This window comes from Mixophyes fleayi, chromosome 4 (genome assembly GCF_038048845.1).
Source record: "Mixophyes fleayi isolate aMixFle1 chromosome 4, aMixFle1.hap1, whole genome shotgun sequence".
In the NCBI taxonomy this organism is placed as follows: Eukaryota; Metazoa; Chordata; class Amphibia; order Anura; family Limnodynastidae; genus Mixophyes; species Mixophyes fleayi.
Window position 1 is genome coordinate 106,561,518 of NC_134405.1, and position 230,258 is coordinate 106,791,775.

The 230,258-nt window shown below is 39.2% G+C and overlaps 1 protein-coding gene across 3 annotated transcripts; it reads left to right on the forward strand.

Annotated features, from left to right (window-relative positions):
- Positions 1-4,451: 4,451 nt before the first annotated feature.
- FBN1 (fibrillin 1) lies at positions 4,452-197,124 on the forward strand. 3 transcript variants are annotated; one of them, XM_075207977.1, is made up of 66 exons: positions 4,452-4,597; positions 4,830-5,085; positions 36,838-36,920; positions 40,065-40,163; positions 56,422-56,517; positions 57,597-57,692; positions 81,071-81,268; positions 84,009-84,134; positions 94,660-94,785; positions 94,902-95,060; positions 96,011-96,196; positions 98,773-98,931; positions 104,001-104,120; positions 105,547-105,672; positions 109,242-109,364; positions 114,370-114,492; positions 116,055-116,207; positions 118,778-118,831; positions 122,046-122,171; positions 123,460-123,585; positions 124,468-124,587; positions 124,816-124,953; positions 126,006-126,056; positions 128,093-128,218; positions 129,290-129,514; positions 130,005-130,130; positions 130,205-130,333; positions 130,818-130,943; positions 131,823-131,948; positions 133,590-133,712; positions 136,840-136,965; positions 137,774-137,899; positions 150,981-151,103; positions 153,380-153,502; positions 153,956-154,081; positions 155,305-155,427; positions 157,771-157,893; positions 158,375-158,539; positions 159,124-159,192; positions 160,024-160,149; positions 160,736-160,858; positions 161,399-161,557; positions 162,672-162,743; positions 162,839-162,964; positions 164,349-164,471; positions 169,501-169,626; positions 170,690-170,806; positions 172,479-172,607; positions 174,167-174,286; positions 174,374-174,499; positions 174,786-174,935; positions 175,559-175,624; positions 175,715-175,831; positions 177,770-177,889; positions 179,602-179,724; positions 181,245-181,376; positions 181,806-181,928; positions 183,784-183,990; positions 185,813-185,938; positions 186,203-186,325; positions 188,132-188,248; positions 191,144-191,272; positions 192,055-192,174; positions 194,204-194,435; positions 195,207-195,378; positions 195,596-197,124. In XM_075207977.1, the coding sequence occupies exons 2-66, from the start codon at positions 4,913-4,915 to the stop codon at positions 195,974-195,976; spliced, it is 8,631 nt and encodes a 2,876-aa protein (XP_075064078.1). In that variant the 5' UTR covers positions 4,452-4,597; positions 4,830-4,912; the 3' UTR covers positions 195,977-197,124. The 3 variants fall into 3 exon arrangements, with proteins under 3 accessions (XP_075064078.1, XP_075064079.1, XP_075064080.1); XM_075207978.1 differs by lacking the exon at positions 4,452-4,597 and adding an exon at positions 4,635-4,699; XM_075207979.1 differs by lacking the exon at positions 4,452-4,597 and adding an exon at positions 4,641-4,656.
- Positions 197,125-230,258: the final 33,134 nt, after the last annotated feature.

A 230,258-nucleotide genomic window follows, 5' to 3' on the forward strand; every position in this document is an offset into this window, starting at 1 on the left:
GATATCATACATTAAAAATACCATTGATAACGTACACTAAAACTAGCAATGATACCGCACGCTAAAACTAGCAATGATACCGAACTTTAAAAATAAAATTTATAATGCACATTAAAACTAGCAATGATACCGCAAATTAAAATACCATTGATAATGCATCATTGGGCATGGCCAGGCCACCCTCCTACAGACAAAAAAAACTGCATTGTTGTGTACACCATTGAACGGTCACCAAAAATTGGGATTGTCCCACTAGAATCACAACATTTCACAGACTTTGCTGCTCTCTCCTACCTGTTCTTCTCACTTTCACCACCTGTGCTGCAGGTTTCTTTAGTTGCAGCTTGTCTGGATCCTGGAATGTTAGGGGCCCTACTTGAAAAAAAAAATGGGTACATTTAGAAAATTACAACCACCCCCGGCGTTAAATCAGTACCACCCATGATTAATAATTAGGCCTTCCTCCAGCCCCAACATTAAAATAATAGTATTCACATTTAATACATAAACCTATTTCCCTCCCTACAAACAGCCCCAGCAATAAATTAATAGTATTTTCATTTCAGAAATATACCTATTTCTCGCAACCGTCACTGCCATTAAATAATTCATAGGCACATTTAATAAAGGGACCTCATTCTCCCCAAACTCACCCCCACATTCAGTAGCGCCCAAACCACCCCATCTTAAATTAATTGTCCCCACTATTGTGCCTCTCTTCTCCCCCTTTTTCCTTACTGTGCCTCTCTTCTCCCCCTTTTTACCTTACTGTGCTTCTCTTCTCCCCCTTTTTTCTTACTGTGCCTCTCCTCTCCCCCTTTTTTCCTTACTGTGCCTCTCTTTTCCCCCTTTTTCCTTACTGAGCCTCTCTGCTCCCCCTTTTTCCTCCATAGTGTGCCTTTCTTCTCCCCCTTTTTCCTCCATAGTGTCCCTTTCTTCTCCCCCTTTTTCCTCCATACTGTGCCTTTCTTCTCGTTTTTTCCTACATAGTGTCTCTTTCTTCTCCTTTTTTTCCTACATAGTGTCCCTTTCTTCTCCTTTTTTCCTCCATAGTGTCCCTTTCTTCTCCCCCTTTTTCCTCCATACTGTGCCTTTCTTCTCCTTTTTTCATACATAGTGTCCCTTTCTTCTCCTTTTTTCCTCCATAGTGTCCCTTTCTTCTCCCCCTTTTTCCTCCATAGTGTCCCTTTCTTCTCCCCCTTTTTCCTCCATACTGTGCCTTTCTTCTCGTTTTTTCCTACATAGTGTCCCTTTCTTCTCCTTTTTTTCCTACATAGTGTCCCTTTCTTCTCCTTTTTTCCTCCATAGTGTCCCTTTCTTCTCCCCCTTTTTCCTCCATACTGTGCCTTTCTTCTCCTTTTTTCATACATAGTGTCCCTTTCTTCTCCTTTTTCCTCCATAGTGTCCCTTTCTTCTCCCCCTTTTTCCTCCATAGTGTCCCTTTCTTCTCCCCCTTTTTCCTCCATACTGTGCCTTTCTTCTCCTTTTTTCATACATAGTGTCCCTTTCTTCTCCTTTTTTCCTCCATAGTGTCCCTTTCTTCTCCCCCTTTTTCCTCCATAGTGTCCCTTTCTTCTCCCCCTTTTTCCTCCATAGTGTCCCTTTCTTCTCCCCCTTTTTCCTCCATACTGTGCCTTTCTTCTCCTTTTTTCCTACATAGTGTCCCTTTCTTCTCCTTTTTTTCCTACATAGTGTCCCTTTCTTCTCCTTTTTTCCTCCATAGTGTCCCTTTCTTCTCCTTTTTTTCCTACATTGTGTCCCTTTCTTCGTTATTCCCTTTTTTTTTTTACTTACCTTTCTTGGAGCTTCATTCTTCTCTTCTCTTCTGTCTGCCTGTTTCTTTCCTGGTCCTCTCCGCGCTGCTCCTCACTGAATGACAGGCGTGACTTGATGACGTCACGCCTGTCATTCAGTGTTAACAGTGCAGAGAGGAGGGACGCCGGCGCTGTCATGAGGTGAGTAGTATCTATATTTTTTTTTCCACTATCCTGCTCCCCCCACCAACGCAGGGAGCCCTGAACCCGAGCGCAACCCCCCCTCTCTCCGAAGGCCCCCCGCCGCCGCCGCTATTAAGAAAAAAATAATAATAAAAAAAAAATCAGTAGAGGTGATGCGCGCGGCGGCGGGGGGCCCTTGGAGAGAGGGGGGCCCGGGGCACGTGCCCCCTGTGCCCCCCCTTAATCCGGCTATGCTCGGTGGGGGATGATTGTGTGATAATACAGAAAGTTGGAGCTCTGTACTAATCACACAATCACACACCCCTTTACCCACTGAAGAAGGTTCAACACTGCAACAAAACTCCTTTTGCACAACATGATCTCTACAGACAGTGATATCTTCTCACATTGGACCGCTGCCTGCTTGCAGTAGGATATCTACGCCATATCAGGCCACTGTAAGTGGATCTGTGATTCAGACAGTGACCAGACTAACCTGGTAGAAGAGCCAGCACTCTTTGTGCTATGCACAGAATTTCATCCACTATGTTGGAATTGCACACTGCACCCTAAGAACCAGGTAAACAGCATCACAGGAGATTGCTGAAACATATTAAATAGCAACCTGAAAGAGAGAGGCTGTTACAGCGATAAACAGTTGCAACAATTTTGGAATAATAAAAGGAGCATAATTTGCCTTAGTCCCAAAACACTGTGGGCTAAATTTACTAAGCTGCGGGTTTGAAAAAGTGGGGATGTTGCCTATAGCAACCAATCAGATTCTAGCTTTCATTTATTTAGTACCTTCTACAAAATGACAGCTAAAATCTGATTGGTTGCTATAGGCAACATCCCCACTTTTTCAAACCCACAGCTTATAAATCTAGCCCTGTGTCTCTTCAAACGTTCCTTTTCTCTGTGCATCTGCAGCATCTGCCTCTCCTGAAGGAAAGTGGTGGGATTCAGAAACATACGACACAAGATTAGCCACTGACATTATGAAAGTCATTAGAAGTTTTGGATGGAAAGGTTGTGAATGATGAGTGATGAACATGTTATGTAGGTTTCATGGAGATGAATTGAGATGTGAGACCAGAGAAGTTTTACAGACTGTCAAGGATACGACAACAAACACTGCTATAAAGTTGGCTGACCATGGTATGATGTTAGCCATTTGGACCAATATTTCAGTGTGTTGCCCTAAAATCAATGCATTATCTGATAATAATCCAACTGAAATCAACTAGTTCATTATTTTGAATTTTAGAAAATATTGTTAGGTGTGTCCCGTCATGCTGACATCTGGCAGCCATGGCTATGCTGACACTTGTAGTACCAAAATTACTGGCATACCCAAGCAGATTAAGGCTGCCATGGCTTGCAAAGACCTATAGTTACCCAGGCAGATATGCTTTAATATTTTTTGATAACATTTATTACACCACACCCACCACACCAGAGGTGTGGGAAGAGCCCTAGTGCTTTCAGTATGGGGTTGTTTTTTTCCTGGGGCTGGGGGGAAGGTAGGCACATTCCTACTTTACAGGGGGCTGTTCCCAAAATGAGGATGTGGGTGCGCACCCATTCATGTACTAGTGGCTGAATTAGAGCTGGATATGCACGTTGTATGACATTTGATGCACTGTATGTGCACACAACTTATCATCATCAACATTTATTTATATAGCGCCACTGATTCCGCAGCGCTGTACAGAGAACTCATTCACATTAGTCCCTGCCCCATTGGAGCTTACAGTCTAAATTCCCTAACATACACACACATAGACCGAGAGAGACTAAGGTCAATTTTAATTGCAGCCAATTAACCTACTAGTATCTTTTTGGAGTGTGGGAGGAAACCAGAGCACCCAGAGGAAACCCACGCAAACACAGGGAGAACATACACTTACAGAGACATTTTGAGCTGCTTGTATATAACAAATGCATAGACAGACAGGAAACTTTTATTTTAAAATTTTAAATCAGCCCCAAGTTAGAGAAATTTCCTCATTAAAACTGACTTTCAGACATCACTATTTTTGAGTGTGATCTGTACCAATTTTGTCTGCTCATCGAGCTGCAACATGGTCAGATTGTTGCAAAGATAAAGACAGTCATTGCAAGTGTAGCTACAGAACATGCAACTTGTGGGACAGATTGTCACAGCAGACAAACCAATAGTCTAGCTTATAGCCAAGATAATGTAGTATATATTTTCCTCTTTCAAATATATAAATGTAACGTCTATGCAGGAAAAAAAAATACATACACAGCAGCATTTTCCATCCAAATAATTTTTGTTTTGCATTGAAAATGAACTGTAATGCTGCAGGTGTGAAAAAGAAAGTCTTCTCAATTGCACCACAGTGGTGAGTTGCAGGGAGAGCCCGTATACTATATACACACACACTCACACACACACACACACACACACAGCCCCTGGACAGCCTCACACGCTGCTCCAGCCAAGAAGGGCTGAGCCTGAGCCTTAGTAGGAGCAGCCGCAGCTCCTGCCTGATGTTTCTGGGCGGGTTCACTGCCACTAAGCTTTTTATCTTGTTTATTGTCCCTAACGGCCACTTTGTTCTATAAATTCTAAATAGCATCTGTCCCCACACCAAAAGGAACATGACATGTGCTGACTTGGGTGCATGTTGAAGGTAACCTGGAACCTACTTCTGATTTCTCTATAACTTCTTGGAAAGTGTGCGTTCTGGGGGTAGGGCAGCGCAACCTTCTGCCTGCGTAATGATATTTTTGAAGTACGCTAGATAGAAGCTGTAAGATTGTTAATATTTTTTTGTGAGTTGTAGATGAGTTTGCTGGTGTCTCTGCTGTACTCCCTCATCTGCCACCTAATCTGAGAAGACTTGTATTTATTCTTTTGGACAGGACCTTTTGGAGCCAACAGATCTGAGCCAGGGGAGTGAAAGTAAAGTGGATCAGAAGAAGGAGCCCCTGTAAGCAGCGGTAGGATGCGGCTGGGGAATCTATTGGGGTTGGCAGTTGGATTTACAGCGTTCCTGTCCTTCAGTGCAAGTCAAGGTGCTGACAAAGATGTGACAGCTGATACAGTGAAGGAAGTGAGAGCCAGCAGAGCTAAGAGAAGAGGTGGAGGTGCCGGAGCAGGTCATGACGTGCTCAAAGGGTAACTATTGACCATTGATGTACTGTATATACATAAGTGACCCTGTCATGTCCAGCTGCCATGTTATCTCTATGTAATGCATCTATGCTATCCTAATTCTGGATGCATATACGCGTGCTGTAGAACTGACAGTCATCCTTGTCTTGGAATTGTTTACTTAAACTTAATTTCGTTACTTCACTTGTGGAGCTTGTAAACCACGTGTTAATAGGTGCAATATAGGCAGTGATTTGTATGCACGCAAAATCTCAGGAAAGCTGTGACTGCTTTATGCATGTACCTAGTGTTGCGTTTTATTGTTAATATTAGCAATAGTTATATGCACAGATGGGACTGCTTATAATTTAGTGGATTTATAGCAAGCAACCAGAAGGTAATTAAAAACTAAATATTGTTGCATCTGCCACACAGCTGTCAAACTCAGCATTTTGTATAATGACTTGTACCCAAATGTCTACATTTAATTTAAATGATATAATTGTAATATACCACTTATTAAAGGGTTGGTGGTATTACCAGTAGCCAGTGATCTATATAGGTACATACATATTGTCCATCATGTCATAGTTACTGGGTACAGTGATTGGGGTTAGACACTAAGAGGCCACAGATAAAACAAATAGTATGTAAAAAGTCCAATTAATGCCATTGTATTGGAGCTAGTTCTTTGTGGGTTCAACATTAAAATGTAACTGGCACTGTACATTTTTCTGAAGCTGTTGATACTGGAGATCACAGTTCAATTTATCTGGGATCATAAAATGATGCCACTTGGTTTCATCTTATAAACTTTCCAGCACCACTTGCTGTGCCAAGTCTGCCTTGCAGACAAGACCAATGCCATTTTTTAACAAAGAGCTCCTTAAGAATCCTTAAACAGATTCAAATGTTAGGGTTTTCAGCCTTTAATCACTAGGGTGGTTTCTATATTATACAAACAGTGGGATTTACATGCTGCATTTTGTGGATTACAGATAGGAGAGGGGAGTGGACCCTTACATCATAAGCAGAGTTTTACTACAGTAATAGTGCTCTTTCTCATTGTCATTTACTAATATGATGCATAGAATTGGATGGGGTTTCTGTATGTATATCCCCACTTTCTCATCATGTTGCAGTTGGGATTTACCTATAAACACATTAAAACTTTTTCATGCAATCATGCGATACAATATCTCCTGAAGAAATCGAGAGTTTATGCAACAATATTAAATAGTTAAAATTGACAGCCCATTAAGTGTTCAGCGCGCTGTGTAATGCAATCTCTATTTTGGTATACAACAGTTCATACTTTTTTTTTAAATACCCACTGTATTAGTGCCTACATAGCCAATTTGTAAGATCAAATGATGCAGTATATCACAAGTACCCCAGCCATATAGTATGATCACTTTTCCCTAGAAAAGATATGTACAATGTCTGAAATTACATGATCAAGTACTTTGCATCAATATAATCATTTATCAATGTATAGTATGTGGCTGTCATGGAACCATTTTCCTATTTATGTTGCAATATAAAATTGAGTTAAATTTTTGTATATGTAATTTTAATTTGTGTGTGAATTGGGTGTGACCTGCTAAAACTGACTTTCCTAATTATATATAGGTATCTAATTGGATCACTATCCATTTACAATGATGACATGCATTTTTGCATAATCGTTTACAAGTTTACAGTTGTGCCCGTCATCTTTATTTAATGTAACTAGCGCAGTACCACAATTGGTGTTATATACCTGTTGCAGTATTATTACGTTTTATTTCAGATGACCACCTTCATTTTTATTACGCTTCAAACATAAAATTCATTATAAATAATAGTCTTCCAGAAAAGCACATGCACTTAAGAAATAAAAGGCTAACTTTCTGAAGGAGTTATGGGTAGTTTTTCCTGTACTAATATGTGACTATCTAATATTACAATGATTCTATAATGTCATTTGCCTGTTGCTTTGTGAATGCTATGTAACCCTTTGACTTAGACGGAGAATATGGTGGAGGCTTGTTCTGATAGTCTCTATTAAAATGACAGGATATAGAAACTCATGCCAAAATATGTCAGCTATGTGCAATTTTTCTTTGCTCACAGATAACAATTTCCATGAATTGGTTTAGAAAGAAGATATTTCCAAACAAATTTGTTTAGTACAAGATTGAGATATCACATAACAGGCTTAGCGTTAATAGTTGGAGTTCCTTTAAGTATATTGCATCACTTTAAATAGTGGGTTACCAAAACAATTGGAATGACTTTTTAAGTGAGGCTCTCTTTGGGGAAGAGAAGAATTACAGTTGCGCTAATCTTAATATACTTGTACATTTTGAATACAGAGGCTGTTTATATTTGGAAAATACTGTAAAAGTATTAAAATTAATCAGTGTTTTGATATATGTTTTAAAGAAGAGGTTTTAAAATGTGTAATGTTAAGCAAAGGAAGAATCAATTTGTGGATTGTTTCTCTGTTTTATAGAATGTTATTCAAAACAGAATTCTGGTTCTCCTATAGTCTGGGAATCCTTGTTTTGGAGATATCATTCCTGATTAGGTAGAGGACCAACTATAGAATGTAACAGATCTTAATCTTTGCAGTGGTGCAGTCCAGCCAGTAAGGGGAGCTGAAAGGGCTGCAACACAATTAAGGCTGCAATCACACTGGTGTTTGCAATGCCTTTTTTAGCGCATGTGAAAATGCACATAAAAACACATAGAAAACCACACTTGAAGATGTACTATCTCATTTGGTACACTATTTTTTCCCCACACCCATTTATATGTGTTTAGATTACTTTGGAAATAATCATAAATACAGAAGTTATCATCAGTGGGTATGTAGCCTACATTCTGCAGAGTTATGGTACTCCCATAGTGGAAGCATTACAGGTCTATTAAAACAAAAATGAAAATAACACAAAGAAAATATTTTTTATTAAAACTGCATTCATAAAGCCTTTATTGACTGTACAATAACATTATTTTTGTATAATCCCTGCCTCTGTTGATGGGTGGGTAGCTCCCTGGACCAATGTACTATGAAGCACAGGTTTGGTTACTGTACAGATTTAATTAAAAGTATGAGGTTATAGTTTTAGATGGTATTTTTCTTACAGCTCCAAAGGGACATTTCTCATTGTAATTAATACACTTTTAACCCTTTCAAGATCACGAGTTTTGGCCCATATGACCAGACCAATTTTCAAATTTTCTTTTTATGTTACGTTTACCATGAATAATTTTTATTTTGTAGTATACCCAAGTTTTAATTTTATTTATTCTGGACAAACCCTAATTATTGGGTAACAAATAGAAATAAACATTCACTTTCACCTACTGTCTGCCCACCCTGTAACTCATCTCTTCCCACTTAAGTCATCCTCAATGCTTTGGCAAGACTGATTTTCTTCTCCTACAGCTCCACTTCTGCCTCCCTGCACTCTGAAGCTCTCTACACTGGTTTCCTGTTCCCTACAGAATCCATTTCATCACCCTTTTCTATAAAGACCTCAACCACTCCTCACCCCCTCTCTGACCTCATCTTACTGCACCACCCACCCCCACCCCCGCGCTGTCTCCACTCTGCCAACAACAGGCACTTCAACTCCCTACTGATAACCACATCCTACTCCCAAAGCCAAGACCGCTCCCCACTAATGTAATTTACTTAAACGCCCAGTCAGATGCTCCATCAGCCTCCAAAGATTTTTATGCTTTCTGAAAACTCACCTGTTCATCAAAGTTTACCAGTTTCCCATCTAACTCTAATCTTGCTGACTGTGCCCACTGTGTCACTATGTCACCCCCACCAGTTCTCTTGTCTGGGTCTTGCCACTCCCCATTCCCAACCTTCCTAAATGTTCATCTTGTATCACAGAAACCAGAGACAGGGAGTCCCCACTAAATCCCTGCCACAAGAGGTCCGTAAGTGCTACTTACATGGCTTCCTTGTTTGACTGAGCAAAGCCACCCAGATATCACACATGTCTTAATGTATTCGTTCATTCAGTAACCCACCATTATGTGGTAATCGCTGTGTCAATACAAATATATTATGAACACAATGTGTTAAAGACAAACTGTTCAGTCATCCATTCTCTCCGGTATCATGAACTCAAACTTAATCAGATAACTTTGAGATTATATAAAGAGTACATAAAAATCCTTACATAACGTATTATAATATAGTATATTCTGCGGGTAAGATAATATATTAACCACTCACAAAGGCAGTTTCCAGTTTACTCAGAAATATGGTTTCTTTTTTGTTCCTCAATATTCTCATTGTGTTAGACATATGTACTACTACTATTCACAAACACAAAATGGTATGAGTCTTAGACTTCATACTTGCAGTTATATACACAGTATATATAACCAGCTACTTGCACACAGATTCTGCTATATATTTATACAGTACAAATAGATAGCCATATAAGCCTAGAAACATATAACACATTGCATGGTCAATTATACATATATCAGGTAAGTTTGCACGCAGGTGTGGCGCATTTAATATATTATACTCTCATTACACATTGGGCCTGATTCATTAAGGAACCTATACTGTGCGCAATGTGCGCAATGCGGAAATTGGGTATATGTATGTCCTTTTCAACAAGGACTAGGTCTGAAGAGATGTGTGGCGATGAATACGGGTGTAGGTCTGCTCTGCTCTACTAGACAAGATATTGCAGGATATGTCCAATACCTATGTGGAATATAAACTTACAAAAGAATGCACAGGGAAAAAATTATTCATTTAATGTCACCTGTTAATAATATAGGCATTAATGATAAAACATTAAAAAATAAACAAAAAGCTTTATGTTTTCATTCAATAGATTTATTAGTATGTTATGAATGTCTACTGTACATAAAATACTTTTTTACAACTCCTCCTGATTGCAAACACATGTCATAGCATACATACACAGTCATCATCAAAGTAATCAGCACTTAGACTAGACCTGTAGCTGGAGCAAGAGTGTCAGCTGAAAAAACAAGTACCCGAGGAATGCCCAGAGCTTGATTCGGCTGCATGCGCTTGGGCTTGGCACGTCCATACTGTGCATTGATTGAAGACATTCGCCCCTTCACTGCCCTGTTCCCTGCCTGAAATCATAGGTTGTAGCAAGTGTCCTTTGCGCTCAAAGATGAGGATACGTTTTGTGGCATATTGTCCGGTTTTGGCAGAGTAATTGTGCGAATTATACAAATAATATATCACCATTTACGTCCATTAAGGAATCGGGTCCATAGACTTCAATAACAATTTTATGCATATAATATAAAACAGTTTAGCATAGATTATACAATACAGTATCAAGTTTCAGTTACTCTGAATCATTGCCTGTTTTTTAGATGTGTATAAATATTTTCCACTTGTATATGTGTGCTACAAAGATGGTTTAGTGTCTTAACTGTTTCATGACAGGAGTGTTTTCCCTACTTGATGATCAAGCCAATGGCTCCTGTTCGCAACCTCAGAGCCGAGGGCAGTCTCAATTTCCCTTACTTGCGCTGTAACGTACATCTAAGCAAGTTGTTTACTGAGTGTAATTAAGGTCCTGTACTACTTCAGTTAGTGCAGCAGTGTGTGGTGGCTTATGGGAGATGTAGTTGTTAGACCAGGCTCTGAACTACAGGGCTTGATGACATAGTGGGGAGCTTCTGACACTCCTACATGGTGACATAGTGGGGGGCTTCTGACACACCTACATGGTGACATAGTGGGGAGCTTCTGACACTCCTACATGGTGACATAGTGGGGAGCTTCTGACACTCCTACATGGTGACATAGTGGGGGGCTTCTGACACACCTACATGGTGACATAGTGGGGGTTTCTGACACATCTACATAGTGACATAGTGGGGGAGCTTCTGACACTCCTACATGGTGACGTAGTGAGTGCTTCTGATACTCCTACATGGTGACACAGTGGGGGGCTTCTGACACTCCTACATGGTGAAGTAGTGAGTGCTTCTGATACTCCTACATGGTGATGTAGTGGGGGGCTTCTGACACTCCTACATGGTGACACGGTGGGGGGCTTCTGACACTTCTATATGGTGACACGGTGGGGGGCTTTTGACACTCCTACATGGGGACACAGTGGGGGCCTTCTGACACTCCTATATGGTGACATAGTGGGGGGCTTCTGACACTTCTACATGGTGATATAGTGGGTGCTTCTGACACTCCTACATGGTGACACAATGGGGGGCTTCTGACACTCCTACATGGTGACATAGTGGGGGGGCTTCTGACACTCCTACATTGTGACACAGTGGGGGCTTCTGGCACTTCTACATGGTGACATAGTGGGGGGCTTCTGACACTCCTACATGGTGACATAGTGGAGGACTTCTGACACTCCTACATGGTGACACGGTGGGGGGCTTCTGACACTTCTATATGGTGACATAGTGGGGGGCTTGTGACACTCCTACATGGTGACATAGTGGGGGGCTTGTGACACTCCTACATGGTGACATAGTGGGGGGCTTCTGATACTCCTACATGGTGACATAGTGGGAGGCTTCTGACACTTCTACATGGTGACATAGTGGGGGGCTTCTGACACTCCTACATGGTGACATAGTGGGGGGCTTCTGACACTCCTACATGGTGACATAGTGGGGGACTTCTGATACTCCTACATGGTGACATAGTGGGGGCTTCTGACACTTCTACATGGTGACATAGTGGGGGGCTTCTGACACTGCTACATGGTGACATAGTGGGGGGCTTCTGATACTCCTACATGGTGACATAGTGGGGGGCTTCTGACACTTCTACATGGTGACATAGTGGGGGGCTTCTGACACTCCTACATGGTGACATAGTGGGGGGCTTCTGACACTCCTACATGGTGACATAGTGGGGGGGTTTCTGACACATCTACATAGTGACATAGTGGGGGAGCTTCTGACACTCCTACATGGTGACGTAGTGAGTGCTTCTGACACTCCTACATGGTGACACAGTGGGGGGCTTCTGACACTCCTACATGGTGACGTAGTGAGTGCTTCTGACACTCCTACATGGTGATGTAGTGGGGGGCTTCTGACACTCCTACATGGTGACACGGTGGGGGGCTTCTGACACTTCTATATGGTGACACGGTGGGGGGCTTTTGACACTCCTACATGGGGACACAGTGGGGGCCTTCTGACACTCCTATATGGTGACATAGTGGAGGGCTTCTGACACTTCTACATGGTGATATAGTGGGTGCTTCTGACACTCCTACATGGTGACACAATGGGGGGCTTCTGACACTCCTACATGGTGACATAGTGGGGGGGCTTCTGACACTCCTACATTGTGACACAGTGGGGGCTTCTGACACTTCTACATGGTGACATAGTGGGGGGCTTCTGACACTCCTACATGGTGACATAGTGGAGGACTTCTGACACTCCTACATGGTGACACGGTGGGGGGCTTCTGACACTTCTATATGGTGACACGGTGGGGGGCTTTTGACACTCCTACATGGGGACACAGTGAGGGGCTTCTGACACTCCTACATGGTGACATAGTGGGGGGCTTCTGACATTCCTACATGGGGACATAGTGGGGGGGCTTCTGAAACTCCAACATTGTGACACAGTGGGGGGCTTCTGACACTCCTACATGGTGACATAGTGGGGGGCTTCTGACACTCCTACATGGTGACATAGTGGGGGGCTTCTGACACTCCTACATGGTGACATAGTGGGGGGCTTGTGACACTCCTACATGGTGACATAGTGGGGGGCTTCTGATACTCCTACATGGTGACATAGTGGGGGGCTTCTGACACTTCTACATGGTGACATAGTGGGGGGCTTCTGACACTCCTACATGGTGACATAGTGGGGGGCTTCTGACACTCCTACATGGTGACATAGTGGGGGGCTTCTGATACTCCTACATGGTGACATAGTGGGGGGCTTCTGACACTTCTACATGGTGACATAGTGGGGGGCTTCTGACACTCCTACATGGTGACATAGTGGGGGGCTTCTGATACTCCTACATGGTGACATAGTGGGGGGCTTCTGACACTTCTACATGGTGACATAGTGGGGGGCTTCTGACACTCCTACATGGTGACATAGTGGGGGGCTTCTGACACTCCTACATGGTGACATAGTGGGGGGCTTCTGATACTCCTACATGGTGACATAGTGGGGGGCTTCTGACACTTCTACATGGTGACATAGTGGGGGGCTTCTGACACTCCTACATGGTGACATAGTGGGGGGCTTCTGACACTCCTACATGATGACATAGTGGGGGGCTTCTGACACTCCTACATTGTGACACAGTGGGGGGCTTCTGACACTCATACATGGTGACATAGTTTGGGGCTTCTGACACTCCTACATGGTGACATAGTGGGGGGCTTCTGACATTCCATGGTGATATAGTGGAGGGCTTCTGACACTCCTACATGGTGACACAGTGGGGGGCTTCTGACACTCCTACATGGTGACATAGTGGGGGGGCTTCTGAAACTCCTACATGGTGACACAGTGGGGGGCTTCTGACACTCCTACATGATGACATAGTGGGGGGCTTCTGACACTCCTACATGATGACATAGTGGGGGGGCTTCTGACACTCCTGCATGGTGACACAGTGGGGGCTTCTGAAACTTCTACATGGTGACATAGTGGGGTAGGCTTCTGACACTCCTACATGGGAACACAGTGGGGGGCTACTGACACTCCTACATGGTGCTGATCTTGAATTATGGTGGGGACAAACAGCAGCTGAGTTGTTGTAGGGAGATAAGAGTACTAATGTAGTTACACAATAAATAAACTCCATAGACTACATTGCAATATGGACTTTTTCTTGAATAAGTGTTAAGGCAGGCTAGCTGGATCATGCATCCGTTGTTTTTTATTTGATGTTAGCATTCTATATTTCTATGTAATGTTACAAATTAATTTTATATTCCTTTATTTTTTTTAATAAACTGTATATTGGCATCAATAAAATATGCCTTTATAAGGTGGCATTACTCCCTCATAAAGGCCTATTACCTATTGGATTTGTTAGTATAATATTACCTAATGTGTACGTAGAATATTGTACACTCAATAAAATCTTAGAAAATAATAATAATCAAAAAAAATAGTACATAGGATTGTTCTAGCATGCGTTGCTTTCCTCCACTCACATAAACCCATTTACTCTGCATTTGCTTTTCTATTACCTTACATGTTTTTCATTTTATATTTATGTGTTTAGCAATATGCTCAGTATGAACAAATATTGCCAAGCTGAAGATCCATGTGCTATTCCAAGCAGTCTATATATCATGTTAGGATCATTGTCAGTGTTATCATTTGCTTAATAATGTCATATTCACTTTGGGTGTACATGAAGAAATGTATAACTGTACAGTTGTACTGGGTACATAGCATTTTACATTGTTTCCTTTTCCATTACAATGAATATTTGCAATACCATATTTGCTAACTGATCCTGATTCCAAAGAATAGTCCCAAATCCTGAAGCTGTAGTCCTGAAAGTTTCTGTCATTTTCTTTTAATAATGACCACATTCCTGTTTTTTATACTGGACGCAGTTCTCAGAATCTGTTCTTATCCTGTGCTACTGAAGATCAATATTTACAATACACTGTTCTGACCATGATGTCAGGTGATGTTAGATGGTGAACATGAGAACCATGATTATGGGATGTGCATATGTGTAGCTGCACCACAGAAAACGTAAAAGTGACTGGATTTTATAAGAGAATCTGTCACTTTTGATGTAATAGTATAGTACAGTTCTGCCTTATAGCATGGTGCAATTTCTTTCATTAAAAGGAAAATGTTAGGCATGGGATTCAATGGACATATTTTATGAAATAGAATATATTTTACATCCAAAGAATAGGCCTTTTTAAAAGATGAAAGCTTTAAATTGTACTGTCTTGTAAGGCACAGTTGTGCTATGCTCAGTGCACATGTAACAGGTCTTCTTAAATTAAAGAAAAAACAAAAATATATTTCACCTTCACACAGCAGAGCAGCCATTTTGTGGGCAGAACTGACACTCATACCTCATTCTGCAGTGACATCATTGGTTCCTAATGGCCTCAAAATGGCCGACGTCCACTTTGTGTAGGTGTCATTTTAAAACTAGGGAATGGTGTTCCCTCACTAAAATATCAGAATTCAATTGCAAGAATTGGGCATTTGTTAGCAACTTGGGGTTTATTTCTTAGCATACTATTCTGTCCTGGAACATATGTGGTCTGTTTCAGGGTCTCCAATACTTTCATGTGACTACAGCTCCAGTGATGAGACCTTGGAAGTGCTTAGAAGTAATGTTTATGTTGGCCCTGAGCTGTATCCAGTGCTTAGAATCTCTGAAGTAGTTTCAGTTTGAACTCTATTAACCGGTTTGCTGACAGAATGAGTAGAAGAAGCAGAGAAGCAGGGGATACTTGCATTTTTGCAAAAATGCAGTTAATTACACAGTTCTAAATCGGGTAAGAAAATGTAATCCTGTTTTATAAGAAACCAAAGTAAAATTTTGGTTGTGCTATCAATTTTTCTTGTAATAGCAATACACTACATTTTTGTGCGTAATGTACATCTGGCTTGCAAGACTAGTCCATTATTGCATGCTGAGCAATGAAGTAATTGAGAGTCTCAGTGGATTTTGTTATCTAAAATGTGTTAGTTTGTGTTAGTTCGACTAGAGATGAATTTCATAGAATTTCCTAAATTGGATCAACAATGTTTGCAGTATTGAATTCATTGTGACCCCCCCCCCCCCCCTAGTGACTTCTGCTGCAGTGAATATTGGATTTTGTTATACTTAATTATTAGTTCATTATTGCTTTCAGTAGCAGATTGTGCTTTATCCCAGTGTACTATGAAAAAAACCAAAACTTCTTTATCTTGAAATGTCATTGTTAGCAATATAAGGTTTCCACTACGCACTGCCCAGTTAGGTACTGGGGGAAATGCAAACAGATAATCTTTGCCATACATTAGTTTATAAAAAGCTTTTAGGCGAGCTTTGCTTAACACAAGAGTGACCTTTTGCATTTGCTTACCCTATCTGTCTGAGTCTGCCTGTCTGTACTCAATGAATAGATCTCTACCACTTGTTAACATATAGCAGGCCCAATGGTTGGTATATTTAGCACCAAATCAGAATCCAGTAACAAAATCAGGACAGCAACGGTTCCAAAACAGCATTCCGAAAACAGTAGTCCAAATCCAAGGTCTGGGCCGGTAGATAATAGGCAGGGTCAAACACAAATGACATTTTAAGAATCAGCTATCCCAGGAAACTGAAAGTACCTATCATGGGCACTGTACAACCTTTGCCATGTACAAGCATCTGCCAATAACTTGCTGCCAGCCATACATACAATGGATAAAATGGATTTTTTCAAAAGATGGCTGGCATGAGCATAGGAGCGATTATTATTATAATGATTATTAATATTGTCATTGATTTGTAAGGCACCATACTGCTCTGTAAAGCCAGAAAACGAGAAAAACAGAGCATAAAAAGCATACATAAAACAGGCATAAAGGGTAGAAAAAATAAATGCAGATGTCAAAACAACATCCTATTCATAAGAAAGCTTTCAGTCTAGTGGGAAAAAGGTAGAGCCATAACAAGAGTATCCAAGGAAGTTATTCTAGGCCAAATCCTTTCCAGTGGACCAAATACTGCTACAACCTTGATGAAAATGAAAATTCAGAATTTCCCAGACTTTATATTCTGCAGTTCTTTCTCTACAAGAATGGGTTACGGCCTTAAATCTTTAGCTGAAAAACAAATATGTCTGGTTGCTTTTAGAAGAGAGACATGAAAGACATTTGGAATTCTCACTGAGAAAGGAAGTTGAAATTGTGCAGTGACTTTATTGACGATTTTATGGAATCCAATGAATCTGGGACCCAGTTTATTGGAAGTTATGTGAAACGCACAGGATAAATCATCTCAGTATCTCGTGGGTGCACTGTAGCTCCGTCCAGACAACTTTGGCCACTCTTTCCTCTGTATTTGCCTTAGTACATAGACTTCTTATAATTATTATTTTGAATTTTACATCCAAACAGAAGCAACAGTTGTATTTGATGCAACGTGCCAACTTCTTGTAACGTCATGTCAAAAAAATAATGACAGCCATCTCACAAAGTATAGCTTGAGGACATTACCTGTAGCCATTTCTGGATATATAACGAGGCCAAATCTTTAAGGAGAAAATCCCTGCACTCTACTTACAGTGAAGAAAGCAGGAAAATTCTTAAGTTCTCAAAAGCAGAAGGATAGATTGTAAGCGTTTAGTAACCATTGTGTGGACGTTTACAGAGTTAAAAAGAAGTCAGAAAAAGTCTGGTGTAGTACACAATGATGCCAACACAGTTCTTTATTTATCAAAGATGGTAGTTTGGGATCTAGAACAAGAGTTCTAAGAGTGATGCAAGATCTATAGCCCTGTTATTTAATGACATTTGTGGGGCCCAGGAATAATTGATAGAACACTTTGTTGTTGATACATACCCTTTAGCCTAACACTACATTGGATTTAATCATATTATTGGACATTTTGGTTAATGCGGTTTCAAGTTGATTGAAGACAACTGCTGTCTGTATATCCCCAGGCCACAGTGTTGCTGGAATGTGTAGAATTTAATGGCTGTATGTTCTAGTTTTCAAATGGGTAAATCTTGTCCAATTAAAGTTTGACACTTTATTGAACTGTATTGGGCCAAGCAGAAGGATCGTACCATATTCAGCCAGCTTAAGGGTATCTACAAGTACTGTGAATTATACCATTTTTTGAAGTAATTCTCCATACTGCATCTTTAGTGATATAAAGTACTGGTGAACTTAGTACATGAGATGGACAAAATCAGTTTGTTCGCATATCAGGAGTGACTGCATTTATATGTTTAGTGGTTCTTCATAAACAGTAATATTAAAATCACAGTAAATGTTTGTCATACCCCTTATTTGTTTGTACTTGACAATTATGAACCAAAGTCGTATGTGGTAATATTTATTTGAATACATTTTTGATTTATGGCTTCTTTTTGGTAACATATTTGTTCAAATATGATATATTATTTGGTATAGTATGAAATTTATAAATAACATTTGTGAGATTAAATTGTGCAATTAAATTCTACACATTTCAAGTCTGGATTAAGTTAACAAATAATTACATGGACTCCATGTTAGTAACTAGCAGACATAACTTAATACGTCTGATTCGCAGTGTTTCAGAGGATGGCTGAATGTGCCAAACAGATTTAGGTGTAATGGGTGAAAAGTCTTTTTGTAATGCAAAATATATTTTAATTGACTATTAAAATAAATGGCTAAGAATCTGAGCAATTGCAATCATTCAACATTAACTGCTTAATAAATCATATACCTTTGAACTAGCCTTGGTTCCATGTTCAAATGTTTGTATGGAATTAGAACACAGACAAGAGAGTGACAGACCCATAGAAAGTTACCCATCTAAGCTCTCTTTTATTCTATCCCTACAGTGTCTGTAATTTGAAATAATAAATGCTTATACCCCATATCCAGTTAACCTTACATTAGTTGTATGAAGCTTTAACTCTGGCTATGGTGACTATAATACATTTGTTTACCCCTATTGTAATAGTTATGATGTTGATTTGTAATCTCTCTCTATATAAAAGAAGTTTGTTTGTTTGTTTGTTTGTTGGTGATATCTTCCACAGCTCTCAAGGTGAAGCTGTCAAATCTTACATAGTTATTTAGTATTGAAAAAGTAAGCTATTAGACCAGATAATCACAGCGTAACATAGCGACAAATATTGAAGCCTGTTCTGAGCCTGCATTCGAACACCCCTGCACCGATTGGGATGAAACCAATACAAGGTGGTGTAGTTGTATCCTGGCCAAGTTTTAGGGGGATTAGGGACCCAGTTACACCTCCCATCAGTGTATGATGGGCAGAACATTGACCTGGGGAGCCTGTTCTGATTCTGCATTCAGACACCCCTGCACTGATTGGGATGAAACCAATGCAAGGTGGTCTAGTTGGATCCTGGCCAGGTTTTAGGGGGATTAGGGTCCCAGATACACCTCCCATTGGTGTACGATGGGCAGAACTATGACCTGGGGAGCCTGTTCTGATTCTGAATTCGGACACCCCTGCACCGATTGGGATGAAACCAATGTGAGGTAGTCTAGTTGGATTCTGACCAGGTTTTAGGGCAGTTAGGGTCCCGGTTTGAACTCCAGCTGTGTACGCTGGGCAGAACTTTGACCCAGGGAGCCTGTTCTGAGCCTACATTCGGACACCCCTGCACCGATTGGGATGAAACCAATAAAAGGTGGTGTAGTTGTATCCTGGCCAAGTTTTAGGGGGATTAGGGTCCCAGTTACACCTCCCATCGGTGTATGATGGGCAGAACATTGACCTGGGGAGACTGTTCAGATTCTGCATTCGGACACCCCTGCACTGATTGGGATGAAACAATGCAAGGTGGTCTAGTTGGATCCTGGCCAGGTTTTAGGGGGATTAGGGTCCTAGATACACCTCTCATTGGTGTACGATGGGCAGAACTTTGACCTGGGGAACCTGTTCTGATTCTGCATTCGGATACCCCTTCACCGATTGGGATGAAACCAACGCAAAGTGGTCCAGTTGGATCCTGGCCAGGTTTTAGGAGGATTAGGGTCCCGGTTACACCTCCCATTGGTGTACGATGGGCAGAACTATGACCCAGGGAGCCTGTTCTGATACTGCATTCGAACACCCCTGCACTGATTGGGATGAAACCAATGTGAGGTAGTCTAGTTGGATTCTGACCAGGTTTTAGGGCAGTTAGGGTCTTGGTTTGAACTCCAGCTGTGTACGTTGGGCAGAACTTTGACCCGGGGAGCATGTTCTGAACCTACATTCGGACACCCCTGTACCGATTGGGATGAAACCAATGCAAGGTGGTCCAGTTGGATCCTGGCCAGGTTTTAGGAGGATTAGGGTCCCGGTTACACCTCCCATTGGTGTACAATGGGTAGAACTTTGACCTGGGGAGCATTATCTGATCCTGCATTCAGACACCCCTGCACTGATTGGGATGAAACCAATGCAAGGTGGTCTAGTTGGATCCTGGCCAGGTTTTAGGGGGATTAGGGTCCCAGATACACCTCCCATTGGTGTACGATGGGCAGAACTATGACCTGGGGAGCCTGTTCTGATTCTGAATTCGGACACCCCTGCACCGATTGGGATGAAACCAATGTGAGGTAGTCTAGTTGGATTCTGACCAGGTTTTAGGGCAGTTAGGGTCCCGGTTTGAACTCCAGCTGTGTACGCTGGGCAGAACTTTGACCCAGGGAGCCTGTTCTGAGCCTACATTCGGACACCCCTGCACCGATTGGGATGAAACCAATAAAAGGTGGTGTAGTTGTATCCTGGCCAAGTTTTAGGGGGATTAGGGTCCCAGTTACACCTCCCATCGGTGTATGATGGGCAGAACATTGACCTGGTGAGACTGTTCAGATTCTGCATTCGGACACCCCTGCACTGATTGGGATGAAACAATGCAAGGTGGTCTAGTTGGATCCTGGCCAGGTTTTAGGGGGATTAGGGTCCTAGATACACCTCTCATTGGTGTACGATGGGCAGAACTTTGACCTGGGGAACCTGTTCTGATTCTGCATTCGGATACCCCTTCACCGATTGGGATGAAACCAACGCAAAGTGGTCCAGTTGGATCCTGGCCAGGTTTTAGGAGGATTAGGGTCCCGGTTACACCTCCCATTGGTGTACGATGGGCAAAACTATGACCCAGGGAGCCTGTTCTGATACTGCATTCGAACACCCCTGCACTGATTGGGATGAAACCAATGTGAGGTAGTCTAGTTGGATTCTGACCAGGTTTTAGGGCAGTTAGGGTCTTGGTTTGAACTCCAGCTGTGTACGTTGGGCAGAACTTTGACCCGGGGAGCATGTTCTGAACCTACATTCGGACACCCCTGTACCGATTGGGATGAAACCAATGCAAGGTGGTCCAGTTGGATCCTGGCCAGGTTTTAGGAGGATTAGGGTCCCGGTTACACCTCCCATTGGTGTACAATGGGTAGAACTTTGACCTGGGGAGCATTATCTGATCCTGCATTCAGACACCCCTGAACAGCTTGGGATGAAACAATGCAAGGTGGTCTAGTTGGATTCTGGCCAGGTTTTAGGGGGATTAGGGTCCCAGATACACCTCCCATTGGTGTACGATGGGCAGAACTATGACCTGGGGAGCCTGTTCTGATCCTGAATTCGGACACCCCTGCACCGATTGGGATGAAACCAATGTGAGGTAGTCTAGTTGGATTCTGACCAGGTTTTAGGGCTGTTAGGGTCCTGGTTTGAACTCCAGCTGTGTACGCTGGGCAGAACTTTGACCCAGGGAGCATGTTCTGAGCCTACATTCGGACACCCCTGCACCAATTGGGATGAAACCAATACAAGGTGGTGTAGTTGTATCCTGGCCAAGTTTTAGGGGGATTAGGGTCCCAGTTACACCTCCCATTGGTGTATGATGGGCAGAACATTGACCTGGGGAGCCTGTTCTGATCCTGAATTCGGACACCCCTGCAACGATTGGGATGAAACCAATGTGAGGTAGTCTAGTTGGATTCTGACCAGGTTTTAGGGCTGTTAGGGTCCCGGTTTGAACTCCAACTGTGTACGCTGGGCAGAACTTTGACCCAGGGAGCCTGTTCTGAGCCTACATTTGGACACCCCTGCACCAATTGGGATGAAACCAATAAAAGGTGGTGTAGTTGTATCCTGGCCAAGTTTTAGGGGGATTAGGGTCCCAGTTACACCTCCCATCGGTGTATGATGGGCAGAACATTGACCTGGGGAGACTGTTCTGATTCTGCATTCGGACACCCCTGCACTGATGGGGATGAAACCAATGCAAGGTGGTCTAGTTGGATCCTGGCCAGGTTTTAGGGGGATTAGGGTCCCAGATACACCTCCCATTGGTGTACGATGGGCAGAACTTTGACCTGGGGAGCCTGTTCTGATTCTGCATTCGGATACCCCTTCACCGATTGGGATGAAACCAACGCAAAGTGGTCCAGTTGGATCCTGGCCAGGTTTTAGGAGGATTAGGGTCCCGGTTACACCTCCCATTGGTGTACGATGGGCAGAACTATGACCCAGGGAGCCTGTTCTGAGCCTGCATTCGAACACCCCTGCACTGATTGGGATGAAACCAATGTGAGGTAGTCTAGTTGGATTCTGACCAGGTTTTAGGGCAGTTAGGGTCTTGGTTTGAACTCCAGCTGTGTACGTTGGGCAGAACTTTGACCCGGGGAGCATGTTCTGAACCTACATTCGGACACCCCTGTACCGATTGGGATGAAACCAATGCAAGGTGGTCCAGTTGGATCCTGGCCAGGTTTTAGGAGGATTAGGGTCCCGGTTACACCTCCCATTGGTGTACAATGGGTAGAACTTTGACCTGGGGAGCATTATCTAATCCTGCATTCAGACACCCCTGAACAGCTTGTGATGAAACAATGCAAGGTGGTCTAGTTGGATTCTGACCAGGTTTTAGGGCAGTTAGGGTCCCAGCTGGAACTCTAGCTGGTGTACGCTGGGCAGAACTTTGACTAGGGGAACCTGTTCTGAGCCTGCATTTAGACACCCCTGTACCGATTGTGATGAAACCAATGCAATGTGGTCCATTTGGATCCTGGCCAGGTTTTAGGGGGATTAGGGTCCTGGTTACACCTCCTATTGGTGTACGATGGGCAGAACTTTGACCTGGGGAGTATTATCTGATCCTGCATTCGGACACCCCTGCACAGCTTGGGATGAAACAATGCAAGGTGGTCTAGTTGGATCCTGACCAGGTTTTAGGGGAGGTTAGTGTCCCTGTCAGAACTCCCAGTGATGTAGACTGTTCTGGGCCTTCCACTGGATGGATTTGGATGACAAAAACAAAACACGACACTGAGCCACCTTATGGGTGTCTTGTAAGAGCTGCTAATTATTTTTATTTTTAAAAAATTGACCGCTACCTTCAGGTCTTTGAAACTTAATAACTTGAAGATTTAAACCCGGGCAACGCCAGGTACTTCAGCTAGATTCTTCCTATATATGAACAACTTTAATTCACATCAATATTCTCATATTGTTTTATGTATCATACTATATCAATTGAAATGCATCACAAACATGAATTATAAGGTAGGTGTGCTGTAATATGTTAGTGGTTGGAGATCACTGTCTTATGTGGAGAGCTAGGCATATAATATTATTATATTATACTTTTGTGTAGGTAAATAAGTAACAATATAGCAGAGTTATTTGTTTACGCATAACACACTTCAGAGTAGATTTTGTGTACAGGAAATGAATCGGAATTCCAGGAACTGTTCTCAAACATAGTAGTTTATTATTGCGCATGTTTGGCGATGGGAGGCACTTGATTTTTCCCTAGCTTAATAACGGAAGGTTTTTGGTTGAAATCCATGTCTGCATCTTATTCATTTTAAGTGAAGGATATTTTAATAAATATATATGTTATTTATTTTATTTTTTCATATGGTATCTGTGCATTTTACCCTTTATTTATTGTCAAACACACACACAGCACCTGCTTACGATGCTGCTTACTCAATGTAAGTTCCTTCTTATTAAACTGTGGTTTGACATATTCATTGTACAGGCCGCTAATGTGGTTTCCTTCTCTGCAGGAGTTCTTGTCAACGCAATGCCAGCTGTGGAACTGAGGGGGCCTATTATCCCCACTAGGGGGCCCATTATATTCATGGTGTATGACAACGTTTAGTTGCTAAAGTCATGTTGAATTATATTTCTTATATAAATTTATCAGCAAGAAAGAATGCTGTTGTTTATATCCTATTGTCTATATAGTAAAATGTATTAATAATATTTTGAGCATTGCTTGTGTGAAATGGTTACAATGTTTATTACATCATCGCCTGCATCTATATTAGGCACATAGTTGGTTTTACAGAGTGACGTTTTCAAAGTTCATTCATTGCGCATTGCAAAACACATTGGGTACGCACCGCTATGCCGTGATCAACTAGAACACATACCCTTTGCTCTTGAGAGACTCCTCCGCAAGCAGAGGCACGCCTAGGGGTGCGGGCATCTGCCTAAAATACACTTTATTTTTCTCCAAAAATACTGCTCTGTTTAGCCTCATTCATGGCATACGTTAATCATTAGAGTGAGTGGTTACCAGCTCTGTCATATTGAAGTATAAGTGTTTAGTACATTGCTCGGTGTGTACCTACAAAACGCTTTTATGCTGAAATGCAAAATGGGCCTCTTTAAAGTAAAGGATGAGAAAAGGATGGGTGCCAAATTGCCAGCTCAGAGCTGGTGCAAACGTGGAGTTTGTGAAGTCCTTTGAGGAGTGGAAGTGCATTCCTACAGGAAGGAACGTCCCTGAATATGCGCCCTTCCATCCTTTTATTTCATTTCAGTAATCCTGTTTTTACCAAATGTATATTGAAAGGATCACCCTCATTCCTACCCTCGTCCTGTGCAGACTTCTGCTCCTCTGCAAATACAGCCATCTTGCTCCATAAACACATGCACTTCCATGAAAATCACAGTTTGACCAATGCTGGTTTTCCACTGTGGAATTTACATTTTGCGCGTAATAAATTACCTCCAGTGTGTACTCAGGGGGATACCATTAATGCAGCTTGCTTGTGAAAACATTTTGGGACCCATATGTCTTTACAAGGCTGATGCATTTGCTGCCTGTGCTGTCAGAGATGTGTTACTCTCATACAGTATGTTGTGCTTCTATATAGTCTTGTTTAAGTTGCTATAAGTTGGCTTCTGATGTGTCCCATGCAGTGAAAATATAGAGCTCTGGGGGTTTACGTACAGAAGGATAAATCATCAAGGACAATTACTTTATGCAAAATGTAATTATTTTAGTATTCTGATTAGTTGTCTCTTATAATGTGTAGGTGTCACTGTTACCATTTCTATCTATGAATGCTTAGGTTACTACAAGTGTTATACGGTATAAACCTCCCTTTTCACATGTTATTTTCTAATAGCAACTACACAATATTGCTTACAAAGTACCTATTATATTGCAAACAGGTTTGTGAAGTGGAAACTATTAGAAGTTTACATTTAAATTCTTTACATTTAATAGATTGCGAGCGGGGCCCTCTTAACGCTTTGTCTGTCTGTTAATATCCAGTCTCATTTTATTACATTTTATTATGGGCAGCACAAGGGTCATGAGTTCGATTCCCGACCATGGCCTTATCTGTGTGGAGTCTGTATGTTCTCCCTGTGTTTGCGTGGGTTTCCTCTGGGTGCTCCAGTTTCCTCCCACACTCCAAAAACATACTGGTAGGTTAATTGACTGCTACCAAAATTGACCCCAGTCTCTTCCTCTGTGTGTGTGTGTGTGTGTGTCTATATTAGGGAATTTAGACTGTAAGCTCCAAGGGGGCAGGGACTGATGTGAGTGAGTTCTCTGTACAGCGCTGCAGAATTAGTAGCGCTATATAAATAAATGATGATGATGATGATTACTGTGTATGCTCCCATAGATTTATACATGTAAGACCTTTCCTATCAAGCACCATGTGCTCCTTTATGCGATAGTAAAATCTCCCAATCGCCACACAGTACAGTAATAAAACCCCTGTAGAGCCAAATAAGTATTGCAAAGGCTAAAGATAAACTTTAAAAAATGTAGCCATGATCTCTACAGTTCACTGCCTAAAGTCAAATACTAATGCTAATGCCATTAACTGGTCCTGCTGCTGATGCCAGCACAGAATTCCATTCAGTCCTGAAGCTAAATAATGCTTGAAGCTTGTCATCTCTCTCCTGCAATAGAATAAAGTGATAGGGTTTAAAAAATCAGGTTAAGATTTGTTTTTTTTTGTAGCATTTCTAATACACATTAAAACTAATTAATTACAAATGTAATGTTTATATAGTTCTAAATAACATAATTAAAGATTATGGACCTGATTCATTAAGGCATGCAAGTGAACCTAAATTCAGTTTTTTTCTAAAAACGACATAAATCGGGTTATGCATGTCCATAGTCAACTGAAAGCGAATACGACTGTTGTTGAATACGGGTCTAAGTCCGCTCGGCTCTAACAGACAATACACTCAAGGATACGTCCAATAGATCTGTGAAAAATAAAGTCCCAAAAGAACGCACAGGAAAAAAATATATATATTCAATTAATGTCACCTGTTAATAATATCGTCATTAATGACAAAACATTAAAAAACAAATTTTGCTCTATTTATTTTTTCCATAAAATACGTTTATAAGGATGTTATTAATGTGTACTGTAGATAAAATGCAGTTTTACAGTTGTTCCTGATTGTACACACATGTTCTGTATGCCTACGCAACCGTCATCACTAATCGGCACTTACACCAGACCTGCAGATGGTACATGTGATACGACAGAAAAATACGTACCTCCGAGATGGCCAAAGCTTAAATCAGATGCTGCTGCGTGCACTCAAGCTTAACACACCCTTACTGTACATAGATTACATGCATTCACCCATTTCCCTCCTGGTTCCGCCCATAAAATCGTAGGCTGTAGTAAGGGTCCTTTGTGCTTGAAGATAAATTAGACATTACTGCGTTCAGGGGCAAGCTGGGCAGGGGGGCAAGGGGGCATCTGTCCCCCAGGACAGTCCCATAGTGGACTACCTGGGACTGGGTCACTGGGCCACTTGCATTTCTTTTCCTTTATAATGTTCCTAATAGACTGCTGAGTTGAGTCTTGCCCCCCAGGCTAAAATTTGCCGCTCTCCCTTGACTGCATTCACTGGTGTATGGATTGTTTCTGGGCATGTGCAGAGCAATTTTGTGCAAAATACGGCAAGGATCGGCATTTACTTTCCTTAATGAATTAGGCCCTATCTCTTCACTACAGTTTTCCTCAAATGTCAGAATGTGGTATCCTCTTTATGCTGTATTCACAACATAATGGGGATCATTTACAATGAGTGCACTGAAAGAGCCTGGGCTTGGACTGATTTCTATATCTTCGCTTGGGGCTATGTTTTTTTCTGGGCATGTTACCCTTTGATATACCGGAGATGTGGCTGAATTATATACTGAGCATAGGCTATATTATATAATATGCATTGGGACTGTATTAAACTCTGGTCATGAAGCTATAATATATATTGGACATGAGGTTGTGTTATATACTGGACATGGAAATATTTTATTATATAATGGTACACCACTCAAGTTGTACTTTTTTACATGGCAGTTATTATTTTTTGCTCAAAATAACAGTTATCTAAAGGTTATGAAAAAATAAAGTTACCCATTGTGGACATCTGTCAAACAAACAGCTGAGTAACAACATGTTAGCTGTTGCACAGTCATATATAACACACTTTGGGCTAGATTTACTTAGCTGCGGGTTTGAAAAAGTGGGGATGTTGCCTATAGCAACCAATCAAATTCTATCTGTCATTTTGTAGCATGTACTAAGTAAATGAAAGCTAGAATCTGATTGGTTGCTATAGGCAACATCCCCACTTTTTCAAACTCGCAGCTTAGTAAATCTAGCCCTTAGAGTCAGATGCAATGTACGCTTAGAGCATAAATTGCAATGGTATCAGGGAGACCTAGGCCTTGACCTCTACCATGCTGGTATTGGAGAGATTATCAAGCCAAATGGCTGGGGTCAGTAAGTCAGGACATCCGGTGACTATAACCCCTTAAGCTAGTGGGGTAAGGGAAAGATAATGTGGTAAACCTGCCTGGCATTCATTTACTGTCTGTGTATAGTATTTTAGTGATATTTTAGTTACTACAATAAATGTACTATTGTACTTTTCTAACTGCATTTGCCCTAGAGCTAACGGGTACCCTTAGCCAGCAAAATAAGGTGCTTGGCAGCTGGGCTGAGCTGCATATAAACCCGGTATCTTCTCAGAGACAAAAATGCATAGAAAGTACACAAGTAAATAGAAAACAATGTGGGAGAGGGATGCAGGGGGTGGGATGTCCATTCCTTACATATAATCAATTAGCACAGGCCTGGCCAACTTGTGGCTCTCCAGGTGTTGTGAAACTACAAGCCCCAGCATGCTTTGCCAGTAGAAAGCCAGCCGATAGCTGTCAGGACCATATACTTATATGTCCTATTTATGCAGTCTTAATATGATGCACATATCTGCAGGGCCGCCATCAGGCGGGTACAGGGGGTACTGATGTAATCGGCCCGGTGCCATCAAGGGGCCTGGACTCAACAGGAGGCCCACCACCCGTGATGAAACTGATTACCTTCCATTTGATGTTCATCAATCAACTCCTTGGGGAAAGCTACCGCCCACACTGATAGCAGCTCCGCCCCCACAACACAGGGATCGGATCACATCAACTACTGTGAGCTCCATCTCTCCCCTCCCAACTCCTCTTCCTGCATGTAAAATTCAGGCGATCACATCCCTCCCCCTCCCCTTGAATGCCCAATTCAGAAGGTCACATCCCCCCCATTCCTCCACCTACATGCACGATCCAGGTGATCACATCCCTTCCCGCTCCTCCCCCTGCATGCACGATTCAGGCGATCACATCCGTCCCACTCCCCGTGAATGCACGATTCAAACAGTCACATCCCCCCCATTCCTCCCCCTACATGCGCCATCCAGTTGATCACATTCAGTTTCATTTTAAGAACAGCTTCCCCCAAAACACCTGAGAATATGAGATGGATCTCAATTTCTGATGCATAGGTACATAATTGCAGCACATCAACAAGTAAGTGCTATTCACTCACTCTACTTGAAACCAAGTTATGAAGCAAAAAGAATGAAACAATTAAATAAAAGCTTCATACTTGATATATTTTCCATTGTTTCAGTATTGCTTTTGACCTGTAAACACCCTGCTTTTCAACACCCTCATTATCTGCATTTCACTTTATTACAGATTGTAAAGCGAGTGAATTTGCCCAATTTTGTTACCTTTAATCAAATGAAGGCAACATTGGCCATTCAGGCTACATTATTTTCCTATCAAAATCTGATCTAATCGGAACAGATTTATTCTGAAAGAATGTAAATTGTGCATCTGCTGTCAAGAATGATGTGTTCGAGTCAGATTCAATTATTCTACCCAATCACCAAGCAACTAGGTATTTGGCAGATTTTACCATGTTGCGTGTGACCCTTATTCCTTATTTAAAGAGCATTCACTCTGACATTAGAGGTGTGAACCTAAACTTGCATACGGCATTGCTATGACGAAGCTGGCACTCTTGCCTATCTTTGTATGGGAAAGCTTCCTATTGCTAAAGAGATAAGGCTGAGCATGGCAGCCAAAAAGGGCAGTGCAGCATCATTTCCCCATTGGCTGATCAATCCCCATCCGCTACACTGCTACCAGATTCATCTCTCCAACCCCTTTATGACCCTATTATGTCCTGGGTTTGTTTCCCATTACCCCCTCCCCTCTATCCCTCCAATTACTAACTCTACACCTCCATCTCCCCAATTTTTGCAAGCCGTAGTAAAAGTTGGCGATTGAATAGGCCTTACATTGGTATAAATGGTGTTCAAGATGCATTAGTTTTCTCTCACTTTTCAATAAGAGATAGGAGAAAAGTTAGGCCCTGATCTACACACAAGAGGTTTGTGCAGTACAGTAAAAGGGAAATGCATAAAGGAATATATTTATTTTCCAGCCTTATTTGAGGCTGCAAGTTATCAGGGTAATGACCTGATAACAAATCTGTTCACTTATATTGTACTAGAAATTATTAGCTGTTCTTAGTTCAACTGCTGCTCTGGCATTAGAGTGGTTAAGCAAACTCAATAACTTGTCAATTAATTTGTCCATGGCGGCTGCACACATGAAAAACTGGTGGCAAATCCAACTGGAAGCCAAAAAGTTTATACTGCAGCACAACAAATTAGTTTTAAAAAGTACCGGTAGTTATTTGCTTTGCCCTTAATTTTAATTTAATCTTCTGATGATATGCATTGAGTAAAAATCTTTTAATTTATATGTCAAATTGATCATTGACTCTTTTGACATCTATATAACTCAGTAGAGACCAATATAAGAAAAATATAGAAAGCAAGCATCTAAAAAAATGGCATCAAACACTGTTATGCATGGGGCGAAGATTGAGGAGCTGGCCAGTGAGAAGGTCTGGTGGGTATGTAAAGGGAATTTCTAGAGATCTGTGGGGCATGTTTGGAGATCTGGCATGTAAGGGGCACGTAGGGAGATTTATGGGGCATGTTTGGAGATCTGGCATGTAAGGGGCACGTAGGGAGATTTATGGGACATGTGGGGAGGTCTGATGGGCATGTAACGGACAAGTAACACTCATTTGCAGGATGTACAGCTTAGAAGCTACAGTGGTGACTGTTTAAGAGAAGAAAAATGTGTCCTTGGACAAAACAAAGGGGAGGGTTGGGATGTTTTTTTAGCTGTTTCATTTGTACTGGGTCCCACCATTTCTGATGGCAGCCCTGCATATCTGTGTAATATCTGATGCCTGCTACTTTAGTGTTACTTCACTAAAACATTCACCTCTACTCTGTCTACTCTTATAGCCCCTCAAACTATTGTTAATTAATATAAGGCTTTTATAGTGCTTGTGAGGTAAAATTGCATGTGCTTACAGTGGTGAGAAAAATAGGCAATCTGAAGCATGACCGTTTTCATATATGTCCCTTTTTGCTTAAGCCAGTGGCGGTTTAAGGGTTTGCAAACATTGCACTTTGGGTTTTGACCCTTCAAACCGCTGGATAATACATTCGGCAGTTCGTAGGTGACAATCCCTACCAATGTGTGGTGATGTGCGGCTGCTTCAAAACTACCAAAAAAAACGCAGCTTGATCATACCTCCAAACATGTCTGTCCCCACCAGCGAGACAGGGGGCATGGTCATGCTAACATAGGGGTGTGGCCACATCACCAGAGGGCTGTGCCAGGCTGCCCATTACATACCTTTCATCTCCCAACGCTCCCACCCGTGGGAAAAACATGTCCCTGTGTGGGACAGCGCCCTAAAATCGGGACTGCCCCGCTGAAATTAGGGAGGTTTGGCTTGATACATTTCCCCATTGGAGATCATGTGCTGAGTACACAGAAAGTAACATATGTCCAGGGGAGGGCTGGCAAATTTTAGCCCGGGGGGCAAGACTTGACTCAGCAGTCTATTTTAAAGGGAAAAAATGCAGGTGGCCTAGTGACCCAGCCCAAGGTAGCCCTCTATGGGAACGGCCCGGGGGGCAGATGCCCCCCTGCCCCCCAGCAGAGCCTGCCCCTGCATATGTCCTACTTGTTTGCATCAAAGGAGACTATCTTGTCATGTTTTTAAGGAAGACAGCCTCGGAGCCTCCTTACTATGTGCAATACATTTGTTCAAAATCTACATTTGCTGAAATGCCCTGCATTATTCAGAGATGCTTAATGTGTTTGAAATATAGAGTTTTGTGCTGTTCCCGTTGCTAGATGTCCTCAGAAAACCTGTTTGGGGGAGTTTCCCCATATCTGTGAGATGGAGACTCCTCACATCATTGCCACATACGGCTGCTGCTCATTTGACACGCTTGGCACTCAGGACTGTCAAGTTTCTTCTCAAGATGAACATGAAAAAATGATGGACTTTTTTTTCATTCTGGCTTCTAAATCAACAGCTGGATAATCTCTGGGTGGAGAGATGTTTGGATTACAAGCACTATAATGCACAAATACACCCTGTACAAGCTTAATGATTACATTTAATTATTCATCCTATATAGATTGTTCTGTCATAAAACTGCTTTGTACTCTGTACTGGGACTACCCAAGAAAAATATTTACTTCTCATTATTATAAGTTTATGGAAACAACAGATACCCAAAAGTCAACTGGTCAAATTTCTCTGTACAGGGACATTCATTTTATATCATTAAGACCATATTTATCGCTCTTTGAAGTGGACAATAAAACAATTGATTAGACCACTCTGAATGATCTTTTAATGGGCCACTAAGCCTAAAATGCAAGTGGCTGTATATAAGAGGACTATTAATAACTCTCATAAATCTGCATGCAAAAGTTTCCATGCCTTGAGATGTTTGACCTTGTACTTACATTTGTTGTACAGCTAAGTGCAGGCTTGTGTTCTCTGTCATCAGTCTGCATTTATCATCAATGGAACTACTGCCAGGAAGTCTGCCGTGCAGAAAAATATATCCCCCACCATCACAATCTTCCTCAAATGACTGCCTTTCTTATAAGAGGCTGAATAAAGATGGTGGCTCCTCTTAGTAATCTAGTAACAGTAAATCTGTTTAATTGAATGCTGATTGGCTGTTGAGCGTTGAGTGGAGAAGGATGCAACAGTGACCCAGTGCACAGTCTGAGCAATGGCTCCCTGGACATAAGGAAGCTCCACTTCGGCCTCTTTAGTAGATATTGAAGATTTTGCAGTTCTGCATTATCATGGGAGTGTTTTGCATTGATGTGAGAGAGAGACCCACACAGCATATTGGGGTCACTGTGGGGCCTTCACAGCCCCGACTAAGGTTACCCCTGTTGCTAAGACACTGGCATTTAACATTCCTGGCAGTCTGGATCAGCCACATCTGTGACTGGTAGGAATGCTGGCTGCCTCTTCTCTAATGATGAGATAATGTGACCACTCACAATGATGGATGGTCCCAACCTACTGAGGTCTTTCAGTGCAGTCAGCAGATTTTGCTGTGGACACTCAAAAATCCTAATTTTGTTGGTTACAGTACCCTTACAAAAGTGAAAAGTCCAAGAGTGTGCTCAGTAGGTTTAAGAATGAACAGCTTCCAGAGACCATGGACTCTGTCCACGAGCACACTGAGTAGGTATTCCTTGGTTTCTTCTTACAGTATAGCTGCCCCTGATGTATTTTAATTTATACTCTTTTGCAACATCATTGTTTGTTACTACACTGCAGTCTATGAGACTTTGCTGCTGCACTATCTGACTGACATTCCAGATACCTGAACTTTGGCTAAACTTTATGGACTTCCATTACCCCCAAACTTGTCTTGTTATTTGGACTATGATTCTGTGTAAGTCAGTTACTCCAGCCTTGTTTCCTGCTCGGTGTATTAGCAAATATTACCAGTGTGTTCTTGCCTGTAATCCCCAGCTTCTGTAACTCCTGTATCAGTGTATCTCCAGTCACATTGCTCCTGTATACAATCCTTAGTTTCTGTGACTACAGTGATTTCCCAGGACTGCTCGTGCTCAGTCTGGTAACGGCATCAGCTACTGCACCTTTGTTTCCTGCTCAGTATGTTGGCAAGTATGACCAGTGTGTTCCTGTATGCAATCCTTACCCATACTTGCCAACTCTCCCGGAATGTCCGGGAGACTCCCGCATTTTGTGAGAGTCTCCCGGACTCCCGGGCGAGTGTGGCAATCTCCCGAATTCTGCCCACTTCACTAGGAAGTGCCCCACTTCCTAGTGAAGTGGGCAGAATTAGATCCCAAACGCCGCGATTCCCGGTGAATCGCGGCGTTTGGCCCCGCCCCCGCTGTCAAATGTCGCAATTTGCGTCATGACGTCACAGGGGGCGGGGCCGAAATGACGCGATTTCGGCCACCCCGCCCCTTCACGCCCCCCTCCACTGGCTGGCTCCCGGAAGGGAGCTGAAGAAAGTAGGTAAGTATGTCCTTACCTTCATTGACTGCTGTACCAGTGTATCTTCAGCCTTGCTATTGATTAGCCTGGATACATACATTACTCCTGTCATATTGTCCAGCTCGGCCTCCAGCCACTGAGGTCATCCTCTAAACACATTTATCATTATTTCTGTACCTGTGACTGTTTACACTGCATACTTCATCCATGTCAACCCTGTAATAAAGAATTCTAGGTTTTATCTCATCTGCTTTCTGATAGTCAGTTTTGGGATATCATTTTGTCCATCTGGAAGTGTGCATGGTATAGAGAGTAAAAATATCACTTAAGTTCTGCTTGCTAAAATTTTAGGGTGAGGGGACATCAGATCAGTTCGTATTACTTGTGTCACTTTTGTGTGTTTGGATGTTTTAGAAATGTTGCCTCAACACAAAGCCTATCAGACAGCAAGCGGGAGTAGATCTACAGTACAAGAATCACCTATACACAGTGTAGGCAACCACAACGGTGCTGCAGTGATGTCACTCCTATGACTGTATAGGCTGTACTTTAATATCCACCTTTGCCCAAAATGTTTCGAATAATGTTCAAATTTGTTTTCGTTGTATAGAATACTGAGTTGTGTCCAGGCCATTAACATTTGTCTATGGAGAAGTGCAGTTATGGTGACAGTCATGTATAAAATGCTCTCAGAAACTTGCCTTAATTATTGTCATTTGTTTATATTGGCAATTTTATTTAATTTCTGGATGTGTCAATGATATATACTGCACTACCAATCAGGCATGGCAGATTCCACATCACGCACCAGACTCTTATGTCCTGTTACTTACCCCTTCGCTGTCTTTCTAAGCTGTCCCTGAGGTCCACAGGCTCTGTTGGTCTCAGATTTCTCTGCAGGGTGCTGCCCAGTCTGTCTCCACTCTAGAGATCCCTTCAAAACCAGTGCATGAGTGCTGCCATTGTTGATTCGGTCACATGCTGCCTCTCAGCCAGAGTGCTGCTTCAGCTCAGCTGACTGCAACCTCCAATCAGGGAATAGTAGTTACTATAGAAGGACTTCCTGGAGTCCTAACCTGTTGCCAGTGCAATGGTGATTTCTCAGACTCCAACCTGGTTTACAGCAGTCTACTCAATTATTTCTGCCCAGCAATCCGGTTCCAGCCTGGTCTCCTTTGCTAAATCTGATCACCATCTTGCTTTTCCTGACATCTTGCCGGTCGTCAGTGCCTTTCATATTCCTACTGAACGCTCAGCAACCAAAATCTGTACCAGTTTAAGAGAAAGCTATTCTAAACTATTACTGGCCCTTCGCAAAGGTCACACAGATGGATCCTTCAGTAGATGATCCCAAGTTTTACACCATTTCTTTCAGCATATACATTCCAATTTACACCCTCCATTTTCTGTCTCTCAAGCTCAGTTAACTCCCCCAAAATGTATCTCTCCTATAACCTTTTAATTATTGTGTGTGGCTTCATGCCACGCAGGACACTTACTGTGCACCCTAGGTACATGCTTATACGTCATTAAACAAGCGGGGGTTGGCGGTTGGAGATTCAGACAGAAACTGCATATGTTCCTGCTTGAAAAAAAACCTTGCACAATAGACCCACATTTTGGTAGTCCTTGTTTAACAAAAGTTAAGTTAATAAATGTAACAAATTAAATGGTTAGATTTACTTCAGTACACTGAGTGACTGATAAAATGTGGAAGAGAGGTGCCTTGCCCTCAAAGCAAAGTCAACTTTTGGATGTATTAACTGGATTTGTACCTATATTTACTGGACATTGTATTGTATTAACTGGTCATGTGACTTTATTTACTGAGCACAGTACCGTACTAATATACTGGTCATGTGACTTTATTTACTGAGCACAGTACCGTACTAATATACTGGTCATGTGACTTTATTTACTGAGCACAGTACCGTACTAATATACTGGTCATGTGACTTTATTTACTGAGCACAGTACCGTACTAATATACTGGTCATGTGACTTTATTTACTGAGCACAGTACTGTACTAATATACTGGTCATGTGACTTTATTTACTGAGCACAGTACTGTACTAATATACTGGTCATGTGACTTTATTTACTGAGCACAGTACCGTACTAATATACTGGTCATGTGACTTTATTTACTGAGCACAGTACCGTACTAATATACTGGTCATAGCACTTGTCTAGGTGTTGCACTGTATTAATAGTCAACGGGGCTGTGTCACTTACTCAGCATAATGCTGTATTAATTTACTGGACATGGCGCCACTATATTAAGATATTCGTCAGTTACATGCTACTAATGAGGCTGGGTAGGGGACAGTTATAATTTTTGGATTGGGGCCTTTTTCCTTCTAAGTCTGTTTCTTTACTCTTTGTATTCTTTAATGTTGCTTTATGTGGATAATATAATGTGGTAACATTTTTGAGTGTGGAGATTATACATGCACAGTACTGCCTCTCATTACTGACATTCATCTTTGACTAGTTGTTCTACAACATATAATAAAGAATAATCAAGAGTTTTAGACAAGGCATTAATAAACAACTGATATTTAACTAAGGAATAGCTTAAAAATCTCCCTAACTCTTCTCATTTCAATGCAAATGACCAATTCTAAGACTTGCTAAAGAAGTCACAGTACCCAAGGAGTTAAACATCCACAAAATGACCATTTGTCTATAATTTTTTAATGGACTCTGTTGTGCCTGGTGAGAGTCCAACTCATTAAGTTATAACTGAGTGAGAGCATCCTGGACTCATTAAAATACTGCTGAGCGGGACAGAATTTGGGCCATGGTGACCGTTAATACCTCATCAGGGTTTTTACTTTCTAAACAGCGTCCATTCTTCTTGTCTTTCACCAACCAAATAATGTGTCAGTCACATAAATATTAGAAAAATGATCCTTTTTTTTTCTTCAGCTACCTGATTTTTTTCCCTGCTCGAGTAGTGTTACCAGATTGAATAAAATTCTTAGTCCTTTTTCCTATGACATAAAGCAATAAACATCTGTTTCTATACTTGACACTTTAATGCTACTTAATCAGATTGGTCTAATATGCTGCTTTTGTTTTCCAGGCCCAATGTTTGTGGATCTCGTTACAATGCCTACTGCTGTCCTGGGTGGAAAACCTTACCCGGAGGGAATCAGTGTATTGTCCGTAAGTTCATGTCTTTAGTTTTTCGTCACAGAAAGATTAAAAATAAAACTTAATAATATGCATAGCATGTCATTATTTGACCAATCCTAAGGACGAAACCTTGGATGGATTTATGCCCTTAAATATCTTTACAGCAAGTGTATATAGTTGCCACTAACAAATATGCATATTAAACAGCTTGAATAAAAAACTTCCTTCTCTCCAGCAGTATCATAACGCTGATTGACAGGCTGGAAGATGTGGCTGAGCCATTCACTGTAAAGATATCACATTCTATACACCGTACTATGTGATGCTGATTTTAGTCTGCTGTCTAAGACATTATTGCAGTAATCTGTTCAAGAATAAAATGACCTATAGTTAGGTGGGAAGTAAGAGGAGATCTTATGTAATTATTATAATGAATGAAACACAACATAAGGTTTATAATAAGGCCTGAGATAATTATTTGTTGCATTCTCAGTATGCCCGTTATGACAGTAGCCTCATTAGTGTTAGAATAAAGTAATGTGTAAGAACACAAATGAGATGTATTCTGTGGACCAGAGACATAGTGTGATGTATGTGTAATGTCCGTTATTGAGTGGAAACAGCCTTTATCATACATCAAGATGTGATTGATTTGCCTCTAGAGCTTAATGGGACAGACTTGACATATAATTTACATTTCCAATAACAGCTCTTGTTTTTCTTATTACCTATTGTTTATAAATCACTGTAGAGACATGTAGATAAATACAATTATGATAACACAGCACCATATATTCATTGATATGGATATGCAGCAAATGTAACACACAGCAGCAATGCTTGTTGTGTGGGTTGTGGGTGTACATATATTAATAACATGAGTGCTATGGATACTTATATATCAGTTATAAATGTTCTCCTTGTCTTTGTTACTCTCGGACATCTACCCAATCCAATGTCTGCAGTGGTCTGGATATGCCCTCCTCTCTCCCGCTGTGGCAGCCTTATTCATACAGACAGTATGTTGTTGATCGATACAAGCAGCCGGCAGGAGTAAGGAGAGCATCACCAGACCATGACGGACATCAGAGAACCCACAGGATCAGACGGAATGCCAATCCCCATGTAATATACTGGATTGAAGTTCAATTCATGGAACTCCACACAAAACTGAAATTTCTCGCTTACACTACATTTGGTTTTCTTAGCTAGAGGTTGCTCTGCCCAAAATACTCAGCACCATCTCTGCACCCAGCCCTGTCCTAGGCCACTACTCTATGCAATGTGCCAAAGAATTCTTTCACAATAGAAAAGCTATGTGACAGTCAGACAATCATCATCATCATCATAACCATTTATTTATATAGCGCCACTGATTCTGGAGCGCTGTGCAGAGAACTCATTCACATTAGTCCTTGCCCCATTGCAGCTTACAGTCTAAATTCACTAACATACACACACAGACAGACAGAGAGAGACTAGGGTCAATTTTGATAGCAGCCAATCTTCCTCTCTAATAAAAAAACAGCATATTATAATTAAATAAAAAAGATAAGTATACCAATTTAGTAAAACAATAAAAATACAAAAATGTATATGTCAAAAACTGTTTCTTAAGTGTTATAAGAAAATGTTTTCTATTTTGAAATATAAATATATTGGAAATCATTTTGGAATTCCATGGCCTACAGGCTCCTTCCTTTATATGGTCATGGAATTCCTCAGTAACTCTTAATATACTTTTGTTATGGGGTATTTTATCCTATCTCAGACCTCCCAACATGAGCGTTTCTTAGTACTAAATGATCTGCTCTCAAACCTGTCTCCTAATGCAGTCACCCGTGCTGAATCAATGAATTGATGGTTTAGAAAAGCACCTTTCACATCAGTTAATTGATTTAGCACAGATAACTGCGTTAGTAAAATAACTGGAAAGTTTGAGAGCAGAATAGTTTGTACACCCCCCAGCTGTCCCAATTTAGGCAATACAGTCCCATGTTAGGGAACCCTCCTGCCATCCCAACAATCAACTGGCAGGACTGCTGGGAGGCGTCTCATTCACTGCCACGAGCACACGTCACTGGTGCACACAGCAGAGTGGCAGTGTTTTTATCAGAGGGAGTAGATGCTGGTTTAGTGCTTCAGAGCATGCCCCAACATAGCTCCAACGTGACATGACCATGTCCCCTTTTGTTGGTACGCACAGACTGTCCTGAACTACACAATTGAAATGTTGGGAGATATGATTTTAAATTGTAGTAGGTGAAAGGTATTATGTATACTTGTATAGTGCCATTGGACATGAACACAGCAGTGATATAGCCAGGTACAGAGTTCCAGCTAGCACTACTATATAACCAATGACTTCCGCACCTGCTGTAATAAATTCTTTTTAAAATTCCATGTAATTGCTGACAACTGTGTGAATTGTGAACATGCTTCAACATTATAACATTACAGTGTTAAAAAAACCACAGGAGAACACAGCACAGATGACAATACATCATTGTTCATCACATGCAATATTACATAGCATCATCTTCATTGCTCACCACATATCCTGCACAGATGTTACAGCTCTCCATAAATCACGTAGTTGGGAACGGGAAGCCGTGGTACTGCATCAGCATATTTATGTTACAAGAAGCCTACACCCTGCCGAAATAATCTACAAATGTCAAGCTAACAAACTTGTACATTTTGATTGTCAAAATAATGTATCTATTACATGTTAATTTTTTACTCATTCTGGCATGCCAGAATGAAATAAAATTTTATAGTTTTAATTAATGAATATCCTTGAACCATGGTGGGGTTTTTAAGTGACTCTATGAAGCCTTAACATGTGTATAAACTTATTGGTATTTCCACAGCTACAACTTCGATTTAGTTTGATCAGTTTATTGATATCAAGCCACAAAATTGAGTAGAATTGATATACTTTAATTACTGACTCATTCTATAGATTTGCAATGCACCTGGACTCTAAAGCTGCTTTTCAGGCACAGTTTGATATTAAAATAGGCCACGTGTATAGACTGTATTGATTGTATTAATGTACAAGTGCTTTGTGTAAAAAGCATTGAGAGAGATGAATGCTTATTTATTATGTGAGTTTACTTCAGTGTTTTTATATGCAATATAAATATATGTAAAATTGTCCTATTCTTACAGCTATTTGTCGGCATTCCTGTGGTGATGGATTCTGCTCGCGGCCTAATATATGTACATGTCCAACTGGTCAGTCAGCCCCATCATGTGGATCTAAATCGGGTGAGTTGTATTAAGAGTCAAGTTACTTCATCAATTCACTTCTAGATGGAAATTTGACTTAAATTCTTTTATTTACCATATTGAGGAAAAGATTATTACTTTGGCGAGTATACCCAGCTTCTCACACATGTAGGATTTCTTGGGAAGTTTTAATATTCACTTTTTTTGCAATTCCTGGATTGGGTCCCCATGCTCTTGAAGCAGCTGTTTTGCAGTTGTCTGGATTGTAGGTATTCCTCCATCCCTACCTGTGTCACCATGTGCTGCATTCAAAGGTCTAAAATGTACAACCCCCCATCATTCACAAGACTTGTTTATAGAGGGCAGACGTTTGCAGTGTCCTCTCTAGTAATCCTTTGGCAACCCCTCTCTTGATGCCTGCTTCCTAAGCAACACATTAGTCATCTGTGATCCAATATATAGAAAACTCCTGTTTATGTAGGATATCAAAGCATTAGGCAGCAGGTTAGGCATTAGGACATATTAAGCAGACAGAATAATAACAGATACTAAACATGAATACAGAAACCTGAAGAAAGGAAATGGCATTAGGCATTGTACAAAATTTTAGTTAACACAACAAACTATATTTTAGGGATAGTAAGCAACTATATACCCACGTTACTATAATATAGTTATCCTAGAGCTCTTATATACAGGACATTCCCTGTAGGCATGCACCAAAGTCATTACACAGAATACTCATTGTTTTATTATTCATACGGGCTGTGACTGAGCTGAATATACATTACAGCTGTCACTTTTGGACTGGTCATCCAAGTTTCCAATGGATGTATCTGTGGGCCAGACCAGGCATACAGAAAGTGACTCCACAAAGAGGAACCGTAAAATATAACCATTAATTTGTAATGGAACAGCAGCCCCAATAGCCAAATAACCATAAAATAGCAGAATGCTTGCTGGGTTTTACTAAAGAAGAAGCTATTCCTAATTTGAAGGGAAGGCTAGTAAGTTCAGTATGATCTACAAAATATAGTTTAAAAGTATTAATATTTAGAATATTATTTTAAAGTATAATGTTCCTTTAAAGTCTTAGTACCTAATTTGTACACCCCTCCGTCAAGATAAAAAAAAAAATCCAGTGGAAATATTACAGGCAACGTCAGAACAAATGTAGGAAATGTCATATTATGGGTTCATGCAAGCTTGTTTTCCGTTACAGAAGCGTGTCTTTCTTCCAGCTTGGAAAAAGTATTCTCAAATCATTTCTTAAGCGTCTGTTCACTCTTCTAATCTAAACTACAGTTCAAAGTGTTTGAATGAGTTTGGTACTCATGTGGGAATGGAATTAAAATTTGGCAAGAGCTTCGTTAATTGAAATCAGTTTTCTGAGTTGATTTCCTATCCTACTTGTCGATGATATAATTTCCTATACAGCTTGTAATCCCAAACAATTTCCTTAAATTGAATAAAAGTTATCTCAGACACCACATTTTGCCATTAAATACACATTTTTTCACGTATTTCAGTAACTACAAAGCTAAACTCTTTTGGGCATAAAAATTCGGTTTAAAGAGTAATAGAGACAATGTTCCTTTTCCATTAATTTTAATTAAAACAAACTTACTATTTTCCATATTTTGTCTGTATAAAGACCCCTTAGATAGCTGCATTGTTTGGTTTGCTGGGACGTAACTATAATTCATTGCAGAATTTCGAAGGCGCTAATCTGCTCCATTTCCTACTCTGCTAAATGTATCAAGTCAGTTCCACCCACCAACATTTCTTCTCAAATGAATGCAAACACTACCAATGGCTCCAGTTGCTTGTGTGACATACACATTCCTTTTATTGTATTAGTTTCCAAATCTTATATACAATCAAACAGTGTAGAACAATATCCCATGTGCTGCTGGACCCCATAGGAGTCATTGGACTCCTATAGCTATGTCATTAATCAGATCTATAAATTTCCACTCCTATCTTTTCCTCTAGTTACATAATGATTGTCACATATCTTATTGGTCACCTTGTCTCACTCCCTCTAGCCTCCTGTGCCCCCCGTCTGTCCCTTCTTTTGTTCCTCCTGTTTGTAAGCTTGTGAGCAGGGCCCTCTTACCACTTTGTCTGTATTACCCAGTATTGTTTGTTACTGTGTTTGTCCCCAATTGTAGAGCCCTACGGAATTGCTGGCACTATATAAATAAATAATGATGATGATTATGTCTGCGTCCCTCACTTATTTCCTATCTCCCCCTTTGCTTCCCCTCTTTGACCTTCTGGTCCCCGATTCTCCATTTGCCAAACTGATATTCCCAATGCCGCCACGTTTCTCACTTGTACTCACACTCAGTAGGTCATCAGGGGCTCAGCCAGTGTCAGAAATAGGGAGATTGAAGATTTTGTAGCTATACTTCACTCACCCCATAGGTGCTTTGCATTGAAGTCAATAGTAAGACGAGAAGACAGAATATAATATCCCTCTTACAATGGCTGCGCTCCTGTGATCTAGACAGCCAAGGAAAGTCAGAGGCTGCAGGTGAGACATAGAAGGATAGAAGGAGATGGGAAGGGGGAGAGGACGAGTAAAGTAATGTCTGCTGCTCCTCCCCCCAGAAAATATTTACATTATAAATATATTTTACATTATTTTATTGTTTAAGGCTTTTCTCTGTAGTCATATTGACTTTATTTCTTGAACCTTACCCATCTGCAGTTTGCCCTACTGGCATTATTTCGTTGTTACCCTATGAGATTTATTGTGTCATTCTTTCCTTTCAGCTGGCTGTCTCATACTTATGTTAAAAATATTACTTAGCTTAAATTGCTTCTGTGACTATTGAGAACCCCTACTTTATCAATGCAGCTACTTCTAAGTTTTAATACTCTTTTTTTTCTTTGTGGGGTTTATAAAGTATTAAGTACAGAATAAAAAATATATGCTTTATCCATAGAGTGCTGAAAGCCAAGAGACTTCAGCATAGAATATTCAGTATATAGTTGATAACTGGGCTCTTGAGAATAATATAGAGATTGCAGAGTAGTAATCTCACTGGTAAATATTATTTTTTTCACAGAGAGTAAAGTCATTTCACATTATGATGTGTTTGTTCAGATACATGGCCTTCGACATTCAAGCCTGCTCCTCACCACATATCCCCTCAGGAACCTTGTTTATCTTGTATATTGTTTCACGCTAACACTACCCACAATTTCCTAACTCATTTTAAGCATTTTGTAATAAAAACTCTAGTATCTCATAGTGTGGGAAAGGTGACTGACAATTAGAATATGGTTGTAATAAATCGCAAACTCCAGGATGACAGATGCCAAAAGGAAAGTCATCATAACACAATTATACAAATATGACAAAACGTTTTTTCCGAGTACTAAAATAACACAGTAAATCTAATATGCTAGATGGGTATTCAGCCTAACATAAAGCTATGGGATACTCAGCTATCGGCGTCCAGTCACAGTGAAGTATGAACTATGTGTAACTCACACTGGAGACAGCTATGTGTGATATGACTTTTCCTTTTTGCTGTCTAGCACGCAAAACCCCACATCATGTTTCCCACAGCTTTGCTAAACCAAGCAGAGAACCAGCAATTTTCCTCATAGTGTTTACTCGAACTCTACCTGCTGCCATTCTCTTCATCATTTACGGTGTATTCATAGAGACAAAATGTGGGTTTAACAAGAAATTCCTCCCGATATATTTGCTCCTTTTGTTAAATAAGTAAATAATATTGCCCCCAGTAGGTCCAGACATAATATCTAATGCCCCTGTTATGCAAACAAAATATAAAGATTGCCGCTGTTAAATAAACTAATAACGGATTACTCACATTATATCAATATTTCATATATATATATATAATTATTGGTTAAAAAAATGGGCCCCACGATTTATAATTACATAATGTTTCCCTACTAACCGTATTCTTTTCTTGGTCCAACGTTTTCCATGTGGGTACTGAAAAAAAACAACATATAGATGTGAGGGACAGACGTGAACTCTTACCAGGAGATAATCTCTGGTAAGCATTTACTAGACCAGCTGCCAATCAGGAAGCGGTCTCAGCCAATCATAGATATGAGATAAATTCTGATTGGCTGTCTGTCTAGTAAATAGTAAATCCTGCGTTTTGGACTGAAAACTTATGGTGATATAAGCCGATTTGCAAATTGACTAAAAAAACGTCCCTTAGTAAATTTACCCCCATTTTGGTCAGCAGGTGACCTATTTATTTTAGCACATCTGTTATGATATAGGCAACCTAAAATAGAGTGCATAGATGCATGTAGTACAATATATGGCAGACTTTAAAGATACGGTACAGATAATTGTGCACGCTAGAATTGTAAGTGACAGTGTAGTATATTATTATTTTATGGGTATGACCGTATGACACATTTCCCTACATACCAAACAAGGTAGAACAATATTATGTTATGCATATGATGTATTTTCCCTACAATTCTGCCAGCGTCGTACATTGTTATGTTGATGATGCACTTGTCCGAAATACCAGACAATGTAGTAGTTTTATGTTAGCTCATTATAAAAAGAAGAGTAATATATTTAAAGTAATACAATCAGATTTTGTAGGAAACTTGAAAAATGTGTTAAGACATTAAATAAAAATGACAATAATAAACATCCAATAGCGACAATTAAACACACAATAAATAAAAACAAAAAATTGTTTAAGAGCAGCGAAGGATTCAATAGTTTCCACAATTCTTTTGAGGGTATTTCTCATGGCTGTTACATGCCTAACCATAACCATGAGATACCTATTCCGGTTGTGGATGTATTTCTTCTGTCTCACTGTATCCCGAACTCGTGTATGTGAAGATGCAATATATTTGGTGTAACAATATGTCATGTAATATTTATATTAATGTTCTTAATAAAACATTGAATAAACCCAGCGTTGTTTCAGCACTGTTTCAAAAGTTTCTCTGTATTAGAATATATCATTTGCAATTTGCTAAATATTGTTTTGTTGCTTGCATTATATGCACTTATGTTCTGTTTTCAGCAATGTTACCTAATGTGCTTATTTATAGAGCAACATATTGTACATGTCCTTTTGCAAAATGCATCAAGTCTGTCCCAGTGGGACTGTAACTCTTAGGGGTATATATACTATGCGGCGGTTCCGTAGAACCGCTGATTCCCAGCGCTTTGAAGTCATTTTCTTCAAATGGCAACTTTATTAAAGCCAAAAACCGATGGTGGTGCCGTTTTAAATAATTGACTGCAAAGTACCGGGAATCGGCGGTTCTACGGAACCGCTGTATAGTAAATATATCCCTCATGTTCTATGGATAACATTGTTTTTCCACATGTGCCCTACTTATTATTGTAAAGTTTATTTGTAATAAGCATGTATTGTGTAAAATTGCAGCAACTGTGTTATGTATTTCCACATGGACAAATCATTATGTTCTTCTGGTGGAGAAAATTTAAAATGTATGATAATATCTGAGTTGGCACATATACATTAATTGACGGGAATTCAATTGGCCGCGTTACTGCTGAAAGTAATGCGGCCTGCGCTGATTTTTGCTCGCAGCCCCTGGGAGCGTGAGCAAAATTCCAGGTTAAAATGATTGTATTAATGGTAATATTATTAGCTCAGTGTTATTCCTAGAATAACGTGGCCAAATTGAATTGGCCCCATAGATTGTGCAACATTTTGCCATTATATGCATATAATGTCATGCATGTATTATGTGAGATTTACATAATGTATTATAGGTAATATAGAATATTTACATTTTGGGTGTTCCTCTGGTGGCTCCTCTTTGTCCATTTCCACCTTCTCCACAAGCTCAGATATAGCCGGATTAAGGGGGGGCACAGGGGGCACGTGCCCCAACTGTCCTGATTCTGATGGGGCAGTCCTGAGTTTGGGGACTGACCCACTCAGTCAGGACTTTATTCCAACTACAGGGACAGTTGGGAGGTATGTCCCACTTCACACTGCTCTACTCATTAAGGGGGAGCTGCCTGCACCCAACAGTAGTGCACACAGTATTGTCTGTGTATTTTGTCTAAAATTATAGCCATAGTACACTTTAGGGGCCCCCCTGTCTAAAGTGCCCCGGGCCCCCCAGAGCCTTAATCCAGCTCTGAGCTCAGTGACGCTGTTTTACCTCCTGCTCCACAACTTTCGCTGCTCCTCCTTTTCACGCTATTCCAACTATTCCTCCATTGTTGAGCTAACTGTTTTGTGTAACATATGAATATTTTAATTTCTTATGTCATGTGCTATTAGAAAAATTACATTACATCCTGTATGTGAATCATTCAATAGAAAATGTAAATGATGTGTAAGACTGTATAACATTTATATTTTCATAGACCAAAAATTATTTGAATATGTATGGACATATCTGTACATTAATATTTAATTTGAAAATATATTCACAAATGGTACACATCTGAAAAATATGAACATGTACAATCCTAATATTATATTGCAATGATCATTGACCATATGACACACAATGTTATTATTACATGATTTTGCTAACACCACTACACAATAACAAACCATATATTTTCTGATAAATCTTTTTTAGACTACAGAGAATCAGTGATAATCACAGTTAACATTAAAGCATGGTTTGGATACCTTTCTCTATTTTTTACGCCTAATTTTCCGAATGGCACGTGGCTGACTATATTTGTCTTGGCAAGAGAAAGAGCTCTTCTTTAGAGAAATGTCTGTCTCTCATTTTTGTAAATTGTATGTTTTCTATATGACATAATGGAAGAATGTGAATGATGCACAAGGGTGTACGTCATTACATCATTGCATGGAATCGGAACGTGCAGATAAGTAGCCATTCTGTGCGCATTCTGACAAAGCAACTATGCAAGTCACCGTCAAAACGAGAAACAAGACCTGTCATGTGGCGGGAAAGGCAGGCACCAGCAGCAGCACACACGTTGAAGAAAAAGAAAGAAAAGACAACCGACTTTCTCAAAAAAACAATTAGAAGTATGTGTGGAAAATGCCACAAAGAGGCAACAGACCACTTACTGCAGTTCAATGCAGTTGCTCCATTTGTAAGAAGTGTTGATTAAATTAAGAGGTGGTGACAAGAGTACAAACGGAGGTTGAACAACACAGCTCAAGCATGTCAGTGTAACAGAAGTGGACAACGGTGTGAAGTGCGCCTTACCTCTCTGGAAAATGGCCCAGATTGAGGCACTCGGTGGTGTATTTACAGGTACTGCATCCACAGATGCTTCATCAAATCCAGGTAATTAATATATGTAAATATTTAATAAACAGTTTGTTTAATAATGCACCGCACACTATAGAGAACTTATTTTGTCATGTGAGGGAGTGGTGTAGTACATACTTGCCAACTTTTGTATCTTCCCCCAAGTCATTAACCTTCAGCACTTTCCCTTAATAAACAAAAAATGTAACTTTTATATGTGTCACACCTTAATATACATAATCTGTGCTTAAGCATGGACTTTTAAAGCAGCAATCCAAAATAGAAAGTTTATTTTTCCCCCCTTTAAATGGCAAGTTAAGCTTGCATTTTTCTTAGCTGTCCTACAAATAATTATCTCCTTTTCAAATTCTCTCTGAAGATTGCAAAAATATGGCTGCCAGTTAGAGACAGCTGGCAGCATGTCATGTGATGGCAGAGAGAAGAGGAGGAAGGGGAGGATTTTACAGTGCACAGAGCAGACAGCTCAGAGGGGCATTCCAGCTCCTCTCTGCTCACTACACAATGTATAATGTGACTGTGGTAGTCATGGTAATACATGATACTGTGCACAATTACACATTATTAATACAACATTCTTCTTGTAGCCTGCCACAGTGATTTATGTTAATAAAAATAAAAATTTTCACAATATTTCATATCTAAGCACCTTCTTGAATCAATGTGCAGCTATAACATAGGTTTTCTAATGCTACATAGCACAGAGATAGAAAATCTTGTATCATCACAATTTCCCATTAAAATTTTGCTGGAGAAGCTGAGTGATACTAGCTGGCAGCGGTAAGAGAACTTTTACCACTTTGCCAGTCAGTGTTCCTTTTACCTGCCTTTGCCGCATTTGGAAGCCCTAACTTTCAGTTCCACTTAGGGAAAAAAGAAAAATATTTTTTTTAATATATTTGACTTAGGAACCACTTAGCACGGAGGTTAGCACTTCTGTCTCACAGCGCTGGGATCATGAGTTCAATTCCAGACCATGGCCTTATCTGTGTAGAGTTTGTATGTTCTCTCCGTGTTTGCGTGGGTTTCCTCCGGGTGCTCCAGTTTCCTCCCACACTCCAAAAACATACTGGTAGGTTAATTGGCCACTAACAAATTGACCCCAGTCTGTGTGACTGTGTGTGTGTGTGTTAGGGAATTTAGACTGTAAGCCCCAATGGGGCAGGGACTGATGTAAGTGAGTTATCTGTACAGCGCTGCGGAATCAGTGGCGCTATATAAATAAATGGTAATAATAGTATTTGAATAATAATGGCTTTTTCCTGTCATTATCCTCTTGTATCACAGGATTGCAATAGCGGAAGGAGGACTGTGGCAATACTTGTTCTGCCGATGTCCTTGTTAAATAGGCTTCCTCATGCTTTGCATGGGGAAGCTATCATTGGGAGAAGAGTTACTGGGATAGGTGACAGTAACCTTTTCATAGATACAGAGAAGCCGTAACTGCAGTGAAAATGTAAAAAGTGTAAACATTTTGCTCACAATGGGAGAGTGCAGAGGGTTAATGAATTGTATATGTTACGTATGACAACATCCCTCTGCCACCTGTGGTGTTTGTAGTTTTCTATAGTGTGCTATAGTGTGTTTTTTTTAGACAACGTGTTTGTTACATATTTAAGTTGATCATTTCTTATATTTGTCACTCTTTCTTCACCCAACTCCATTACATCTTTATGCAGATTCTGCAACAGACTCCATCAAACTCCATTCTACCCAGTACAAAAAACTCTGTTCCCATAAGGTTGAATGTGTTGAAAGCAGTGTCTCATCCTCTTTTATTTCCATAGACAAAGAACGTGAGCAACTTGAGCAAAATCCAGGCATAGTATGAAACTGAAACGCTGTCAGAATCAAAGTTTAATCAGTCTTAGGACATCAACCAATCAGGAGGCAAAGAAGAGGAAGGCAGCCACTCGCGATTAGCACCCTTGCCCACAACAAGATAACCAGCGCCTCATTTTGCACAGTATGGAAAATATGGAAAAAGTTGTGTCAGAATTTCCAGAAATGAGTGCACAGTGGCTTTTTTTTTTTTTTTTTTTTTACAAAAGCCAAGAGTTTTTCTTTAACAAATTAAATTACAGAAATGGTTAAACAATTTACTCAACAGGGCACAAACTCTGGCAACTGCTGTATATATCTAAAAAAAAAAAAGACAATGTAACTGAACAGGTGGCAGAACTAATGCCATCTGCTTCTGCCAGGATCACCTGTAGCCAAGTGCAAGATAAAGAGAAAGATCCAGGGAAAAAAGAGAATCAGAAAAACTAACACACACACTCTTTGGAATGTTTTGCATATAAATCATATTATAGACTTTATAACACATCTATGTTTATACATCTATATAAACACCACTTATTATCTTAAAAACATCTTTACTGGGTTTTGAACCATCAAACAGAGGCTCATTTTATTAATGCCCTCAGCTGATTACTAGTTTCTCAAAAGACCAGGGGCCTGGCCCTGCAACCAATCTCACCACATTCTCAATTCTTCCTATATGCACATGTATTGGTTCTAAGTAACAGTAATAAAGTGCTAAAAGTCTGTATACTAAATAAGTTATATAATAATGAAAAATGCTTAAAATGACATAGAGCACCGTGCGTGGTCTTAGGTCACTGGTGTCTCCAATGCCCTTTGAATATTTATTAGCACATTATAAACTTCTTTCCTAAAGGTGGATATAATGTAACTGAAAAGGTGAAAAGATAAACATTGAATGGTTTATAAAGCTAAAGAATATGTACATTCAAATTTTGTTTTATTAGACTCATATTGCTCAAAATAATCTGCAACCATTTCTTCATGTTTCTACTGCCATATGTCTGAAAGACATCATTTGATGTGTCCCCCAGAAGCATTTCATTGTATCTCCCCTGCATCACAGATACACCTTAATGTTCTGCACGTGGCTATGTACACTCAGTAGACCCCCATGAATTTGATATATAATTTGTGTCACGCCAGAGACAGGATGATATCAGCAAAGGATCTTAGAAATAAGCATTGAGAATTCAAATTTTTCCCTGTTGCAACCTCAACAAATATGTATATATATATATATGTACAGTATGTATGTATATGTATATATATATATATCTACTATATAAATGCCTAGTGGCGTGTGTAAAAAAAAAAAAAACAAGCTGCAGCGCCACCTGCTGGGCAGAGTTATACACTGACCTATATATTTCTTGAAGGAGAAGTGACAGTTGGGAGTGGTTGGTGGTTGCCGGGAGTGACAGTGGGGAGTTTTTAACACCTTAAGTAGCTTGATGAAGGATGTGGCGATGAAGATGAAGGATGAGGTGATGGAGAAAAATGATGAGGTGGTGACATGTGGACAAAACCATGTTAAAAAATGGCACTTGCTTTGGGAAGTAACGCTATATATATATATATATATATATATATATATATGGTAACTTCGGTTACTTGCTGTAACTGGCTGATCATAGCAGGATTTATGCTTTTGGCAATGTACAGGTCTGGAGTTGCTACAGCCAAACAGACTAACCAAAAATTTATGCCACAAAAGTTCAGCGAGTCTTTCCCTGACAAACCATAGGAATGTGTAGTATGTCTGGTCCACTCACTCTAGACATGTTTAACAAGTGTGGATGATAATATTTTATACAGTGTAAAGGACCAAAATTTTGTTTCACAACATCAGTGTTCAGCGATAGACATAGAAAGACTTTCAGGGTCATATATGAAGTGTAAACAGGTCTGTGAGTGGGCACCAGTAATGTTTTTGCATCAGCATGTGCTCGCTTGGTGCTCCATGTTGTTCTTAAGATAACCTATGTACAATGGGTGTTTTACAACAGGAACGATTAGCTGATAGGAGAGTTTAAGCCTGAAGACATAACGTTTACACTGTAATTGAGGTGTTCTCTGATTTGAAAGGCAGAGTTCCCCTGGGCACTGGAGTGGACATTTAAATGCTCTGGTCCTGTACCCATACTTGTCCCCCATCCCAGAGTCGTTTCCACATCACTTAGGGGTGTCACTCAGACCCATCCATGCAATGGAAGGTTGTGCAGAAGTCAGCATATGTCATACTTGCCCACACTCCCATGATGTCCGGTAGACTCCCGAATTCTGGGGTCTCCCAGACTCCCAGGAGAGCAGGCAAGTCTTTCACATCCTGTCTCCGACGGGTCTCAATGACGCCATTCATGGTGAATCGCGTCATTTTGGCCCCGCCTCCACGACAAAATGCTGAGTTTATCGCGGGGGCAGGGCTCGGTACTCGAAGTTCGGGCGGGTTCGGTTTCAAGGAAACCGAGCCTGCCTATCTCTATCAGAAATACAGCTGCATTGTAAGTTTTTATCCTTTTTCAATGTGTCCATATTTATTTATCTGGCGCACACCTATGGTATCTAGGTAAACAGTAAAAACATTCCACACACTAATTGTACTTACTGGTATTTGGTATTCTTGAATCCCTGGTTACCTCACAAGATGAAACTACACATTCTTCCCTCTGTGTATGTTTCTGTAAACAAAGGAAAGAGTTTACGATACTGAGCCATATTTACTATATTGTCTGAATCTGAGAAACAGATCATCTGTTGTGAAATGACAAGTTCAGAACCCCGGGCCTGATTCATTAAGGCTCTCTGTCTGTCTGTCTCCCTGTCTGTCTGTGAGTGTGTGTCTATATTAGGGAATTTAGACTGTAAGCTCCAATGGGGCAGGGACTGATGTGAATGCGTTCTCTGTACAGCGATGCGGAATCAGTGGCGCTATATAAATAAATGATGATGATGATGATGATCTTAAATGAAGAGGATTCTTATTTTAGTCTCCTGGACAAAACCATGTTACAATGCAGGGGTGCAAATGAGTGTTCTGTTTTGCACATAAGTTAAATACTGCCTGTTTTTTCATGTAGCACACAAATACTTGATAGCTTATTTGTACATTGAAATTTAAAGTTGATATTTGTGTGCTACATGAAAAAACAGTCAGCATTTAACTTATGTGCAAAACAGAACACTCATTTGCACCTGTTGCATTGTAACATGGTTTTGTCCAGGAGACTGAAATAAGAATCCTCCTTATTTAAGATCCTTAATGAATCAGGCCCCCCATTCCTTTCTAGGGTAAACACCTATGTGAGTATAGCACCAGTGTAATGTCCCACCCCTTTGTTGTACTTGCTTTTTATTTTACCACTTTGTGTTTGTTTATGAATTGAAATTGCACCTTTCAAATAAAGCTAAAATCATTAATAAATTGTGTCCTTGATCATTTAAAACTAATTTACTAGTCAGTTTTTTAGGAAACCGCAGGTGTTTATTAACCCTTTTGATTGCTGGATATCAGTGTGTTAACCCCTTGTCTGCTGAATCCCAGTGTGCTTCTTTCCCGTCTGTGTGATAAATGCTTTCTGGTAAGCCTGAGGTCATTATAATCCTATGCGTGATTCTGTTTATTTGTGTAGCCTAGGTGATAGGTGAGTGGCGACAGCCATTAACTAAATGCAATTACACAAGTAACGTGCATTAAGCTCCGCCCCCTCCATTCAATTTGGGGAATTTCGGCTTTTTATAGTGGGGGTGGGGCTATGATGACGCGAAATGTCACCACACCCTCCTCCTGCCCCGTGTCACATGACTTCTCCCCCGAATCTCGCGGGGGAGAAATCTTAAAAGTGGGCATGTATTATTTACTAATAGACCAACATCCGTGTGGGCTACATCATGTTGGGTAGTAATATTACTACAGTCCCCAGGGTATGTTGTGCACAAAAGACATATACATTATCTGCTCTAAACACAAACTGTGCCTGGAACCCATTTTAAAATGCTAGAAACTAGGCCAAAGAGATGAGAAAACCTAAAACAATTTGTCAGATAAGCACCATGATATAACCCCATGAGCCAACAGAAATTTGTTGAGCCAGTGATATTATCCAGAAATTTCACTTCATTTAACACAACCAAACTCCATTTGATGTTGCTCACTGCCGTCTTATTAGTGAGTTCACTTTATTCAGTTTTGCATACCTTTCAACATTCCCTGTATAAAAATTGTGACACATTAGTTCACACCCCATCACCATCAAGGTCACACCACATTCACCTGGCCATGCAGAGATTTACCATGGCTATGCCTCCCATATATAAAATATTGTTCCTTTACCTGAAGTAAAAATGGATCTGTCGCACAAACTGTGCTCTTTGGGGATACGAATTTAGGGTACATTGAAAGGGACAATACACTGACTGTGACATGTTGCATATATGCCCTGCCCAACATAAAGCGAAGAGGACATAAACAGGGAATGTAATAGGTCAGGCCTGGCCAACCTGTAGCTCTCCAGATGTTGTGAACCTACAAGTCCCAGCATACCTTGCCAGTAACAGGCTGCATTTCTACTGGTAAAGCATGCTGGGGCTTGTAGTTTCACAACAGCTGGAGAGCCACAGGTTGGTCAGGCCTGTAATAAGTATTGTTTCCTATTATGGGGAACGGCCCAGAATATAGACAGGTGTTCATAAAAAACACCCACGTACCAAGGACGCAGAATGCACTATTCTCTTTCATTCATAGTTTGTCATACATTTGCTATGTATGCTCATGTTTATAGTGGACCTGTTCTACATAGGGATGAACAGTCCCTGTTACATTTTCCATTTGTGGAGCATTCACTACATGGCCTCAATCACTGGTCCTTATGTTAACCTCTGCTCAAGCAACATTCACCATACGTCACAAGCACCAAAGACGGACATTTATATAAGCGCCCATGTGAGTGGGCTGTCGTGCTCATTTATAATTTAATTTGCAAAACACCTAGTGGGTTAAAGGCACATCCAGTGAATCCAACACAGGCAGCTGTTCCATCCTTCTGGGTCTCATCAGTGGATTCAGGTTCTGTTCTGTATAGCTGGAAAGAGCCTACATATTAGGATCCAACCACATACAGAGAGAGAGAGAGGCCCAAGAGGTCAAATAAACTGTTTGTGAGATACTTTGGCAACTCTTTCTGTTCTGGAAACCCTACATTATTCAACAGACATAAGACAGAAAATTGGAGTGATTGTTGTGTGTAGGTGTAGATTTGTAATGAGTACAAGTAGACATTAAAATGGAACAGCTGATATGAAATGTTCTAAAATGTTGACTAGACAAAGTGATAGTAAAAAATAAAATCATCTTCTAGAAACGGGAAGGTGAAACATAAAGGGGTGCTTGTGTGTAAGAATTAGCTGTAGGTGGTGATTTGTAGAACATATAGAAAGTGAGACTCTATTCTTACCTGTTCTAATATGCAAATTGATTTTTGGGGACTTGGTTGTGATTGGGAAAGTGGAAGAAGACAACGATGATTTATTCGATACATCATTCATCTAAACTGGTGCAGTAATTGGGGATTATTAAAAACAGAATCAGTAGGTTGGATGGAATGTAATTCTGTCTATCTACCGCCATGTTTTGTAGCTCAGTGCAGTTTGATAAAAATTCTCTTATGCTGTTTTGTGTAGATTTGGGATGTAGTATATATCAGCAACTGGATTTGTGGTAGTGCCATTGACACATATACTGTTATGCAGTAGTATAGTGCAATAAACCTGTTTATGTGCTATCTGTATCATATAAAGTACATTATAAATACCAATCTATTGCACTATATAATGGTATCATAAAGCAATATAGAATAGTATTAATGTAACAATGATCCCTTAAGAATATTGGGTTTGACGACAACCCTGCATTCCTGCAAATGACATGTCTACGTTGTACTGTTTGATACTGCTCTCTATGGCGAGCTAGCATTAGCCCAGGAGATGATAAGTGAGATAATATAATATGATACACCATTTAAATATGACTCTACAGTGAGGCACATTTTATTTAGCATCTCCTCAAAAATCCACACTGAAATCATTAACAAGTTAAACGTTGTCATTGTGTAAAATTAACTTTAGTAAGGTCTTTTCAGTCTTTTTTTTAAAATAGAAGGCATTAGAAGGAAATTTACTGACAAATCACCAGACATCTCCCGTGATTTTCAGCTTAAAAGCGCTGCATTTACTACAGCAAACCGCCGGCAGTCTGGTGTAAGCGCGGGTTTTGGAAGCTTCTTACCGGTTTTCAATTGCAAACAATCAGTTTCTAAATGGAACATCTGACATGTCTAGCATATTAACATCAAATACTATCACCTTATTTACATTCCTATGTAATTTCTAATCTTTATTAAAGAAAATGTAATATAAATATTGTAGTGGTTTTTAACTTTATTGTTCAATACAGTAAATCCTCAGTAAACCATATGGGCATTTGACATTCTGTACAGAGAAGTAGATGTGTATTTATGTAAGTGTATGCAAGCATTGAGTTAGTGTTATTTTAATTTACAGCACAATTTAGTAGAGAAATGATCATCTACAATACAAAGAATACTGTACATTGCCAAACAATGCCAGATTCCTGCACCCACTGTAGCAGACAATTTTGGAGCCCATTTTTATTGTAATCATAGGCCAATGGCCTGCTATTTGTATTGTTACTTTTTTTTTATTAAAAAAAAAATCCAGACAGCAATGATTAATGCAGAATTTAAAAAAACAGGAGTTTATGAGTGGTTTAGCCTTTAGTAAATCTGACGGTTTGCAAACTGCTAAGAAAATCACTGAAAACCAACAGTTTATCCCCCGAACCCCACCTCTGTGTCTTTTTAATATTTTAGAACCTCTCTGCCTACCTCCTTCATCTTATTTGAATAGGATTGTAGATAATCATACAGTTTTTGGTGTTCGTATTATGAACTCCCAGTTAAGAAATGATGATTCTATATCACTATTGGGAATTTGACAGCTATATGTGTTATATAACAATTATTAAATGTTTATTATTTGTTATTTCTAAATTATTTTCTTCATATGATTGCTGAACATCATGGAAAGGAAACAAGTTTAGAAGAACAGTGTTCAGTGTGTAGATATTCTTTTGTTTTCTACATTCCTATTGTGTTGTAACCCTGCCCTACATTTCTATTTTCAGTTCAGCAATGTAACGTCCGATGTATGAATGGTGGAACATGCAGCGATGATCACTGCCAATGTCAGAAGGGTTACACAGGACCACACTGTGGCCAACGTAAGTACTGCAGTGGTTTTATCGAAGATGAAAATAAATGATATTTAGTGAGCACACAAGACACAATACTTACATACAGTCTCGGACTCTGGAGGACCCTATTTATGACATGTAATGTAAGGCAGTGGTTGAAGTGGAAAGTTAGAAATGGCGGTATTGAAATTTAGAAGTGGCGGTATGGAAAATGTAATGGGAATGTAAGTGAATGGTATTTGATAGTTTTACGATTAAAACAGTAGGAGAAGTGGGTTATGGAATACCACCATATACAACCCCATTTTGACCCCTGATGTGAGGGGATAAATAAAACTCTGTGTTGGGTTATGGGTAGTTAACTGGGGTACCAGATTGGCCAGTGTGGATGGGTTACCCATAAGATGGTACAAAGGGAGTGCTGTGGTATGGAAAATGAATGAATGGATGATATGTATCAAGTAGAAGTTGCTGAAAAGAGAATCAGCTTCAGTAAAAATAGAAATATTTTTTAAAATGGGCACCTAGGTTAGCATTGCGGTCTCACAGCATTTAAACCATGGGTTTGATTCCAACCAGGGCCCTGTCTGTGTGGAGTTTGTATGTTCTCCCCGTGTTTGCGTGGCTTACCTTCCACAGTACAAAAACATATTGGTGGGCTAAGTGTTTCCTGGCAAGAATTGATCTTAGTGTGTGTTTATATGTAAGCTCCAGGGACTGATTGAATGATTAAATATTCTCTGTACAAAGCTGAATAATATGGTGGCGCTATACAAATAACTGGTAATAAAAGAATAAAATAACAACTGATAGACTTAAAAGTAGCTAATGCAGAGTGTTAAAGATGCACAAGTAACTGGATGGGAAAGGCTGATGGAGAGCTTGGTAAGTGGCCCTGCTTGTACTTACATGTACTTACATTATACTTATTTTCATTCTATGAGGTAATGATTAACGTAGGGTTCAAATGGCCAGTTAATGAGGTACATGTGGACATATGCTGAATATGACTGTAAAATGAAACTAGTACAAGCACATACATGTTGAAGTATAATATTTACATTTTTTCTTACAAAGTCTTATTTTGTCACCGTTATAACTTACAGCTGTCTGTGAACATGGGTGCTTAAATGGTGGACGTTGTGTTGCTCCAAACCGATGTGCTTGCACATATGGCTTTACAGGACCGCAGTGTGAGAGAGGTAAGTGCCCTCCTTTAGTCTTTCTGACTAATGAATGAAACTTATTAGTAAATAGCTGCAGAGGCTCAAGGTGGATATGAAAATGAAGACTTTAGTCTTGGGTATGAAGTTCAAATCATTTTTCATTCAACATCGTTAACATCATTTTGAATATTGTGTTTTCCTTGCTCTGAAATTTCAGTCATGTTATTTTAATAAAAAATATGAAATATCTTTATTCCGGTATGTTTCCAGCATACAGAAACACCTAATGCCAGTTGGCCGTCACATACAAGGCTGAGTACAGAAACCACAGGCATAGGGCACTTTAGGAAACAAACTAAGCTGTGGGCCCCTCCTGGTGCTGCCCCTTTTTGCTAAATTACCCAGAATGCATATTCCTCGATTAACATGTTTCGTAATGTCAGCTGCCTTTGATAATTTTCGTTTTTACTGTCATTTTAAAAGAAGCATAGGATGCCCTTTATGTGTTCTGGCTTTCTGTCTGAAATGTGTGACCTCTTTTTTTTATTGAATAATGCATAGGATTGGGACTAGCAGTGTTGTGCAGAGAAGAACCTCTCTGTTTTTAATTAAGTTATTTAGGCTCAATATATATGCTATTGGTGAGTTCTGACCTGATTTGCCTGCCTTCTAAGGCTACCACAATCACAGGCATAAGGTCAGATATTACAGAGACTCCAGAAAGGAATGTCACTGTTTCTTAGGGCACTTGACTAAGGCTAATCTTATTTAAACTGGAAAATTACTGCAGAGATTATTGCTTATACATATTTCAACTTATTCGTACTTATATTTTATATTTTGTACTTAAAGTACACAAAAGAAGTACAGGTAAGGGGATATTATGTTGCCAGAACATGTTTTGGAATTATTACAAACAGAACTATTACTAGGAATACAATCATTTTAGTGCCCTATATCCTGTTATCTATTTAGCAGCTCTTTCACCTAACTTGTCTCCATTTGTTCTCTTTTTCGTCACTTTCCTCCAGTCTTGCATGCAGCTATCCTCGTATCTCCTTCCTTCCTTCTTCTCTGTGCTTGCTGGTATCTGCCACACTGTTCCGTTGCTGCAGAGAATGGAACTACAGATCCTTCCTAAGATCCAAGGTACCAGCTTGCTTGTTACCTGCTGTTCATTTACTGAGCATTGTGGACCAAGAAGAAACAACAGGGCAATGTTATAACACCTACAGTAGTAGGAATAAATTAGCAATCATTTCTCCACAAGCTTTGCTACAGTTTAAATAGGCTGTAATGCCAAGCTGCACTTATAATTTTATATTTTGCCAATGCACCAATACCAAAATACTAAGAAAAGCTGAATTGTCAGGAATTATTGCACATTCTTTTTTAGTTGCAAATGTGTACTGTTTATGATAAAAGGAATAAGGCCCTTAGGGACATTCTGGAAAATTGGAATACAGTAAGCTGGTACTGTAACTCTTAGGCCCAAACCAGACATATTTCATTTTCTGCATACTACTAGAACAGTTACAGATTATAATTGTTTGGTATGGGTTACTGTACATTCCTGTGCATCAAGTTTCATAAATGTCCCCAAATGTGAAGCATATTTTTCTATTAATTATGTAGTAGTAAAATGTCTAAATTAAAATCATGGCAAATTTACATATTAAAAATTGAAAATTTCCAGTGCAAATGTGCAAATCTACAATAAAAACCAGCAACCAAACAGACACTAGTTTTAATTTTAATAGAGAAAGTTTGACAAAGAAAGGAGTGACTGACTCCAATTGAGTGATTAGTAATTTTATATATATATATATATATATATATATATATATATATATATATATTTATAGATAGATAGATATATATATATATAGATAGATATGTATAAATATATCTATCTATCTATATCTATCTATCTATATGTTTATATATATATATATATATATATATATGTATGTGTATATATATATATATGTATGTATATATATATAGTCCCAAGATCAAGTTAAGGGTGTCATTTCCTTGGGTAAATGGCTACACTTCCTATGCATCAGCAGAATTGCTAGCAACTGCAGCTTATTATCACAGGGCCAGCCCTATATAAACAGCTTCCTGTAAACAAGCAGTTGGACTCCTTCTCTGTGTATGACCACAAGCCTCTTACCTCTGGTTTATGATCTGTGAACTGTCCTAGCCTTTGAGTTTCTGTAGCGTTATTTATGCCGCTCACACCTTTACCGACTTTCAAGTACTAAAGGTACAAGGACTTTTCTGCTCTTATATATATTGTTTGTATTGTGGATATTATTTGAATAAATATACGTAAAGAGTTTAAAAACCTAAAACACCCCAACATATTCTTCCATTGGGAACCCAGTGGTCGAAGTGGAAATTTAGAAGTGGTGGTATGGATAATGTAAGTGAATGGAATTTCATAGTTTTAAACTTAAAACAGTAGGAGAAGTGTCGGTATGGCATATACCAGCCCACTTCGATCACCATAAGAAATCCTACACCATCCATCCAACAGTATTAACAAGAGCATAACTATCTTATGTACTGGTAGGATCATGCTCCCTATGCTTTGAGTAACTTTCTATGACATAATTTACTTGTGAAAGAGTTTAAGCCAATTATACAGGCTCCAAATGATTACAGAAGTGTACTCTGAGATTACATGAACCAATAGGACAGCCCCACCAACAAATAATTTGCATAATGTCTAATGCAAAATAGCCGAGGTTCAATGCAGAGAGACATAGGCAGAGTCTTGAGATTAAGACTCCTTATTTACTATCAGTGTTAGTTTATTTCAATCCAGGTTGTCAGGTATACTTTATTACTGTGTTTCCAGATTCCCTGTTTGATACAGATCTACAACAATGAATTGGCGGTCTAGTTCCCTCATTAATGTGTGTTTTTTTTAAAGTAGTTTCCCTTTTAAAGTCTGGATGTCATAAACAAAGCATAATTCTTGGGATTTATATGCATTGTACAGTTTATATATGTAATCTTTTTATGTGCGGGAGGGACCCTTGAGCTGCAGACCACTCTAGGACTCTCTCTGCTCCAGATTAATGCTCTGCATGTACGAGATTCATGTGTCTGCAAACACCAATGAATCTTCAACTGGGGAAGATTTGTCTTATCCCTAGGAAAGGAGGATCACCAGGCAGATTGCCAAATCTGTAAAGATTTATTATAAGAGAGAAAAGTCAAACTTAAGTTTCATACCGTATGTAGTAAAATATGCCATTCTATGTAAGTCAACATTGTAATTAAATCAGTATTATGAGCGCTTCTGAAAAAGAGACATTGCAAAAGAATTAGTAAAGTCTGACTGTTTGGGGTGGAACATATACAGAAATAAAAATGTTTATGACTGTTTATAGTCTCATCCAAGTACAGAACATGTACTTTACATTCCAGAGTACAGATAAGTGGAAACGTTCATGTACTGCACATTCATTAGGATTTATAGTTCTTTTTGTATTTTCTTTTCTTTTCTTTGTGTAATTTGAATATATGAGCTTTATTTCATACAGAGGTGTGTTTGAGACTACCGACTTCCCAAAGGGAAGTGCTAGGGAGTCTGAAAGGGGAGCTAACTGACACACAATTGGGGAAATTGATATAGATATTTAGTTAGGGGAAGTTAACGGATTCTGCAGCAGCAGAGCCAATGAGAGCCACATTGCAGATCATCATTATCATCAAGGGGAGTCTACAGATTTTGGCCACTCTTCCACACAGATCCACCAATACAGGCCAGTGAACTTCAGCTTTGCCGGTGCACGCCAACATTTTAAAGCTAAGGGGTCTTCTATTTAAATAGTGGTAAAGAACCAAACTGCCAGCGTAATATGCCGGCAAATGCCCTTTCACTGCTTTTTGTTATTTATCAAAGGGGTAATGGTGTCCCATAGACCTCTATGGGGACAGCAGCATTTGACCATTTATTAAGCTGTGAAAAGCATCTCTGGCGTTCCTGGATCCCGCATGGGGCAAGCGCTATGCGCATGCAGGTGAGGAGGGGGTCAATACCAGGGCTCCCAAATCAGCCCTGGCATAGTAAATTGCAGTGATTTTTCTTTATGTACTGCTGTGATTTGCAGCATTACAGTGAGGGCTGCTTTGTTGGGATAAAAAATAGCAGATAGGTGGTACCACACAGAAACTTAACTTCCCACAAAACACACTTGAAGTACGCTACCCCAGATAAAGTCCTAACGGTTAGGACTTTATTTGTTCCTTTGGTTAGGACCTAACCAAAGGAACAAATAATAACAGCTTACTTGTAGTGGAGAAAGGTTAGATTTGAAGGAACCAAGCTTTAGAGCCACACTTCATAATTAATAAGATCACCAAACCGTATGGTCCAGTTAACTCATAGTTGAGGCATCCTACTCTTTTCTATTTATATATGATAGGATTATAACCAACTGAACTTATTTTTAGATGGAGAGTGTTATAAGTCATGTATAGTAAGAGATACTCTAAATTTTATTTGATTTAAATAGACTTGGTCAATGACACTTGTCTATGTATATTTGTACAAAACTGTACAATGCCTTTTAGAAAATGTCTGTTTGATGCTATTCCTCTCCATAGCTATATATATATATATATATATATATATATATATATATATATATATATATATATATATATATATAATACATGGTACATAACAGTGATTATTGTAGTTATAATTCATTATTCCAAGTAATCATTTATTTAGTATAATTATATTGAAATTCCCCTTCATCCAAAACCTTCCCTTACTTTGTTCCCTAGTTACAAAAGTCACACTTCTAAAAGAGTCAGGTTTCTTGGAATTTTGTCTTTTGCTGGGGGTTTTACCTCTGTCTACGTCAAGGTTGGCAACTATCCCTGTGGGAAGCATTACAGAGAACATCACTGCCAATAAGTCCCTGTCCAGTGTACCACACTAGCATGAACCATACAATCTACATAATAACCCTTACAGTGACCTAACATTAACCCAAGTCAAGTTTGAACCCAACCAAAAGCCCTAACTAAAGCCCAAACATAAACCTAGCTCAGGCTCTAAAACTGCCCTGAGTCCTAAAAGTTCTTTGATCTTACTCCCGAAGTTCTAAAATTGTATTTAGTCCTCACAGAGACTAATTTATACCACTGGGAACGTTTTTGCTTTAAAGAAAAGTGATACATTTTACTTTGAGATACAGTTGCAACTTTCCCCTGTTTTGGAAAGGTGACTGGGGGCCCAATAATGTGATCTTTGTAATATGTCCCATTAATGTCTTTAAGTGGAGGTCATTTTGTGCACTGAAGCAATTTGATTATGCTTAGAGTGGCTCTCCTTTTCTCAAATTACTAAATACAAGCGTCTCTAATGGACTTAATGGACTTAAAAAAACCACATAGTAAATTGTGTGGAAAGAAGATCAGCATGGTAACGTCATCTATCTTCATCTGCTTCCATAAGAATCCTCTGTAAATATTTGTGCATTGTTGCTACAGCTGAGTAATGACATTCATATCCAGAGAATGTATTTACTTGCATGTAACAAATGGTTACTATCACAGCGATGTCTATGAGATGATTTACATAGTGCTACAGTAGCTATGTGCGCACTCACAGAACTGTTGAAAATGTAACATTCTTTTCTGCCACCCATCACTGTGAAGCATCTGGTCATTTGTAATTACCTAATCTGTAGTACATCATTGTTTGGATGCATTGCTATGCTGGAGAAAGATAATTCTTGGACAGTAATCCTTAGGACAGATGTGGTGTGCTGGCTGCAGGATGCACATGTATCCCGTCACATTGCTGCTCTATGAAGACTGGCCGCTTGGGTCTTTTCTCTTTTTTTTTTGCCATCCTATCTTATGCTCTCACTTTTTACGTTGATGTAAAGACATATTTAAATACATTACTTTTGTAATGATATCCCAAACCAAGCATTACACACCATATGCATTACTTATGTATTATGATAAGTCCACAATACTGACTGATGTTTTCATTTTATGTCCAAGGGTCGATTACTCATATCCGTCGATGCAAATATCCAGAAATATATGGATATGTTTTGACTGGGGAATTATAGTAAAGTCAAATGTGCCTTATTTAAAATGAGTATATATTTTGCTCAAATGTTCAGTAAAATCTATTGACAAATGTCAAAATAATGGAAACTTTATTTGTCTGAATATTGACATTTATTAGCATTCTACTTTCAGCTCAGGTAAGATTCACGATCACCATAGATTGAATTTCTGAATAGAGTTCTGCAAAAGTTCTACTAGTCAAAAGAACCAATTAGTCAGCTTAAAGGTATTTAAGAATAATCTTGTTCAATCTTATTTAATTATAACCTTATTTAGGTATATTTTCACTTTAAACCACTCTGCTTGTCTTTTTTTTAAGTTATTGCGTAAGGTGTTTTAAGGAAATATATTATGCAGACTAAGCAGATATAGAAATATTTCTACTAAAAAGGTAAGGAGTATATATATATACATGCACATATGAATGATCTGAGTAAATCGCCACTATATGTATATATATATACAAGTTAACCCGTGCATGATACTCATGCATTCTAGTCAAATCAAGCTACTTAAGGTGTTAAAAAGGTTCTTGTCATGCATTTGGGCCATAGCCCAGGCCTCAACCACCAACCACTCCCCACTGTCACCCCCGGCAACCACCAACCACTCCCAACTGTCACTTCTCCTTCAAGAAATATATATATATTATTTTAAAATCTTTATAAACACTTTTAACAATTAACAAATTAAATTAACAAATTAAAAACATCTTAGTATACCAAATTTCAGCCCTTTCTGAATTTTTTTTCCCACACACACTAAGAATTTAGTAGGTCAGTGTATAACTCCGCCCAGCAGGTGGTGCTGCAGCTTGGTTTTATTTTTTCCACACACAGACAGACTAACACACGCCACTAGACATTTATATTATATATATATATATATATATATATATATATATATATATATATATATACACATCATCATCATCAACATTTATTTATAGAGCGCCAGCAAATTCCATAGCGCTTTACAATTGGGAACAAACATTAATAAGACAATACTGGGTAATACATACAGACAGAAAGGTAAGAGAACCCTGCTCGTAAGCTTACAATCTACAGACCATATATATATATATATATATATATATATATATATATATAAAGTGGGAAGTGATAAATAGAGTAGTTTTTTAATGGTGCCACATTACAAACAGATACAGCTGGTCCATTGCATTCCGGAATGAGAGAATCTAATGAGTAATGGAAAACAGAGATGGGCATGAGGAATTATCCTGAGTGGAATAACAATGACCACACATTGTATTCAACATTATGATATATGTAATAGAAATATTTTGTGGCATCTATTAAATTATTTTTTTCTAATAATGTTTTATGATTGTTGAAAATTTTATACATGATGGGCCTGATTCATTAAGGATCTTAAATTAAGAAGTATCTTATTTCAGTCTCCTGGACAAAACCATGTTACAATGCAAGGGGTGCAAACTAGTTTTCTGTTTTGCACATAAGTTAAATAATGACTGTTTTTTCATGTAGCAGACAAATACTTGATAGCTTATTTGTACACTGAAATTTAAAGTTGATATTTATGTGCTACATGAAAAAACAGTCAGTATTTAACTTATGTGCAAAACAGAAAACTAGTTTTCACCCCTTGCATTGTAACATGGTTTTGTCCAGGAGACTTAAATAAGATACTTCTTAATTTAAGATCCTTAATGAATCAGGTCCAATGTTTTTATCTATCCAGTGTTATACTGATAATTCATCAAATATTTAATCTTGAAAACAATGTAAATCTCTTAGAATAATAATATGTAAATCATATCAAACATTTTTAGTTATTTTGCACCCAATGTTAGTACCTGTTATTGGTGGGCTCTTACTCTGTGTGCTGAACCTTGCTTGTTCCTGAACACTGTTGATTGGATTGTCTCCTGTCCTTATTCTTGTTCCTCATCCTCTCTTGTCTTGTAATTCAGCACTTTTCCACATACTGGTTCATCCAGCCAGCCCGGCCATCCAATTGGCCAAGCCTCCCAATTCATTCTCACTGGTAACTTCACATCTTGCTGATCAGTCACAGGTTGTAGCTAAAGCTCATTGGAAGGGAACAGTTTATGATATAAACAAAACATCTGGGGTATTTTCCCTGGTATCCTGGACATTTCTGTCAGTTATTGTATTAAAGCATTATTGTTATTTTTTTACCATTTGTCTACCATCATTTGTTGGTATTGTTATTGTGTTTGTATTCTTTTAGGCTACAAGATACAATTCCTTGCTTCTTGCCTCAGTGTAACACTGTCATTAGAGCAAATGAACTGTTGGAATAGCTCACATACCAACAGCAATATCAAACCTAATATTACACTCTTTTCCTCGTGCCCGTTCAGTTGAAGTAGTGGGCAGATTCACTGGCCGCGTATTACCGCTTGTCATCCAGTCAGTACGGCTCATGTTTTATGGCTTCAGCATTACTGCCTTCAAAGATGTTGAAAGGTTGAATTACACTTACTGAGAAGTGCAATTCAGAGACGTGTTAGTATCTCGGTGTTTATTCAACTTGTCATTAACTAACCGTGTTGTTTAAAATTTGAAACCAATTAAAAACTCCAGAGCACATTACTATTTACATTAGGTATGAGTTAGTAACTTAGTTTCTGCAAACATTTTTTTTTCTTGTTTAACCTCTCATAATGTTGAGACATCAGATCCTAACTTTTGTTGGCAAATCCTCGTGGGGGTTAAGACATGCCCCCAATATATATATCAAGTCCTTACTGCTACCCCCTCGGCCTGGTTACACATTGAAACAGTGAGCTCTGTTATAAAAGGTGGAGCTGCTTGGTAGATGTCCAAAGAAAGTGAGTAATTATTGACCTAATGTACATAGCACATATTCTCTTGGTATGAAAGTTATGCTTTGCAGGCTGTGCTAGAGTTCACATCCCCTTTTTTCACATCTTTCAAAAGATTGTAAAATGCTCAGCTGCTCTATTAAAGCTCCAGCTAAACAAAGACTCAAATGCAAAAAAGCATTTGATAAATCATGTCGATCTACGCCCATAGGCCAGGAAAGCTCCGGCCCCCAGACTGACCTACATTCAGCTGTTTTAAGCAACTTCCGATTATACCTTCCTAACAGGTGACGTTTCCTTCCCGCTTCAGAGTTCATAAAATGTATAAGAGAGTATTTCCCTGAAAAGTAATTTTCTTGTAACCTCAAAACTATGTGTCTATCATTTGTATCTTATTATGAGTCATAATTTTCATTAAATTATATCTCGCGGGGGATAACTCTGTGAGAGAAGAGGAATGAATATGCTGCCTTAACTTTTCTACTTTGTACTCCAAATTTTATAAAATTGTATAGCCATTTTCCCTGCCTAATATGCTGCTAATTAATGAGTAAAAAGTGGACGTGGGTTTCAGAAACATCATAATGTCAGTTTTATAGACTATATGTAATAACCTTATGAAAGCACAGAAATAAACTTTTTAAAGAATGATAAAGGACAAAAAAAAAGACATTTTTACATCCAAATCAAAAATGTTTTATCAGATTATGGTGTAAAAAAAATTGTTGCATCAAATTTTAAGAAGGATATTGGATTATTTCTGACTTTTAAAGATTATCTCCATAGAGATTATTGTGCTCTCAGATTTCTATCATAATACATTGCTTCATTTCACATTATACCATGTGCCATTTTCACATGAACTCTCCACCCGGCACTCACTAATGACATAATATGATGAAGTCATCGCGTAGGGTTGTGCCACGACATGGGACGGAGAAATACATTTCCCATCTGTATACCTAACATGTTTCAAGTGTACAAAACGGGATTTTTTTTTTGTTATAGAAAATATGCACCTTTTCTTGTGTTTCAAAATTTTTGGGGTGTAAATTAGCAGAAAATAATCTAGCTGGCTACATACATGACTGAGCAGAGAACACTTAAATTACACAGGATAGATGCTTGTATACATTTTGGAGCTAAACTGCCAATTTTGGAAGCCACTGAAGGTACATCCTACGATATCTATATAGGAGGCTACAAAGAGGGACACTTTGGAAGAGAAAGAGAGAGTTTCCCTAGTAAAGAGAGACTGCTTGTATTTCCTTCCATATTCCCCTTTTTTATTGTTATGGATAAACTCTTCTGCTAACTCCTAAAGATGTATATTTGGCATCTAAATTTGCCATAATAACATTTACCTGGTCTAATTTTGTGATTTTTAGTGATGTGGGGTGTTAAGTACTTTTCTTAAGCTCTATATTTCCGACACCATGTTCCTCCCTAGCAGCAGCCAGCTAGTCTGGATAACGTTGGATAAAGTTGGACAGGTTTAATCACACATCTGTAGAGTTACAAACATATATATGAAGATACAAGTTATCAACACAAATCCTTTAGTGATGTATCTTCTCCTCCAGCATGTTGCCTAAACATATATCCTCAGCTAGTCTGACAAGTCATACTGTATATTGTTCTACTACATCTCATCTACAGGCTGCTTGATAGAGTTCTTATAAGGGTCTCCTGAACTTTTTAGTCTCACCAACCATTTACTGGGCTTTTTTATTATGATTTAGATAAAGAACTAACTAATAATTAAATGTTCAACTAACAGTGCAAATACATCATTTTTGAACACTAATTCCAGACTCACTAACCTATCATAGGTCCATAATCAGCCTAATGCAGCAGCCAAATACTTGCTTTTCAAGTGGACTTATGTACATTGGACCAAGACCAGAGGATTGAAGAATCCGGTGTGGCAGTCTGTGGCTGGTAACCCTCAGATCAGGCTGAAATATGTTGTTTCATCTGCTTTTTTGTGATTGGCTCTTTTCATAAAGGATATTTTTAAATGAGTGGTGTGTGTTCTTATATACAAGGACATTAAAGGTTTCATTGTCCCTTCAGGGGTGCAGCTTGGTAAAACCTCTGCGTCTTTTCTTGGTTCCATTAAAGGCAGGCAGTAAAATGTTGTTGTCTCCATGTACTAAAATCATGAAGCACTGAGCTGACCAGCCTTTATACAGGTTATCATTATGGTAGAGGTCCATACCTTTCCATCTATCCTAAAGGAATGATTATCAGCCCATTTTGGCTTGCTTAGAAGTCATACAAGAGATTGTTTTGGGAAGGGGGGGGGGCACAGTTTGTACTTCAGGATTGAATGCAGCTAAAAGCTAATTCAACCCCAAAGTAAAAATTAGGGTTTCAGGGAATTCCACAACATTAATTACTTGGGGCCTAGCATATATTTTTTACAGCCGACAAAGATTATTTTAGTAATAAGTTTAATTGGCTTCAAAGTTGCAAGTTTTGTCTGGTTTAAAAGTTTTCTGTCCATTCCTCCATATATGACCTGACCTAAAATCCTCAGAAGGACAAGGGGATTTGTTAGCAATGTAGACCATGTCAATGCATTTGCATTTTAATAAAAATATTATTTGAGAACAAATATTTGCTTTTCGTGAGTTGAATAGCAATGCACTTTTATCACAAGCCTTGTTTAAAGCTTGTGAAGACGAGAGGGAATGTGGCAATTATCAGTATAGCAGGAATATAGATAGAGAGCTATTTTACAAATTAATTAAAAGTATAGGTAAAATACAGCCTATTTCTAAATGAAAATACATGTTTGTACGAGAAAAGCACCATATTAAAATGTTTGTAATCTTTGACAGTACTGATTAAAAAGCAAATACCAGAACCAGTTAATGGTTTATAAGAGTAACAATTTTTTGCCTCAAATGAAGAGAAAATAATGTCCTTTAAAAAAGTAGAAAAAAAAAATCTATACATATCTTTGTAAAAGAAATTTATCATATTTACCCAGTGGGGGGCAACTCGCAGCCCTCAAAAAAATTATATACAACCCTCCTGTCCTGGTCCATTTACGTTGTAGCAGGTCAGCCGGTAATAGCCACCAGCTTCTCTAACCAGATAAACATTCCATTATTGGTCTATCTATCCATTATTGGTCTATCTATCTATCTATCTATCTATCTATCTATCTATCTTTCTATCTCATACTTGCCGACTTTTAAGGTAGCAAGTGCGGGAGGGACATGGTGATGCAATTACGTACAGAGGCAGAACTAGCCCGCAGTGGTCCCCAGTGCAGGAAAGCCGGGAGGAGGGAACCGGGGCCCCCGACTCTATAATCTCCATGGGCCCCGGTGCACGGTACCTGCCGCACCAATGGTAGTTCCGCCACTGATCGTGTCACTGTGGCCTTACCCCCTAATGTGCAATACTGCCATTCACTGCATAGCACAGCAGATGTGGGGCCTAAGGATGCAATTCGCTTCATTAAGCCCCGCCTCTGCCAAGATCTGGGAGGGTGTCTGCTCCTCTGAGAGCCTGATAAGAGTATGTAAGTATGATTGATCTATCTATCTTTCCCCCCTTCCTGGAGAGAAAAGAAATACTGGTTCTCTTACCGCATATGTTTCTGCCCAATAAATAACATTGACACTAAGTTGAAATTTTACTGGCCAAGTGGCAACTGATGTCTGTCTGTCCATTCAGATAAATCATTTACTTTATTTTGAGAATAAACAGTTACAGTGTACAAAAATCTTTTCAAGTGTTTCTATAAGTAAAGGTGTAAATGAATGTCATCCTCTGCTGCCCTGTTAATGTGGTATTATCCCATACCCCTAGGTGCAATAAATATATCATTCATGCATTATACCAAAGTGAAGTTTTGTAAAGTAAGACTCATGAAGGAAACGCTCTGTAAGGCCGTGTGGTGAGGCTGCCTCACTGAACCCGTATTGTAAGACCGCTGTGTGCTGACTGAGCTAAAAAAAGAAAACAAATCTAGGTAAATAAAAACAGACGCAAGCTAAGTAAAGCTATATATAAAAGATGCATTGAGCTCTCTGCAGCATCTCAAACAATGCTCTGCACAGTCTACAGACTGACACTTGTCACTGACCTTTACGCGTACACTATTGCAATATGCATGGGATAATCATGATGCAGAACTGTCATGGATGAAAAACACTGGCATTAAATGATCCTGATTTATTTATTTTTATGAATGCTGCCCTTCATCAGCTTCTGGAAAGTATCATGTTTGTATTTAAAAGTCTAATGATGTGTCTGTGCCAGATATGCATTTAACTCCATGTATAGTATGCCTGACACTATTATTGTTACAATCAAAAAGTAGCTTTAGTGTTAAATATAAAATAGCTTTAGTATTAAAGTGACTTCAAGGTCATTGTATTTTAATTAGTTACAATTTACTGGTTTTTGATGGCAAAATCAAAGTGGCCATTATCCTTTATTGCAAACCTCTTTTTAGGTTGCTCAAAATATTTTCTATAAATAGTAAGGACGTTGAACATAATTTATATTCTCTTTATGTAAGAGATATTTCCAAAGTCACATAAAAAAAAATCTCTAATAAAGTGCAATAACACCTAGCAAAGCTTGTCCTCCAAAAGGTTGGTATAGTAAGAAAGTCAAATCATAAAAGATAAAACATATCCTTTAGTTGATCATTATACACCTCCAGGTGGCAACTGGTGTTGGTTGAGTAGATGCAAATAATTAATATTCTGTGGGAATGTGGATGAGTGTCTGTATGTATTTCAAACACTTACCAGATACCACATAGTAAACCACCACTCTCTATGTAACAGTCTCATCCAGGATACCACTAAAATTCTCTGTCATTCACTAATTATCTTTTACTTTAAATGTCCTATCCTGTTTGGACTAGAACTTGGAATATTCTCCCCACTTCAAACTAATTATAAAGTTAATATAATGTTTCCTATCAAGTAAAATGTGATTGAATTACTACTGCAATGGCTCAAAACTCAAATACTTTGCAATGACATCACACCCATGTTTTAATCCATATTCTGTACAGAGCATGTCTATTAATTAGATAGCTGCAAAATGTTCATTCAGATATATGGGGCTTTAGACATCAGACATCATCTACTCCTTCTCACTTTGCTCCCTGCATAATATTATACAGGGCAAATAATGTGTTGCAAGCACAATTTTTTTTTTAGTTATATCTATTTCTCACCAGGATATGCACCTAGGGCCTGATTCATTAAGGAAAGTTAAGCAAAAAATTGAGTAAGTTTTCTTACTCAAGTTTTCTGTTACAATGCAAGGGGTGCAAACTAGTTTATTATTTTGCAGATAAGGAAAATAATGTCTGTTTTTTCATGTAGCACAGAAATACTTGATAGCTTATTTGTACACTGAAGTTTAAAGCTCATCCAGGACATGCCCTACCCCAAAAGCTCCCCCTCCAATGCAACATAGTTTTGCCTTAATTACATACTTTTGCTTAACTTTCCTTAATGAATCAGGCCCCTAATAGTGGCTTTGCTTGCCATTTTCAATTCTTTATTTTAATTGAGCCATATCATAGTACAATATATATGTAATAAAAATTCATAGCATCATTTTTGGGGGGGGGGGGGAGCCTTTGGTAGGACACCTATGAGTCCATCATCCAGACAGTTAACATATTAACAGTGCATTAGTATATTCAGACAGAGTAGCCCAGTAGTAGTAAGTTCCATAATAAAAGTAATCCAAAATAGCTTAATTACCAGTTACTTGTACAGACACCAAACACTTGATGTAAGCAGCTCTACATATGTGTGTCTGTTTAAATTCCATTTGGGGTAGCCAATTGGGGAAGCCATATTATGATATGTTAATTGAAGCTTCCATTATCTCAACGATGTTTAGATAGAGGAAGATGCCGATTACTCAAAGCTATACTTTGCTAAAATGGCCTATATATCAAAATAAATATATATAAATATCAAAATATATTGACAATAGGACTCTGTGACTTTTGTATTGCCAGCATATAGTAGAAGTTTTAGGGACTATTTTATAAATGACCGTAACATACAGTACCATGTCTAGACTTTTCCTGCTTATATGTGACTTGTGTGACAAGAGGAATATTTTGTTCTATGTTAATGTCTCCATCCTCCTTGTGATATGCTCTGATACTGTTAAAACATTACTTCGTAAGAACAAACATTATTATATATTTTAACTACTATTAATGAATACTAATATCAAAGGTGTCTGTTGGAAAACCCATGATGGCTATACTTCTCTCCCTACTCCGGCTTATCCAGTCTGTCTCTTGATGTATTTAAAATATTATATATTATATTATTAAAAAAAATGTTGGCTGTTTTATCTAGTAAAATACAGTCATAGCCATGCAGCAACTAGGTAATTAACTCTAGGGGCTAGATTTACTAAGCTGCGGGATTGAAAAAGTGGGGATGTTGCCTATATCAACCAATCAGATTCTAGCTTTCATTTATTTAGTACTTTCTACAAAATGACAGCTAGAATCTGATTGGTTGCTATAGGCAACATCCCCACTTCTTCAAACCCGCAGCTTAGTAAATCTAGCCCTAAGCCTCAAGGATTTTAATAGTTTGTCATACATGCAAACCCCTGGCCATAGGGGTGAAAGTTGAGGAGCATTAAATGAGGTGTGTCAGGAGGTATCGCCTAGGAAACCGCTATTAATCACCCACCTATGCCTCTGTTGTCCTCTAGGAGGAGACATTGGAAGGCAAATGGAAAAAACAGTAGCGATATTAGAATAAAGGATATAAAAGAAGGGTAGAGAAAAAATAAAAGTTTTAAAAGGAAGGTTCCAGTAGATGGTGTTCCTTCCCTTTTCTGATCCCTAAATACTGCACAAGTAACAATCCTGTATCACACCTCTGTCCTTCACAGCTCTACATGTCCATGTATGTGTAAATATATAGAGACATGTGAGGTCTAACAAAAACCTGCCATATGAGCTTATAATACTTAATATATCCCTGAGTCATAAATTTACCTGTCAGCCCCTTGATTTTAAACATTTCTGTATATTTGGCAGCGTGTTGGGGCTTAATGGACTCTGTAACTTTTTTGTATCAGTATATTCTAAAGTGTGTTTGTGGTAGAACTTATTAAAGAACATTGAGTAATGCCAGGTTCTAAGGCAAAATACAAATCTGATGTGTCTCATGGGTTAGCACAGATTACCAAGTAGTTACTAAGCAAAATAAACGAAAATACCAACAAAAACACCAAACCCAAATGATATTACAGCTTACGCTCCTGCATGAATAGCTTTGCCAGTTGCCTTGTCACTTACTGGGTGTAGCAGACAAATATGTGTTTGTGTCTTGTGAGCTGATTCACAAATAATGTAGATGTCCCTGAGATTGACTTTTTGTTGTCTTTTATAGATTTTCTGTTTTATAGTCATAGAGATCCTGATATTCACCCGGAATAACCTTTTGGTTAGGTTTCACCATTCATAAGTACCATCTGTGTTTCTGGGAAAGGAGTTCTCAAGTCCAGATGGAATATTAAACTAACATTTAAATGCTTCTTCATACCTCTGGTAGGGTGGTCACTTATTTTTTTTTAAGTGTTTATGTTCAATAGCTGTAAAGCAGTCATGTTCCTTATGGGAACTGTCCAGAAGTGCCAATTTGCTGATACTAATCAGCCTTGTGTTGGAAATATATAGTGTTGGAAGTACCGCTGGATACGATGGAGTATGCTTTAGGCTAAGGAAAATGTCAGTTCCTTAAGTTGTAGGTGATAAGCTTTTACTGGACTGATTTGTTTAGCTTTTCAGAGCTAAACTGTATTACTCTGGCTAGCAAAAAAATAAAAAATAAATAGAAAATCTTCTACAAATTTAACATGTTGAGCCTGTTAAAAGTTTTTATAGATTGAACTGAAAATGATACTTGTGTTCAGTGAAAGAGATAGGGAAGTAAATGAAACAGGGGTATTTATATAACCTTTAACTATGTGCAAAAATACATAAATAGATTTTGCTATAGAAATTGGTGAGAATGGTCCATTTTAATCCAAAAGGCTTTGCCACCGTTTGAACCATTATAGAGTAGATACTTTATTGTATGATAATTAGGTCATTTTTGGTAGGGGGAAAAAATAGAGCAAGTGAAATATTTTCAAATCAAATTACATTATTACTATAACATTTGTATATCAAAAATAATTTTAGTTTGATTGTAACACAATTGTAAGATGTGAGGGCCGGACCTCTTTCCTTTTCTGATTTGGATCTACCTGTTATAGTCTCCCATTTTCTCAATACTCTTTTGGTAACTTTGTATTTCTGTACGTGTTTCTTAAGATGTTAGGTGCTTTTACAAATTGTTAAGAAATAAAATAAACAATATATATAGATAAATAAATTACTACATATTAACAGTGTTAAAGGTGGTCTATGGTTCCAGATGGTTTTAGTCATTGGTAGTCCTACTACATTTTAAAGTAGATTTCTCTTGTTAGTTGCTGTGTCCCCATGTTTGAAGCGGTAGGGGATTGAATATTAGGCAGTGTCATTAGAACGGATGGAAGCCATAGACTAAAGTTAGAGTGTGGAAAGAGCAGGGTTCTCCACCAGCACATAGTAGAGATATTTGGTCCCGTCAAACCAATGCAGGAAGATTGTTGTGTCAAATGCACCACTGAGTAAAACATTTATACATCCAGCTTGTTTCTTTTTTGCATTTCAAATATTACATTTACTTGGACAACAGAACCTAATGGCCATATTAGACTCTAAGATTTTCATTAAACATCCTATAATCATTAAAAGAGTTTCTGAATTGTATCATTTGTTACAAAACTCCAACATAATTGAAAATATTTTATTGTAGACTTAACGATTCCACACAGAAAGGCTAATTTACAAACATTACATTTAGGGGCAAAATTTGCACTAAAACATAGCAGGGGTCCACCAAGGACACCTCAGTGTCAATCACTACCCTTCACTCTTGGGAAATGCCTCTACTTAAAGCTGTGTGAAGCTGACATATTCTGAAGAAGGCACTTTGCAAATATCACATCCAAGTCCAACCTCCTAACACTTTAGTACCTTCCACTTCAATAAAATATCATTTTCCTTTTATTTGGTAGAATACAGCTGCTTGTTTTCACGTGGTTTATGGCTTATATTAATCACGAGAGTTTGGGGATATGGGGACTGTATTTATTACAGGAGGTAATGATGTGTGTGAATTTTATATTACATTGTTTGGAGTGCCCCTAGAAATGTGCTTCTGCACTGAAGTGCACATGAAAAGTATAGGACAAGACCCGATCACAGCCTGCTCAGAGTAGGGGCATAATGTAAGTCTTTTGGAATAGAGGAAATCACCCTCCCCACAAATGGCACAGAATGTCCCTGGAAGTGCACTTACCTCCTTTATCTCATTACAATAATCTTGCTATGCAAAAAAAATCTTGTTTATGCATAGCAGCGAAGTAAGGTGCACCAGGTCACCTATTCCTTTCTTTAGTGGACACGTCTTAATTCCACCTAACTCCTCCACTTTTCCCAGACACTTTGCTCTGTAACCCTGTGTGCGGTTGGAAAAAGATGAACACTGGGTTACAGAGCAAAGTCCTTTTGACCTTTGAAAATGACCTCCAGAAAGAACTGTGTCCTAGAATTCTGAGCATATACAATAAGCTGATGTTTCTTTTACCCTTCTATGCTAAGCACAAACTCATCATCAAGTTGTACTAATGCTGAACAGTATTTTAATATAGATATGTTGCTATGCTCTTTGTAAATGAGCTTATGCTACACCTCTCTTAGTAACAGCAAACATAACCACAATGTTGATATCCCACTACAGTTCATTTGTTTTTTTAAGCCATTTATTTACCAAAATTTACACCGAACCAAAGCAATCAGTGAGACCTTTCCTTTCATTGTTTAACTTGCACAGATGAACGCTAACATTGCTGAAGTGATTCAGTGCAAATTGTACATCTCAATACAATGTAATGAGCCCTGCTTCATATTTCCACAAGGTTAAACATAAATGATAAAAAAAACAACCACAGTCAGTTGGCTGATCAAATTTCAGCACTTTAGTAAAATCATGTCTTTCCTCACCTTATTCCACTTCCAAGCATGTGGCGTTCATTTTACAAAAGGTTCAAAGGCTGTAACAATATACAGCAATTTCTATGTAACCTTTCTACAGTTTAATATTGTATTTGATTCTGACCCAATAGTTGCTGAACTACAGTTCTCAGCATAATCTACCAGGTGCTCGCTGACAAAGTGTCCTGGGAGATTTAATATACAGCCAACAAATGAAAGGACATGCTGGGAGTTTTAGTGTATTGCTGGTGAGTGAAACGATATGCTGGGAGTTTTAGTGTATTGCTGCTGAGTGAAAGGACATGCTGGGAGTTTTAGTGTATTGCTGGTGAGTGAAAGGACATGCTGGGAGTTTTAGTGTATTGCTGGTGAGTGAAAGGACATGCTGGGAGTTTTAGTGTATTGCTGGTGAGTGAAAGGACATGCTGGGAGTTTTAGTGTATTGCTGGTGAGTGAAAGGACATGCTGGGAGTTTAAGTGTATTGCTGGTGAGTGAAACGATATGCTGGGAGTTTTAGTGTATTACTGCTGAGTGAAACGAAATGCTGGGAGTTTTAGTGTATTGCTGCTGAGTGAAAGGACATGCTGGGAGTTTTAGTGCATTGCTGGTGAGTGAAAGGACATGCTGGGAGTTTTAGTGCATTGCTGGTGAGTGAAAGGACATGCTGGGAGTTTTAGGGCTAGATTTACTAACAGGCGTGTTTGTAAACCCGCCGACTTTCGGCGGGTTTGGCGGCGGTTTAGCCATCGCCGGATTTACTAAGGCTAAACCCGCCGTCCAAACGGCCAGAAATTATGTTTTCAAACCCGCCTCTGTATAAAGCGCCGTGGCGGTTTCAACAATGTTCAACATACAAACAGCCGGATTTACTATTAGGGGGTTTATAAAGCCGCCGGAAAACCGCCATTCAATAGACCAAAATGAAAGCGCTGCTTGTGAGCAGCGAGATTGTTCAAACAGTGTGCTGTTTCAGGTATTTAGTCAATCAGAACATAAGAGAAAGCACCTTTTGATATTTTAATCATTTGGAAAATCATTATTTATTGCTAAAGGGACAAAATAAATGTAATAATAATTTATAAAATATTTTTTTTTTATATTTTTTTTTTAAAGGGACACTGTTATAGCATTATATTTTGTAGAAAATGTGAATATATAATATTAATAACAGATTGTTAATGGTGGATATAATTATTTATGTTGCACAATTTGTCATGACATATTGTCCAAATAATGTAATAATTAAATAATTTTATCCCCTTTATATAATGAAAATTTTTTATTCCCTCATAAGATAATATTTTATTCATTTTGCCCCTTAATCAATAAATAATGATTGCCAACATAATTTAAATGTCAATGGTACTTTCTCTAATGTTCTGAATGGCAAAATAGTTCAAACAGCATATTTAAGCTATCAAGCCATTCTGAAGCAGGTATTAAAACTGTCCTGTCCTGTCTTTTGGCTGGCGGTTTTGTGGCGGTTTTGTGGCGGTTTCATCCAAACCGCCGGCGGTTTGAACAAAACCGCCGGCGGTTTAGCTTTTTCAATCCGCCACACATCGCCAGTCATTTTAAATTGAAGCCTCAAGTCGCCCTATAGTAAATCCGGCTGTTTGCAATGCAAACACGCCGGAAAACCGCCGCGATGCATGGCGGTTTGAAGCCGCCATGCATCACGCCTGATAGTAAATCTAGCCCTTAGTGTATTGCGGGTGAGTGAAAGGACATGCTGGGAGTTTTAGTGTATTCTGCTGAGTGAAAGGACATACTGGGAGTTTTAGTGTATTGCGGGTGAGTGAAAGGACATGCTGGGAGTTTTAGTGTATTGGTGCTGACTGAAAGGACATGCTGGGAGTTTTAGTGTATTGCGGGTGAGTGAAAGGACATGCTGGGAGTTTTAGTGTATTGGTGCTGACTGAAAGGACATGCTGGGAGTTTTAATGCTGAGTGAAAGGATATGCTGGGAGATTTAGTATATTACTGCTGAGTGAAAGGATATGCTGGGAGTTTTAGTATATTACTGCTGAGTGAAAGGATAGGCTGGGAGTTTTAGTGTATTGCTGGTGAGTGAAAGGATATGCTGGGAGTTTTAGTGTATTGCTGGTGAGTGAAAGGACATGCTGGGAGTTTTAGTGTATTGGTGCTGAGTAAAAGGATATGCTGGGAGTTTGAGATTAATGACAGCTGTATTCATAGAGATACCGATTTGTTGCAAATGTTTAATCCCACAGCAAGTGCACAATATAAGTCAATACTCACCTTTACATCTTATATTTTATGTTTGTAAAGAGCTTTGCGATTATATTTAGACCCTCAAATACTAAGGACGTTGGTGAACTGTGTTTCTTTCCATAAGTTTGGCTACTAATAGTACACATTTCTTTTCACACCCTAGTGTGGATACCCAATATACTTCAAGGGCGACATATATGGCCCTCCAACCTTCAAAGCGCCCACACATTACCCTTAATTTCAAGAATAAATACCCTCACATCACTCATCACAAAATATTCCTTACTTGCTTCAAAATTATGCCACTTGCTCAGAAATAGCCCTCACATGCCCCCATGTGCCACAAAGCGTCCCAACAGCACTCTGACCACCACTTGTCAGTAAATGCCCCCACAAGCCCTCAAACTCCCACAAACTCTCAGATCCCACATGTACACCAAAAGTCCCCCACATGCCATTAGACATCCCAACATGTCTAAAAATACTTAATGGCACAATCCTGGTAGGAAGGGGTTCCCATTAGACTCTGCACCCTGGATTGGTCAGTGTCAGTCCCTAGTGGCATAGTGGGCACACATCAGGGATGTTTAGTCACAGATAGTCCTGATTCTGGAAATGGGGGGACATTGGTCTGCCTTCATGCCTAATGAGTATAAAGCATAAGCATCTCAGAACAACCCTGGTATTAACTTTCTTTGACTTAAAAGCCCTCTCTAGTACTGTGGACAGGTTGGTACAGTGCTTACCAAGTTTGCCATTTACAGTATAAACTGGCAGCATTGCAGATCCTTACAGAGCACAATATTCAGATGCCAAAACCCGTTTGCCAATGTCAATGACAGTTTGTGCCCCTCACTGCCAAGTTTCCACCATTGACAACTGACATGAACAATAGTCCAGATGTTAACATTGTGTCATGGAAATAGTGGTGTTTTCTCCATTTATGGTGCATGTTTGGCAATACCGCGCTATGGTTTGTTTGTTAGGAAGGATATCTTGTTTAAATGCAGACTAATTGTTCTAAGCACTTATTAAAACAGGAAGCTTTGCCGTACCCAGCAGAAACAATTTGTAATTGGGCATCTCAACAATAAACTTTTTAATACAATACTAAACACTGCAGTTAGCGATGGTAAACATTTAATTGAAGACCTTTCTATATTAGTAACATTTTGGTGAAATGTAAAAAGGTAATGCGAGGATAAAACCTCAGAATATTCTCAGGATCATGTTGTGTAAGTTATGATTTGTAGCTGGTTACATTACCATAGACAATCATCATTACTGCAATATTACTCTGAACGCTGTTGCCAAGACTTCACAACAAATTCCTGGAACACTTTTGATGCTTGTCCTGTGACAGGTGACTCTGTCCACATTATATATTTCATTATAGCAGCATGGTGGAACAGTGGTCAGCATTGCTACCTTTTGAGGTAGCATAATTTGGTATTGGGGCCATGATTTCAATTCCAACCCAGACCCTGTCTGTGTGGAGTTTGCATGTTCTCCTTGTGTTTGTGTGAGTAAGGTAATTAGCTGGTGACTAAAATGTACCCTAGTGTTTGTGTGTGGTACGGAACTAAGACTGTAAGTTAAAATTTTGCATAGATTGATGTGAATGATTAAATATTCTCTGTACAACACTGCAATATGTTAGTGCTATATGCATAAACGATCATAATAGTAATTACAGACAGATATATAGGTTGCTAAATATTTCTTTAGTATATTGAATTATGTAGACTACATTCATTTGTGAATTGGACCTCCCTGAATATCAGACCATCCTTGTTTAGCCAGGAATTCATCTACTAGTTGCCTACTACAAGTTGCCATATTTCTCCATTCCACATCCTGTCGCTGTTTGAGATAAATACTGTACAATGCATTTCTTTTTTGCATATGATGTACATTATTAATATCTGCCACATCATTTGGGACTGTGGTCTGCCCCTAAATCATATTATCATTGATGTTACTGTCCTACAGAAAGCCATCTACAACATGAATGTGTTACTAGCTCAAGTAACTAAAGGTTTAATTTCATTGTTACAAAACCATTAAGCAGATCTTGTTTCTTAAGCACATGTTTATTATTTTATTTCCAGATTACAGGACAGGACCTTGCTTCTCTGTTGTGAGCAACCAGATGTGTCAAGGACAGCTGAGTGGTATAGTGTGCACCAAGACTCTGTGCTGCGCTACCGTTGGGAGGGCATGGGGCCACCCTTGTGAGATGTGCCCTGCCCAGCCACATCCTTGTCGTCGTGGCTTTATTCCAAACATCCGAACAGGAGCGTGTCAAGGTATGCAAAGTACATGTCATTGCTGAAACTGCTAATGTCTTAATGTTGATAGAGTTACAGTGCTTTGGACAGCCTGGCTTGTATCATGCCCCAGCCTATGCACGGAGAATGGAAAATCATTGTCTGATGCATTACCTCACGACTGACTGAGTGCATGATGTAAAAGGGAATGGTGGGGGGGGCATTAGCAACTGAGGTCAGACAGACGAGCCAAAGCATTAATGAATTTCTCCCTGCCAAGAACTCCCTTATTCCATCAGAAAAGAAGATACTTTAACATGACCTCAGATATATAGATTTAATATGGAATAAAGCTGGAAGATCATGGAATACATACCAAATGCCTGCTGTCCTTTCATTAGACAGCTGACAGATTGTTTGGTTTGAATTGAAATGACTTGTGAAAAAATGACTTATCCACCTATGTTTTCGTTTCACATTTTATTCTGCTAGAGTGTGCAGTTCAAATCATTGCATTTGCCCAGATGTTCCTCACTTATTTCTGAGCATGCCTCCTGATAGAGAGGTCTGACACAGTTTTTGGCTTTTAGTCTAATACTTCCAGCTGTATAAATTCTTTTATTGTCTGGATGTCTGGCAGGAAGCAGAAGAAAGTTAACAGAGGCAGCCATATACTAAACTGTTGAGTAATCTAACTTTCCAGCACTGTGGGGGAATTTTGTAAAGTTTTATGTAAGGTTTTTTTTTTACTGGGGCACATAAAAGACATGAGATGTATCAGCAAAGTAGAAGAAAATACAATTCAACCCAGGAATTCGTAACTTTTAATTATGTTTTTTTCCTTATCTGGTTTGTGTGAATATTGGCAGGTACAGGAAATGTAGCTCTTAATAGTTAGAAGTATCTCCTTTGGATGGTTTATGTGATACAGTTGCAGTATAGAAATTTAGGATGCTATGTGAGATACAAATAAGCCACTCCTAAAGTAGGATAGTCATCAGGGGTTTTGCACATAAGTTAAATACTGACTGTTTTTTTATGTAGCACACAAATACTTGATAACTTATTTGTACACTGAAATTTAAAGTTGATATTTGTGTGTTACATGACAAAACAGTCAGTATTTAACTTACGTGCAAAACAGAAAACTAATTTGCACTCCTTGCATTGTAACGTGGTTTTGTCCAGGAGACTGAAATAAGATACCTCTTCTTTTAAGATCCTTAATGAATCAGGCCCCAGGTTATTACCATTTACATGGCAGCGCTTGAGCCAATTCCCCACCCAGTGAGCTTTATGGCAGATACAGTAACAGCGGTTAGGTCTTGTTGTAATGACATATTATTATAGCAAATCCACTCATGCGCTGGTCTCCTTTTTAGGGTTAATCAGGTGCCTTATAGGATCACTTATACCACAGCAAATAAAATGTGAAGGTATTAGCTGTGAAAGTATTTGTCACCACCTGTGATTTCTACTAAACCAACCTCCTGCAGACACAACACTTCCCTTCAGATTTTTCCTATGCAAATGTCACGAAGATAGCTCCATAGAACGTATGTAGTGGCACATGTATAGTTTGGGCCATTACAAAAAAATAACACAGAGCAAAATTCCACTAACTGTATTTGGTGGCCTTGCCCGTTATAAAGACAACCGAATTCTCATTTGGGATTGGTGGGATCTTTGGAACGTCCTTCTACCTGTGAAGTCCATAGTCTTATTATTAGGTGTCAACCCCCAAAGCCTTCAAAACCCAGCCCAAAGACCCATGCAAATTACAAAATAAACTGTAAGCCATCTATTCAGACTGAAACAATACGTTTAATAAAATATGGCTTTCTTGGGTGTGGTATCCCCTGACTGGCCAATTTGCTCCATAATGCAACATTGTTTTTTTCATATTGTAAGCTGACATTTCCTACCCTATCTTATCTTCTACTACAAGACGTCCCCTATTTGTGTGAATTTTATACCCGGCAAATGCATATAGTAGGAAAGAAAAATTCAGACATCATTTGGCACAAGTTCAGGTGTAGCAGTTTAGAAATCACTCCCGGGTCATGTAACTTATACTAGCAACATCAATGCACCACTGACCACTCAAAAGGGCCACATTGTTCACTCACCGAGGTACAGGGGCCAAATCTTCATTGCAACTCACATATATTTTGCTGTTTTTGCTTCACTGCATTGTATTGTCCAAATCTGTTGCATACATCTAGTATTAGTAGTAAGTCATTCATTCTCAATGAGTAAATCCGAACATATTTGTGTGTCACCAGGCTATCTGTGTCATAAGAATTTAAGGGTGGCATAAAATATGTATTGATGATATAAGTTATATGCGAACAATGATGAAATGATTTTACATTGGTTTTTAAACATACCCTTTCATGAGAATTGTACTTTTTCATGGACCGTTGTGAACAGGGGCTGTATTTTTAGAAGTTTAAAATACTCTTTAGGGATGTTGGAGTCTGTTTCGGTTGCCTCAGTGCTTGAGCAAACAATACCTCTTGGACCATCCAGGTTTAATTTGCAGCAAATGTTACACTGCTGACTGGGCCCATATATCACTAAATCCTTAATGAAAGTATTCTGTTCCATGTTTCTTAATCCTCGGCGCTGGAATCATTAGAGTATTAAGCTGATCTTACATAACATTCATTTTAATGAATGGATGACTTGGCCTCTAAGAGTAATTAGGTGTAATGGATCATACTGAGGGATGTTTTTAACATTTTGATTTTTTTGTTGTTCTATTTCCTTTGGGCAGATGTGGATGAATGCCAAGCAATCCCTGGGATGTGTCAAGGAGGAAATTGCATTAATACTGTTGGATCTTTCGAGTGCAAATGCCCAGCTGGACACAAATTTAATGAAATAACACAAAAATGTGAAGGTAAGACATGTCTGATATGAACCTGTTTACTTTCTTATTTTCGATGTTGGTGAAAATTATGTGTGTTTTGTGGGTTTATAGTATTATATAGTATAATTCCTATGAATTCTTGCTCCTGATTGTATTGAAACTCTTGTTGATTGTTGTCCTGTCTTGTTTAATTTACTTAGCTTGGGTTATTTGCACATGTTTAATCGGGCAGTTGTGAGCTGGACTAAGATGGAAAGGAAACAGAGTGAGAATGGGGCTTTGGGGAGTTCATTTCATGAGGGTGGGATGGAGAAACACAGCTGCTTGGAGATCACTCTGTCATATGGTCTCACGGTGTGTTAGCGAGGTCCATGTTTCCTGCTTGCATGATCTGCTCCTAGGAGCGGCTTCTGGAAGCAGCTACAATAATGATTGCCTGGAGAGGTTCTGACTCTCTCATACTAATACTGTGTAGTGACCTAAGGGAGACAGCAGATGATTGTGTTATATATGTCTTTATAAATTATCTATGAGGACATTTTGATCATTTTGGGAGGTTTATCACCTTAGTACATAAAAACCAAACAACCAGGTCATTATTTTCAAGTAATAACCAACAAGGGTACAAGGGTAAAGTATCTGCTTTACATTTATCAACACATAAAATAAATAATTACACTTATTTTCTTTTTGTGGCAACTAGCACTGCTATCTGAAGGTGTCAATGCATTACTCTGATGGCCAGATTGGTAGCTTCAGACCAAACTTACTACAGTGAGCAGTGTATAAGACCCCATAATCACTTTTAATCCCTTCAGATAATGATCCTACCGGAACTAAGAGGATGTTTATCAGACAGGTTGGAGTATGCAGGTAGAAGATGACTTCTAACATCCTTTGTGTACATTGATTTTCTGACATTGTTAAATTGCTCCAGTGACAACACAAGTCCCCAGGTACTTGTTCCAGTGTGAAATGGCTGGAACTTATCTGGTTTGGCATCAACATGAGTAGCTGAATTGGACAAGAGTACTATGTGCGGCTAGCATTAAAATACCAACACAAAACCAGCTCTCCCAGAGGAGGGTCTGGCTAAGTGGAAAATTGCTACATGAGGGTGAGGTGAACAAGAGTGAGGTTCATGTAAAATAGGATGAAAGTGTAATTATCACAAATTCAGCTACTATTCTTAAGGTAGGATAGCACTGTACATTAGCCCAGCAGTGGAACAATGTACAGCTGGCCCCATAGAAAAATTTAGACAGGGGCCTGGAAATGCCACTCTAGCTTATTGGGCTCCACACTCTGCTACGAGCTGACACTGGGCTTCTTCTGAGCATGTGTGGACCAGCGCATGCGCTAGAATGTAGAATGCTCAGAAGAGGCAACCTCACTGATCTCTTGAGAGCAGAGCTAGCGGGTGTCAGTGATGGAGGTGTGGGTAGTAGCAGGGCATCAGAAAGGGTGGGACCCCTCAATTATGGGTCCTGCAGTGGATGCACCCACTGTAGTTTCATCAGTGCTTTGAGCACAAATTGATCCAGTAGGTTAATGCAATCATATGTTATTCATGAATATACACGTGAAATAATTAAGTTGTGGGAAATTGCATATATTATTATAAGTTAAGTGTAATTTCCTTTAAACTGTTACATTAAAATGTATAATTTTTAACTCTTAATGCACCTTAACATTGTGAATTCTGCCATTCTGTGGGCTGAATTCAGCCTATGAATTCATTAGGAACTAGTCACATCAATGATGCATGCGGTCAGGGGCAGGCAGGGCAGGGCTGGGGGCATCTGCCTCCTGGGCTGATCCCATAGTGGGCTACCCTGGACTGGGTCACTGGGCCACCTGCATTTTTTTTCCTTTAAAATGTACCTAACAGGCTGCTGAGCAGAATCTTGCCGCACAGGCTAACATATACCAGCCCTCCCCTGCGTGATTTACTTATTGACGATTGCTGAATCTGGCTATAGAGGAGTAACCAATGCCAACCTGCTATGTCTGTGGGAGGCAATTGTAATATTTGCTAGTGTAACAAATTAGAGTTATCCGTTATCAGTTCTTAAATAATGTACTTATGAATACATTTTACCAATAAGCACTATAAAATACACACAAAACCTCATGTATTTTGGAATATGACTATTTGAAAATGTTTTCTACGTGTTTCTGAAAATTATCCCTGAAAAACAACTTGATATGTTGTTTTATTTACAGATACACAAAGCGCTCTCAAACCTAGTGATTTATACTGGCAATAACTGGGGGGGGGGGAGGGGTTAAGGTGGCATTTAGTCTTGTAAATCTAACATTAAAGAACAATAACATCTTATCAAAAACTTTATGTATAATTTTTGGGCTTTTTTGAATAACATAAAATGTAATTAAAATCATGTGTTGATATTGGCTACCGATGCAGCTTGGCTGGAAGCATATACAGAGCTGTGTCAGTGATATTTACTGTAAGTGTTTATTTCACATGGACAAAAAACTGCAAAAAAGAGAAGTGACAACAAGTAACGCATTATTAAACTAAATGTAGGACCATTTATATACGCATACCTAGGCTAAGACTAGTTCTCTACCTTGCCAGGAAGTCCACAAAGCCTAAGAAGACATGCTCACAGAAGTTCAAATAAAATATGGGGAGTAGTGTAATGAATGACTGTATATATGTGTGTGTTATATATATATATATATATATATATCATCACCATTTATTTATATAGAGCCACTAATTCCGCAGCGCTGTACAGAGAACTCACTCACATCAGTCCCTGCCCCATTGGAGCTTACAGTCTAAATTCCCTAACATACACACACACAGACAGAGAGAGAGAGAGAGAGACTAGAGTCAATTTGATAGCAGTCAATTAACCTACTAGTATGTTTTTATATATATATATATATATATATATATATATATATATATACACATATATGTGTATAATGTATATATGTAATCCCACTTTTGGGTCATCTATTTGTTTTCAAAAGCAGTTTTGTATATAAATGGCCTTCCTTGTTGCTAATTTCCTGTAATTTTAAGCACTGGGGGTCTATAATCATTGTGAGATAAGATCTTTCTCTGGTGAAAATATAACATTTTGCTGGAGTTAAGCTGGGTACACACTGAGGCATTTTTTTTCCAACTGTACCTACGACTGAAGTTCCGATCAGTCTGGCGATTCATGCGTACACACTGACATGATTTACCTTCAGATCTGTGCCCCTCATCTGGTCCTTCATCTGGTCCACTAGTCCTGGGAATGACAGCACAATGTTCATTCATTCATTACTGTCACATTGTTACACTGATTAAAACCCATACTTGCCAACTCTCCCGGAATGTCCGGGAGACTCTCGCAATTTGCGAGAGTCTCCCTGACTCCCGGGCGAGTGTGGCAATCTCCCGAATTCTGCCCTCTGCCCACCTCACTAGGAAGTGCCCACTTCCTAGTGAAGTGGGCAGAATTAGGTCCCAAACGCCGAGATTCCCGATGAATCACGCCCACCCCCAACGACAGGTTCCCGGAAGAGAGCTGAAGAAAGTTGGTAAGTATGTTAAAACCGCCTTGTTGTAGCTATCCACATGTCATAACGAATTTCGTTCGTTTCTGTGACCAAATGTTCTGTCTCAGAACGAACAAATGAATTATTGCTTCTACAGCACTCTCTACATTTTTTCACTGTGACATTCATTGCTAGCATCGTCTGAAAAGAGCATAACTCTGTAAACTCGGAAAATATTAAACAGTACAACCATCCAACTGAAACGATGATCAGCACTTTGGGACGACTTTAGATCATTATGTCACTATACACACTCACACAATATCTGACTGAACGGTCATATGTTGGCTGATTGGCACAAAGAAAAACCTCTAGGCTGGGTACACACTACAGATAATTTCTCCTGATGCAATAATTTTAACGATTTTACTAACGACTGGTAGTCCCAATGAACATGCAGATTCATGTGTACACACTTATGATTACGATTTACCTTCAGATCTGTGCTCTTTATCTCTCACAACCATCTCCTTAAAAGATCATGCTATGTAAACTCTATGGAGACCTGCCTACACTGCTGGTCGTGAGTGCATACACACTTCCACATTTGCCAGACATTGTTCCATCGTTGATCATGATTTTTTTTTTTAAATAAAGTATTTTTTATTGAGATATTTTTTTTTTTGGGTTATATCATATAAATAACATATCTAACATCCTATCTAATTAACACCTATCTCTACTTATGTCGCTATAAATATTATACAGTGATATTTTCATACTATTATATACCATTTTATATTATTATACATCATATTTTTATTTTTACTATACAATATTATATATTATCTTATACTACTATACATTAAAGTTTCATGATATAATATAATATAATACAATATTAACTTTTATTAATTACACTCCAGGTCACATCAATTGAAGCTGCACAGGGCTGAGAGTTTACATACATGACTCCCCACACCCACCATATCTTCCTGATGAGGGTGGATAACATAACTTGATTCATACCAGTGGTGCCATATATTATGGTATTTATGTATGGCTTTCCTACTTTCATACATGAACCCCTCATGCCTCCAGACTTCAGTAACTAGATTGATCCAGTGAGGCACACTAGGTGGCTCAGCCGCCATCCACTCATCCTGTGTCTCTCGCATCTCTCAGCCGTGTCTCACTCAGCAGGTGTCTCTCTCATCTCTCAGCCCATGTCTCACTCATCCTGTGTCCCACTCATCTCTTAGCCCATGTCTCACTCAGCCTGTGTCTCCCTCATCTCTCAGCCGTGTCTCACTCAGCCTGTGTCTCCCTCATCTCTCAGCCGTGTCTCACTCAGCCTGTGTCTCTCGCATCTCTCAGCCGTGTCTCACTCAGCCGGTGTCTCTCTCATCTCTCAGCCGTGTCTCACTCATCCTGTGTCCCACTCATCTCTTAGCCCATGTCTCACTCAGCCTGTGTCTCCCTCATCTCTCAGCCGTGTCTCACTAAGCCTGTGTCTCCCTCATCTCTCAGCCGTGTCTCACTCAGCCTGTGTCTCCCTCATCTCTCAGCCGTGTCTCACTCAGCCTGTGTCTCCCTCATCTCTCAGCCGTGTCTCACTCAGCCTGTGTCTCCCTCATCTCTCAGCCGTGTCTCACTCATCCTGTGTCCCACTCATCTCTTAGCCCATGTCTCACTCAGCCTGTGTCTCCCTCATCTCTCAGCCGTGTCTCACTAAGCCTGTGTCTCCCTCATCTCTCAGCCGTGTCTCACTCAGCCTGTGTCTCCCTCATCTCTCAGCCGTGTCTCACTCAGCCTGTGTCTCCCTCATCTCTCAGCCGTGTCTCACTCAGCCTGTGTCTCCCTCATCTCTCAGCCGTGTCTCACTCAGCCTGTGTCTCCCTCATCTCTCAGCCGTGTCTCACTCAGCCTGTGTCTCTAGCATCACTCTCAGCCCATGTCTCACTCAGCCTGTGTCTCCCTCATCTCTCAGCCGTGTCTCACTAAGCATGTGTCTCTCGCATCTCTCAGCCCATGTCTCACTCAGCCTGTGTCTCCCTCATCTCTCAGCCGTGTCTCACTCATCCTGTGTCCCACTCATCTCTCAGCCCATGTCTCACTCAGCCTGTGTCTCCCTCATCTCTCAGCCGTGTCTCACTCAGCCTGTGTCTTTTACCTGTCAGCGTTGGCCTCTCTCATCTTTCAGCCCATGTCTCACTCAACCTGTGTCCCTGTCATCTCTCAGCCCATGTCTCACTCAACCTGTGTCCCTGTCATCTCTCAGCCCATGTCTCACTCAACCTGTGTCCCTGTCATCTCTCAGCCCATGTCTCACTCAACCTGTGTCCCTGTCATTTCTCAGCCCATGTCTCACTCAGTCTGTGTCTCTCTTTTACCTGTCAGCCTGTGTCTCTCTCATCTCTCAGCCCATGTCTCACTCAGCCTGTGTCTCTCGCATCTCTCAGCCGTGTCTCTCTCATCTCTCAGCCCATGTCTCACTCAGCCTGTGTCTCCCTCATCTCTCAGCCGTGTCTCACTCATCCTGTGTCCCACTCATCTCTCAGCCGTGTCTCACTCAGCCTGTGTCTTTTACCTGTCAGCGTTGGCCTCTCTCATCTTTCAGCCCATGTCTCACTCAACCTGTGTCCCTGTCATCTCTCAGCCCATGTCTCACTCAACCTGTGTCCCTGTCATTTCTCAGCCCATGTCTCACTCAGTCTGTGTCTCTCTTTTACCTGTCAGCCTGGGTCTCTCTCATCTCTCAGCCCATGTCTCACTCAGCCTGTGTCTCTCTCATCTCTCAGCCCATGTCTCACGCATCCTGTGTCTCTCTCATCTCTCAGCCCATGTCCCACTCAACCTGTGTCCCTCTCATCTCTCAGTCTGTGTCTCACTCGGCAGGGGCTGACCAGGCATAGCTAGTCAAACACACAGAACGGATTAAGCAGCCAGCCAGCCTCAGGCACCTAATCAATAAATAAAGACTGCAGGCTCTGCAATTGATTACAAGACCTGCAGGTCTGCCAAGCAGGGTCTGTTGCAGATGTCATGGTCTCACTGCCTCTATGCGGCCTCAGTAAGCCATCGGCCTACCGGGAAAAGTCCCAGCAAGGTCTATGGCCAACTGCCTTTTGTGACACCTGTAAATTTGAAATCAATGTCTTCTTTTCATGAGGCCACTGTGGAAATTTTACAGTAGAAGTAGGTTGGTATCTTTATAAATATACAGTTTGCCTGTAATGAAATATCTACAACATTCAGCTACTCATTTCAAACAAAATGTCTTGCCTAACCATAATTACTATGTAGGAGAAGTAGTGGTTCACCAGCTGACCATATGTAATAATGTGGAATGTGGCCTTTAGAGAACAACACTTATCTAGAAAATACTTTGCAATTGTTTCATTTCTGCTGTTAAGATGTAATCTGGAGGGTTACATTTTATCATCAGTTTAATGACTACAGACATAATTCCAATACTGCCTAAATTCTCTACCACATTTTGTGATTCACATATGTTTAATTTGAATTTTACATAATCAAGGTTTAAACATTTCTGCCAGTTCAAACAGTCCGGAACCATGGTTCTCAGAAATATTTTTCCGGTGGTCACCAGTTTAACCGCAAATATATGAGAGGTCGGTTTTATCCCCAAGTAACCACAGTGTGGCAGCGTGGGAGAATGTTTTGTTGAAAACACACAATAATCCACTGAGAGTGCTGGTGACTATATTGAATTACTGATGCCCACTGTTGACAATAGATGATATCGCTAATTAAGTTTTTGTGCACACAGAGAGAACAGTGGCAACTGAAACTATTTTATATATGCAAGAAAAGACAAAGGCTCTGCTAACTCAGCTAGTAATGATTAGTGGCATAGCTAAAGGACACTTTTATTCTACACACCTAATAATACCTCCTCACATCACACTTACTTCACTGATAAATGTTTCACACTCACTATCTGCCATTCCATCCAAAATCTTCCCCTTGTATACCGTACAGTCATGGCCAAACGTTTTGAGAATGACACAAATATTGGTTTTCGCAAAGTTTGCCGCTTCATTGTTTTTAGACCTTTTTGTCAGATGTTGCTATGATATACTGAAGTAAAATTACAAGCATTTCATAAGTGTCAAAGGCTTTTATTGACAATTACATTAAGTTTATGCAAAGAGTTAATATTTGCAGTGTTGACCCATCTTTTTGAAGACCTCTGCAATTCGCCCTGGCATGCTGTCAATCAACTTCTGGGCCACATACTGACTGATGCCCGCCCATTCTTGCCTAATCAATGCTTGGAGTTTGTCAGAACTTATGGGTTTTTGTTTGTCCACCCGCCTCTTGAGGATTGATCACAAGTTCTCAATGGGATTAAGGTCTGGGGAGTTTCCTGGCCATAGACTCAAAATTTTGAAGTTTTGATCCCCAAGCCACTTAGTTATCACTTTGCCTTATGGCAAGGTGCGCTATCATGCTGGCAAAGGCATTATTCGTCACCAAACTGTTCTTGGATGGTTGGGAGAAGTTGCTCTTGGAGGATGTTTTGGTACCATTCTTTATTTATGGCTGTAGTGTTAGGCAAAATTGGGAGTGAGCCCATCCCTTGGCTGAGAAGCAACCCCACGCATGAATGATCTCAGGATGCTTTACTGTTGGCATGACACAGGACTGATGGTAGCACTCACCTTTCCTCGTTTTTCCAAATGCACCAAACAATCTGAAAGGGGATTCATCAGAGAAAATGACTTTACCCCAGTCCTCCGCAGTCCAATACCTGTACCTTTTGCAGAATATTAGTCTGTCCCTAATGGTTTTCCTGGAGAGAAGTGGCTTCTTTACTGGCATTCTTGACAGCAGGCCATCCTCCAAAAGTTTCAGCTCACTGTGCGTGCAGATGCACTCACACCTGCCTGCTGCCATTCCTGAGCAAGCTCTGTACTGCTGGTACCACAATTCTGCAGCTGAATCTTTAGGAGACGGTCCTGGCGCTTGCTGGGCATTGGTGGGTGCCCTGAAGCCTTCTTCACAACTATTGAACCTCTCTCCTTGAAGTTCTTGATGATCCGATAAATGGTTGATTTAGGTTCAATCTTACTAGCAGCAATATCCTTGCCTGTGAAGCCCTTTCCGTGCAAAACAATGATGACTGCACGTGTTTCCTTGCAGATAACCATCGTTAACAGAGGAAGAACAGTGATTTCAAGTACTACCCTCCTTTTAAAGCTTCCAGTCTTTTATTCTAACTCAATTAGCATGACAGAGTGATCTCCAGCCTTGTCCTCGTCAACACTCTCCCCGGTGTTAACAAGAGAATCACTGAACCGTTGTCAGCTGATCCTTTTGTGGCAGGGCTGAAATGTAGTGGAAATGTTGTTTTGGGATAAAGTTTATTGTCATGGCAAAGAGGGACTTTGAAATTAATTGCAATTCATCTATCACTCTTCATGACATTCTGGAGTATATGCAAATTGCCAACATAAAAAGTGAGGTAGCAGACTTTGGGAAAAATAATATTTAAAATTTTTTGGTCATGGCTGTACCTCCTTATGTTTACCTCCTTGTGTCTAGCCTGCCTCCCCTTATCTATTGCCTCTATTCCCTTATATCTAACCTGTTCCCCTCATAGTTGACCCTCCCTTGGTTCTCTTTTGTTGCCCAAATGAGTGAGCAGTATTGAATCTTTAGAACACAGGGCCTCAGTTATGTCCTCAGAGCTTGTGGTTCTGGTAGCAATTGCTCCTTCTGCTACTCATTGCTATGCCACTGTGAATAGAGCATCCCGGGAATAGTTTTTCAGCATAACTGGAAAGGAAGACATTGCCAACTTGTGTGTGAGAACATCCAGTTTATTTCCCCCTATAACGGCAGACAGGCCGCTCTAACCCTGGTCTGTTTTGGCTGAAGCAACAGATGGAGTGCTCTGAGTACAGAACTTGGAGACATGAACATTAAGAACACTGTGAAATTTTAACATAAAATACATAGTTACTTTCTTTATTTAAGAGTATATAGATATATAACTTTAATCTCTTCAGAGCTGACACTGGAAGCAGTCTAGGAAGACGGGTCATCCTCATCTATAAAAATATCCCAAATCAACAAACATAACAGTGACACTATGTTTTTATAGCTTTTCAATCCAAAATAAGTATATGGGTTAGTGATATTTTGCTCACTCTCAACCAAAATATGACTTGTGGCATTTCCCTCCAATCCCATTTATCCAGCCATAATCCTGAGTGCTGTGTCAACATAGAAGTGCATGAGTCAGGGACATTCAAAATTAATACATATGCTGCATTATTTATAAACCCATAGATGTGTTTACTTAAACCACAAATGCTCCCCAAGGTCTCTTTCAGTGCTCAGTGCTTATATAGAGTTGAGGGAAGTTTCCCTTTACAATGCAGCGCCGCTTTAAATTTAAGCGCTGAAGAGGCTGAACACGCCGGAGATGAAGAATCCGGAGATTCATACATTTACCCCCAGATCTAAACTCGAACACAGCAATGACACATATTACCTGTATCCTGTCAAATTGGTATGAAACTCTATTTAAAAAAAAAATAAATCAAAAAATCGCATTTCATTAATGTTCTCTTCCAAATAATCTGCAAACAACTGGAGTAAGTACTGTGTAGTAATTTTAAGAGGCGTAAGTTATTTTTCTAAAAATATCACACAAAATATGTTAGTATAGTATGTAAAATTGAGTATCATAAAACATTTAAATAAATACAATATAACAAAATCAAAGTTTACATTGTATTTAAACTCTTCTTTTAGCATTAACTCCTTAAAATTGGGTCTAAGTTGTACAATTGAACTGCAGATACTTTGCTTCATAGCATTGAAGCCCATTACTGTACTGTCTTCAACACTTTACATGGACTACGGTAACAAAGTGCTTTTTGTATTCAAAATAGAATAACAAAAGTGGGCTATCATATAAAATATGTAGATATTTTTTATACAATATATAGGATGGTCAAAATATAGAATGTTTATGTTATATTTTCAATTGTTTTAGATATTGATGAATGTAGCACAATACCAGGGATCTGCGAATCGGGGGAATGTGCTAACACTCCAGGCAGTTACTTCTGCAAATGTCCACAAGGATTTTTTACATCAGCCGATGGGTCAAGATGTATAGGTAAGTATGTCATCAAAATATCTGTGGGGTTTTTTCTGCTTGTATTAGTTTTGGAAAAATTGTTTATCTCTACTTCGGTATTCTGTACAGTAACCAATGATTTTTCTCAATGACAGATATTCGTCCCGGGTATTGTTACACATCCTTAGCTAATGGCCGCTGTACCAACCAGCTTCCGCAGCTCCTGCCGAAAATGCAGTGCTGCTGTGATACTGGAAGATGCTGGTCTTCAGGAGTATCCACGCCACCCGAAGTGTGCCCTTTACGGGGAACAGGTGTGCATTTACACTCATACCAAAACTTACACATGCATCCTTAAAATTGTGTAGATTGTTTAAATAGCCATTGTCCTTTTTATTTGTACAAGCATGTCTTTAATGCTATGATTTCATATGGACACAGCTTAATGTGTGGATAGTAATATATATTTGACATGTATATATATTTATATAGCTTTGTGTGAAAAAAATGTGCCCGGACAGGCAATCTAAAACTACTAATTTATAGGCAGGTTCCTCCACCAGCATCAGTAATTGTTTGAAAAGCAAAATAATGTCTTTAAGAGTTAAGATGTAGCATGTTACATTCACCATAGCTCTTAAAAATAATCTCCTTGTATATCTGCTCTCAGGAAGCAAAGGGAGGAATGCATTAGCACTTTGCAGGGTCTAAGTTTCTTAAAAATTAACTTGTTTACTACACACTGTGGGCTAAAACAATATTTATGATAATGAAGCTTATTAATTTATCAGATCTAGACACAGAACACATGTATCGGTGACATCACTAGTTTCTAGTGAACTGATAGACTGAATATTTATTGGTTCAGGCCATAAAATGGCTGCCTCCAGTTTGTGTACAGTACTCTCACCATGGTAGTTGCTTAGTATCTGTGCAGCCATTGTACACTACTGACCAAACCCATTTTTTATCAGGAAGTTGAATGCCCCCGCAAGTACAGTTCTGGTCACTGTAGGGTGATGGTGGACCAAGCAAAGCAATTATGAATGGTTGTAATAATCTAAAATGCTTTTTTTACAGAAGAAACATTTATGTTGCAATTTTCTGCTATGTGACCAAACAAACTGTGTCTCATAGTCTGTTTTGAGTGTTTATTGACCATTAGTGCATGAGTAGGGATTAAGGTATCCTTTTCAGGATCCTTACTTTTCTAGTTTAGGGTTTTCAAATTCTGTAATAATTTTTGTATTTTTTTTTATTTCAGATGAGTATCGCAAGCTGTGCACAGTGACATGGTCACGCCCTGTTCAGTATCCTGGTCAAGAACCAGGACCTGTTATTCCAGGCCCAGAGTACCCACATCCATTAGGCCCCCAAATACGACCAGGCCACCCTCCTGTGTTTCCACAACAACCAGTTTACCCAGGATTCGCAACTCGTGGTCCTCCCGGTAAGTATCGTTGATAACACTATGTATTTTCTAAACAAAAATTCTCTCTTATGAACATAGACAGCTGTCTTATAGTGCACTTAAGGACACGTATTTGACATTCTGAGATCAACAATAACAATAAAAACAATAAAATATAAACACAACAATATATTTAGAAGTGTCCATAATTGTGTGCATGAGAAGCAGGGATAGAGACACTGAAGGGTAGCCTTAAAGATTGGACTGAAAGTGCATCTCAAGGGTGCAGAGGTAAAAAGGAAAAAGTAAGTGCGGAAACCCACCAGGAAAGAGGGCCCTGCTTGTAAGAACTTATAATCTAGAGGCTATGGCCAGAAACAAAGATGGTGACACTGAATGGGGGGAGTAAAAGAGTTACATTGAGTGGGGACTAAGTGTAGGTTTGAAGCCATGGAAATTAGTGGATAGTCTGATTGGGCGAGGGAGTGCATTCCAGAAGTGGGGAGCAGTACAGGAGAAGTCTTGGAGGCAGGGGTTGGAAGAGGTAATCGGTGGAGAGGTAAAGAGGCAGCCGTTGGCTGAGCAGAAGGACAGGAGCGAGTGTTAATGAAAGGTTACAATAGTCAAGGTGGGAGATCAAGAGAGGGTGGATGCTGCATCTGAAGTGAGAAAGGGCCTGATCCTAGAGATATGGGCAAAGAGAGGAGAAGAGGTAAGCAGACATGGAAGGGGGGGAATGACAATGAGTTCTGTCTTAGGCATTTTAATATTGAGAAAGTGTTGGGACATCAGGGAGGAGATGGCAGATAACTGGAGATGGGAGAAGGAGGGAAGGGGAGAGGTCTAGGTTGGAGAGGTAAATTTGGGTATTGGGCAGTAGCTAGAAAGAGAGATAGGGTCGAGAGACGGTTTCTTGAGGACACATGGGTGTGTTTAAAGGATGTTGGGGAGGTACCAGATGATAGGGATAGGGGATCAGAGCAGGTGGAGGGGGCGAGAGGAGAGAAGGACATGGGCTCCATGCTAAGAGACTGTTGAAGGCTAAAAGTGAGAGATGGAGCTGCAGAAACCAGGACAGAGGTAAAGGTGCGGTTGAAGAGAGAGATAACCTAGTCAGTGTGAGGGAGAGAAATGGGTCAAAAGAGGAGTAGAAGGCGGCAAGTCAAGGGCATTGCAATTTTATGCAAAAAACATTTTTGAAGGTAGCGGGTGAATTTTCCATGCCATGTTTGAGGTGGCAGGGGTAGGGAGAGGCTAAAAAAGAAGAGTTGGTCATCAGAGAGAGTGGAAAAATACAAGATTAAGGGAGTGGCCACTGTTGTGAGAGATAGAGGAGGTCCATTGTGAGAAATGAAATTATCAAGGTATTGGGACACAGGAACAGGGTGCTTTAGATGACAGCGATACAAGAGTGGACTGGGTGGAAAAGGCAGACTTCGATGGAAGATAAGGAAAGATAAGGATCAAGGAGAATGGCCCAGAAGGTGCAGCAGAGTAAGAGAAGGATATCCATGCTGCCATCTTGCTTGTCCACTGGACTAGGGGTGTGGGAGAAGGAGAGGTCCCTCAGTGAGAGAGCAGCAGGAGAGCCTGTGTAGGACAGGGAGAGCCAGATTTCAGTAGTAGCAAGGATGCTGAAGGAGTTTGAGATCATGGATGGAAACCTTTTTGTTGTAGACAGATCTGGCATTCTGGAGAGCATATGAGAAGGTGAAGGAAAGAAATGGTGAGATTTGGATAAGGCTGGAGGGGTTGCTGTGTCAGTGTTGGGCAAGTGAGAATCGGGGTTAGTAAGGATTGGACAGGAAACTGGATATGGGGACACCAGAAGCCTTTTTTTGCAGACAAATCTGGCATTCTGGAGAGCATATGAGAATGTGAGGGAACGAAATGATGAGATTTGGATAAGGCTGGAGCGGATTACTGCTTTTTCAGTATTGGGCAAGTGAAAAGCAGGGTGAGTACGGTGAGTAAGTGAGATGTTGGGAGAGAGGATGGGAGACACACATACAGAAAGAGGAGTAGACGTGGAAGAGCGAGGTTTACCATTAATCTGTACTGCACCCAACCAGTAAAATTAGTATGTGCAGGAATGTCTAAAGGGCAATCATTACCTGTTCCCCAGATTGCACAAGAAGTCACTGGTATTACTAATATCTATTACATAGACCTAAGGCTTTTATATGACTAGTGGAAAATGGGGTCTACCGTGTACAGCACAGTTCAGGATATATATGTGTATTAAAATCTGCACATCAGAATTTCCTTCATATTTTAGTTGACCTAGACAGGCTTATAGTTAAGTAGCAGTTAAACTTACAAGAAGTCAGCTTACACCTAGCGAGTTTCATTACATGTAGCCACTCACGCTTATATTTGGACTTTTATGTCTGGTTATTCGGACTGATCTTAGAATCGTCTCAGCCCGCTTACTTCCTTACTACCTCCTTTCTCTCTATTTGAATCTCTTTTTTCAACTTCCCTCTTCATTATTCACACTTTTCTCTCCCCTTCCTTGTTTGTTTATAATGATTTATGGTTATAAATTGTATTTGTATGTATTGTATTGTACAGTTGTTTGGCTTATGTTTTACTGTATGTATCTTTCTCCCCAGTGGTTCTCTCAGTAAACCTAACACAGCAGCAGCCGGTAACAGATTACTGTGTATCATTCCGTAACTTGTGCTTACATGGTCGCTGCATTCCCACTCCTGGAAGCTACCGGTGTGAATGTAACAAGGGATTCCAGTTAGATGGTAGAGAAGTATGCATAGGTGCGACACTTTTCCTTATTTCTACTTTTACTGTTCACAATAAAAATGTTACTGTGGAAAGCAATATGCTAAATTTGATTACAGAAAAAGTGAAAGCCTAGGCCTGCAGCTATATATTTTATTGAGCATATATATTTTATATATATTTCATCACCCGTTAATACAGGTGTTGGAAAAGACCTGCATCATGTCCGATAACTCCAGTTGTGGAGGTTTATTGCTGGTGACATTGTATCAGTGTTTCACAATGCAAAATAAATGCAGTTCATCTATATAGTTAGTGTCTTTCAAATGTATTCATAACCATGTTGAATGTAATAAAATAATATCACAGAAAGCTAATACTGTTTGAAGAGGGCAAAACAAGAATATATTGTAACTGTATACTATAATAAAGTCTTAATGAATAATTTCATCATCCTCAACCAGAGTGCAGTATATAGAGGTGTGATCAGGTGCCCCTTCTGCTGGCTGTGGAAAGCTAGTAGTCCACACAGTCACTTTTTCCTGCCTATAATGCAGCGCTGAGGGGACTGGAGCCCACTTACCACCACCACCACAGTCATCACCGGGTACCAGGTTAAACAAACATTGAACTTTGCAGACATGCTTCTTGTCTAGCACTATATTTGGAAGACAAAAGGTTGTGTACATGCTGAGAAAATATTATGTGTGAGTGTAGTTTGGTGTCCTTATTGTTTTAGGTATTAAAAATAAATGGTTGACAACCCTACATAGTTTTGAGCCAATAGGTGTTTCTGTGCTTAGTGTAGTTATGTTTGAATGAATTTAGATTTTTTGTTTACTTACCATCAGTAAGCTTGTTGACATTTGGCAATCTTGGATAGGAAGCTCATACAAGATAGAAAATGGGCATTTCAGCAATCCCGAGAGTGTACTAAAATCTAAAAGATATTCTCCTTGAAGGAATGGTATTGTTTTCTTAGACACTGTCCCAAGTTATAAAACTCTATTGGACTCACCATTCTAGTGTGAATAGAGTACGTTATTTTTATTCTGTGCTTTTTAGGAGTTCACTGTTAAATTATACATTTGGTTACATTTAATAAAAGTTGAAATTAATATTGATCCTTGTGTGTCAGTTGACACTTTATACAATAATTGCAGCAAGGTTTGAAATCAGCCCGTGTTAATCCGCTCGCTGCTTTATACCTTGATGAAGATGAGGATGTTTAAGGAATGTTACAGTATAAATGATTTGATCAAACTGTTAACATAAATTACAGACTAAAGCAAGGGCAAAGTCTTAAGGTTAACTAGAATGAAATTTGAAGTTACCAGCCATGGAATTCTTTATGGTTTCTGTGCAAATGGAAAATGCTGTTTGCCAATAAAATGTACAAGTTACTTTGAAAGTAGAGAGCATTAGATGGTTACTAAGCTGTAACTCAGGGAGCGCTGCGAATCTTGGGCTGGTGAAATGTTTGTGTAATGCTTTTGGAAGTGTGTGGAATTTATAGTTGAGAATGTTGGTTCATAAACAGCATTGGTGAGTCCAAAGCTTTTGTGGTGAGTCATGTTTTGAGACTCGGGTTGCCAAGTCATAAAATGTATCCTAAGAAACTTCTCCTTGGAACATTGGCTCCTTTCCTTTTCACAAGGTACTCAACTCTACCTGTACTTATTAAGAATAGGAAATATACTTAGTATAGGGTAGTTAAGACTGGAAGTAACAGATTGTATTGTAGGAAAGCAGTTGGTGGAATAGCCATCTTTTCAACCTATATAAAATCAAAATATTGTTTGCAGCTGTGATTCCAGAGACTTGTATCCTACAGAAAATAACAAACTCCTCACTAATTAATATATATGTTTCATTGAAGTCACAAGCAACGGGCAGACAGCTTCTGTGCATGCTCTGCCAGCTTGTGCTTTCAGTGCCCGCTTTAAATAGTTTCATTTTAAAAAATGAGCTCAACTAATAAAATCATGTAGGTTGCTCAAAAGTTGTAATTATAACTATGCTTATAACGATCAGCCCCTAGAATACTTGCATCATAAACGAGATGAATTCAGGAGAACTGACATTATTGCTAAGTTGATCTTTAGTATGAGAAACTTTAATTTGCTAAACAGCAAGTTCTTTCATATTCATGCTGTTCTTCTAATTAACACCTGCTAGAGGAGAATAGACATTGAGGCTAATTTAATAGCATGGTGCAAGGAGCAATAATGTGCTGTACCTCACAGCATTCTGCCAGATGTCAGCTTTAAGCAGTGTACTTTAGTCAGACTAATCATAGCTGATATATAATTAGTTGCTGTGGTTAAAGTACACCTGCCATAGTCTATTGTAGAAGACATGAGTTAAAATATTGTCCTACAATGTAGACTCATTGCTAGCATTTCACCTATACCTGCATAGGCAATATCTATACTGGCAGTGCTTTCCGAAAGAAATCAATTAATGGTAAAGTGCAGCATTAAAAAATACAGAGCAGCAAGTTTGTAGAAGTATACCAAGGACGTAATTGCCATCTAATACTACAGAATATACTAGTTAAAAACATAAAGAGGAGTCAGGTTGCCCCCAAATCAGTTTAGTTTTGATTTCCAATAATTTGAGCATCATGCAAGCAAAATAGACAAAGGTACTTGAACTAGGATTTCACATTGAAGTAGTCATCTATGCATTGTACTGAAGGCATGGAAAGCATTACACAAAGTATATTACAAATGTACCATTTTGGCACAAATGATACAGCAGTATGGCTGCGTATAGGTTGTTTGTTTAACTAGAAAACTGCCGTAGCTTCATAGCATTGCAGAGCACATTCATTACAGAACATATTTAGGAAGGATGTTTGACCAGGAAAGCGTGTTTACCTAAGGCTAGAATTCTGAATGAGCAACAGTATTTGCTGACTCTTGATCTTTTTTCCAGATTGTAGACAAAATTAACTTTCAAAAACCACTTAATGTATTCTTGATTTTTTATTTTTTTTGTAAAGAAATTAATAAATCCAATATGACATTTTCTGAGCCAAACTCCTCGCAAGTTCTATTCCGTTCTGTTGACTGAGTTTATTTTTAACCACAAATGCCTCTCAATTTTAGGAAGGAAATGGTTGTGTCCACTTAGGGGCACATCTATATTTGCATGACAAGAGCTTCTGTGTGTGAACTAGAGTTTAAGAATATGGAAAAAATGCACTTCTTTAACTGTAAAGGAGTTCCCCTTACTACAGCGTCTGATGTCTCTGGAAGTCCTATCATGGTGTTTATTAATTATTTTCACACTATTAATCTGTATTTTCCATACTTTCCACATATTATGTAATTTGTCAACCTGCTGCATTGTCAGGTTTCGGCAATTGTTTACTTACTAACTGTTTTGATGCAACAGTTTCCATCCTTTTGTAACCACTGTCTATTGGGAACATATTGGGAACTGTTGTTCAACAACAGCTGGACAGACAGATGGTCCCTACCGCTCTGCTAAACCACATTTTTGGAACATTATTCAAAAGCAAATATTAAATATCCTATAGTCACTTTCTTCCAAATGCTCTTTGTAGCTAGAACAATTTGAGTTCTGGAAGAACTGTTGACAGGGATGATCAGCATATCTCTACCCAGAGTTCCAAGAGTAAGATTTATTCCTTCACTCTTTGGTTTTGTAGGATGATGCTAGTTGTCATAAATTAAGTTTTATAAGTCTGTTGTTGCCTGTAATTGAGAGGGCTCTTTCCTATCCACCCACTGTAAGCTTAAGTGAACTGTTAAGTACAAAGTTATTATTATTTAAGAGTTAAGAGGCAACATTTATTTTATTTAGTATTGTTCAGCGTTTAGCACTTATTTTCAAAGAGCTTTGCTCCTTTGTCATCTAAGTTTTAGCATTATATCTTTCAGTTAAGCATTTTCATTCTCAGATTTATCAATACTTGTCTACAGCTTTACACTTATAATCTAAGATTTATCGGATTATGTATTCTTTGCTAAATGCACATTATTTAATATTTAGCACCCATTATAGAATATTTACACAATTACATGTATTACACATTAACATCGCTCTTTTATTTGTTTTATTTTAAAAGTATTATACCAGGAACAACTACATTGAGAGCCAACACTCCAAGTATGTCCTGGAATCCTAGTTTATTTAGAACTCCTCATTCAATTGTATTATTCATTAGTTAAGAATTAACCTGTGTTTTACTGTGAATACATAATCCAATATTTTCCAGGTTTAGTATTACCAAATTGTACTTGTTTACTTAAACATTGGACGAGTTTAATAGTATTTCTATAAAGTTCAGCATGCGGTAGTTTTTGTGTGCCCACATGCAAAGATGAGATTTATTGTGCACAATCATATATTTAAATAATGGAGATACAATGGGGATAAATGTATCAAGCTGCGAATTTGAAAACTGGAGATGTTATCTATAGCAACCAATCAGATTCTAGCTATCATATTGTAGAATGTACTAAATAAATGATAACTAGAATCTGATAGGTTGCTATAGGCAACATATTCACTTTTCAGACTCGCTGGAGCTCGCAACTTGATGCATTTACTCCCATAGAGGAGAGACCTTGGTTATGGTAGTGCCCCTGGTGTTGTAATGGGCATCAGATTTGCCCCCACAAAATAGGTGGATTCTTAGTTGTCCTGGTGGCGGAGATCTGCTCTCTGCCTATAAATTCAAACGGATGCTTTTTACAGCTCCCAAGCACGTTTAATATAGGAAGGTACATTTATATGTGCACTTCTACCGATGTAATCAAACATTTAAATGTTTGACAGTGGCAGATTCAATAAAGGGCCATGTTGTTCCCTAAGTCTCATGAATTATTTAAGACATACATGAGTCTTGTGTAGCAGTATTTTAAGAGAAATATGTGAAAGTTGAAATTAATGAAGGGTCTTGTTGTAAATTGATAGTTTACTAGGACTTTTTATTTTTAGTACTACTCATAACTATTATTTTTTAAAAAAGTATACATGTTAGGAGTTTTTACTTACCATATGATTTTCTGTGTGCTTTTGTATATTTGGATGGCTTTGAATAAAACGTTTTCTTTTTCCAACATTTTAGATGTTGACGAGTGTGAAAGAAATCCTTGTCGTCATGCAGATTGTGTAAATACACAGGGGTCATACATTTGCCAGTGCAATGCTGGATTCCAGAGTACATCAACCCGGACAGAATGCAAAGGTATGACTGATAGCATGACCATACAGCAGGGGTACAGCAACTGGAGAGGTTATTCATTTAGCTTAAGAAATTATATATTTAACACTAATAAAGTAAAGTAAAACTTTGTTCTGTATTTTGAGCAACCATTTTAATGCAACTGCTGATTTCATGCGGCCTATTTTGTTTATGATTTTATAATGAAAGTATGTTTATTCTTTAGTTTAAGTTGTGTAAATGAATTATAATTTAATTTCCCAACTGGTTTGAATTGCACTGTGATTGTCAGCATCCGAGAGAGGTTGCAATGATTCCCTCCTTTTCAGTCATTTTGATTGACAACTCTGAAGGGACTAACTATTGTACTGCATGAGTTCTGGGTAGTGTAGCTGCTTCAATGTCTGGTTCATTTAGTGCTTCTCTCTCCATCAGAGAATGGGCCATTATAGAACTTATTATTGTGCTCAAAAGCACTACAAATGTATATTTATAAAATCCCTCACTCACCACCCACCTGCAACATCATGGACATTGGCTTTAATAGTTATTAATGCTTTCGTGTGGATAATAAATGTGAGAGTAGGGTAAAATGTAATAAAGATATGGGGTTTCAGAGAACATTTAAAGATTTGAAGGATGGGAGAGAGTCTGACCTGGCGTGGTAAGGTATTCCATAACTGAGTAGTGGCACATGAGAAGTCTTGTAGGTGGGAGTGAGAGGTGGTTACCAGAGATGACACCTCACCCCTCATTCATTAAATAAATAGTTTCCTTTGTTCTCCTAAAATATTGATTGGTGTAAACTTTACATTACAATGCATTAAGGCATTGGGATTCTCCTTGTTACTTGTGGCACTTTGTTTAATTTACATTGGGCAAAGTTCATCTATGAAAGTGCATCTCTGCTAAAGAGCAACTGGAAGGTGCAACAATGATCCCATTTAAGGAACAGGAAAAGACATTAAATCCACCATCTCTGAGCTGGTGCAACAATCACTTCCTTTTGCACAGAGGAAATGGTCCAGCCCCCCTCCATGTATTAAGGAATGGCCATAAAAATACATCCAACTTATTTCAGCAATCTTGTTTTGCAAAATGAAATCTAGTTTTTGCACTGCTCCATATATTACCAAGGAAAACTTTGCTCTGCCCACTCCTCCTGTGACCCGATGCAAACCTCCACTCATTTGCATTTACCTTTGTCTCTGTAAACCCATGTGCTTTAGTAGAAATCTAGGCTTACTGGTGCAAATATATGCACATCTGTGCAAATCGAGGCTCACAGTACCACCAGAGAGGGTCTTGTGCTGCTCCTTGGCTCTTTCGTGCTTCGTAAATGAGGCCCAGTCTCTGTAGGCAACAAGTGCTGTTTTTGTCACTTTTATACGCTTGTTGTTTTCGGCAGATAAATTGTATGAAACTTTTGAACCTAATTTCTATTTTTTAGACATTGATGAGTGCTTACAAAATGGGAGGATCTGCAACAACGGGCGATGTGTGAATACAGATGGCAGTTTCCACTGTGTGTGTAATGCAGGTTTTCAAGTGTCACCTGATGGGAAGAATTGTCAAGGTAAATATATTGTTTGGTTTTAATGTAAGTACTGCAATTAATTGCACAATTGTGCCTTTTTTTTTTTCATTACACATGAAATCTGAAAATCTGTGAATCACTGGCATAAAGCTAGCCACACATACTGTGATACCGCATCAGATATTGGACAGCTGGTCTATATATTGCAGCATGTGTGGCCCCAAAGTGATTATGATGACAGATAAATATCCCCTCATAGTCCACAGGATTATTTTTAGAAAGGGTGTAAAATAGGGTCGGACAATGACCTGCATATGGCAACTGTGCTACCAACACTGAAGTTGGAAGTGATCCGGCTGCTCGGCTCAAAATCCAGATGCTGGGATCTCGTCTGGTCTGGACATTTATGGCCAAATTGAACAATGATCCTGTCACTTGATGTTTGGGTCAGGATGGGCCTGTGTGGGGGAACCTTTAGTACCAGTAGCATGTGTCACTGACGCATTTGATTTTATTATATAGACTAGTGCTCATGTTGGATCCAAATGGCCTGTGCACAACTATAAAGAAAGGCCAGAGTTCAATGGCAGATTAAATGTTTTAGTTCCCTTGTGTAAAACTTTGTATTGCCCCACTCATTTTCTTTGAATGCTTTATATTAAAATGGATACACAACACACCAACATGGGGTATACTACAGTGCATAATGGCATTCGGCAAGAGCAGTACATAATGACATATGACATCATAGTATAGGGCATCTCAAAGCCGATAGTGGAAACGTCCAGTGCACCCATTGTAGTTACACCACTTATTGGAACTATTCACTTTGAGGCTCAGGGCAAAAGAGTCCCAAGCCTTGAAGGGGTCTTTTGTTTTGCAAAGATTAGAGTTACAGTAACTGGACTGATTTTCATTTCCATGTCTTGTTGCCTTAATCATTGTAACTTTCCCTTAAAACCAACTACCAAAGTGTATGCGGTGGCCCCTGCATTAGGTGGACTGACACATTGTTCCTGGACCGGGGTAGTTGTTTCCTGTTTCCTTTACTGATACAAACTCCAGTGGTGTAGCTTAATTTACAGACTCGTTATGCACATATAACATTGGTAAAGGTATGTGCCAGTAGCCACAACAATTTCTGATTCTACTCTCTTGACCCTTTTGGAATGTCAGCATTACATTTAGAACTGAATGTTGTTTAACGCAGAAAAAAAGAGCTATCAAAGCTTTCCAGAAAGAAAGTGTGTGGGATTGAGGAAGTAATCACATTGTTATTGAAAACAATAGTCTTTTGAAGATTGGCAGTTTTCCAGCAAACTGTTTTTGTTACATTGACTGTATAATAGAAGGAGTTGCTCTAGCTTTTAGATAATCCTGAAAGTGTGGAAAGATGCTGACTCTTAGATAAAGACCATCAAAAACTACTATTACACTGATTTCTGTGTACGACCCCTCAGTATCTTGTGACTTAAAGGACATTTCTAGTTTTGGTCCGTTTAAAATGGTTCTTTTAAAAACCTCTGTACTTGCAATGTGTGGCTTTATTTCCTTGGGATCTCCTTCTTCTCCACTGGGTGGACCCCTAAGTAAATCAGACGTCCACTAGAAGGAGACCCAGTGTGCAGGACCTAGAGGAGCATTCTGTCAGGACCATCCCCATGGCCTCATTAAAAGTTCCTGTACCAGTAATTAATGGGACTTAAATGTGTTAATATCCCAAAATTAAACAGATTAATGTTTTTTATGGAATATTTTACTGCTTCCTGCTTTGTATATGGAGTCCTGATTGGTGGAAGCCATATTCCATTAGGCTCCTTCCGACACAGAAGAAGCAGGTGGCAAAAGAAAGGTCATGAGTGGGGAGGGGATGCCTTTATAATAAGGACATTTCCAAAAGATAAAAAGGTCCTTTAAATGCAGTGTAGTAGGTGTAACATGAAATCAAATGAATAAGAAATTTTTTGCTAGAAAGGGTGTTTTATTTACAAAACCATGTTCAGGTTATTGATCTTTGTCTAAGTATGACAGATCCTTCTATCTTTCTTTTGGTACATACAAATTTAATTACAATACATTTTAATTTGACCTGTGTACATAAAGTAGTTTAAACTACATCTGTTATTAGGTTACAGAAATATGTACATTTTTAGAATATGTCGCAGTTTCTTGCTCTCCATTACCATTGCCCTCTATATTAGGTGGTGACTTCGCTTCCACTTTGAAAGCAGTGATTTACATCATTTTATTTCTATAGATGTGCAAATGTTTTTGGAACCATACAATACTTATTATTTAAGTCAGACTAAATAGGATTAAAATTCATATTTGCTGCAAAAGTGATTCTTGATACATTCGACCAGGATAATAGAGAGACTACAGTTATCTTACTGAGGTTGTTGAGAACTGTCCCAGTGATACTTTCATGTGTTAAAACAATTTCAGAAACAGTTTCTATAAACGTTTTCTGGCAGCATAGACCCAGGGTGTGGGCTGTCCAGCTGGCAGAGTGTCCTATGGGGTGATGGTAACATGCCCGTATGTCTCCGCTCAGTGCATTGTGAGAAGGGCCAACTCCTCCAATCTCCTCTTTCCATCCTTACAGACACGTACACGTGACAACTATCGTACATAAGATAAAAGCCCAATAATTCATACCAAATATTTCCTGAAAAGGTTCCATGTTACATGTTTGTGCCTCAGCTATATGCAATCATTGCATTTGCGTTACATAGATTTATCCATTGCTCAGTTAAGTTAGGAATCAATGTTCTTAAGGCCCATTGTAATAATTTTTGTAAAAGGAGCTGTCCACCCAATTTGTAGAAATGTATATATCCCAACTGATAAGCTGATGAGCAAATTCTTCTCCATGCCAGGTTAAAACAACATTTTAGTTTAAAGAATGAACTGCTTACAGAATGTCTCACTGAAGCAATAACAAATATTAGGAAGATTTTAAACTACACTGTAGACATTGCTCAACTAGGCCACTCATATACATTTCTGAGAAATACTATGTACAGGGCAGCCCTTTTTTTTAAACATGACATTGGCTGGTGTTGTCATAGAATATACATCAGCCTATTTCACCCTTATTAGGGCTCCTTGGTACAGGGTAACATTTTCTGGTTAGCATGTGAAGTGCTAAGGAGACAGTCTCCTTGAAACAGCATATAAGGCTTGGGAGATGTTTAAGCTACCGCCATTAGGAAAGGCATAGGAGGGCACATTGTCAAGATAGTCAAACTCAGCACCCAATGCTTACCCCTCAGACCCATGCACACATCGCTAGGGCTTATGGGTAAAACATCTATACAATGTTGTAAGGTCCTATCTATTGCAAGGTGAAACATGATTGTGACAGTATTAGGTACATAGAAGATATCAGCAAACCCACAAGGAGACAAACATGAGATGATAAAACCTATAGTAGTCACCTTAGGTCAGGAGATCTAGTGGGACTGGAGAAACTAAAAACAGGTTTACAGGACATACTTTTATCAACCTGAATAAAGCGTTTGAAAACAGAACTGCTGTCATTTTCCACACATATATTGTCAATAATCAAAGTTATATATAATAAAAAAAAAAATGTTTTTTTGCAGATATGGATGAATGCAGTGTGAGAAACATGTGCTTAAATGGAATGTGCATTAACGAAGATGGAAGTTTTAAATGTATTTGCAAACCCGGCTTCCAGCTTGCGCCAAATGGACGTTTTTGCACAGGTATGTACTAAAACCATTATACTACAGAATAAATCTCCCATATCCTTTGAATATTAGTTTAGACCACAACAAGACTGCCGCAGAATGTCTGATGTCTGAGTGTTGCCCCTGGCTCCTAGTGAGTTGATATCTCTAGAATGTAAATTCTCACGGCTGAGTCCTCTTTACCTATTGTTCCATGTTGTCTGTCTACTGTCTGACTCCCTTGTATGTCCTGTCATGTCTTTGCTGCACTCTGTGTGAGTCCCCATAGCATTACTCACACTCGTCTGTTCTACTTATGTGTATTACCTCATCTATCAGTTACTTGCTTCTGTATCCGACGCATTATAAATTATTCAATAATAATAATAATAATGCTTTCTCTAGCATATTATTTTGGTGCACAAAATTCCTGCCTTCACCATATGTAGGTGATGAGTCTGTATCCCGATCTTGTGCTAACTAAGCACAAGTACCACAACAGATGCTGTGGGGCACTTCCTGACAATCCTCATGGCTGAGGTGACACATAGCTTCAAATCCCATTTCCCCCCAAAATGTAAGAGCTTGCATTTTATCCTGTCAAGTATAATGGACAGTCTGTGCACATTTGTCATTTTCCATATGTTTGTGAGTTTGTGGCTTTCACTCCATTGAGAATGTGGTTGTGCAAACAGTTTTATGCTTCTCAGCACCTCCCAATAAGCCACAAACACGAGAATAAAACACATATGCATCCAAATTAATTGTGGTTTATCTGTTTTTCACTTGTTATTTTGCACTGTCTGAAATACCTATTTTCTTGGTTTATTGAAGAAAGACATAGTACATTCTTCTATTATGTTGTACAAGATAGCACACTTATGAACAAATACAAATGAATTAAGGAAAAATAAAGTCTACATGTGTCCACATATATGTAGTGAACATATAACAAAGTCACCAATGTAAAAATACAAGAGAATGTTAAAGTGTAATGGCACAAATGTTCAATGAGTCTCAATGGCCAACTGGGAGTGGATTGTGATTGGCTTACATCTGGTGGCCAATCAAATGATACATTTACTTAATACTTTGTTTTCTTGCTATGGTTTCATTCTGCCAAGCAGCCCCTGTGTGTAATATAGTCCTGCTGTACACTCTGCTTTCCATACAAATGTGTCCATACAGCAGCTTTTGGTATATCCATGATCAAAAGAAATAAACAACTCTGCCTAAGGATATGGATCAGTGATGGGTGACCTGATACACTTCAAGGGCTGCATGTGTGGCCCTTGAACCTTTAAAAGGGATGCATACTGCCCTTAATCTCAGTGATAACAACTCATCACATATCTCAAAGTGCAAACCTGCCCCTCAGACCTTCTACATGCACTCAGACCCACACTTGCAACAAAATGCCTCCTGCATGCCACTCAGAACTCTCACTTGCCATAAATTGCTCCTGAATGCCACTCAGCTCTCTCACTTGCCATAAATTGCTCCTGCATGCCACTCAGACCTCTCACTTGCAACAAAATGCCTCCTGCATGCCACTCAGACCTCTCACTTGCCATAAATTGCTCCTGCATGCCACTCAGCTCTCTCACTTGCCATAAATTGCTCCTGCATGCCACTCAGATCTCTCACTTGCCACAAAATACTCCTGCATGCCACTCAGATCTCTCACTTGCCACAAAATACTACTGCATGCCACTCAGATCTCTCACTTGCAACAAATTGCCTCCTGCATGCCACTCAGGTCTCTCACTTGCAACAAAATGCCTCCTGCATGCCACTCAGACCTCTCACTTGCCATAAATTGCTCCTGCATGCCACTCAGATCTCTCACTTGCCACAAAATGCTCCTGCATGCCACTCAGACCTCTCACTTGCCATAAATTGCTCCTGCATGCCACTCAGCTCTCTCACTTGCCATAAATTGCTCCTGCATGCCACTCAGCTCTCTCACTTGCCATAAATTGCTCCTGCATGCCACTCAGATCTCTCACTTGCCACAAAATACTCCTGCATGCCACTCAGATCTCTCACTTGCCACAAAATGCTCCTGCATGCCACTCAGCTCTCTCACTTGCCATAAATTGCTCCTGCATGCCACTCAGCTCTCTCACTTGCCATAAATTGCTCCTGCATGCCACTCAGATCTCTCACTTGCCACAAAATACTCCTGCATGCCACTCAGATCTCTCACTTGCAACAAAATGCCTCCTGCATGCCACTCAGGTCTCTCACTTGCAACAAAATGCCTCCTGCATGCCACTCAGACCTCTCACTTGCCATAAATTGCTCCTGCATGCCACTCAGATCTCTCACTTGCCACAAAATGTTCCTGCATGCCACTCAGGTCTCTCACTTGCCAGAAATTGCTCCTGCATGCCACTCAGATCTCTCACTTGCCACAAAATACTCCTGCATGCCACTCAGATCTCTCACTTGCCACAAAATACTCCTGCATGCCACTCAGATCTCTCACTTGCCACAAAATACTCCTGCATGCCACTCAGACCTCTCACTTGCAACAAAATGCTCCTGCATGCCACTCAGGTCTCTCACTTGCCACAAAATGCTCCTGCATGCCACTCAGGTCTCTCACTTGCCACAAAATGCTCCTGCATGTCACTCAGATCTCTTACACTCCACAGAATCCTCCTGCATGCTACTCAGATCTCTCATTTGCCACAAATGATCCTGCATGCCACTCAGATCTCTCACTTGCCACGAAATGCTCCTGCATGCCACTCAGATCATGTATATGCATGCATTGGAACATGTCCTACTCCACTTTGTTAATGTACCTCTGTGCAGGCAATTTGCAAATGTGAAGAAAATGTGCACATTACCCAAAAGTACTCCTATTATCTCAAATAGATATTTTCCTTATTTAATTTAAATCTTTTCTTTACACGTAATATATAGCGCATTTGACATTTATTTACATATTAAATAACTCAGGACTGTAAGTTTTCAGATGCTGTAAATCTGTTTTCCTTTGTAAAATAGTTTGCAGACTGCTAGTAAATTGGAAATATCTAAAAATATGCCCAGTCTGCATCATTTGAAATTAATTTTTCATGTCTAATCTCCCAAGAGGAAATGTCAATGTTGCATTCAGAGAATCAGGTAGATTATTGCAGACACAGTATCCTGCATTCTGTATGAAGCGCCTTGATTCGTCAATGTCTGGCTAGCTTTACCAATGGCAAGGTGTAAAATGGTGTCCTCCCACAGTTTATGCCATATTGTAACAGGAAACCTGGGCATGTCCATTATACCAAATGAAACATCACATGGACAGACACATGTGGCTAGATTTACTAAACTGCGGGTTTGAAAAAGTGGAGATGTTGCCTATAGCAATCAATCAGATTCTAGCTGTCATTTTGTAGAGTGCACTAAATAAATGGCAACTAGAATCTGATTGGTTGCTATAGGCAACATCTCCACTTTTCCAAACCCGCAGTTTAGTAAGTATACCCCATGATGTCACAAAGCAGGAAGAAATGGAATTTGTAGTGGACCTCTGCATTTTCCTTCGTTTGGTAATTAGCCCACTGTCACTTTCATGAACAACATTAGGATAAGTAGATCTAAAATATATTGTTGCCACTACGGAGGTCTTAGATAGAGTTAACATTACAACATAGGTCACATGTCTATAGGGTTTTAAATGTAGGAGGGCACATTAGCACCTTTCTTCATCTGTAGCTGCTATACTTTTTTTTTAAGATAACCACCTACAGAGATGCTCCTGGTCAGTTCCTACACTGAACCTTTCTCTCTGGTCATATAAGATTATGAAGAAATGTAATAGGGATTTTCAATTAAATATGTTTTAAGAGAAACTAAAGATGTTGCAAAGTTATACATTTTAATTTTTTTCTTCCTATTTTTGGCAGCATTCATTTTTCCTACTAATTATAATATGTTCTCTTTGGTGTCTATAAATGCTGAAGATTTGAGAGCTCTTCTAGTGATTTTTTTTAAAGTTACAATCTATTAATAAAATACAGTTGGAGTGAGTTTGGATATTGCGAGTGTGTGTTGTGGCCATAAGCCAGAGATTAAAGAAAGGAATAGAGGTGTTTCATACTCATTTTGTCCTTTTAAGGTCAGCAGTGTTTCACATTGCACAGATTTGTTCTGTGTTGCCGTCCAGCTTGTTTACATGGTAACATTGTGTACATCATTTATTGTTATAATTGTAATGATTAACTGTAGCTACAAAGCTAAAAACCACATACAGTGTAATACAACCAGATCATAAACTAATTTTAATGTGCAGTTGTTTTGGTATATTGGTTTGTTGTCTACTCACATCTAATGTGTCTGCTTTGCGTCATAATATTATCGTTAGCAAGATAGTTTGCAGTCACATTTGAGTGGCAAAAGCAAGTAACCCATCTGCTTCTTGCAGCCCTGAATAGTAATGACTCATATTGAAGCAGGAATCCCACATAACACCGTTTTTCTTAAAGAGCAAGTTAAATACCTTTTACGTCTGCATTATCTTTCTTAGCTGTTCTCCTACAAATCATCAGGACTGATAAGTAGGCTGCATTTTCAGTGCTGTGTACTGTGTAGGAAAGCCTATATGGTCATTTTGATGGCAGAGGAGGGAGAAGAAGTGAGAAGGCTTTATAGTACAGGAGCCTCTCTGTCCACAACATCATGTGCCATGTGACTGTGGTTGTCATGGTAGTCATAATAATAGCAGCTTGAAGGAACTAACCAAGGAAAATTGTTTATTAGCAAGATTCCTCTTATAGCCCGCATTGATTCATGTTAAAAACATACCTTATTTTTTCATGGGATTGTGGCTTTAACTCATTATTTTTTAACTCATTATTTAAAATGGTTGAATTTTATATTTATTGCCATTGTTACCACTGAGTACACAGCAATAACAAAATGGAGACATCATATAATATTAGACCACCCAGTCATTGTTGAGTTTTATTGCTTGAATTGATGGGATACCTATATTTATATTATGTATAATGATAGTATGTCCTTATCATTCCAGATATTGATGAGTGTGAAATAGCAGGAATCTGCATGAATGGCCATTGTGTAAACACTGATGGTTCCTTCAGGTGTGAATGTTTCCCTGGTCTTGCCGTTGGACTTGATGGCCGCGTGTGTGTAGGTAAGATATAAATGGAATATAGCCGTAAACACTTCTGGCAGTTTACATGCCAAGTATAAATAATCCACTGTAACACACTGTCCTCTTGTTTCCTGGACAAATCCATCAACATTTTCTAATGCCCCCAGTAGAAGAATAAGATGATTTGCAAATAATTGATATGTTTTCTGCTGTCTGAAAGTGGTACAGCATATCAACTTATTAGGAGCACTGATGGTTTCCAAAATGTTCTCAAAACTTTTTAAGATGTATTAAAGACGAACTTAAGACAAACCAGTTCGTATTAAAATAAACCTCCCACTAACAAGAACTGTCAGGGGTCAGTTACCCGTTGTAGTTCCCGCTGAACTCACCACTGCCTCGGCTAGCTTCCAGTTCGTTCTCTGGGGTTAAACAGACTAGAGAATTTTGAATAAATACAGCAAGTGATGAAGCGAATTGAGAAAGCTTATTGGACAGCACTGCAACCTATCCAGTTAGCATTCCCAGCACAATTCACCTATTGCTTAATTCTTTCACATTTCTCCAGGGCATCGGCCCATGGAGAACAGACCATTAACATTCCAAGGCAGTGTTGAGTACAGTCGGAACTGGAGGAGCCCTGGACATGGCTAGTTAGGGGACTTGTTATTCAAAATATTATATTTGCCTAGGGTTCTTATTTAGTTGTCACAGAAAAATGCATGCCTAGTAGTAAATGAATCAAGCAAGGGGGAAGTCCAGGCTACCTTTGAATTTCTTTTTTTATACAGGTTTACTGTAGACATATAAACATGTTAAAATAATGTGCTTTATGTCCACCACAAGTCAGCTCCCAATAATTACAATATTTTGCAAATCATTATTAATTAGGGATATAAGTAATAAATAAATAAGTAAATAACAAAATTGGGTAGATTTGCCTTTTAAAACCTCTAAACAAATTGGTTAATTTGCCCATTCTTTACTTGGAATATTCCATAATAGGTGGATGTTTCAGCTGTATAATGTTACCATTCAGCACATAAAACATTTCTACTATTCGGTGTGTAAACTAACATCTGCTGTAATATATAACTTTACTAGTTTTACCTCATTTATTTTCTCTAAACATGATGAATTGATATTGAGAATGCCCATCTCATATTTTATTTCACAGTACTCTGACAGTAAAGTGTGAAATGTCTTCCTCTGTTTTCAAGTGATACAGTTAATTACAGTCAGTATCTGAATAGTATTGTCTGGTCAGGGAGCTATGGGTTGGTCACCTCGTCTCCCCCTGCAGCCCCTCAACGCTCTCATACCATCAGCATTAACATCCCAGCACTGAGTGATGTTGGTCCATGATGCAGCGTGCGGGACAGAGCTGTCAGCGGTTGGACGGTTTGATATGGTAAATAGAGCTGGCCGGTACACCATCTAGTTACACACACTACAGGACTTGAAAACAAGAACAGCTAAATATGCTGGCAATAGGCATTGTTGTCATCATAGAATTGAACAGTATAATGATAGTGATATGAGGTAATGTTTATAACTGAACCCTGCCGTCAATTCTTTTCTTTACACACATTCTATTGCAGACACTCACATGAGGAGCACGTGTTATGGTGGCTACAAGAGGGGTCAGTGCGTTCGGCCACTACTGGGTGCAGTGACTAAATCAGAGTGCTGCTGTGCCAACACTGAATTTGCTTTTGGTGAGCCATGCCAACCATGCCCTGCTAAAAGTTCAGGTAAGAGGCTTAAACCACTGAGCAGCACATTAATCAGCTCTGCGGAAGATGATTAGTGGACTGTAGATACTGCTTGAAGTCTGATAACTGCAAACTTGCTTCATTATACATGTAAGTAGAAAGTCCATCTAAGTGAGATGTGTCTACACTCTATACAACTGTATACAGGATCTACATGGTATATCATGTAAATCTCCAGACTAACAAGGTGCAGGCACTATGAGGGAGGGGCTTATTGTAACAGGTACTATGTGTGTTACAACAAATCCTTCCCCCACTAGACGCTGTACCACCTGTCCCTGAACAGCCAGTATAAGTCTTGAATGTACTGGGGGAGTAGTTCATAACTGTGCTTATTTTTCAGTCCTAGTTCTATTTATTTATCATAGTGGCAAAATTCTATTTTACAGGTTGCATTTAAAGTTGTAAGTATGTCAGCTGTAGCTGCTTTAGTAAATAATCTACTTTACATGAAAGCATGAGTTTTAATCATGTAAAAAATGTTTTATTATAGTGTGCAAATAGAATGTTAATCAATACAGCTATGGAGCATGTTAACTTGTAAATTACACCTCTAGAAAGATTCACTGTGTAACTTACCCCAGAAATATGGGGGCAGAGCTGTTTTTTGGCAGAACATGGTCTAGGGTAGTAATCAAGACTGAACCAGTAATAACAACCCATGGTGCTTCTGATGGACTAAGATTAACAGAAAGTAATTTATTGGCCCACAAAATATTATACCATTAATGCCAACAGCATACTATAATAAAGATGCCCCAGACACATCAGCAAAAACATCCACAGCATATATTATCCGCATTATTGTCATAGCAAAGTCTCCAATGTATTATGTAAGCAGTGGCAAGAGATATAACATTATTAAGTCCTACGAAATAATAGTGCCCCCTGCATACCAGTTTTCCCCAAATGTATCTTCCCCCCACATATGAGCAGTGCTGCCACACATACCAATGAACATCATCATCACCACTGTTTGTTTATATAGCGCCACCAATTCCACAGCAATCTAAGCGAATATTTGTTATTCACATCAGTCCCTGCCCCAATTTTGTCAGCAGCCAATTAACCTACTACTATGTTTTTGGAGTGTGGGAGGAAACACCCGGAGGAAGCTCACGAAAACACAGGGAGAAATCGACACAGACAAGGCCCCACATATCAGCATTGCCCTCTCACATATCGCATGTGTCCCCACATATCAGCATTACCCTCTCACATACCCCATGTGTCCCCACATATCAGCATTACCCTCTCACATACCCCATGTGTCCCTCACATATCAGCATTGCCCTCTCACATATCGCATGTGTCCCCACATATCAGCATTGCCCTCTCACATATCGCATGTGTCCCCACATATCAGCATTACCCTCTCACATACTAGGAGTGCTCCACATAACAGGATTGTCCCCCAAATATGTTTATTGTCCAAAAATACCTGCAATGTCTCTCATCTATACATGCATTGCTTCCTCTTATACATGCAGTACCTAATAATACCAGCAATGTCTTTACATCATTGAGTTGAGAAGGAAAAGTAGCCTATAGGAATGTTAGTTGAGCCTTGGACCGCAGGCAGTTTATCTGCTCCTCCAGCGGTGATACCTCAAAATCATAGCTGCATGGCTTCCAGAAGGTGGAATTCTTCAGATGGAAATGACTGTTGGTTATAGAGAGTTCATCCCACTATATAAGTATGGTATGTCAATTTTTGGTACAGGGAGCACCTCATTGGACATGCTCTAAGGACAGCCAGCGGTTGTCTGTGCCTGGATCACTCAGTTCCTCGGAGCTAAGCAGCCACTGTGTCAAGATAATACCTGGGACCATAGGATAAAGACACCTACCTTTCTACTACATAAGGGTTGTGCATATTTGGGGGGGAAAAACCATCCACCATGGGTGTTGTCATGATTTGATGCATTTAATCTCTGATGATTAGTGGTTGAGTGGTGCATCTCTTTTAGATCAGTGGTACTCACGTTCTACTAATAGGCCATTCTGCTGCCGCTCCGCACTCTGCTCCTATGTTGCTCAGACAGTAAGTAAGTAAATATGAGCCCACTTCCTCTCTGAGCACAGCATCCTGCCTGATGTCTTCTCGGAGCACTCAGACAGCGTGCAGAGCAAGCTGTGCTGCAGTCAGATTTGCCTCATGCATTAAAATGCTTGCGACTAATAACTTTCTGAGGGCCGAGGAGGGCCGCACGCGGCCCATGAGCCGATTAGTGAGGACCGCTGATTTTGATTTTTAGATTGTATTATACCTCAGTCAGCTGAAATATTTTAGTGGAGTGTGCAAAAATATTCTTACAGGATCATGTTTTAAACATAATCATGTTGATGCTTTAAAAGCCTAAAAGGTTGAATAAAAAATGTGGTTGGAAACCGCTCTATAAAGTCTTGAGAACAGACCCATATAGGTCATGCCTTTCCTTAAAAACCCTATTTGCTAATGTTATTTACAAGTTTATTTTTCTGCAGTATATTCTTGTATTGTTGGTTTTCTTAATAACCGGCTCCAATGGCATTTCCTGTACTTTTAGATGAGTATCAAGCATTATGCAGCAGCGGCACAGGAATGACATCTACAGGATCTGGTATGTATGACTAATAATCTGAAGTATTAGCACGTACACCCAGCGTATGTAGACCTTAATGTAGGTGTAGGGTGAGGGCATACAGTAAAAGTTGGCAGGCTGTTGTCCTTGAGAAGTCAGAGATGCAAGGTAAATACTTTTTCTTCACATTTACTATTTCAATAACTTACATTTACTGTATGAAAATGTTGCTAGTGCTAATTTGATAAATGTTGTCACAGGACCAACTTAAACATACTTTTATGTGGAAATGTCATCTGCATACCATGGGGGCAGCAATTTTGTGGTGTTAACTTGAAGCAGTAGCTGACTAACTGCAGCTAAGAGCATGGGGGAGCCGAGCAGAGGCAATCAGGCAGCAGGAGACTGACCGTGAGTTAGGAGAGCAGGTGAATACACACTGCTCGCTAAAGCTGGGTACACACCACAGAATTTTCCAACAACTTTTTATGCCGATCGATTTTACATGCAATCGATGGTCCGATCGCTCGGTCCATGGACTGTATACACACTAGCCTTGTTTTAGACGATAAAGGGAAGAGCGGACGTCCCTTTAGCGACTTTTTACAGCCATGTTGTCGTGAGCAATGACTGTAATTTCAACGTGGATCGGTCGGAAGTTTATACACAGTACACGACGGAAACGAGATTGGAATGAAAATATTTAACGGTACTACCAACCAAATGAGGCAACAATCGTCCATTTGGGTAGACTTTTGACCATCGTGTCACTACACACACTGACCCGACTTTTGAACAAGTGGTCGTATGTCGGCTGGTTGAGTCGATTATTGGACAAAAACCCTGTAGTGTGTCCCTAGCTTAAGATCAGGTTCCCTGCTTCCTTATGCACTATAGAGAGCAGGGCCTTGGTCTCTTCCTGGAAGCTCACCTGATCATCTGATATAAAAAGTTTCCAGAAGAGAACCAACCTTAATGTGCTTGAGGCAGAACAGATGTCCTCTCCTACCAGATGCATTTACAGTAAGATAGTGTCAGACCCAACATTATATTTACATATCTCTTTACATTCTCTACAATACACATTAAAGCTATGTGAATTCTACTGCGGTGGATGGAATGATTGCGGCAACCTGGGTCCTAACTGGATTGATGTTTGTAAAGTAAATTGTATAACAGTAGGTTTATACAGATGAATAGAACTGCTGTGAGTGGATCCTTACATAGTTTTTCTAGAAAAACTCTTTCAGGAAGAATGTCCTGATTTGTTTACATCATTTCCTCTTAGGATGGAAACTATGTAAATCTGTGCAAAATATGTCACTCTGCAGAATTGTTTGGATTGTGCGAAATGAGAATTTTCGTGCAAAATCTGCAGTGAACTAAAAAGGTTCACTCATCTCTAAATCAGGGGTTTTTAACCTCCTTGAAAGATGTACAAGATCAGAAACATAACATCCTAAAATGTTTTCATATTGCACTAGTTTTATAGCTATTCAAAAGTATTGTGCCCAATCAAACAAATGTTTAGAAATATTTTAATATCATCTTTACTGTACGTGAACCTTATTTCTTACATGTTGGTTATATTTTAACAACAATATTATATATAAATAACATAATTAGAAATGAATACTTTATCTATTCAAACTATCAGGCTCCAAATTGCCACCAGAATTAAGTGGGTTCTTCAGCCAAAATATTATTTCTCCTCATTACCCGGACTATTATTGACCTCCCTGACAATGGTGATTATGGTTTAATTACACTTAGGGTATATATTTATGGATGTCAGTGCGCGTCTATACGCATGCACTCATTTTGTATGATGTGTTTAAAACAGTCTTGCAATGTATTTAGTCTGCATTTATATGTGCTTATTGTACTTTAAATCAAATGTAATCCATTTGGGATGGATTTCAGGTTTGTTCACCCTGTAAACATGCATCAAATGCTTGATTTAAATATACGCCAAACATTAGTGGATCACCTGTAGTTGTAAAACATTTGCAGTGAAATATAAACATACATTGGATGGCAGTGACCAGTGCACTGTGTACTACCCAGACGAGTGTGCTGAAATGCGTTTCAAATTTTTAAAGACCGTTTAACAAATGCAGAAAAAGAAAACCTGCATGTTCACCCACGTAACCAACTAGTGGATCCAGTGCTCATTGTATCTGCACACCACTCAGTGCCAGTATGGACACCATTTGACAGGTCTGCAGATTTCTTGCACCAGTCTCCAAATATATTGTAATATGCAATATTAGGTAGTACATTGTAATGCTAGGTTCCGTGACTGTATGCCATGTGCCACCTCTCTAACTTGTAATGCTCTCATAAATTTGCTCTCTTTACCCCCTGAAGAACATTTAAACATGTATTTCTGCAAAGCAAAATCTTAATTTTGCATGTAGGCACAATACGAGGTGCATGAGTGCTTATCCCCCATTCAACAAGAAATACCCCAATCCACCTACCTCTAACCCATACAAAGGAATAAAAATGTAGCCTTGCAGTTGTCCCCGTCTTGACCCGCTAAGCTATGCACATGACAGTATAAACAGTCACCTTTGCGCAAACAACACAACACAAAAATAAATAGCTTTGCTGGGTTCCATTTATAAATTGACTTTACTGCATGTAAATAGACATGTAAATATAAGGTTGGGTCTGACACTTCTGTCTTAATGTAGATGCATCTGGTAGAAGAAGACATCTGTTCTGCAGCATGCAATATTATAATCTGACACTACCGCCAGGAAAAAGATCTTAACTGAACAATGTTTTAAAATGAAAGATTAACCGTTATGCTCCACTATACTATTTGTCATATACAACAAAAGCATTGCTATTTTAAAACTATTTTATACAGTTTGTTGATTAAAACCATTTGTTTTCAGCCACTGTTTTGTTTACGTAAACAAACTATGCAGTTTGTTTTCCCCCGTTGCCCATAAGAAAGTAATTAAAAAGGATCAATTAAAGAATCCATTCGGTGCAAAACAGTGTAATTACATATTGTATATAAATAGCATTCTTGGGTCCAGGAAAGTTGCCAGAAGTAATATCCTGGTAAGATATATCAGCTTAGTTTGCTGGAAGCATGAAACAGAATATTTTATCGTACATGCAATATCCTACATTTGGAATTGACTTTACAGATACTGACTGAATGTCGCATGTAGTATAGATTACAACCACCTTGCCAAAACGTGAGTGTGCAGAATTAATTCAACTCTCTTTTTAGATATCAATGAATGCGCCCTGGATCCGGATATATGTCCTAATGGAATTTGTGAAAATCTCCATGGAACCTACAAATGTATCTGTAATGCTGGATATGATGTGGACCGTACTGGAAAGAATTGCATTGGTAACATGTCATAATTGCTCTTCTCTTTGATGGTTTTGTGGTACTATAATTGGCGTATTATATATATGAATACAGTCAGTATGAAGTATAGGCTGATATTCTCATTTAGCCAATATCTGAACCCTTGTCAATGAAAATGTTTTTTTCAGTGTTCATATTGACATTGACAGTAAAATCATAATTACTTCAAATGAAGACAGATATTTTACAGAATGCAGTGTAGGTAGCAAAGTCTTCAGGCTCGGAGGCCAAACAACGACAGTAAACTTTCTGCATGTGGGTATCTTATCTGGAGCAAGGGAACGCACATTGGTGGTTCACTTGTATACGTCTTTAAAGTAGGGTGCAGTCTGTAAACAAGTTACTGTCAGAACAAAATAAGACATAAGCAAAAACAGACGAGAACAGAGAAGGGGGATTATATACAAATGTATTATGTTATCACCAAGGTAACAACATTTCTCTTTTGCATTATTAATAATAAATCATAGGGAATAAACAGCAGGTTTAGGCAGCTACTTCACAACAGCACCCTTGTTAAATGTACATTTGTACTCATTCATTCTCTCCCATTGTGTCATATTTTAGTTAGCGGTGAACAAAATGATGTAGCTTTTAGGAACCACTCAGTGAAATCTAGGAGCCACTAGGAGGTTTTAATAGGTCAGGGAAGATATACATCTGTTGGCATCCATAGAAAGGCTCCCAAATGTTAATTGCCAGTAATCATTGTTTAGGATCATTGGCTAGCTGTCTCTGTGTTAAAGAGGACCTGTCATTAATGGGAAGAAGTCTTTTTTAAATAGCATCTTGTGAATTGCTCCTATGTAATAGCGCCCTTGTCATCCAAACGCAATCTGCCGCGAGCATGGTCTGCCTCCACAGAGAACATTCGACACTTGCCTAACACATGGGGAAATATGGCATGCTCTGTCCAAGGCAGTAGACCTTACATAATATGCAAAGTACTCTGTAAAATGACTTTAGCTCAGAAATGTCAGGTGCCCTTTAAGCATGCATTATTTTGATTTACTGTCTAAATACAGTGGATTGTATTGTATAAAAAGTGACTACAAATCGAATATAAAATGACATCTCATCTTAAGTTGCACTTTGAGCTTTGAAACCTGACCCTCTAAGTATGTGCTAACAGTGCTCAAATGTGAATGAAGCAATGTTCTCTGCCAGCTTAGAATTAAAGTGTACTGTGTCCAGTATAACATTTCATACAGGTGTAATGCCTAATGTGGGACATGACTAAAACAGTTCTGTGCTTTCTCCTTTGTAGATATTGATGAATGTGCCTTGAACAGACTGCTCTGTGACAATGGACAATGTAGGAACACTCCAGGAAGCTTCTCCTGTACCTGTCCGAAAGGATTTGTCTATAAACCTGACCTTAAAACTTGTGAAGGTAACACACTTGCATGCAAATACTGCAAAATACAGTTGCAAAACTGTTATATATCATTTTACCTGTTGCTGTTGACAAATATTATGAGTTAGTGTTGCTAGTTAATGTTGATGGTTATGTTATGTATCATGAATCTAGTATTGCAGACAGATGATAAATTTCACATAATGATGATGATTAATAATAATTTCATATTTTCTTATAATAATAAGTGTCACTTAACCATTTACAATAATTGACTATAGCACATTTCCTAGTTTTCATAGATGATGAATATCAAATATCTACTTTGACTGAAAAAGTAAATGACATATCTGCCTTTTTTATATACCATAGCTTGCCATATTGTTGAAAGGTGGATATCACAATGCTGGTCAATGAAAAGAAAAATTAATATTACATATCTGCCTATGTTGATAGATAGTTTATATCACATAGCTTACTATTTTATTGGATGGTGAATATCATAAAGGTTGTTTATTGCGATGAAAAATGAATATCACATATCTGTTTATGTTGATGGATAGTTTATATCACACTTGCTATATTGTTGGTAGCAGATATCACATGGCTGGTTATGGCAAGAGAATGTGAATATCACATAGCTGCATCATGGAGGATGTCACATGACTGGTTATATTGATAGAAGGCGGATCTCTCATGGATAGTTATGTTGCTTGATTTCATATAGCTTATTATATTAGTTAAAGTTTGATTTGACATGACTGGTTATGATAAAGAAAAATAGATATCACATAGCTTGTTGTCATATACTGGCTGGTTATAATTGTGTACTTCAAAATTATGGAAGCTCCAACTTGTTTATGGTTGGCATATCCCAAACAAATGAAAGAACTGAGAGAACCATTATATTTATTTCAGATATTGATGAGTGTGAATCCAACCCCTGCATCAATGGCATATGCAAAAATATCCCAGGATCCTTTGTGTGCGAATGTCCCACTGGAAGTACACTGGATAAGACAAAGACAATTTGCATTGGTGAGTAATCACTGGTGACTATTGTAAATTACTTGTTACTTATAGATGACATACATTTTACATTTGTAAAGTCTAGTTTCTTTGCTTTCAGTTCAGTTTTTAGAGAACTTGCATGTAAGTGGTTATTTTGATTAGGGCAGTATGTTATATAAGACTTTAAGCAACACCCATCATGTTTCTTACCAGGACTGTATTTTACACAGTGATTTGTTTTCTTATGTTCCATAGAAACCATAATGGGTACATGCTGGAAAGACATAGTAAACGACAGATGTGAAATAAACATAAACGGAGCCACTCTGAGATCACAGTGCTGTTCAACATTAGGTGCAGCCTGGGGAAGTCCGTGTTTACCTTGTGAACCAGGTAATCTTGTGTTCTGTTAATTAGAACTTTCTCAGCTTTTTAAATCATTTCATCTTATATTTACCTTACTATTGATGTGGAAGAATTTTTAAACAATGACATATTGCTGCCAATTACAATGATCATGTTGTAAGCAAGAGCAGCTTGGGTGGTACTCAGAGATGACCCCCAATCTGCCTATCACACCTGTTATTTATCATGCCGCATGCTTTCTGACGTACGAGACCCAGTACCGGCTGAGTCATTTAGATGCCGTATGGGTACTGGATGCAAGGTAGCCTAATCTGCTTGTCCTCAGTGCATTGGACTATTGTGGCCCTTCATTAGATTTCAGATCTTGCAGGAAAGGTGTCCTCTGTGTTTATTATTGAATAACAATATACAGATGGGTCAGGCCACGTATCTTGGTTTTTCCAGAACAGTGCCCATTGTGCTAATTAATATGTTTTTATTTGAATATTTCTTTTCTAGATGTCAACCCATATCAACCCAGTATTAATAGTATTAGGAGGAAGCGACACCATTGTAATATAATAGTTTACTGGGTTTGGTATCCAGAAAGAAGTAAAGTTTATTATTTATAGTCTGGAAAATGTCATGATAGATCTGTGTCCGGGGTTTTCTATGTTCCCTACTCTAAGCCCCTCATTGTAGCTCCATGCACTCCTATTGTTGTAGATAATCTTTAGTCGCATTGTAGTAGAACAAAACTAGTGATTGAAATTACAATAGAGGTGTTATCAACAATGTATCTTTGGCAATTCTGGGTCTGCTCTGTGGCGTTTGTCAAAATATATTAGACCTCTATTCTTTGGAAATAAATTCAACTTTAACTCTGGTTTCATTTTAATTGATAATCTGTGACATACGTAGGCAACCACTGGCTCTCCGCTTGTTTTTTAGCTAAACAAATCTCCAGAACGTTCTGAGGTTTATAGTTCCACAACATCTCTAGAACCACATACTTTCACTCCATGACTTGTAATGTACTTTCTTCCTTGTAGTTTTGTATAGCTATAACTACTGTAATTACTTTGTCTTTGTTGTCACAGATCCTGTTTGTACAAAAGGTTTTGCCAGGTCCAGAGGCACTGCATGTGAAGGTACAATTAACTACAAGTACATCTCTTAATTTTCCATTTACATAGTAGGGAAGGATTAAAAATGTCATCAAATTCATTTGTTCATAAATTGTCGCTGTGTGGATCTAGAAGAAGGCAAACAAAACCCCGAATAAGGCAGATGCCAATTTAACCTCACAGGGGAAAAACATTTCTATCTTGATTATGAAAATAATAATTGTATTCATTCCCTGTGTCTGTACTCTCTGCAACTCAAACTACAAATACTAATAATAATTGGCTTTTATTCGTTTTTAAAATAAATAAATAAATAAATGTACATGAAATAAATTGAGACTGAAGGCACAAAAATCTTTAAATATAGAAAGAATGGAAATTTTTTGATATCAGCCTTTTTTGTATATTGTATAGCATACACTGCTTAATTAAGTAATCTTTACTAAATAGTTAAAATAATAACATATCTTGAAACTCCCATCTTAATTTAGTCCTGAAGTCTGTGCCCTTAATTATCAGACTCCAGCAACAGGTGGCTAAAACTTGGAAGACCCAGCTTAACGGTCAACTAGATACTTCCACTGACGCATGGAGAACTCAGCTCTTCCCCGATGTCAGGTCTCCAAAGGCCCTTGTTTTGTACACGAGAGGGTTCACGCCCCATGACCCAACACTTTGGCTCATGCTTTTGTCATTTGTTCACCATGACAAACCTTAATACGCCTTGGAACAAACTTGCCAAAGTCCACACTAATAAAAAAGGGTGGTCCCCCTTCTTTTTTGCACACTTAATTAAAAGTATGCAACAACGTGGAATTGTTAAGAGCTATGTGCTCATGCCCTCTTCCAGATGACAATTATGTAACCATGCACACTGTGTGGCTTCATGGCAGTAACAATGCAGACCTTCTCCCCTTCAGTCTGTGGAACAGCACTGGCATATAGGTCCAAGGTTAAAGGTATATTAATGAAAAGCTACATTTAAACTGCATTATGCTATTATTATTTTTAACTGTATATCAGAATTAAAGATAGCAGGGAAATATGTTTTTGCTATGAAGGTATACTGGAATTCCTCTATGTATGACCTATAACAGTATACTGGAATTCCTCTATGTAAGACCTATAACAGTATACTGGAATTCCTCTATGTAAGACCTATGACAGTAAATTGGAATTCCTCTACGTAAGACCTATAACAGTATACTGGAATTCCTCTACGTAAGTCCTATGACAGTGTACTGGAATTCCTCTATGTAAGTCCCATAACAGTTTACTGGAATTCCTCTACGTAAGACCTATGACAGTATAATGGAATTCTTCTACGTAAGTCCTATGACAGTATAATGGAATTCCTCTACGTAAGACCTATGACAGTATACTGAATTTCCTCTACGTAAGACCTATGACAGTATACTGGAATTCCTCTACATAGGACCTATGACAGTATACTGGAATTCCTCTACGTAAGTCCTATGACAGTATACTGGAATTCCTCTACGTAAGTCCTATGAAGGATACTGGAATTCCTCTACGTAAGTCCTATGACAGTATACTGGAATTCCTCTACGTAAGAACTATGAAGGATACTGGAATTCCTCTACGTAAGTCCTATGACAGTGTACTGGAATTCCTCTATGTATGACCTATTACAGTATACTGGAATTCCTCTATGTATGACCTATTACAGTATACTGGAATTCCTCTATGTAAGTCCTATGAAGGATACTGCAGGGATAAGGGCAGAATCTAACATTTCTAGTGCAATAACAGACCCAGCATCTTGTTCTCAGCACTACATAGTACAGCACATTCCAGCGTATTAAATTCTGTCCAGGTATGTAAACTTCACACATATTTGTGAATGTTTCAAATAAGCCTTTTCGAGTTGAATTTAGTTTTGTTGTTGCCCTTTCATTTCAGATGTTGGCCACGGCCTCACATGGTTCAGTATATGCCTTTTGGGAATTACACCACACCCTCTCTTTTGAAGGGAAGCATAATAAATGGCATTATTCGTATTGTTTCACTAATGCAGCATTCATTTGTTTTGGATACAGATGTTAATGAGTGCGATGTGTTCCGTGGATTGTGCACCAATGGTCAGTGTGCTAACACATTCGGATCCTTTGTCTGTCAATGCCCCAGTGGGATGACGCTTGATGCTTCTGGACGCACATGTCTTGGTATGATTTCACAAACTTTGCAAAATGCACAAAGACACAGGAAATATTTGTTTGAATACTTTCCAGGATCTCCCTTGTGAATTTTGAATAACAATGATATAATCCAAGGAGGTTATATTATACTTTTGTATTAAAAGATCTGTAATGTCGGAATCAGATTGGCATTCCCAGTAATTCACAGGTGGATTTTGCAGATACAATTTAATAAAACTGGATTCCTGAGATTGTAATGCAAGAAAGTAGATAAAAACCATCGTACCCTGTTGTCGCTTGTTACACAATGGCTGGCACTGTCTCTAGTGTAGCCCTAGTATTATTATTGCCAGTAATAACTGACAACACATCCTGCCAGGCAAGGGGAAAGGTACCAGATAGATATTATTAGCCCCATTCAACCTAAGAAATATACAGAACTATCATGCAGAGCTTTGGCCAGTGAAGCTAACGATAGTATTTGAGTGCCTCAGAAACATGTGGACAGGTATAAAAGTGTGGTAGGAACTAAATTGGTACCAATGTGTAACATAAGACATTTGGGTGGGTCTGGGTGAGGTTTATTTCTTATAAAGATTTTTCCATTTAGCGATGGTGTGTATATTTATTATAACATAGCTGGGCGCTGACAAAATGTATCACTTACATTTGGGCTGCAAAATTGGTATTCCAATGTGTTTTATGCAACCAGAGAAAGAAGTGGTAAGATGATGACTGAGGCTACGTGGTCTTTCCAGTAATCTGGGACTGTATTTTAAGGTCTTAGTTAATATGCTCTGTTGTTAGTTTTAATAGATATGTTAAGCAGTCCTTTTTCTAATTTATTGTCAAATGTAGTTTAGACAAAAGGCACTTTATAAAGCCATTTGCCTTGCATCTTCATAGCTGTATATGATCACTAGGTGACTTCTAAAGTCTTTTTAACATACAGAACAGGATACACGACCTCCTATACACAGTACTTGATGAGCAAGTTGGATAGTGGTGTACCTTAAGGAGCTATCCAGCGAGGTCAGGTAGCTAATTGGAGAGATAAGTAAATACATTGTATGCATATGGTTTTATTATTTACATCAGACATCCGTTTGGAGACCTGCTACCTAAAACACGAGGAGGAGGAGTGTTCTGTGTCTATTGCTGGCCGCCACCGCTTGGATGCATGTTGCTGCTCTGTTGGGGCTGCCTGGGGACCTGACTGTGAGGAGTGTCCACCTGTGGGATCAGCAGAGTTCCACGCCCTTTGTCCCAGAGGGCCTGGCTTTGCATCTAAAGAGATAACACCTGGAAAAACATTCTCCAAAGGTAAAAGTCTAATGTATTCGCCTCTGTGGACGCAGGGCTTGATCTAGCTATTATGTTGCATTATTAATATTATCCTTTATTTATTTAGCGCCCACATACTATGCAGTGCTTTACAAATATTGTTTTTAATTATTAAAATCAGTCTGCATGAATTGGTGTTGCCCCTCTAAATTGTGCTCTGTTAGCAGGCAGATATTGTCATTTGACTAGCACTGGAGCTAACATTAGTTTTATTAATTCCCTACATGTTGCTGTCCTCCAAAACCTGCTACCTGAGAAAGCTAATTAATCCTACTTCATTGCTGAGACAGGAGATATCTACATATATGCCATTTTACATAATAAATAGAGTTTAATTTTCCTTTTGTAGATAGGTTTCCTGTTGGCAATCTCAATTCTGTTAATCTTTGAACAAATATTTATTGGCTATGTCACATGTATGAAAAGAGGATTTGCTGCTTCACAAATGTTATCTTACGTTTTCTTGTAGACATCAATGAATGTAAAATGATCCCAAGCCTGTGCAAGTACGGTAAATGCAGAAACACTATTGGCAGTTTCAAGTGCCGATGTGACAATGGCTTTGCCCTGGATGCTGAGGAAAGAAACTGCACAGGTACATATTCAATTCTAGAATGTATAAACACAATGCATTCTTCTTTTTACTTTAACCATGCTTGGTCTTTACAGATATTGATGAATGCAGAATATCCCCCGATCTCTGTGGACAAGGCAACTGCATCAATACTCCTGGAGACTTTGAGTGTGACTGCTTTGAAGGCTATGAAAGTGGATTCATGATGATGAAGAACTGCATGGGTGAGTGCTGCTCACTTCCCATTTAATGCACAATTTCCTTTAGTAATAATGGTATACGGCAATCGTTTAGACAAGTCAAAGAAATTAAAACTCACAAACATTTACAAAACAGCAACAAATAATGTTGCCATTAAGAGGACTGTGTGGATATATATATATATATATATATATATATATATATATATATATATATATATACATATATATACACATATATGTGTGTGTGTGGTGTGTGTGTGTGTGTATATGCATACATATATATATATATATGTATATATGTATACATTATATATATATAAATATATATTTGTATATATATGTGTGTGTGTGTGTATATATATATATATATATATATATATATATATATATATCTTATAGGTCTCCTTCAATGTTCTATTATAACAATTTGTTATTCTCTAGAATCTATTCTTGTTGGTATTGTGACTTCATGTTGCTTAGAACATTTCACGTCTCTGTATTCCAGATATTGATGAATGTGAAAGGAACCCACTCTTGTGTCGTGGTGGCATCTGCCTGAACACAGAGGGAAGTTTTAAATGTGAATGTCCTCCTGGACATGAAGTGTCCCCTGATAATTCTGTTTGTATAGGTATGTTACAGATACTGTGATATCCTCATCATTTTCTTACCTCTCCTTATCAAGCAATACATCTTGCTAGTCACTAATGATAGGCTCTAACCGTTTTACTCAAACACTTGATTATTGTTTTACTTTACCTTAACACTATTGTTGTTTAATAAAATGAACTCCTGGTGGGGTCTCAATTGTCAGATATGTATGTGTATTGAAAACTGCCTCTTTTGGGGTTCCAGCACAAAGGCACACTGATACTTTGGGTCCCAGAACAAAGGCAGACTGACACTGGGGTGCCAGAGCAATGGCATACTGACACTGAGATCCCAGAACAATAGCAGACTGACACTGGGATCCCAGAACAATAGCAGACTGACACTGGGGTCCCAGAGCAATGGCATACTGACACTGAGATCCCAGAACAATAGCAGACTGACCCTATGATCCCAGAACAATAGCAGACTGACGCTGGCGTCCCAGAACAAAAGCAGACTGACTTTTGGAGTCCCAGAACAATGGCTGACTGACACATGGGGTCTCAAGAGCAACAACACACTGACACTGATCAAGAAGAATGGCATAATGGGACAGGTCATTCCCATACAAATGGGACTTGGTATCTCAAGAGAATGGCATACTGACTGTTGGCATGTCTGAAGATTGCATACTGACACTTAGGGACCCAGAACAATGGCACAAGTATACATGAGGTCCAAAAACACTAACACACTGACACAAAGGGTCCAAGAACAAAGACACACTGAAACATGGGGTCATGCAAAATTATACACTAAGACTGGTATACGTGTCTAGTGCTTTCAAAGACATCTGTGATGATAGATTTCCTCTACAGTTATTGTCTGCCATGTTCTAATAGACTCTTGCTTCCTTCAGATATCAATGAGTGTGAGCTCGGCATGGAGTTGTGCAGATATGGTCGATGTATAAACCTGATCGGCAGATACCAATGTGCATGTGAACCTGGATATAAACCATCAGATGATAAACTCTCCTGTGTTGGTAAGTTTTCTGTTTTATTAATATATTTTATTGTTTATTATCACATTCTCTGCTATGTATTTTTGTATTTACCGTATATATCTTATTTCAAAAACAAAATTAATTTACAACAAAACAAACAGAATAATGTGGGTTGGAAATATATAGAATGAAATACTAAATAATTCTATCATTGTATACTGGACTGGCGCTAAGAGTAGGCAGTAATGACAGCTGCCTTGGCACATTAAAATCCATCCTACTGCACATTTAGGACCACCCCTTTATTAATTTAAACCATGCCAGTTTCTCCTAAAATACTGCTTGGTTTAGTCTCAGTTGCATCTTAACTTAATAATGACATTGGGACATTTAGTGCATTTTTATGTGTTTAAAACTATTTTTAACATTGGTTTAAATGCTCTTTCCTGTATAAAGTGCACTACAACAATCCATTCAATGGTTTTTACCATCTGTATAATTTAAATCTGTAAAGTTAATTTATAAAACTGCAAAACGCACACCTATATTAGTGCACGTTTTATGTGAATGCATCCATTTTTGCTTGAAAGGGCATGGATTTAAGGTTCAAATGGTAGTGACAGATGTGAAGAATAGTAGGAGAAATATTTCATATTATTGGGCCTAATTCGTTAAGGAAAGTAAGGCAAAAAAATGAGTAAGTTTTCTCCTGGACAAAACCATGTGTCAATGTAAGGGGTGCAAACTAGTTTTTTATTTTGCACATAAGTTAAATGTTGCCTATTTTTTCATGTAGCACACAAATACTTGATAGCTTATTTGTACACTGAAATTTTAGGTTGATAGGACATGCCCTACGCAACTATAAATCTGCCATCACGTTTTACATTTACCTCCCCCTCCAATGCAACATGGTTTTGCCAAGATGCAAAGTTACTCATTTTATTTTGCTTTACTTTCCTTAATGAATCGGGCCCACTGAGTTTGTACTTAACACATGCAGTATGAGTAAAAGCTAGAAACTTGTGTTAAGTACAGAAGCTCAAAATTGTTTCAAAGTGGTTTTCAAATTGGCCTTGAAATCGGTTCTAAATTTTAAAAATTTGTGAAAAATTTTCGAACTTTATATTAGACTTAAAACATTCAAGCAAAGCAAACAAGTTTGGTCATTTTTGAGCCATTTCAAACTTATTCAGGCTTATTTATGCATAGTGGATACATTATATAGTATGTTTAATAGTTGTGTATGTGAAAAGTTAGGGTATGTGTACAGACATATTTTTGCTGATACTTTTGGGCCGAAATGTTACTATTAATTCTATATCAGACTTCATACCCAAAAGAAATACAATTTGAGCAATCTTGCTGATGAGAGCCATGACTAAAAAATGTGCATTTTTTCATGTGGCACCGTTCATATAGATCCAAAGTTGTATAACTGTAATTGTGGTTTGCGATCTGCCAGTTTGGAAACATGCCCCTTGATGTGTGTTATATTTCCTAATAAATTGCAAAGTTGGAAAACTGCCTGAAAAGATGCATTTATAATAAAGTTCTAATATGCGCATAATTTAGAAAAGGTGCATATTTTAGTATATATTAATGTCACTTGTGAATGAAAAGCGTATAACTTTTTTTTAGATTCTACATTTGTTTTAATTATTCTTTTATTATTTTTAGATATCGATGAGTGTGAAATTTTCAATGGTGGCTGTGACTCAAACTGTACAAACTCTCAAGGAAGTTATGAGTGTAGCTGCGTAGAAGGTTATGCTTTGATGCCGGATCACAGATCCTGTACCGGTAAGACCCATTTGTGTGCTTATATTACCATCCATGATGTGTGATACAATTAGAGGTGATTTCCTTACCTGTACTACAACACATATGTCTAGAAAGTGTTATCCTTTACCATGAAGTGTCCAGGCTTCTTTTCTATAGTCATGTAGAATTATCCCCTAGCAATGGTTCAATGTAATACATGTTTTTTGGAACTGTTGTCTTCTAAATAACAATAAAATGTTGCAATAGAATAGAAGCCTTTGGGGTATATTTACTAAACTGCGGGTTTTGAAAAAGTGGAGATGTTGTCTATAGCAACCAATCAGATTCTAGTTATCATTTATTTAGTACATTCTACAAAATGACAGCTAGACTCTGATTGGTTACTATAGGCAACATCTCCACTTTTTCAAGTCCGCAGTTTAGTAAATATACCCATTACTTTAAATAACTTAATTTCTAATAAAGTCTTGTAATGTTTACATGTTTGTGGATTTTGCTGTTAGATAGATTAGTTTAAATTTAGCTTTAAAACACAATTTTTGCTATAGTATTAATCTCTGCATTATATCCAGCTCTGCAGCAGTTTGTGCTCATAGTATGCACTCTGGAAAGAGAAGAATATAGTAATTCTAGGCGTACTAAGCTGAAATAAGCAAAATTGTTTATGTGTTAATTTAAACCAAACCTGATAATTGTATTATCTCCAAGCATTGGAATGAAAATGGAGATTGTTGAAAGCATTTTCTTAATGAAACCATCCGGTGACCCACATTGGTGTGAGGTGAAGCAGCTGAGTTTTCTGCCAAAATCAAGCCATCCGCATAATAGTCTATTTACAAGAACATAGATTTATTGTGCAAATACTGACAACCTTTTCTCTCTATTTGGAATGGAATGCCGCAGCTAGAACAAAACAGGCCTCAAATGGCTTCTCAGTATAACTATTTATAAGAGAAGGCAATATTTTTTTAGCCTCATTTTCAACCCTGTAGTGGCGGAGAGCTCCAAGATGTGTACTTCAGAGTCTGCAGCCTTACTGATCCTCTGGCTTTCTCTGCGTTATGTAAATGTTTGTCTTTTTATAGGACAATTTATGTCGCAGGAGTAATATCTTCATAATTGTCCAAATCTATTATTGCTAAAATCTATTTTACATTTTTTTATTTCTATGGTACTTGTAAGATGCAATACCATAATTAGCACCTGGTGAGCTAACATTCCTTACAATTCAGTTGGATACTTAGGCAATTACTGCATTATACTATGTTTTTGAAGCTATGTTTTATGCAGAGTGAGGAATGCAAATCAATGTCATTTCACTTAGTAAAGGGCGCAAATAGTTTACTCTATAACAAGCCGTCCACTTAACGTTGAGGTGTAGATTTAATTCAGTTGTAAAGAAGCATTTATACAACTGCATTATTGGCTATACTGGGAACGATAATATAAATATCAACATATATTGGTATTGTTAGACATTGGAAAACAAATTAATATATTAAAATAATGAAATGAAGGAAGGAGGAGATAAAGAGGAAATAAGGTGAGAGACAGAGGTCGGGCATGGTAGTAGGCAGAGGTGTCCCACATAACAGAATTTAGACAACCAACTTCTCCACAACTGTTTAGTTCTTTATAGTATCAGGAGCCAAAAATGTTTAGAGACAACTAGAAGGTGGTTTACGGTAATCATACTCATAAGCAGTGTATTGTAGTGCATATCAACACCGGTTAACGTCACTACTTAAAAAGCAAGTAACAGGTGTCAACTTAAATAAGGCAATCTTTTCTAGAGAATAGCTTTTGTGTTTTTGATGACTCAAACCTAAAATGATTGCTTCACTGGGCAAGTCCAATACATAGGTACCATGGTTTCAGTATGATCACATTCACAGACACAGATTCTGGGAGCCCCAGCACAGAATCCTCCCGATCCTCAGGGACATTATATCATAAATTAAGCATTTTAAGGTTCTACTCCTTTTGCTGAATGTTTGCAGAGTGTGCTTCATGTGTTGTTTAAGAGTTTGTGACCTAATTATGCTCACACTTCTTATAACAATACAGGTTTTGAGATATTGTCTTTCACAATATCATATAGTTTAGAGACCAGCTCAGCAAAAATACTGAGACTAAAGGTCATCAGACCAACCAGTCATGGAACGAAAAGATTGTTGACCCATGAAAGCTAAAACTTTACACTTAGGATGGACTCTCTCACACAGCTACCTATCTTGTAAAGTGTCCAAAACAATAAATTACCCTACATCAAAAAGATTTGATGCAAATCAAGTACAGTTAGCTTTCCAAAGTTATATTTTATTCAGGTAGATGTTCAAGCATTGCCATTATAATAAGTTTTGTTACTTGCATTACATAAAACATTGCTTGTTGGTGGGTCAGCCAAAGAAGCAATTACAGACAGAGCTGTCCAGCTTTTATTGAGGATGGTCATTTTATTTTAATTCACCTTTTTTGGTGAATTGTTGGTAGCCCTTGAGGACTGGGTTTGGAGAATCCCATCATTGCACTGCAACCCTGTTAAATTCAAGCCTTCAGTTGAACAGAGCAAAAATGCAGCAGACTCTGCTAACAATAGGGTTCATTTTGCTCCATTTCCGTGAATAAATAGAGCAGGGGTTGCATGTGTATATATTCTAAAACAGAGCGTAGTAGCTTTGTAAGTCTCACTATCCTCAGGACTGCTATTTTAATGTCTCTCAACTTGGGTACTACTGTTCCATATATAGCAAGGCTAAAAAACACTATGTTATAATAATGTAATAATAATAAAGGCTCTACTACTTTTCAAAATGTAATATGTAAATCAGAAAGTTGGTAAAAAGGTAGGAATCTTTACGGATTAAATTCAGTGTCCAAATTTCACAGTAATATGTTAGTAAAAGGACTGCTGAATGATATCCTGATTAATCAGAGTGGTTTTAATATTCAGCGAAAAATAAGACAATTCATTTCACTGTTCTATACAGTATATTAAATATTTATTTGTGGTTTAGTACCATTTTAGTCTATATTTTGTTAACCTAACATTTATTACAATTATAGTGTTTATGTTTTAACAGAAAGGAAGAAATATATATTTGTAATATTGTATTATAATTTATATCTACTTGTTTCTGTTTAGATATTGACGAGTGTGAAACGAATCCAAATATCTGTGACGGAGGGCAGTGCACAAACATACCTGGGGAGTACCGCTGCCTTTGCTACGATGGTTACATGTCATCTCTTGATATGAAGACTTGTCTAGGTCTGTTGCTACTTCATAAATTACATTTTACAGAGCGTTTTGTGTGTTCGCAGTGCACATGAGTCTTGCTTCATACATTTTATACCCATGCTGTGCGGCTGCAAATTGCTCTATGCTGGTGAACATACTTTCACATTGTGCTCCAATCAGCTACACTGCAAGGGAAAATTCCACGCATTTGCCTGGTAATGAATCACGTTGTATCTGTTTTACATTTGAAACCCATTTATTGCCAATTTAGGAATAGAGTTATTGCCAGAAAGCCCCTCCAGTTGTTATTGCCCCCTATAGATGCTAGTTCTGCAATAAGATGATTTTTACAGGAAACAAGATTTTAATCAAAATGTATGGGCTGCAGACTAGGATTTCTTACTTTGTGGCACACAGGGTTATTTCAGACAATTGCAAGGAATACCTCATAGTTTTACATTAACTCAGAACCAGTTCACTATCTCATTAAAGAATAAAATACAAAGAAAACAGAGGTAATGCTCAATTAAAATGTAAGATATTAGAGGGTACATGGTAAATTGTACAGACTTAAAGGGGTATATAAGTAGTAAGACTATATTTTGCTTTTCATGACACATAACCTTATAGCTCAGTCATAGTCATAGTTTTACTGTTAAAAGGGGCAGGCAAACAAGTGGTTAAAAAGGAGACATAACGATTTTACAGAGACCCATCACTTACAGGTTTCATGCGTCTCTGCAGCTGTGTAACTTTATCTGCTTGGAAGCCTATGGTATGGACAGTTGTTCATTGTATATTTAATTGTTCATATCCTCTATTATGTATTTTGTTTCAGATGTTGATGAGTGTATACTTCATTTAAACATCTGTCTAAGTGGAAGTTGTGAGAACACCAAAGGCTCATTCATCTGCCATTGCAATCCCGGCTACTCTGGCAAGAAAGGAATCACTGGATGCACAGGTAACAAGCGCTACACAATAGCTGCGGCTCTAGTTTTAGATGATAGGGAAGTTCCAAACTGCTGCTTTGTGTATCGGTAGATTAATCTCTCAGTCCAATACCAGAATGATAGACCCTGGGACAGTCATACTGATTGTGTGAGATCTTATAATGTCACATACAGCCCCTTCTTCAGGTTATTATTATATACCAATGCATATGTATTACTGAATTAAATAATATATGTGAAAGTATTCAACATGTTGTTACCCTGGCAGTTGTTGTTTTTGATAAGTTGGATCGAACTTCTCTTATCTTGCATCACTCTTGGGATGTGCAGAAAAGAATGTGAGTGCCCGGTTTGCTGTCTTCTATCTGAGGCTATTGGCACATGGCCACTTTGTACACCCACATATTAAACTCAATGCTTACTCTCTTTATTTCCCTGCATTGCTGGCAGTATACATCCAGAGTCCCTGCTATATTACTATTAATATACTTAATGAAACTGAATTCTCATGAATATTGGTTCAGACTATAACAGTGGCAGCCTGAACTGTGTGTTAGATGAAAGCTGCTCCAAATGCTCTTAACAGGTTTCTTTCCTACCTTAAGGTCAATCATTGCACTTGACAGCAATTGTCCGAGCACAAATTTAAGAAGGAGGATTTCATGGCTGCAACTACCAATCCCATACCTTTCTTTGGCTCAGATACTACCATATGTCTTTTGGGGTGGCCTGAAGAAATCCCCCGCTCCTCTGTTGATTGCTATAAAGTGCAGTGAAGATGGACATCTCCTTTTGGCTAATGGCATAATCTGGAAACTGTGTGTTTGCAGTTTGCATTCCTAACTGAAGAGAGCTTAACTTCATTGGATAGGAAGTGAATAAGTAATGCTCACATCCAATAGCGTTCTGCCTCTTTCGGCCAAGAACACCTGCTGCTTAGTCTCTATCAACCAGTGGGTTTAAATGGCTCGTTTAGCCAGGTATAGTCCAAATTACACAAGTCCTGCTAACATGATTACTCATTTCCCTGACCATATATAGCATATCATATAGTAAGATATTATCAGTGTACTCATTAAATGTGAAATGAACAGAACAGTCATTTTCAACACTTTTTGAAAACTTAAAAAGCAAGCATTTTATATATGATGGGATGTTCCGTGTTCCTCTGGCTAAAGGGAGGTCCCAGACTCTGACTCTGAACATGTGGAAGACACATGTGGAAAATAAATTCATCCCAGTATTTTTGAATCCCCATTTATCAATATTACTGTTGTTTTCATGCTAACACATTAGTAGTTAGCATTGCCAACATATCTAACCCATCATTCTGTAACATGATGATATATTTGTGACATATGGTGGAAATGATTTCATATTAGCAAAAATTTATGAGAATAGGTCCCCTATGATTAGTGATAATGAGTAGTATTCTGTAAGGAGCGCTGCCATCACATACACTTCCTGGGAGCTCCACCTTTCCTGTGTCCCATGTCTTCATTACTGTTCCACCCATGGTGTCTCTAATAAACTTACATATACAACTACAAGGTTAAATAGCTTCCTAAGAGCCACAAATCCATTTATGTTTTCCACGTTCATTGGCTTTAATTTATTGACTTAAACATATTCTTCTAAAGCTTTTACTAAATAATTTGCTTTATCTTCCTGTTTCCCTGTGTATTTTTCAGCTGTGCATTTATATCATCAGGTTGCGTTCTTTACTTTTGGTGCCCTAGGAATTGTTTTGATCTATAGAGATAATTGTTTCCAATGTAGACAGCACAGCAGGGCTATCTCTTATGCCAGAGCAGTGGAAAGAAACTTTTCCTGATAATATAAGTTAGTGGCTGAAAAACACAGATTAAAAATAGAATGTTCTATCTAGCCAAATACCTAGTAAAAGCTGCATGAGGGCATGCACATGCCGATAAATTAAATTCACATGAAGATGGGCTGCTCCTTTAAGGAGCTTTGAAAAGTGTTTTTCTAAGATTTAAGACCAGTGCAGCTCCTTTTGATAAATACCTATGATTATGCCTATGTGTTGACAATATTGTTATTAAAATGAGTACAGGCAGTTCATTGGAAGTGTTCCCTTTTCCTATTTAAAGAGCCTAGCAACAGGAAGAATTTAAAGGCTGTTTCCCTTATTTTTCCTAGAAACTGCAGGGCAACCTTTCACTGTGGTTTTCTGTACTAAAGTTTAGATATGAAATGTACTGAAGACATTCTCAGCTTAGCACTAAAACACATACCATACGTTTCACATCTGGAGTCACTGCCTTTTACTGACATGCAAGCTTATTTCAATCCAAAACATTGCTAATCTGAGTTGTAAATCAAAGAAACTGACATGTATTCTGCCCGTGGCACAGCCAGTTTGCCCTGCAGTGTGTGCTTTCTTGTGCTGCATGTTTAGACTATAATTAGCAGCAAGAATAGATTAAGTTTTAGTATAAAGTAAGTTACTTATAGTACAGTACATGAGCAATACTAATAGTGTGATAATAGCTGTATCACACCCTGCAGATATCAATGGTGTTATAATTATGTTGGGGTTTCGCTGGCTAATACTTGCAGAATGTGAGAGGGCAGCGCTCTCTACAGACAATGCTTGCAAAATTTGAGAGGGCAGCGTACTCTGCAGACAATGCTTGCATAATGTGAGAAGGCAGCGCTCTCTAGAGACAATGCTTGCAGAATGTGAGAGGGCAGCGTACTCTGCAGACAATGCTTGCATAATGTGAGAAGGCAGCGCTCTCTAGAGACAATGCTTGCAGAATGTGAAAGGGCAGCGCTCTATAGGGACAATGTTTGCAGAATGTGAGAGAGCAGCGCACTCTAGAGACAATGCTTGCAGAATGTGAGAGTGCAGCGATCTCTGAAGATGATTTCTGCAGAATGTGAGAGGGCCAGTGCCATCTTTGCCATTGGGCACGATGGGCAGGTGCCCGGGGGCCCCACAGGCAAGGGGGCCCCATAGACAGGGCTCTTAAGTAAAATAAATAATCCTGCAAATATATCTATATCTATCTATCTATATATATATCTCTATATATCTATATCTATATATATATATATATATATATATATATATATATATATATATATATATATGATACACATATATAGAGGTAGGGGCCCCGCTGCACTGCTTTGCCCGGGGGCCCATAATGTTGTTAAGGTGGCCCTGGAGAGGAGAGTGCTTTCTAGAGACAATGCTTGCAGAATGTGACTGGGCAGCATGCTCTGCAGACAATGCTTGCAGAATGTGAGAGGGCAACACTCTTTAGAGACAATGCTTGGAGAATGTGAGAAGGCAGTGCTTTCTAGAGACAATGCTTGCAGAATGTGAGTGGGCAGCACTCTTTAGAGGCAATACTTGGAGAATGTGAGAAGGCAGCGCTCTCTAGAGACAGTGCTTGCAGAATGTGAGAGGGCAGAGCTCTCTAGAGTCAATGCTGTCAGAATGTGAGAGGGCAGCACTCTCTAGAGACAATGCTTGCAGAATGTGAGTGGGCAACACTCTTTAGAGACAATGCTTGCAGAATGTGAGAAGGCAGTGCTCTCTAGAGACAATGCTTGCAGAATGTGAGTGGGCAGCACTCTTTAGAGGCAATACTTGGAGAATGTGAGAAGGCAGCGCTCTCTAGAGACAGTGCTTGCAGAATGTGAGAGGGCAGAGCTCTCTAGAGTCAATGCTGTCAGAATGTGAGAGGGCAGCACTCTCTAGAGACAATGATTGCAGAATGTGAGTGGGCAGCACTCTTTAGAGGCAATGCTGGCAGGATGTGAGAGGTCAGAGCTCTCTGGATATGATATTTGCAGAATATGAAAGGGCAGCATGCTCTGGAGATAAGGCTTGCAGAATGTAAGAAGGCAGTGCTCTCTAGAGACGATGCTTGCAGAATGTGAAAGGGCAGCGCTCTATAGAGACAATGCTTGCAGAATGTGAGAGTGCAGCGATCTCTGAAGATGATGTTTGCAGGATATGTGAGGGCAGTGTGCTCTGGAGACAATGCTTGCAGTATGTGAAAGGGCAGCACTCTCTAGAGACAATGATTGCAGAATGTGAGAGGGCAGTGCTCTCTAGAGGCAATGCTTGCAGAATGTGACTGGGCAGTGTGCTCTGCAGACAATGCTTGGAGAATGTGAGAAGGCAGCGCTCTCTAGAGACAATGCTTGCAGAATGTGAGAGGGCAGTATGCTCTATAGACAATGCTGTCAGAATGTGAGAGGGCAGCACTCTTTAGAGACAATGCTTGCAGGGTGTGAGAGGTCAGAGCTCTCTGGATATGATATTTGCAGAATATGAAAGGGCAGCGTGCTCTGGAGACAAGGCTTGCAGAATGTAAGAAGGCAGTGCTCTCTAGAGACGATGCTTGCAGAATGTGAGAGGGCAGCACGCTTTATAGACAATGCTTGCAGAATGTGAGAAGGCAGTGCTCTCTAGAGACAATGCTTGCAGAATGTGAGAGGGCAGCACGCTTTATAGACAATGCTTGCAGAATGTGAGAAGGCAGTGCTCTCTAGAGACAATGCTTTGCGAATGTGAGAAGGCAGTGCTCTCTAGAGACAATGCTTGCAGAATGTGAAAAGGCAGCGCTCTATAGAGACAATGCTTGCAGAATGTGAGAGTGCAGCGATCTCTGAAGATGATGTTTGCAGGATATGTGAGGGCAGTGTGCTCTGGAGACAATGGTTGCAGTATGTGAAAGGGCAGCACGCTTTATAGACAATGCTTGCAGAATGTGAGAAGGCAGTGCTCTCTAGAGACGACGTTTGCAGAATATGAAAGGGCAGCGTGCTCTGGAGATATTGCTTTCTAGAGACAATGCTTGCAGAATGTGAGAAGGCAGTTCTCTCTAGAGACAATGCTTGCAGAATGTGAGAAGGCAGTGCTCTCTAGAGACAATTCTTGTAGAATGTAAGAAGTCAGTGCTCTCTAGAGACAATGCTTGCTTTTAATGAAACATCCCAAGATTGGATGAACACATTATCAATGGGAACAGCTCTTCAATGTAAATGGTATGCTTTTTTCTCTTTTCTAATCCTCCTGTTCTCCACCACCTTAACTCTGCTCTCCAGCTCCTTGTCTCTCCTGTGAGGTCCTTCTGCTCCTCTTCCTCTCTCGCTACCCCGATGGGTGCCCTCACCTTTCATCTAGCTGTACTTTGAGCTCTGAGTTACTGTGCTTCTTGTTAACTGTACCGTGCTGTCTCACCCTGTATCGTATTTCTGTCTGTCCCTGTACGGCGCTACGGACACCTAGTGGCGCCTTATAAATAAAAATTAATAATAATATTAAACTAGGTTTATAAAAACAGTATTTAATAATCATGGCAAATGTATATCCTATCTAGCAAAACCCATTGTAATATTTGTAAGCAGTAAAGAGAAACATTATAATTATTATCAATGTAACCAGCTCAATGTAGAATGGGTGGCTGCACCTCAAAAATAATAATAATAATAATAATAATAATAATAATAATAATAATGCATATGAATTTTAGTGAAGTTATTATGTACAAAACTTATTGTACATATCTGGTTTTTTTTCCAGCATTTGTCCAGCAATTACAGAATACACGATTTTCTCATTTTATATTCTTATTTAACAAAGTACAGTGCAACTATATATGATAGTGTAGTATAATACCCATCACCTTCACACAAGGGAGGCACAGAGTGCCTTATGCCTCAGTGATGTCACTAGCTCCTAGTGATTTAATACTTTGGATTCTCATGCACATTGGTCCAGAATGTAAAATGACGGCTTGTACTGTGTAGGTAATGGATATAGTTTAAGTAAGTATTAATAGGAAGATGTTACAGTTTTACCCAAGAACTCCACAGTATTATTCTCTGGGCTCCATTAGAGTTGATCTAAATATTTCAACTCCCTTGTCATTGTGGATTGTTTCCATTCCAACAAAATAAACATGTTTTATTTCCCTAATCAGTCAGCATTCGCCATCCACCCACTGTCATGTAGCACATTCCCATCCCACACAGATGCTTTTTTTTCTCCTTCTAAGTAGACTTTAGAGGACAGTTCAGACATTTGTTTTGTTTCTTGTCCGAGGTATATTACATCTGTAATAGATAATCAGCAGGAAAACTCAATGGAAAAATATGACAAAGAAACATACATCATTAGGCCTTAGCTAAATTGTAATTTAATAATTCATCTATCAGTTTTTTTATTTATTTTTATTTCAATGTTCATTCTCTAATTGTTGACATATAAATACAGAGAAGAAAGGGGGGTCAATTTCAGGTTCCCCTTAATATCATGATATGATAGGCTGAGCCATGAATTGCCATTAGATTACCGTTTATCCTATAACTGTTACAAGTACCAAATATCTTGAGAAAATTTGAAGCCTACTAAATTGCAGTATAATACTGGATCGGCCTATAGGTAATAGGCACTACATGCCATTCTTGTTTGTCAGTCTGTGGACCTTAATTTGAAAGTTCTCTGGCTGACCACTGGGTGCCTTGGTTTTATCAGCTCAAAAATACAACCCCCTACCTCTTATCAATCTACAACTCCTCCTGAGCCCCCACATTTCCCCCCTGCCCTGTTCATTAGATTAAACTTTTCTATTTTTCTTCTAAAATTTTGCTTGGTGTATCCTTACTTATAGCCTGAATTAATCATGAGAGTGGGGTGACATTGGGACCGTCTTTAGTATTTGTTTTGGGTGTGTGAAGCTTATTTTTACATTGGACATAATGTGCCCAGAAATGTATTTATCCAATGAAGTGTAACTTGTAGAAGCACAATGCTTGTGAACACTTGTCATGAAGGTGAGCGGAATTATGTGGTAGAACAGAGACATAGGTAATTGTAATATTCAGGCACATAACTCCTATTAATGAAATGTTTTTATTGTGTAGGTCTCGGGCCTGCATCATGTTTGGATGTAAGTCTGTTTGCGTGCTGTATCTTGCATGAAGTAGTACTGTGCATGTGCAGAAACAGACCTTACACCAATGAACGCAATTCATGTAAAAATGCAGATGACACCACTGCCTATGACTTGAGAGGGGGAACTAAGGTGGGAAGGGCCGGACGGACATAGACCGTGCAGTGTTGGTGTGCCAAGGGTGTGCTGATGGAGATGTGGCCCATTTATTGTAAGTACGCTTGGTATGTCACTTGTACCAGCTACTGGGCAGGTGAAAGTGCTGACTGATAGTGACGACGGACATGCCATAGTCTTTGTATTAAAAACTACACGTATGTCTGCCACTAACTAGCACAGAACATGTGAGGAGGACTGGCTATATAAATACACTGTATGTTCAGCATGCATGAAAAGCATCTTGATTTATGTATTTAATATACCAATAAAATATTTGCATGCAAGTTGTGTCTGAGCATGAATCAGGCCCCTCATGTTTAATGTCTTTTCTGAAGGTAGTTCTGTCTGTACACTGAATTAAGTTTGGTTTAGGAGGCGTTCACACAGATAGGGGAACATAACATGCTAATATATAATTAGTAAATAGCACAATCGGGGTGGTTGATACAGGGGCTTAAGCTGACTGCTGTTATGGAGTAAGGAAGGAATTTTCTCCCTGTGAGTTAAATGTGGCATCTGCTTTGCTGGGGATTGTTTTGCTTTCTCTGCATCATCACAGCTAGAATTTAGAATCTTGTCAGACTTTGTGTCTGTTTCCAGCTTCACCCACTATAAAACAATGGAGTCCCTTATGCTTTTATTCAGCAGTAAATTAAATAAAGTACAAAAAATGCCTCTTTCAAATCTAGAAAAATGTGTTGAATATGGCCCATGATAAGTTCATTATTTCCCTATATCTTGGAATCATTTACAGAACAATGCATTCCTTAGGACTTTTGCACCAATTTTAACACATCTGGCATAAATAACTTCATGTCCCAAAGAGCAATCTGATGGTCCATGATGCGTGGTCAGATGTATTTGGTAGAAAATACTGACAATACAGCTGGAAGCAATGCTCACTATCAGATTTGGACTCCACCCTTCATTAATTTCATTTTTTTTTTAACCGGGGACAGTAAGAGGACATTGACGAATAGCTTTACTTCAGTAATAATACATCTTCATTTTAAGATAGCAAATAGATTGCTTTAGGTGTGCAGAATTATGCACATATTTTGCATCTAGACAGAGCAAAGGAAGTAGTTGCAATGAATGGGAAAGTGGTGATGTATGACCCCTCCAAGGTGCTTCAAATATGCGTTATACTCACCTTGATGTGAGCTGTCTAATCTTCTAGGAGCGCAGGTATAAAAACAAAGACAATGAGGTGCTCAATATAAATTGGATTTTGCAAAACATCTCTTTCCTTTCCCTTACAAAGTTGCAAACTATATGCACCGTTGAATTTCCTAAACGGAATGGTTCCCAGAGAGTTTATACTTGGGTAACTGACAGGCAGGAGATCAGTTTCATACTTTCCCACTGAGAGCCAAGATTTGCATGAATACATTTTTCCCTGGGAAGAATTGCTTTGGATCAATTCTAATAAACATCCTTTTGCAGTTTAGACCAAACCACAGAGCAAATCACCACAATCCTCAATATATTTTATTTATATTCAATTTCGATTGGTATAAGTTCGCACACTGTGGGCCTGATGCTGAGTTAGGATCAAAGCAAAAACAAGGAGCAAAATTGCACCCAGACAAACCATGTTACAATGCAAAGGGTACAAATTAATTTCTTTTTGAACGTGCAAGGAAAATACTGGCTGTTTTTTCATCTAGCACACAAATACTTGATAACTCTCTCTCTAATACAACATGGTTTTGCCGGGGAGCAAATTTGCTCCTTTTCCTTGCTTTGCTCCTAACTCAGCATCAGGCCCAGTAAGATCAGGTCATATTTTTTAGCTAGTAACATAGTAACTCACTTTATAAATAACAGAGCTGAATAGCTCTTTCTTTACATAGACTGTATTTTATCTATATTATTATTTAGTAGTATTTCATATTATAAATGGATGATTTTGATTTCATGATATTGGTTACCACCATGCATGTGGTTGGTTTTACTATACAGGCTGTGTAGGTACAGTCTGATTTTCAGCAGTGTCTAGGAGAAGAGAGAAGAGAGTCTATTTTGCAGAGTTTGCTTTAAGCAGAATTGCCAAGATATGTCTAGTGTTTGTTTTCCTAGTAAGTACAGGAATCTCCCTGAGCTCCCTGGACCCTTACAAAGATCCTTATATATCTTCACCCAATTCCTTCCCTGTGTCTTCATAAATATGACATGTTCCACATTCCACAAACAGGACAATGTGCAAAATATCAGTTTCACAGGCTGTTCCAGCTCTGTGGGAAAATAGTATGTACGCATGAGAGGACAAAGGATCAGCATGGGGCAGCTCTATTAAGTTAGATTGGAGATGATTAAATCTCTTTTGTCTATCTATTATTTGTTGATCACACACAGTCGCAATATAGTATTAATGTTAATCTAGGGAGCATAAACAGCTAATGAAAGCCCAGTAATACATTTTCATCCCGTGTTTTCCTTGTCTTTTTGATTTTTTTTACATATTGTTTGGTTCAGTATTTCTTCTTGTAGATGTCTCTTGGGCAGTGTTTTCCTGGTTAAAACAGGTCAAGACCAGGAGATCTGGAGTTTGAATGTGTAAACTCTGCTCTTGGGCAGAGTAGACAACCTGTGGCTTGGCCTTCAATCTGTTGTGGAACTGGTACCAGAATGCAGTGCCAGTCAACAAGAGCTGGAGAGCCACAGGGTGCCTATGTTTGTATATAGAGCCTTGAACAAAATAGACAATACTACCAATACCCTTTTGTAATTATCTCATGTTGAATAAAGGCAGGGTGGCAACACTGAGTTATGTCCTTGTAGGCTCTTAGTTCTGGAGCATCTAAGTATAAACAATAGTTGTAGGTATTTTTGTCTACAATACAATGACTGCAGCATTTCTAAAATGTTATTTATGTACTACAGTATTTGGATTTAATTTAGACTAAACGTAATTAGAGCAATATCATGTAGTGAGGAAACTTTCAGGCATAAGCCTAAACAATGAATAATTGTCCCTACCTTGTGGTTTGTTGTTGTATATATAACTCCTAATATCATAGTGAAGGAAGATAGAAAATGAGGCCACATACAAAGAATGTGTATATGAGTTGGATCCTTTAACCATGGCCACAACAACATGAGTGGCCCTAGTGGCTGCAATCATTATAATATATATATGTGTGTGTGTGTGTGTGTGTGTATATTAGATTTTCTTCAGCGCCCATTTGTGTAGCTAAATAAGTCTAAAACATGATACGTATACAGTATTTTCCACTGAATGTGTTTCCAATAGATTTATAAGGCTGACAAGATGAGAATAGGCCAAGATGTAACATCACAATATAAGAGAAAAAATAATTCTGATGCTAAACGAATAAAATAAAAATGAAAGATTGAATGTCATTAATTCCCAATATTTCTATAACACCCATGTGAACAAGCTATTGGTGAGTCATATAAAATATTGGAACAGTAACCCATTCTTAAATCATGAGTTACCGCAAATAAACAAAGTGTTACTTTGTATCTAAGTTATTCCATGTGATATTTAATTTTGTGTTTACTGGTGGCTCGGAAAACATTGGCAGTACAATCCTACAGATATTAATAAATCTTATAAATGTTATGTTGTTGCTCTCAAAAGGTCAAGAATGATCCTATTAGTTACTTCTTTTTCACTGTGCAAAATAATGAAATCGGAGAGGCACGATCTATGCTTAATTACTATAAAAACTCTAAGGAGCACAATCAGTATTGTTTGGAGATCTACATAAAAACAGTTTCTAATTTGCACCATCCGCATAATATAAAAACATTTTATTAATACACAATTCATAAAACATAGACTACAGCTCAGTCCAATGCAATTATTAATAAATGGTCTGCTGATGGTGCACTCATCAGTTCTCACAGTGTCCTCTATAGAGTAAGTACACTTTTAAATATAATAAGTCTGCAAAAAAAAAAATGCCGTCATCAATCATAATACAGAATGTTGTTTAAAAAAAAGTTTTTGTCATCAACCTAAGCCTATAGGTTACCATAACCCCATACTCTACCCCGTGCCTTGTGGTGTGGTTTGCCTGCATCCAAGTGCTGGATACTATTGCATATCCCACACATGCACAGCCCTGATCTACCAACTGTACAACCAATTCTTGATCACTTATGCAGTCACTTGAAGAGGAAAAATGGTTTAGAAACTGAACAATGACAACTTTGGGATTGCTTGAGACTTGTACCAAGAAGAAACAATGACTCCCAATATGTCACTGTATTAATGACCTTTTCAGTTTATTTTTGCATTTCCCTGCAGTACCTGCCAAAATTAGCTATTTTGAGCTTCCTTAAATATTAGTTTCCTGTTTTTGAGAGTTTATTTTATTCATTTTGGCTCTGTGTTATATTTGTCCTTACAGCAATGAACACAGAGCAGTGGACCTAAAACAGTGTATAAAATGTGCTTTCTGTTATAGCATTAAAGAAGAAAAATGTGCTTGTTGTTATGATTACATTAATATTTGTACAATGAATAGTGATAATTAACCATGTATCTCCAGGGGCATTCAACACATGCAGGGTAAATTAGCAATAGTTTGTTTCACTATAGAAGGGTGCAAAATGGCTATTTTCCGTGTTAAAGACAGTAGACGTACATGTGTCATTTGCTTTCTTCCCGTGAGACTTTTTAGGGATCTAATAGCATCTTTGGAACCCATAACAGGGGCAACCACAGGATTCCTAGATGAGGTGGTTTCCAAATGCTTGATTGTAGAGGGGGTGTTGCTATCCAATGGAAGTGGTGTACCTAGCATCTAAAAAGAGCTGGTCCTCTTCCAGCCCCCTCTCATTCTCCCTTGTAATGCTGTGTGCAGAGCAGCACAACACAGTATGTTGTTGTCAGGTCATGATGGATAGGTGTGTTTTCATATGCCTGTAAAATGTTTCATACACAGCTCATACAAGTTCATCAGCACAGCATCCGAGTCTTTAGAATTTGTTTTTACAGTTTGGCAAAATAAACTTCATACACTATAGCCAACCAGGTAGCACCCTAGGGTCTGTCTATGAATATATCTTGACACTGATCCTATGGCTATTTTACTACTTTCCTAGAAAAGTCTATCACTGACAGAGTGGGAGCAATGTCTGTGTAAACTGCTGACCTTCACATTATATTACCAGTGACCATAGTTTGCTGCACAGCTGATCATCCAAACTAAGGGGCAGCACTGGCTCTTGCTCTACATTACTTTTCTGACCTGCAAAATGGCTGTTGTTATTAAGGCAAGAGAATAACAAGTACACTGACTGTCATGAACAAATTAGTATGTCTGTCCCCTAATGAGAAGCAGCTCTGCAAAGCTGCAGTTGTGTTGAGGAGATGGGTAACCATCAGTGCAGCATGGAAACACAGTACACGCAGATAGCAATTTTCAGTGACAGATAGAAAGTGAGGTATAACTGTAAAGCTGTAGTCTATAGTAAGTGCGATCCAAGCTGAAAGGGGGGTTCTTGGAAACAGGAACCCCCCCTCATGTGCGCACCTGCATAATCTGTCACGAGCATCAGATAGCACCATCGGACTGGCTGCCTTACACTAGGGGACATGAAGTCACTTTAGTCCTCCACCTACTTTTATTGCTCCCCTGGATGGTAAAAGGTTTCTCATGTTGACTCAGAGACTAATAAAAGTTTTCTTATGTTCCGAGCCAGAGAAGATGGATAAAAAAATGAAATGAATGGTTGTCATATTCTCATTTTAGAAGAGCTGTAACAATCTACAAATACGGATTATTATAATTTCTTTAGGGTGTTCCTGATAACGTTCGCGGTGTATTCACAGTGGATGAACACAGCACTCAGAACACTGCCAACAAACCAGGGAAATCATTACTGTCAGTCTAAAATAGGGACAATAATCTAGCTAGTGAGCGTGTGTTATGAAAACTATTACAAACGTGAATGATCTTTAAGAACTTCTTCCAGACGTCATCATAACTACTCTGTTTTCTGTATATTTCCACAGATATCAATGAATGTGAGATTGGCGCTCACAACTGTGACAGATATGCCATATGTACAAACACCCCGGGAAGCTTTAAATGTAGCTGCAAAGAGGGATGGCTTGGAAATGGGGTCAAGTGCACAGGTGCAGTATCCTCACATTCCTTACAGCTTTCTTCTCCGTTGTGTTTTAACATGTTCTCAATACCGACTTCATAACCCATATCGGGAGGTGGATTTAGCAGCTGGTCGGATGTATGTAAATATCTGAATGTAACTTCCAACACAAGATATAGAGCCTAGTAAATATGTCCACTAGTAAAAGAGGTAGTAGCAATAACAGTATTCTTTGGTTATACGGCTAGGCCTTCGGAATCTCTCCAGAAATTCTTAATCTATAGATCATTTCCGGTACAGTGTTCCTAGTACTCCAATAGTTTTGAAACAGAAAACAGGAACACACATGCAATAATAAGATGCTTCCATTTATAATTGACCCATTCCTTTCCTCCTTTTGGACGCCAACTGTATTCATTTATGTAAAGCATATTTTTTATCCCACTAATTCTGATAATACAGCTAGAGTTACAATTCAGAGCATTAGGAAAATAAGCTCTATGAGTTACAGATTTACAGTGGAAAAATTCCAAAATGTCCTTGGAAAGCCAGGACCCATGGGAGCTCTTAACTTGCTGTGAGTATTAGTTTCACTGCCGTGACAATTATGGATTATATGTAGGTTTTAGATAACAATTTGCAATGATGTAGATGAGTAACAATGCAGATTGCTAATCATGTCTATATATGTGCATGAGCTACTTTGTAGAAGTAATCTGAAACAAGAGAGGATCCCCTAATGGTGTGGGAAAGCTGAGCGAAAGTGCAAGCTGACATATGAGCAGCGCTCAACTGGTACAGCGGGTGGGACCAGACTGATGTCTCAAACACTACAAAGTTCCTATAGTTAATAGAAGCAGCATTTGACTCTCATTATCTCTACGGTATGTCTCTAGAACTGCTTCAAAACAGCCAATGAGCTGTTTTGTAATGTAAAGTATTGTATTATGCCCAATATTCTCTGACAAGGGCCATGGAAGTGTAATATCCATAAAAGCTGCAAATACTTATTTTTTGTTACCCCCGACATCTGTTAAATCTGAGTTTACTTTTGGTTGCATCAGCCACCTAATTCTATATCTGTCTGCATTGACCCCACACACAGGGCCGGATTAAGGGAATGGAGGCCCCTGGCCTAAGAGGGCCTCCATTCCCCCGTGAGGCCCCCCTGTGAGCCCCCCCCCCCCCCTGTGAGGCCCCCCCTGTGAGCCGCCCGCCACCCCCCAAGCGCTTACCTCCTCCTCCTGTTACTGTAGTCCTTCCGCGGCGCGCTGTAAGTTCCTTATTGAGGAGATCTCGTGAGAGTGAGACTCATAGTCTCACCCTCACGAGATCTCCTCAGTAAGGAGATTACTGAGTGCCGAGGAAGGACTACAGTGACAGGCTCAGCAGCATTGATCGGGCTGGGGGCCCAATCAATAATGCGGCTGAGCACTTTCAAGGGCCCCCTGGATGCCCGAGGCCCCTGGGCTGTAGCCCAGTTAGACCTCAGGTTAATCCGGCCCTGACCACACAGCACAATACTTTTTTCTTTTTCATGTGCACAAATGACTACTTTGTCGCAGCCTCTTACTTCTGGGAAGTTTGAACAGAAACAGAGCAAGTTAAAATATTCAAAAATGATTACAGAATACATTATTAAAAATGAACATTTCAAACACCCTAGAAATGTGTGTCCAAGTTAAACCCATTCATCTTAGGGAAAAGGAGAGGCCCAAGGCAGCTTGGATTTGTTTCTGGTAGATCATGTCAAACAAATCTAGTGGATTGTTACTAAAGTGATAGATCAGGGTGGATGAAGCTTATTTAGATTTTTGCAAGGTATTTGCACACATCAAATAAGCAACTGAAAATCCTTGGATTTGTCTCAAAGAGAGTGGAATGTATAAAGTTTAGGATAAAGAACAGGAGACAGGAGTGTGGTAGTCCTTGGTGTGAGCCAAGGTGAAGGGCTGGTAACAATCGGTGGAGGTAAAAATAAACAAACAATAGTGTTAGTAACAGCATAAATCGAAAAGTAAAGGATATTATCTCAGCAGGAAAATAGGCAGTATATGGTAGTGCTGAGGCCAATACTCACATTTTAATACCATCTTATATTACTTTTTTAGAATGTGTCACATTGTAAAAAACAAGTTGTCAGCAGAGGAGCTAAAAATTGGGTTGGGACTCAGTCTTCTCCATTTGCCACAAAATTGTGTGATCGTGGTAACACTTATTGTACCTTACATTGTCCTACATTGACTGAGTTATAGAGATGGTTTGATGGAAGCACAATATCAATTTGAATTGTTATTTTTGTAGACATTGATGAATGTGCGAATGGGACACATTCGTGTAGTCCTCATGCAAATTGCAAGAACACCCTGGGATCATATCGATGTATATGCAAGGAAGGATTCTCAGGAGATGGACTTGTTTGCACAGGTAAGCCTGTATCTGGACTTCCTTTTAGAATTGGGTTTTCTTTACTGTTAACTTCTCTTTTTCTAGTTATTTTTGTTAGAAGCCTTTAGATTTCTGTTCCGTGGTGGGATAGAACCAACCTTTAGGCAGATCATTTAATATAATCATACTTCCATTGTGATCTCCATTTTCATGATGGTTGTTGTTTTCTTGGTGAGATCACTAAATAGATTAGCAGAGGTATTACATTGTTTGTTTGGTAGATGGATTGTGCATTTATATTGCCAACAAATAACTCATCCTCGTTAGAATGAAGCCACATTTTTAATTACAGCAAGAGGGAAAGACGTTTCAGCTTTCATAACGCACTGTGTACTGCAAACTGTGCCAAAGTATCCAAAATCTTAATCATGCATATAACCCTATAAGGGAAGCAAAACACAGTTTAATAAAGCTGTCTGCCCTTTTGAACAGATATTGATGAGTGCACGGAGAATTTGAATCTATGCGGAAATGGTCAGTGCCTGAACGCCCCAGGAGGATACCGCTGTGATTGTGATATGGGATTCTTACCGAGCGCTGATGGGAAAGCATGTGAAGGTAAGATGGCTTAAAATGTATATTATATGGACAGGATGGACAGCAATATAAAAAAGAACACATGCTTATGTTAAAGAACACCATACCTATCAAATGCACTGATTGTCTTGAAACAGTGTACAATCGACCTGTGGAAGTAGCCATGATGTATATAGGGGGCCTGGATGGGTGAAATTATGGCATGGCTGGTCAGATCTGAGGCATGGTCAGTGGCTTCCTTTGCCTAGTGCATAATGCAGCCTTAACATTAGGATGTATGTATACTGGACAAAGGAAACTGCATTGCACTGAGACACCATTGCACAATGATACCCTGTATTCCACACAGATTCCCCAGTTATGGACATAGAAACAGGAATACAGACATCTCCTTGTTGCATAGACAACCCCTTCCCACCATTTCACAGAGATCCCCCCCATTTGCTGTTATCCAGCAATGCATCCACCTCTGCCTGGCCATGGTTACAAGTGCTTATCATTATAGAGATGATCATAGCCGTGAAAGAGCCCTGAAACTCCACTCATGTTGAGATTCCAGGAAGAAGTGGACCGCACCATTGGGACTCTGAACACTGGGCCCTTCTGCTCAATTTAAGAGCTGTCAGGGTGGGGAAGAGGGTTTGGATACCAGCTGTGCTATGAGCCACAGCAGAGGTGCCAGAGATAAGTAGATGCTACAGCACTGAGTGTGGTTCTAGTGTATATCAATGACACTCATGTAAGATAATTTGTTTGCTCAGTTTGTATAAAACTCAACCATGGTTAAAAATTGAACATTGTTTGACTCATGAGCTGGCAAAATAGCCATGAATACTCCATATGTAGCAAACGAGGTACATTATGAAACATTCTAAAGTTTTCAAATTAACCGCATGTGGTTGGGTAATATTTTCAGATCCGATGTTTATGACAATTTAGGCTTAAATCAGTTTTCTAAATGAATGTAAATTAGATATCCATTCCAGCAGTCAATGGAGAGTAGCTTCAGTGTGGTGGGTGGATTATGTACATTATGTTACCATCTTGTGACCACTTTTCAACCTTCCGTACAACGGAACGTTTAGAATTAGCAGTGCTGAACATTTCAGTTATACTTTGAAAGTGGGACAGTACAGTATTTTTTATTTATGTAATAATTGCGAAGAAGTGTTTTATCTCATATTCTAGTAATTTTAATGTATATTATTCATTAGATTTCTCTAATTATGATGCTTTATCTTTAGATATTGATGAGTGTGCTCTTCCCAACATCTGTGTTTATGGCACTTGCAAAAATCTACCGGGTCTCTTTAGATGTGACTGTGACGTAGGATATGATCTGGACAGAAGTGGTGGTAACTGCACAGGTAAGATCTTGATATTTTAGTTCCTGAGGTGCACAATTGTCCCATTCCGATACATACCGAGATGCCAGATCTATAATATAAAATATTTCCATTATTCACATTTGATTTGCTTCAGTTCATCACTCATTGATGAGAGATATTCACTGTTGAGATAACATGTGTATGTGTTGCCTGGTTTAAATGAGTTTAATAAGTGAGGCATACATATATTATACAGGTAGTAAATGTGCATTGACTGGGGTATGTCAATATAGCAAGCTGATTTTTTTGTTATTTAAAGATCTTCGTACATGTTTTTTTCTATGAGCAGTCTTTTTATTGGTTGTTCCTCAATACAAAAAAAGAATAGCAACAGTGGTAGATATCCCTAAGTTGCAATATCTGAGCTAGGGTACTATACCTTTCCCACTGACAACACCCTCATTTCAGTAACGCCCACCAGCATATTATTCAGCCATAATGACCAATTTTATAGCCAAGATGACCAGCTTATGGTCCAGTGTATAATATAATATTCTCAAATAGCAACACATAATACAACCCCGTACTCAGTATACTTTGGCCACTTGCTCAGTAAATAGTTTAGCTCCAAATGCCCTCTTGTGTTTTTCTACTCAGGCAAACCATATAGGCTGCAGAAGTTCACTGCATGAAACAGCCAAAGCATTAGTAACCAGTTACAGTGCAGGGTTGTAGCAGCTCCTTTGAATTTCTGCACCCATCAGGCCTGGTTTATTTTAGCCGAAGCACCGGAGGAGACATTTCTTTATGAAGATATTGAGAGGCTCACTGCAATATTGTGGCTTTTGCAGACTGCTGTTATGTATATTGCAGTACATTATTATTATTATTATTATCGTTTATTTGTAAGGCGCCACAAGGTTTCCGCAGCGCCGTACATGGTACAAACAGTAGACTATACAGGGTAAAACAGTACAGAACAATAAACACAAAGTACCAGTACTTCAGAAACTCCAGGCAGGCAAATACAGTAGAGACGGAGCGGAAGAACAGGTATGGAGACAGGAGGGAAGATGGGCCCTGCTCATACTAGCTTACATCCTAAGGGAGGGTAAACTTAATCAGGTACATAAGGGAGCCAGTGAAGCAACGGGGAGAGAGATGAGGGGTCAAGGGAGGATGAGCAGAAGAGATGAGAGGTTAAATGGATGGTTGGTAGGCCTTAAGGAACAGGTGAGTTTTAAGTGCCCGCTTGAAGGAGCACAGATTGGGTGAGAGACGAATGGAGCGAGGGAGGTCGTTCCAGTGAAGGGGGGAAGTACATGTCATTATATAATTAAGAATTCATTAGACAATTTACACTACTGTTTTATGTTTCTAGGACTTACAGTATTTAATGATATGTAAATATTGTGACTGCTAGTTATGAGTGCTTGGCACTCATAACTAGCATGTGTACATTACCCTGTTGCCTTCCTCAGTACTTCACTTATATGAATAGTATAATAAATAGATTCCAGCTGAGGCGGCACTTAAGGATTTAAGACAAATTGTAGTTTGTATCAAATGGGTGTATTTAATCATCTCCAAACTTTCAGTATAGTACTTATATATATATATATATATATATATATATATATATATATATATGTCCCTGAGGAAAGTACCATACCGAAATGTTGGAATGGATTAAAAACACCCTTTTGATACAAACTACAATTTGCCATAAAGCCTTGAGTATATATATATATATATATATATATATATATATATATATATATATATATATGTTTAGACGGCTGCACTTCACACACTTCAGCCAGGTAAATCACACCAGTCTAGTGTCTTGGTTTAACAAACCTCAGTTAGATTTATTCTCCAGGCATAAAAATAACCAGAAAGAAAAGTCTTTGCCTGTCCCGCTTCTACCTTAACACACAGGAACACCCTCTCTCCTGTGAAGGAACTTGTGTTCCACACACATACAAAATACAGAAATTACTGGTCATCATTTGTGGTGTTTCTCAGAAGGCATCCAACCTCCTCCCCAGGTCTGAGAGTCTGATTAAGCCTTTTACCAGCACATCGTAGGTGCAACTCCTGATTACCAAGCACTGATACATGTAGCTTGGAAGACCAGAAATGGGCCTCATGAACGGAGCCCAACCTTCTTTCTCCATTCATACCCCAGGGACCTTTATACCGGCTCTTCCTTTAGCTGGTATAAGGCTACACACAAAAACAATCTCCCTGGGGGTTTTAAAACACACCAGACAGAAAGCCTGGGACATATACCTCTACTATCCACCACTTGCCCAGTGCTTCTGTCACAATATTTCCCTCTGTTCTCCCACTCTCTATATATATAATGTTTCATTTCAGATGTGGATGAATGTGCTGATCCAACGACATGTATTAGTGGAACATGCGAGAATACTCCCGGCAGTTACAAGTGCGAATGTCCACCGGATTTCCAGCTTAACCCCACTCGAGTTGGATGTGTTGGTATGAACTTATGAACATATGTTAGTTGCAGAATGTAGTAAACACTTTGACTTACTATAGGAGCAGGTGAATATATTATTCATACTTTATACACATATCAAAGGGTTGGTCCACAGCGTCCATGATCTGAAGCTAGGAGCTTCCAACAGGGTATAACAATCCCATTGTACATCTTCCCTAGAGCTTTATGGAGCTCTATTGAACATAAGTTAGGGTATTGATAACCCTTTTAGGTGCCTTGTAAATTTTGGTAAAAAAAGATTATTGTTTTTCTTACTAAATTAAACATTTAGACAGACAGCTTTTGAATGTTTTACCTTTCCGCATCTGTGTTCATTGGTGGTTTTGGAGTATAGAGAGTCACAACTTTACACCATGGCATTTTACATTAATATTAAATAAAATGAATACTAAGTTTTTGGGAAGCTGCAAATTTATCAAATAGTAATTATAATAAAATTGTATCTTCCTTCTTTAAAAGATACTCGGTCTGGCAACTGTTACCTGGAGGTAAAGCCACGGGGAGATAATGGAGACCTGGCCTGCAGTAATGAGATAGGCGTTAGTGTGTCCAAGGCCTCATGCTGTTGCTCACTTGGGAAAGCCTGGGGAACACCGTGTGAGCACTGTCCTTCTGCAAATTCAAGTAAGTAATGTCTGTAAAGCCATGATTTACATATCTGCCTTTTGTTCTTTAATACTGGATTGGCACCTTTATTATCATGCCAAACTAACAACACATTGTTCTGTGTCATCTGCTTCTTATTGGACTCCCCCTTGTGTTTTGCACTCAGCGTCTTTTTCATAAGCGTTTCCCAATTTTTTCCAATGTTTTGCCCTTGTTAAGATACTAAATAACTTATGATTGTAGTACCAAACAGGAGCTGTCTTCTTTTCTAGTGTTGTGTCCATGTCTTTGTTTTCTCATTTTAAATACATTGGTTTACATGTGTTGAATTATGCTGAGGTGGTCCTGGTTCATTCCAGTAGTGAGATATGCTAAGCCTCAAAAAACAAGGAACACCCTCAAGTTTGATCCACTACATGTAGCTCAAGTTATTATCTATAACAGAAACTTAATTTAGTGCTGGAGACAGCAAATTGCCTTGCAAGTCTACAGTGGTATTTATACTTCTAGGTAATACTACTGGATTACCATTTTTAAGAACAAAACCATAAGGAAGACTATTTGTGCAATATAAATAATACAAAGTCTACATTATTTTGCAGGTGACTATAAAATTTTGTGTCCTGGAGGAGAAGGTTTCAGACCGAATCCTATTACTGTTATTTTGGAAGGTAAGCTATATATTTTTTTTTTATTTTAAATGTCTGTAGAGTGATAAATATCAAAACTGGACAGGGAAATTTCAAACGTTATTCTGGCAGGTCATTTGCAATTCATACACAAAATTATATATAGTTAATTCCTTAAAGACCCACTACCACATTTTCACCTTGGGCTTTAAACTTGCACTGTTTTTCTACAATGACAGTCCGGGACTCCAAAGTGATGGTCAGCAACTGTTATATTTATTTCTCACCCCTCGATCACTTCTGGTCAGTGTTTACTAGAATGTCCTCATCCTGTATCCCCCTAAACATCACATGATCACCGGGGCCCCCATGCAGGAGACAGAGCTACTCTGGCTAAGGCGACCCAGATTCGCTCTCATAGTAAAATACATACAAATATAACTGTATCAACTGTAATTGGAGCTGTTATGTCATCTCCATTGGCAGAAAAAACAGGTGCTGTAAAAATGAAAACAATATTTGTATTGTTGTAGTGCTCCCCCCAAGATTTATTCTGACATAAAAACAATAATAAAAATTAAAAAACTAGATACAGAAATAAATAATAAAGGAAAGAAAAATGTTTTTTGTTTTTTTTTTAATAAACAAACAATACACATTCGTAGCCCCTTTAACTTGCTCTACACTAGAGGAAAATCCATATATTAGGTATCAAAATAGATGGGAGAAATAGGGGAACATGTTTTAAGACTATTTGTATTGGTGCACTAATTACTTGATATATAATAATCAAGTGTATAATTATGGAAACATGTAGTTTTTTATTAATTTTACTCTGACACAGCTTACGCAACTTCTGTACTTTTGTTCTAGATATTGATGAATGTTTGGAGCTGCCCGGTCTATGCCAAGGTGGAAAGTGCATAAACACCTTTGGTAGCTTCCAGTGTCGTTGTCCTCCTGGCTTTTTCCTTAATGAAGACACTCGTGTCTGTGACGGTATGTAGAGCCTTTCCATATACAGGCAGGTTGCTGTATCATGCTCAGGACACTGTCCAAGGAATGTTTCTGGTAAAGATTCTAGCACTATATTTTCAATTCTGTCAACTATTTAATTTGATCATGAAAAGGCCAATATATTTCTTAACTGCCTTGATATTAGTCATGGCAAAGCTGGCAAACTTTGATTTTGCAAACACGCATATAGGTGACTCAATGTGAACCTATACAGCCGTATGTTTATGATTATTATAATAGAGAATCACCACTTCAGACAATGGTGGAATGGAAATAGGAATTAATAAAAAATGTTTCCTCATAATGCCTCCTCCTCCAAATCTTTCTGCTTTATACAGAGGATGACACCTAATTATAACATCCCTCTTACTGCTACTTACTCTTTGTCTGTTCCTACATCTATACAATAATACTTGTTTACCTTGGTTTAATCTGGAATATTAACAAACCTTTGTGTTACTTAGCTTTAGATTATAGTTATTTTAAATAGTCTTAGTAAAGCTTCAGAGATGGGTTTACTGGTTCTGCAATATATCTAATGCGCATGCACATATCGTTTGTGTTTAAGATGTCAACGAATGTGAGCAGCCTGGAATATGTGGTCCTGGAACTTGTTACAACACTGTTGGAAATTACACATGTATATGTCCGCCTGACTACATGCAAGTAAATGGAGGAAACAATTGTATGGGTAAGATGGGCTTCTAATAGAATTGTCTATTCCTAGATGAGTTCACCAGGTACAAATATCGAAATCTTTTATTTAGTATGAATGCCCGTCTGGTACAGTCTCGTCTTTGCCCACATGGCCGCCTGACTCTCCAGCTAAGCTCCGGATGACTTCATTTACATTAGCTTTCACATGTTTGCTGAAATAACAGGTTGTGGTTTGCTAGATTTATAAACAGTTATGAAAGTACATCCAAAAAAGTATGTCAAACTATAAAGATAAATACAGTCAGGCTTTATTAGGCTTACAGTTCTTATCCAGCTTCAAGTATCCACACGTTCAAACAATACATCTTGCAAAAGAAAGCATTTTAATGATACATCTTAGAATTGTTTTATTACATTTTTAAGCGCAGTTCAGTTTTACGTTATTTCACTTGGGAAAATATTTTATTCTATTTAGTCTAACTCTAGACAAATGAACGGTCACCCGAGTGATAAAGTGGGCATTGGCTTATTTTACCACAGTATATGAAGTGTTTTCTGTATACTTTATGTGTAGACATGAGAAGGAGTCTGTGCTTCAGGAATTATAATGCCGACAATCAAACCTGTGATGGAGAATTGCTTTACAACATGACGAAAAAAATGTGCTGCTGCTCGTACAATATTGGGCGTGCATGGAACAGACCCTGTGAGGAATGTCCTTTACCAAGTACTGGTGAGTGTGACAAGGTTTTCTTCATAGTGCAAGGTATAGCCACATGTATGTAGACTGTTTTGCTATTATGATATAAAGTTGAACCAGAAATTCCATAATAAAGAAACCAGTGCCGGAACTACCATTGGTCCAGCAGGTACGGTGCACCGGGGCCCATGGAGATAATAGGGCCCGCTGCACGGGGAACTAGTGAGCTGTGGTCCCCGATTCCCTCCCCCTCCTGCTTCTTTGCATCGGGGCCCACAGCTCGCTAGTTCCGCCTCTTAAAGGAACATTACTATACAACAAGTTTTCTCTGAAGTGAATTCTAACATTTTTTGGGGTATATTTAAGAAATCACGGTAGTGCACTATCGTGCACTTACCGTGAAAATCAGGTCCCGATGTGCCCTCCGCAAATTTATTAAAGGTGCATCGCAGCAGATATCATGGATATCTGCTGCTTTGCACTCCTGATCGTTTTTGCGAGCAGTCACCATTCAAAAGTATGGTGACTGCTCTGGCCGCAATCTAGCAAGTCCGTCCCAAATTTTTTTTTTTCGGGAACTTGTCTTGATAATGTACGCCTTATCAAAATTGAAAGTTTTCAGTGCTGACAGCTCTGCTCCGAAGAGCAGAGCTGGACAGCGCATGTGTGGAGGGATCACATGATCCCTCCCTGTCACTCACAGCTCGTTGCAGAGACAGAGAGGGGATCTTTGTGCGCATGTCCAGTTCTTGGAACTGGACATGCGCAATTGAAGAATGAAGAGAACGAGGAGAAGACCCGGAGACCGCGCTTCGGAAGAGGGGGGTAAGTGTGATTTTTTTTATCACAGAAACAGCAGTTTTTCGGAACTGCTGTTTCTGTGATCTGTTCATAAATTTGAGAAATAGTTCAATCCTTATCCATGCGATAAGGATTGATAACTATTTCTCACTTTTGCCGAACATTGATAAATGTGCCCTTTTGTGTTTTACAGTACAAGGTACATTATTCTTTATAATACGCACCTTGTATTAGGTAATCCTCATATACAGGCAATTTAGAGGAGGGACACCACTAGTCTAAGATGTTTTATAAATGTCGCTGTCACATCTGTAATATAATTGTAGTTTTATTATTTTCTCTACAGATGAGCTTGCTGCACTCTGTGGAAGTGCTCGGCCTGGCTTTGTCATTGATATTTACACAGGACTGCCAGTTGGTAGGTATAGTATTGACTTGTTGGGTGTATTTTTTGTGTTGTTTTGATCACACTACTGAAAAAAAACTATAATGTCCTTCTTTCTTTCTCCTCAGATATTGATGAATGCAGAGAGATCCCTGGGGTTTGTGAAAATGGTGTTTGTATAAACATGGTGGGGAGCTTCCGATGTGAATGCCCGATGGGATTTACCTACAATGACAAGTTGCTGGTCTGTGAAGGTAAGAGCACAGACAAATTTCTTTACTTTCAAAAAGAACAGCAAGATGTCTGTTATAAAATGGCTGACAAGACACACTGCCGACTTCCCGTCATGTGCACAAATCTCCAGGCACAGCTGTTACAACAACTTAAAACATCATAAGTATGGGCCTGATTCATTAAGGATCTTAACTTAAGAAACTTCTTATTTAAGTTTCCTGGACACAAAACCATGTTACAATGCAAGGGGTGCAAATTAGTATTCTGTTTTGCACATAAGTTAAATACTGACTGTTTTTTCATGTAGCACACAAATACTTGTTAGCTTATTTGTACACTGACATTTAAAGTTGATATTTGTGTGCTACATGAAAAAACAGTCAGTATTTAACTTATGTGAAAAACAGAATACTTATTTGCACCCCTTGCATTGTAACATGGTTTTGTCAAGGATACTTAAATAAGAAGTTTCTTAAGTTAAGATCCTTAATGCATCAGGCCCTATATCTTCGTTCTTCTCCAAGGAGGTTGCTCTAATAGCAAAATATCAGTAAACAAGGCGTAATTTTTGGGTCTTAGTTAAAATAAAAAATACATGCTGTACATTATGTATTTGACTTCAAGAACAAAACTTTGCAACGTACTTGTGGTGCGTATAACACTACTCTGAAAAGATAGAATATATAGTTCAGTTATTGCACGCAAAATTATTTTCCATTTGCCTAATCAGTATTGAAGTGGAATATAGTCCATGTGGTGTATACTCTTCAGGCGAGTATTTCAGTAGTAAATATGTCTCACACACAACAGATACACAACATGAAGGCTGCTGGAATGCAGTCTACAGTCAAGGTCAGCACAGTGTTTTTCCTATCTCCAGCACATCAACAACGATGTAGCTGTAAAAGTTTGAATCTCAAAAACTGAGAGATCCCATGCTGTAAATAAAGTGGTAGAATATTTGGCAATATGTAAACACAGCAGATGCTTCCAGGGGGTAATAGTACCATTCATAAAGTTTCTGTACACACAGAGAGTCAGTCATGGTGGAAAGAAGGGGGAAATGCTCTAACTGTAAAAGCAAACAGGACTCCAAAGGAGGATAAACAGGATATTTATCCCTCTTGTTGCCACAGACACTTTTGATGCAGTGAAATACAGAACATATTAGAACACTGCACAACTGCAAATATGGGTCAAGATTTCCATATCCTGGCCACGTACTTCAGTATGAATTCAGAATGTTGTAGTTTTACAGATCTCGTTTCTATCTATTTGATCTGTATATAACAGTATAGTTTTTTTTCAGAAATATAATATAAAATGCCAAAGTGGGTTGTAGGTTTTTTTTCTTTAGGGGGGAATGATAAAATTCATGTATGTGATATTGTTGTTTGTTGACAGACATTGATGAATGCCAGAATGGACTAGTATGTCAAGCGAATGCAGACTGTGTTAATACAGCAGGGAGCTACCGCTGCGACTGCAAACCTGGCTACAAGTTCACATCCACGGGACAGTGCATCGGTGAGACGTTATGTAATGCATGGCCTAGATTGTACTGTTCGCACTTGTTTTGACTTCATTTCACAGCATCCTCAGCTGTAATATTATTCCACCAATGATAATCGTAGCAGTTTGCCATGAATGGAGCATTTTTGTATTTTACTATATTTTATTTGTGCTTTTTTTCTACTTATATACATTTTATTTATTGACATTTTTTATTATAATACATACTGACAACAGGGCAAGTGTTGGAAGATGATAAGTAATTGTACTGTCACACAAGCTAAGGCTAGCAGGTTTTGGAACATAAAAGGATATAAACTTTTGCGCACATGATCCTTACATCTTTTTAAACCATTCTCTGTTTAAGCCACACTCCTCATACTCTTTGCACTATCATACTACCACATAGTAGTGTTCCATCTGCACATTTCTTGTAATTATCAATGCCCAGCATGTAGTAATAATTCTTAGATTATAAATATATCCTGAGAAATACAGCATATCAGACGTACAGAAAAAGAGAACGGCACTGTCCAGTTGTATATACATATAATTTAATAAGGAAATATTTAAATACACTAAGACATGGTAAATACTGCATGTGCTCTTATCTCTACAGGAGGCCCATTATTTGTATTAGTATATGTTGCATACCTAAGAAGAATCTCTTATACCTGAAATTTAAAAGCAGATACTCCCATTTATCTTTTTATGCTTGCATTACTAAATGCAATGCTGCCGTCTATTGCTATAGGTTACACTTATTCTTATTGTATTTATTTAGCCTATCATACACCAGCTTGATGATACTCCCTCTAGGTGTTCTACCAGTTAGAGTCCCATCTCCACTTTGAGTCTCACTAGCTCATATTCTCTCACCATTGCCCTCCTCCTCTAGATTGTAAGCTCTCAACAGCAGAGGGCCCTCTCTACCTTCTGTATCACATATGCACCTCCTTCATTGACCTAATATGTACTTGTTATATTTTTATGTATGATTTGTATTTTGTATGATTTGTCATTCCTACTGTCTGGTGCTGCACAGTGTTGTGATGCATGTGACATAAGGCTGCAGATGGCCTTGCTCCTAAGAGTTTACATTCTAGTGGAAATGAGAGTACAGTTGGGGAGAAAGTTGTGACTAAGGTTGGAGTTTGGGATATCAGGGTGACCATTGTGGTGTTTGGGGGTGAGTCAGGTGTTTGTTGAGTAGGTTTCAGAGAATAGGTTGGTTTTTCAGAAAGTGTTAATGCTTTGGAGGCTTGTAGAAGGTCTGATAAGGCATGATAAGTAATTTTATGAGTGGGTAGTGGAACTGGAGATGTCTTGTAGACTAGGGAAGAACAGGAAAATCATAGGTCAAAGGCAGAGGGGGTGAGGGAGAGTTCTTTGAGGTGAGGATTAAGATGTTGGAAGGGGTAAAGCTCAAAGCTTTGTAGGTAAGGGTAAGGATATTGAATTGGATTCCTGAGGGTATGAGGAGCCAGTGCAGGTAGGGATTTGCAAAGTGGACATGTTGAGCTTCAGATAGCATTAGGATAGCGTAATGATAACTGGTCACACAAGACAGGAAACAGGGGGAGTAATAAGTGGAGGAAAGGTATATTTGGTGTTAACTGCATACAGGAGGCTAAATTTCATTGAGATAAGAGGTGTACAACAAGAAGAGTAAAGTGCCAAGAATAGAGCCTTGTGGGTCCTCAAAAGTTAGCGGCAATGGACAAGAGGAGGTAGCGGAGGTGGCGACACTGAAGAAGTAGTTCAGAAGATAGGACCTATGCCAGGAAAGCCGTGATAAGAGAAAGAGGGTTAGGCAGTTGTAAACAATCTAATCAGGTGTCTTAGAGAAAAGGAGGAGAACAGAAACAATGGAGGTTTTAAGAGAGTGGTTGGGTGAAGAAATGGCTTATTCTGGATTGGTGAGATGAGTGTGTGTATGAAGAAGGAAGGCACTGTGCCAGTAGTGACACAAACGTTGAACAGGTGTGCTAGAGTCTGATCAACACTTGTGAAGATGCAATGGAAAAGTTGAGAGGGGGTGGGATCGAGCAGGAAAGTTATGAGTTGATAAGGTGAGAGTAGTGTAGAGACCTCATACACAATCACAGCAAAGAATTAACTTAGAGTGGGTGTGAAAGAGCAGGGGAAGGTATGTGATTTTTGAGGGCCCTGATGTGGAGAGGCAGCAAAATAGGGGCGGACAGTGAAGTGATACGGGAGAGGAGTGGTTCTAGGGGTGGTGAGAAGCAGAGTGTGTCAAGGTCATGTAGGTATCTTTGTGTGCTTTACATTTTCGTGGGTGGCAAGAGAGAGAGTGGGAAAGCAGTAATATAAAGAGCACAAACGAGACAAGATATAGTGTCCCATTACAGTGGATGAAAGGTGTGGACCACTGGGAGAGACCAAGAGAGGAGGTGAGGGAAAGAGGTTTTGAGGCAGTGGAGATTGTAGTGTTTACTTTCTTTTTAATCAAGTACAGTAAGAGCATACTCGGTGGGCTTTGGATTTTTTTAGAGGATATGTTTCTTATTAAGTAGCAGGCCCTGGGCATTTTTACAATATTAAATGTGCTGTCATCAGTGCTTGATCTATTATTGCTATGGGTTATCTGCTCTTTCACACCACTGCGCAAGTAGAGAAATAAAACCGAAAATATGAAAATCCCTGGCAGCAGTCTTGTCCTACCTGGCCAGAAGACCACTCCCGTCCCAACACAAGATGTCTAAGTGAAACATTGGGCTCTTTTCCCAGGTCTCTGAGCAGATGACTCAGGTTTAACTAGATTCAAAAACTGAGAACATTTACAAAACTTTTCTCCACACCCACAGCAGAAGATCTGCTATCAACAGTAAAGAAAAATCTAATATGTTGCATGAAGGATGTACTTTATTCCCACCTTCTGCTCCAAGTTTGTAAACTAAAGCCTTCATATTTCCATCCCTTTCTCTTCTTATGGGGAAGTCTGTTATTCTGGACTTTCTCCTTTATCAACAGGGTGTTGATATATACTCTGTTGAAAATACTTTGAGGTGGTTGTATAAAGATGTTTATAATTTCGCTCACAACTTCTATTGTAACAAGCCCAGTGGAACAGGAAAGCTCATGAAATATCAGATGTGAAGAACAATATCAGTGATCGCATTGGCAAGTCATACACCTTCCTGCCATTCTCCTTATACTCATTTGATAAGTGTTCAGGGAACCAACCTGACTAGCTCTCATGGAGTTTGCGCTCATTACAGGAAACTCCTGATATAGAACATTATAGTTATGTTAATTTTCATGATATTGGGTGCATGTAGAGGTGAAATATTGTTTGGAAGTTAGCAGGTCACTTTACATATAAAACCTGATATGAATGGACTTTTTTGATATTCCTGTACAATATTGCTGTAATGTCAGGCCAGGATGAAAATAATTCTTTGGCACAAACCACAAACGAAATGTAGGTAAAGAGCAATATTGTGAGCAGAATTCACAACTCTTAGGGGTATATTTACTAAATGGCGTGTTTGAAAAAGTGGAGATGTTGCCTATAGCAACCAATCAGGTTCTAGTTATTTATTTAGTACATTCTACAAAATGACAGCTACAATCTGATTGGTTGCTATAAGCAACATCTCCACTTTTTCAAACCCCCAGTTTAGTAAATATACCCCTTAGATGCAAAATAGTACTTCTAATGGAACAGACTGGATTTAGCTTTGACTTACTGTCTGGTGTTTATAGTCCTATAAGTATTGGCATTGAGGATTTTATAGTGGTCAGTGTAGATCTGTCTATGATATTGAGGATCTTATAGTGATCAATAGACTCTGTTTATGATATTGAGGACCTTATAGTGATCAATATATCTGTCTATGACATTGAGGACCTTATAGTGATCAATAGACTCTGTCTATGATATTGAGGACCATATAGTGATCAATAGACTCTGTTTATCATATGGAGAATCTTATAATGGTCAGTAGATCTGTGTATGATATTGAGGAACTTATATTTGTCTATGACATTGAGGACCTTATAGTGATCAATAGATCTGTCTATGATATTGAGGACCTTATAGTGATCAATAGATCTGTCTATGACATTGAACACCTTATAGTGATCAATAGAATCTGTTTATGACATTGCGGATCTTATAGTGATAATAGAATCTGTTTATGATATTGAGGACCTTATAGTGATCAATAGACTCTGTCTATGATATTGAGGACCTTATAGTGATCAATAGAATCTGTTTATGACATTGAGGATCTTATAGTGATAATAGAATCTGTTTATGACATTGAGGATCTTATAGTGATAATAGAATCTATTTATGATATTGAGGATCTTATAGTGATCAATAGATCTGTCTTGTCTGTATTTACACAGCACTGGGTAACGTACCACAGCTGGAAGTGCCATGAGTAGTGTAGGCCATGATCAATAGATGAGTGCTTACCCTACTGCAGACTACAGTGGTTTTACCGACAGTCAGAATTTGAATGGAAAGTCCCAATGAAATGGCTCCAAACATAGTTTGCAGCTTATCTTTTATATTGCATTGCCTTTTCCAGCAGTTTATACAATCCCTGGCCATTTTCTCTCAGAATACTAGGGAATTGTTTGAAGGAATGAAACTGAGCTATTGGCCCCGGCTTTGTTCTGCTATCCCTTATTATTTTAAAAAAATTGTGAGATCCGGTCCAGGGACTATTTTAGGAGGATAAGCGTTCTTTTGTTGTTTGATCAAAATAAAGTCCTTGAGATATCACTAAACATAAAGTTACTACATGTTTACCCTGGTGATCAGCACTTCTGTTCTCATTATTGAAGGACTGTGGTTTGTAAACAATTTGATGGTGGAAATAAATATTGTTTACAAAGAAGGAAACATGACATCCATTGACAAATCAAAACAGTATGTTCATCACTTCACTGACTCCATTCATGTTTGGTAGTAGGAGGCATAGAAATGTTATTGTATTTCCTGTTTTGCACATGTCTTTATGTTGCTAATCATACAGATCTGTTTGGTTGTCTGTTTCTCTTTATAAAGATCGCAACGAGTGTCAGGAAATTCCAAACGTTTGCAGCCATGGAGTATGCCATGACAAGGTTGGAGGATATTACTGCGTTTGCAACAATGGATTTAAAGCCACTGATGATCAGACGATGTGTCTGGGTGGGTAGGAATCCTGATATTTTTCGTTATATTAGCAAATGTATTTTCAATCTTAAAATGTCTAGTTATAGAAACGATCATTCCTATGGCCAACACTTCCTCTATCTTACTCCTGTAAACTGATTAATCGTCATTTTATGCTCTTCGGCCTCCACCTTATCAATAATCAGTAATGTGTTATCAGCCTTTCAGCACCAAGCTTTTAATACAAACGTAGACTTACATTTCCTGCAGTAAGCAAGCTATAAATTAATATACACTGTTTATAGTTACACTTTATTTTCACTGTATTTTACAATATTAAAGTGAATCTCAACCAGATTTTGTTGAAGAGGAAGATGGACAATTCTATCTTACTGTTTTCTAAACTGTCAGAACAGCTTTGAGGAGTTGCTTACTGACGTTACCATACTTCTGTAAAAGTTCCATATGCGCAGTCAGTGACTTAAGTCACCATGTAGCAACTTTTTTTTTACAAAATAGAACAGTACATCTCCATTACTAAATCATCTTCTTTGTGCTCAGCATATGAAGCACAGTAGTTCAGGGGATCACCATAGCAGCTCCCTGTTAATAAAAGTGGAGATTATAGACCTGATCTATGTCAACATAAAATAACCATTTATCAGTTCCATAAGCATCGATACCCGCCACATACATGCAATTTTAATATAAGCGGTTCTGCCTTTTGGATAAACTTACACTTTATAATGAGTGAAGGTTGTTACACTAATGCGACTTCATTCCTCAGCGTTGTCACTAGTTAGTGAATTGATAGGCTGCATGCCCATGAATAGTGGTTCAGCCCACCAGATAGCTCTTTCCACCTTGTGTAGGCGATCAGCCCACTGAGATTCATGCCTTGTCATTTGAAATTAACTATTTTTTCACTATAATGTTTCTTTTGCACCTTTGTAAAGAAGATGAGACGTAATTATATATAATACTGTACAGTGATCTCTGAGGTTGATTCCTTTGTATAAAAACTGTTGCAGGAAACAGCATAATAAAGTAAATGTCTGTATCCATAAAATACATTTGTTTCTATGTTCTCTTCCTGCAGATATTAATGAGTGTGAAAGAGATCCTTGTGGAAATGGGACATGTAGAAACACAATCGGGTCTTACAACTGTCGCTGTCATGACGGCTTCATTCTGTCCCACAACAATGACTGCATAGGTAAGATGCTGATCACAGCTTAATCCAGTCGACTAGTTGTGGCATTCGCTTAGGGATTAAGAAACCATTGTTAAGCGAACCCCTTCAAGCCCTGATTGGATATGGGCAGCATTCCATTACCTTGACAGGCGTAATAAAAAATATTGATTGATATAATTGATTTCTTTTCATGTAAGCTTAGCTACAAAACTGCACTGTTTATGGGTATGTGCTCTATTGACTAATGTTGCTGGGCTGATTGGTGCATTCCTAACTAAATACAGACAGGGCACACTCATAAGCCTATTAGTTTTCCTAACTGCAAAATCTAGTTTCCTGGGATGCGATATGGTTAGCAGATGATACAAAACTCAGAACCTCTTGCTCATCCAACACACCTGCAAACTGACTTTTTAGTCAAACACTCAAGTGAAGCATGTGATAAGGACAGCTGCAATGTCCCCCTCTTGATTGATTTAAGACATAATGTTTTCATTGAGGCACAGTGGTTAGCGTTGCTGTTTCCCACCATCCAAATACATATTGGGAGGTTAATTGGCTTCTGACAAAATTGACTTTGGTGTGTTGTGTTTCTGTGGTATAGAACTTAGACTCATAAGCTTAAATGAAGCAGGGATTGTTGTGAGTGATTAAATATTCTCTGGAAAGCGCTGCGTAATATGTATGCATTATATAGATAGGTAATATAAAGGGTAATATATTATCCTCTACTGAGCTGTATTTTAGGTGAACATATATACTGAAATGGGTATGGTGACAATTATTTGACAACAAGAAGAACTTTAAAAGCATCAATACAGTTTTATACAGTTGTAGAGAGCTCTCTGTGAAGCTCAAAAACACTTAGCTCTACCACCCAACTTCCATCCAACTGTGGCCATGTCAGAATCAGGCGTGACCACAACTCCACAGGGGGCGTGCCTAGTGGTTCTGAAGCGCTAGCCTGCCCTTAATCCTCGTCCCCTAAAATCACACATGTAGTTCTGCGCTCACCATTAGCAGGTATGGGCTTTGCTGTGCAGGGTGAGGTGGACGGATCATACCTCACAACATTTGGAACATCGAGAGACATACCCCTAACATTGAGACTGACCCACCTAAATTGGGACAGCTGGGAGGTTTGCGCTTCGAACATTCACAGTTGAGCAAACTTGTCTCATGATCTGTAGCTAAAGGGTTACAGACTGCACGGAGGCAGAACAATATCTATATTCCCTGCAGGAAGAGCCCCCTCTTTTTGTCCAGTCTCGCCAATATTTATTTTCGCCTACACTGAAGTCAGTAAAGTATTTTCTCTTTGAGGGTATTCCAAGTAGTAATTAAAAGTAAATGACCCATTGTATTGTTTCTGGATAATAGAATTCTCTTGATACAAATCATTGTGACAAATAGGTTTCTAAGTTCTTGTGGTCTATACACTAGTTCCCCTTGTTAATGTGGTTACACTTAGATCACATTTTCACTTGATGTTGAGAAATCTTAATATGCATTTATCAAATCACAGTTGTTTTCAGCAGCATAAAAATACCATATAGTTTGCTGAACATGCCATGTTGATGTTGCAGGATATAATGTATGATATTTGTGGGATAAAATAAATAGAAATAAAAATAAAGTTGTGAATTTGTTTTTAAATCAGTTTTAAAATATATATGTTGTGTTCTGCTTTCAGATGTAGATGAATGTGCCACCCTGAATGGTCAGTTATGTAGAAATGGACAGTGCATCAATATCATCGGCTCCTTCCAGTGCGTCTGCAATGAGGGATACGAGATGGCATCTGATGGGAGAACATGTATTGGTAAATATTAGAAATCGTTAAGTTTTTAGACTGATTTTGAATATAGGGGATTCGTAAAAGATGGATAACAGCAGAGTAATGCTGGGTACAAACCTATGCAATTATCATGCATATCACACGATTCAGATATTGCAAGAGTGTGTACGCTCCCATGATCATGTTTTATCATACCAAACACAGGGTATCTGTTAATTTGATTTTTTAAATTTCCCAAAAATCATGATCAACGATGGAACGGGAACGATGTCGGGCAAATGTGGAAGTGTGTATGCACTCATGCCCAGCAGTGTAGGCAGATATCTGCAGAGTCACTATCTTTTCAGCAGATGGTTATGAGAGATGAAGATCACAGATCAGAAGGTAAATCGTGTAGATGTGTGCACATGAATCGGCATGATCAGCGGGACTGTAAGTCACTGGTGAAATCTTTACAGAACTTGCATCTGCAGTAAGATTGCATAGGTGTGTACCCAGCTTAAGAGATGAAGAATCCCATGTATTTATAGATATGTTATTATTTATTTTACTACCTTGGATGTGATAGAGTTGTTCTTATGATAGATGTCAGTCAAAGGAGAAATTGATACCCTGCTACAAACAGCTGCCACAGAAACAGCTTATGTTGTGAGGTATTAGGTCTGAGGTGCAGGTATTAGTTAAGTGAAATTGTAGACTCAAGTAGGGGCTTGAGAAACTTTGTCCATAATTGCTAAATGCTTAAGTTATCTGAAGATAATTCTTACATATTTATCAAACATTTGCTATATATTTATTCAAAACTATATGCTTCACAACGTCAAGGTCAATGCAATGTACTCATTAAATCTAAGATAAGGAATGTTGTATTATTATGTTTTATCTAGTGGTGTCATATTATTGCCATCATACCTCCCTACAATGCAGAGGCCTGTTCTGTGCAAGCGCCAGTCTGGGGCATATGCACTGGATGTATGTGCTGCAAGGGCCATCCAATAATATCAATAGGTTACAGAGACTATATTTTAGTAGATGTTAGTCTAATAGCCGTACACTAACTCTACGTAAAATATCAACAGTTTATTTAGTTATATAACATGTCAAAGAGAACATGTAAATATAAACTTTAAAAGGAAAAAAATGTTTGGGTTACAACAGGATATTTTCACATTGGTTCTTAGAAAACATTAGCCATATAGGAACTATGTAATTCCTTCCTAATCTCTTCTATGAAAAATGGTCAAACACATTCATGCATTTCCTATGGTTAGCATTACAAATCAAACGAGTACTAACATAAGGTTAAAATATTGGATTACTTTTGAGTTTCTTAAAACTACCTGGATTTATGTGGACCTAGAATACATACACAAAAATGTGAAAATCTCTATCAATAAATGACATTATAAGTGGTGGTTTGATTGAACAATTACATTGCTTTACCACAAATGGGTGGGGAGACAATCTGAAATGACCTCAGCCGAATGAACAGATTTTATGACATATTGCTCAGCTGTGTATCACTGTCTTTGTTGTTTCTGAGAAAATGAAATGTTGATATTATGTAATTGTGTTCTTTTTAGATATCAACGAGTGCGTCCTTGATCCTGGGAAGTGTGCTCCGGGAACATGTCAAAATCTGGATGGCTCCTACCGCTGCATCTGTCCTCCCGGATATATTTTGAAAGATGACATATGTGAAGGTACATGGAACAAGCTTGTAAACTAAATATATAAATGTGACCTTCAAAACAAAAATCTTCCCTTGTAAAATGACTTTGTCTTTGCAGACATTGACGAGTGTGTGGAGGAGCCAGAGATCTGCGCTCTAGGGACTTGTAGCAATACTCCTGGCAGTTTCACCTGTCTGTGCCCAGAGGGTTTTGTCCTGTCGTCAACTGGAAGGCGATGCCAAGGTACAATCTTCAGTGCTTTCCTATAACAACTCTGTCAGTGCTGCCACATTTACCATAGCCAAACCTCACACTGTTAGCATTTGTAATGCCAAAATGACCACAGACCATAACAGTGGCACGTTGGCAGCGTCACTATACCGTAAGCTAAAACAATACATTTTTAGTTAGATGCAACCTGATTAAATGGACATATATTTATCACCCATGTCCTTGGTCCAAGTAGTTATGTACACTGTTAGGGTAATGTTAAGAGATGTCATGCACTTTTTTCCTTCCTTTTTAACAGATTTAAGAGTTGGATTCTGCTATGCTAAATTTGAAGATGGAAAGTGTATTTCCCCAAAGGCCCAAAATCACTCAAAACAGGAATGTTGCTGTGCAATGAAAGAGGCTGGATGGGGATTGCCGTGTGAATTATGCCCGGTGGAAGGAGATGGTATGCTCTAAATAAACACTAAACAATGCACTAGCACATATAAAGGAAAAGTGCAGTAAATCTTACAATTTACATTTAAATACAGAGCTTCTAATATTTTTTTTAACTTTATTATTTTTAGGGTATTGGTATTAAATATGTATTTTACAATGGCAGAAAGCACATTTATATCGTAGAACAATCAAGCAAAATAGAATAAATTCCCAGACAATCCCACAGGGAAACAATTACTCAGTACAACAAAACAGTTTTCCACCCACCAAAAGCTGGCGAGCGGTTCGTTTCAAATGCGCTTGAAAGCCGATCTTGGAAGAACATTTATAGATGTACATGATGTGATGTCCAAGTGAACACATTCCAAAGGAAATCATGAGAAACACTCATGCGGACAGTGCCAAGTTATTGCATGTTTGATCAAACTTTGTAAACCGCTGTCATTTTAACCCTTAATGGTTTAACATCAGTTGAAATCTCATAGGTTGCCTAGTTGTCCCTACTTGAAGTGATGACTTCTTATAAAGAGAGTTCACATGGAATATAGGACTGGTTGGTAGATAATTTGGATTATGTTGACCCTTCTTAGCTAAAGTAGTATAATAATTATTTACATGCTTTATTTAAAGAGGCTTTCCGAGAGGTTTGTCCATATGGATTTGGAGTGCTTGTCGGACCAAACGATGACCGAATCGGTAAGATGTAATATTAGGTAATAATAATATAACTGCAGGATCCCTCAGACCCAGGATTTACATTGAGGCTTTCTCCTTTCCTCCTTGCAGACATGGATGAATGTACTATTCCAGACAAATGCAAGAATGGGAAATGTATCAACACAGACGGTTCTTATCGGTGTGAATGTTCCTTTGGATATGTTCTTTCAGGGGATGAATGTATAGGTATGTTATAATTTAATATAAATAAATATAGCGGTGAAATTAGGGCGTGTAAAAATGGTTGTGTAAAAATTATATGTGACGTCTAACTATATAATACACAAGAGATTGATGTAATATTTATATAATTAGGAATTCTGGTTTTCAGTTTTAACTGAAAAAGTCTGAAAATGCCCCTGAAGGTGTTACTGGCAGTTAAAACTGAAATGCTTGAATTCTAATTTCCAGACAGTGTCCCCGCCGCAGCATTTGGAGATCTTGGACACTCTCCACCGCCACTTGTGCAAGTGTCCCTCCTACCACTACTGCTCCGCTCTTACACAGATATAACCAAATGATTTGCACCATTATAGGAGTAGGGCATCCAATTCCTGTTTCATCATTGACACTAATCGCTGTGGTCCTAGGAGCTTATGGTGGGTTCCAGGGAGATTCCAGATCCAAGGCTTTCCTCACACAGGATGGGGACCTCCTAGGCTCTTAGAACACTGCAATTACTGATTATGATTCTGAATAGTGATTATGAAACACAAAGTGGATGCACTGCTCATATAACTAAGAAGTGCGGGGTAGCAGTGGGGGCTGGAATATTGTTACCATACCAGAAACGAGGGTGGAAGGTTCCACAATACTGAGGGGAACCTGATTAACCACCGATCATCAAGTCTTTTATTTATTCATTACATTGGAGAAGCGGATAGTGAATCAGAAGAAAAAAACAAACATTTTCATACAAATTAAAATATATACATATTGGTGAGCAGGTAGGGGGGATAAAAAAAAATCACTTCCCGTCTCAAATAACATGATCTCCACTGGGATTCTGTCCCCTATCACCCTCCTCTCTCTTCCCTGGTACCATATAGCCTGGTATCATCCCTCCCTGACACCATCTTCCTGCAACTCTGTGCCCTTGGACCATGTCCCCATCTCCGCACAACCACCCCTGAATCCTGTGCTCTGCACAGTGATCCTGTACACTGACTTCCTCCCCTCTTCCCTTTTTAAAATAAAAACAAGGTAAACACCAAATTAGTATTAGTATTTTTTTTTGTGGCATCTTTACATATGAAAATGAAGATACAGAAATAATAAAAACTGAATTACTCAAAAAATAAACAGTGAAACTTGGAAACCCTATTTATAGTTGGATTATAATAATATTCCATAAGGAATACTTGTGTATGTTAACAAAATTATTATTACTTTTTTGTATGACACATGCAATTTTTATTCACGACTGTAAACAAACTATTTCAGGTAGTTTCCTTGTCACGCTGAGCTTACAATTTAGTTATTTGTGCCTAGGCCAAAAGACAAGAAACTGACATGTCCAAGTCAAAAGGCCGTGACACTGGGATTCTCTGTGTCCTTGTTATACAGTCAGTGACCTTAACAAAGAGATTACACCCTATTGCTGTTTTTAATTACATTTGAGGTCACCTCTGAGTTCCATGAACTCAATTAAAGCCTCTTAACCATATGCCTTCATGGCTTCAATGTTTGACTTCTATTAGCCGTATATTTGCACTGAAGTGTACATTATTTCATAGAAATATGAAATAAAATATTTATTCTAAGCAGAAGTTGCTTTATACAAAATACAGTTCTGCTATAGTGCATTAGAGCACGGTAAAACTAATATAACATTTGTTAGACAATATTCTGTTAAATAAAAGAGCAATAAAGGAATTGCATGGAAAGCGCTATTGTTTGTATGGGATGTTATATATAAAGTCCACAACTCTTTAAATCTTTATATATTTGACCCTATACTTTGAGCATAAATAAACATTTGGGAAGCTTACGTAACTGGTATAACATGGGCATCTATTACTTATGTGCAAATATATATAATTTTTATTTATGAAGTGAAAATGGTAGTGGAAGATTCATATGTTTTTGCCACTATTACTTAGAGCTGGTGACCCTGTTTTCTAGATACCGATGAATGCTCTTTGGGAAACCCATGTGGAAATGGAACTTGCAAGAATGTAATTGGTGGGTTTGAGTGCTCCTGCGAAGAAGGCTTTGAGCCAGGACCAATGATGACATGTGAAGGTAACTTCTAAATTACACTATTTAAAGGACATTACATGTGTCATTTACTGTAGCATAGAAAGCAAATCTCAGTTATAATTTTATTATGTACTGAGCAATGTATGTGTGAGCGCATACTCTCGAATTAAGAAAGAGCTTTCTATTCTTTACTAGCTTATTAGGGCTGGCAACGTTTTGTTTGGCCAGTCCATAAGACTGAATGTGCTTATCATCTGGCCTCCATGTGTATTGCATGCATAAAAAACTGGATTAACATATTTTTACAATACAGTAACATTGTTTTCATGGACCATCCAGAAGTCTGCATTACACTGAGTTGTCTTTTTTCGAACACATCATGTTGCATTATTCATCAAATAATCCTTTCAGCGCTGTCACGAGTAGGATTTACATTGATTCCTATCCCACATGTGGTCTGCCATCACTGTCAAATCTATGTCAGCTGGCGCTCTCTTCCATAGCGTTCAATGGCAGCCTACAACATCAGTTAGCCAGAAGGCCTCTTGGCCTTCTTGACACTAGATCTGTGCTTATGTACAAGGGGAAAGTGATCTCATAAACATTGCTTTCCCCATGCATCACAGTGACAGTGACATGCAGGAAGCTCCAGTGTCATGACCACCTTGAAACAGATGACTTTATGACCTTAAAATCTATGGTTTTGCTGGTTAATATAATCTATACCAGAAAAAAGTTTAAAAAAAAGAATTCAAGGAGGCGGTAGTGGAAAGTGGTAATTCATGGTGGTGGTAATAAAAGGAGAATATGTTGTTAGGGAAAGGGGGTGTAAGGTGGTAGTTATGAGGAAGGGGCAGAGTGTTCATCATCCTTGGCAATTTATAGAGCTGAGGAGAGTAGAGGGTAGAGTGTTATGCATGCAGCTGCCCCGCATTTATCTAGGCAAGGAGTGTCCTTTTCACAGCATTGACCTTCACTAGTCTCAGTCATGTCCTCCGACTCTTTATGATGCCTCTCTATTGGAAGGAGTCACAGTTACAGTAACGTGATTGGTTAATCAATACCCTATCACTTTTCTCTCAAAGTTTTCCCTCCAATAGAGAGGCATCGCCACTGAGAGAGGTCCATAATCTGCTGCAGCACTGTGGATGTGTTACTGTAATCCTCAGCATGGCTGCCCTGATTATAACTTCATCACTGGCCAGTCTTGGCTACTGCCATATAGATAGATTGCAGGTAGACCTCAGGACCAGTAGGCAGCCTGCTCAGTGTATCAACTGTGGCCCTCAAACAACATCGGGGACACCAGCTCCGAGGAAAGATACACCCAGACCCACTTGCCAGACCACCTCTGCTGCAATTACATTTTATTGCAATTTATTTCTTTATGTAGACATGTTAGCCAACCCTGTTGATCAATAGGTTACAATTGAACTTTACAGAGAATACAGTGTCTCTTTATACATGTTGTAATAACCATCAGTTTGTCAATAAAGGGATCACTTAAACTCCAATTTTCTTCTTATCTACTGATGCATTGAAAGGTTAACTTGCTGTAAGCTGTCATAGAAGAAGATAAACTGATAAAATAATATTCCCTAACCTGGTAAAGGGAGGTACTTGTGTTGGAGAAGTGACAAGGCAAGCTACTAATTCTACTGCCTACAAATATATTACACTCTTTAGTATAAGTCTCTTCTTTTATATCAGTATTTTCTTATAATATATTTTCTCAATTATGTTTCTGTTAACAGATGTTAATGAGTGCGCGCAAAATCCTTTGCTGTGCGCTTTCCGCTGTGTCAACACCTATGGTTCATATGAATGCAAGTGTCCATCTGGTTATGTGCTCAGAGAAGACAAGAGAATGTGCAAAGGTGAGTTTACCTGATTTGTTCAACTGGACCACAAAGGCTGGTGCTATCATGGCCGTATCTAGGGCTGTGCGAGAGGGGCGGCCACCCGGGCGCAAGTGTAATGGGGGGTGCAGGAAATGGATAGTTTACATTAATTAGTTTACAATTGAGAGTTGGGGTGATTCAAATTTACTTCTTGACCCAGACACTAACAGTTCTAGTTACTGCACTGGGTGCTATAATTCATTATTTTATTGCAATTACTGGTATACAGAATGGTGTATCCATGTGAGAAGATGGACGGGTGAACAGTGTGTAAAATCTTGATTGAAAAGCAATCTGTTTGACATGTGTATGCTATGGTACAACTAAAGTCCAGTTATCCTATCACTGTTCTACATTTGTAGTGATCAGAAAAATGTGTTTGAAGCAATCACTCATTTTTTTAATTTGAAAACAAGGTAATTTATAAATATATAATTGCAATGTGTTTGCCTCAGTTGACGTGATTGCATTGAAATTTCCTTGCTGGCTCGGGAATGATAAACTGTCAGCGTGCATGGTCAGCCTTAAGAATCATTTCCTATGAAACTGATTGAACCTCCTTCCCTCTAATCTGACTCACGTGTTATCTGTGCAGCCCTTTGTAGGAATAGATCCCCTTTGAAGATATTTGAATAAAGTTCTCACATCAAAGTCATGCTTCCGTTATTATTCTGAAAAATATATGAAGGTTAATAAAACCAATACATTGTTAATACAAATAATACATTTCTAATATGTTTAATAATTTACTGTACTATAAACTACCAAAGTGCTTAATGGTAATGCATCTGTAACATAGAAGAAAATATTATTTCTTTTGCATGGGTTACTAGTGTATGACAGGACCACCAACCTGGGGGAATTTCAGTTTCATGTCTAGATAACCTTATATTTTATCTATTATTGTATAATCAGCAATGTCTGATCCTAAATCATCTCTATGCTCCACTATGGACTAACCATAAAATATACACACACTTAGGGCTAGATTTACTAAGCTGCGGGTTTGAAAAAGTGGGGATGTTGCCTATAGCAACCAATCAGATTCTAGCTTTCATTTATTTAGTACCTTCTACAAAATGACAACTAGAATCTGATTGGTTACTATAGGCAACATCCCCACTTTTTCAAACCCGCAGCTTAGTAAATCTAGCCCCTAGAGACTAGCGTGGAGAGCAGGAAATATCATTGCTGGACAGATACAAGACACCAGTGGTTGCTATAGTCTGGAATGGGGGAATTTTAAGCTTCATTTATTTATTGGAATGCTACATTCCAGCTGCAACATTTGTTTTTACTCCTTGATAGTAACGATAACTATGTTTTTATGTTTGCCCTGACATATTTATGAAAGTGTACAAACTTTTGTATAAAATTTATTTTTTGTTTGATTTATATCTGTCGCTTCTGATGTTCAGTATGTATGTAATTATTTACACTACATTAGTATACAGCTTTAAGATTTGTAAACAGCACTGTTTCCTCTTGCTTTATAGATCAGGATGAGTGCGAAGATGGACTTCATGATTGTGAATCTAAACAGATGACCTGCAAGAATCTTATTGGAACGTTTATGTGTATATGTGGACCTGGGTACCAGCGTAGACCAGATGGTGAAGGATGTATGGGTAAGGAAGGTTATATTGAATATGTAATAGAAATTCTAGGTAACGAGAAGCAAACATACAGAGGCAAGTTTACGGACATTATAGCAAAGCAGGGCATAAAGCTTATAAGGTTATGAATACAACTGTATATTGTTCTCAGATATAAAAATCTGAACATGCAATTTTAAATAAATTATGTTGCCCAAGATGCGGAAACTTTTAACAATGCATAAATATGATCAAAATATGTATATTTGTTCTTTAAAGTAGAATGCTCTATGGAATAATGATTCTGTTTTTAGAACATTGTAGATGTCTTGCACATTACACAGTTTTAGTGCTAGCATACCCATTAGACATATTTGGTGTATATGTAATTTGACTGTGTAACTCAGTAATAGTGTTAGAATGTTTTGGCCCTTTTTAATGTGAGTGTTCTTGTTTCATAAGATCTGAATGAATGCAGTAAGCCTGGATTATGTGAAAATGGAAAATGTCTGAACACAGTGGGCAGCTACAAGTGTGAGTGCGCCGACGGATTTAATGCCAGCGCTACAGAGTCAGAATGTATTGGTGAGTATGAGAAGCATCGGGATGTTTCAAACCTTATCAGTGATCAAGGAGAAAATCAGATACAGTTAAATATCTCAATTTAAAGTTTACAAACTCTTTCAAATGATTTTCTAAACCAGCATTAGTGATCTACTTTCATACTCATTGATGTGTGTGTTTCCCTGTATCATTGCAGTTGTATATAGGAAATTAATTACCAACCTATACATTTGTACTCTATCAGCCACAGACATTTGCATAGTGTCCCCCTTTACTATTTATACTAACATTTTGTTGCAAGTGAATTGACCTTTAAAGATCTGCTCCCCTTTCACTTTCTAAATACATGTTGGGACTTATTTACAATTGGAAGTATATCATTTTATTTTGAATAAGATACTGCGCATGCACACACACAATACGTGGGTGGGGTGTGTATTGGCGATGACTACAAGAATGACACCGACTTAAACATCATGATGACCATCAATACAACAGTGAGTACATATCTACATACCATTATTTAGATGTACTGTATCTCCGGCAGCAGTTATACTCGTCACCTGTAAATTACGAATAGAGAAAATCCGGCAACTGCTAAGCTCGTCATTATAGTGCGATTGGTGGTTTTAAGGCGGCAATGGGTGGATCCGACGCTAGAATACATTATAGATCCGTTGGGTCCACCCATTGCCGCCTTAAAAGCGCCAATCGCACTGTGACCACTGTAAATGACGAGCTTAGCAGTCGACCGGATTTTCTCTATTTGCAATTTACAGATGACGGGTATAACTGGTGCCGGAGATACAGTACATCTAAATAATGGTATGTAGATATGTACTCACTGTCGTATTGATGGTCATCATGATCTTTAAGTCGGTGTCATTCTTGTTGTTATTGTAGTCATTGGGAAACTGACTACCGCTGCAATACGTTTGCATAATAACATTGTAAAGATGATTTTCTCTCTTGTGTATATGACACTTGATTACATTATTATATTGTGTACAAATAGGATAATGCGACTTTCACATTTACTAATAACACATCTCTATGTGGGGCGTAAGTATACTCACTTGTTACACCTGACGTGCGTCTGCAGCAAATATTAATGTTTTTTAAGCTGGCGTGCATCTGACTCAACATATACATGTAAGTATGCTTTATTTACATGTGTCGTTTCATACATACCTTTGGTACCGCAAATGCATCCAAAAGTACATGCGCCCTTTGTGTGCTTCAGTCATACTAGATAAAATAATTGGAGATATTTACAATTTTAGCCAGCAATTCTTAGCTCAGTACAACAAAAGTGACATCCGTCACAGTAAGTGCAATCTAATCTATCTAATATGTCCCTAAATGTGAGTGGGGCTACGGGTACAGTATGTCTACAACATTAATAAGCAGACCTTACTTTACATCATATTTATACTAAATAGATAAATATTTTTCCTGTGCTTTTCTTCATGTAAAATACAGAATGTCCAAATAGATTGGTAGCATTACATCCCGGGCCGATCCGGGGATCTCTCTGCTATCAGTACTATGCAAGCTGTCTTCACAGTCAGCCCTATTTCACAGCCAGTACCCTGGAGATGTTGGTCCCTCCACTTCCATCTCTGCTTCATTGGCTGGCCTGCACTCCAGCTGCTAGGACAGACACTCACAATCACTATTGCAGCAAATACTAGCTCAGTACTGTACTCCACCCACAGTAATACTTGCCGGCAAAGTAAATAATTATAATAATAAATAGTTAGCATTTCATGGTAGTAGATGTATAGGTATTTATATGTTTAAATACAATTAAAATTGATGGCAAAATTCCCTGAGATTTACTGAGCCAATAATTACATGTTTTTATCTGTTACAGACAACAGGCTGGGATATTGCTTCACAGAAGTATTACATACCATGTGCCAGCTTGGATCCTCCACACAGAATTCTGTCACCAAGTCTGAATGTTGTTGTAATGCCGGCAGGGGCTGGGGTATTACATGCGAGATCTGTCCCTTCCCTGGCACCGTTCAATTTAAAAAGCTTTGCCCATACGGACGAGGGTACACGACTGGAGGAGAAGGTATGTATCTTTATGTCAGATACACCTAATAATTAAATGGAACCAGGGCAGCCAACAAAAATTTGGGACCCCGGTACAGCAAATTTTTTAACCCACAACCCCCCCCTCCACATAATGTTGGGTGCGTGGTCAACATGGGCATGGCTGCACTTCTTTAGACATGACATATTGGTGGAAATTCAGTTGCCAGCGATGTGACACGCAGACATTGCGCAGCGCACATTGCCGCCAATTACGTATGTAGAAATCTCCGCTCATTTGCCCTCGCACACCATAGAGGTGCAAGGAAAATGGGAGGAGATTTCTATCGGATCTCCGCTGCAAAGTGTCCCGCGGACATGCCGGAGATACTTCGCGGCTAATTGAATTTCTCCATTATGTATTAAAATGGTGTTACTATCACCTACCTGTTATTACAGCTTTCACAACCTGGTACTGGATTCTTGCATGGATCCTGGAATGTTGGGAGCTGTTGGAAAATGTAAATATGGAAAAGCAACCAATAAGTGAACACCGTACATAACACAGATCATGCAGTATATAATACATACATTATAATAAAATATTACATTTATTACACCCTCCCCAGCCACATCACGCCACCCCTCAACTACATCACGCATCATGCCACCCCCCAGACACATCACCCATCACACCACCCCCAGACATATCATGAAACCCCCCAGTTATATTATCATGCCACTCCCCGGGCACATTACGATCCCCCTCAAGACATATTACAACCCCCTCAAAGACAAATTACAAACCCCCCCCCAGACATATTACAAACCCCCAAAGACACTTATAATCCCCGACACATTATGACACCCCCCCAAACGCATTATAACCCCATTACGACATATAACCTCCTAGCCCACTGTACTTACCTATACTGCTGATAGAAAGCGTCCTGCAGAGCAAGCTAGGATCTCCAAATCTCCTGAGATTACGAAATATTGCGAGATTTGAAGCTCCTGGCTTACGCTGCAGGCTGCTGAGTCCTTACACACTGTCCGTGGACCACTTCTCCGCTCCCCCCCCCCCCCACTCGTGGGTGTGCACGCGCGTGCCTGCACACACCCACGGCCACAACAAGGTACTTTAAAAATTTTCTAGCATAGTGCTCCTGTGGGGCCCCAGGCCCCCCAGGCAGCCCGGACCCGGGTAATTTGCACCCGTCCCACTGCTCTCTCGGCGCCCCTGATTGGAATATAACAAGTATAGGACTTTACAATTCAATAGATGGTTTAACTTCTTAATCCACATCTTAAAAACGCAGCAAATGATGTTGTCCTTAATGAAAACTTTATGTAAATTGAAAAAAAAAATAGACAGAAATTGTCTTGTAAGTCATTTCCTAGCTCTTTCGTTAATTAGAAGCATTTATAATATAATATTCTTTACTGCACCATAATACAGATCTCTCTGGTACATACTCAAGTAGATCATTATTTTGAGAACTGCGATTTCTGGTTTCACCTCCTTATATTGAAGATCATGAGAAGTGTTTTTGTAAGTGATATGATCCTGGGAGTAATTTTGTCCGCTTTCCACTGGAGAATTAGATTGTGTTGAAATGTGTAATATGGGTTGAAGGGAACAGAGGCAAGAATTCCAAACTGTAAAAGTAGAATTCCAGTATGCACAGATGTGTAACTTGTACATCCAACAATAAATCATTTTCCTACCAATAGAACCATATGTCTGACAGCCTTTTATACATTCTAATGAAGCATCACAATGTTATATGTTTGACCACTGTATAAAGACTTTCCATGTCATTGTATAATATTAATATGTCCTATATTCTTCTGCTACTCAGATATAGATGAGTGTCATGTGCTACATGGAATCTGTCGCAATGGACAATGTGTCAATGAGAGAGGAACGTACAAATGTGTATGCAACCCAGGTTATACCCCAGATATGACTGGTACCTCCTGCATAGGTACGTTGGCAAATACACAGAGGACTCGGTTAGTGATTTATTCTGTACAGTCCACTTCTGTGGCTCTGAATTGTGATACATTGTTAATGCGATGAGAGGTGATTTCTTATATTTGCATGGATCACCATTTGTTGGACTGGTGTCTCGGCTCCTCAACAATAGACTTCAAACATTAACTTCATGTTTGTGGTGCTGAGCTGATTTGTGATGTATTTTTGGTTCTTTTATCCATATACTCATTACAGAATTACATTGTTGTTACAGATCTAGATGAATGCATTCAGTCTCCCAAACCATGCAACTTCCTCTGCAAAAATACTGATGGAAGTTTCCAGTGTTCCTGCCCTCGTGGATACATTTTGCAAGAGGACGGGAGAAGCTGCAAAGGTACAGTACAGATTGTTTGAATGAATGAGTTAGGTGTGTGACGGCAGGACTGGGCACAATCATTGCTACAATGTGTTAATAAAGTCTCTGCCCGTGGAATAGATTAGTCCTTATCTGGCACAGACCCTTGTATATATGCTCTAGTACACAAACTAATGATACAGGGAGTGTCAGTTATAACACTAAATAGAAACAATTGTTTTATTAAATTTCAGAACATATAGATAGACATAGTAAAGACATAACATTGTCACTGGATGGAAACATCATCATCATCATCAATTTATATAGCGCCACTAATTCCGCAGCGCTGTACAGAGAACTCATTCACATCAGTCCCTGCTGCATTGGAGCTTACAGTCTAAATTCCCTCATATAGACACACACTCACACACAGACAGAGAGGGAGACAGACAGGGAGAGACTAGGGTCAATTTTGATAGCAGCCAATTAACCTACCAGTATGTTTTTTGGAGTGTGGGAGGAAACCGGAGAACCCGGAGGAAACCCACGCAAACACAGGGAGAACATACAAACTCCACACAGATAAGGCCATGGTTGGGAATCGAATTCATGACCCCAGTGCTGTGAGGCAGTAGTGCTAACCACTAGGCCACTGTGCTGCCCTAAGGAATATATGCTTAGCCACAGAATGAAATGATGTGCTTGATTTATAAGTTTATTGAAGCCTTTGACAGGTTCATTATGCATTTGTCTTTCGATACTGTTCAGTTGCTTTCCAGAATTCTATCTATAGGACAAGCTCTTCTTTGTGTAGTCGTATAACTGGTCTGGTAGAGATGTATAAATCATACTTGCCAACTTTTCCTTTTTGGCTTCAGGGAGATCCCGGGGGAGGTGGGCATGGGGGAGCAGGGCTTAACGAAGCGCATCATTTTGGACTTGCCCCCTAAACGATTGTCACAATTTTGACTAATTACCACTTATCTATTCCTGGGGCGAGAACCGGGAGGTTGCCATGCTCTCCTGGGAGCCTGAGAGGTCTCGCAGAAATGCGGGAGTCTCCCGGACATTCCGGGAGAGTAGGCAACTATGCGTTAAAGAAAAGCAGCTAATGAATCTCTAGAGACTGAAGTGTCTTTTACATTTCTGTCTCCATTACTGAAATCATGTTGTCTTACCTGTCAGTCTTTGTTTAAATCTTGGACTCCATGAAAATGGCCACCTCCAAAGTCATCAATACATTGACATAGGACACAATTTCTGAATCGTGTCATCATGCCACAAATGGCGAAGCCAACTACGTCTTGTACTGGCTCAGCATCATTGAGAATGCCAGACTCTTCAGGGAGTCAGGGAGATCACCCCTATTTCAGGGAGTCTCCCTGACATTCAGGGAGAGTTGGCAAGTATGGTTTAAATTATCATTGTAACATTTACTATCACAAAATATACAATGATATATTCTACAGTCATGTATGTAACATGGTATGACTAAAATATAGATATGGGTACTATGGAAAATAAAAGACTATAAAACAAACCTGTCACATAAACATCACATTTGTTCCCAAGTGAGGAGTGCAGGGGAAACACTGTTTGTTTGCTAACTGCACAGTGCATAAGGCACTATGTATTAAAACAATATCGTCCGAGGGTTCTCTACAGTCTATACTGTACTTGAAATATAGACACTGAGCACTTGCAAGACAGATTTTTGTAACCTTCCACAATGACATATAGAAGAACAAGTGACAATACCTAGACATATGGGTCACTTTATACAATAGTTTCATAAATGTTGTATTTCAAACTCCAATAATAATGTCTTTATTTCCTTGTCAGATCTTGATGAATGCGCAACCAAGCAACATAATTGCCAGTTTATTTGTGTCAACACTATGGGAGGATTTACATGCAAATGTCCCCCTGGATTCACACAGCATCATACTGCTTGTATTGGTAAGTGCATCAGAGCCAAATGTCTACTGTACCTTAATCCCCTATGTTACAGAACCTGCTGTACCAGGAGGGCAGTAGTGCAACTACAGTAACTAATCAGAAACAGTGTCATTGTGCGTGTGATCGCCATAGATGGCATTGTGCGCACTCATTCCACGCTTCCTAAAATGCCAAACAGGCTGTGTTATACTTCTTTGGTTATTTCCTAATCGCTATATAAAAGTATTTGTTTTTAATTTCCATTCCTTAAATAATTCTGTTATTTTCAGTTTTCTATTAATAGTAACACTTTACAAACTTTCTCAAACTTTTTACATGCCCCAGAGAAACTATGGGGCTATGGTTTAAATACAGTCAGGAACATTCTGATATATCATATGATTTTATTTAATGGGCTAGACCTCACATAATAAGTCATGTTAAGTGGTTACTAATTAATTACTTCAATAAAACGTATGGTGGAATGAACCAAGTTATACGGAGCATTCTATTGTATATTATACTGAGGTTGTAAAATTAGAAACATATAACTCAATCCATTAGAAACAGCACAGTCTTCAAAGAGGCATTTTACTTATTCTATAAATAAATATTAGAGTTATTTACATAGTAACATAGTAACATAGTTGATGAGGTTGAAAAAAGACACCAGTCCATCAAGTTCAACCTATTTTGGATCTCCTGCGATCCTGCACTTATATTTGAAATTAATCCAGAGTAGGCAACCGTCCATCTGTTTCAATTTTGAAAATCCCCCCAGACTCAATATTGCAATCCAATTTTTACCCTATATCCACTACTATCCTTTATTTTAAATTAACGGTCGTATCCCTGGATACACCTTTCCGCTAAAAATTTGTCTAACCCTTTCTTAAACATATCTATTGAATCTGCTATCACAACCTTCCCTGGCAATGAATTCCATATCTTGACTGCCCTTACTGTAAAGAACCCCTTCCTTTGCTGGTTGTGAAATTTCCTCTCCTCTAACCTTAGGGGATGACCACGTGTCCTGTGTATGGTCCTTGGGGTAAAAAGTTCCCATGAAAGCTCTCTGTATTGACCCCTAATGTATTTGTACATAGTAATCATATCTCCCCTTAGACGCCTCTTTTCTAAATTTCTATATTATGAAATAAAATGGCTGAATTGAATTTCATTAAATTATGATTGAGTGGTAATATTTAAACTATATCCAGATTTGATAGCCTTCCTGACCAACATCCAGTGGATCTATATTGGAATTTGGTCCGGCATAAGATATAGGGACTATTTAGCTGACTGTGTCCGTGTGTGTTTCGGGAGTTTTAAACATTTTCTTCGGCAAAAACTGGGATTGTCCTGGTAAAACTGGATACACATAACCTAGACATGTTTTTCACTCACTGAATCTGTAATGTGTTCCTTCATAATCACAATGTTTAATTCTACCTATGCCAAAACACAATTTACTGCCAGGTTTCTCCTGCCGCAATTAGGGGACCATGGATTTAAGCATCTCACTCTAGGGGGTAAATGTATCAAGCTGCGATTTTGAATTTACAGTGATTTTCTTGGGTGAGTTTAAAATCGCCGATTTATTAACCGGCAATTTCATGTAAAATCACCGGAGATGTGTTTCTTTCAAAATCACCATTTTGCAAACTCGCCCGAGTTTGAATTCAATATCGCCAGATACAACACGCTGCTTTCTATAGGCGAGATTATCAAACACATCACTGTTACACTGCAGGGTAATGTTAATATAACAAGAGGCACAATGGAGATTTCAACAAACCGTCTTTTTTGTTGTAGGGGGCCAGAGTGATTATGAATTTTCTTACAGGGGACAATTTATTTTAAGAATAAATTAGTAGCCCAAATGTAATTATAAATTAAGTGTAAGTGGTTTTTTTTTGTATTGGTTTGTTTTTATTACAGTGGCTTACTATGTCATCACCAGTGGGGCAATATTTATATTTTTATGATACGGCAACACTTTAACTTTCCAGATGGGGACACCATTAAAAGCTTACTTGTGACACTACAAGTGTCAGCATGCACAGGAGCACTTGTAGTGTCACAAGTCTGTACTTTAAATGAAAAAAATCAGGAGGTTTTTCCACCAGGCAGGTGGTGGGTCCCTCCAGGTACATTAGTATGATATCTCCAAGGAACTAAATGTAGTCTTTCATCCCTCACATTTAGGGTGGCTTTGGGACATGCCTACAATGACTGTATCCACCATTTGGCAGAGTAGATTATAACTTTTGACTTACCATTAATTTGTTTTCTCCAAGGTATATGGTGAAAACTCAGACACTTCCACTAATGAATTACGTTACAATTAGCTGATTTCTTCATTTCTGTTGCTTTGCTGGCATCAACATAGTAAATGTAAGAACTGAGGGTGTAGTGCCCTGTCTCCTACAGTGAGAATCTTAGTCCCCATCATGTCTTTGTCCTCCATTATGTCTTGGAGAAAGAGATTTAAGTGTAATAAAAAATATTATTTTATATTTTTACATGACATTGGCCGTTTGACATTTTTTGGTAAATAAATTAGCAATTATTTGGGGCTGTCGTTAAGATCATTAAACTGTGGGAAAAGTGTTTTTGGGGACAGTGTAGCATTACTATCTGAGATACCGATTATTTTTAAGGATATATATTCACAATGTCACAGGGCATAAGATACTCAGAATACATAAAGTGTGTTGAGACATTATTTATGGATACAACAGCTCTTGTTATATTGATTGATAATGACCAGTGGTCTAAAGACAAAACACTCCCACTTTTCAGCATTGAACTAGCTCTATTCAATTATTTCCAGAGTTTATTCTATTAAAAGAAACAACATGTTTGCTTAGGTCCCCAGTCATTGGGTCTTTTCTTTCTCCCATGTTATTTTAGATAACAACGAGTGTGCTTCAGAAATGAGCTTATGTGGTGCTAAAGGTGTTTGCCAGAATACTCCTGGAAGTTATACTTGTGAATGTCAGCGTGGATTTTCCCTAGATCAGAGTGGAGCAGCATGTGAAGGTATTGTACTTACTGTGAAGAGGCCTACTCACTTTATCCTATAGCACTGCTGATACTGAACATGCCCGAAGCAAATTCATTTGCTATAGACATATTTTATATATCATTTAGAAGCACATTTAAACATTTTGTTTTATTTGGCAGCTTCCCGAGCTGATGGTTCCTTAAAATACGTAGCCCACGAGAATATAGGCGTTTTCCGTTTTGGGGGATCTTTTTGCCTTTTGCTTTGTCCTTTGTTCTAAACACATCCTAATTCCCTTCAGGCTCCAAAGTGTCATGTAACTGAGCTGTAAAAACAACACTTCCGTGTCCGTTAATCTTGCCAAGACTGCGCCCTTTGGGGCTGCCTGTTTCTGAGGTCCCAAGTGGGGCACTGCTAGCTGAAACAGGAGCTTGTCCATGTTGTTAGGGCAGTCAAGAGAAACATCACTGTTTATTTGTACAGGAGCTCTCTCCTCAGTGAGAGGAGAGATGGCGGATGCTGTACATGCTGTATTGTCTGGCTAAACTGGCCACCTATGACTGTTGGCCAAAACAGAATGACCGTCAAAGAATTCTAAATGCAAAATATAAGATTTGCATTGTACATATTTTTTTTTCATTTGTAAACAATGTATTAGTTGTATAATATTCTGCTAACGTTGTGCTTCAGTTTCTTAGGTTTTTGTTAAGTAAATGCATAATATGTTCTTTTCAGGCCCGCTCATGGAATATTCTTAATATAGCACTGTGTCAGTCTTAATCATGTGAAAAAAATAATACAAATCTTTTATTACTAGATGTGGATGAATGTGATGGAAGCCATCGCTGTCAGCATGGGTGCCAAAACATCATAGGTGGATACAGGTGTAGTTGTCCTCAAGGCTATCTTCAACATTACCAGTGGAACCAGTGTGTGGGTGAGTAATGTCCCTGTCTGGTACCCATTACTCTGCCCAATATTCAGAAGTCAGCAATCGCAGTTTTGGGTATTTAACCTTATTGGGCCTGGTTCATCAAGGCTCGCATACTGAGCGATACTTGTGTCTGGTTTAAAACGCACGTATTTCGGCTTTGCGCACAGCAAATTCGTCAAGGCACGGATCTCAAGATGTAGGTCTGCTGTGCTCTAATACACAAGACACTGCGGGATACGTCCAATGCCTATGTGGAATATAAATTTGCAAAAGAACATACAGAAGAAAATAAATGTGTATACATATATATATAATATATATATAAATAATGCCACCAGTTAATAATAAAGGCATTAATAATCAAACTGTAGAAAACTTTATTTTTTTAATCAATTTTTTTCCCATGAAATACATTTATTAATATGCTATTAATGTCTACTGAACATAAAATACATTTTTACAGTTGTTTCTGATTGCACGCACACGTTATAGCATACATACGTGACTGTCATCACTACTGATCAGAGCTTGGACTAGCCCTGTAGCTGGAGCAAGAGATACGGCAGAAAAACAAGTAGCTTTGCGATGCCCAGAGCTTGATTCGGATTTGGCTACATGCGCTTGAGTTTGACACGCCCTTACTGTACACTGACTGCGGCAAAACGCCCCTTCTCTGCCCCGAAATCGAAGGCTGAAGTAAGTGTTCTTTGCGTTCAGACAGGGCTGCGTTTACTGCCGTACGTCCCGGCTCTTGGCACACGCAGATTGATTTTGCTTTCAATGCACTCAAAATCGGCAGATATGTGTCTGGATGAATCAGGTCCATTGTGTTTATTGGATTGTAACTTCCAAATAAAGATTGTTTTGAGTAAAATGTTTTACAAAACCTCTGCTGGGATGGGTGTTTCTTCATATCTAAAAGCTCCTTGACTGAAAATGTAAGGTTATGTTTATTCAAAATAGGATTATCCCCACATGTGGAAGTTCTGTAATTGTGCACCATCTTATCAACAACTTTACATTAGACTGTTTGTGGTTCAGTTTTGTTAAATTTTATAAAAACAAATGACATTGATTAAAATCCTGTTTAAATCCCAGTGTAATCATCGTGTGACCTGGGACAAGTCATTTTATCCAGGTACCGCAGAGAGCCTGTAAGCTGGACTAGTCTGCCAATAGCAGTAATAGTAACTGATACTCTTTCCTTTTAAAGCAATGTAAACAGCTGTGTTCCTCGAGCCATCTGTTACCGAAAACATCTGCGTCACCATAACCTCAATTTTGTTGTATTCTATTTTTTAATGAGCACGCAAAAGTCCTCATAGCTTTTAATGAGTGTGCCGTGATTTCTGTTCTTGGTTTTAACTGCATTTGGCATTCTTTGTTGAACAGTCCAGGCATGCTTCTATCCATTCAGTATTTTCTTATATTGTCTAATATAGTAAATAACAGAGCAAATTATCACATGCCAGTGTGTTTCATTTAATCTAGCATGTTGATTTAATTGTCAAGCAGTAATGAAGTGTGAGGGAATAAAATGTATTTTTATATTTTAGCATTTAACGTAACTGTAAAAAGCAAAACAACAGTTTATTTTGGCACAACATAAAAGTGTTCTCAAACTGTGTCTATATATACATATATATCAATATATATATATATATATATATATCAATATATATATATATATATTAGAGATGGGCGGGCTCGGTTTCCCGAAAACCGAGCCCACCCGAACTTAGGGGATCCGAGTACCGAGCCGAGTCGGCTTGGTACTTTCGCGCTTTTTCAGATTTCAAAACGATGCAAAACGTCATTGTGACGTCGTCGGATCTTGGAATCTATAAAAACCGCCCTCCACGGCGATATAGCGCCATCTGAGAGAGAGATACAGAAGGAGTAGGATAGAGTGAGAGCAGTTGGGCAGGCAATTATCCTGTAATTGTGCAATGGTGGAAGTGAAGAATTATGTTATAACTACTAACTACCGTATAAAAGTAGTAAATTGCCTTTGTACTGCGTGCTCTTTCAGATGAGAATGAATGCCTGAACAGCCACACATGTGGAGGAGCCTCATGCCACAACACATTGGGAAGCTTTAAGTGCATATGTCCGACAGGATTTCATTTTGAACAGTTCGCTGGTTCTTGTCAAGATGTCAACGAGTGCAGCACTTCTCAAGCCCCATGTAGCTTTGGCTGTTCCAATACAGAAGGGGGTTACGTGTGCGGCTGCCCACCTGGATACTTCAGAATAGGACAAGGGTAATTATAATCTATTATAGGGAATGCTAACAATCTCACCCTTATGGAATGGAGTAAAGTAAAACACATGCTGTTAGTAATGTGTAAATCAAATAACTGGCAAGTGTATCACCTTGTGTTTCTTACTGTGTATTTAACTCTAAAACAATATTGTCTGATATTTGTGTTGTATGCATGACATACAAGCCTTGTAAAAAATATTTTAGATAAGTGAAGCATTATAGCTCTACCTATATAAAGACCTAGAATGACCATTTCATTTTCTTTATATTTTTGTGGTCTTAAAAAATGTGTAGCACTTAATATTATGTCATTGTTATTAGTCTTTTTTAAATTACAATCCATTGCTTCCAATCATCCATTGCTTACAATCATCTATTATTATATAACAACTCTCCTTTTCAGTCACCTGAAATATCTTCTGTGTTTATGTATACAATACCACATGTATCTTTCCTCTAGTTGACCACAAACCGACAAACCACCAGCAAATGCATATGGGTATTCCAGCTTTATCGCTGGTGTGATGAGTTCTAATTTAATCTTTACAGTTGTAGCTACTCTAGATTAATACTGGTTACCATGAAACTTGCCCTCTGGAAGACTCGTCAAAACTAGGAAGTTAAGGGTGGAGAATTAGTGAATATTCCCTAAGCCACATGGACAGGGCAGTTTCACACTTTACACTCTGATAGGATAATAGTTGTATTATGTTTTTGTCACCGGACATACAAATATGGAGATTAATATAAGTTCACGTTGTTCTGACAGGCACTGTGTAACGGGAGCTGGTTTAAGCAGAGCTCAGGATATGGCAGTCAGTGGAGAAATAGATGACAACTCATTATCCCCAGAAGCTTGCTACGATTGTAAGATCAATGGTTATCCCAAGAGGGGAAGGAAACGCAGGAGTGCCAATGAGACAGCTTCAGATGGTGATGAGGTATTGTTGTTTTTGTTTCAGTTGTTTTAGAACTGTAACGTTGTGGTTGTTCTAGTGGTAAAACATAAAAACCATACACATTAGATGTATAGCACAAAATCTGGACGATAAGATAGTATACAGTTATCAGTGATTTCATATTAAAAGCAGTGGTTTAGATCATAAAACATGCTTTTATTTTTTGTGTTCTTTTTTTACTTTTATTTGCCACGAACAGCTTCAGTTGGAAGCCCCTGTTAGCCTTGCAAGTTGGGATATTGAAAAACCGGCAATCCTCTCCTTCAACATCTCCCACTTAAACACCAGAGACCGTATTCTGGAGCTGACCCCAGCCCTCACAACTCTGAAACATCACAACAAATACCTAATAGACTCTGGAAACGAAGACGGTTTATTTAGGCTCAACCAGAGAGAAGGAATCAGTTACCTGCATCTGAAGAAGAAGCCAGTGGCTGGCGTTTATAACCTACAGATCAGCAGCTTCCCTCTTTACAAGGAGAAAGAGCTGAACCAGCTTGAAGATAGACATGACAGAGACTACCTCACTGGTGAACTGGGCGACATACTTAAAATGAAAATTAAAATCCTACTTCATTAGTTTGCCAAACCAAAGAACAGAAAAATGAAACCAAAGATTGATAAGTAGACATGAATGTTCCCTCCCTGACTTCACTGATTTCCCATAGAATAGGTACAACCCTTTATAACTATGTTTCTATGAATTAAAAAGCACTTTCTTCTCATAACATATGCAAGGTACAGGATCATTATCCCAGCTCAACACAACCACTTTCTCAGGCTTCTTATATAGTACGCAGCTGAGCTACCTTGTGAATACGCCGATTTTAAACGTGGGGACTTTTTCATTGGAAGTTGGCCTTTGATGCTGAAACATGTCATAATTTCAGCAGAGGTACATGTAGTTGTTCTCATGTTGGACTTTTCTGGTTTCTAATTTAAAAGTTTTCCATGCTATGTACAACTCACTAAGCCAGACATTTTTGGTGCTAGTAACATTTGAAACATTTTTTTTTTCTATAAATGCACTGTAATATTTACACATTTTAGAAGCCAACCATTACTCTGTCTAAACTTCTTATTTACAAATTCAACCAAAATTAGCTTTAGTTTATCTCAATTATCTCTATATGTCATGTAAATGACATGTGTGTATAGTGTAATCAAGCTTTTATTTATCCTTGGAGCAATTGTAAACTAGATAAAAACCTAAAGTGGGTTTGGGTTTTTGTTAATGGTGCTTATAAAGACCAACTACTCGTATACACAAGCCTAGTGGTGCAAGTTCTGTAACTAGGTGAATGCACTGAGGTCAGATGACCATAGAAATTTATCGGAGGAAGTTCAGTGCCATCCTATAAAATGCGACATACATTGCACATCAAAAGTACCCAGTGGCATTTGTACAAAGGGCTTCAGTGTCATAGATGTCACAATAAAACAATTCTAGTTTTTTTACATTGCATTTTGTTTTCATTTCTCAATTACACCTAAGTAGTTTGGTTACACCATGCTTATGTTTTTTTTAATCATACAACAACTATTACTGTAAGTTTCGCATAATGTTGGCGGGAAGACCAAGACTGTATGCTTTCCTGTAATGTCCTGTGGTACTCAGTTTTGCATAACTAAAATCAAAACAGCTGTCTTTCATATGATTGAAGAAGTAAAAATCCATTACATTTACAAAATAAATCAGCAGCCAACCTACTGCTGTGAATGTTACAACCAGAATGTCTGACTTTATTGTTTGGTGGTTTCAAAACACAGATGAGGAAACTCATATAGACCATTAATATGGATTTGTGTCTAAACATCTGAAACATGATATTTCATAAGGCTACTTCCTGGTCATAATTTATACTTAAAATCCATAATCCTCAATAATACTATTTTAATATAAAGTTCTATTTGTTGACTTATTTTATGTATAATACATTTATTTATATAGCACTAATTTCTTTGTGTTATATGGTTGAATAGCACTGTGCTATACATCTATACTATATATTATGTGATAAGTTCTAAGTATTTAAAAAAAATTGACATTCTACCTAATACATTTTTTTCTTTTGAACCAATTACCAAATTCTACCCACATTCCAAAATATCTTTTGTGGGCAGGATTATTTCTGGGCCATTGGTTCATGATTCAGTTCTTAATAGTGTCACTCACCTTATTTTGCATTAATTTAAAAAAAAAAATCAAAATTTTTAAAGTTACTGAAATAGACCAATTTATCATATTCCCAGTTCCAGGCACAGCTGCAACATTGCATATTTCAACCAAGATAACGGTCTACACAGTCTTCCATTTATAGCTATAAAGTATTTAAATTGGACTGTATATTACACCCTGTAAGCATTAAAGGACTTCTCAAATATGACATTTATAATATTATATTTTATACACATGTAACATAAGTAAAATAATTGAAGTTAGTAGCTTAATTGACTATATTAATTGTTAGGTGTGGTTTGTCAAATAGAAGAAACGTTTGTTGTGCTTTCCCTATTCATCTGTCTTTCTGTATGCACTGAAACCGGCTTCTCCTACTCGACTTCACAAAGTCTGCAATGGTTCTAAAGGTGAATAGATTAAGCAACATGCAGACAAACTATTGTTATCATTTTCTAAATGCCACAGGTGCTTTTTCCCCATAACTACATCCAGGAGTGTGGGAATTGAGGTGGTCCTCAGTAAAGCATTCATAGGCGTAAAGGAGGGTCAAAGGGATGCAAACCAGAAAATGCCTTAACATTGAAGTGAGATAACTTAATATAGTGATCATCTCATACAAAGAACTGTGTCATATGTTCTTAATATTTTGAGTAGTACTGTACCTTTCTAGAAGTGTGACTATTCCTATTCACAAAGGATTTAAAAGGGCGTTTAGCCTTCAGACACCAGCCCATCTCTCATGCAGAATCCTGTCACAGAATCACCTCACAAGACTGTATGACAGGCTGACTAAAAAAATTAAACTGTGTTCATGTAATGAGTGCTTCTGCTTTATTGTTTATTACACACAAATCCATCTATCTATCTATCTATTTATATTGTCAAAAGATCAGGTTAGGGTTAATGTTTCTAATTAAAACAACAGAAATACATTCTCAAAACTGAAGAACCTAATGTCCAAAATATACAAAACAACTGAACCTACTGGTGACAAACAGCAGTGTCTCTCATCTGAGCTGTTCCTTAGGTAATGAGAGACTGAGGGAACTGCCCAGCAGCTTTTTACCAGCACAACACAGGTGCAACTCCTGATTACCAGCAAAGAATCTGGTAGGTTTGAAGCCCTGTAATGGCCTGAACAATGGAGCCCGTCCATCTCTCACCCTTCATAACCCCAGGGAGCCTTATACCGGCTTTTCCTACAGCCAAAGACAATCTTTGGGAAGCTCTTTCCCAAACACAAACAAACTCCCTGGGGTTTTAAAGCACATATGTTTCTTCCTTTTCTCACTTTCTAAGTGATTCTGTCACTATATATACATATATATTACCACTAGTGTCTCGCTAGGTGTGCCAAAATATAATGTGGTGACAGAGGTAATTAAGTAAGACATTGGTAATTAAATACTGAAAAAAAATATATATTTGTCATAAAGTTACTAATCTTGTCTTACAATGAGTAAGTCATCCCCTACTGTAAAATGAATGGATATTAGAAGTCACAGAAAGATCAGTGGCACACAGGTCACAGAACACTGCATTGACTTCTAACATCCTAATGTTTCACAACAGGAAGTACATTTTCCCATATAGATTTAGACATGTTGAAAGATGTTAATTTTCCACAGAGGAGGGCTGGCAAAATTTAGCCCAGGGGGGCAAGACTTAAATCAGCAGCCTATTAGGAACATTTTAAAGAAAAAAAAATGCAGGTGGCACAGTGACCCAGCACAAGGTAGCCAACTATGACCCTGCCCCCCAGCCTGCCCCTGATTTTCAATATGATGTGTTACATTAAATATAGTTTAAACTTTACAGTTGTCATTACACAAACATAGGCTGTTTTTATCAAATGTATGGTTGTGCTATCACGATCCTCGACTCTAGTAGTTTTTTTTTTTTTTTTATATAACCTGCTACTCTTCTCTCTGAAGAAGTGTAGCCATGTACTTAAAATGGCTAAAATCTCTACATAGCTACTGATAAAAGAGGAGGAAGGAGGATCATAACATAACATTAAATAACATTTAGTGTTCTACCTCTGCACATTACTGTGATAAAATACATTGCAAAGTTCCATTGTACTTGATTTTACACACCAGGTGAAAAACTTATTTTGTTGGTAGTTCTTCTTTAACCATCTATATTTGACATTGATTTTCAAATAAACCTGTACTATCACAAAGACGTGGTTTCCAGATGTACACCCACAGGATAACAGGTGGAAAAGAAATAGCATTTACCCACCCATTTAACCATGTGCAATGTCAATTTACACAGGAGAAAAATAGATTTGTTTCTGGCACTGATTTACGCATGGTTCTCTCGATGAGTCTTACAGTCCAGGCATGAGATCCTCTCTCCTGGTTAGCCAAAGTCCCACCCCTGTAAAATTACCAATCGTGAATGAAAAGTTTACATGGGGGGGGGGTTGGCATTGTCTTTGTATCCTGCCTCTTTTCAGCTTCAGTTGCTTCAATGACACTGGGACATTAGCTTCTAGAATGTGTTGATATTAGTTGAATCCATTCTTTCTTCTTTCCACCTGGACAACTTTTCGTGTTCCATTGACTGACACACAACCCCAAAGTATAATAGAGCCATACCAATGCTTAACAGTTGGCAAGATGTATTTTCTACAGATACTTCACCTATTTTTCTCCAAATGTATATCTTGTGAGTGTGGCCATATTTAATTTTTGTTTCATTAGAGTACTTTGGTCCAAAAGTTTCTAGCTTACCTTACATTAAGTTCTGTTCTGCATACTTCAGACATTAACTTTTGTTGGTAGGAATTTTTTCCTTCTGACAATTCTTCAATGCAGATCATTTTTGTGTAAGCTACGCTGTACTGTGGACCACCAAAGACCTTTCTGAAACTCCTTTTTAGTGATATGTGTATTCTACTTTGTATATCTGATCTGTTTATGAGCAGTCAGAGATTCCAAGATTCTTGACTTTATTTTCATGTTGCCAGTCAACTGCTTGGAGGAACCCATGGTTGTTGAATTCAGGTGTAACATCCTGAGGGGTTAGAAGGATCAGAGTATTAATACAACTTTGGAATTGTGTTCACTTGTCTTAATATAAGGCCCATTGAGTCAATCAAGTTTTTTAAAGCCTTAAACAATGTATTAATAAATCAACTGGAATGTGGCAAAACTTGTGCACATGCTGCATTCAAAGGTTTAATTTTAATCCATTAAACACGGTAATTTAATTCTAATTGCACATTAAAATGTGTAAAATATGTCATGTTTAAGTGTATACCCTGCATAGGTTGTGTTAACCATAGGACCCCAGAGGACAGGGATCGTGAAACCTTGGTACCTTGGGCACCTTGGTAAGTGTTGCCATTTCGACCTGGATCCTATCCAGCAACTCCCTAGAGGTGGCCGCTCCCAGAATCAAGCCTCTACATTACTGAGTCCAGGCCAGTATGTTATGAAGTCAAACCTGGTTAGGAATAGTTCTCACAGTGCCTGCTGAGAGTTCATCCTCTTTGTCCATGAAAATACTGCAGGTTCTTGTGGCCAGTAAGGATAGAAAGAGGGAATCTGGACCCATCTAGCAGGTGCCTCCACTCAATGAGGGCCATGTTGATGGCCCACAATGTAGTTTACCTTGACAGAAGACCTTGAAAAGAAGGTGGGTGACCTGTTGACCTGTTTGTCAGTATGAGAGTTATTTTAAAGGAAAATAAACAGTTTTATAGATTGGGATGCTTTTAATTTTCTAATATTCTGTAGAAAATATCGGCATAAGTAATTATGCACGGAAAGCTATGTCTCTGCATAGATGCATCCATTATCTTGTGAGTGAGCTATCATATTACTTATCAATTTATGACATCATCCACATACCACAATGGATCACTGCCATGTCTGTTATATGGTAACAGTGAATCTCTCTCATACATGGGATCACTCTTGATTTATTCAGCAAGCAAAGTCATACAAAACATTTGTGAATTATACAATGTATTGTCATAATAGACATGCAAGACAATAGGGTACATTTACTTCTATTGCATTTAAGTGAAACATATACACTAGACCATAGCAACATTCAGGCATTTGCTTTTAGTGACTAATGTGCACTAGACAGATAAAAGCAATTTGCTAACTATTTGCTTGGGATCAAATATGCAATTAAATATTGGGAAGTGAGCCGTGCTGTGTAAAATACATAAGCCACGTCTGGCAGATCAGTTAGTATAGGGTGGTGGTCGTCACCTGTGGTGAACCAGGGAGTTACATTATAGCGATTCCATCAGGTATAAGATAGTAGATCCTGTATGTGTTCTCTTTAATTGATGTAGATATGGAACTGGAGCCCACAATCTGTTGATCTCCCAGAAGTCCTTCGGGGGAGTGCCCAAGTCCCTTTCCCATTCCCTCCAGTGAGCATTCCCAGGGACCAGCGTACCATCTAGCAGTAAGTTATAGAAAAGTAAAACCATGCCCCTCCATTGCGGGGAGGAAATACAGAGGGTCTCAAATAGGAAGATCAGAGGAGGTGGGTTACCCGACCGGTGAGAGTGGAGGAGATGCCTAATCTGTAAGTATTTACAAACGGGCAGATGAAGATTGGGGTGTCTGGAGCGGAGGACAGCATAAGCCATGGGCTTCCGCCAGTCCAAAAGGTCCCCAGCAAAGCGAATATCCGAAGTGTTCCAAGCCTGAGACAAGGACCGATGCATACTACTAGGGAAAGCGGTGTTGTGCCACTGTGGCATAATGGACAGAGGGATTGGGGGGACAGAGATATGACCCTTGCAGGTCTCCCAGGTCTGAGCAGGAAATAGTAAGGTACGGAAGCATTTACTAAGGGCAGCCTGGGGAGTTGTAGGTAGGCCCCAGATGCTAGACAGATCTGGCAGAGAGAGAGATAAGCGGCTTCTATATCTGCCCATGAATGGGAGACAGGAGGAGCAAAAAAGGTAACTGCAGAACTGAGATGGGCCTACCAGTAGTAAGTTTTGAGGTCGGGAAATCTTATACCCCCGCGATTTGTGGGTTTCTTGAGCAATGCTAGTCGGATCCTGGGAGATCTCCGCCAAACAAATTTAGTTAAGAGTCATTGCATAGTAGTCAATTCAGAGAGAAGAACCTTAATGGGGAGTGTCTGAAATAGGTAAAGAAGCTGAGGAATAACAGTCATTTTAATGGCAATGATCCTGTCCATTGGATAATTAAGGAATGCCAGGAAAAGGTATCAGATTTAAACTTGAGAAAGAGAGATGGATAGTTCTCCTGATATAAGGACTTATAGGAGGGAGTAATGTAGGTCCCAAGATACTTCAGTATTTTCTTTTGCAACCTGAAGTGGAATTGGGAGTTGATGTTGTAACAATCACAGGAATGGAGATTAAAGAGTAGCGCCTCAGATTTTGTATTATTTATTTTATAGCCAGAAAAATTACCATATTGTGTCATGATATCAAATATGTTGGGCAAAAAGGTTCTCCTTTGCTGGAGGGTTAAAGCATGGTGTAAACAGAGAGCTTGCTCTCCATGTTCCCTGTATCCACACCCCATATATCCGGGGAGGCTTGAATAGTAGCCACCAGAGATTCAATGACAAGGGGCAAAAATCAGAGGGGAGAGGTGGCATCCGTTGCGTGTACCATTGCTAATAAATATTTGATACAAAGGAGAACCATTGACCATAACTCTGACAAAGGGATGAGAATATAAGGTCTGAATGCCAGACAGGCAGTCCCCAGACAGGCCAAACTGCTCATGAAGTGCCAGGAAATCCTGTCATAGGCCTTTTCAGCTTTCAGAACCAAGATGAATGAGGGAGTTTTCCTAGTATTGACTATATGAATAAGGTTATCACTGGCTTGTCTACGGGGGATAAAGCTCACCTGGTTGTAGGGAAGGGAGTACGGAATTTAGCCAATTGGCAAGGATCTTAGCGTAGAGCTTTACGTCATTAATGAGGAGGGATATCGGGCAATAACTAGCACAGCTATGAATATCTTTACCTTCCTTATGGATAAGGGTAATTCTAGCCTCCAGGGATTCCTGGGTCCAAGGAGAATGGAGCTAAAGAGGGTGCAGAGACAGGGGACCAGCAGGACCACAAACTTCTTATAATAAGCCATTGAGAACCCAGGCGCCTTGCTGGCCCTCTGCGCTTTTATGACCTGTTTGACATGTTTCGAGGTTATGCCTTCACTATGTCGGGCCGCTGCTTGAGGGGACAATTTAGGGAGCTGGGCGTTCACCAGAAAATTCTCTATACATTCCTCCTGTTTCTGGCGGGCGGGAGTGTCAGGGGGTTGGGGGAGATTATATAGCTTTAGGTACTTCTTTTGAAATTCAGAGCAAATAATTTTTGGGTCATAAACCAGCACCACAGAGGGTTCCCTAATAACCAGGAGATTGCGGGCAGAGATTCTAGTACATAGCCGAGTGGCCAGGAGCTTGCCGGCCTTACCTACTCCCCCTACTCTTTTCGCTCTACACTTCCTCCCTCGGTGCTCTCATCTCCTCCTTCGGTCAGTATCACCTTTATGCTGACGACATTCAACTTTACATTTCTTCTCCTGATCTCTCTTCCACCCTCCCCTCTCGTCTATCTAACTGCCTCTCTGCCACCTTCTCCTGGATGTCCTCGCACTTTCTCAAAATTAATATCTCTAAAACTGAACTCATTGTCTTCCCTCCCCCCAGACTCCCCTCCCACCACAACCTCTCTATCGTTGTTAATAACTCAACCATCTCCTCTGTCACCCAACTCCGATGCCTAGGTGTCACCCTTGAATCCTCTTCCTCCTTTGCCTCCCACGTCCAATCCCTTGCACAAGCCTGTCGCTTCCAACTGCGCAACATCGCCCGCATCCGGCCCTTCCTCACACAAGATGCCACCAAAACAATCATCCACGCACTCATCATCTCCCGCCTCGACTACTGCAACCTTCTCCTCAATGGCCTCCCCCTTTCCCATCTCGACCCCCTCCGCTCTGTTCTCAATGACTCATCTTTCTCTCACGCCGCTCCTCCTCTGCCTCCCCTCTCTGCCATGCCTTACACTGGCTCCCCTTCCCCTACAGGATCCTTTTCAAACTCCTTACCACCACTTACAAAGCTCTCTCCCAGTCTACTGCCCCCTATATCTCTAACCTCCTCACCATTCACACTCCTGGTCGCTCCCTGCGCTCGGACAATGACCGTCGCCTCTCCTCCACTCTGATTACCTCCTCACATTCCAGAATTCAAGACTTCTCCTGAGCTGCCCCCCTGCACTGGAATGACCTCCCTCGCTCCATCTGTCTCTCTCCCAATCTGTGCTCCTTCAAACGGGCACTTAAAACTCACCTGTTCATCAAAGCCTACCAACCATCCACTTAACCCATCATCTACTCTGCTCGTTCTCCCCTCTCTCCCCTGGCCCCTTTTTTCTCTCCCCCTTGCTTCACTGGCTCCATTTTGTGCCTGTTTTTGTTCACCCTCCCTTAGGATGTAAGCTTGTTTAAGCAGAGCCCCTCTCCCCTCCTGTCTCCATACCTGTTCTTCTGCTCCGTCTTTACTCCATATGTCTGCCCGGAGTTTCTGAAGTATTGGTACTTTGTGTTTATTGTTCTGTACTGTGTCATTCTGTATGGTCTACTGTTTGTACTGTGTACGGCGCTGCTGAAACCTTGTGGCGCCTGACAAATAAATGATACTAATAATAATAATGCTGATTCAGCACACTTGGTGAGAGAGCAGAAGGTTAAGTTTGCCACGTATCTGTTAAAGGGTGACAGGGTCTGAGTTAGACTAATGTTGTGCTTCCAGCTGTTGCAGGGAGGTAGGGAGACAAAGTCTTTAGAAGGCTCTCCTTCCATGCGTTTTAAACTAGAGTCAGAAGATGTCCTCTTATGACAGCCGTATGGGCATTCCAGAGGGTCATGGACGAAATGTTGGGGGAATCACTTGTTTCAACATACTAAGATAAAAGGCATTCGAGGTGGGCTATTGTGTTACAATTATGAAGGTGGAACGCAGGGCTAGCAAGAAAAAGTTGGAGGAAATTGGACGTGGTTCCATCATGTGATTGAATGAATGCAAGGGTGAGGTCAGGATCATGTCAATTCTTGAATATGTATTGTGTATGGGGGAAAAGAAAGAATAGTCTCAGGCAAGAGGGTCAGAAATCCACCACGTGTCATACAGGTTGTGAAGTTTCAAAAAATCCTGTAACACCTTAGAATTCATCCTATATCTCCTGTCAGGGAGGGCGGTTGGAGAAGTAGACCTATCCAGGGAAGTAGGAAGGACAGTGGTGAAATATCTTTCAAGTATCAGTTCGCCCTTACAGACCTGAAAGAGCATTGTACTTAGTCGCTTAAAAAATTTATAGTGGTCTTGGTTCGGGGCATAAATATTCACAAGAGTATAGGGAAGATTGTTCAATTTACCTATCAGGATGAGAAATCTACTCTCCTTGTTGCTATGTGTATCTAGTAGGTCAAAAGTAAGGTGATGATCGAAAAGATTTGCCACCCCATGTCTCTTCTGGGTATAACCGTATGAATAGTAGATAAGAGAAATTCCTTTGGATCTCAGTTCATGGTGGAAGAGTTTAATAAAGTCTACCAGGTGAGTTCAAGTGCACTTGCCCCCAGACTACTGCTTGCTAGTGGGGGGCTTGAGGGGTAGCAAGGGCACTCCTCGTGCTGGAGACCATCTGTAGCAGTGCCATCGGTGACCCACCCTGGGAACAGATGAGTGGGGAGGACTCAGCAGTTGCCGTGTACTGCAGTTGCGGCCCTGGGTGTAGAAGGTTTTCGCAAGGGCTCAGGGGAACTTTTCTCCCTGTGCGTTGCATGGGCAGATCACCGTGGGTGCCCGAGTTGGTCCGGGTGCCGGAATCAGGCTAATTAACCTCATGGCATGTGGTGTCGAATAGGCCGTAGGGCTTCGGGCCCGCCTGGGTTGGTTTTGCCCAGCCCTGTTGAACTCAATATGTGCCTGCAGTACTGCAGAGCAAGAAAATCACAGGACCGGACACTTTGACAGCAGGGAGAGCTCTGAAATTGGCAATAGAGCTCCCCAAACACTCTGAGCTACCCAAAGGCATGTCTGACTAGTATTGCTGCCAGGTCACGCTCTTTTCCAATGCGGTTTTAACATTTTTAAAACGTATGACACTTAACCATTGTTTCTAGTATTTCCACAACTATTTTTATTTTTAATTTTTTTTACTTTTGTTGCATTCCATTGCTTTAGTGATTTTTAGAATGCTACTTGTTCCAATCCCATATGTTTCTCTGTTTAAATGCAAAGGAAAGTCTACAAACGCTAGTAAAGACATATGGAATGCAATATCAAACACTTGGGGGTAAATGTATCAGCTGAGAGTTTTCCGGCGGGTTTGAAAGTGGAGATGTTGCCTGCAGCAACCAATCAGATTTTAGCTGTCATTTTGTAGAATGTACTAAATGCATGATAACTAGAATCTGATTGGTTTTTCAAACCTGACGGAAAACTCTCAGCTTGATACATTTACCCCCAAGCTATTGAGATGCATTTTAACTAACATTAAAAGCATAGGTAAATATCAGGATAATCAGGGTATGTGGCCTAACATTCTATTCAGCTGAGACAGTTGAACAAACACTAACAACCTCTGAGGACCACAAACAAAAATCTCCATATGCTACATCAGAACTTACGTTCACCATGGGGTAAATGTATCAAGCTGCGTGTTTCCAGGGAGGTTTGAAAAGTGGAGATGTTGCCCATAGCAACCAATCAGATTCTAGGGCCTGATTCATTAAGGATCTTAAATGAACAAAACCATGTTACATTGCAAGGGGTGCAAATGAGTGTTCTGTTTTGCACATAAGTTAAATATTGACTGTTTTTTCATGTAGCACATACATATCAACTTTAAATTTCAGTCTACAAATAAGCTATCAAGTATTTGTGTGCTACATGAAAAAACAGGCAGTATTTAACTTATGTGCAAAACAGAACACTCATTTGCACCCCTTGCAATGTAACATGGTTTTGTCCAGGAGACTGAAATAAGAATCCTCTTCATTTAAGATCCTTAATGAATCAGGCCCCTAGTTATCATGTATTTAGTACATTCTACAAAATGATAGCTAGAATATGATTGGAAACTCACAGCTCGATACATTTACCCCCATCTCTCTTATTTTCTTTGGTCCCCTGTCACTCATTCTCAAATCCCAGAAAGTTTAACAAACCTTACTATGCCTATATGGCTTTATCTTTAGAATTCCAACATGCTTCATCTCCCCTGTATCAAATCCTTTTATCCTTATTGCCCCCTCACTATTCTACGCTCCTCTAATTAACATTTGTGAACTTCTTTCCTATCTTTATTCCTGAACCGGAATATCCTCAATCTGTCAGCACATAGACCTTTTATATATTACAATAACCTTCAATGCTTCTGCTTCTAGCATTTAGCGTTATCACCAGATAATCAGTACCGCATTGCCAGTGCAATTTATTATGATTCTGCAGACTAGAAATCCAACAAATAACCTCTGTCCAGAACCTATTCCTCCTAAACAACCTCAACCTTCTGACAATAACAGAGTATGGCTCATAACAAGCAGACACTGCCTCCACTGTAGGCCTTTTACATGATGGTTTCCACTTAAACCACAACTCCAGGCCTGGAAGAAGAAAAGAAAGTGGGCTTTGATTTCTTCTTTCTTTAAAACATATTCAAAGTTCTCCAACTGTTACTTATCTTTTACTGAATACACTGCCAAACACATGTACTCCCAATTTCTAATCTCAGCCCAGGCTTCTAACCCCAAAAGCTTTAATATATTTGAATCTCTTGACGACCCACTCACACCATCACTGCCCAAGTTCTTGCTTCTTACTTCAAGTATAACATTGATCAAATCCAACATGAAATGGTGTCCTTCCCCTCCACTGGTATCTTACCATCATTACTGAACCACTCCTATGAATTCTGACCCAAATGATCATACCTCCAGGCTTCTTTAGAGGCTTGCCAGCAATTGCCTTGTACACTTTCTTTTGTCACACAACCCTTTGGACCATCCTCACTCAGGCTTTCATTTCCAACACTCCACAGAAGCTGTACTGAGAGGTTTTCAACAATTTGATCACCATCATGAGCAGCTATTTATATAGCACCACCAATTCTGCATCGCTGTACAAAGAACTGTATAGATCACTGCTAATTCTAAACGCTAATATTTGCATCCAATCTCCTTGACCTCTCTGTTGAATGTTACACTGTTAACCAATCACTTTTCATACAAATGTCACATTAAGGACACTGTCCCTTCCTGGTTTTCATCCTGCCTATTAAAGTGCTTCTCTCAACTCCACTCTATCAGCTAGAAAACCACCAGTCTCAGTTCTAGGCTGTCTGCTCTTCTCTATCTATATCACTTATCTTGGAAAACTAATAAGCTTATTTGGGTTTCATTATCCTCTCCAGATCTTTTAGCATCTGTTTCTGTTGTTACTGAATGTTTTTCTGCAATTTCATAATAGATGTCCTCCACCTCAAACTCTATCTTTCAAAAACTGAGATATTAATCTTTCCACTAGTCAAAAGAAACTACCGGTACTTACCTGAAATCTTTATTTCTGTTGAAAACACAACAATAAACCCTACCCCTGACCTCTCTGTCCAGGTGTCATCATCCACACTCTGCAGCATGCATATAAGAAGCATCTCCAGAATATGTATCTTGCATAAGATACTGGGAAAATCGTTAATTCATGCGCTACCAGACTTTCCCCTTCATAATCTGGGTACTTTTTATTATTTAATTTTCCTCACCAAATGATCTTCTATTGCTCTTTTGCTCCGCCAGTACCGGGGGTAAATATATCATCCTCCGATTTCTGCAAGTCAAATTTAAAGCAGCTTTAAATTTTGACTGCAAAGTCGCCGATTTACGGCGACTTGCAAAAATGGAAGGATGATACATTTACCCCATGATGCTGTTTACAGAATTCAATATAAAATATCTCAGTTAACACAAAAGGCACCAAGATACATCTCTTCACTTATCTCCAAATATGTCCCAAATCTTTCTTTTCTTTCTTTCTTTCCGCTCTGACCAAGATCTGCACCTTCAATCCTCAGCCATTATTTATTTCCATTCCTGGGTACACATAATGAATGCATCCACTATGTGGAATTCCCTCCCTCATACAATAAGGCTTTCGCCTAGCCTTCAAACGTTCCCCAAAAAACACAGCTCTTCAGCAAGCTTACCAAATATCCAAAACAGCACAGGACATAGCATCAGAATAGCTGAAACATAGTAGACCACTGTTCATGGGGAAACAATTCATGACCAACAAGGTACAAAATAAGGGACGGGAATGTATAGCCAGGGAAGCAGGTGCAGGTTATCCAACAAGGGAAGAAGATTAACTACTGTAGGTGAGGTGCAAATGTCTAAAGTTCACAACAGCAGTACCTCTAATAAAACAGATACTGCAGAACTAATACAAAATAGCAAGAGTCCTGACAGTGACAGGATCATATAGCCCCACTAAACTCTTTTTCCCATTGCAATCTGACGGGACCAATATGCATGTATCAAACTCCTATTTTCTATAGATTGCATACAGGGCCCACTCTTTATTTGTTATTACCCAGTCTTGTTTTATTACTGTCCTTGTTCCAGATTGTAAAGTGCTGTGGAGAATGCTGGCACTATATAAATAGATGTTAATACAAATATTAATTATTCAACTGCGTCTGTCACAATAGCAGGTTCCGTTGGGGATCTGTCTGGTGTGATCTGTCTGTTTTGGTTTAAATGAACACTCATTTCACACAATTCATTGTCAACAGGCTGAAACTTTTACTGTGGTCTGAGGCTTGTATGTAATTATTTAGGACCAATTTGTCTTGGACTGGCTGTCTGTGCAGATTAAATATATTATTAAATATGCATATTTCTTATATTTAGTTTATTTTTGGATATTTTTTTACAGCAGTGGTTTATTTCGACTGTGGGACTCTGGGGTGCTTAAGAGAAAGATGAATTTGTCTGAAAGAAGATGCATGGGATTGAGCATAATGCTGTTTGTTGCCCAATTCTCAAGTCGAGTCAAGGCTTTTGTAATTGTGTCTGCTGTTTCTCTATGCTCTCTTCCGGGCGGAGGGAGTGTAGAAAATCTCCTAATTTTTTTTGACACATGCATATAATGCTAAAAACCAAATGTAAAAAGCGATTGATCTAAAACATGGCTGTCTTTTAATTTAACCAAACTCTATGCTTGGTTAAATTAACCCATGTAAACTCTAATGCAGTTAACAGAGTGTATTTGTTCTTATGGGGTGTATAACAATTTAGAATTGTGTAAGGTTGTAAACCTACTATCCACTAGTTACTCTTATCTAATAAACATGGGATAAATATCATTTGCAACTGGTTTCACCTCCTTATAACCTACATTATCGAATGGTGATTTGATGACACTCCTCAACAGCAATCTCTATAAGATACTAACTGTTTACTAATGAAACTTTTACTTTTAGCCCATTTTATTCCATAAGGCAAATCACAAATTAATTTTTATTGTCATATGGTACAACAATCAACACCAGAAGGTGTCTGTACAGATAAGCACGAGTCATAGGGTCTATCTAGACCTGTTTTATCTATATCTACAAATATTCAGAAAAGTGTTACAAGTACAATAGAGTGCAAAAGTATGGAATATCTGGAAGAATTGATACTTTTTTTTAATCAAGGTACCATTAAACCGACCTGAAATTGTAGTCTATACATTGACAATGTGATAATTTTTATTATTTTATTTCATATAAGGGTTCTATTCATCAAACTTTACATTCTTTAGATAATCCTATATCTGCAGCAATTACAGCTTTGCAGATGGTTGGCATTCTAGCTGTCAGTTTTTGAAGATATTCAGGGGAACTTTTTACCAATGACTTCTGCAGCTCTTCCAAGAGGTAAGACTAGCTTGTAGCACATTTTTTCCTGACCTTACATTGAAGCTCATCGCACAAAAGCCTAATAGGGTTGAAATCTGGCAATTGGTAGGACGTTGTAAAATAGAGTAGTAACCTTTCTAGTTCATTATTCTTAACACTCTGTAAATCTCTCACCTTACTAGCACTAAAACAGCCCCGCAAAATTACATTTTCTCCACCATGCTTGACAAAGTGCATCAAGCACTCCTCATTTGCTCTATATCTCACATATATTCTCTTCTTCGAGCCAAACACCTCAAACTTAGACTCATATGTCCATAATACTCTTTTCCAGTTATCCTCCTTCCAATGTCTTTGTTCTTTAGCTTATATTAAACTTTTTTTTCCTATTTCAAATATGGCTTTTTCTTTTCAACCCTGCCTATGAGGCCAGTATCCCAAAGTCATCTTTTTAATTGTTGTAGATGACACTGGTATTCGGCAAGTACTATTTAAAGAAGCCACTAGTTCAAGACCTGTAAGGCATCTGTTTCTCAAACTGCAGACCAGTGGTCCAAGTGGATGTTTAGAAGTGCTGGTATGGAACTTCCACTCTGAAGTGAACAGCTGGGGACCTGGGGGTCACATAGGCACTCTGAAGGTTTAAGGGTGTTGATGCAGTGAAATAAATTTTAGATGCAATTTAACACTATACAGAATAATAAAAACATTAAATGATGCAAGGCCATCTAGGCTGTGTCCCCCTCCTCTCCTATATCCAACTACCTTTCCTCTGTGTCCCTCCACCTCTCCCTCATGTCTCCTTTGTGAACTTACATTTTCCCTCATAACTCTATAATATTATAATAAATCTTTCCTAAATATCTCCCTTATATCTTCCATGTTACCCTTTATCTTTCCCTATCTGTTTCTTTTCTCTGTTACTATGTTCCCCTATCTTCATTGTAGGTATCCCCCACTGTCCCTCCCTGCTCTCTCCTGTGCCTTACATCCTGATTCTCTTGCTCCTCCCTTACTCATTGATCCTGTCTATCCCTGTTCAGGCTCCTATTATTCCCTTTCACTATTCTATACACACTTTTGTCCCTCCATCATCACAATGCAGCCTCCTATATCACACTATACTTCCTTCATTACACTGTGCCTCCTACATCACACGGTGCCCCCTCCTCCATCACACTGCCCTCCTTCATCATACTTTTGCCTCTTCATCACTCTGCCCCCTCCTTCACCACACTGTGCCCCCTCCATCACATTGTGCCCCCTACTTCACCACACTGTGCCCCCTCCTTCATCACACTGTGCCCCCTCCTTCACCACACTGTGCCCCCTCCTTCATTACACTGTGCCCCCTCCTTCACCTCACTGTGCCCCCTCCGTCAACACACTGTGCCCCCTCCGTCAACACACTGTGCCCCCTCCATCACCACACTGTGCCCCTTCCTTCACCACACTTAGCCTCCTCCTTCATCACATTGTGCCCCCTCCTTCACCACACTGTGCCCCCTCCTTCATCACACTGTGCCCCCTCCTTCACCACACTGAGCCCCCTCATTCATCACACTGTGCCCCCTCCTTCACCACACTGTGCCACCTCCTTCACCACACTGTGCCCCCTCCTTCATCACACTGTGCCCTATCCTTCACCACACCGTGCCCCCTCCTTCACCACACTGAGCCCCCTCATTCATCACACTGTGCCCCCTCCTTCACCACACTGTGCCCCCTCCTTCATCACACTGTGCCCTATCCTTCACCACACCGTGCCCCCTCCTTCACCACACTGTGCCCCCTCTTTCATCACATTGTGCTTGCTCCTTCTTCAAACTGTTCCTCTTCTTTCATTACACTGTGCCCCCTCTTTCATCACATTTTGCCCCCTCTTTCATTACACCATGTCCCCTCCTTCATCACATTGTGCACTTCTTCATTACACTACTGCCTCATTCATCCCACTATATCACCTCCTTCATCACAATATATACCCCTCCAATCTTTACTTACCTTTTTATGACCTTCTTTTCTTTTGTTTCATTCTCTCCCTCTTCTTCCTTTCTTCGGTCTTCTGGCTCCTCTCTGAGCAGCTCCTCACTGCCAGTGTCTCTCATCAGACAGTCAGAGAGAAGGGAGGAGAGATGAGGGTGCCAGCACCAAGTATGTATTTATTGGGCCTGTGGACAAGCAGGACTGCATGTGCACTGCCTCTCAGGCATTGCATCTCCTGCCATGCTTAGCCTGCGTTCTGTTGGCCCTGGTTGCCTGTAAGGAATTGGGGCAAAGAAGTATCTTTATATCATACTTGCACATAGTGCCCCACTTCGAGCACTGCTGCAGACTCTAATGTACTTATTGTTTTGTGTAGTTGTGCATCTGGGGCTTCTGTTTCTTTTTCTATCCTGGTTAGATCCAGTTTTCTCTCAAGACAGTACTGGACACCTTTGTATGAAATCTTATCTTTCTTGGCAATTTGATGCATAGAATTGCCTTCATTTCTAAAAAAATCTATTTAATCAATTGGATATAAAAAAGGATCACTTCTTTCAATAACCAAGAAATGTCTTAGCAATTCCAAACTTTTGCACAATAGTGTGTTTATATACAAGCAAAATGTTAAAGGACATTCTCTTACCTGAATAGTTGCACATGTGCTTTTTAAACTGTAAAGACAAATGTAAGCCCTTATATACCCCACATCCTAATAAAATCTTGGTGTCACAGTCTGCCTTAATAGTGATGGAAACCACATGTATAATTTTAAACATAACATTCTCAAATAGCTAAAACATGGTCTTAAAGAAAAAAAAGAGAGTTATGCTCCGTGAGCTCTCAAAAATTATATTACACGGGACCATGACATGAAGAGAAGTGAGATAAAAACAAAACAAGAATAAACCAAAGAAAGTATATCTAGCAGGAGCTTTATAAATGTGGATATAACAAGTATTGTTAGGTTTATACTCACTGCTTAGAGCAGTGGTGGGCAACTTGTGGCCTAAAGCCGACAGCTCCCAATCTAAACTATTCTCTGCTTTCTTATAAGTCAGAGAACAAGAATTAATGGTAGCAGCCAACTTCTGTGTCACCGTGTCCTCCTTTGCACAATGCATAGAGGTCACACATCATACCAGAGGAGGAGGGTGTACAGTGTCCTCTCCTTCATCTACATGCTCCATCTGTAAAAGTGGCGAAGGTCTGAGGGGCATGTGGCAAGGTTTGAGGAGAATGTGGGGAGGTTTGATGGATATGTGTGAGACATGTGGGGAGGTCTGAGAAGCATGTAGGGAGTTTTGAAGTTCATGTGGGATCTGAGGACTTGTGGGGGTCTCTGTATGTGGGTGCATTTTCTGACAAGCGGGGGTCTGAGGGCATGTGGGCCTATTTTGGAGCAAATTGTAGCTCTGAGTGGCATGTGGGTGCATTTTGGGATGAGTGATGTTTTAATCCTTGAAATGAAGGGTAATTTACGGCCCTTTTGAAGGTTGAAGGGCTGCACATCAGGTTACCCATCACTGGCTTAGAGAGTCTGCTTATAATGTGGTAAATAGTGTGCTGAACTAGATGCTAGATGACAGTTGTTTGAACGGCTGATTTAGCACTTTCAGGAGCAGCTAGCACTACATGTAACGATCACTAGGAGACCAACATTCATATTACTAGTAATCACTAAGTATAGTATCGGGATAAAGAATGGCCGTAAAGCAAAATGTCTTGATGTATGTTGTCCATATGCATCTGTGAATACAAGTCTCAAGTCTTCGGTCATTTCGATGCTACGTACTTTCCACAATCTTATTTTATATATATATATATATATATATATATATATATATATATATATATACTGTATATATTTCTACTTTCACCTGTATGGAATTGTTGGTTGCTGCATACAAGTCTTGACTCTGGTATAACTCACTTGCAAACATAAAAAGTTGTCAGGTTTCTGGCATATTAGCCACTTAAACAATATGACAACGTGATTCACATCCTTCATTGCCAGATTCTAAATCCACTATGTCTACTGTCTATACACAATTTGTTTGAGCTGTGTTACATACTAGATTTTCTCTATTTGCATTTGGTAACTTTCTTATGAAATAACAAGCCATAAAGGGATCAGAAGAGTTAACACGAACATTCATGTATCCCCTTTTTGCTACTGGATTTTCCCTGCTCATAAAGTTTGTGCTGTTGGTATAATAAGTAATGGTTCCTAATAGCACACAAATCAAACAGTTGATAAACAACTACACTGTGTAACTAGGATTCTGAATTAATTTAATAAGTCTTATACATGACTTCATTTGAAAAACCTAAGAAAAAAATGGTGTGAATTATTTCTCCTTTCCTATTTCAAATGTTGAATGACAAACATTAGTTCATTGTAGTAACCAGGTGACATAATGCATACTTCATTTCTGTTTCTCAAAAAACATCTATATTGGCTATAATTGAATTGGAAGCTTCACTTTTTCTCATATCATGCATATGTCCCATTCAATATATGCTTATGGAATCCTGTCTGATGTTCCAGAATGTTTTATGTATACTGAGATAGCCAATTAGGATATGGTGTTAGGATTCTGCTTCTGTTGTCTGTTTCTGTTGCTGTTTTCCTGTATGTATGAGCAGCTAGCTTTCAATTAGTTTGAGCTGCAATGCATTTTTGCTACCTGCATGTGTTAGGATTCTTTTGTCAGATGTCAGGTTCTGCTGTATTTCTCTCTGTATGAGTTGCTTTGCAGGTGTGTTACCAGCATTATCCTCATTGGTTGCCTGGACTATTTAAGGCCTGTCCTGACACTCCACCTTTGCCAGTGATAGAGTTTTGCTCCTAGTGGTAGTATCCTGGTTCCTGTGCTGTATTATTCTGTGTCTGCATTCTGGTTCTGATCCTTGCTATGTCTGACTACGATTCTGGTTCTGATCTCTGGCTCTTTCTGACCATTCATGATCCTGTTACCTGCCTGGCTGCCAAATACTCAGCGCTCCATTCCTGGCTGAAGTGGTGGTGTCCTGAGAAAGAAACAACAGAGATACCATTACCATTTATACAACCTGTTCTGTTTGCTGACGTCTGGTGGTACATCTCCCTGCTGTTCAGTTATTCCACATCCATTCCAGCCTATATCCTGATCATCAGTTGTGCAACTCCACTCAATCCAATTGAAGTGGTAAGAATTTGCATTGACTTTTGTACTCCTTCAAGTGCTATTGTGGCCGGCTGTCCTGAGGGACTCTGGGTGTGTCTCAGAATACTCTGGATACTCTGGACTTTGTTATAAACTGCTGATGTGACATTCCACTGTACCACATCTGCTGATTTGAGTTAATCTCCTACTCAGATATTGTGACATTCTGTATCCTGCACTTTTTGCCTGTTGATTGCAGAGCCATCTGCATATGATTCTGAACCTGATTAATCTGCATATGAATCTGAATCTGATAGTCAGCATCTGATATCCTGCATCTGATACTCTACATATACTGTTTCTTGCTGATCAATTGTGCTATCAAATAAAGACTGTCAATTTTAGTCAAACCTCTTCATTTCTGCTGTTAACCTTACATTTGGTAGCCTACAATTAGATTAAATGTCATCCACTGTAAATAATGCAAAAATCCCTTAAAGTCATTTACATGCTAATATCTAGTTTATAATAGCAAGCATTATTCCACAAATATTCTCCATGGGAATTGTGGGTAGAGCTATATAAATTGCTCTTTACTTGCTGTATAATTATGAGTGTGAAGATGAGATGTATGAGATGATTCTTTCCAGTGGCAGCTGAAGACATTCTCTGTATTATGTGCACCCGCACAATTTTCTCATCTCACAAATTGGATAACAAGCAAAAAATAAACACAGCATCAGATCATGCATCTATGATTTTATATAACAGGTTTTATTCTTTTTCATGATTATAGTCTAATCAGGATAATTATGAAAATAATGTGCTTAAGTTGTCTTGATCTATCCTAAAATCTGAAGTTAGTCCAAAACTGTTTTCAACAAGTCTCTGTGGGTAAGCATATCAGGGATTAATTTATTTTGAATATAAATACTTCAGAGTCCTGCTTTCTGTCACCTTACCTTACTCAGATATGCCCTTTTATCACAGAAGGGCAATCAACTCTTTTTATTGTCAGATTAAGAGTTCCAAGGATGCTAAAATATTGGCTAAATGGCCAGAAAGGACAATGTTTGAGGCACTCAAAGTTCATTGTATTATACTTATGAAAAACGGATTGAAGCAAAGCTTTCCATAATACATGTTTGAGAAGACTTTTGTATAAATTTGCAATCTCTGAAATTAACAACATAATGTGTCAATGACATTTACAGACCCCATAAGGAATCAATAGGAATGATATATCTCTCTTAGGAAATCATATAATTTAATCATGTTTAACATGTATATGGGCAGAAAATCATGCCTTCCTTAGTGGAATTAATGCCATATCTTTGCTATGTTCCAGAAGAGAGTTATGACGTATTTTAGGATCCATTAACACATTTAATTCATTTTAAAACAGATTAGCAAGACAAAATCACTTTCAGTGATGTTACAAAGGAGGGGGTTCGGTAAGTAGGGAAATTATTGAAGAAATTGTCAGTTTTTGAGGACAGTCTGTTATTGAAAAATTATCCACCTTCTAGCCTTTCCCCAAGTGGCAGATTAGGTGTAATAGTATACTTATGTTTCTGTGGTTTATCTTAAGAAACTGTTCTACATTTATATTTCTGATGGATGATTTGTTATCACTCTTTATACACAATAATCATTGTGAAATTTTGTCATATTAAATCCCATTCAATAATATTCTCTCTTTGTGTTCTTAAAGGATTCGCATGTCATATACACTTGGTTTTTATAATGTTACATTTATGCAAGGAATTGTTTGGTTTACAATAAACCAATTAATTTAGGTTGTGATTCCAGTTTGGCATAGGTCAGAGAGTACCTTTTGTAATCAAAATATGAACTAATACCAAATACTTTCATTTTGCTAGTTATACATATGTTTGCAGTGTTAAGGACAAACTCTGACAACAACTGTCTTTTTGTTTTGTTTACATATAGAACATTTATATTGCCATGCAGCTGGTACCATGCATAATATGGGATTAACCGAGCGTGAGCTTATTTCATTTCTGTTTTTGTTTTAAAATACTGCCTAATGCTGTCTATCAGGCCTATATATGTTGAGTGGTCTGGGGAGACAAGTGGGGAGGTCTGTGGGACATGTGGGGGGTCTGAGTGGCATGTGGGGAATTTTGGAGCAAGTGAGGGGCATGGGGGTGAAGGAGTAGCCCGCATGTTTCATTAGTGCTGGGACCCACAATTTCTGATGACAGCCCCGCCCATGTCCACGATATACTGCATAATGTCTAGCAAATAAAGTACATCCCTATATACAGCTTCATCATGCCACTATGTTGCCACATCATGCTACCATATAGACACATTATGTCACCACAGCCTGATGGCCAAACAGTACTTACCCCCCTGCTTCCCTCCACGATGCTACTGCTCCTGTTACATTCAGGCAAAGGCAACTAACAGGTTTGTTAAGTGAAGCATCAGGCTATTTAGTAGAGAATATAACTTCTGCTTTACCACATATAGATGTATGCATCAAGAGTATAAATTATTATTAAACTATATATGACATTTTGAATTACTCTTAAATGATCTACATACTACAAGAGTCCCATTAGATAAAACATTTTTTTATGGAATTCCTTGTGAGCAAATGTGGTTTTGTGTTGGAATTTCAAAAAAAAAAAAAATGTGACAAGGGATTATTACACACTTGAATAAAATTCCCTACAACATTTTATTCCCAAATGAAACACCCCTGTTGCACAAAACATGAGTCGAATACTGTTTTGGCAGAATAATGGTGCCATATGTTAATGCTATAGGCTCACTATGAGCCAAAGGAAACAGGTTTTATGCTAAGTGATCTGAATGACTAAGCAATGCATTCATAAAAATGACTTGGTGACTATCATACTTTCTCCTCATAAAACATCTTCTCAATCCACGTAGTTACTGCCCAGTTTTAAAGCAAATGTGCATATTGTACATTGAAGATTGTCAGATTAAACTAGACTCTTTATTTATTCAATGTGTTGTCAGCCTTACATTAACAATGTCTGTAATCCATTAGAATCATATTGCAAAAGGAAAAGGACTCTTCCCAAAATTCAGAAAATGTTGAAACTGGTGCCTAAATATTCACCAAATAGCTTTATATAACTACATAGCATATAGCACAGTGGGAAATACTTTTTATTGTAATAGTGCCTTCAATATGGCATATTGATGATGCACATGAAAGGTTATTTATGGCCATGCACGCTCTCACTCTGGTTTTGGGACTGTTCCAGGAAAATCAGTCCGGCCTTCTTCTGCAGCATTTTTGGACACTAAAAATTGGGATTTGGGGGTATACTTACATTTTTTAGTTGTACTCTAGATCTGATGATAAGATAAGATGATTTGCAAATTTATATACTCATTGTGTGCTGCCTTTTTGCTATGGAAGTACCTTGCTCGAGGCGTGGTGAGACTGGACCATCCTAAGAGCAGTAAATAGAGATCTTACCTCCTGATCACCGATTTGGTTCAGCTCTCTGTCCCAAGTCACCATAATCACCGATTGCAAGGAGAGTCATGTGAACCTATGAACTGTGCTTCCTTCTGCTGTCATTACATTACCATATCTCCCATCCGTCCCTATAATTCTAGGAATGTACCGGTTCAGCAGTCTTCTGAAAAGTTGGGGTCCTGTTTTGTGAATGGGCAAACGTTACAAACCCTCAATAATTAGGCTTTGTGAAGAGCATTCTCATGAGCACCGCACAATACAGAGATCATGCCCTCCCCCACCAGCCATTTCTTCAACCACCAATGGCCTTCATGACTCCCATTGCAATTTCATCACCCACTCCCAAGTTTTTTCATCACCTTCCCCCCAGCCAATTCATCATCCACTTTGGCTCCACCAACATACCTTCTACTTGTCAATTTATGGCATTAGTAAAAAGATGTATGCATAAATGTCTCAGAAATAACCCCCAGTGGCCAATTCATGACCCTCTTCCTCCTCCAGCCATTAGATCACTGTGTCCCCGTTTCAGCAAACACACTGTGTCCCCGTTTCAGCAAACACACTGTGTCCCCATTTCAGCAAACACACTGTGTCCCCGTTTCAGCAGCAAATGCACCTCCCCAAAACACTCCCCCCCCTTCCTTCTGCATCAACATAAATCATTACTTACCAGGCTTCTTTCTCCTGGGCAGTTAGTTATTATTATTTTATTATTATTATTAATTTTTATTTATAGGGCACCACTAGGTATCCGTAGCGCCATACAGGGACAAACAAAGTTACAATACAAAGGCGAGACAGCACGATACAGTAAACAAAACGCACAGTAACTCCGTGAGCTCAATGCACAGCTAGAGGGGCGGGGGAGGGGAATGTCCCGCATACGGCGGAGCCCAAGAGGGCACGGAAGGCAGGGAAACCCCCAGAGTGGAGAGGAGGGAGCAAGAGGGAACGGGGAGGAGGAGGGCAAGGTAGCTGGAGAGCAGAGTTAAAAGTGGTGAAGACAGGAGGAGAGATGACCCTGCTCAAGGAGCGTACAATCTAAGGGGTGGGGTAGACAGACAGAGAGACACGAGGGGGGGAGAGAAGGAGGATAAGGGAAGGGGAGTGAAGGGGAAGAGGCAGAAGATCTGGTAGGGAGTTAAGTGGGAGACTGGAAGGCTTTAAGAAAAAGGTGGGTTTTTAGAGCCGTTTGAAACTGGACAGATTAGGGCAGGTTCTGATAGAGGGAGGGAGCTTGTTCCAGTGGAGGGGGGCAGCGTGGGCGAAGTCTTGGATACGCACATGGGAGGAGGTGATCAGGGGAGAAGAGAGGCGACGGTTCCTTTCATTGCAGCTCCTCACTTGCACTGTCAGAAACTTGATGAAGACATCACGCCCGACAGTCAGTGAGGAGGGGAAAGAAGCAGAAGGGAGGAGAGAGGATGGGGGGAGGGATCGGCAGCCTGGAGGATGGGGGGAGGGGTGGCTCCGAGCACACAGGATCCATAAAAAAAAGCATTGTAAAAAAATAAATCTTAATTGCTGCCGTCGCTACGCCCCCCCCCCCCCCCCCACCCAGTCCCAGCGCCCCTGGCTGCAACCTGATCAGCCTATTGGTTGATCAGGCTCTGGAAATTATCATGACTCTGCTGTCCTTGAATATTATATACGTTTTGTAACTGGACTTTTTTTTCTCTGTTGGCTATTTTTAAGGCTTTAGCTAGGGATGGCCTGTCTTCCGGGTTTAGACAATCCAATTCCTAAATTATCAGACCTGTGGGCAACAAATGCAGGCTCAAAATGTCTGTAGCATATGCCTTTCAAATGAACCAGGTAACCAGACACACAATGCTGTGCACCCATAATCTGATTTATTTGTTGCATTTATCTTTTCTGAATGAAGAAGAGGTGGGGCTGAAAAAGGTGGGGCTTTATGCTAAAGTTATATACACATCTCAAGATTAACTCTCTCTTTCAGGGTAAAGATTATAGTCTTCCTTTATGCACCAGATGCTAACAGTGTAGGTTTTAGAATATCGATAACATCAATGGTGATATAGCCTTGAGATTCGCTGATGGACACAAGGTTTATTATGATATCTGGGTTTGGTTTGGGCGGAACATGGGAGCAGAGCTGGATTAAGACCCTGTGCGGCATTAGGCAAGATACTGATTGCCCCCCTCCATCCAGTTAAAATGTCTTTTTTTTTTTTAGATAAGTTGGCAATATACAGTATATTCTATGGTCAGAATGGTTATACAAAAAACAACTAGCAGCTTGCTTGAAAAAGTGACTGATCTGGTTGAGAAACGTTGCCTTAGGACAGTGTTGGCTAACCTGTGACACTACAGGTGTTGTGAAACTACAAGTCCCAGCATGCGTTGCCAATATAAAGCAGCTGATTGCTGGAAAGGTATGGTGGGACTTGTAGTTTCACAACACCTGGAGTGTCACAGGTTAGCCAACACTGCCTTAGGACATAAGAATAAAATGTCCTTATTTTGAAAGTCTACAGTGCTCTGTCTGTTAGATATATATATACAGCGGTACAATAATAAGAGTCTGCAGGCAACAATGAAGCATGGTGGAGATTTCTTGTAAGTTTGGGGCTGCGTTTCAGCAAATGGAGTTGGGGATTTGGACAGGATTAATGATGTCCTCAATGCTGAGAAGTTCAGGCCGGTACTTATCCATCATGTAATACCATCATGGAGGCGTCTGATTGGCTCCAACTTTATTCTGCAGCAGGACAATGGCCCCAAACATATTTCAATGTTATTAAGAACTATCTTCATTGTAAAGACGAACAAGGAGTTCTGGAAGTGATGATATGGCCCCCACAGAGCCTTGATCTCAACATCACCGTATCTGTTTGGGATTACATGAAGAGACAGTAGGATTTGAGCCTACATCAACAGAAGATCTGGTTAGTTCTCCAAGATGTTTGGAACAACCTTCCTGCTGAGTTCCTTCTAAAACTGTGTGCAAGTGTACCTAGAAAAATAGATTCATTGATGCTGTTTTGAAGGCAAAGGGTGGTTACACCAAATATTGATTTGATTTAGATCTCCCTTCTGTCCATTCACTTTGCATTTTGTTAATTGATAAAAATAAACTATTAACACTTCTATTTTTGAAAGCATTCTTACTTTGCAGCATTTTTTCCAGACCTGCCTAAAACTTTTGCACAGTATTGTATATATATATATATACCCAAACTAATGTTCAAAAATTTGGAATCACTAAGACTTTTTTTTATTTTTTGAAACAATTATTTGTTTTTATCAAGGTACCATTAAATTGACCTGAAATGATACTCAATACATTGACAATGTCGTTACTTATTACTTTTATTTCATATAACTGTTTTGTTTATCAAACTTTACATTCACCAAAGAATCCTCCATATGCAGCAATACTTCTGCAGTCTTTTGGCATTCTAGCTGCCAGTTTTTGAAGATATTCAAGGGAAATTTGTACCCACGACTTCTGCAGCTCTTCTCAGAGGTGCAACTAACTTGTAGGGCATTTTTTCCTGACCTTACGGTCAAACTCATCCCACACGAGCTCAATAGGGTTGAGATGTGGCGATTGTTCCAGTTAGTCCATCAAAGATAGTACTTCAGCTTTCTGCTTATTCACCAAATCATTTTTGTATAGTTTAGAAGTATGCTTAGGATGTTGTCCTGCTGCATGCTGGAATTTTCAACAATCAAGCACTGACCACAGGAGATGGCATCACATTGTAAAATAGAGTGGTAACATTTCTGGTTCATTATTCCTTGCGCTCTGTGTAAATCTCCCACCTGACCAGCACCAAAATAGCCCTATACCATTACATTTCCTCAACCATGTTGGACAGAAGGCATCAAGCACTCTCCAGCATCTGTTCATTTTCTCTACTTCTCAAATATGTTCTCCTCTTTCAGCCAAACTTAGGGCTAGATTTACTAAACTGCCGGTTTGAAAATGTGGAGATGTTGCCTATAGCAACCAATCAGATTCTAGCTGTCATTTATTTAGTGCATTCTACAAAATGACAGCTAGAATCTGATTGGTTGCCAAAGGCAACATCTCCACTTTTTCAAAACCCGCAGTTTAGTAAATATACCCCTTACACTCATCATACTCTCTTTCAGTCATCTACCATCTAATGTATGTTTTCATTTGCCCATTTGTACCTTTTTTTCCTATTTGCTAGTTTCGAATATGACTTTTTATTTGTAACTCTGCTTATGAGGAGTCGTCTTTTTACTGTTGCAAATGACACTAGTGTTTGACGTGTACTATTTAAGGAAGCTGCCAACTCAGGACCTGTAAGGTGTCTGTTTCTCCAACTGCAGACTCTGATGTACTTATTCCTCTTGTGCAGTTGTGCATCTGGGCCTTCTGCTTCTTTTGCTATCCTGGTTAGATCCAGTTCACCCTTTTCTCTCAAGACAGAAGTGGAAACTTTGCATGAAATCTTCAGTTTCTTGGCAATTTGATGCATGATATTGCCTTAATTTCTTAAATCTACAATAGGCTGACTTAAAAGGCTTAATGGTTGATGCTCAACCATGCCATGACTCCCGCAATCATAATTCTCCTTAACATAAAATAAATGCACAGACACCAAGTTTTGGCAAATGAAAAGTTAGTTTTATTAATAGAAAAACATATGGTGGAGGAGAAAGCATAAGCAGCCAGTTAGTACCAATACCAAAATACAAAAATGTGGGTCAACCAGCTGCTTGGTATAAATCATTGTTTTCATCCCAGGAGCGCACCTTTAAAACAATGAAGTATCCAAGACTTAGAGGATCCGCATCCCCTCCTAGGCTGACATAATGCAACAACAAACCCGGTGCCAGTAGCTAAACCTAAAGCTTGACACTTAGAAGGGTTGCGGACTCTTTAGCTAAATAACCATGCGCCAATCAGGTACTATACTCTGGCTGCCAATGCATTCCGGCCATGCCAGGCGCCATAACAGACCAAGGTCCGCCACCATACTGACCTATCAAAATCTCCTCAAACTCTTAAACATGTTTTCAATGAAAAAAACTAGACCCTCCATTGTCAAATGCACATCATCGGGCCTATAAAGATGCAGAACCCAGTATCTGATCCATGGACATTCAATCCAAATACCACCAATGAACTGAACAAATCGGGAAACCAAAGAATTAACTTTTTTCCGCAATTTCTCCACCACTCTGCCATTAGAAAATATTCCTCCACACATGCCTAGGAATAATATCAGACCAAGAGATCACTAAATGAGGCCATCTGGAAACCAATGCGGTCAGATCCGCCTTAATTCTTAAAATAAGACTAATTGAAGTGCCATGTCCATAATCTTTACCTCCCAAATGAAAAATAAGACACCCATCTTACCCACTTCCCTCTGAAAAATAGCATGAAAACCAGACCAACGCAGACCCCTCTGCCCAATTGTACCACAACTATTGGACCCGCAAAGAAAGAAGTGTCCCTCGTCAACCGATGCAAATCAGCCCAATTCACAAACAAATGGCCAATCACCCAGATTTCTAGTGGTTCACGATGACCTTTAATGAAGGAGAAAGAAAACTGAGACGTCAGACCCAATACGTACACCAAACGGCACTATGACACTGGAATTATCAACCGCGAGCAAAGTAGAAAGGAGAAAAAACAGAGGTAGCAGAGCAGGTAACACAGACAAAGGTAAAACCACAAAACCTCAGTAGCCAATAGCCAATCAGGTATCATATTAGAGGAAAAAGTAGACAAAATCCATTTGCGCCCCTGCATCCAAACGCAACTAGCAGCCAACGCCCTGTGTCCCGAGAAGTCAGAAAGATGAGATGAGAAAAATAAGAGAGAGAGTAGAGAGAAACACAATCAGAAAATTAGGATAGCAGAGAAGGCCGCACATACTGTTTATATGCATTAGAATTCCATCTCCCCAAATGTTGAATACTCTGCACTAAAGTTCCCACCACTGCCACTTATGTAGCTGCCCAAATTAGATAGGAATGCATGCCAAAACACAGACTATCCAACCAAAGCTGTCCCAATGTGCATTGGAGAATAACTGAGAACTGATATTTAGATAGAGGGGAAAGATCACGGTGAACCAACCATGAACACCTATCCTGTTGCCGAACCCGGGCATATTCCCTGACAATATATCATAGGACAAATGGAAACATTCCCATGAGGGGACATGGTGACCCATAGCCCCTTGCCCAATGAATCTGTTTTAGACCATTGGACTTTACATATGACAGAGGAGTCAGAAATAACCACGCGTTTGGCAAACCTTCCTGAGGACGGGGGCAGCTTGGAGGAAACAATAAGTTCACTAACTCTGAAAGCATCAAAGAAAAGCATTAAATACGCAGCGCTAAGCAACAAACGCTCAAAATCATCAGCAGTCACCCACTTAACAGCCCCCAGCATGGACTCCAGCATAGCAGGACTAAAGAGCCGCATTTGATCTGGCTGGGCAGGGCGCATACGTGACCACCCTTCATGGCCATAGATATAACAAAACTCTTAGACAGGTCAACCTAACCATAAATCCTAGCAAAAAAGGTTATTGTCACAAGGGTAGCAGACATTGCAGCCTTGGACCTACTGCCTTTCACCAATTCTGAAACAAAGACCACTCCTTCCTGGAATCTCTATACCTTTCCAAAATGTGGGGTCTGAGGGAAAGTTCTGCCAGGCTTTCTATGCCGGCTTAAACTATCTGGCAGACATAAGCAGGACACGGCAAACTCATGAAGGACGCATGCCCTAAATTTATCCCAACACCGCCGGGACAGCGAATCACCCAGCACATGTCAACCCCTTTAATGTGCTGAGCTTGAAAGCATATATCAGACTGCAAGCAATGCCAAATTAATCACTGCAAGAGGCCGATAATGGACAGAGAAGACGTACTCATATATTGAACGCATAGCACTTTGCAATCTGTGGAAGGGACATACCAGGCCTCCCTTACACACCCGACCACCTCTGTGAAAACAGTCCACGGCCACCCTCCCTTCCTAGGAAACATTAAGCCACACCTCCACATCCTTATAACCCAATTAACCAATTATGCTAGGTCTTATAACTTCTAGCGCCACCCCCACCTCTCGCAATAGCCTCAGCCACCCTTACCTTCACCTTGTTTGTGATAGTGAACATGTCCAAATACCGACCCTTTTTAATCCAATCCACACAGACAGAAGCACCCCAATAAAAATGTCCGTATTGCGCAAAACCTTAGGTAGACCCTGAAAGTTTCCCCACTAGAGCTTGCACAGTCAGAAAAAGACAGGCTACACCATATCATCAGGAGTAATATCATCCTCACCCATAACACCCATATTGTCATCTGAATGAGATAAAACAACCGGAACTAGATCCACCACTTCCCACCCAGTTGATCCGTCCACCTCCTGCAGATGTAAAGTGTTGGGCATCCTGGCCACTGAGACACCTGCTGAAACAGAAATGTTAGCACCACCATCATGAACTATAGAGGGGGGAGTACTTGAGACCGGAGCTGGCATCAGTGAGCAAGGGAAGAAGAGGGCACCGCAAAACCATACAGGAACCACAGATATGGATAAGAGAAAAAAACACCCGCCCCACTGCGGGAGCGGAAGCCATGGAGTGCATAGTCAAGGAATACTGTGGAAGACGCAGGGCCTGATGGTGACCATGGAAAAGACTGAGGGAAAGAACCTGCCATGGAAAGGAAAGCAGCCCAAGAAAAGTCCAAGCACTGGCCAGGGAACCCTGCAACATCTGTGCCTCGACTGAGTGAAAGGGGGTGGCCCCTGCAACTCCCTGATATATAGAGCATAAACCACCAGCCGCAGGAGGCCGAGTGCAACTCCACTAGGCCAAAACTAAGCAGGAGGAGGCACCAGCTGCCTCACCCCCAATAAGTCAGCAAGCAATAGGGGAAGGGTGCAATGGAGTCATCAGCCACACTGGCCCCAGGGACACCCATAAAAGTATGGCCCGACACAAGGCCAGAAACATCAGTCAAACAGGGCTGGCAAACTTCTGTTTCCCACAGCTACCGCACCACCAGAAGCAACAGAGGATGGAAATGGGGGAAATCTTTATTGGAACTTATGGGGGACTGGAGGGAACAGGCCAGGTGGCAGCAGGCTGCGTCCCCCACTCATGCTCCAGAGCCATGGACGGCCTCACTGAATACCATCCGGCAGCGGTCAGGCTAGTGTGCAAGCACCCCAAGACGCATGCAGGCCAGCGAGTGCACAGGACAGACAGGGAGTTGTCTATCTGACAGCTCACTGCCAGGCCTTACAGCGCGATCACTTGCCCATCTCTCAGACAAGCGGCAGGAATATAAATAGTTCAAAATAGTTTCATCAAGTCAGTACTCAAAAGTCCTCCAGAGTACTCACTCGTGTTTAAAGGTGGCAGCCCAATTCCATGTACCCACTTGTGAATCACGTAAAAGCTAAAATAACAAATATAGTGTAGTATATTAGCCCCAATTAGTAAAGAGTGAATGTGCAAATAAGTCTTGTACCAATGTGAAAAATCAAGAAATCAAATCTGTTCCAAATATTACACAGCTCCACAACAGCACCTTATTAGTCCTGGGGGTAAATGTATTAAGTAGCGATTCTAGCAAAGCGACGACATTCTGTGACTTTGCCTGCATAATTTAAAACGGCAATGGAAAAGTAAATGCAATAAAATTAAATTTTTTATTGGGTATGCATTAAAATAAAAATATTGGTTTGATAAAGAGCGAAATATTATAAAATAACATAAAGACAAACAGTGATAAAGTGAGTTAAAAAATGCGAATCACTATCCCACTTACTGCCAAATACTGCTTAGCACTCTACTCGGGGGCAGAGGGGCATCTGTCTTCCCCCAGGGAGGGCCCATGGTGAGCTACCTTTGGCTGGGTCACTGGGCCACCTGCATTTTTTTCTTTAAAATGTTTCCAATAGGCTGCTGAGTCTAGTCATGTCCCCCGGGCTAAAATTGTCTCTTCTATAGCTCCACAAACCCTTATCAAAGTTAATGAGAAGGTTGCTGGCTTTTATAGTGCTTGTGAACTCAAACTCCTGCAGGTTTTCATTTGCAACAAAAACCAGCCACACAAAAAAGGAAGCTTTTAAATACTGGCTCTTTTGCATTAGTTTTGGGGTCTAGAAGCTGCGCACATCACTGAATATCAGCGGTAGTTTCACAACCAACAGAAAAAACAGCTTAGTAAGTTTTCCCCTAAACTCAAACTGCTTCTGAACTGAGTGGTACTTTGATCCAATTAGGTATCCAACAATGACAAACTATGCTGATAGTAGACTAAACTGGAGTTGAACACTTAGGGCCTCATTTAGAGGTAGAGGTAAATCCAGCTAGACAAAACCATGCTACGCTGCAGGGAGGGGGCACAGTTATAATGTATGGACAAGTTTAAAATTGGGAGGGAGCACGTCATAGCTCATCTCTAGAGGGAGAAATTCAATTGTGTGCAAAGTATTATGATAAGTAAAACATACAAAATCATCATCAACATTTGATGAGATTAAGTGCTACATAATGGTTCAATCAAGGTAAAAAGTGCTTAGTGGGCTGTATAAACACACAGCAATGTTGGTCACAGGGTTGTCTTGGGTGAACTGTGTAAGTGGTGGTAATAAGGAACCCTAGGGAGGTTAAGAGGGTGGTTGAGGAATATTATAAGCTTGCCTGGAGGTGGGTTTTCAGAGAATGCTTGAAGGGTTGAAGAGCAGAGGAAAGTTTTATGGTGTAAGGGAGGGAATTTCACAAAGTGGGTGTAGCCCGAAAAAAATCCTGTAAACGGGAATGGGAGCAGGTAATGAGTGTGTATTAGAGACGCAGATGTTGTGCAGAACGGAGGTGTCGAATTGGGTAATATTTTGAGACAAGTGAGTGAAGTTTTGTTGATGGCCTTGTATGTTAGAAAAAGTATTTTATATTGGATTCAGTGAAAAACAGGCAACCAATGTAGAGACTATAATAAAAAACAATCCATGCTGCTTCTATTTGAAGTGTCTTTGCTGCTTATCAATAAATGAGTGAGTTATCACAAAAGTTTTCATAGAACACTATATACAACATTTACATATGCATAGAACTTAATGTATGGGTCTC

What these genes read in the sequence shown, in the direction of transcription:
- FBN1 (XM_075207977.1), top strand. Translation starts at nt 4,913, where the DNA reads ATGCGGCTGGGGAATCTATTGGGGTTGGCAGTTGGATTTACAGCGTTC. An exon ending in CACTCGAGTTGGATGTGTTG is followed by an intron (nt 157,894 to 158,374) that starts GTATGAACTTAT and finishes CTTCTTTAAAAG; the next exon opens with ATACTCGGTCTGGCAACTGT. An exon ending in ACCAATGATGACATGTGAAG is followed by an intron (nt 177,890 to 179,601) that starts GTAACTTCTAAA and finishes TTCTGTTAACAG; the next exon opens with ATGTTAATGAGTGCGCGCAA.